A 258,853-nucleotide genomic window follows, 5' to 3' on the forward strand; every position below is an offset into this window, starting at 1 on the left:
GCCAAATGAAACTGTTGCAGATAGAACGGGATGCGAAGCTGCGTCAGGCACACTTGCATTGAGCCTCCTGGCACCTTCCGCTGGCTCACAATGACGCACCGTATCATCCTTTGCTCACAATGTGTTTGAGAGTGAATAAAGTGCATTTTCCAACAATGGTTGTGTGTGCCAAGCAATAAAGCACATCACACTAAATGTGTTCCATAAGTGCCAAAACTTTAACCCTAACCCCTAACCCTAACCCTAACCCTTAACCCTAACCTCTAACTCTAATCCTAACCCTAACCCTAACCCTAACCCTAACCCTTAACCCTAAACCTAACCCTAACCCTAACCCTAACCCTAACCCTAACCCTAACCCTAACCCTAACCCTAACCCTAACCCTAACCCTAACCCTTAACCCTAACCCTTAACCCTAACCCTAAGCCCTCTTCTCTGAGGGAGTGGAGTGCTTTTTTGGACGTGGCACACATGTGCCCTATATTGAGAAGATTTTTACCACAAAGCTTATAGGTTGCTTGAAATACATTATCACAGCGAGTGAAACACTTTTTCTCATTTTTGCTTTAACTCCACAGTAGTGCTTCTCAGCCACGTGAAACTATTGTAGACAGAACGGGATAAGAAGCTGCGTCAGGCACATTTGAAATGAGCCTCCCACCACCTTCCGCTGGCACACAATGACGCGCCATATCATCCTTTGCTCACAATGTGTTTGAGAGTGAATAAAGTGCATTTTTGAACATGGTTGTGTGTGCCAAGCAATAAAGCACATCACACTAAATGTGTTCCATAAGTGCCAAAACTCTAACCTTTAACCCCTAACCCTAACCCTTAACCCTTAACCTTAACCCTAAGCCCTCCTCTCTGAGCGAGTGGAGTGCTTTTTTGGACGTGGCACACATGTGCCATATATGGAGAAGATTTATACCACAAAGCCTATAGGTTGCTTGAAATACATTATCACAGCGAGTGAAACACTTTTTCTCATTTTCGCTTTAACTCCACAGTAGTGCTTCTCAGCCACGTGAAACTATTGTAGACAGAACGGGATAAGAAGCTGCGTCAGGCACACTTGGAATGAGCCTCCCACCACCTTCCGCTGGCACACAATTACGCGCCGTATCATCCTTTGCTCACAATGTGTTTGAGAGTGAATAAAGTGGATTTTTGAACAATGGTTGTGTGTGCCAAGCAATAAAGCACATCACACTAAATGTGTTCCATAAGTGCCAAAACGCTCTTCTCTGAGCGAGTGGAGTGCTTTTCTGGACGTGGCACACATGTGCCATATATGGAGAAGATTTTTACCACAAAGCCTATAGGTTGCTTGAAATACATTATCACAGCGAGTGAAACACTTTTTCTCATTTTCGCTTTAACTCCACAGTAGTGCTTCTCAGCCACGTGAAACTATTGTAGACAGAACGGGATAAGAAGCTGCGTCAGGCACACTTGGAATGAGCCTCCCACCACCTTCCGCTGGCACACAATGACGCGCCGTATCATCCTTTGCTCACAATGTGTTTGAGAGTGAATAAAGGGGATTTTTGAACAATGGTTGTGTGTGCCAAGCAATAAAGCACATCACACTAAAGGTGTTCCATAAGTTCCAAAACGGTCTTCTTTGAGTGAGTGGAGTGCTTTTTTGGACGTGGCGTCCATGTGCCATATATGGAGAAGATTTTTACCACAAAGCCTTATAGGTTGCTTGAAATACATTATCACAGCGAGTGAAACACTTTTTCTCATTTTCGCTCTAACTCTACAGCAGTGCTTCTCAGCCAAATGAAACTGTTGCAGATAGAACGGGATGCGAAGCTGTGTCAGGCACACTTGCATTGAGCCTCCTGGCACCTTTCGCTGGCTCACAATGACGCACCGTATCATCCTTTGCTCACAATGTGTTTGAGAGTGAATAAAGTGCATTTTCGAACAATGGTTATGTGTGCCAAGCAATAAAGCACATCACACTAAATGTGTTCCATAAGTGCGAAAAATCTAACCCTAACCCTTAACCCTAGCCCCTAACCCTAACCCTAACCCTAACCCTAACCCTTAACCCTTAACCTTAACCCTAAGCCCTCTTCTCTGAGCGAGTGGAGTTCTTTTTTGGACGTGGCACACATGTGCCATATATGGAGAAGATTTTTACCACAAAGCCTTATAGGTTAGTTGAAATACATTATCACAGCGAGTGAAACACTTTTGCTCATTTTCGCTCTAACTCCACAGCAGTGCTTCTCAGCCAAATGAAACTGTTGCAGATAGAACGGGATGCGAAGCTGCGTCAGGCACACTTGCATTGAGCCTCCTGGCACCTTCCGCTGGCTCACAATGACGCACCGTATCATCCTTTGCTCACAATGTGTTTGAGAGTGAATAAAGTGGATTTTTGAACAATGGTTGTGTGTGCCAAGCAATAAAGCACATCACACTAAAGGTGTTCCATAAGTTCCAAAACTGTCTTCTTTGAGCGAGTGGAGTGCTTTTTTGGACGTGGCGTCCATGTTCCATATATGGAGAAGATTTTTACCACAAAGCCTTATAGGTTGCATGAAATACATTATCACAGCGAGTGAAACACTTTTTATCATTTTCGCTCTAACTCCACAGCAGTGCTTCTCAGCCAAATGAAACTGTTGCAGATAGAACGGGATGCGAAGCTGCGTCAGGCACACTTGCATTGAGCCTCCTGGCACCTTCCGCTGGCTCACAATGACGCACCGTATCATCCTTTGCTCACAATGTGTTTGAGAGTGAATAAAGTGCATTTTTGAACAATGGTTGTGTGTGCCAAGCAATAAAGCACATCACACTAAATGTGTTCCATAAGTGCCAAAACTCAAACTCTAACCCTAACCCTTAACCCTAGCCCCTAACCCTAACCCTAACCCTAACCCTAACCCTAACCCTAACCCTAACCCTAACCCTAACCCTTAACCCTTAACCCTTAACCTTAACCCTAAGCCCTCTTCTCTGAGCGAGTGGAGTGCTTTTTTGGACGTGGCACACATGTGCCATATATGGAGAAGATTTTTACCACAAAGCCTTATAGGTTGCTTGAAATACATTATCACAGCGAGTGAAACACTTTTTCTCATTTTCGCTCTAACTCCACAGCAGTGCTTCTCAGCCAAATGAAACTGTTGCAGATAGAACGGGATGCGAAGCTGCGTCAGGCACACTTGCATTGAGCCTCCTGTCACCTTCCGCTGGCTCACAATGACGCACCGTATCATCCTTTGCTCACAATGTGTTTGAGAGTGAATAAAGTGCATTTTCGAACAATGGTTGTGTGTGCCAAGCAATAAAGCACATCACACTAAATGTGTTCCATAAGTGCCAAAACTTTAACCCTAACCCCTAACCCTAACCCTAACCCTTAACCCTAACCCCTAACTCTAACCCTAACCCTAACCCTTAACCCTAACCCTAACCCTAACCCTAACCCTAACCCTAACCCTTAACCCTAACCCTTAACCCTAACCCTAAGCCCTCTTCTCTGAGGGAGTGGAGTGCTTTTTTGGACGTGGCACACATGTGCTTTATATTGAGAAGATTTTTACCACGAAGCTTATAGGTTGCTTGAAATACATTATCACAGCGAGTGAAACACTTTTTCTCATTTTTGCTTTAACTCCACAGTAGTGCTTCTCAGCCAGTTGAAACTATTGTAGACAGAACGGGATAAGAAGCTGCGTCAGGCACATTTGAAATGAGCCTCCCACCACCTTCCGCTGGCACACAATGACGCGCCGTATCATCCTTTGCTCACAATGTGTTTGAGAGTGAATAAAGTGCATTTTTGAACATGGTTGTGTGTGCCAAGCAATAAAGCACATCACACTAAATGTGTTCCATAAGTGCCAAAACGCTAAACCCTAACCCTTAACCCCTAACCCTAACCCTAACCCTAACCCTTAACCCTTAACCCAAAGCCCTCCTCTCTGAGCGAGTGGAGTGCTTTTTTGGACGTGGCACACATGTGCCATATATGGAGAAGATTTTTACCACAAAGCCTATAAGTTGCTTGAAATACATTATCACAGCGAGTGAAACACTTTTTCTCATTTTCACTCTAACTGCACAGATGTGCGTCTCAGCCACGTCAAACTGTTAAAGATAGAACGGGATAAGAAGCTGCGTCAGGCACACTTGGAATGAGCCTCCCACCACCTTCCGCTGGCACACAATGACGCGCTGTATCATTCTATGCTCACAATGTGTTTGAGAGTGAATAAAGTGGATTTTTGAACAATGGTTGTGTGTGCCAAGCAATAAAGCCCATCACACTAAATGTGTTCCATAAGTGCCAAAACGCTCTTCTCTGAGCGAGTGGAGTGCTTTTCTGGACGTGGCACACATGTGCCATATATGGAGAAGATTTTTACCACAAAGCCTATAGGTTGCTTGAAATACATTATCACAGCGAGTGAAACACTTTTTCTCATTTTCGCTTTAACTCCACAGTAGTGCTTCTCAGCCACGTGAAACTATTGTAGACAGAACGGGATAAGAACCTGCGTCAGGCACACTTGGAATGAGCCTCCCACCACCTTCCGCTGGCACACAATGACGCGCCGTATCATCCTTTGCTCACAATGTGTTTGAGAGTGAATAAAGTGCATTTTCGAATAATGGTTGTGTGTGCCAAGCAATAAAGCACATCACACTAAATGTGTTCCATAAGTGCCAAAACTCTAACCCTAACCCTTAACCCTAGCCCCTAACCCTAACCCTTAACCCTTAACCCTTAACCTTAACCCTAAGCCCTCTTCTCTGAGCGAGTGGAGTGCTTTTTTGGACGTGGCACACATGTGCCATATATGGAGAAGATTTTTACCACAAAGCCTTATAGGTTGCTTGAAATACATTATCACAGCGAGTGAAACACTATTTCTCATTTTCGCTCTAACTCCACAGCAGTGCTTCTCAGCCAAATGAAACTGTTGCAGATAGAACGGGATGCGAAGCTGCGTCAGGCACACTTGCATTGAGCCTCCTGGCACCTTCCGCTGGCTCACAATGACGCACCGTATCATCCTTTGCTCACAATGTGTTTGAGAGTGAATAAAGTGCATTTTCGAACAATGGTTGTGTGTGCCAAGCAATAAAGCACATCACACTAAATGTGTTCCATAAGTGCCAAAACTCTAACCCTTAACCCCTAACCCTAACCCTTAACCCTTAACCTTAACCCTAAGCCCTCCTCTCTGAGCGAGTGGAGTGCTTTTTTGGACGTGGCACACATGTGCCATATATGGAGAAGATTTATACCACAAAGCCTATAGGTTCCATAAGTGCCAAAACTTTAACCCTAACCCCTAACCCTAACCCTAACCCTTAACCCTAACCCCTAACTCTAACCCTAACCCTAACCCTAACCCTAACCCTTAACCCTAACCCTAACCCTAACCCTAACCCTAAGCCCTCTTCTCTGAGGGAGTGGAGTGCTTTTTTGGACGTGGCACACATGTGCCCTATATTGAGAAGATTTTTACCACAAAGCTTATAGGTTGCTTGAAATACATTATCACAGCGAGTGAAACACTTTTTCTCATTTTTGCTTTAACTCCACAGTAGTGCTTCTCAGCCAGTTGAAACTATTGTTGACAGAACGGGGTAAGAAGCTGCGTCAGGCACATTTGAAATGAGCCTCCCACCACCTTCCGCTGGCACACAATGACGCGCCGTATCATCCTTTGCTCACAATGTGTTTGAGAGTGAATAAAGTGGATTTTTGAACAATGGTTGTGTGTGCCAAGCAATAAAGCACATCACACTAAATGTGTTCCATAAGTGCCAAAACGCTCTTCTCTGAGCGAGTGGAGTGCTTTTCTGGACGTGGCACACATGTGCCATATATGGAGAAGATTTTTACCACAAAGCCTATAGGTTGCTTGAAATACATTATCACAGCGAGTGAAACACTTTTTCTCATTTTCGCTTTAACTCCACAGCAGTGCTTCTCAGCCAAATGAAACTGTTGCAGATAGAACGGGATGCGAAGCTGCGTCAGGCACACTTGCATTGAGCCTCCTGGCACCTTCTGCTGGTTCACAATGACGCACCGTATCATCCTTTGCTCACAATGTGTTTGAGAGTGAATAAAGTGCATTTTCGAACAATGGTTGTGTGTGCCAAGCAATAAAGCACATCACAATAAATGTGCTCCATAACTGCCAAAACTCTAACCCTTAACCCCTAACCCTAACCCTAACCCTAACCCTAACCCTAACCCTAACCCTAACCCTTAACCCTTAACCTTAACCCTAAGCCCTCCTCTCTGAGCGAGTGGAGTGCTTTTTTGGACGTGGCACACATGTGCCATATATGGAGAAGATTTATACCACAAAGCCTATAGGTTGCTTGAAATACATTGTCACAGCGAGTGAAACACTTTTTTCTCATTTTCGCTTTAACTCCACAGTAGTGCTTCTCAGCCACGTGAAACTATTGTAGACAGAACGGGACAAGAAGCTGCGTCAGGCACACTTGGAATGAGCCTCCCACCACCTTCCGCTGGCACACAATGACGCGCCGTATCATCCTTTGCTCACAATGTGTTTGAGAGTGAATAAAGTGGATTTTTGAACAATGGTAGTGTGTGCCAAGCAATAAAGCACATCACACTAAATGTGTTCCATAAGTGCCAAAACGCTCTTCTCTGAGCGAGTGGAGTGCTTTTCTGGACGTGGCACACATGTGCCATATATGGAGAAGATTTTTACCACAAAGCCTATAGGTTGCTTGAAATACATTATCACAGCGAGTGAAACACTTTTTCTCATTTTCGCTTTAACTCCACAGCAGTGCTTCTCAGCCAAATGAAACTGTTGCAGATAGAACGGGATGCGAAGCTGCGTCAGGCACACTTGCATTGAGCCTCCTGGCACCTTCTGCTGGTTCACAATGACGCACCGTATCATCCTTTGCTCACAATGTGTTTGAGAGTGAATAAAGTGGATTTTTGAACAATGGTTGTGTGTGCCAAGCAATAAAGCACATCACACTAAAGGTGTTCCATAGGTTCCAAAACTGTCTTCTTTGAGCGAGTGGAGTGCTTTTTTGGACGTGGCGTCCATGTGCCATATATGGAGAAGATTTTTACCACAAAGCCTTATAGGTTGCTTGAAATACATTATCACAGCGAGTGAAACACTTTTTCTCATTTTCGCTCTAACTCCACAGCAGTGCTTCTCAGCCAAATGAAACTGTTGCAGATAGAACAGGATGCGAAGCTGCGCCAGGCACACTTGCATTGAGCCTCCTGGCACCTTCCGCTGGCTCACAATGACGCACCGTATCATCCTTTGCTCACAATGTGTTTGAGAGTGAATAAAGTGCATTTTCGAACAATGGTTGTGTGTGCCAAGCAATAAAGCACATCACACTAAATGTGTTCCATAAGTGCCAAAACTTTAACCCTAACCCCTAACCCTAACCCTAACCCTTAACCCTAACCCCTAACTCTAACCCTAACCCTAACCCTTAACCCTAACCCTAACCCTAACCCTAACCCTAACCCTAACCCTTAACCCTAACCCTTAACCCTAACCCTAAGCCCTCTTCTCTGAGGGAGTGGAGTGCTTTTTTGGACGTGGCACACATGTGCCCTATATTGAGAAGATTTTTACCACGAAGCTTATAGGTTGCTTGAAATACATTATCACAGCGAGTGAAACACTTTTTCTCATTTTTGCTTTAACTCCACAGTAGTGCTTCTCAGCCAGTTGAAACTATTGTAGACAGAACGGGATAAGAAGCTGCGTCAGGCACATTTGAAATGAGCCTCCCACCACCTTCCGCTGGCACACAATGACGCGCCGTATCATCCTTTGCTCACAATGTGTTTGAGAGTGAATAAAGTGCATTTTTGAACATGGTTGTGTGTGCCAAGCAATAAAGCACATCACACTAAATGTGTTCCATAAGTGCCAAAACGCTAAACCCTAACCCTTAACCCCTAACCCTAACCCTAACCCTAACCCTTAACCCTTAACCCAAAGCCCTCCTCTCTGAGCGAGTGGAGTGCTTTTTTGGACGTGGCACACATGTGCCATATATGGAGAAGATTTTTACCACAAAGCCTATAAGTTGCTTGAAATACATTATCACAGCGAGTGAAACACTTTTTCTCATTTTCACTCTAACTGCACAGATGTGCGTCTCAGCCACGTCAAACTGTTAAAGATAGAACGGGATAAGAAGCTGCGTCAGGCACACTTGGAATGAGCCTCCCACCACCTTCCGCTGGCACACAATGACGCGCTGTATCATTCTATGCTCACAATGTGTTTGAGAGTGAATAAAGTGGATTTTTGAACAATGGTTGTGTGTGCCAAGCAATAAAGCCCATCACACTAAATGTGTTCCATAAGTGCCAAAACGCTCTTCTCTGAGCGAGTGGAGTGCTTTTCTGGACGTGGCACACATGTGCCATATATGGAGAAGATTTTTACCACAAAGCCTATAGGTTGCTTGAAATACATTATCACAGCGAGTGAAACACTTTTTCTCATTTTCGCTTTAACTCCACAGTAGTGCTTCTCAGCCACGTGAAACTATTGTAGACAGAACGGGATAAGAACCTGCGTCAGGCACACTTGGAATGAGCCTCCCACCACCTTCCGCTGGCACACAATGACGCGCCGTATCATCCTTTGCTCACAATGTGTTTGAGAGTGAATAAAGTGCATTTTCGAATAATGGTTGTGTGTGCCAAGCAATAAAGCACATCACACTAAATGTGTTCCATAAGTGCCAAAACTCTAACCCTAACCCTTAACCCTAGCCCCTAACCCTAACCCTTAACCCTTAACCCTTAACCTTAACCCTAAGCCCTCTTCTCTGAGCGAGTGGAGTGCTTTTTTGGACGTGGCACACATGTGCCATATATGGAGAAGATTTTTACCACAAAGCCTTATAGGTTGCTTGAAATACATTATCACAGCGAGTGAAACACTATTTCTCATTTTCGCTCTAACTCCACAGCAGTGCTTCTCAGCCAAATGAAACTGTTGCAGATAGAACGGGATGCGAAGCTGCGTCAGGCACACTTGCATTGAGCCTCCTGGCACCTTCCGCTGGCTCACAATGACGCACCGTATCATCCTTTGCTCACAATGTGTTTGAGAGTGAATAAAGTGCATTTTCGAACAATGGTTGTGTGTGCCAAGCAATAAAGCACATCACACTAAATGTGTTCCATAAGTGCCAAAACTCTAACCCTTAACCCCTAACCCTAACCCTTAACCCTTAACCTTAACCCTAAGCCCTCCTCTCTGAGCGAGTGGAGTGCTTTTTTGGACGTGGCACACATGTGCCATATATGGAGAAGATTTATACCACAAAGCCTATAGGTTCCATAAGTGCCAAAACTTTAACCCTAACCCCTAACCCTAACCCTAACCCTTAACCCTAACCCCTAACTCTAACCCTAACCCTAACCCTAACCCTAACCCTTAACCCTAACCCTAACCCTAACCCTAACCCTAAGCCCTCTTCTCTGAGGGAGTGGAGTGCTTTTTTGGACGTGGCACACATGTGCCCTATATTGAGAAGATTTTTACCACAAAGCTTATAGGTTGCTTGAAATACATTATCACAGCGAGTGAAACACTTTTTCTCATTTTTGCTTTAACTCCACAGTAGTGCTTCTCAGCCAGTTGAAACTATTGTTGACAGAACGGGATAAGAAGCTGCGTCAGGCACATTTGAAATGAGCCTCCCACCACCTTCCGCTGGCACACAATGACGCGCCGTATCATCCTTTGCTCACAATGTGTTTGAGAGTGAATAAAGTGGATTTTTGAACAATGGTTGTGTGTGCCAAGCAATAAAGCACATCACACTAAATGTGTTCCATAAGTGCCAAAACGCTCTTCTCTGAGCGAGTGGAGTGCTTTTCTGGACGTGGCACACATGTGCCATATATGGAGAAGATTTTTACCACAAAGCCTATAGGTTGCTTGAAATACATTATCACAGCGAGTGAAACACTTTTTCTCATTTTCGCTTTAACTCCACAGCAGTGCTTCTCAGCCAAATGAAACTGTTGCAGATAGAACGGGATGCGAAGCTGCGTCAGGCACACTTGCATTGAGCCTCCTGGCACCTTCTGCTGGTTCACAATGACGCACCGTATCATCCTTTGCTCACAATGTGTTTGAGAGTGAATAAAGTGCATTTTCGAACAATGGTTGTGTGTGCCAAGCAATAAAGCACATCACAATAAATGTGTTCCATAACTGCCAAAACTCTAACCCTTAACCCCTAACCCTAACCCTAACCCTAACCCTAACCCTAACCCTAACCCTAACCCTTAACCCTTAACCTTAACCCTAAGCCCTCCTCTCTGAGCGAGTGGAGTGCTTTTTTGGACGTGGCACACATGTGCCATATATGGAGAAGATTTATACCACAAAGCCTATAGGTTGCTTGAAATACATTGTCACAGCGAGTGAAACACTTTTTCTCATTTTCGCTTTAACTCCACAGTAGTGCTTCTCAGCCACGTGAAACTATTGTAGACAGAACGGGACAAGAAGCTGCGTCAGGCACACTTGGAATGAGCCTCCCACCACCTTCCGCTGGCACACAATGACGCGCCGTATCATCCTTTGCTCACAATGTGTTTGAGAGTGAATAAAGTGGATTTTTGAACAATGGTAGTGTGTGCCAAGCAATAAAGCACATCACACTAAATGTGTTCCATAAGTGCCAAAACGCTCTTCTCTGAGCGAGTGGAGTGCTTTTCTGGACGTGGCACACATGTGCCATATATGGAGAAGATTTTTACCACAAAGCCTATAGGTTGCTTGAAATACATTATCACAGCGAGTGAAACACTTTTTCTCATTTTCGCTTTAACTCCACAGCAGTGCTTCTCAGCCAAATGAAACTGTTGCAGATAGAACGGGATGCGAAGCTGCGTCAGGCACACTTGCATTGAGCCTCCTGGCACCTTCTGCTGGTTCACAATGACGCACCGTATCATCCTTTGCTCACAATGTGTTTGAGAGTGAATAAAGTGGATTTTTGAACAATGGTTGTGTGTGCCAAGCAATAAAGCACATCACACTAAAGGTGTTCCATAGGTTCCAAAACTGTCTTCTTTGAGCGAGTGGAGTGCTTTTTTGGACGTGGCGTCCATGTGCCATATATGGAGAAGATTTTTACCACAAAGCCTTATAGGTTGCTTGAAATACATTATCACAGCGAGTGAAACACTTTTTCTCATTTTCGCTCTAACTCCACAGCAGTGCTTCTCAGCCAAATGAAACTGTTGCAGATAGAACAGGATGCGAAGCTGCGCCAGGCACACTTGCATTGAGCCTCCTGGCACCTTCCGCTGGCTCACAATGACGCACCGTATCATCCTTTGCTCACAATGTGTTTGAGAGTGAATAAAGTGCATTTTCGAACAATGGTTGTGTGTGCCAAGCAATAAAGCACATCACACTAATTGTGTTCCATAAGTGCCAAAACTCTTACCCTTAACCCCTAACCCTAAGCCTAACCCTTAACCCTTAACCCAAAGCCCTCCTCTCTGAGCGAGTGGAGTGCTTTTTTGGACGTGGCACACATGTGCCATATATGGAGAAGATTTATACCACAAAGCCTATAGGTTGCTTGAAAATACATTATCACAGCGAGTGAAACACTTTTTCTCATTTTCGCTTTAACTCCACAGTAGTGCTTCTCAGCCACGTGAAACTATTGTAGACAGAACGGGACAAGAAACTGCGTCAGGCACACTTGGAATGAGCCTCCCACCACCTTCCGCTGGCACACAATGACGCGCCGTATCATCCTTTGCTCACAATGTGTTTGAGAGTGAATAAAGTGGATTTTTGAACAATGGTTGTGTGTGCCAAGCAATAAAGCACATCACACTAAATGTGTTCCATAAGTGCCAAAACGCTCTTCTCTGAGCGAGTGGAGTGCTTTTCTGGACATGGCACACATGTGCCATATATGGAGAAGATTTTTACCACAAAGCCTATAGGTTGCTTGAAATACATTATCACAGCGAGTGAAACACTTTTTCTCATTTTCGCTCTAACTCCACAGCAGTGCTTCTCAGCCAAATGAAACTGTTGCAGATAGAACGGGATGCGAAGCTGCGTCAGGCACACTTGCATTGAGCCTCCTGGCACCTTCCGCTGGCTCACAATGACGCACCGTATCATCCTTTGCTCACAATGTGTTTGAGAGTGAATAAAGTGCATTTTCGAACAATGGTTGTGTGTGCCAACCAATAAAGAACATCACACTAAATGTGTTCCATAAGTGCCAAAACTTTAACCCTAACCCCTAACCCTAACCCTAACCCTAACCCTAACCCTAACCCTTAACCCTAACCCTTAACCCTAACCCTAACCCTAACCCTAAGCCCTCTTCTCTGAGGGAGTGGAGTGCTTTTTTGGACGTGGCACACATGTGCCCTATATTGAGAAGATTTTTACCACAAAGCTTATAGGTTGCTTGAAATACATTATCACAGCGAGTGAAACACTTTTTCTCATTTTTGCTTTAACTCCACAGTAGTGCTTCTCAGCCACGTGAAACTATTGTAGACAGAACGGGATAAGAAGCTGCATCAGGCACACTTGGATTGAGCCTCCTGGCACCTTCCGCTGGCTCACAATGACGCACCGTATCATCCTTTGCTCACAATGTGTTTGAGAGTGAATAAAGTTCATTTTCGAACAATGGTTGTGTGTGCCAAGCAATAAAGCACATCACACTAAATGTGTTCCATAAGTGCCAAAACTTTAACCCTAACCCTAACCCTAACCCTTAACCCTAACCCCTAACTCTAACCCTAACCCTAACCCTAACCCTAACCCTAACCCTAACCCTAACCCTAACCCTAACCCTATCCCTAACCTTAACCCTTAACCCTAACCCTTAACCCTAACCCTAAGCCCTCTTCTCTGAGGGAGTGGAGTGCTTTTTTGGACGTGGCACACATGTGCCCTATATTGAGAAGATTTTTACCACAAAGCCTATAGGTTGCTTGAAATACATTATCACAGCGAGTGAAACACTTTTTCTCATTTTTGCTTTAACTCCACAGTAGTGCTTCTCAGCCACGTGAAACTATTGTAGACAGAACGGGATAAGAAGCTGCGTCAGGCACATTTGAAATGAGCCTCCCACCACCTTCCGCTGGCACACAATGACGCGCCGTATCATCCTTTGCTCACAATGTGTTTGAGAGTGAATAAAGTGCATTTTCGAACAATGGTTATGTGTGCCAAGCAATAAAGCACATCACAATAAATGTGTTCCATAACTGCCAAAACTCTAACCCTTAACCCCTAACCCTAACCCTAACCCTAACCCTAACCCTTAACCCTTAACCTTAACCCTAAGCCCTCCTCTCTGAGCGAGTGGAGTGCTTTTTTGGACGTGGCACACATGTGCCATATATGGAGAAGATTTATACCACAAAGCCTATAGGTTGCTTGAAATACATTATCACAGCGAGTGAAACACTTTTTCTCATTTTCGCTTTAACTCCACAGTAGTGCTTCTCAGCCACGTGAAACTATTGTAGACAGAACGGGATAAGAAGCTGCGTCAGGCACACTTGGAATAAGCCTCCCACCACCTTCCGCTGGCACACAATGACGCGCCGTATCATCCTTTGCTCACAATGTGTTTGAGAGTAAATAAAGTGGATTTTTGAACAATGGTTGTGTGTGCCAAGCAATAAAGCACATCACACTAAATGTGTTGCATAAGTGCCAAAACGCTCTTCTCTGAGCGAGTGGAGTGCTTTTCTGGACGTGGCACACATGTGCCATATATGGAGAAGATTTTTACCACAAAGCCTATAGGTTGCTTGAAATACATTATCACAGCGAGTGAAACACTTTTTCTCATTTTCGCTCTAACTCCACAGCAGTGCTTCTCAGCCAAATGAAACTGTTGCAGATAGAACGGGATGCGAATCTGCGTCAGGCACACTTGCATTGAGCCTCCTGGCACCTTCCGCTGGCTCACAATGACGCACCGTATCATCCTTTGCTCACAATGTGTTTGAGAGTGAATAAAGTGCATTTTCGAACAATGGTTGTGTGTGCCAAGCAATAAGCACATCACACTAATTGTGTTCCATAAGTGCCAAAACTCTAACCCTTAACCCCTAACCCTAACCCTAACCCTTATCCCTTAACCTTAACCCTAAGCCCTCCTCTCTGAGCGAGTGGAGTGCTTTTTTGGACGTGGCACACATGTGCCATATATGGAGAAGATTTATACCACAAAGCCTATAGGTTGCTTGAAATACATTATCACAGCGAGTGAAACACTTTTTCTCATTTTCGCTTTAACTCCACAGTCGTGCTTCTCAGCCACGTGAAACTATTGTAGACAGAACGGGACAAGAAGCTGCGTCAGGCACACTTGGAATGAGCCTCCCACCACCTTCCGCTGGCACACAATGACGCGCCGTATCATCCTTTGCTCACAATGTGTTTGAGAGTAAATAAAGTGGATTTTTGAACAATGGTTGTGTGTGCCAAGCAATAAAGCACATCACACTAAATGTCTTGCATGAGTGCCAAAACGCTCTTCTCTGAGCGAGTGGAGTGCTTTTCTGGACGTGGCACACATGTGCCATATATGGAGAAGATTTTTACCACAAAGCCTATAGGTTGCTTGAAATACATTATCACAGCGAGTGAAACACTTTTTCTCATTTTCGCTCTAACTCCACAGCAGTGCTTCTCAGCCAAATGAAACTGTTGCAGATAGAACGGGATGCGAATCTGCGCCAGGCACACTTGCATTGAGCCTCCTGGCACCTTCCGCTGGCTCACAATGACGCACCGTATCATCCTTTGCTCACAATGTGTTTGAGAGTGAATAAAGTGCATTTTCGAACAATGGTTGTGTGTGCCAAGCAATAAGCACATCACACTAATTGTGTTCCATAAGTGCCAAAACTCTAACCCTTAACCCCTAACCCTAACCCTAACCCTTAACCCTTAACCTTAACCCTAAGCCCTCCTCTCTGAGCGAGTGGAGTGCTTTTTTGGACGTGGCACACATGTGCCATATATGGAGAAGATTTATACCACAAAGCCTATAGGTTGCTTGAAATACATTATCACAGCGAGTGAAACACTTTTTCTCATTTTCGCTTTAACTCCACAGTAGTGCTTCTCAGCCACGTGAAACTATTGTAGAAAGAACGGGACAAGAAGCTGCGTCAGGCACACTTGGAATGAGCCTCCCACCACCTTCCGCTGGCACACAATGACGCGCCGTATCATCCTTTGCTCACAATGTGTTTGAGAGTAAATAAAGTGGATTTTTGAACAATGGTTGTGTGTGCCAAGCAATAAAGCACATCACACTAAATGTCTTGCATAAGTGCCAAAACGCTCTTCTCTGAGCGAGTGGAGTGCTTTTCTGGACGTGGCACACATGTGCCATATATGGAGAAGATTTTTACCACAAAGCCTATAGGTTGCTTGAAATACATTATCACAGCGAGTGAAACACTTTTTCTCATTTTCGCTCTAACTCCACAGCAGTGCTTCTCAGCCAAATGAAACTGTTGCAGATAGAACAGGATGCGAAGCTGCGCCAGGCACACTTGCATTGAGCCTCCTGACACCTTCCGCTGGCTCACAATGACGCACCGTATCATCCTTTGCTCACAATGTGTTTGAGAGTGAATAAAGTGCATTTTCGAACAATGGTTGTGTGTGCCAAGCAATAAAGCACATCACACTAAATGTGTTCCATAAGTGCCAAAACTTTACCCTAACCCTAACCCTAACCCTAACCCTAACCCTAACCCTTAACCCTAACCCCTAACTCTAACCCTAACCCTAACCCTAACCCTAACCCTAACCCTAACCCTAACCCTTAACCCTAACCCAACCCTAACCCTTAACCCTAACCCTTAACCCTAACCGTAACCCTAAGCCCTCTTCTCTGAGGGAGTGGAGTGCTTTTTTGGACGTGGCACACATGTGCCATATATGGAGAAGATTTATACCACAAAGCCTATAGGTTGCTTGAAATACATTATCACAGCGAGTGAAACACTTTTTCTCATTTTCGCTTTAACTCCACAGTAGTGCTTCTCAGCCACGTGAAACTATTGTAGACAGAACGGGACAAGAAGCTGCGTCAGGCACACTTGGAATGAGCCTCCCACCACCTTCCGCTGGCACACAATGACGCGCCGTATCATCCTTTGCTCACAATGTGTTTGAGAGTAAATAGAGTGGATTTTTGAACAATGGTTGTGTGTGCCAAGCAATAAAGCACATCACACTAAATGTGTTGCATAAGTGCCAAAACGCTCTTCTCTGAGCGAGTGGAGTGCTTTTCTGGACGTGGCACACATGTGCCATATATGGAGAAGATTTTTACCACAAAGCCTATAGGTTGCTTGAAATACATTATCACAGCGAGTGAAACACTTTTTCTCATTTTCGCTCTAACTCCACAGCAGTGCTTCTCAGCCAAATGAAACTGTTGCAGATAGAACGGGATGCGAATCTGCGTCAGGCACACTTGCATTGAGCCTCCTGGCACCTTCCGCTGGCTCACAATGACGCACCGTATCATCCTTTGCTCACAATGTGTTTGAGAGTGAATAAAGTGCATTTTCGAACAATGGTTGTGTGTGCCAAGCAATAAGCACATCACACTAATTGTGTTCCATAAGTGCCAAAACTCTAACCCTTAACCCCTAACCCTAACCCTAACCCTTAACCCTTAACCTTAACCCTAAGCCCTCCTCTCTGAGCGAGTGGAGTGCTTTTTGGGACGTGGCACACATGTGCCATATATGGAGAAGATTTATACCACAAAGCCTATAGGTTGCTTGAAATACATTATCACAGCGAGTGAAACACTTTTTCTCATTTTCGCTTTAACTCCACAGTAGTGCTTCTCAGCCACGTGAAACTATTGTAGACAGAACGGGACAAGAAGCTGCGTCAGGCACACTTGGAATGAGCCTCCCACCACCTTCCGCTGGCACACAATGACGCGCCGTATCATCCTTTGCTCACAATGTGTTTGAGAGTAAATAAAGTGGATTTTTGAACAATGGTTGTGTGTGCCAAGCAATAAAGCACATCACACTAAATGTGTTCCATAAGTGCCAAAACGCTCTTCTCTGAGCGAGTGGAGTGCTTTTCTGGACGTGGCACACATGTGCCATATATGGAGAAGATTTTTACCACAAAGCCTATAGGTTGCTTGAAATACATTATCACAGCGAGTGAAACACTTTTTCTCATTTTCGCTCTAACTCCACAGCAGTGCTTCTCAGCCAAATGAAACTGTTGCAGATAGAACGGGATGCGAAGCTGCGTCAGGCACACTTGCATTGAGCCTCCCACCACCTTCCGCTGGCACACAATGACGCGCCGTATCATCCTTTGCTCACAATGTGTTTGAGAGTAAATAAAGTGGATTTTTGAACAATGGTTGTGTGTGCCAAGCAATAAAGCACATCACACTAAATGTGTTCCATAAGTGCCAAAACGCTCTTCTCTGAGCGAGTGGAGTGCTTTTCTGGACGTGGCACACATGTGCCATATATGGAGAAGATTTTTACCACAAAGCCTATACTAGGTTGCTTGAAATACATTATCACAGCGAGTGAAACACTTTTTCTCATTTTCGCTCTAACTCCACAGCAGTGCTTCTCAGCCAAATGAAACTGTTGCAGATAGAACAGGATGCGAAGCTGCGCCAGGCACACTTGCATTGAGCCTCCTGACACCTTCCGCTGGCTCACAATGACGCACCGTATCATCCTTTGCTCACAATGTGTTTGAGAGTGAATAAAGTGCATTTTCGAACAATGGTTGTGTGTGCCAAGCAATAAAGCACATCACACTAAATGTGTTCCATAAGTGCCAAAACTTTACCCTAACCCTAACCCTAACCCTTAACCCTAACCCCTAACTCTAACCCTAACCCTAACCCTAACCCTAACCCTAACCCTAACCCTAACCCTAACCCTAACCCTAACCCTAACCCTAACCCTTAACCCTAACCCAACCCTAACCCTTAACCCTAACCCTTAACCCTAACCGTAACCCTAAGCCCTCTTCTCTGAGGGAGTGGAGTGCTTTTTTGGACGTGGCACACATGTGCCATATATGGAGAAGATTTTTACCACAAAGCCTTATAGGTTGCTTGAAATACATTATCACAGCGAGTGAAACACTTTTTCTCATTTTCGCTCTAACTCCACAGTAGTGCTTCTCAGCCAACTGAAACTATTGTAGATAGAACGGGATAAGAAGCTGCGTCAGTCACACTTGGAATGAGCCTCCCACCACCTTCCGCTGGCACACAATGACGCACCGTATCATCCTTTGCTCACAATGTGTTTGAGAGTGAATAAAGTGCATTTTCGAACAATGGTTGTGTGTGCCAAGCAATAAAGAACGTCACACTAAATGTGTTCCATAAGTGCCAAAACTTTAACCCTAACCCTAACCCTAACCCTAACCCTAACCCTTAACCCTAACCCCTAACTCTAACCCTAACCCTAACCCTAACCATAACCCTAACCCTAACCCTAACCCTAACCCTAACCCTAACCCTAACCCTAACCCTTAACCCTAACCCTATCCCTATCCCTATCCCTAACCCTAACCCTAACCCTAACCCTAACCCTAACCCTAACCCTAACCCTAACCCTAACCCTAACCTTAACCCTTAACCCTAACCCTTAACCCTAACCCTAAGCCCTCTTCTCTGAGGGAGTGGAGTGCTTTTTTGGACGTGGCACACATGTGCCATATATGGAGAAGATTTTTACCACAAAGCCTATAGGTTGCTTGAAATACATTATCACAGCGAGTGAAACACTTTTTCTCATTTTCGCTCTAACTCCACAGCAGTGCTTCTCAGCCAACTGAAACTATTGTAGACAGAACGGGACAAGAAGCTGCGTCAGGCACACTTGGAATGAGCCTCCCACCACCTTCCGCTGGCACACAATGACGCGCCGTATCATCCTTTGCTCACAATGTGTTTGAGAGTAAATAAAGTGGATTTTTGAACAATGGTTGTGTGTGCCAAGCAATAAAGCACATCACACTAAATGTGTTCCATAAGTGCCAAAACGCTCTTCTCTGAGCGAGTGGAGTGCTTTTCTGGACGTGGCACACATGTGCCATATTGGAGAAGATTTTTACCACAAAGCCTATAGGTTGCTTGAAATACATTATCACAGCGAGTGAAACACTTTTTCTCATTTTCGCTCTAACTCCACAGCAGTGCTTCTCAGCCAAATGAAACTGTTGCAGATAGAACGGGATGCGAAGCCGCGTCAGGCACACTTGCATTGAGCCTCCTGGCACCTTCCGCTGGCTCACAATGACGCACCGTATCATCCTTTGCTCACAATGTGTTTGAGAGTGAATAAAGTGCATTTTCGAACAATGGTTGTGTGTGCCAAGCAATAAAGCACATCACACTAAATGTGTTCCATAAGTGCCAAAACTTTACCCTAACCCCTAACCCTAACCCTAACCCTTAACCCTAACCCCTAACTCTAACCCTAACCCTAACCCTAACCCTAACCCTAACCCTTAACCCTAACCCTAACCCTAACCCTAACCCTAACCCTAACCCTAACCCTAACCCTAACCCTTAACCCTAACCCAACCCTAACCCTTAACCCTAACCCTTAACCCTAACCGTAACCCTAATCCCTCTTCTCTGAGGGAGTGGAGTGCTTTTTTGGACGTGGCACACATGTGCCATATATGGAGAAGATTTTTACCACAAAGCCTTATAGGTTGCTTGAAATACATTATCACAGCGAGTGAAACACTTTTTCTCATTTTCGCTCTAACTCCACAGCAGTGCTTCTCAGCCAACTGAAACTATTGTAGATAGAACGGGATAAGAAGCTGCGTCAGGCACACTTGGAATGAGCCTCCCACCACCTTCCGCTGGCACACAATGACGCGCCGTATCATCCTTTGCTCACAATGTGTTTGAGAGTGAATAAAGTGCATTTTCGAACAATGGTTGTGTGTGCCAAGCAATTAAGCACATCAGACTAAATGTGTTCCATAAGTGCCAAAACTTTAACCCTAACCCTAACCCTAACCCTAACCCTTAACCCTAACCCCTAACTCTAACCCTAACCCTAACCCTAACCCTAACCCTAACCCTAACCCTAACCCTAACCCTAACCCTAACCCTAACCCTAAGCCCTCTTCTCTGAGGGAGTGGAGTGCTTTTTTGGACGTGGCACACATGTGCCCTATATTGAGAAGATTTTTACCACAAAGCCTATAGGTTGCTTGAAATACATTATCACAGCGAGTGAAACACTTTTTCTCATTTTTGCTTTAACTCCACAGTAGTGCTTCTCAGCCACGTGAAACTATTGTAGACAGAACGGGACAAGAAGCTGCGTCAGGCACACTTGGAATGAGCCTCCCACCACCTTCCGCTGGCACACAATGACGCGCCGTATCATCCTTTGCTCACAATGTGTTTGAGAGTGAATAAAGTGGATTTGTGAACAATGGTTGTGTGTGCCAAGCAATAAAGCACATCACACTAAATGTGTTGCATAAGTGCCAAAACGCTCTTCTCTGAGCGAGTGGAGTGCTTTTCTGGACGTGGCACACATGTGCCATATATGGAGAAGATTTTTACCACTAAGCCTATAGGTTGCTTGAAATACATTATCACAGCGAGTGAAACACTTTTTCTCATTTTCGCTCTAACTCCACAGCAGTGCTTCTCAGCCAACTGAAACTATTGTAGACAGAACGGGACAAGAAGCTGCGTCAGGCACACTTGGAATGAGCCTCCCACCACCTTCCGCTGGCACACAATGACGCGCCGTATCATCCTTTGCTCACAATGTGTTTGAGAGTAAATAAAGTGGATTTTTGAACAATGGTTGTGTGTGCCAAGCAATAAAGCACATCACACTAAATGTGTTCCATAAGTGCCAAAACGCTCTTCTCTGAGCGAGTGGAGTGCTTTTCTGGACGTGGCACACATGTGCCATATATGGAGAAGATTTTTACCACAAAGCCTATACTAGGTTGCTTGAAATACATTATCACAGCGAGTGAAACACTTTTTCTCATTTTCGCTCTAACTCCACAGCAGTGCTTCTCAGCCAAATGAAACTGTTGCAGATAGAACAGGATGCGAAGCTGCGCCAGGCACACTTGCATTGAGCCTCCTGACACCTTCCGCTGGCTCACAATGACGCACCGTATCATCCTTTGCTCACAATGTGTTTGAGAGTGAATAAAGTGCATTTTCGAACAATGGTTGTGTGTGCCAAGCAATAAAGCACATCACACTAAATGTGTTCCATAAGTGCCAAAACTTTACCCTAACCCTAACCCTAACCCTAACCCTAACCCTAACCCTTAACCCTAACCCCTAACTCTAACCCTAACCCTAACCCTAACCCTAACCCTAACCCTAACCCTTAACCCTAACCCAACCCTAACCCTTAACCCTAACCCTTAACCCTAACCGTAACCCTAAGCCCTCTTCTCTGAGGGAGTGGAGTGCTTTTTTGGACGTGGCACACATGTGCCATATATGGAGAAGATTTATACCACAAAGCCTATAGGTTGCTTGAAATACATTATCACAGCGAGTGAAACACTTTTTCTCATTTTCGCTTTAACTCCACAGTAGTGCTTCTCAGCCACGTGAAACTATTGTAGACAGAACGGGACAAGAAGCTGCGTCAGGCACACTTGGAATGAGCCTCCCACCACCTTCCGCTGGCACACAATGACGCGCCGTATCATCCTTTGCTCACAATGTGTTTGAGAGTAAATAGAGTGGATTTTTGAACAATGGTTGTGTGTGCCAAGCAATAAAGCACATCACACTAAATGTGTTGCATAAGTGCCAAAACGCTCTTCTCTGAGCGAGTGGAGTGCTTTTCTGGACGTGGCACACATGTGCCATATATGGAGAAGATTTTTACCACAAAGCCTATAGGTTGCTTGAAATACATTATCACAGCGAGTGAAACACTTTTTCTCATTTTCGCTCTAACTCCACAGCAGTGCTTCTCAGCCAAATGAAACTGTTGCAGATAGAACGGGATGCGAATCTGCGTCAGGCACACTTGCATTGAGCCTCCTGGCACCTTCCGCTGGCTCACAATGACGCACCGTATCATCCTTTGCTCACAATGTGTTTGAGAGTGAATAAAGTGCATTTTCGAACAATGGTTGTGTGTGCCAAGCAATAAGCACATCACACTAATTGTGTTCCATAAGTGCCAAAACTCTAACCCTTAACCCCTAACCCTAACCCTAACCCTTAACCCTTAACCTTAACCCTAAGCCCTCCTCTCTGAGCGAGTGGAGTGCTTTTTGGGACGTGGCACACATGTGCCATATATGGAGAAGATTTATACCACAAAGCCTATAGGTTGCTTGAAATACATTATCACAGCGAGTGAAACACTTTTTCTCATTTTCGCTTTAACTCCACAGTAGTGCTTCTCAGCCACGTGAAACTATTGTAGACAGAACGGGACAAGAAGCTGCGTCAGGCACACTTGGAATGAGCCTCCCACCACCTTCCGCTGGCACACAATGACGCGCCGTATCATCCTTTGCTCACAATGTGTTTGAGAGTAAATAAAGTGGATTTTTGAACAATGGTTGTGTGTGCCAAGCAATAAAGCACATCACACTAAATGTGTTCCATAAGTGCCAAAACGCTCTTCTCTGAGCGAGTGGAGTGCTTTTCTGGACGTGGCACACATGTGCCATATATGGAGAAGATTTTTACCACAAAGCCTATAGGTTGCTTGAAATACATTATCACAGCGAGTGAAACACTTTTTCTCATTTTCGCTCTAACTCCACAGCAGTGCTTCTCAGCCAAATGAAACTGTTGCAGATAGAACGGGATGCGAAGCTGCGTCAGGCACACTTGCATTGAGCCTCCCACCACCTTCCGCTGGCACACAATGACGCGCCGTATCATCCTTTGCTCACAATGTGTTTGAGAGTAAATAAAGTGGATTTTTGAACAATGGTTGTGTGTGCCAAGCAATAAAGCACATCACACTAAATGTGTTCCATAAGTGCCAAAACGCTCTTCTCTGAGCGAGTGGAGTGCTTTTCTGGACGTGGCACACATGTGCCATATATGGAGAAGATTTTTACCACAAAGCCTATACTAGGTTGCTTGAAATACATTATCACAGCGAGTGAAACACTTTTTCTCATTTTCGCTCTAACTCCACAGCAGTGCTTCTCAGCCAAATGAAACTGTTGCAGATAGAACAGGATGCGAAGCTGCGCCAGGCACACTTGCATTGAGCCTCCTGACACCTTCCGCTGGCTCACAATGACGCACCGTATCATCCTTTGCTCACAATGTGTTTGAGAGTGAATAAAGTGCATTTTCGAACAATGGTTGTGTGTGCCAAGCAATAAAGCACATCACACTAAATGTGTTCCATAAGTGCCAAAACTTTACCCTAACCCTAACCCTAACCCTTAACCCTAACCCCTAACTCTAACCCTAACCCTAACCCTAACCCTAACCCTAACCCTAACCCTAACCCTAACCCTTAACCCTAACCCAACCCTAACCCTTAACCCTAACCCTTAACCCTAACCGTAACCCTAAGCCCTCTTCTCTGAGGGAGTGGAGTGCTTTTTTGGACGTGGCACACATGTGCCATATATGGAGAAGATTTTTACCACAAAGCCTTATAGGTTGCTTGAAATACATTATCACAGCGAGTGAAACACTTTTTCTCATTTTCGCTCTAACTCCACAGTAGTGCTTCTCAGCCAACTGAAACTATTGTAGATAGAACGGGATAAGAAGCTGCGTCAGTCACACTTGGAATGAGCCTCCCACCACCTTCCGCTGGCACACAATGACGCACCGTATCATCCTTTGCTCACAATGTGTTTGAGAGTGAATAAAGTGCATTTTCGAACAATGGTTGTGTGTGCCAAGCAATAAAGAACGTCACACTAAATGTGTTCCATAAGTGCCAAAACTTTAACCCTAACCCTAACCCTAACCCTAACCCTAACCCTTAACCCTAACCCCTAACTCTAACCCTAACCCTAACCCTAACCATAACCCTAACCCTAACCCTAACCCTAACCCTAACCCTAACCCTTAACCCTAACCCTATCCCTATCCCTATCCCTAACCCTAACCCTAACCCTAACCCTAACCCTAACCCTAACCTTAACCCTTAACCCTAACCCTTAACCCTAACCCTAAGCCCTCTTCTCTGAGGGAGTGGAGTGCTTTTTTGGACGTGGCACACATGTGCCATATATGGAGAAGATTTTTACCACAAAGCCTATAGGTTGCTTGAAATACATTATCACAGCGAGTGAAACACTTTTTCTCATTTTCGCTCTAACTCCACAGCAGTGCTTCTCAGCCAACTGAAACTATTGTAGACAGAACGGGACAAGAAGCTGCGTCAGGCACACTTGGAATGAGCCTCCCACCACCTTCCGCTGGCACACAATGACGCGCCGTATCATCCTTTGCTCACAATGTGTTTGAGAGTAAATAAAGTGGATTTTTGAACAATGGTTGTGTGTGCCAAGCAATAAAGCACATCACACTAAATGTGTTCCATAAGTGCCAAAACGCTCTTCTCTGAGCGAGTGGAGTGCTTTTCTGGACGTGGCACACATGTGCCATATTGGAGAAGATTTTTACCACAAAGCCTATAGGTTGCTTGAAATACATTATCACAGCGAGTGAAACACTTTTTCTCATTTTCGCTCTAACTCCACAGCAGTGCTTCTCAGCCAAATGAAACTGTTGCAGATAGAACGGGATGCGAAGCCGCGTCAGGCACACTTGCATTGAGCCTCCTGGCACCTTCCGCTGGCTCACAATGACGCACCGTATCATCCTTTGCTCACAATGTGTTTGAGAGTGAATAAAGTGCATTTTCGAACAATGGTTGTGTGTGCCAAGCAATAAAGCACATCACACTAAATGTGTTCCATAAGTGCCAAAACTTTACCCTAACCCCTAACCCTAACCCTAACCCTTAACCCTAACCCCTAACTCTAACCCTAACCCTAACCCTAACCCTAACCCTAACCCTTAACCCTAACCCTAACCCTAACCCTAACCCTAACCCTAACCCTAACCCTAACCCTTAACCCTAACCCAACCCTAACCCTTAACCCTAACCCTTAACCCTAACCGTAACCCTAATCCCTCTTCTCTGAGGGAGTGGAGTGCTTTTTTGGACGTGGCACACATGTGCCATATATGGAGAAGATTTTTACCACAAAGCCTTATAGGTTGCTTGAAATACATTATCACAGCGAGTGAAACACTTTTTCTCATTTTCGCTCTAACTCCACAGCAGTGCTTCTCAGCCAACTGAAACTATTGTAGATAGAACGGGATAAGAAGCTGCGTCAGGCACACTTGGAATGAGCCTCCCACCACCTTCCGCTGGCACACAATGACGCGCCGTATCATCCTTTGCTCACAATGTGTTTGAGAGTGAATAAAGTGCATTTTCGAACAATGGTTGTGTGTGCCAAGCAATTAAGCACATCAGACTAAATGTGTTCCATAAGTGCCAAAACTTTAACCCTAACCCTAACCCTAACCCTAACCCTTAACCCTAACCCCTAACTCTAACCCTAACCCTAACCCTAACCCTAACCCTAACCCTAACCCTAACCCTAACCTTAACCCTAACCCTAACCCTATCCCTATCCCTAACCCTAACCCTAACCCTAACCCTAACCCTAACCCTAACCCTAACCTTAACCCTTAACCCTAACCCTTAACCCTAACCCTAAGCCCTCTTCTCTGAGGGAGTGGAGTGCTTTTTTGGACGTGGCACACACGTGCCCTATATTGAGAAGATTTTTACCACAAAGCTTATAGGTTGCTTGAAATACATTATCACAGCGAGTGAAACACTTTTTCTCATTTTTGCTTTAACTCCACAGTAGTGCTTCTCAGCCAGTTGAAACTATTGTAGACAGAACGGGGTAAGAAGCTGCGTCAGGCACATTTGAAATGAGCCTCCCACCACCTTCCGCTGGCACACAATGACGCGCCGTATCATCCTTTGCTCACAATGTGTTTGAGAGTGAATAAAGTGCATTTTTGAACATGGTTGCCAAGCAATAAAGCACATCAAACTAAATGTGTTCCATAAGTGCCAAAACACTAAACCCTAACCCTTAACCCCTAACCCTAACCCTTAACCCTTAACCCTAAGCCCTCCTCTCTGAGGGAGTGGAGTGCTTTTTTGGACGTGGCACACATGTGCCCTATATTGAGAAGATTTTTACCACAAAGCCTATAGGTTGCTTGAAATACATTATCACAGCGAGTGAAACACTTTTTCTCATTTTTGCTTTAACTCCACAGTAGTGCTTCTCAGCCACGTGAAACTATTGTAGACAGAACGGGACAAGAAGCTGCGTCAGGCACACTTGGAATGAGCCTCCCACCACCTTCCGCTGGCACACAATGACGCGCCGTATCATCCTTTGCTCACAATGTGTTTGAGAGTAAATAAAGTGGATTTTTGAACAATGGTTGTGTGTGCCAAGCAATAAAGCACATCACACTAAATGTGTTGCATAAGTGCCAAAACGCTCTTCTCTGAGCGAGTGGAGTGCTTTTCTGGACGTGGCACACATGTGCCATATATGGAGAAGATTTTTACCACTAAGCCTATAGGTTGCTTGAAATACATTATCACAGCGAGTGAAACACTTTTTCTCATTTTCGCTCTAACTCCACAGCAGTGCTTCTCAGCCAAATGAAACTGTTGCAGATAGAACGGGATGCGAAGCTACGTCAGGCACACTTGCATTGAGCCTCCTGGCACCTTCCGCTGGCTCACAATGACGCACCGTATCATCCTTTGCTCACAATGTGTTTGAGAGTGAATAGTGCATTTTCGAACAATGGTTGTGTGTGCCAAGCAATAAGCACATCACACTAATGGTGTTCCATAAGTGCCAAAACTCTAACCCTTAACCCCTAACCCTAACCCTAACCCTTAACCCTTAACCCTTAACCTTAACCCTAAGCCCTCCTCTCTGAGCGAGTGGAGTGCTTTTTTGGACGTGGCACACATGTGCCAAATATGGAGAAGATTTATACCACAAAGCCTATAGGTTGCTTGAAATACATTATCACAGCGAGTGAAACACTTTTTCTCATTTTCGCTTTAACTCCACAGTAGTGCTTCTCAGCCACGTGAAACTATTGTAGACAGAACGGGACAAGAAGCTGCGTCAGGCACACTTGGAATGAGCCTCCCACCACCTTCCGCTGGCACACAATGACGCGCCGTATCATCCTTTGCTCTCAATGTGTTTGAGAGTAAATAAAGTGGATTTTTGAAAAATGGTTGTGTGTGCCAAGCAATAAAGCACATCACACTAAATGTGTTCCATAAGTGCCAAAACGCTCTTCTCTGAGCGAGTGGAGTGCTTTTCTGGACGTGGCACACATGTGCCATATATGGAGAAGAATTTTACCACAAAGCCTATAGGTTGCTTGAAATACATTATCACAGCGAGTGAAACACTTTTTCTCATTTTCGCTCTAGCTCCACAGCAGTGCTTCTCAGCCAAATGAAACTGTTGCAGATAGAACGGGATGCGAAGCTGCGTCAGGCACACTTGCATTGAGCCTCCTGGCACCTTCCGCTGGCTCACAATGACGCACCGTATCATCCTTTGCTCACAATGTTTTTGAGAGTGAATAAAGTGCATTTTCGAACAATGGTTGTGTGTGCCAAGCAATAAAGCACATCACACTAAATGTGTTCCATAAGTGCCAAAACTTTACCCTAACCCCTAACCCTAACCCTAACCCTTAACCCTAACCCCTAACTCTAACCCTAACCCTAACCCTAACCCTAACCCTAACCCTAACCCTAACCCTAACCCTTAACCCTAACCCAACCCTAACCCAACCCTAACCCTTAACCCTAACCGTAACCCTAAGCCCTCTTCTCTGAGGGAGTGGAGTGCTTTTTTGGACGTGGCACACATGTGCCCTATATTGAGAAGATTTTTACCACAAAGCTTATAGGTTGCTTGAAATACATTATCACAGCGAGTGAAACACTTTTTCTCATTTTTGCTTTAACTCCACAGTAGTGCTTCTCAGCCAGTTGAAACTATTGTAGACAGAACGGGATAAGAAGCTGCGTCAGGGACATTTGAAATGAGCCTCCCACCATCTTCCGCTGGCACACAATGACGCGCCGTATCATCCTTTGCTCACAGTGTGTTTGAGAGTGAATAAAGTGGATTTTTGAACAATGGTTGTGTGTGCCAAGCAATAAAGCACATCACACTAAAGGTGTTCCATAAGTTCCAAAACTGTCTTCTTTGAGCGAGTGGAGTGCTTTTTTGGACGTGGAACACATGTGCCATATATGGAGAAGATTTTTACCACAAATCCTATAAGTTGCTTGAAATACATTATCACAGCGAGTGAAACACTTTTTCTCATTTTCACTCTAACTGCACAGATGTGCGTCTCAGCCACGAAAAATTGTTATAGATAGAACGGGATAAGAAGCTGCGTCAGGCACACTTGGAATGAGCCTCCCACCACCTTCCGCTGGCACACAATGACGCGCCGTATCATTCTATGCTCACAATGTGTTTGAGAGTGAATAAAGTGGATTTTTGAACAATGGTTGTGTGTGCCAAGCAATAAAGCACATCACACTAAAGGTGTTCCATAAGTTCCAAAACTGTCTTCTTTGAGCGAGTGGAGTGCTTTTTTGGACGTGGGTCCATGTGCCATATATGGAGAAGATTTTTACCACAAAGCCTTATAGGTTGCTTGAAATACATTATCACAGCGAGTGAAACACTTTTTCTCATTTTCGCTCTAACTCCACAGCAATGCTTTTCAGCCAAATGAAACTGTTGCAGATAGAACGGGATGCGAAGCTGCGTCAGGCACACTTGCATTGAGCCTCCTGGCACCTTCCGCTGGCTCACAATGACGCACCGTATCATCCTTTGCTCACAATGTGTTTGAGAGTGAATAAAGTGCATTTTCGAACAATGGTTGTGTGTGCCAAGCAATAAAGCACATCACACTAAATGTGTTCCATAAGTGCCAAAACTTTAACCCTAACCCTTAACCCTAACCCTTAACCCTAACCCCTAACTCCAACCCTAACCCTAACCCTAACCCTAACCCTTAACCTAACCCTAACCCTAACCCTAACCCTAACCCTAACCCTAACCCTAACCCTAACCCTTAACCCTAACCCTTAACCCTAACCCTAACCCTAAGCCCTCTTCTCTGAGGGAGTGGAGTGCTTTTTTGGACGTGGCACACATGTGCCCTATATTGAGAAGATTTTTACCACAAAGCCTATAGGTTGCTTGAAATACATTATCACAGCGAGTGAAACACTTTTTCTCATTTTTGCTTTAACTCCACAGTAGTGCTTCTCAGCCACGTGAAACTATTGTAGACAGAACGGGACAAGAAGCTGCGTCAGGCACACTTGGAATGAGCCTCCCACCACCTTCCGCTGGCACACAATGACGCGCCGTATCATCCTTTGCTCACAATGTGTTTGAGAGTAAATAAAGTGGATTTTTGAATAATGGTTGTGTGTGCCAAGCAATAAAGCACATCACACTAAATGTGTTGCATAAGTGCCAAAACGCTCTTCTCTGAGCGAGTGGAGTGCTTTTCTGGACGTGGCACACATGTGCCATATATGGAGAAGATTTTTACCACTAAGCCTATAGGTTGCTTGAAATACATTATCACAGCGAGTGAAACACTTTTTCTCATTTTCGCTCTAACTCCACAGCAGTGCTTCTCAGCCAAATGAAACTATTGCAGATAGAACGGGATGCGAAGCTACGTCAGGCACACTTGCATTGAGCCTCCTGGCACCTTCCGCTGGCTCACAATGACGCACCGTATCATCCTTTGCTCACAATGTGTTTGAGAGTGAATAAAGTGCATTTTCAAACAATGGTTGTGTGTGCCAAGCAATAAGCACATCACACTAATGGTGTTCCATAAGTGCCAAAACTCTAACCCTTAACCCCTAACCCTAACCCTAACCCTTAACCCTTAACCTTAACCCTAAGCCCTCCTCTCTGAGCGAGTGGAGTGCTTTTTTGGACGTGGCACACATGTGCCAAATATGGAGAAGATTTATACCACAAAGCCTATAGGTTGCTTGAAATACATTATCACAGCGAGTGAAACACTTTTTCTCATTTTCGCTTTAACTCCACAGTAGTGCTTCTCAGCCACGTGAAACTATTGTAGACAGAACGGGACAAGAAGCTGCGTCAGGCACACTTGGAATGAGCCTCCCACCACCTTCCGCTGGCACACAATGACGCGCCGTATCATCCTTTGCTCACAATGTGTTTGAGAGTAAATAAAGTGGATTTTTGAAAAATGGTTGTGTGTGCCAAGCAATAAAGCACATCACACTAAATGTGTTCCATAAGTGCCAAAACGCTCTTCTCTGAGCGAGTGGAGTGCTTTTCTGGACGTGGCACACATGTGCCATATATGGAGAAGAATTTTACCACAAAGCCTATAGGTTGCTTGAAATACATTATCACAGCGAGTGAAACACTTTTTCTCATTTTCGCTCTAGCTCCACAGCAGTGCTTCTCAGCCAAATGAAACTGTTGCAGATAGAACGGGATGCGAAGCTGCGTCAGGCACACTTGCATTGAGCCTCCTGGCACCTTCCGCTGGCTCACAATGACGCACCGTATCATCCTTTGCTCACAATGTGTTTGAGAGTGAATAAAGTGCATTTTCGAACAATGGTTGTGTGTGCCAAGCAATAAAGCACATCACACTAAATGTGTTCCATAAGTGCCAAAACTTTACCCTAACCCCTAACCCTAACCCTAACCCTTAACCCTAACCCCTAACTCTAACCCTAACCCTAACCCTAACCCTAACCCTAACCCTAACCCTAACCCTAACCCTAACCCTAACCCTAACCCTAACCCTAACCCTAACCCTAACCCTAACCCTTAACCCTAACCCAACCCTAACCCAACCCTAACCCTTAACCCTTAACCCTAACCGTAACCCTAAGCCCTCTTCTCTGAGGGAGTGGAGTGCTTTTTTGGACGTGGCACACATGTGCCCTATATTGAGAAGATTTTTACCACAAAGCTTATAGGTTGCTTGAAATACATTATCACAGCGAGTGAAACACTTTTTCTCATTTTCACTCTAACTGCACAGATGTGCGTCTCAGCCACGAAAAACTGTTATAGATAGAACGGGATAAGAAGCTGCGTCAGGCACACTTGGAATGAGCCTCCCACCACCTTCCGCTGGCACACAATGACGCGCCGTATCATTCTATGCTCACAATGTGTTTGAGAGTGAATAAAGTGGATTTTTGAACAATGGTTGTGTGTGCCAAGCAATAAAGCACATCACACTAAATGTGTTCCATAAGTGCCAAAACTTTAACCCTAACCCCTAACCCTAACCCTTAACCCTAACCCCTAACTCCAACCCAAACCCTAACCCTAACCCTAACCCTAACCCTTAACCTAACCCTAACCCTAACCCTAACCCTAACCCTAACCCTAACCCTTAACCCTAACCCTTAACCCTAACCCTAACCCTAAGCCCTCTTCTCTGAGGGAGTGGAGTGCTTTTTTGGACGTGGCAACCATGTGCCCTATATTGAGAAGATTTTTACCACAAAGCTTATAGGTTGCTTGAAATACATTATCACAGCGAGTGAAACACTTTTTCTCATTTTTGCTTTAACTCCACAGTAGTGCTTCTCAGCCACGTGAAACTATTGTAGACAGAACGGGACAAGAAGCTGCGTCAGGCACACTTGGAATGAGCCTCCCACCACCTTCCGCTGGCACACAATGACGCGCCGTATCATCCTTTGCTCACAATGTGTTTGAGAGTAAATAGAGTGGATTTTTGAACAATGGTTGTGTGTGCCAAGCAATAAAGCACATCACACTAAATGTGTTGCATAAGTGCCAAAACGCTCTTCTCTGAGCGAGTGGAGTGCTTTTCTGGACGTGGCACACATGTGCCATATATGGAGAAGATTTTTACCACTAAGCCTATAGGTTGCTTGAAATACATTATCACAGCGAGTGAAACACTTTTTCTCATTTTCGCTTTAACTCCACAGTAGTGCTTCTTCTTTTTTTTGAACATGGTTGTGTTTGCCAAGCAATAAAGCACATCACACTAAATGTGTTCCATAAGTGCCAAAACACTAAACCCTAACCCTTAACCCCTAACCCTAACCCTTAACCCTAAGCCCTCCTCTCTGAGCGAGTGGAGTGCTTTTTTGGACGTGGCACACATGTGCCATATATGGAGAAGATTTTTACCACAAAGCCTATAAGTTGCTTGAAATACATTATCACAGCGAGTGAAACACTTTTTCTCATTTTCGCTCTAACTCCACAGTAGTGCTTCTCAGCCACGTCAAACTGTTAAAGATAGAACGGGATAAGAAGCTGCGTCAGGCACACTTGGAATGAGCCTCCCACCAACAAGCAATAAAGCACATCACACTAAATGTGATCCATAAGTGCCAAAACGCTCTTCTCTGAGCGAGTGGAGTGCTATTCTGGACGTGGCACACATGTGCCATATATGGAGAAGATTTTTACCACAAAGCCTATAGGTTGCTTGAAATACATTATCACAGCGAGTGAAACACTTTTTCTCATTTTCGCTTTAACTCCACAGTAGTGCTTCTCAGCCACGTGAAACTATTGTAGATAGAACGGGATAAAAAGCTGCGTCAGGCACACTTGGAATGAGCCTCCCACCACCTTCCGCTGGCACACAATGACGCACCGTATCATCCTTTGCTCACAATGTGTTTGAGAGTGAATAAAGTGCATTTTCGAACAATGGTTGTGTGTGCCAAGCAATAAAGCACGTCACACTAAATGTGTTCCATAAGTGCCAAAACTTTAACCCTAACACTAACCCTAACCCTAACCCTTAACCCTAACCCCTAACTCTAACCCTAACCCTAACCCTAACCCTAACCCTAACCCTAACCCTAACCCTTAACCCTAACCCTATCCCTATCCCTATCCCTAACCCTAACCCTAACCCTAACCCTAACCCTAACCCTAACCCTAACCTTAACCCTTAACCCTAACCTTTAACCCTAACCCTAAGCCCTCTTCTCTGAGGGAGTGGAGTGCTTTTTTGGACGTGGCACACATGTGCCCTATATTGAGAAGATTTTTACCACAAAGCCTATAGGTTGCTTGAAATACATTATCACAGCGAGTGAAACACTTTTTCTCATTTTTGCTTTAACTCCACAGTAGTGCTTCTCAGCCACGTGAAACTATTGTAGACAGAACGGGACAAGAAGCTGCGTCAGGCACACTTGGAATGAGCCTCCCACCACCTTCCGCTGGCACACAATGACGCGCCGTATCATCCTTTGCTCACAATGTGTTTGAGAGTAAATAAAGTGGATTTTTGAACAATGGTTGTGTGTGCCAAGCAATAAAGCACATCACACTAAATGTGTTGCATAAGTGCCAAAACGCTCTTCTCTGAGCGAGTGGAGTGCTTTTCTGGACGTGGCACACATGTGCCATATATGGAGAAGATTTTTACCACTAAGCCTATAGGTTGCTTGAAATACATTATCACAGCGAGTGAAACACTTTTTCTCATTTTCGCTCTAACTCCACAGCAGTGCTTCTCAGCCAAATGAAACTGTTGCAGATAGAACGGGATGCGAAGCTACGTCAGGCACACTTGCATTGAGCCTCCTGGCACCTTCCGCTGGCTCACAATGACGCACCGTATCATCCTTTGCTCACAATGTGTTTGAGAGTGAATAAAGTGCATTTTCGAACAATGGTTGTGTGTGCCAAGCAATAAGCACATCACACTAATGGTGTTCCATAAGTGCCAAAACTCTAACCCTTAACCCCTAACCCTAACCCTAACCCTTAACCCTTAACCTTAACCCTAAGCCCTCCTCTCTGAGCGAGTGGAGTGCTTTTTTGGACGTGGCACACATGTGCCAAATATGGAGAAGATTTATACCACAAAGCCTATAGGTTGCTTGAAATACATTATCACAGCGAGTGAAACACTTTTTCTCATTTTCGCTTTAACTCCACAGTAGTGCTTCTCAGCCACGTGAAACTATTGTAGACAGAACGGGACAAGAAGCTGCGTCAGGCACACTTGGAATGAGCCTCCCACCACCTTCCGCTGGCACACAATGACGCGCCGTATCATCCTTTGCTCACAATGTGTTTGAGAGTAAATAAAGTGGATTTTTGAAAAATGGTTGTGTGTGCCAAGCAATAAAGCACATAACACTAAATGTGTTCCATAAGTGCCAAAACGCTCTTCTCTGAGCGAGTGGAGTGCTTTTCTGGACGTGGCACACATGTGCCATATATGGAGAAGAATTTTACCACAAAGCCTATAGGTTGCTTGAAATACATTATCACAGCGAGTGAAACACTTTTTCTCATTTTCGCTCTAGCTCCACAGCAGTGCTTCTCAGCCAAATGAAACTGTTGCAGATAGAACGGGATGCGAAGCTGCGTCAGGCACACTTGCATTGAGCCTCCTGGCACCTTCCGCTGGCTCACAATGACGCACCGTATCATCCTTTGCTCACAATGTGTTTGAGAGTGAATAAAGTGCATTTTCGAACAATGGTTGTGTGTGCCAAGCAATAAAGCACATCACACTAAATGTGTTCCATAAGTGCCAAAACTTTACCCTAACCCCTAACCCTAACCCTAACCCTTAACCCTAACCCCTAACTCTAACCCTAACCCTAACCCTAACCCTAACCCTAACCCTAACCCTAACCCTAACCCTAACCCTAACCCTAACCCTTAACCCTAACCCAACCCTAACCCAACCCTAACCCTTAACCCTTAACCCTAACCGTAACCCTAAGCCCTCTTCTCTGAGGGAGTGGAGTGCTTTTTTGGACGTGGCACACATGTGCCCTATATTGAGAAGATTTTTACCACAAAGCTTATAGGTTGCTTGAAATACATTATCACAGCGAGTGAAACACTTTTTCTCATTTTCACTCTAACTGCACAGATGTGCGTCTCAGCCACGAAAAACTGTTATAGATAGAACGGGATAAGAAGCTGCGTCAGGCACACTTGGAATGAGCCTCCCACCACCTTCCGCTGGCACACAATGACGCGCCGTATCATTCTATGCTCACAATGTGTTTGAGAGTGAATAAAGTGGATTTTTGAACAATGGTTGTGTGTGCCAAGCAATAAAGCACATCACACTAAATGTGTTCCATAAGTGCCAAAACTTTAACCCTAACCCTTAACCTAACCCTAACCCTAACCCTAACCCTAACCCTAACCCTAACCCTAACCCTAACCCTAACCCTAACCCTAACCCTTAACCCTAACCCTTAACCCTAACCCTAACCCTAAGCCCTCTTCTCTGAGGGAGTGGAGTGCTTTTTTGGACGTGGCAACCATGTGCCCTATATTGAGAAGATTTTTACCACAAAGCTTATAGGTTGCTTGAAATACATTATCACAGCGAGTGAAACACTTTTTCTCATTTTTGCTTTAACTCCACAGTAGTGCTTCTCAGCCACGTGAAACTATTGTAGACAGAACGGGACAAGAAGCTGCGTCAGGCACACTTGGAATGAGCCTCCCACCACCTTCCGCTGGCACACAATGACGCGCCGTATCATCCTTTGCTCACAATGTGTTTGAGAGTAAATAGAGTGGATTTTTGAACAATGGTTGTGTGTGCCAAGCAATAAAGCACATCACACTAAATGTGTTGCATAAGTGCCAAAACGCTCTTCTCTGAGCGAGTGGAGTGCTTTTCTGGACGTGGCACACATGTGCCATATATGGAGAAGATTTTTACCACTAAGCCTATAGGTTGCTTGAAATACATTATCACAGCGAGTGAAACACTTTTTCTCATTTTCGCTTTAACTCCACAGTAGTGCTTCTCAGCCACGTGAAACTATTGTAGATAGAACGGGATAAAAAGCTGCGTCAGGCACACTTGGAATGAGCCTCCCACCACCTTCCGCTGGCACACAATGACGCGCCGTATCATCCTTTGCTCACAATGTGTTTGAGAGTGAATAAAGTGGATTTTTGAACAATGGTTGTGTGTGCCAAGCAATAAAGCACATCACACTAAATGTGTTCCATAAGTGCCAAAACGCTCTTCTCTGAGCGAGTGGAGTGCTATTCTGGACGTGGCACACATGTGCCATATATGGAGAAGATTTTTACCACAAAGCCTATAGGTTGCTTGAAATACATTATCACAGCGAGTGAAACACTTTTTCTCATTTTCGCTTTAACTCCACAGTAGTGCTTCTCAGCCACGTGTAACTATTGCAGACAGAACGGGATAAGAAGCTGCGTCAGGCACACTTGGAATGAGCCTCCCACCACCTTCCCCTGGCACACAATGACGCGCCGTATCATCCTTTGCTCACAATGTGTTTGAGAGTGAATAAAGTGGATTTTTGAACAATGGTTGTGTGTGCCAAGCAATAAAGCACATCACACTAAAGGTGTTCCATAAGTTCCAAAACTGTCTTCTTTGAGCGAGTGGAGTGCTTTTTTGGACGTGGCGTCCATGTGCCATATATGGAGAAGATTTTTACCACAAAGCCTATAGGTTGCTTGAAATACATTATCACAGCGAGTGAAACACTTTTTCTCATTTTCGTTCTAACTCCACAGTAGTGCTTCTCAGCCACGTGAAACTGTTGTAGATAGAACGGGATAAGAAGCTGCGTCAGGCACACTTGGAATGAGCCTACCACCACCTTCCGCTGGCACACAATGACGCGCCGTATCATCCTTTGCTCACAATGTGTTTGAGAGTGAATAAAGTGGATTTTTGAACAATGGTTGTGTGTGCCAAGCAATAAAGCACATCACACTAAACGTGTTCCATAAGTTCCAAAACTGTCTTCTTTGAGCGAGTGGAGTGCCTTTTTGGACGTGGCGCCCATGTGCCATATATGGAGAAGATTTTTACCACAAAGCCTATAGGTTGCTTGAAATACATTATTACAGCAAGTGAAACACTTTTTCTCATTTTCGTTTTAACTCCAAAGTAGTTCTTTTCAGCCACGTGAAACTGTTGTAGACAGAACGAGATGCGAAGCTGCGTCAGGCACACTTGCATTGAGCCTCCTGGCACCTTCCGCTGGCTCACAATGACGCACCGTATCATCCTTTGCTCACAATGTGTTTGAGAGTGAATAAAGTGCATTTTCGAACAATGGTTGTGTGTGCCAAGCAATAAAGCACATCACACTAAATGTGTTCCATAAGTGCCAAAACTCTAACCCTAACCCTTAACCCTAGCCCCTAACCCTAACCCTTAACCCTTAACCTTAACCTTAACCCTAAGCCCTCTTCTCTGAGCGAGTGAAGTGCTTTTTTGGACGTGGCACTCATGTGCCATATATGGAGAAGATTTTTTACCACAAAGCCTATAGGTTGCTTGAAATACATTATCACAGCGAGTGAAACACTTTTTCTCATTTTTGCTTTAACTCCACAGTAGTGCTTCTCAGCCACGTCAAACTATTGTAGACAGAACGGGATAAAGCTGCGTCAGGCACATTTGAAATGAGCTTCCCACCACCTTCCGCTGGCATACAATGACGCGCCGTATCATCCTTTGTTCACAATGTGTTTGAGAGTGAATAAAGTGTATTTTTGAACAATGGTTGTGTGTGCCAAGCAATAAAGCACATCACACTAAATGTGTTCCATAAGTGCCAAAACTCTAACCCTAACCCTTAACCCTAACCCTTAACCCTAACCCCTAACCCTAACCCTAACCCTAACCCTAACCCTAACCCTAACCCTAACCCTAACCCTTAACCCTTAACCTTAACACTAAGCCCTCTTCTCTGAGCGAGTGGAGTGCTTGTTTTTGGACGTGGCACATATGTGCCATATATGGAGAAGATTTTTACCACAAAGCCGATAGGTTGCTTGAAATACATTATCACAGCGAGTGAAACACTTTTTCTCATTTTCGTTCTAACTCCACAGTAGTGCTTATCAGCCACGTGAAACTGTTGTAGACAGAACAGGATAAGAAGCTGCGTCAGGCACACTTGGAATGAGCCTACCACCACCTTCCGCTGGCACACAATGACGCGCCGTATCATCCTTTGCTCACAATGTGTTTGAGAGTGAATAAAGTGGATTTTTGAACAATGGTTGTGTGTGCCAAGCAATAAAGCACATCACACTAAATGTGTTCCATAAGTGCCAAAACTCTAACCCTAACCCTTAACCCTTAACCCTTAACCCCTAACCCTAACACTAACCCTAACCCTAACCCTAACCCTAACCCTAACCCTAACCCTAACCCTTAACCATAACCCTTAACCTTAACCCTAAAGCCCTCTTCTCTGAGCGAGTGGAGTGCTTTTTTGGACGTGGCACACATGTGCCATATATGGAGAAGATTTTTACCACAAAGCTTATAGGTTGCTTGAAATACATTATCACAGCGAGTGAAACACTTTTTCTCATTTTCGCTTTAACTCCACAGTAGTGCTTCTCAGCCACGTGAAACTATTGTAGATAGAACGGAATAAGAAGCTGCGTCAGGCACAATTGTAATGAGCCTTCCACCACCTTCCGCTGGCACACAATGACCCTTCCGTATCATCCTTTGCTCACAATGTGTTTGAGAGTGAATAAAGTGGATTTTTGAACAATGGTTGTGTGTGCCAAGCAATAAAGCACATCACACTAAATGTGTTCCATAAGTGCCAAAACTCTAACCCCTAACCCCTAACCCTAACCCTAACCCTTAACCCTTAACCTTAACCCTAAGCTTTCCTCTCTGAGCGAGTGGAGTGCTTTTTTGGACGTGGCACACATGTGCCATATATGGAGATTTTTACCACAAAGCCTATAGGTTGCTTGAAATACATTATCACAGCGAGTGAAACACTTTTTCTCATTTTCGCTTTAACTCCACAGTAGTGCTTCTCAGCCACGTGAAACTATTGTAGATAGAACGGGATAAGAAGCTGCGTCAGGCACAATTGTAATGAGCCTTCCACCACCTTCCGCTGGCACACAATGACCCTTCCGTATCATCCTTTGCTCACAATGTGTTTGAGAGTGAATAAAGTGGATTTTTGAACAATGGTTGTGTGTGCCAAGCAATAAAGCACATCACACTAAATGTGTTCCATAAGTGCCAAAACTCTAACCCTAACCATTAACCCTAACCCCTAACCCCCGACCCCTAAACCTAACCCTAACCCTAACCCTAACCCTAACCCTAACCCTAACCCTAACCCTAACCCTAACCCTTAACCCTAGCCCTAAGCCCTCTTCTCTGAGCGAGTGGAGTGCTTTTTTGGACGTGGCACACATGTGCCATATATGGGGAAGATTTTTACCACAAAGCTTATAGGTTGCTTGAAATACATTATCACAGCGAGTGAAACACTTTTTCTCATTTTCACTCTAACTCCACAGCAGTGCTTCTCAGCCACGTGAAACTGTTGTAGATAGAACGAGATTAGAAGCTGCGTCAGGCACACTTGGAATGAGCCTTCCACCACCTTCCGCTGGCACACAATGACCTGCCGTATCATCCTTTGCTCACAATGTGTTTGAGAGTGAATAAAGTGGATTTTTGAACAATGGTTGTGTGTGCCAAGCAATAAAGCACATCACACTAAATGTGTTCCATAAGTGCCAAAACTCTAACCCCTAACCCCTAACCCTAACCCTAACCCTAACCCTTAACCCTTAACCTTAACCCTAAGCTTTCCTCTCTGAGCGAGTGGAGTGCTTTTTTGGACGTGGCACACGTGCCATATATGGAGATTTTTACCACAAAGCCTATAGGTTGCTTGAAATACATTATCACAGCGAGTGAAACACTTTTTCTCATTTTCACTCTAACTGCACAGATGTGCTTCTCAGCCACGTCAAACTGTTGTAGATAGAACGGGATAAGAAGCTGCGTCAGGCACACTTGGAATGAGCCTCCCACCACCTTCCGCTGGCACACAATGACGCGCCGTATCATTCTTTGCTCACAATGTGTTTGAGAGTGAATAAAGTGGATTTTTGAACAATGGTTATGTGTGCCAAGCAATAAAGCACATCACACTAAATGTGTTCCATAAGTGCCAAAACTCTAACCCTAACCCTTAACCCTAACCCTTAACCCTAACCCCTAACCCTAACCCTAACCCTAACCCTAACCCTAACCCTAACTCTAACCCTTAACCCTTAACCTTAACCCTAAGCCCTCTTCTCTGAGCGAGTGGAGTGCTTGTTTTTGGACGTGGCACATATGTGCCATATATGGAGAAGATTTTTACCACAAAGCCTATAGGTTGCTTGAAATACATTATCACAGCGAGTGAAACACTTTTTCTCATTTTCGTTCTAACTCCACAGTAGTGCTTCTCAGCCACGTGAAACTGTTGTAGACAGAACAGGATAAGAAGCTGCGTCAGGCACACTTGGAATGAGCCTACCACCACCTTCCGCTGGCACACAATGACGCGCCGTATCATCCTTTGCTCACAATGCGTTTGAGAGTGAATAAAGTGGATTTTTGAACAATGGTTGTGTGTGCCAAGCAATAAAGCACATCACACTAAATGTGTTCCATAAGTGCCAAAACTCTAACCCTAACCCTTAACCCTTAACCCCTAACCCTAACCCTAACCCTAACCCTAACCCTAACCCTAACCCTAACCCTAACCCTAACCCTTAACCCTTAACCTTAACCCTAAGCTTTCCTCTCTGAGCGAGTGGAGTGCTTTTTTGGATGTGGCACACATGTGCCATATATGGAGAAGATTTTTACCACAAAGCCTATAGGTTGCTTGAAATACAGTATCACAGCGAGTGAAACACTTTTTCTCATTTTCGCTTTAACTCCACAGTAGTGCTTCTCAGCCACGTGAAACTATTATAGACAGAACGGGATGAGAAGCTGCGTCAGGCACACTTGGAATGAGCCTTCCACCACCTTCCGCTGGCACACAATGACCTGCCGTATCATCCTTTGCTCACAATGTGTTTGAGAGTGAATAAAGTGGATTTTTGAACAATGGTTGTGTGTGCCAAGCAATAAAGCACATCACACTAAATGTGTTCCATAAGTGCCAAAACTCTAACCCCTAACCCCTAACCCTAACCCTAACCCTTAACCCTTAACCCTAAGCTTTCCTCTCTGAGCGAGTAGAGTGCTTTTTTGGACGTGGCACACGTGCCATATATGGAGATTTTTACCACAAAGCCTATAGGTTGCTTGAAATACATTATCACAGCGAGTGAAACACTTTTTCTCATTTTCACTCTAACTGCACAGATGTGCTTCTCAGCCACGTCAAACTGTTGTAGATAGAACGGGATAAGAAGCTGCGTCAGGCACACTTGTAATGAGCCTTCCACCACCTTCCGCTGGCACACAATGACGCGCCGTATCATTCTTTGCTCACAATGTGTTTGAGAGTGAATAAAGTGGCATTTTGAACAATGGTTATGTGTGCCAAGCAATAAAGCACATCACACTAAATGTAATCCATAAGTGCCAAAGCGCTCTTCTCTGAGCGAGTGGAGTGCTTTTTTGGACGTGGCATATATGGAGAAGATTTTTACCACAAAGCCTATAGGTTGCTTGAAATACATTATCACAGCGAGTGAAATACTTTTTCTCATTTTCAAAGCACATCACACTGAATGTGTTCCATAAGTGCCCTAACCCTTAACCCTAACCCTAACCCCTAACTCTAACCCTAACCCTAACCCTAACCCTAACCCTAACCCTAACCCTTAACCCTAATCCTAACCTTAAGCCCTCTTCTCTGAGCGAGTGGAGCCTCCTGGCACCTTCCGCTGGCTCACAATGACGCGCCGTATCATCCTTTGCTCACAATGTGTTTGAGAGTGAATAAAGTGCATTTTCGAACAATGGTTGTGTGTACCAAGCAATAAAGCACATCACACTAAATGTGTTCCATAAGTGCCAAAACCCTAACCCTTAACCCTAACCCCTACCCCTACCCCTAACCCTAACCCTAACCCTAACCCTAACCCTAACCCCTAACCCTAACCCTAACCCTAAGCCCTCTTCTCTGAGCGAGTGGAGTGCTTTTTTGGACGTGGCACACATGTGCCATATATGGAGAAGATTTTTACCACAAAGCTTATAGGTTGCTTGAAATACATTATCACAGCGAGTGAAACACTTTTTCTCATTTTCACTCTAACTCCACAGCAGTGCTTCTCAGCCAAGTGAAACTGTTGTAGATAGAACGGGATAAGAAGCTGCGTCAGGCACACTTGGAATGAGCCTTCCACCACCTTCCGCTGGCACACAATGACCTGCCGTATCATCCTTTGCTCACAATGTGTTTGAGAGTGAATAAAGTGGATTTTTGAACAATGGTTGTGTGTGCCAAGCAATAAAGCACATCACACTAAATGTGTTCCATAAGTGCCAAAACTCTAACCCTAACCATTAACCCTAACCCCTAACCCCCGACCCCTAAACCTAACCCTAACCCTAACCCTAACCCTAACCCTAACCCTAACCCTAACCCTAACCCTTAACCCTAGCCCTAAGCCCTCTTCTCTGAGCGAGTGGAGTGCTTTTTTGGACGTGGCACACATGTGCCATATATGGGGAAGATTTTTACCACAAAGCTTATAGGTTGCTTGAAATACATTATCACAGCGAGTGAAACACTTTTTCTCATTTTCACTCTAACTCCACAGCAGTGCTTCTCAGCCACGTGAAACTGTTGTAGATAGAACGAGATTAGAAGCTGCGTCAGGCACACTTGGAATGAGCCTTCCACCACCTTCCGCTGGCACACAATGACCTGCCGTATCATCCTTTGCTCACAATGTGTTTGAGAGTGAATAAAGTGGATTTTTGAACAATGGTTGTGTGTGCCAAGCAATAAAGCACATCACACTAAATGTGTTCCATAAGTGCCAAAACTCTAACCCCTAACCCCTAACCCTAACCCTAACCCTAACCCTTAACCCTTAACCTTAACCCTAAGCTTTCCTCTCTGAGCGAGTGGAGTGCTTTTTTGGACGTGGCACACGTGCCATATATGGAGATTTTTACCACAAAGCCTATAGGTTGCTTGAAATACATTATCACAGCGAGTGAAACACTTTTTCTCATTTTCACTCTAACTGCACAGATGTGCTTCTCAGCCACGTCAAACTGTTGTAGATAGAACGGGATAAGAAGCTGCGTCAGGCACACTTGGAATGAGCCTCCCACCACCTTCCGCTGGCACACAATGACGCGCCGTATCATTCTTTGCTCACAATGTGTTTGAGAGTGAATAAAGTGGATTTTTGAACAATGGTTATGTGTGCCAAGCAATAAAGCACATCACACTAAATGTGTTCCATAAGTGCCAAAACTCTAACCCTAACCCTTAACCCTTAACCCTAACCCCTAACCCTAACCCTAACCCTAACCCTAACCCTAACCCTAACTCTAACCCTTAACCCTTAACCTTAACCCTAAGCCCTCTTCTCTGAGCGAGTGGAGTGCTTGTTTTTGGACGTGGCACATATGTGCCATATATGGAGAAGATTTTTACCACAAAGCCTATAGGTTGCTTGAAATACATTATCACAGCGAGTGAAACACTTTTTCTCATTTTCGTTCTAACTCCACAGTAGTGCTTCTCAGCCACGTGAAACTGTTGTAGACAGAACAGGATAAGAAGCTGCGTCAGGCACACTTGGAATGAGCCTACCACCACCTTCCGCTGGCACACAATGACGCGCCGTATCATCCTTTGCTCACAATGCGTTTGAGAGTGAATAAAGTGGATTTTTGAACAATGGTTGTGTGTGCCAAGCAATAAAGCACATCACACTAAATGTGTTCCATAAGTGCCAAAACTCTAACCCTAACCCTTAACCCTTAACCCCTAACCCTAACCCTAACCCTAACCCTAACCCTAACCCTAACCCTAACCCTAACCCTTAACCCTTAACCTTAACCCTAAGCTTTCCTCTCTGAGCGAGTGGAGTGCTTTTTTGGATGTGGCACACATGTGCCATATATGGAGAAGATTTTTACCACAAAGCCTATAGGTTGCTTGAAATACAGTATCACAGCGAGTGAAACACTTTTTCTCATTTTCGCTTTAACTCCACAGTAGTGCTTCTCAGCCACGTGAAACTATTATAGACAGAACGGGATGAGAAGCTGCGTCAGGCACACTTGGAATGAGCCTTCCACCACCTTCCGCTGGCACACAATGACCTGCCGTATCATCCTTTGCTCACAATGTGTTTGAGAGTGAATAAAGTGGATTTTTGAACAATGGTTGTGTGTGCCAAGCAATAAAGCACATCACACTAAATGTGTTCCATAAGTGCCAAAACTCTAACCCCTAACCCCTAACCCTAACCCTAACCCTTAACCCTTAACCCTAAGCTTTCCTCTCTGAGCGAGTAGAGTGCTTTTTTGGACGTGGCACACGTGCCATATATGGAGATTTTTACCACAAAGCCTATAGGTTGCTTGAAATACATTATCACAGCGAGTGAAACACTTTTTCTCATTTTCACTCTAACTGCACAGATGTGCTTCTCAGCCACGTCAAACTGTTGTAGATAGAACGGGATAAGAAGCTGCGTCAGGCACACTTGTAATGAGCCTTCCACCACCTTCCGCTGGCACACAATGACGCGCCGTATCATTCTTTGCTCACAATGTGTTTGAGAGTGAATAAAGTGGCATTTTGAACAATGGTTATGTGTGCCAAGCAATAAAGCACATCACACTAAATGTAATCCATAAGTGCCAAAGCGCTCTTCTCTGAGCGAGTGGAGTGCTTTTTTGGACGTGGCATATATGGAGAAGATTTTTACCACAAAGCCTATAGGTTGCTTGAAATACATTATCACAGCGAGTGAAATACTTTTTCTCATTTTCAAAGCACATCACACTGAATGTGTTCCATAAGTGCCCTAACCCTTAACCCTAACCCTAACCCCTAACTCTAACCCTAACCCTAACCCTAACCCTAACCCTAACCCTAACCCTAACCCTAACCCTAACCCTAACCCTTAACCCTAATCCTAACCTTAAGCCCTCTTCTCTGAGCGAGTGGAGCCTCCTGGCACCTTCCGCTGGCTCACAATGACGCGCCGTATCATCCTTTGCTCACAATGTGTTTGAGAGTGAATAAAGTGCATTTTCGAACAATGGTTGTGTGTACCAAGCAATAAAGCACATCACACTAAATGTGTTCCATAAGTGCCAAAACCCTAACCCTTAACCCTAACCCCTACCCCTACCCCTAACCCTAACCCTAACCCTAACCCTAACCCCTAACCCTAACCCTAACCCTAAGCCCTCTTCTCTGAGCGAGTGGAGTGCTTTTTTGGACGTGGCACACATGTGCCATATATGGAGAAGATTTTTACCACAAAGCTTATAGGTTGCTTGAAATACATTATCACAGCGAGTGAAACACTTTTTCTCATTTTCACTCTAACTCCACAGCAGTGCTTCTCAGCCACGTGAAACTGTTGTAGATAGAACGGGATAAGAAGCTGCGTCAGGCACACTTGGAATGAGCCTTCCACCACCTTCCGCTGGCACACAATGACCTGCCGTATCATCCTTTGCTCACAATGTGTTTGAGAGTGAATAAAGTGGATTTTTGAACAATGGTTGTGTGTGCCAAGCAATAAAGCACATCACACTAAATGTGTTCCATAAGTGCCAAAACTCTAACCCCTAACCCCTAACCCTAACCCTAACCCTTAACCCTTAACCTTAACCCTAAGCTCTCCTCTCTGAGCGAGTGGAGTGCTTTTTTGGACGTGGCACACATGTGCCATATATGGAGATTTTTACCACAAAGCCTAAAGGTTGCTTGAAATACATTATCACAGCGAGTGAAACACTTTTTCTCATTTTCGCTTTAACTCCACAGTAGTGCTTCTCAGCGACGTGAAACTATTGTAGATAGAACGGGATAAGAAGCTGCGTCAGGCACAATTGTAATGAGCCTTCCACCACCTTCCGCTGGCACACAATTACGCGCCGTATCATCCTTTGCTCACAATGTGTTTGAGAGTGAATAAAGTGGATTTTTGAACAATGGTTGTGTGTGCCAAGCAATAAAGCACATCACACTAAATGTGTTCCATAAGTGCCAAAACTCTAACCCTAACCATTAACCCTAACTCCTAACCCCTAACCCCTAACCCCTAACCCCTAACCCCCGACCCCTAAACCTAACCCTAACCCTAACCCTAACCCTAACCCTAACCCTAACCCTAACCCTAACCCTAACCCTAACCCTAACCCTAACCCTAACCCTAACCCTTAACCCTAACCCTTAACCCTAACCCTAAGCCCTCGTCTCTGAGCGAGTGGAGTGCTTTTTTGGACGTGGCACACATGTGCCATATATGGGGAAGATTTTTACCACAAAGCTTATAGGTTGCTTGAAATACATTATCACAGCGAGTGAAACACTTTTTCTCATTTTCACTCTAACTCCACAGCAGTGCTTCTCAGCCACGTAAAACTGTTGTAGATAGAACGGGATAAGAAGCTGCGTCAGGCACACTTGGAATGAGCCTTCCACCACCTTCCGCTGGCACACAATGACGCGCCGTATCATCCTTTGCTCACAATGTGTTTGAGAGTGAATAAAGTGGATTTTTGAACAAAGGTTGTGTGTGCCAAGCAATAAAGCACATCACACTAAATGTGTTCCATAAGTGTTCAAAACTCTAACCCCTAACCCCTAACCCTAACCCTAACCCTAACCCTAACCCTAACCCTAACCCTAACCCTTAACCTTAACCCTAAGCCCTCTCTCTGAGTGAGTGGAGTGCTTGTTTTTGCACGTGGTACACATGTGCCATATATGGAGAAGATTTTTACCACAAAGCCTATAGGTTGCTTGAAATACATTATCACAGCGAGTGAAACACTTTTTCTCATTTTCGCTCTAACTCCACAGTAGTGCTTCTCAGCCATGTGAAACTGTTGTAGACAGAAAAGGATAAGAAGCTGCGTCAGGCACACTTGGAATGAGCCTACCACCACCTTCCGCTGGCACACAATGACGCGCCGTATCATCCTTTGCTCACAATGTGTTTGAGAGTGAATAAAGTGCATTTTTGAACATGGTTGTGTGTGCCAAGCAATAAAGCACATCACACTAAATGTGTTCCATAAGTGCCAAAACTCTAACCCTAATCCTTAACCCGTAACCCCTAAACCTAACCCTAACCCTAACCCTAACCCTAACCCTAACCCTAACCCTAACCCTAACCCTAACCCTAGCCCTAGCCCTAACCCTAACCCTAACCCTAGCCCTAACCCTAACCCTAACCCTAACCCTAACCCTAACCCTAACCCTAACCCTAGCCCTAACCCTAACCCTAACCCTAACCCTAACCCTAGCCCTAACCCTAGCCCTAGCCCTAGCCCTAGCCCTAGCCCTAGCCCTAGCCCTAGCCCTAGCCCTAGCCCTAGCCCTAGCCCTAGCCCTAGCCCTAGCCCTAGCCCTAGCCCTAGCCCTAGCCCTAGCCCTAACCCTAGCCCTAACCCTAGTCCTAGCCCTAACCCTAGCCCTAGACCTATAGGTTGCTTGAAATACATTATCACAGCGAGTGAAACACTTTTTCTCATTTTCAAAGCACATCACACTAAATGCGTTCCATAAGTGCCAAAACCCTAACCCTAACCATTAACCCTAACCCTAACCCTAACCCTAACCCTAACCCTAACCCTAACCCTAACCCTAACCCTAACCCTAACCCTAACCCTAACCCTAACCCTAACCCTAGCCCTAACCCTAGCCCTAGCCCTATAGGTTGCTTGAAATACATTATCACAGCGAGTGAAACACTTTTTCTCATTTTCAAAGCACATCACACTAAATGTGTTCCATAAGTGCCAAAACCCTAACCCTAACCCTAACCCTAAACCTTAACCCTAACCCTAACCCTAACCCTAACCCTAACCCTAACCCTAACCCTAACCCTAATCCTAATCCTAATCCTAATCCTAACCCTTAACCCTAACGCTAAACCTTAACCCTAACCCTAAACCCTCTTCTCTGAGCGAGTGGAGCCCCTGGCACTTTCCGCTGGCTCACAATGACGCGCCGTATCATCCTTTGCTCACAATGTGTTTGAGAGTGAATAAAGTGCATTTTCGAACAATGGTTGTGTGTGCCAAGCAATGAAGCACATCACACTAAATGTGTTCCATAAGTGCCAAAACGCTCTTTTCTGAGTGAGCGTAGTGCTTTTTTGGACGTGGCACACATGTGCCATATATGGAGAAGATTTTTACCACAAAGCCTATAGGTTGCTTGAAATACATTATCACAGCGAGTGAAATACTTTTTCTCATTTTCAAAGCACATCACACTGAATGTGTTCCATAAGTGCCCTAACCCTTAACCCTAACCCTAACCCCTAACTCTAACCCTAACCCTAACCCTAACCCTAACCCTAACCCTAACCCTAACCCTAACCCTAACCCTAACCCTAACCCTAACCCTAACCCTAACCCTAACCCTAACCCTAACCCTAACCCTAACCCTAACCCTTAACCCTAATCCTAACCTTAAGCCCTCTTCTCTGAGCGAGTGTAGCCTCCTGGCACCTTCCGCTGGCTCACAATGACGCGCCGTATCATCCTTTGCTCACAATGTGTTTGAGAGTGAATAAAGTGCATTTTCGAACAATGGTTGTGTGTGCCAAGCAATAAGCACATCACACTAAATGTGTTCCATAAGTGCCAAAACGCTCTTTTCTGAGCGAGCGTGGTGCTTTTTTGGACGTGGCACACATGTGCCATATATGGAGAAGATTTTTACCACAAAGCCTATAGGTTGCTTGAAATACATTATCACAGCGAGTGAAACACTTTTTCTCATTTTCAAAGCACATCACACTAAATGTGTTCCATAAGTGCCCTAACCCTTAACCCTAACCCTAACCCCTAACACTAACCCTAACCCTTAACCCTAACCCTAACCCTAACCCTAACCCTAACCCTAACCCGAACCCTAACCCTAACCCTAACCCTAACCCTAACCCTAACCCTTAACCCTAATCCTAACCCTAAGCCCTCTTCTCTGAGCGAGTGGAGCCTCCTGGCACCTTCCGCTGGCTCACAATGACGCGCCGTATCATCCTTTGCTCACAATGTGTTTGAGAGTGAATAAAGTGCATTTTCGAACAATGGTTGTGTGTGCCAAGCAAGAAAGCACATCACACTAAATGTGTTCCATAAGTGCCAAAACCCTAACCCTAACCCCTAACCCTAACCCTAACCCTAAACCCTAACCCTAACCCTAACCCTTAACCCTAACCCCTCTTCTCTGAGCGAGTGGAGTGCTTTTTTGGACGTGGCACCCATGTGCCATATATGGAGAAGATTTTTTCCACAAAGCCTATAGGTTGCTTGAAATGCATTATCACAGCGAGTGAAACACTTTTTCTCATTTTCGCTTTAACTTCACAGCAGTGCTTCTCAGCCACATGAAACTGTTGCATACAAAGTGCATTTTCGAACAATGGTTGTGTGTTGTCAGCAATAAAGCACATCACACTAAATGTGTTCCATAAGTGCCAAAACGCTCTTCGGAGGCCTTCTCTGAGCGAGTGGAGTGCTTTTTTGGACGTGGCTCACATTTGCCATATATGAAGAAAATTTTTACCACAAAGCCTATAGCTTGCTTGAAATACATTATCACAGCGAGTGAAACACTTTGTATCATTTTCGCTCTAACTCCACAGCAGTGCTTCTCAGCCACATGAAACTGTTGCTTATAGGACTGTATGCAAAGCTGCGCCAGGCACACTTGGAATGAGCTTCCTGGCACCTTCCGCTGGCTCACAATGAGACGCCTGAACATCCTTTGCTCGCAATGTGTTTGAGAGTGAATAAAGTGCATTTGCGAACAATGGTTGTGTGTGCCAAGCAATAAAGCACATCACACTAAATGTGTTCCATAAGTGCCAAAACGCTCTTCTCTGAGCGAGTGGAGTGCTATTCTGGACGTGGCACACATGTGCCATATATGGAGAAGATTTTTACCACAAAGCCTATAGGTTGCTTGAAATACATTATCACAGCGAGTGAAACACTTTTTCTCATTTTCGCTTTAACTCCACAGTAGTGCTTCTCAGCCACGTGTAACTATTGTAGACAGAACGGGATAAGAAGCTGCGTCAGGCACACTTGGAATGAGCCTCCCACCACCTTCCCCTGGCACACAATGACGCGCCGTATCATCCTTTGCTCACAATGTGTTTGAGAGTGAATAAAGTGGATTTTTGAACAATGGTTGTGTGTTCCAGAACATTATGATTACGGGATTTAGTTTCAAAAACATACTATGCTTGTTCACAATGCGTAACGTAAGCTATTCCTGATGTACAGGTAAGGGCCAGAAAATTAGAATATTTTCATAAACTTTATTTCAGTCATTGTGTTCAAAAGGTATAACTTTTACATTATATTTAATCATTGCACACAGACTGATGCATTTCAAATGTTTATTTCTTTAATTTTGATGATTATAGGTGGCAACAAATGAAAATCCGAAATTCCGTGGGTCAGAAAATTAGAATATTGTGAAAGGGTTCAATTTTGAAGACACCTGGTGTCCTTCAAAGGGCTTTAAATGGTCTCTCAGTCCAGTTCTGAAGCTTACACAAACATGGGGAAGACTTCAGATTTGACAGCTGTCCAAAAGGCAACCATTGACACATTGCACAAGGAGGGCAAGACTCAAAAGGTTATTGCTGAAAAGGTTGGCTGTTCTCAAACCTCTGTGTCCAAACACATTAATGGAGAGGCAAAGGGAAGGAAAAACTGTGGTAGGAAAAAGTGTACAAGCGATAGGAATCACCGCGCCCTGGTGAAGATTGTGAAAAAAAACCCATTCAAAAATGTGGGGGAGATTCACAAGGACTGGACTGCTGCAGGAGTCAGTGCTTCAAGATCCACCACCAAGAGACGCATGAAAGACATGGGTTTGAACTGCCGCATACCTCGTGTCAAGCCTCTTTTGAACAAGAAACAGCGCGAAAAGCGTCTCACCTGGGCTAAGGAAAAAAAGAGCTGGACTGCTGCTGAGTGGTCCAAAGTTATGTTTTCTGATGAAAGCAAATTTTGCATTTCCTTTGGAAATCGAGGTCCCAGAGTCTGGAGGAAGAGAGGAGAGGCACAGGATCCACGTTGCTTGAAGTCTAGTGTGAAGTTTCCACCATCAGTGATGGTTTGGGGTGCCATGTCATCTGCTGGTGTCGGTCCACTCTGTTTCCTGAGATCCAAGGTCAACGCAGCCGTCTACCAGCAAGTTTTAGAGCACTTCATGCTTCCTGCTGCTGACCTGCTTTATGGAGATGGGGATTTTACGTTCCAACAGGACTTGGCGCCTGCACACAGCGCCAAATCTACCAGTGCCTGGTTTAAGGACCATGATATTTCTGTTCTCAATTGGCCAGCCAACTCGCCTGACCTTAGCCCCATCGAAAATCTGTGGGGTATTGTTAAGAGGAAGATGCAGAATGCCAGACCCAAAAATGCAGAAGAGCTGAAGGCCACTATCAAAGCAACCTGGGCTCTCATAACACCTGAGCAGTGCCAGAAACTGATCGACTCCATGCCACGCCGCATTAATGCAGTCATTGAGGCAAAAGGAGCTCCAACCAAGTATTGAGTACTGTACATTCTCATATTTTTCACGTTCATACTTTTCAGTTGGCCAACATTTCTAAAAATCCTTTTTTTGTATTGGCCTTAGGTAATATTCTAATTTTCTGACCCACGGAATTTCGGATTTTCATTTGTTGCCACCTATAATCATCAAAATTAAAGAAATAAACATTTGAAATGCATCAGCCTGTGTGCAATGATTAAATATAATGTAAAAGTTATACCTTATGAACACAATGACTGAAATAAATCAAGTTTATGAAAATATTCTAATTTTCTGGCCCTTACCTGTAATCCATTGGAAAATAAATGGTCTTTGGTGCAGTTCCAAGTGACAGCGCTAGGGGTCAGTGTGGTGTTTGTGAGGGGTTGTCGGGCGGTTAGATGAACGGGGAAGTGAGGGTTGGACGAGAGCCAAGTAGAAGCTCGGTGTGTGTGGGTGCATGAGTCAACTCTGAGGTAAATATTTTAAATATTATGCATTCTTCAACATAATAGTTTGTAGTGGAATAGTAATAGTCTGTCCTTACAGTGTGTGGGTCTTTTTATGTTTAGGTGATCTTTTGGGTGCTGATAGCAAAATAGCAAGGAGAGCTGTTCTTTGACAAGTTGGCAGTTTGCCACAGATTCTGCTGTCCAACGTTCATTTCATCAGTTAGTAAAAAGGTGTGTGCATGATTTTAACCATTCGTATTCGTAATCTTAAACATTTGTATGTCAATGAAATTGTTGTACACAAAATTCTGCTGTCATATACATGAATCTGAGAAATTGTGCGGGTTAGGATTTTTTTCATGTGAGTATGAATCTAAAAGCTGTGAGTGCAAAGTCTTGTGAATACAACTCTAATTTCTACGACTACGACGTCTCTTCTATGAGCACGAATTCAAGTTTGTGGGTACGAGTTGAAAAGCGTTAACATGACGTCACGTAGGTCACAGGCAGGTCACAGAGAAAATAATCGAACCTCGATTCCTCCAATCGCGCGTTCGCCAAAGGAAAAAATGGCTGACAGCAGTGGACCGAGTGGAGCTGCCCGCTCAGGAGAAACATCACAGGTAAAGTCAACAATGTGTTTATCCAATATTCATTTCATAAAATTGTACTTTATTAAACAATGTACAGTTCATGGACTTACAGACTTACTCCTTTAGCTCGCAAACTAACGACATGCCGGTGACGATAAGTTAGTGCTAGCATTACTAGCATCAGAAGTTGGCTTGTGCTAGTTATTTAGCATTGACCTGCAAAATATGAAATTATGTGAAATTAATTTGCAAAATGATGTTGATCAAAATACAAGGCTTAGGTATATATAAAAACGTATGATTTTTTTATTGTTATTTCAATGGTTTTCTGTTGTCACTGCACTATGCCTGTGTACTTCAGTGTGTGCTTTGGTATGTTTTTAAAATAATTCAAAATTATTAGACTTATAACCTAATCATATTTTAGCTAAATTTTGATTCTGCCTAGTTCCCCTAACACTGCTGATTCACAGTGCATTATTGTGTTAAAAACCTTAAAATATGACTCAGGCAGTTATTCTATGACGCTAACAAATGCTGTTTCATACAAAATATTAAAATGATTTCCCCCCCCCCTCCCCAGAACATGGAGCTATTTGGAACTGACTGGGAAATGTTTGATGCTGTGCACGAGGAACCATATGGAGTTCAAGTCCAGGAAATTGAGTGCCCTCTGACTCCGCATATTATGGAAACTGTACAGTCCATGATAAATCCCTTGGCCTCATCAGAGTCATTTGGCAGAGACATTTACATAACAATGGTTCAGTGTATTGAAAGTCTAATGGCAACACAAGAAATGCCTGAGATATAACATGATCTTGCAAAAGATTTTAATAGCATAAACTAAAGGTAAACATTTGCAGTCTACTTGTTAAAAAAGACTTGCTCTGACATCTGTTCAATTTAACATGAGATAGGAGTCCCAAACATTTTTACTGAGAACTTTCCGATGAAATTTCTATTCATCAGAATTAAATTGGACTTTTCTAAAACAAAATGACTGTGGGTATTCCAAAGAGCAACATGGCGATTACAGAAAAGGAAGGAAGCTGTCACAAAAATGACCAGAATAAAACATATGATCTGACATGTCGCAGTTACTTGTTTTCCTTTACACTGAGCGGTTACACCCGATCAAAAGTTTGCCCATGGCATATGGCTAGTGTCAAAATGTTTTTGAATTCAGTATATGTTTTCAGATGAGCTGAAGGGAATGTGACAGTACGACTGCAGGCGCTTACAGTTGGAAAACAAACAAAAAAGTGTGTTGCGTATCACAGTCATGGTTGAATTTCATATTTATGACAAAGTCCTTCTTTTCGCTTGGCAGAACAGGCTTATGTCGTTGTCCAGTCATCCACTGCATGATGCGTCCTACAGTCAAGCCTTCTGGAGTAACGTTGTTGTTGGGGCCCTCTTGTTCTTAATGAAGAGATTAACACAATGTTAGTCTGAATTGAAAACAATACATTTTAGTTTTGAAGTTGATAAAAATCCCTTACATATACACAAATCATACTGACCTTTTTGAGTATAAGAACATTTGATTAATCACAGTAGAAACCACAGAGATTTTAATAAAAGCAGCATTTGTTGTGACTGGATGACAGGCACTATGTTGTTATATTATTGTAGATATAACTGCAAGTCATCCATCTGTAAGCCCTTCATGTCTAGTTTAATCAAACTGTTCTTCTAGGTCACAATATTACATTTCATCATTTACATTCATTTTAAATAGTGACATCAAGTTTTCAAAAACGCTTAGATTGAATGGGTTGTTTATTTTGAATCAATTAACCATTTACACTGCACTAAATCAAATGTACTGCAGGATAGCAGAAAAAGTTAATGTCTTTATTACCCTATCTTGGCTAAAACATACCAGAATCCTCAATCTCCTGAAGGTAGTCCTGGAGAAAGTTAATGATTTTTACTTCTTTTTGGTGCTTGGCAGAACCAATCTCACTGAAGACAGGGCGGCACCTCTCTAGAAGGAAGCCTGCATCCGCCTTTAAGAAGAAGGAAGTGCATTTCAGTCTGCATAAACATTGTAATTCTCGCAAAAGACATTCATGCTCAATTAAAAGCAGTCTAAAATGTAAGAATAGACCTCATTATCTTCCCCTGGAACGAACAGTGGTAGGCAGAGGTCTTGATGAGTCTTCATGATTTTTGATAGATCATACAGCTGCAGGCCTTTTCTGAGCTGGTTGAGCATTGGGATGACTCTCATGGTGGAGTGAAGTATAACAGTTCTAATGGACAAAATGTTTCATCAGGAGAATATACTTAAGTGGTAAACCTGTTGGATGTAGAGGGAAAAACTGCCAAAACAACTTAAAAAAACTATATTATTATTATTAGGTGACACGTAAAGAAGTTAAACAACACAGCCTTGCATGAAACAATGCCATGTTACTTAATCCACGTAATCCGTGCTTTAGACATGACCAAACAAGTAGCCTAACTCAAGTCACAAATTCTTGTACAATACACCCTTACCTTAATGAAAATCAAAAATGTCACCAACGTACCTTATCATGCTGTCTTTGTTTTCCAGAGACACGATTCCAGTGTATCCGCAGGTCACAACATCGTCAACCAGGTCACTGATGTTGTCATTACTGGCGCTGTTTATCTGAAAACAGAGTGGGTGTCAAGTGAAATTAAGTTGCATTGTATCATTTTTCTCTAAAGGCTACAAACCTAAAAAGTAATTGTGCAAGCTATATCATACTGAGGTTAATGCAATTACTAACTTTAATAAAATTGTATTTACCCTCTCAATAAGCTGTGACAGTTCAAAATCTGTTACATCACTGGCAGACACTTGTATGCTGTCAGAGTCTCCGGAGCAGAGATATCTGACGCACCACTCGCGCATGAAGCTAGGACAAGGTCCGCCTTGTGCCAGGCTGGCTGCCATGATCTCTCCTGCACCCCTAACCAAAACAAAACAACACAGCATAAACTGCCTGAATATATTTACAATGATACAAAATAGGGTTAAGTATTAATATACTGAAAGAAAACAAGAGGAATTTCAATACACACCTAAAGTAATTAGAGTCCAAACTGTTCAGACAATAAACAGGATTCTTCCCTTTCTTATCTGACCCTTCAATGAAGAGTCTGTTTTCGATCTCTGCCAGCATTTCTGCAAAACAGCAAATACAGGACATTCAAAAGGTCTCTTCTGTCTCTCGTTTTTCCCCATTTAATTAGCATTTGAGCCCACTACAACACCAGAGGTGGTGATGTTCACAGTGTGTAAAGTGTGTCTGATTTGACAAATATGGACAAACAGGAAGAGGACGAAATCCACACATCAGTCCAATAAAAATTCTTGGAACTATATTCAGTGTGTAGATAATTCCTTTCCTTTTTGTTCTCGATTATCTTTTATCCTGCACGGGGCCTTGTAAAAATCTAATGTGCACAAATATTCTCTTATCGTGACATGATATATAGACAAACATTTGTACCTGTGAGGAATTCTCTGCTAAGGGCTCCAGTATCGATGCCTGCCTCACCAAAGAATGTGACCTTAAGTCTACATTTGGGCGACGTCTTCTTCTGCCGTTGCCACTGTTGCATGCCTCTGCTGAAGAGGTCAGTTCGCGACACACAGATGGAAAATGTGTTTGTTTCATCAACTTGACAAGCGATCCATTCCAAGATTTCCTCAGAACTGGAATTAAGAACAAAAGACAAAAAATGAACATTAAGATAGACACTTATACTTATTTGTTTCTTGTTCACCACTGGGCATTTGAATAAAAACCAAAATTAGACATGGTTATACTGTATGTATAATTTCATAGCTGTTTGCTACAATTATTCTGGGTGGTTGTACCTAACAACCACGACACCTCCTATTCTGGTGAAACTATGTGGTGAGAGCAGGCTTCATGTAAATCAAGATAAGAGCAAAATGTGTCATAAACATACAATGTTTTTTGATTACCACATTTCTCTGTGATCACACTGAACACATTACAAAGCTTTTCAACAGGAAAAAGATGATTGATACTGCAGTATCAATTTAAAGTGCATATTATCTAGATGACATAATTTGCCACCATAATTACCTAATGTACAATATTACCTTTGAAAGGTACTGATTTGACTGACTGGTACTGATCCACTTGACTCATGGCCGTCATTATCTGAAGGTCTGCACACATAGAGAATAACAACTTGTCCTAAATTATCTTGACATAAACACTTGCATACGTACAAAATGTTGCAAGGCAATCTCCTTATATGTAATTTGTCAAATGAATGTAGGTAAACATTTAAAAAAGTTGCACAAAATCATTAATATTACCGTAATCCGCATATGGCTGCATGGATCTCAATTATGTCAACTTGAAATGCATTGTTGCACACAGGACACTCTGCAGTCTTAAAATAGAATCCACAAGGCATGTAAATACAATTTTACATTATTCCAGAGATTAATATCTTAATTTACCAGGAAGGCACAAACAATTTCACCTTGTCTGTCTGGTTGCAAATGGAATCTGGGAATTCATCTTCATGTTCTTCGTTGCAGTTTTCCTGGGGGAGAAAAACAATAATAATATGTAAGTGTTTAGAGCATAATACAGGATAACATCTCATTTTTCAATACAAACAGCTGTGAGATAAAGCCTAAAAGACTAAAACTTTGACATACCTCTTCAGCAGAATAGGACAAATCTACAAGGTCTGTCTTGCATTCCTTGATGTGTACTGGAAGAATTTGAAGAGGAATCATTTTCTTGCAGGTTGTACACTGGGCTTTGGGCATGTTCTCAAACTCCTTTGCTTCAGGTGGTAATGGAATTGTATCAAGTTCTTCTTGTAAAGGAGAAATGTACAATGTGTATTTTCCATTCCCGCTCACTACTTTCAGCTGCTGGCCAGTGTATCCATGTAGATCTGGAGGAATAACAACCAAGCTCCGCCGTCCACCCCCACCTAAAATTAATGAATTATAGATACTAAACAAACCTGAAAATTCAATAACTACTCATATAGAGAGTATTTTGGAACAACGTTAATCCAGTGTGTCTGACTACATACCTGTGGACTTGTGCAGCATCCAGCCACCACAGATATTTGCCAATCTTGGATATGCACTGACAAGCAACTCTGAAAACTTAAGAGACAAAAGCATAGTTAGAGCTTTATTGCAATGACCTATATTTATGAACTACTGTGTATTTCATCATGCAAATATTAATAAAACCATGCATCAAGATGAATTCTAAGATGGGTGTTTTTCTCTTGACTTGACACAAGGCCGTTAATGAATGGTAGCATACCTCTGAATGTGTCATGTTTTCGGATATGGTTAGTGAACGCTTGCCAAGGCCAGCCAGCATGAGTGGCAGTTCCTCTTCTCCTTTTGGTGTTTTTTCATATTGTTTTTCAAGAAGAAAAAAGCTCACCAAAAAACTCTTCCCAGATTCTTTTGTCCTATATGGTGCAAAATGTCTTTTGCCTCTTGCCTCCTTTTGAAAAAATCCTGGAAAGGACCTAAAAAGAAGGCATACTATTATTCTCATCTTTTATATTCCATCAACAAAAAACAACCAAACTTAGAAGATGTCTACATTCTATGATTATGTTAGCTTATGTAAATTTGTTTAATTTGTTTTATGCAATAGTTCACATGGTGATGGTCTGAAGCCCAGAAAATATTCTAAGGTAAATAATAGAATTTAAAACATCTGCAGCCGTTTCCCTGCCTTCTACTTAAATCAGGGACCTAGTCTGTCCAAATGTGCCTGCACTGAGAGTGCAATACATGACCCATGTACCCTACCGCGCCATTTCTTGTTTCACTGACAGTCCAGGGCCATTGTTCTGAGATCTTATAAGTTGTTGCACTGCCTGCTGAGACCTCACTGCTGGAACTGACTGTGCTCCCTGTCCGACAGCAGCTTCTCCTGTACTTTCCTGTCTGACTGGCCTGGCCTGATTCTCCTGTACGCTGTTACTTAACATCAACACCAGATTTTGTGCTGTGATGATGATGTCTCTTAATTGGACCTGAGTGAGAGAAAAGACAAAATTGTGCGCGGGGACTGCTGGGCACTCGGTGGGTGCACTTAGGGGCTAGGGGGGTCGGGGCCAGGTGGGTTGACTGGCGGGGTTGGTGGTGTGCTTCAGCAATGTCCTGGGGTTTTGCTGGGGTGTCCGATGTTCCCACTCTTCTTTTGTTGTTTGTCTTATGTAAGATTCTGTGATTATATGTGTGAAAAAAAACAAACAAACAAAAAAAAAACTTATTGAATTGGTAACTGCTATGGCGTGGAGAAGGGGTAGGATTTAATAAGCTTTGCTTCTTCCTGCTCCTTTTCAGACATGTGTAGTAATGAGGTGTTGTGTATATGCATGTATGTGTATGTGTATATGTGTATATATATATATGTATGTAGATATGTGTGTATGTATATGTGTATGTATATACGTATATATATATATATATATAAATAGATATTGTAAGTGTATATGTGAGAAAGAATAATGTAACATAGTATGCATGTCTGAAATAAATTAAGAAAGAAGAAGAACAGCAAATGTTACAGACATGGGTATTTTGCACGATTGTACAGAGTGCCTGCAAAATAACTTCTCCTTAACTTAAAGTCTGAGTTTGGGTCAGCATCCACATCAAACAGCAAGCTAGTCTGGACCCATGCAACCCACACTTGTGCGCCTAATCTCTAGCAACTGACTGCAGGCAAATAATAATAATTATTATAGCCGGCTCTATTGAACCTTGCCAATCGCTGCGTTGCTAGCGACGCCGCTCTGATCAGAGGAGCATGGGATATTTTCCTTATGGTTCATTTTTACCTTAAGTACAACAGCTTCAGAGTAATAGTGCTGCTGGTTACCGCGACACAAACGCGCCCCTTAAACCGGAATCTCTTGTTGTTGACAGATAAGACTACACAAATACAGACGTCAAAATGTGTGTATGATAATTCCATCGTCCACTGATTGATTTCCTCTGTGGTAAACAAATGCACATGGCCTAGAGGAGAATTGGCAAAGAGGAAAAGAGACCGGACTTATACGATGGACAGATTTATACGCCAAATAACACCATTTACAAATCGACAAAAGTTGTATTTTGATCAACATCATTTTGCAAATTAATTTCACATAATTTCATATTTTGCAGGTCAATGCTAAATAACTAGCACAAGCCAACTTCTGATGCTAGTAATGCTAGCACTAACTTATCGTCACCGGCATGTCGTTAGTTTGCGAGCTAAAGGAGTAAGTCTGTAAGTCCATGAACTGTACATTGTTTAATAAAGTACAATTTTATGAAATGAATATTGGATAAACACGTTGTTGACTTTACCTGTGATGTTTCTCCTGAGCGGGCAGCTCCACTCGGTCCACTGCTGTCAGCCATTTTTTCCTTTGGCGAACGCGCGATTGGAGGAATCGAGGTTCGATTATTTTCTCTGTGACCTGCCTGTGACCTACGTGACGTCATGTTAACGCTTTTCAACTCGTACCCACAAACTTGAATTCGTGCTCATAGAAGAGACGTCGTAGTCGTAGAAATTAGAGTTGTATTCACAAGACTTTGCACTCACAGCTTTTAGATTCATACTCACATGAAAAAAATCCTAACCCGCACAATTTCTCAGATTCATGTATATGACAGCAGAATTTTGTGTACAACAATTTCATTGACATACAAATGTTTAAGATTACGAATACGAATGGTTAAAATCATGCACACACCTTTTTGACAGCTATCTTACTTCATATTATTAATGTATGTAGACTTGAATTCTCTTTCTAGAAATTGTACATTTTTATGATTTCTAACCATACACTTGTATATCGTGTTGAGTAGATATCTCAATGTGCCAACTCTTGTTACAGAAATGTGTGGACATTGTTGTTGAAATGTGTAACAAGGTATTAAGAGGATGCTCTTTATGTGACAGGGTATAGAACCACTGCAACTATTTTACAGAGATTTCTTTCTTGACTTTGATACCTTTTCTAAAAATAGTAGTCAACTACCAAATCCTAAATTCCCGAAAAAAGAACTCCATAATAATTTTGTGTCCTGTGCTTAATAAAGCTTTGCCAGGCAACACTATAATTCAAATGAAAAATAAAGAGTGGCGCTTCAGTGGTGCCAGTGGAACGGAAATGCGAGGCACCGGAAGGATTTAAGGGTTGCACATATCGGTGTTACATGACCTGCCTCCGGAGAGCAGAAGCAAGCCTTGTGTCATTGTCCTTTGTATACTAAAATGACAAAGAGTCAAACATGTATGTCACAACGGCGCAAATATTTACTGGTTTGACAAGTGCTGTTTTTCGTCATGGGACAACAAAGTTAATTCGTAGCACAACTGCCACCATGAGGTAAGAATTGTTGAGCTTCATCTTACACAACGGTACGATTGTTGGTTGATTGAACGGTTGAGATGAATACATTAGCTATACAGCAGTTGTTTTATCCGTTATTGTATTCACACATCAAATAAAACAATAGGTCACAGAATATAATGTCTTATTCATGTAGCAATTATGTAATTACATTACTCATTGCAAATGTATTTTATAATGACATAATTTACACTTTCTTTTAGCTTACAATTTGTGTATATCTATAAACTGGACAACGTGAAATAATTTAATTATTTAACAGAATTTATGACTGGTACTATACTGCAATTGCCACTACTGTCATGTATAATTCATACCGTGTTGCTGTTATTGGAACCAGAGTTTCCCATTACAGGTGCTCAATGGATCCATAAAGTCGAGTCTAATCGAGCCACATTTTTTTTGTTAACAGTCAGACAGGTGTGCGGTCCCTGTCTGTGAGCCATCATATGCTGGCCAGGGCTAATAAACACAAAGACCAGGAGGAGTTGAATGACGAGCCCATTAAGTTCTCCACCAGCAAAGCCAGTCACAGGACCTGGAATGTTGACCGCTCCATGGGGAGTCATTATGAACAACCCTGGTGGAAAGTCCTCCCCCTCAGTGTGGCGGTGGTGATCTTCCTGTTGTGGTGTGCCATGAGAGATGAATCAGACGTTGACAAACAATTGGAGAAGGATCTTTATCAGCATTTACCTGGATTGCTCTCAGATGAGAAAAAATAGGATGTATATCATTTTATATTAAAGGGGACCTATTATGCTTTTTCTACTTTTGACCTGTACAACCTTGTGTTAAATGTTTGGGATGCCTCAAAGTGCTCTCTGTTACAAAAGGTGATGTCAGAGGCAAACTTTCTTGAATTGGACAATATAGGAAGCACTTTGGGTATGTGACCAATCACAGCAGAGTGGGCATGCCCAGAGGTGGCCCACTAGCGAATAAATTAACAGTTTGAAATAGGTGTAGATACTGCAAAATTTAAGACCACAACCCAATACATAGGGTCGAAAAATTAGCACAATAGGTCCCTTTTGTGTCTCGAGTAAATGCAATATCCTTGACTGCTTAATCTGTGCTGCCACACAATCGCATAGCCGACCTCTTGATTTAAAAAAGGCTTTGACTGTTGTGGAGTTTGTACTGACTGCATTAAATGTCAGAAATCAGAATTTGAGGTAGTGGAAATTTTATTTACAAGAAAGAAATCCCATGGCATGCACACACAGGATAAGATGAGCTAACAGCCCTGAGAAAGGCAGAGAAAAGAGTTTTCAGATGAAGCACTACTATAGTGAATAGCATAGTTGAGTCAAATATATATATAAAAAAACAGACAAATGTGTCAAATTGGGAGCTACACATGCTGGTAATGGTTCACAATTTACAAAACAAGTCAATCCTAACCCAACCAACCCCCTACACAATTAAAAAATAAAAGCCAAATGCTTAAGCACGCTCTCCTCTGATTCGCCTGGCCAGTTGGATGTCCTTGGGCATGATGGTCACCCTCTTGGCATGGATGGCACACAGGTTTGTGTCCTCAAACAGACCCACCAAGTAAGCCTCACTGGCCTCCTGTTAACGAATACAGTTACACAACTGGAAGCAAAAAAATATTTAACTACAAACAATAAGGTGTTCTCAGACCTGCAGGGCGCCAATGGCTGCGCTCTGGAACCGCAAATCGGTCTTGAAATCCTGGGCGATTTCCCTGACAAGACGCTGGAAAGGAAGCTTCCTGATGAGCAGCTCAGTGGACTTCTGGTAGCGACGGATCTCACGCAAAGCAACAGTACCAGGCCTAAAAGAGAAATTACCTCATTTACCTCATTAAACGTAGCTGAAAAACTAACATTACACGTTTTCATATTTCGTTGAATGGCTGCTGTACCTGTATCTGTGGGGCTTCTTCACTCCACCCGTGGATGGCGCGCTTTTCCGGGCAGCCTTAGTTGCCAGCTGCTTCCTTGGCGCCTTTCCTCCGGTGGATTTACGAGCGGTCTGCTTGGTACGAGCCATTATTCACCTGTTCCTCAAATCGGACAGAAATTCAAAGCAGTTACGTTAGAAGAGTATGGTTATGGAGTCCGATTAATGTTGGCGCGGGCGCCATCGTTTTCACTTAATCAAAATCCCCGCCACAGCAATGATGAAATAAGCAGTGAAAACCAGTAATGGTTAACCGCAATACACGTGGATAAAACAATTAGGCGGCAAACTGGAAGGAATTAGGTGGATCCCCCGCTCTTAGGCCGGCTGCTTTATTCTTTGTGGTAGAGTACTTGAAAGCTGATAAATGCACCGCCACCATTAAGCAACAAGCGATACACACGTCGTTCCTTTAGCTTCTTGTTAGCTTCAGTGATTAAAGCTAGCTAGAGCCGTTGTAAAATGGCGCCATGTAGCTACAGCTGTAAATAACTAAAGCATTTATAAACCCAATTCTGCCTCAACAGTGGAGCCTTGGGCAATCAAATTAAGAATTATTGTTATAAAATGGTTGTTTGGTTGTAGAGACCGCGCCGTATTTAATGAATTTAGCTAACGTTAGCCTCTTTGCTATGGCGCGCATTGTTGACAATACACAACCACGACTCAGTTCAAAATCTAAACAGGCGATTGTAGAGCTGATAAACAAATATAGCCTACATTAAAATACTGTCAAAGGTAAATAGAACTGGTAGCGGTGGGCACTTGCCTGTATGTGACTGTCCGTACGTTTCCTGGGCGTATCTGTCTTTCCGTGCGACTATGGATCCCTGTGGGAAAAATGAACGCAAGCTAATGCATTTATAGCTCTAGAGCAAAGCGCATAGGCCCGCCTTTGAGCCTTTTAGATTGGCTCAGGCGTCATCCACGTCAAAATGTGATTGGAGGAGACAGATGACGACATTGGCGAGGTGTATTCTTATGCAGGCCGTAATTTATGCACATATTGTATGTGTTTAAGGACAGACCGTGCACCGAAATCTTGTTTCAGAATAAAACTGACTCTCAAAACAATGATAAAACATTTTATTTTGCACATTTTATTTTTATGCTCCGGGAGATGTTGCGGAGAAATAGTACTGATAAGCGATGAGAGGATTGCTCATGGTCGCCATTACGAGAAAACGAACTTTCGCGCTTTTGTAAAACTTCTCAGATTTGTTTTTTGTGTTTCTCCAGAAACTGCATAGGTTCGAAAACCAGTCGAGGGGTAAACTAATAATTAACGACTCGCTGACTTAGTTGTTTGGGCCACAATACGAGAGGATGGTCAAGTTTGAAAGTGGTCTGAAGCTTTATTTCATTGCAAATATATAATAAAGGATTTAAGATGTGTAATAAATTCCTATTTGTACAGTTAATAATAATTGCTTATCTATTTGGTCACACATTGTTTTAACTTGTTTCCCATTTCAAGTGATTGTAATTAGCCGAAATAATTACTGGAACTTTTGTAAAAAAAAATATATTATTTAAATACATTGTGAGATATATATATATATATATATATATTTTTTTTTTTCTTCATCAGTTGACATGAAAAATACCTTTAAAGACACGTAATTATGCCATCTTAAGGCGGAAAGTCTTGTCTTCCGGAAATGTTACCGTTACCACACGGACGTTTTATGCAGTTACACAAGGGGTAAGTTTGCCATCGACGCGAATCGGAAATGTTTATAAAATACGTTGTTTCGAAGAAAACTTGTCTTTAGAATACTTTATTTGTTTGTACGAGCCTTATTCTAGCTGGGATTGTAATTATTCATTATGAGCGAGTAAGGTCTGCTATTCTGAGGTAAACAAACGTACAGTATTACTCATTACATATTTATTTCTTGAAATATGTACACACAGTTGTGTCTTCATTGTGTCTTCATCACTGGAATCATAACGAATGCATATATTTGTGTTTTGAACAGATAGTTTTACCTAACCAAGAAGCTGCCAAGCCACCTCGGACTTACAGCAACGATAACTTCAGATTTTTTCCCTGAGGACTTGCAAACCCAACAAGAAGCATCATCAGTTTGTCCATTACCCAATACAGGACACAAGCTCACCCCCCCCGGATGCACCTATAGACATGGCAGCAGAGACTCCAGGCCCTCAAAATGAAAATTGTACCACAGAGGCCGGAGCTAGCTCATCCCTTGAGCAGCCTCCACAGTCAAAAGCAAAGAAATTTGGAAAGAAAAAGTCCACCACCGCCAGTTCAGAGACACCCAGACAAACAAGTGCAACTGCAGAGAGTCAAGCAGGCGAAAACACAGGGAGGGTCAGTGTTTGTTTCTGTCGCTTTTTATGTTGCCAATAATACAACTGTGTTGTCTTGATGTGTCTTTCAGAGTACTGAAGAAGAGTTTAAAAGACAGCTGGATTGGTGTATTGAGCAGCTGGAACTGGGAATGAAATCGCACAAAGCCACTCCAAGGCAGAGTTAGTACTGTTTCTGTAGTACATATAATCTGTGTTAAACCGTTATATGATATGTTTACACAGTCCAGTAGTTTATATGATTTTTTTTCCCCTACAGGGGAGGATGCATCTCATGGTCTTAAGACATTATGCAGCTCCAAAGCTCCTCTGGTCAAGAAGAGGCAAGTGATGAGAGCCATGACTGGAGATTACAGGAAAAAAATGGAAGAGGAAAAGCACAAGCAATTCAAACTAATCAAAAGCGGTGGGTAATTCTGGTGTTATCTTGTGAAAATTGCTTGACTTGATTATTTGTTTTATCTTCCCATCTATCAGAAGTTGCACTAGCTCAGGTCAAAGTAAAGTCAGGGTCACCCAGAAAATCGGTTTTCCATCGGAGAGCTGAAGGTAAACAGGAGGAAAACCGGCATCAAAGTGAAGCTCAAGAATCAAACCCAAAGGCTCCTCAAGAAGGCTTTGTGTTCACTGCATCAAAAGGGGAGTTTCGTTTCAATTTTCTGTGATTGCAAATTTCAGGAGAAACTTGGTTTCACGTTTGAAACAATTGGCTGTCTTTTAGCGAAATAAAAGTGAAAATATATAAGCAACTGTCTGATCACTGTGCAGAGGACAAGTTGTGCCAAAAGTACTGAGATATTGAACAGGTGGGCATTGAGATTGTAGAGGTCAAATTAGGTTTATCTGTAAAGGTTATTGTACATTGTGGGTTCATACTGAAATTTAATCGGACACTTTTTCGTATAAATAACCCCCGTACACCCGTACGCGTTGCAGTACCGAACTCGAACAAAAGTGGCGATAGTGTGCTTTGATGTTGTTTACCAAACGTTAAGGAAGAAGAAACCGGAAGAGGCGGGACGTTAACAGAATTTACCGTTGGTATACTCACAGTAAAGTTTTATTAGCTACAAACACAAACTAATAAATGTAGCCTTTGTCTCTATCGTCAACATTTTGGTAGTATATATATATATATATATATATATATAAAGTATATATTAGTGTAAAGCTGTACGACTTAAGGAGAGTTCCTACGTTCCTAGGTCGCTGACGGGAGGGTATTTTTTTAATACATGAAGTTAAAGCTAGCATAAATAGCTAACTCATATGAGGCGCTTATTCCGAGTATCATTGCTCAGCTAACTTTTGGACTCGGCGTCTAAAATTTTTTTTATTGACTTTTGGGGACTGTGTCAAGAGAAATGTCTGAGCTAAGCGATGAGGCTAGTGAGTCCGAGCAGTTGGGTGTCAGTCTCTCCCTGTGGCTGGGTGAGTCTCTGGTGAGAGCCGAGGAGCTGAATGTCCCTCTGGACCTGCACACCGCCTGCTCCATTGGCCAGTATGATGTGGTGACAGAGTGCATCAAAAGGTGGGTCCTTCATAGCGTCCAGTTAAAGTGCAAGTGTGCCTAATGTTTGTTTTTCTAGGCGTGAGGTGGACTTGGATGGGAGGAACGTTGGAGGATGGACGCCCTTAATGTATGCATCATACATAGGCCATGACAACATTGCAAATCTCCTGCTTGAGGTCGGTGTGAATGTCAACGCCACCACCGCTACAGGACAGACCCCCTTGATGCTGGCGGCAAGCTGTGGGAATGAAAGTATTGCTTACTTCCTACTTCAGGTACAAAACATTACGGTTCTATACAGGAATCCAAGCAGGACATGTGTTCATGTATTACCTTCGGTTCTTGAAGCAAGGTGCCGAGTTGGAGCTGAAGGACTGTCGTGGCTGGACGGCTCTGTTCCACTGTACGAGCACAGGTCACCAGCAGATGGTGAAGTTTCTGCTTGATAACAATGCCGATGCCAATGTGAGGTAGGGGTCTTGTCTTAGTGCAGTTATGCCACTCCACTCATTCATGCACACATTTGTGACCTATCGGCAGGGAGCCTGGGTCTGGATTCACTCCCCTGATGGAGGCTGCTGCTTCTGGGCATGAAATCATTGTTCAGTACCTGCTTGATCATGTGAGGAAACTACATTCGGAAGCATCATTATGCAAGACACCTGACTTAGCTTTGTGACACACTTACAGAAGGTTAAGTTCAATGAGCGCAACGCCAAAGGAGAGACGGCTCGAGCCCTCGCCATCATGTATGGCCACACCAAGATAGCAAGCCTCATCGACTCACATTCTCCAAGGAACAAAGCAGGTACTATCTAAGCTGTTTAACCCCCCATTGATGACGTCATCATTCTGATGTTTGTCTGCTGGACCTCCTCAGGACACTTTGAAGACCTCAGCTCCTCCGAAGACTCAGACAGTGCCCCGCCGAGGCCGAGACCCAGCCGCAGCCGTGCTAAAGGCATTAGCATCCATGACGGGCCACAGGCGATAGCTAAGTTTAGAGTCGGAGGTGTTGGTAGGACTCGAGGATCGTGTGGTAATTTTGCACACAAAATAATTCATATTCTGGTGAATGTGGCTCAAGAAAACTGTTTTTCAATATTAGAGCCTCGTGCAGCACAGGCTGGCTACACAGCATTCCGTGATATCGGCAATCAGAGCGACGGCATCTGCTATCGTGACGTAACCTCACCCATCAATGAGCTGGATGGCCAGAGCAACAGCAGTAGAGGTGAGAGGCACGTGTGTTATTACTGTGGAAAATATCATCTAATAGAAATACTGCTGTAGGGTCCACTTGTTTACATGATGAACACCATCAGCCTGAGGCTTTCATTTTTGGGGGGTGAAAAAAATATGATCCTCTATTCAGATCAGTACATTGTAACAATGTAACTCCCATTGCAGATGACAGCCCATTCTTCGACAACGACATGCCCACCATGAGAAGCAGCAGTAGCAGCAGTGAAGGTCTACCTCCTGTCAGCGGCTGGGAAGCCTCGGTGGAGAGTAACGAGGTGAACATACATAGCTAATCACCCAGTCTGAGAGGTTTCAGTATTTTCAGAGTCCTTTCCACCAGGACTATGACCAGTGCAAAAAGAGTAACTCACGGCGACTGAATAAGGCTCATCACTCCAAAGGCAAGAGTCGTGGCAACGATGCAGCTCACACTGGAGCTACAGGGGACTGTGGGATATGCTCGCATGTTCCATCATCCTACAGCGGTCCTAAGGTATGTGTGGAATGGTTTCAATTTCTCGAGAGCTACTGCAGTTATAATATTTGGTTTAAACACCTAGAACGTTTGTAAAACATATTGAGAACAAAGGAAGACGACAACAGCATATGCTGAGTACAATCTCCGCACCCACTCTTTTTATTGGAAAATGGGTGTATCCTGGTTACATGGATGTAGCAGCCCTTAAGGGGCCGGTAACTAACTAACGGCCACCACACGTTCTACTAAGATACTATTTGAACTTGTGACTGTGTGTGTGATTTAGTTCATGTGTGACAACTTCTAACAGGATGCCCTGTTGTTTTATCTACTAAGAAAAAGCACAAGGAAAAACAGCACAACATGATTACATGTATGTATGTTAATCTAACAAATACTATATAAAAACCTCTTAATTCCTGCAGGATCTGCCCGAGTTCTTGGAACAACTTGGCTTCTCAAAGTATCTCCCTTTACTCGAGGAGCAAGACATCGACCTACGCATTTTTCTCACCCTGACAGAGAATGACCTGAAAGAGATAGGGATCACGTAAGGATCTGCAGAGTATTGTTTTATTGCTGATGAGAAGCAACATTTATAATCACATGCAGAGATACATCAACCTCGTAATGTTGACTACTCAGAAATCAGATGGTTACTGCCATCTTGTGGAGTTAATAAAAACTACATTGGGAGGTTGCCTCAGCCCCAGCTGTTAAGCCAATGTTTTTTGACCTGACGGTAATCAGAGAGCCGGCAGTTATTTGCCTTTCACCACAAAACCGGAGACTATAGGCGAGTCAGAGGTTAATTGAGTAGAGGCGTTAATTGGAGAATCTTCAGTACATACAAACCAAAAAAGTTATAGATATTTAGAAACTGCTACAATGAAAAGTTGTGGTCTTTCCAGGTTGTTTGGACCAAAGCGGAAGATGACATCTGCCATTGCGAGGTGGCACAGCAGCGCTCGCCCTCCCAGTGACGCACTGGAGCAGGCTTACGCCGATCAGCTGGAGGCTGAGATGCAGGAGATGGCAATTCAGCTTCACAAAGTAACTAGCTTACTATAACAACAGTCATGCAGAATGATCTTCATTCAACTTGTCCTACTGTGTGTTAGCGCTACGAGGAGGTAGAGGGCCTGCAGAGCCAGGTGTCTCAGGAGAAGGAGTTACGTACCGTGATGGAGGGATGTCTGATGGAGGACAAGATGGCGTGGAAGAGGGTGCACACTGAGCTTGTGGAGAATCACCGGCTGGCCCAGGAAATGAACGCTACATTAGCAAAGGCAAGAGTGTGTCACTCTGAACTGGTCACTTCACTTGCTGCTGACAGCTTTTCGAACACTTTGGAAGTGAAAACTAAATGTGACACAGGTGAGCTACTTGCTAGATAAATAGGCTAAAAAAAATTAAACTTAAACTTGACTTTTGGCTTGCAGCTGGTGGGTGTCAGACACATTCCAGTGCAGTTGAGCTTTTGAAGAAACTGGATTCCTACCAGGAAGAACTTGGTAAGATATGTGTGGTTCTATGTATAATTCTTACATCGCTGGAGTCCTCTAATAATGTTTCATCAAAACAGTGGGAACTTTACAAACGGTGCTTCAGAGTCTGAGGCGACTGAGTGCCCCTGAAAAAGTTTCAGACAGTTGGGAAAGGCCTTAATCTTTGCAGGTGAGTCAAACAACAATTGGCAACAATTCCACCAACAGTAAAAGTCTTGTCTTACCTCAGTGGCTTCTACCAGTGATGACAGAGGGTGAAATGACCACCCTAAACAATGTCCAGTGCCAAAGACGAGGCCAGCCCTGCCAGTCCACCAAGTTGGCAAGTTTGCTGGACTGGCCCAGATCGGAGCTCTCCACATGTGGACGAGGCCAAACGACAAGCAGGCAAGAGGGACACATGACCCTCACACGCTTGCGCATGTGTGCTTGCATTGGTCGATGGAGGACAGAGATCAGCTGTACTGTGGAGCACATGCTGGAATGCTGTGACATACGCTCAAGAAAATGCAGTTTTGATGTTGAACCACCAAATAAAGGGGTTGGTTGTCCCAATGTATTTAATTAAAAAAATCTTAATAGCATCAGATTATCTCTGACATTGAGCAGTCTTTTTCAATTTATGTTATTGGTTAAATTTGGGTATGTTGTTTTTCCTTATATTTTAAGATAGAAAAAAATTATATCCTGTATATGTAGTAGCGTACACCATAAACAGCAAATTAAACTGTCTTTACACTCAGTGTCCAGCAGAGGGTGCTCCTTTGTCAGAATCAGAAAAGCTTTATTGCCATGTATGATCAAACACATATTAGGAATTTGTTTTGGTATAGTAGGTGCATACACATCTATTAAAAAAGAATGAAAAATACAAAATATGAAAATACAAAATATACAGAATAACAGTATAAATATATGTACACAGTCTGTTTTTGTTTGTTATTCCGGAAGTGCAGTCTGATTGTTTTTCCTAAGAGTCCAAACTGAGCGTTAATGTAACGCGTATAATGAAAGTGTCAAAGTGGCAGGATGAGGCAGAGGTAGAGGCAGAGGGGTGTGAAGAGTGTCAGGTGGGGTTCCAGGCCTTGTTGATGAGGCTGACAGCAGACGGGAAGAATCTGTTCTTGTGGCGTGAGGTTTTGGTCCTGATGGACCGCAGCCTCCTGCCAGAGGGGAGCGTCTCGAAGAGTCTAAGAGTCTTTCTGCACGCCTCAGGGTCCTGGAGGCGTACAGATCCTGGAGGGACGGGAGATTGCAGCCAATCACCTTCTCTGCAGACCGAATGACACGCTGCAGCCTGCCTTTGTCCTTAGCAGTGGCAGCAGCGTACCAGATGGTGATGGAGGAGGTGAGGATGGACTCAATGATGGAGGTGTAGAAGTGCCCCATCATTGTCTTTGGCAGGCTGAATTTCTTCAGCTGCCGTAGGAAGTACATCCTCTGCTGAGCCTTCTTGATGAGGGAGCTGATGTTCGGCTCCCACTTGAGGTCCTGGGAGATGATGGTACCCAGGAAGCGGGAGGACTCCACAATGTCAATTGTAGAGTCACAGAGGGTGATGGGGACAGGAGAGGCTGAGTTCTTCCTGTTGTCCACAACCATCTCCACTGTTTTTAGGGCATTGAGCTCCAGGTTGTTCAGGTTGCACCAAGTCGCCAGATTGGTCAACCTCCCACCTGTAGGCGGACTCGTCACTGTCAGAGATGAGTCCGATGAGGGTGGTGTCGTCCGCAAACTTCAGGAACTTGACAGACTGGTGACTGGAGGTACAACTGTTTGTGTACAGGGAGAAGAGCAGAGGAGAAAGAACGCAGCCCTGGGGGGATCCGGTGCTGATGGTTCTTGTGTCGGAGAAGTGTTTCCCCAGCTTCACGCACTGTTTCCTGTCAGACAGGAAGTCTGTAATCCACCTGCAGGTGGAGTCAGGCACGCTGAGCTGGAAGAGCTTCTCCTGGAGCAGAGTTGGGAGGATGGTGTTGAATGCAGAGCTGAAGTCCACGAACAGGATCCTAGCGTAGGTTCCTGCGGAGTCCAGGTGCTGGAGGATGTAGTGGAGGGCCAAATTGACTGCATCGTCTACAGACCTGTTGGCTCTGTAGGCAAACTGCAGGGGGTCTAGAGAGAGGGTCGGTAATGACTTTGAGGTGAGAGAGCACAAGGCGCTCAAAGGACTTCATGACCACGGAGGTCAGGGCGACGGGTCTGAAGTCATTAAGTCCTGTGGTCCTTGGCTTTTTGGGAACAGGGATGATGGTTGCGGTCTTGAAGCAGGCAGGCACGTGGCATGTCTCCAGTGAGGTGTTGAAAATCTCTATGAACACTGGAGACAGCTGATCAGCAGTGCTTCAAGGCGGACGGAGACACAGAGTCCGGTCCAGCTGCTCCAACAGACCGTTCTGTCTCCTGAAGAGTTTGTTTACGTCTCTTTCGTGGATGGAAAGAGTCGTCACTGAGGTGGGTGAGGAGGGGGAGGGGATGGCCATTAAGGTGGAGGTGGCTGGAGCTGGAGCTGTTGGAAGGTGTCAAGGGGGATGGTTGCTGGACTGTCCTTTTGTCTTTCAAAGCGGCAGTAGAACTCGTTCAGGTCGTTGGCGAGGCGTCGATCGTTGATGGAGTGGGGGGCTTTAGGCTTGTAGTTGGTGATCTGCCTGAGCCCTTTCCAGACAGACGCAGAGTCGTTAGCTGAGAATTGGTGTTGGAGCTTCTCAGAGTACAGTCGTTTAGCCTCTTTCACCGCCTTGCTAAACTTGTACTTCGACTCTTTATACTTGTTTTTGTCGCCACTCCTGAAGGCCTCCTCCTTCGCCAACCTTAAATGTCTGAGTTTGGCTGTGAACCAGGGTTTGTCGTTGTTGTAACTCACCCTGGTGCGTGATGGAACGCAGCAGTCCTCACAGAAGCTGATGTAGGACGTCACAGCCTCTGTGTACTCATCCAGACTGTTGGTAGCAGTCCTGAACACATCCCAGTCAGTGGAGTCCAAACACGCCTGGAGATCCTCCACAGCCTCACTGGTCCACTTCCTTGATGTCCTCACTACAGGTTTGCAGGGCTTTAGTTTCTGCCTGTACGCAGGAATCAGGTGGACCATGATGTGGTCAGAGAGTCCCAGAGCAGCACGAGGGACGGCGTGATAAGCATCCCTGACTGTAGTGTAACAGTGATCCAGAATATTCTCTTCTCTGGTCGGGCATTTGATAAAGTGTTTGTATTTAGGGAGTTCGTGGGTGAGGTTGCCTTTGTTAAAGTCACCAAGGACAATAATTAAGGAGTCCGGGTAGGTCCGCTCCACACACAGTATCTGGTCGGCGAGCATGCACTGTGCGTCCTGCACGTTGGCCTGCGGCGGGATGTAGACGCCAACCAGAATGAATGAAGCAAACTCATGGGGTGAATAAAAAGGCTTGCAGTTAATGGTGAAAGATTCCAGGTCAGGAGAACAGTGCTGCTGGATCACTGTCACATCGTTGCACCAACCACTGTTGATATAGAAACAGATTCCTCCACCTTTAGTTTTGCCGGAAAGTTCTGTGTCTCTGTCCGCGCGATGGAGTTGGAAGCCAGCCAGCTGCAGCGCAGAGTCCGGTATTAATCCACAGAGCCACGTCTCAATAAAGCACAAAACCGCAGATGAAGAGAAGTCCCTGTTTTTTCCCAACAGCAGTTGTAGTTCATCTAGTTTGTAAGCATCAAGTCTCTATGTAGCTCAGATAAATTATGTAAAATGCTCAAGGCATGTGAAAAAAATAATGTTTACGTATATATCCATAGATTCAAACACATGATTTCTTTTTCGGGTCTATGCCTGTGAACGTCCTCATTCACCCAGGTCAGAGAGCCATGAAAGCCACATATTAAAATGTGAGAGCCATATCGTATATTTTTTTCAACACAGAATACAACCAAACGGGTGTATTTTTAAGCAGTACCAACAATTTGAGATTCTAATAAATTTCTGAATGTATTCTTTTTACTCACATTGTTACAGTGAAGCTAACCAATCATAATTTACTTCTTCACATGAAACGACTTCTGCTGCTGTACGGTTTTGCGCCATACCCTGTATGATTCCTTCTTTTTTCGTCAGAACGGTTAGCTCTTCAGAATTAGATAGCTGACTATGTGATTAACGCAGGGAATATACCAGCCTGCTACTGCATTATCCAATAATAATCAAGCTTTGGTGTCTGACCCGGAAAATATGGGAAGGACAGCTAGCATTGTGGTAGAAAACAGGCAGATGGATTAAAATGCATTACAAAGTTTTATATTTTGAACACTTTGTTTTCTGTAATGTATTACTTCAAATGTCAGCAAAGAAATAAAATCAATACATTTCATGGTATTAAGAAATGAGCCACATCAGGCACCCGAGCCATAGGTACCCTACCCCATGATCTAGGTCATTAAAAAGGTTTGTGTGTGTGAGAGAGTGCGGTCAAAGCTGGTGAGTGAGTGGTAGCTGTCCATGGTGAGTTCAGGTGTACTCACACAGGTGTCCGCAGCCTGCGGGGCAGTGGGCACTGCTTTTGAGCCAGTTAATGATGTGTTCCAGGTGACCACCGTGGCTGCAGCCCTGACACCACACAAACAGTCCCTTCACCACATGATGGCACACTGCGCAGACACTGGCACACTGGTGACATCTAGCGGACACAGGCGGCACTGTTGTCACAACATGCAAACCAACATCATCATGGAGTTATTTAAAGGTCCACTATAAAGTGATCCCTCCAGGCATTAATGTTTTCTGACATTTCTCTCTTGTTTAAACAATCTCAAAGTTCAAATTTCGTTTGAATTGAATGATCAACCTATTAGGATGGATACAACAAATTATGAAGTGCACGTGTACTTTCCTGAATGGTTTAAAAATACTATAATATAGATATGATTATATTCATACCTGTCACAAATCCAGCCCCTGTTGTTCATCGGCCGTTTGCAGTTGCTGCAGTTGATGTGCAGTGTGGTCGACGTCTGATTCAGACAAGTGATGGCGCTGCACATACTCAACTTGATGACCTCATTGGACACGTTCCACAGCTCAAAACGCTGAAGCAGGTCGATGTATGACATGTACCAGTGCTCCTAAAAGGCAACGTGATTTGAAAATAATGACTATTCTGACACGCAACACAACGCAGTCCTTCTGTCAAGAGTGCCAGATACCTGGGTGAGGTCATCAATCTCTTTCCGTATCCGCTCTCCCAAGACGATGAGCACAGACACAGCCATTTGCACGTCACCTTGCTCGGCATAGTAGCTCAGCATCTGGCGCACGATAGGGCAAAAGAAGCTGGCGGGCAGATGGGGCGTGAACAGAGGCTGGGAGATGGAGATGAGGGAGAAGGACTCGATGGGCGTCAGACACGTGACCTCAGCCTCGTTGCCGCTGACGTGCGGGGAGTCGGCCTTGTCTTGCTGAAGGTGCTCGGGAGCAGACGGATTGTCCAGGATGTCGTGACGTAGCTGGAAAGCCTCCTGGGGGAGAGTGCACTCCTGTTCCTCTATAAAAGAGCAGTGTATACATCTATATGACCATATTCCACAGGGGTGGGGCTACAAGGTTGTATGCATGATGACAGATGAGACTGACCTGTCTGGTTGTCATGTTCCATTGAATAAAGGTCATCATCATCTAGCTCAGCATCTCCAAACATGTATTCAGCCTGGCCCTCACTGCCTTCAGTTTCCTCATTTTCTGAAGCCAAATGATTAAGGGTGTAAGAAAATATCGTTTCTGCGATATATCGCGATACTTCGTTCCAAGATACTGTATCGATGTTAAAAAGTATGATATGGATATTTTTAGGCATTTATCATAGACTGTATATGGTATTTATTCAAATGCAGACACAGCAAAGGTTAATTTCTGATTTCAATTTAAACCTCCGATCGTTAGGTGGCAGCACTTACAGTGGGGCAAAAAAGTATTTAGTCAGCCACCAATTGTGCAAGTTCTCCCACTTAAAAAGATGAGAGAGGCCTGTAATTTTCATCATAGGTATGCTTCAACTATGAGAGACAAAATGAGAAAAAAAAATCCAGATAATCATATTGTTTGATTTTTAAAGAATTTATTTGCAAATCATGGTGGAAAATAAGTATTTGGTCAAAAACAAAAGTTCATCTCAATACTTTGTGATATACCCTTTGTTGGCAATGACAGAGATCAAACGTTTTCTGTAACTCTTCACAAGATTTTCACACACTGTTGTAGGTATTTTGGCCCATTCCTCCATGCAGATCGCCTCTAGAGCAGTGATGTTTAGGGGCTGTCGCTGGGCAACACGGATTTTCAACTCCCTCCAAAGATTTTCTATGGGGTTGAGATCTGGAGACTGGCTAGGCCACTCCAGGACCTTGAAATGCTTCTTATGAAGCCACTCCTTCGTTGCCCGGGCGGTGTGTTTGGGATCGTTGTCATGCTGAAAGACCCAGCCACGTTTCATCTTCAGTGCCCTTGCTGATGGAAGAAGGTTTTCATTCAGAATCTCACGATACATGGCCCCATTCATTCTCCCATTTACACGGATCAGTTGTCCTGGTCCCTTTGCAGAAAAACAGCCCCAGAGCATGATGTTTCCACCCCCATGCTTCACAGTAGGTGTGGTGTTGTTTGGATGCAACTCAGCATTCTTTCTCCTCCAAACACGACGAGTTGAGTTGATACCAAAAAGTTCTATTTTGGTTTCATCTGACCATATTACATTCTCCCAATCCTCTTCTGGATCATCCAAATGCTCTCTAGCAAACTTCAGACGGGCTTGGACATGTACTGGCTTCAGCAGGGGGACACGTCTGGCACTGCAGGATTTGAGTCCCTGGCGGCGGAGTGTGTTACTTATGGTAGCCTTCGTTAATATGGTCCCAGCTCTCTGCAGGTCTTTCACTAGGTCCCCCCGTGTGGTTCTGGGATTTTTGCTCACCGTTCTTGTTATCATTTTGACCCCACGGGGTGAGATCTTGCGTGGAGCCCCAGATCGAGGGAGATTATCGGTGGTCTTGTAGGTCTTCCATTTTCTCACAATTGCTCCCACAGTTGATTTCTTCACACCAAGCTGCTTAACTATTGCAGATTCAGTCTTCCCAGCCTGGTGCAGGTCTACAATTTTGTTTCTGATGTCCTTTGACAGCTCTTTGGTCTTGGCCATAGTGGAGTTTGGAGTGTGACTGTCTGAGGTTGTGGACAGGTGTCTTTTATACTGATAACCAGTTCAAACAGGTGCCATCAATACAGGTAACGAGTGGAGGACAGAGGAGCTTCTTAAAGAAGAACTTACAGGTCTGTGAGAGCCACAAATCTTGCTTGTTTGTAGGTGACCAAATACTTATTTTCCACCATGATTTGCAAATAAATTCTTTAAAAATCAAACAATGTGATTATCTGGATTTTTTTTTCTCATTTTGTCTCTCATAGTTGAAGCGTACCTATGATGAAAATTACAGGCCTCTCTCATCTTTTTAAGTGGGAGAACTTGCACAATTGGTGGCTGACTAAATACTTTTTTGCCCCACTGTATGTAGTCAATTAGGCAAGGACGTTGAACGAGATTGACGAGTGAAACGTCCTCAGACATACGTAAACACAGTTCAACATGGCAAAATGCCAGCACATAACAGCGGCCCCTGCGGCGTACAAGGCTGAAGTGTGGACACATTTTGGATTTCTACACAAAGTAGGGTGTGCAGAAATTGACAAAACCCATGCTGTTTGTAAAATGTGTCGTGCCCGAATAAAGCATTCGGGAAACACAACAAATCTGTGAGTCCACTTAGCGAGACACCATGAGGACCTGCCGCTAGCAAGCAATGCGAAGGTCCTTTTGTATACTACAGAAGTAGTCCTGTGATATTGCTGGTATTTTGTTTTTCAAATTGATATTACTATTTTGTTAAATAATGGTTATGTCAAGCATCCTAAAAGGACTTTTTACTGATGTTAGTTACTTTGTTCCACAAAAATACTGTTCTGATGGTGGATAAGTCAGGGGCTGTATACTCTGCATTTTTCACAGCTAATAGAATGTGAACATTTGAGCAGGATCTTGAGACATAATTTAATTTATTTGTTTTTTATTTTTATTTTTTTTGTAAATTTAAAGATGGATGTTAAAGCTTTATTTATTCAAATGCTACACTTTAAGTTTTTACAGAGGAAAGTTATATAAAGCATAACATACTGTTCTAATCCAATAAAAATGTGTTTAGTTATTGCATATTGCTGGCGTAATTCAGTTTTTCCAGGAAATAATCTTTAACTACAAGAAAAACAAAAAAAATATTGCCTTGTTGACAGTATTGTGATATATCGTATTGTGAGCCTAGTATCGTGATACGTATCGTATCGGCAGATTCTTGCCAATACACACCCCTACAAATGATTGTACTCAGCCATCAACATAAACAAATGTGAGGTCCACGTCTAACCTTCATTGTTGTTGCTGATGTTTTCAGGCTCTAAGTGGACGTTGTCCTGTCTGCCATCTCCTTTGCTGCGTTCCAATCTGCTCTCATTGCCCAGCTCCTTCATGCTGAAACTGAAAACGACAGCCGCATGTGACCTTTTTACACTCTACCACTTGTCATTTTATCATGGAAACAAGTCGTTATGATAATATTAACTGTCAAACCTGCTCATTAGAGGTACGGTGCCCAGTTTACTCAGGTTGTGGTTCAGCCCAGGAGTAGTGATGTTCGCTGGGTCAGAGAACATTATTCTCAACATGGTCCATGTTGTGGAAACCTGTCAATTAAAGTGAGAGCAGCTGTGTAAAGCAGAGAAACAGTCACTGTTTGCGTCATTGTTGTCGTACCTGAGGTCTTTTGAGCTGGCGTGCCACCTTGGCATTGTGGTCGCACAGTTCGGCAAAGGGCTTTCCGCTTAGGAGGTAGAGTTGTGCCGTTTTCACAAACCAGTCCATGTGGTTACTGTCCAAGTCCGTCTCAAAGACAGCGAGGGCACTTGACACATGGGCAAACTGTTCTGTCGGGTCGGGTCTCTTGAAGAAAAAGATAGGGTAGCGACGGTCGCCTCCAGGGTAAGGCTTTCTGTTGGCATCACCGCTGATTAGACTCTCCTTCGCCGCAAAGGCCAAGTCGCCGAAAAGGCCAAAGCAGAGACCTTCAGGGTTGGCTTTATTCACAGGCCGCGTGGCGTCCTTGAACATGTGCTGGTACAGGGTGCTGTCCTTGGAGCCCGACAGCAGGAAATGAGGGTCGTGCTGGTGGCGCCACACAATACCAGTGGTCACGTCTTTGTGCTCCTCAAACGTGGCGAAGGGGATGAACGGTCTTCGCACGTCCCACACGTAGATGTTGTGATCCACCATCATGGAGCAGGTGGCCAAGTGGAACTTCCTCTCTGGACGCCACTTGACCCGTGCCACTGAGGCGATGGTTTGGACGCAGTAGACCTCTTTGGCACGGTTTGTGGTCATGTCCCACACCTTCACCATCTTATCTCTGCCTCCTGTGGCCAACCAGCCCCTGACATGGAAGATCAATGCCATTTCAAAATAATTACACCTCCATTAGAAGCGTTTTCATACGTTTCACTCAACCTTGGAACAGAGGTCGAAAGAGTTTATTGTTACCTGTCATCAGGGTGCCAGTCACAGCAGAATACTGGGCCTGTGTGGGCGGTGAACATTCGCTCATAGCGGTCGGGCCGTCTGATGTCCCACAGCTGGACGTTTCCATTCTCAAAAGAGGCAGCGAACGTGAAATAATCCTTCATGCTGAACTGAACGTCCCGCACACTTTCTGACTGACCTGGAGGAAAGACGTGACTTTTTTAAATAAAAAATGACATATTTAGTGGTGCTGGAAAAAAACATTTCTCTCCAGGGGTTATATTTATTACAATGAATGACATTAAATGTTGTTTCCATCCAATTGAATTAGTGGAAGAATCTCACATTGTATTCAAGAATAAAAAATAACACATTTTAACTTTATTATTATAAAAATTACAAGTTTTGCCATCATAGTACTAGGACTATTTTCTTGTATATTCATGAGTTACGAAAATTAGAAGAAATTAGTTTAAATACTAAGTGAATAAATTAAAATAATCCCTCGTTCGATGGGTTAATTGGTTCCAGACCCGACTATGATAAGTGAATTCATGCCAAGTAGGATTTCTTATTTAGAAATGGAATACTTTCGGAGCATACTTTTCACAACTTTCTAAACACGGTTTGTAAAATTATTTGAGCCCTCCAGACAAGAACAAGCACCCCTTCTGTCACCTTTACAGTCGTACAATAAAGTAGACAAAGTGTAAGACTTTACCCCAATTAAATGACATAAATGATAATGTTATTATTCATTAATTTTTTACCGCTTATCCTCACAAGGGTCGCGGGGGTGCTGGAGCCTGTCCCAGCTGTCTTCGAGCGAGAGGCGGGGTACACCCTGGACTGGTGGCCAGCCAATCACAGGGCACATATAGACAAACAACCATTCACACTCACATTCATACCTATGGACAATTTGGAGTCGCCAATTAACCTAGCATGTTTTTGGAATGTGGGAGGAAACCGGAGTCCCCGGAGAAAACCCACACATGCACGGGGAGAAAGCCCAGGGTGGAATTGAACTCGGGTCTTCTAAGCTGTGAGGCCTGCGCGCTAACCAATTGTCTACCATGCAGCTGTGTTATTATTAATACAGTCAATTTATGTGATGGTCCTAATACTTTGGTTTCATAAAAGGGGCAAAGCAATAAACCAGCAGCAGCAATGACTGAATTTTACAGCCCCACTGTTCCACTCTGACGCCATTCTGGTGGCACTTGGCCCCGATGCATGACAGTTATCATGCCAAAAAGTGAGAATAGAGCTTGTTTGTGCAGATCATCACGAGGTAGCAAGTGAGTGTACTTAAATTAACCAATCATAGGATAAGAGTGCTTTAAATGAAATAATACCTGAGAAAGTGCTGACAGACTCCTTTTTGCGCAGGTCAAAACACTTCATGAAGCCATCCTGTGAGCCGCTCAGGAGCATGTACACCTCTGTGGGGTGGAAGCACACCTTATTGACCGTACGCTTGTGCTCGGTGAAGAGCTGGTCCTGCTTGTTGCGAGACGGTTTCCCCAGGTTCCAAGTCACCACAGCGCCGTTCGTGGCAGCGGTGGCCAGCAGGTTCTCCTCCATTTGGTGCCACATGACATCAGCGCAGCTGAAGTTGAGAGAGGGCTTCCGGCCCACACGGAGATTCAGCTTCTCCACAAATTGCTCCTCCTCCAGGCCGTAGATCTTGAAGATGTTGCGGCCGGCCACCACCACCTGCGTTGCGTCCCGGCACACGCTGATGGCGTTAGCGGGGGCGTCCAAGTGGCAGAACATGGTTCGACCGCTGATGGCACTACTGCCAAGAGCTGTGGTGACCCGGGACATCTTCTCCATGTTCCTAAAGAAACCACATTAGTACAGTATTATCTGTAAATATATGTAAATTAAAAAAAAAAAGAGCAGTACTGACTTGGTGAACTCCTGGCCTTTTCAACTACTGCAGCAGTCAAGAATGCTCTTCATCTGTTGATAGTTGAAAAAATAATATTTAATCATGTAAACAATTCCATCAAAAGTATACCGCAGCATATCTTACAAATACAATTGTGGAGCAATGTAACCATTAGCAAACATTTCGTATTCTAGTCTAGTAAAAGCAAACTACACAAACAGCAAATATACGTAAGCACCACTGCATGTTTATTTATTGGAGTTTTGCTCGAATATTACTGTTTGCTGCATAATTTAGATACTGTCAGGTCTTCTCCTACCATCTTTAAATGGCTTTAAAGGGTTAAAGCCATTTAGTACAAAATTACAGTATGCATTCGTGTAAATATACATCAATTCTCCAAGTTCAACACACTTACCTTAATTTTGGAGTTGGCTAGAAATAGCACAACTCCGCACTGCCATAAAATTAGCTCGGGACTTCTATGCTAATGGACTAATTTATGATAACATTATGCGCTCGGCACTTGCTCGGTTTCACATGTGGGTCAAACACTAATATAACTGTGATACTTATTTCTCTTTAGTTTGACGTACAAGAGTTTAATAAAACGAAAGCCATGGGGAAGCTAACATTAGCTTGCACTCCCGGAAATGATAGTGAACTATAGTCTCGCGAGATTTCAGTTTGAGCCAATACGGAAACGCAACCACAACGAGGTTTGTACAGGATTAATATGCCTTAAACCTGCCCAAACAATTAATTAACACCACTAATTTCATAACGCTGTGTTAGTAAAGCTAACTTGTTTACAAGCTGCCATGAGGGGACTTTTTGAATGTGAGCATGACATATGGAGGACTGTTGATGGCAAATACTGGCATGTTGTGGAGGCCAAGGCTAATAAAAGCAAGACATCTGGGAAGCTTCTCGACCTTGACAAGTGGTAATAACCAAAATTACTTCAAATTTGACAATACACTAAGTCACTAAGAATGGAATGTTGCTGTGTGTGCACTCAGGTATCAAGAGGAGCTTCCGACTGTCATATCAAGTCGATGTGATAAACATGTCACTCTGTCAGAGATGGTCAAGCTCATGGAGTGGAAGCTGACTGTAAGCCTGCGGTTTATCAGACACTACCATGGCTTACACTGCATCAGCTGTCTTCTTATTTTGCAGAGGGGGAAGTTCCGGCCTCGCCTGCAGCAGCTGGTAGCTTCCAACAGCGAGGACACTGTGGAGAAATGTTCCTCAAAGGCCTTCGGGCTCCTGCCGGATGTGTCGGCGGCCATTGCGGAGCTCAGCACCCTGAAAGGAATCGGCCCAGCCACAGCGTCAGGTTATCACAGGTCAAGTGTTACAACGGCTGTCAGCAAATAGTGACATTGCGTTGATGTTGTTGCAGCACTGTTGGCTGCAGGAGCTCCAGAGCAGGCTGCCTTCATGTCTGATGAAGCCATGGAGAGCATACCTGGATTGGCACCCATACAATACACAGCCAAACATTACACTCGCTACCTGGACAAGATGCTGGAGAAGACCAAAAAGCTGAACAAAGGTAGAAACATTAAAATTAAATCTCCTCTTTGCACTAATGGTACAATACTTCTTCCTCAGTGGACCCTCAGCAGGACTGGACACCCCAAAGGCTGGAGCGCTGTTTGTGGGCACTGGCGGTCGCTAAGCAACAGCAGCTGCCGCTTCTTAAGGATGTGGATGTGGAGGGCGGTGCTGTGGTGGAAGACTGCACTGTTGCAGACGACAGACCAAGCAAGAAACTTAAAAAGAGATAAAATATGTTTTGCCTGAACCACAGAGTACAGTGCTTCACTGGAAGTCGTCCTCCTTTTTTTCACAATTTGTTATATTTTTTTAAACAAGCACATAGGTTTTTGTGGTATTAAGATGGCTGTCGTGAACTTGTGAGTTTATATTAAAAAATGACTGTTTTTTCTCAAAATATGAACTTTTTTTGTAAAATTTTGTTTTATATTATATAAAAAATATATTTTATATTATAAAAATATATTACAATATGACGATATTCTCTTAGAATTTAGCTGAGAAGGGTTTTTCTTATAAAATCACATGATTTTGTCTATTTTTTCCTACTGTTACTACTACTACTAATAATAATATTGAAATCTATTTTATGGAAAACAATGTTGTCAAGAGTGCATTCTCACCAAAATGTACCGGCACATCTTTGGAAGACAACCTGATAACTAGAAAACAATAATCATACAGCCTAAAGTTGCAGACAGGAAGTTGGAAACACATTCAACCTAATCATGACTCCCAAAAGAAGCTGTGGAATGTTGCCACAGTATTATTCTTTATTTAGATTGTTTCCAAATGAAAGCAAAGTACAATGACCAGTACAAAATAAAACAAAATATATTCATATATATACAATATAAAATGGTTCAGTTTTAGAACATTTAAAAAGTACATACAATAGATAATGAAATAATTCATGAGGACTTTGATACAAATTTTCCGCATGTAAATTGAGTTATCCTTCCATGTGAATCAGAGAGAAAAATACCTTCTTTTTTGTGTGTAAACGCTGAGTTGTTACGACCTGGCGTCTTCTGCTTGTTGGAGAGACTGAACGTTATTTGCTGTTAGCTTGGCACCATTGTATGGAGAAGACAGGAAGCAGCAGCACACATACTGGGGATTTACACCACAACCTGAGTTGCTTACACAGCTCACAGAATTGGTAAAAATGCAAATCAAAACACTTTTTTTGGCAAAACTGCCCCTTCACTCCATATCTAAAATAAGCTGTACTCTTCTGTTTGATAAGCCCATCTAGTTATTCTCATGCCTCCATTTAAAGTCTATAACTGCAGACTTCAGTCTCGATTGGTATTTGTTTGTCTATTTGTTTGGTTACGCAGTTTAATCCACAGTAAATCTTTGTGATGTCACAGAGGGGCGGACTTCCTTATATGGTTCATGGTGTTATTGTGAGTCGGGTCAAAAAAATGAGCATGATTTGTCCGTAGTGACATTTTCTTAATCCTAACAAACGAATGCAATCGTTTATGTTCATATTTCAATTTGGACTACTGGCTTCAGATTTTTTTATTTTTATATTTGTCCACCAGATGACGCCACTTTTTCCCATTCAAAGCATGCTGAAACAAAAAATATTAACATGGTGTGTCTCACTATGGATGTTGGATTATGGTCTATATTTGTTATGTTATGATTTCAGTTTTTATCAGGGGGTGTTAACCCCTCCAACAGCCAAACAAACACCCTTTGAAGGGTTAAAAGCCCCAAATATGATTAGTATTTGATATGCATATTTCAGTCTGTACAGTAGTTTGCAAAGATCAACTTTTTCAAAGTAGGGAAAAACTATTTTATTTTATGGTAAAAATAAACAGGAGTTATGGCAACAAAATGGCTTTAAAGGGTGAAAAAAATGCAAAAATAGAATTTATTTTAGGCAGAAGCAGGTTTAAAACACTGACTCATTTAAAGTGAAATATGCATATCTAACATGTTTACATGTATTTTCAGGAAGATGACTTTGTCAATAGATACAAATGGGTGAGGATATGTAACCATAATAGCTTATTGGACAGATAAAAAAAAGTAAACAATATAATTACTTGGATGAGTATATTTCCGGCTTTAGAATATTGACTCATTTAAAATGGGGAAAAAATAGGAATAAATACAAATATGTTGATGTAGGATGACATTTTTGTCATTAGGACAAATATAACAATACTTGGATTGGATTGTGCAGGGGTTCCCAATGATGTGTCCTCTAACGAGTATATTTCTTCTATCCAAGGAGCAAGTAAAGGCAACCCGGCTGCTGGTTGGCACACGGTAAGTGTTATGATGTTGCGGAAGCGAGCCAGTGTTTAGCAGAACAAGGCATTGATCTTAACAGCATGGTGGATTGGCACAGAAAGATTGGCAGTAAACAATATGGCACTCAACATTATCACAAAGGTCAGGTATGCTGCATGTTTTCCAGAATAAAGAATGAATAAATCAAGCAGGATTAAAGCATCAATCAGAAAAGTTCAGGATGGTCTTGTTGACCTTGACTTGCACAAACGTGAGTGAAGTGCCAAAACGGAGGGTGTGTATTATTCAACTCCTGACACCCCTCATCCTCCTCATTATTGTTATTGTAGTGTTCCAGAAAAAAATATGCCATTCAATTAAATGAACATCATGCAGCCTGTCGGGTCTACTTATTGATGGAGGATAGCGGCGTGTTTGCGGTCTCTCAGCGGCAGCCATGTATCATCCTGACAGCAGGGATGTTGTCATGTGACTGGGGCTGATAAATCATGCATCTCAGGGCAGGATGGAATTCAATCACAACTCGGGGCTCTGTTAACTTCCCGATACTTCAGAAACTAAATAACCATTCAAGCCAACCCAGCGTCCAATTAGGAAGCCATAATGACAAAGACAACATACGACCCGAATAAGGAATGGAGTATTTCCTGATCGTTGCCCTTTCTGGCTGATTTCATGGCTTCTTTTGCATTTTCAACAGCCAACAGAACCTCCATATGAAGGTTTACCGCCGTGTCAAGAGTGTGTAGGCGATATCAGAAGACAGGCCAGTACAAAAGAAGAGCTACAATTATGAAAGTATGTACCGTATTTTCCGGACTATAAGTCACACTTTTTTTTCATAGGTTGGCTGTTCCTGCGACTTACACTCCAGAGCGACTTATAAATGAAAAAACTGTAACATAAACACTGGACACCTTTTCGTGTAGTTGAATAACCATTGTGTTAGCATATCTTACATCTATTCAGGCTGTTCTCTATTCTTTTATTGTTAGAACTTGCCTTCCAAGAGGACGTAATGTCTGTTTTGGTCAAGTAGTTTATAAAATAAATTACCCGCAAAAAATGTGACTTATGTCTGCTTTTTTCTACCTGATTGTGCATTTTTGGCCTTGTGCAACTTAGCGACTTATAGTCCAGAAAATACGGTATTAGTCTGTGTAAGCTAAGATGTGCTAAAAATGTGTAAAAACAGGCACCCTTACTGTGTTGCCTGGGCTGTTATATTTTGAGAAACACCCCACACAGTGGCACTGTTATTAAATCCCAAAGTTTGACCCCCATAAATTGGATTAACTTGAAATCCCTCACATAGCTCTACAAAACACTAGGTATAATTTCAGAGTGCTTGGTCAAATCTGGTACACACCTTCATGCGACTGATAGCCACATGTGTGTGAATTTTGAGCAAGATTGGTTGAAAAACACAGGCTGCACGGTGGAGGAGTGTTTAGCATGCAGGCCTCACATCTAGGAGACCAGAGTTCAATTCCACCCTCCGTCAAAAACATTAATTCATTCATTAATTTTCTACCGCTTGTGTGTACAAAATGTACAAAATCCATCAATTTTCTATGCTGCATATCCTCACTAGCGTCACAGGTATGCTGGAGCCTATTCCAGTACCTGGAGAAAAGCCCACGCATGCACGGCGAGAACATGCAAACTCCACACAGAGATGGCCGAGGGTGGAATTGAACTCCGGTCTCCTAGCTGTGAGGTCTGCACGCTAGCCACTCGACCGCCATGCAGCCCATTCCAAAAACATGCTAGGTTAATTGGCGACTCCAAATTGTCCATAGGTATGAATGTGAGTGTGAATGGTTGTTTGTCTATACATATGTGCCCTGTGATTGACTGGCGACCAGTCCAGGGTGTACCCCGCCTCTTGCCCGAAGACAGCTGGGATAGGCTCCAGCACCCCCTGCAACCCGTGTGAAGATAAGTAGTAGAAAATGAATGAATGAATGGTTGAAAAACATGGCCACCATCAAGCAAAACACAGGACGAACTCATTACCCAGAGTATAGGAAGTGATAACATTTGGACCAATCAGCTTAGCGGAGACAAAAACGTAATTATCATGGAGTACTTAGAAAATAGTAGACGTCTATAGTTTAGGTTTAGCGGAACGCATGCTTCCCACAGATGTCGGCATGCAAGGCACAGATACAGGAAGCTACAGGGGTACATCAAATATTTTAATGAGGATATATAACGAGGGTACAATCCCATTCCGGAGGGTCTAATTGTAATTTGTTTTGCACTTTTCGGCTATAAAGACACACAAGGAAATAAATAACCAACCCTCCGGAGCTGATTGGTCCAAGCGTTATCACTTCCTATAACTCAAGGATTTTGGTATGTTTCCCTTCTGGGTGGTGTAATTGTAATTTTGCTTTTTGGTGTGCACTTTTTTTTTTTTTTGCACATTTGGTTTGTTATTTTGCACTTCTCGGACATGGTCTAATCAACCACGTAACAGTGATTATTAATGAATGAGTTATTATCTGAATTACATCTACATTGAGTACTTTACAGTATATTGTATTTCTATAGCATTGTCCCTTAAGAAGATATACAGTGAAAAATGTGAGGGGTTATTTTGACACTTGTACTGTACTTGTACTGTAAAGTTAGATAAGACCAAGCCAATTGTAGGGAGTGCATACAGCCACATTGTTTATTTTTTCCAGCTTTTTTGCCTTCCTACAGACTTATAAACATTTTGATATTAGTAGCGAATGTGTACAAAAACCCCTAACCACTTAACTAGCCCTTTTTACACATCCTTATGAATCTAAAGTTAAAGAGGCACATTAACCTCCGCTCAGGCATCCTCTTTGTCTTCATTACAGGCTACCAGGGTATGTATGCATTATTCAACACCCTACTGTATCCTGGCCAGCTCTGGCAATAACATTTCATAGCGTACACAAGGGGGTTCTATCCATTAATCCAGCATAATGCTGGATTTTTTGCCTCATTTTCTTAATTGTCTGCCCCTCACTTTTACCACGTAGATACGATGACATGCAGGAGTGACTGTAAACCAACGGAATTTATGATGACAATTGGAAAAAGCATAAAATGTTCAGCTTTTCAAATGAATTATCGATCCAAAGAGTGAAAATTGGAGCAAATGCAACCACCATCCTCACACAGAGAAGGCTGTGTCCATATCATTTGTTATACACACACACACACTACAGGAGAGGATATGTGTGTGTGTGTCTGCACAACAAATCCCACTTCATGAAGAAGCAATTTGTATGAAAATAATAATAAGTTTCACAGGCAGGTACTTGCTGCACAGTTTTTTTTACACAATGAAGACATGACGCTCACAATGCTACCCATCTCGGTTCTTTCTATGGCTTATTCTGTAAAGCACTAAAGTTGGATCAAGTCATTGGTGGCGAGGAACCTCATGAACCATTTAGGAACAACAATCATAGCGTACATTTTGCACCGTTTGAAATCCAGAAATAAATAGACTCTTGGTTATGAACATACATAATACACACATCCACTAGCAAATGAAAAACAGCAATTTACTTGTTTTTTTGTCTCTATACATTCCTTTACAAAAAGTATACAGTCTGTAAGAAGGAGAGGGTGAGGTATTGACTCAGAGAGCCTGATGGTGGCCCATGCCTGGTCATGTGACCTGCATCCCAGTTCAGTCTGTTGGCGCCAATTCAGACAAGTGTGTGTGTGTGTCTGCTCTCAAAATGATTCATTCCCTGGACACATTTTCAGGTAAAGTACCATGTTTTCATGTGGCAAAATACTGGAAGACCTGTTATGACACATATTATTATTTGTATTTTTATACAAAATAATTCATACTCCCTCAAGAAGTGAACCATTTTCCAAGATTAAAGCTGCAATGGTGGAAATTACCCTGTGATTGGCTGGCGACCAGTCCAGGGTGTACCCCGCCTCTCGCCCGAAGACAGCTTGGATAGGCTCCAGCACCCCCCGCTACCCTCGGGAGGAAAAAGTGGTAGAAAATGAATGAATGAATGAATTGTGGAAATTAGGCTTCAAATGTGTCATGGCACCAATATCAGCATGAAAATAAAATATTGGTTGATATCGGTATCACATTTTTTCAAAGCGATATACAAGAAATACTGTATTCAACACATATGTGTTCTTTCCACCACAGGAGGTATTGGCTGATATCGGTATCGGAAATTGAGAGTTGGATAAAATCGGCAAATTGGTTTTCGGCAAAAAAGATAATATTAGACATCCCTAATTATAATGCATAATAGCTGTTGCAAAGTCAGATATCATGAAGTTATTTAAATATACTAACAATCATTCATTCATTCATTTTCTACCGCTTATCCTCACGAGGGTCGCGGGGGTGCTGGAGCCTATCCCAGCTGTCTTGGGGCGAGAGGCGGGGTACACCCTGGGCTGGTGGCCAGCCAATCACAGGGCACATATAGACAAGACAAACAACCATTCACACTCACATTCATACCTATGGACAATTTAGAGTGGCCAATTAACCTAGCACGTTTTTGGAATGTGGGAGGAAACCGGAGTACCCGGCGAAAACCCATGCATGCACGGGGAGAACATGCAAACTCCACATAGAGATGGCCGAGGATGGAATTGAATCCTAGCTGTGAGGTCTGTGCGCTAACCACTCAACCACCGTGCAGCCCATTTCCAGCCAAAAGATGACCGTTCCATAAGCCAAAAGTGACTTTGACCAAAAAGAATCTATCCAGGGTATGAATCATTCTGGCGTTACTTTGTATTTATGTGGCATCATTTACACTGCAAAAAGTGGATTCCACTCAATGAAGATGACCTCACCAGTGCAGTCGGCCTTCTTATCCTTCCTTCCCTGTCGCCATGGTTACCTTAACAGCATATCTGAAATGTACATTTTGCCACAATGGTTTCTGCTCTGTTTTCTGTATGCACAGTGTTGGTTCAAAGCAGGAATTGTGATAAAAGACGATAGAAGGAAAACAAAGCTTACCAATTGTAAGGGAAATGAAATGTGCTTTTGTTTGTGGCTCATTTCTTTTCACCGGAGGCACATGTCATGAAATGAAAGCTTTTAAAGAAGCACAGCAGCTAAATATTGAGACGCTATCAGCACACTGTGTCCAAACAGATAAAGAAGCTTCTCAAATGCATCCGAGGAGCTTGCACTTGTTGCTACCCTCTTTAATAAAAGAGACATAACTTCCTTTTGCAAAGTATCTGTACAAAAACAACTGGGTTGTGAATGATTTCATCTCATTGGGGGTGGAACCAATGGGTAAAATGAAAGGCAGAACCTGCTCGAAGTCCGTCATCAGGGAGGAGGTGGGATCTGCACACCCAGCAGATCGTAGGCGAATATATTCCAAAAGATGGCAAAGAGGAGGAAAGTGATGAAGGAGAAGACGATGACCCACCAGGAGCACTGCTTCTGCAGGCTCTCCTCATAGCTCCGTAAGATGAGGAGCCCCATGCTGATGCCCACCACGGCGCCTGACAGGTGGGCCATGAAGCTGGGCTGTGGCCCGGAGGAGGGGAGAGGTGGGGAGAAGCGCAGCCACACTGCTCGGCCCACCTCTGAGCTCACTGTGAAGGAGAAGGGTCACTAATAGTTTGGCATTGGGGTGAGGCGGCAATTTGACGAATTCATTTTAATTGTCCAAATAATGTGGAAATCCAAACTTTTTCCAGTGAAAATTGAGAGGTGAAGATGCTAAACCAATCCAATAGTGGTCAATATCTGCTAAGCCAGTGGCTTTCAAGGGCACCCCCAGGGGGTCCCAACGTTATGACTATAAATGAGTTTTGGAACCACTGTGCTAAGCTACACTGTGCAAACAAAATTCCACATTTTAGCTTTGTATTATAGATGACAAAGCAAATTAGTGTAATATCTAATATAATATCGGTTTTTGTACATCCCATTTTGCGTGAACATTTTTAACAAAACTTTGCCTCGATTTTCATTTTCATGTTTTACCTGTATCGTTCGGGAAAACGAAAGGCCTAAACAGACAACGTGTTGCTGTCCGTATGATGGCTAAATAACCCGCAATGGAGCTAAAGAAAGTTGTCATAATTATTTTACATTGTTTTCTGAATATAAAACTATTATTATTCTGAATACAATTAATTTTTGGTACTATTTATGGATGTCAGGAAGGCATGAATTGGATTTACATTGTTTCTTATGGGGGGAAAATACATCCTGGTTTTGTCAAACAAACAAAAGGTACTACTGCATCTCTCATTCATTCATTCATTTTCTACCGCGGGGGTGCTGGAGCCTATCCCAGCTGTCTTCGGACGAGAGGCGGGGTACACCCTGGACTGGTCGCCAGCCAATCACAGGGCACATATAGACAAACAACCATTCACACTCACATTCATATCTATGAAAGGGAGAGAAAGGGAGAGAAATTTAGCCATATTCCTAACAGAAGAACTTACTGCAAACTAATGCCAGGATCATGCGGAGCAGCTTGTACGGACATCTCATCCCAGCCCAGTTCTGCAACACACAACAAGACTAGTCATTCAGGAGTTCACACTAAACATCCTTTATTCTATTTTTCACCATATCTATTTATTTATTTTTTGTCCCGTCCAGCCATTGTATTGTTGATCTAAATGCCCTTACATGCTAAACAGATTTGCTCTGTGTCAGGAAAGGTGTTGGCTACAACTTCCCTGTACCATGAAATTTTATTTGCCGTTATTTGATGTTTTTGTTATGCGCATTTGGAGCGACCGGACCGGAGCAAGAAGAAACACAGAAAAGAAGAAGAAGAAGAAGAAGAAGAGAAAGGTGGGGTGGGGGGGGGGGGGTATGGCAGTAGAGAGAGCGACAAAAACAGCAGCAACAAGAATTCCCATAACAACAGTGACAAACAGAACAGTTAAATGTCAATGATGGCTAAGGGTCACAATGGAAATGATATCACTGAAATGAAACAGTCCAACTTACCAGTAGCAATAGAAACAATGAAGACATGAACCGTGATAGTAAACACAATTACAGCCATACAGTTACAGTAATTAAAATCTCACTGCTTGACATCATTATTACTGTAATAATAGCATACCAAAAGCATATAGACATCAGAGATAAGACGGTAGATTGTGTAGAGAAGCACCCATGTGCTGTGAGTGTCCATATGGAGGTGTGTACTTCTGTGTATATATTCATATATGTGTGCGTAAGCGTGCTTGTGTATGTGAATGCGAGTGTGTGAATGTGTAATTGTCACTGAGAATGACAAAAGGAGAGAGACTGCCTTCTACCACCCAGCAAACCCCGCCCCGCGCAGCCAGGTCAAGCCCCACCGCCAGAGATCCTCCGGCCCCGTGGGTGTGGGCAAAGCCAGGGCCGACCAGCGGGAGACCATACCCCACTAGGGCAGACGGGCATCGAGGGCCACACACCTGTGGGCACAGGGGCGCCCCCGCCAACCGGAAGGGAGCCCGTCCACGACCCCCCCGCCCCCCACACACTCCCAGGAAGCGGAACCCGGCCCGCCCCAGGTAACCCCAGGCCTGACCACCGACATAGGACCACCCCGGCCAGGACAGAAGAGGCCCGGGCACACTGCCCCATGGAGGACCGAGCGGTAGAGATGGAACGCCCTGCGCCAGACCCCGGCAGAGCCCCCCCCCCATTATATCTATATAGCCATATTTTTCACCTTATTTAACCTGGAGAGAAAGACCATCCACTGTAATGGAAGGAGCCCTGATGGTGTGTTCACCTGGCTGCTGCACTGGGCCCAAGCCAGGGGCACTCTGTTAATTAGAGCTACACTAATTAAACAGATGAGGAGGGGACAATAAATCGCACTTATGATCCTCCTGGGAGGAGAGAACAATGGCATCCTGACTTAGAATATCACCTATACTCCTCGGGATGAATAATAGCACCAATCATATCACTCCTTAAGTGTCTGACGGTGAGGAATTGTGGGAAAAAGACCCAGGGCCACCTTTTTCCCGCCCTAGTCCCTGCTGTCTGAATGGAAGATTAAAAACACAGGATAAAAATAGCGATAAAGCCCTGTCGCAAGAAGAAGCCTTTAAAGTCACAATATTACAACAGATAAATGATTCATATCTTCAAGGAAAGAGTGTCTTGGTGTTTGGTAAAGGCCTTTTTATCAAACATGCTGACATGGAACTTTGTGTCAGGAAGACTCAAACTTTGTTGTGGAATTTGATTTTTTTTTTAACAGTTGAAGTACAAGTGCAATTCCCTCAGAAATTGAGAGATGCAATACTGACAATGCAAAAAACTGGATGCGGAGAAATTACTGTGCTCTTGCGACATGGCTGTAAAATGGGAAATTTGGGTATTCCCTTGGGTGTTCCCTTAACTCATATTTGGTACAAAATATATAATATTTCAGAACTGGTAAGGCGCAAACTGTGCCACATGCGCAGTTTGTATCTCACAATTTCCACTTTTTATCTCATAATTTCTACTTTCTCATGATTTATCTCATCATTATAACTTTTTATCTCATAATTGACTTTTTATCTCATCATTATGACTTTTTATCTCATAATTTGACTTTTTATCTCATAATCTTGACTCTCATAATTTCGACTTTTTATCTCATAATCTTGACTCTCATAATTTCGACTTTTTATCTCATAATCTTGACTATCTCATGATTATGATTTTTTTTATCTCAAAATTATGATTTTTTAATGTAATAATTTTGACCTTTTATCTCATAATTATGACTTACCATTGGGATAACTAACAGGCTACATTCAGTGCTATAAGTAAGGCGTGAGATAAAAAAATAACTTGTGTCCCTAACAAGCCCAATTCGTGTGTACTATTTACTCATATTAATAACATATTTTTAGAATAACAACTGAAGACCATGAAGTTGAAGAGGTCTTCTCAGATTAAATCAGGCCTTGAACAGAAAGCAGAGAAAAGCTGAGAGCAGACAGGCCTGTGATGATGACGACGCTAGTTGGCAGATGGTTGAAGATTCTTTTCAACAAAAGTCCACAGGAGGAAAGTCGTGTGAGCTAAAAGGAGACGTGGCTTAAAGGATTCCCTCTTACAACAAACAGACACCAAGTATAAGAGAGCAAACAACGTGTTGTCTGTTAGCTTGCACATCCTGTCTTTGCTGGCGGGGCCACTTTGAGACTCATCCCTGCTGGCATGTGGAGGAGGAAACAACAAGTTAGAGTGATTGGTTACATTTAACAGGGCCCTGAGAGTTTATAAACACACAAATAATACATACAGGGACAAATAAAACACACTATTGGAGGTTTTGGTTTGGACTGCTTACTTTTTCAATATAATTCTAGTGTGCAGGTGCACCTAATGAAGTGAAAGTGAAAGCTTAAAAAGCTTTCCTTTCATGTTCAAAGAAAACACACTGGAAGCATGGGACATTTCATCTCTGGAAAAATAGTGCAAAGCCATTTTTCTGGCAGTTACCATGACGACGTTGGCCAGATGCGCCGAGCAGAGAGCGTAGACTCCACCGGAGCCCCCCACCACCGGAGCACGCATGTCGGTGATGGACACTGTCAGTGAGCCTGCGGATAGAAGATGCACACAGATCCGAAAAATGAAGAAAAGCACCTTTAACAACACTGTTGACAAATCTGTTATTATATTTGTTATTATATAATTACTGCAATAGATGAGAAGTGGATGGCAGTATTCATCCAGCATCAGTACAAATCACCTTCCTCTATTTTTTCCCGAAATAGTACAAAAATCTATTCACATGCAAAGCACAGCTATGCTTTGCTATGCTATGCTACATGTGTGAGCTCTTACTTTGTTCATCAGCGGAGGCTAGGGTCTTAACAAGGGACTTCCTGTGTTTAACAGCGTCTTTTATGCACATTATAACAGCTCTATTCCAATACCTAGCGTTTTCTTGTTACATTAAGCCATTTTATTTATGTTTTTGCCCCCCCCCCCCGGGCCAATAAAAAACGAGGCTGGACTTTGATCAAGCTATTCTTTTTTTAAATATACCAATCTGACCTAAATTGGGGGCTGCACGGCGGACGAGTGGTTAGCGTGCAGACCTCACAGCTAGGAGACTCGAGTTCAATTCCACCCTCGGCCATCTTGTGTGGAGTTTGCATGTTCTCCCCGTGCATGCGCGGGTTTTCTCCGGGTACTCCGGTTTCCTCCCACATTCCAAAAACATGCTAGGTTAATTGGCGACTCCAAATTGTCCATAGGTATGAATGTGAGTGTGAATGGTTGTTTGTCTATATGTGCCCTGTGATTGGCTGGCCACCAGTCCAGGGTGTACCCCGCCTCTCGCCCGAAGACAGCTGGGATAGGCTCCAGCACTCCCGTGACCTTTGTGAGGATAAGTGGTAGAAAATGAATGAATGAATGACCTACATTGGATTGGTCTTTACTGTTTGTAAAAAACAAAAGAAAAAACATGATTTCCTCCTGATGACTTATTGTTGTATGAATGGCATCAGATGAATACACAGGTTCATTATGTATATTCTGCCATCTAGTGGAAGAGCATTTCATTGTCCTGCTTGTCTCAATACATCTCCGGTATGGATATATGAACAAAGATCCATCCATTTTCTATGCTGGAGCCTATCCCAGCTGTCTTCTGGCGAGAGGCGGGTTACACCCTGGACTGGTCGCCAGCCAATCACAGGGCAATGAAAAAAAGATGTTTGTGAAAAAATGGAGCATGTGTCAAGCTGGCATTGTTAATCATGCAAGGGAAATTTGAAGGGCCAATTAAAGCAAATAGTGTTTGATTGCAGTTGGAGCCATAATGTCTGTCTAAAAAGCACATCCTCACACAGCCAGCAAAAAGTGTAAACATTGTGCTAAAAAGAAAAAGATTCGACAGGCCCGAGGCGAGCGGGAATGATGCTGGAAAGACGGATAGTAATCAGAGCAGCGTTCCTGAGTCATTCATCAGAGCAGCGTTCCTGAGTCATTCATCTTGCCCTCGCTCCTTCCTGCACCTGTGGGGGTGCTGCTTTTGTCAGGATTTATGGGTGCAGATGAAGGCGGATGCCTGAGCTACAGATTGAAGGAGATCCACAGCGGCCCATTTTTTGACTGGTTCAACAAAATTACAATTTCACAGTGTAGAGCAGAGGTAGGGAACCTATGGCTCGGGAGCCAGGTAGGGCTCTTTTGATGACTGTATCTGGCTCTCAAGCATTTACCACAATAAAAATGCATGTTTGCTAACATTTTAAAGTAAACATCACAGAAATCACTGTTAAAAATATTAAAAATAAAAACTTTCTTATACATTTTAATTCGTCCAGCAATATGGCCGACCATATCCATCTTTCTTGATGATATTTTCCAGGTCAAACACCAAAACTTGATTATTACTGGGTAATGCGGTAGTCTACCTCGGTCATTGAGATGTCAAAAAAACATGTAAATGTAGACTTTCCTCCTTTAGTCAAATAGTCACCTAGCTAAAGCTAGTTCAAAACTATGCAGCAGCAGAAGTTGCATTAATGGCAGCAAGTATTTGATTTATTATTGGACACTGCGCTGCTCACGAAAGTGTGCTGGTCACACCCCATTGGCGTGGGGTAGTGTGCCTGGTCTACGTAATTAGAGCCCATTATATCTAAAACTGTTGGTCTTACATACAAATGCACACATTTTATTGCATTCAATGTTTAAAAAAATGTATATGGCTCTCACAGATACACATTTTAAAATATCTGGCCTTCATGGCTCTCTTAGCCAAAAAGGTTCCCGACCCCTGGTGTAGAGAGAGGATTGTGTGTGTGTGTCTGGTGAGGTGGCATTTCTTCAACGAAAAAGAAGAAATTGAATTAGGGCAAGTTTATCTGCATCATTTTGACTTTGTATTTTTGTTTCTACTTTGCATTTCTTTTGTAATGCTAATATAATATATAAATAAATACCATATTTTCTGGAATATACGCAAGTCGCGCTTTCTTTCATAGGTTGGCTGTTCCTGCGACTTATACATGAAAAAACTGTTTATGTTACATAAACACTGGACACCTTTTCTGTTCATGTTTATTTTTTGTGTAGCTGAATAATCATTGTGTTAGCATATCTTACACTTATTCAGCCTGTTCTTTATTCTTTTATTCATGTTAGAACTTGCCTTCCAAGAGGACGTAATGTTTGTTTTGGTCAAGTAGTTTGGAAAATTAATTACCCACAAAAAATGTGACTTATACAGTGCGACTTATGTATGTTTTTTTTCTACCTAATTATACATTTTTGACCTTGTGCGACTTATACTCCTGAGCGACTTATAGTCCAGAAAATACGGTATATAATTTCACAGACAGCCACAAGAGGGCACTCTAGACTTTCACACCGATATCTCCTACTCCTTACCAATTCAATATTTAAACAGTTGGCATTACAACAGAACACAAACGCCCCCCAAAAGAAAATCCTATTCTAGTTAAATTAACAGCTGAAAACAGTAATCAAGCAGCAGAGAGAAAGTTTGGAGTAAGTGAGAACCTTGTTAGGGACAGGTGTAAAGCAGAGGCTACTCTTACTGCTATGAAGAAAACAAAACAGTTAGTGGACTTAAAACTGTTTATTATGTTACATAAACACTGGAAACTTTTTCTGTTCATGTTTATTTTTTGTGTAGCTGAATAACCATTGTGTTAGCATATCTTACACCTATTCAGCCTGTTCTTTATTCTTTTATTAATGTTAGACCTCGCCTTCTAGTAGGATGTAATGTCTGTTTTGGTCAAGTAAAAAAATAAAAAATAAAAATAAATAATTCATTCATTCATTCATTCATTTTCTACCGCTTTTTCCTCACGAGGGTCGCGGGGGGTGCTGGAGCCTATCCCAGCTGTCTTTGGGCGAGAGGCGGGGTACACCCTGGACTGGTGGCCAGCCAATCACAGGGCACATATAGACAAACAACCATTCACACTCACATTCATACCTATGGACAATTTGGAGTCTCCAATTAACCTAGCATGTTTTTGGAATGTGGGAGGAAACCGGAGTACCCGGAGAAAACCCACGCATGCACGGGGAGAACATGCAAACTCCACACAGAGATGTAAAAATAAATAATAAAAAATAAAATTAAATAATATATGAAATTAAAAAAAATGCGACTTACGTATACATGTTCTTTTTCTACCCAATTATGCAGTTTTGGCCTTGTGCGACTTATAGTCCAGAAAACACGGTAATATCATCATTGCTGTTATGCAGAACAACCATCCATCTATGTTCTATGCTGCTTCTCCTCGAGAGGGTATGCTGGAGCCTATCCCAGCTGTCTTCTGGCGAGAGGCGGGTTACACCCTGGACTGGTCGCCAGCCAATCACAGGGCAATGAAAAAAAGATGTTTGTGAAAAAATGGAGCATGTGTCAAGTTGGCATTGTTAATCATGCAAGGGAAATTTGAAAGACTTTGGGAGAGAGGCGGGGTACACCCTGCACTGGTCGCCAGCCAATCACAGACACATATAGACACTCACATTCATACCTATGGACAGTTTGGAGTCATTAACATGCATGTTTTTGGGATGTGGGAGGAAACTGGAGAAAATTATTGTATTGTGTGAGGTTATTGAGTTTGAGTGACAACTCCGACTGTGTCTGAGCAGAAGAACAGAGGGTCGACAGGGGGTATCATCTCCCCTTTACTTCTCTGGTGAGCCGCCCCCCCCTCCCCCTCCTCAATACAGTATGAATATTAAACAGACCTGTCATGTGAGCTCTGCTGCTTAGTGAGGATTTAAGATTTAAGGCTCTCACACTCCTGCAGGAGCAGAGCTGGGAGGTGTACGATTAATTCCAGTGTAGAGCTGACATGCTGCACATCATGCACACATGATTTAGTGTTGCCATCATCTCCATCGACATCCACAAATCTTTTTGTGAGCCTGCAACATCCACCGCCGTGCTGGAGACAGTAAAACACGTCACTTTGCGGGGAGCAAAGGTCATCCACACAACTAAACTACCACAAGTCTAATCCTCAGTGCTGAGCTTTTCTGTCAAACTAAAAAACGTTTTACACTCGGCAGGCCCTCAGCTACGGGACAACTTTGTATGCTGCACTCCTTTCCGAGATAAAGCGCAGACGTGAGGCGCTAAGCTGATCTGAGGCCAGACTTTGACAGAGCCTGAGGCGTCGCCCCTCAGTCGCCGTCACACAACTGAGGCTGAAATGGAAGAAATGTCAAAACAATCGTTCTACAGTCCAAAAGTTTAAACATCGGTTGTGATACTAGTTGACGTTATTCTCATTGAAAATGATCTTCCAGCTAAAACTCAACTCTGAACCCTCAACATCATTCCCCGTCCACCCGGCCCGGGAAGACATCTATTGCAACACACATGAGCATGAATCTACTGTATTGGGAAACAGGAACGCAAAGGTGACTACAAGGGGATTACTTCATGTCTACACGGCTCTAATAATGTTAACAACCATATTTAAAAGGCTTTCTATGCTATAACTATAAAAATATTCAATTCATCCTACTTCACGAAATTGGTCTGGAACCAATTTAGCCCCATAAAGAAGGGACACTTTGTCGTCATTATTAGACCATTAACACCCTTCTTAAACTGTTAGCATGTTGTTATAGGTTGCATCCTTTGCAAAGAGATGCACATAAAGAAGCCACCCCCATTTGGATGGTGGACGTATAAAGATTAGTTGTCCACGCTGCTTTATTTGTGAGAGAGACATTTATTGTGTGTACATTCACTGGGCCACAAAGATGTGCTCCCGTCAGCACTCCTGCAGCCGAAAGGGATGCCTCTGATGGCTAATAAAACTGAGGGAATGCCTGATCAGATTTATTTACCCACCATAACCAATGAGGGGCGAGGGATCCTGATGGAGAACTGAGAGGTGGCATGTGTGGGTGGTGATGCAAGTACAGGGTCAGGCAAAATGATCTGACACATTTGTAGGTTAAATAAAAGGCAAACAAATCTATCTACCTACCTATCTATCTATCATGGAGCTTTCAATGTGGAATCGTTTATCAAAACAAACTAATCTGTAACTGCAACACAACGAGCGTTCCGTTTGCACTTCAATCTTGGTAGACATGACCCCATACCAGCTGGTAACACCATCTTCTTATGGGTTACCAACTTCACAGCGACATTAAAACGAAACTCAACCGGCCTACCATAATGACCAAAACATAATGAAACATAATGGCATTATATGTACGTTTATCGCAAATAAAAACACTTTTTTTCTTTACTTTATTTGCCTTTTATTTAATATAAAAAATGTGTCAGATCATTTAGCCTGACCCTGTATTTGTCCCCCCTAACCTGTGCACTTGTGTACAGTACATACACATGTGGGTATCATGTTACTAGTGATAGCGTTTTCATGACAAAGAAGCCAATTTAATACCTGTTGTTTAATCCTGCACCAGATGATTGATGCTGTTTGGGTACAGCACAAAAGTACGATGGCAGCACTGATGCCGCAAGCCTGCTTGTATTGTTGCTCCTAATACAGCCCTGATGTACTCTTTCCTGCTCGCAATGACTGCAAGTCACTCAAACACATCCACTATTCATGCAACTGATGGCTGTTCGCGAAGGGGTGCACACGGGGTAAATATGATAATATCTACTGGCAGGAAATAGAAAGGCTTGTTGCTCAGCAGACAGCGACTCTCATTTAGTCGTCACAAATGATGACAGGCAGGCGTTTACTGTCTGGAGATGTGGCACAGAATGTGACAGATTCCAAACAAAATGGCTACAGGCTTCAGGTCTTCAAGTGTTGGGATTGCAAGCTGTTACAACACATACAGTAAGCTTATTTTTTTTTTCATTTTGTTATTGGCCCTGCCGGCTGCTTGCTTGGTGTGTATTATTGATAAAGTGCAACACTATCAAAGTCAGGCTGCTGCTGGCATTGTTAGTGAAGCCCAGCCCACTCCAAAGCAGGCAGGATGACCTTGGCACTGTGCAGAGGCGGCCGCCGTAATTATGATAACCCCCCCCCCCCCCCCATTACACATTCACCCCTTCTCGGGTGACACCAGTCCATAAAAAGAATGATGAATATTTATACTTCAGCTATACTTCAACTAATAATCAATGAGTTGATTGTTGATTAATGGCGTTATGATAAGGTACACTGAAGTGCAGTACCTGGCAGCAACCAGCAGAGGTGCTATTGATTCATTTGCTCTCCAATGAATGGCACATCTCATTATTGTAAAAACCTAATTTATTGTAGTAATTGGTTCCAGATTCAACCGTCATAAGTGAATTTCCGCAAAGTAGGATTCCTTATTTATAAATCAAATATTTTTGTAGTTAGAGCATAGAAAACCGGTAAAAGTGTAACGTTAAATTCCACATTTTGGTTACTGCAATTCTACATCTTGTTACAGTATAGGTTATTGTTTTTGACTGCAATTCTACATTTTATTACTGTATAGGTTATTGTTTTTGACTGCAATTCTACATTTTATTACTGTATAGGTTATTGTTTTTTATGTACATATATTTACACTTATTTTGAACAGCACCTGCCAATTTTATATTTATATTCTTATTCCTTGTTTTTTTTATCCTTTTCCTTATTCTTATTTTTACTTTCTACAAAATGCACCATGGAGTTGCACTCAAATTTCGTTGTATGCAATAAAATGACAATAAAGGCAATTCTGATTCTGATTCTTATTAGGGCCCACCAGATATGAAATAACACCACTATATTCACCTTGATATTTGTATTACCCAATATAGTAAACAGTAGTAGAAAAAATACACAATTTCATGTGTTGCTATAAATGTTTTTTTCAGTGTTACATGAATTAAATCCGTAAAAGTAGCCTGTGTTATTATTAGGATTATTACTATGAATATTATGACATCATTCAAAGCTGTAATAAAAGGGCTATACTTCTTTTCTGCATATAACTGTTGTGTTGGCTTTCATTAGAGTATTTTAATTCTTATTTTGTATTGTTGTGCTCCTCTCAAAGACAAGAAGCATGGAAGACTTGATGGCCTATTTTGTGTGTTTGTGTGCGTGGGCAAGGCAGAGACATGGTGTGTTTACTGTAGCATGTAATGTTAGTAAAACAGGGGATTGTCTCCACTCCCCCAGGCCTCAAGCTTGGCTCTTTTTTTACTGAAGAAGGTTGTGATTCATGTTGGGTTCCTACTTTGGATCCCTCATCCCTTGTCCTCGAATGTTCTTTTTTTGGACCGTACTACTGTGGTTTTGTTTTTGAGGATGCTGAAAGCACCAAACGTTCTTCCTTAACAAAGATAATAATGGTTATTTTTCAGTGACACTGCCAGACATGTGTTCATGGAACCATTTCATATATTTGTTATTATGGTTGTACTTTCCATACATGATGTATATATGTGGAAAAAGTGCTAGTTGTCTATATTATCTATTCTGTATCATCTCATTCTTTATTTTCCAAACTGGCATTTATTTATAATCATGGTGATTTATACTGATGACAGTTTTACTCTTCACCTTCCAGACAAAAAAAATCTTTAATAGAGCTTCTCCGTGTCTGACAGCACCATTAGAGTCGGGATGAGGCCTCAAAAATGGATGCCACTACATTTAATGACATTTACAACGGCAGGCTTTTAAACTAAATGTAAAAGTAGACAAAAGATGATGTGACAGATGGCCAACCTCCTTGCCCTTTTAATGTCTTTCAAACTCAAAGAATGTCAGCTTAAATAAAATAGGAAATCTTTCATATATTTTTAAAGGGGACCTATTATGCTTTTTCTACTTTTCTGACCTATACATCTAGTTAAAATGTAGGATTCTCGTGTTAAATGACGCCAAAGTTTCAGATAATGAAAGAAGAAAGAAATTTGGGATTGTACAAAACGCTCAGTTTCAGAGGGCGTTGCTAAACTCTTCCTTTGTGATGTCACAGAGGAGCGGACTTCCTTATATGGGCATGGCTGTAGGCTACATACACTCTCTTCCCTCCCCTTGAAGCATAAATACCAAAGTGCACTAATTTAAACACAGCCTATGTACTATGATTATTGATGTAAATCATGTCAAATTAGCAGAAAGGTAATACATTCAATAAAATTATCTATTCAAATGAGATCCTTGCATTACAAGTCTATGTATTGGGATGATACTTCCCAACCTGTGCGTTGCTGTAGCTCTGTGATGACCTTCGAGCAGTATAAATCCTGCACTATGTACTTTGCAGCGTTTACAAATGGGTGAAGTGTATGAAAAGGGATAATGGGATGGATGGTGGATCTGCAGATGAATCAAGGAAGACAGGTTCTCAACGTGGAGCCGAGTTGCCGAACATGAGTGAAAAAATTATGACATTCTTCTCTCCATATTTCCAAGCATTAGCTGCAAGCCAAAGCCCTTCATCTGGCAGAGCCAAGGAGGATTATTGCGTGGATATAAGAATGATCAAGGGCAACAACTGCAGGTCTGTGCTGCTTGGTCTTTTAATAATTACAAGACTGTTCCTGTTTCCCGTGCACACACGCACGCACACACGCACTCACACACCGAAGAACAAAATGTACTTTATTTTTAGGAGGGTGTAATTTGGGGTTTTTCAAGAGAAGCACTTTGAAAAAGAAACTTGTGGTGCAGAGGATGTTCTTGCGGTGCAAATTTAGCTGTGCAAAACTTGCAGCTTTGTACAATCATGAGCTACAAATGAGCCTCCTTCTATGGGAAACATTTGTAAAATAACAATGAGAGTAATAATTTAGTAGGAAAAAAAAGGGGGAAGCTAAGCACTTTCAACACTTTCAATACAATACAGTATACATGATAGCATATGTGACGTGTGTTTAGTGTGACCAATCACAGCGGAGTGGGTATGCCTAGAGGAGGGTTGGGAGTGGAGTAAATTAAACCGAAAGTTTCATCTTGAAGCACTGCAGAAAAAGGTGCAGAATTTGGAAGATCAGAAGCTTTCTGTTGGGGTTATTGTGTGTAGCTGCTCTGTAGCAGTCCGCAAGTCAGTGAGCATAATAGGTTGCCTTCAAAGAAGTTGTAACTCCTAAAACTGCAGTTGCACAAATCTAGGTTGAAACCAATACAGTTTGACTTGAGGACCCGGTTGCTAGGAATGACACAGGTTCTTCTTACTTTTCTCCTCCATGTTCGCATTTGCTGAATAGCGTCTCAAAGTGCACTCAGGCCAATTCCCCAGAGAGGGACCCTGCATTAGCCTGCCACTGTCCCTCATCGGGGTCCCGCTCTCGCTCTGTCATCGCAGCTGAAAGAAATCCAAGCTACAATAATTCATGAGTCTTCAAAGCGGTGTGTTTGCATGCGTGTGATTTTCACAGCGCAGAAGAAGATTTGAGCGGCGCTAACTCAATTTTACAGAGCAGACAGACGATGGGAAGGGAGAAATAAATGATTTGGACTTTTCGTCACGTAGACAGTATCAGATTGCTGAAAATGTTGAACTCCACATGATTTAGGTTTCTGCTTTGCAACTGTAATCAAATGATGCTTAGCAGGATATTTGTAACAGGGACAATTTCAGTGTTGGATTTGTGAACACAGGCAGGCTTGATGACTTGTGCAAATGAGCATTAGGGGGAAAAAAATCAGCATTTACAAAAAGCTACCCGGTAAACAGCGTCAACAGGAAACACCGCAAATCTCCAAAGTGGCACGGCGGAGGATGAAAGTTAATGAGGTTCCTTCAGTACAACCTCTGTGCAAAAACACACCACTCATGGATGGATGTCAGCCGGGCAGCAACCTGAGGATTAATCCAATTCGCTGCCCGCTGGACCAGAAGTTGATGCAAAAATGAGAGGTTGGTTTTTACAGCAGTTGAATTGCTGAAATGCAATTCAAGACCTTTAACTTGATAAATGACGTGCAGCCGGGAAAAGTCAATTCTAAGCATTTCTTTGAGTAAAAACACTGCAAACAAAAGGACACAAAGCAAAGTAGGTCAACACAGATGTACTGCTGACTTGCAAAAAGCACCAAAAAGACACACTCATACACAAAACTGGACGGGACTTTTGTTTTACACAGCAGTAAGTGGCTTTTGCCAAAACAAGCTCACAAAAGCAAGGAATAAAAGAGTTGTCAGAGCACAATTAAAGCGAGACATAAAATGTGATTTTATATTAATTTTGACTTCATTATGTGCTTCTCAAGCGGCCACAAAGTGTATAAGAAGACAGGAATATACAGTCAGGTGTGGAAACTAATATACCCTAGTTTCCGGACCATAAGTCACACTTTTTTTCATAGGTTGGCTGTTCCTGTGACTTATACTCCAGAGCGACTCATAAATGAAAAAACTGTAATGTTATATAAACATTGGACGCCTTTTCTGTTCAGCTGAATAACCATTGTGTTAGCATATCTTACACCTGTTCAGCCTGTTCTCTTTTCTTTTATTGTTAGAACTTGCTTTCCAAAAGGACGTAATGTCTGTTTTGGTCAAGTAGTTTGTAAAATAAATTACCTGCAAAAAATGCGACTTATACTCCAGTGCGGCTTATGTATTTTTTTTTTCGACCTAATTATGCATTTTTGGCCTTGTGCGACTTATACTCCGGAGCGATTTATAGTCCAGAAAACACGGTAATCCAATCAGATTTATTAGGATTTGGATGAACTGGAAATAATCTGTCCAACTGTCACTATTATAAAACCTATTATAAAATCTTGAGTCCATTCAGTCATTCATTCATTTTCTACCGCTTATCCTCACGAGGGTTACGGGGGGTGGGGTGCTGGAGCCTATCCCAGCTGTCTTCGGGCGAGAGGCGAGGTACACCCTGGGCTGGTGGCCAGCCAATCACAGGGCACATATAGACAAACAACCATTCACACTCACATTCATACAAATGGACAATTTGGAGTCGCCAATTAACCTAGCATGTTTTTGGAATGTGGGAAGAAACCGGAGTATCTGGAGAAAACCCACGCATGCACGGGGAGAACATGCAAACTCCACACAGAGATGGCCGAGGGTGGAATTGAACGTGAGTCTCCTAGTTGTCAGGCCTTCGCGCTAACCACTTCCCAACTACAATACTGTTATTCTTTTAACCTCTAATAATAATACATTTTATTTGTATAGCGCTTTTCAGAGTACTCAAAGACACTTTACAGTAGAGAAAAATAAAAATAGAGTTGAGTAAAAACAGAGTAAACTATGCATTAAAATACAATATCCATACATTCATTCAGAGCTAAAACAAGGCTAAATGCGGGGCGGGGCGCAGCAGTCAGGTATAAAAAGTTAGACTTTAAAAACGGATTTAAACAGGTGGGTTTTGAGTTTTTTTTTGAAGGTGGGAAGGTCGGGGCAAGCACGGAGTAAAGGAAAAGGCTCCGTCTCCCCAGGTTTGGAGTAAACTCAAAAACTCTAAAAACTCTAGTAAACATATCTTTGAAAAAAAGCACACCTACCAGCCAGCACTCCTGCCATGTAAAGCAGACTTATTCGTAAGACGCCATGGACCATCTCCAAAGGAACGCCAATCATCAGCTGCAGTAAAGCATTGAAGCCCAACTGCTCCAACCTAAAAGGGAGACAACATGCAGGTCAGAGGGGACGAGCTAAACCAGAGGTCTGCAACCTGTGGCTCCTCTGCTTGAATATACTGTATACATTTCTGAATATTCACGGAGAGAATGTACCTTTTTGAAAAGGGGTCAAAATATCTGACTTTCTGGAAGACTGTCAATGCATCCTGGCTGGGTTCTGAGGGGGGGCCAAGGGGGTGGGGGTGTTTGCTTGATTCGTGACAGACATGTTGCAAATCCCTGTCCTGCCAAGCGTGTGTGTTAGGTACTTTTTGTGCTTGTGTGTGCCATCGCAACGGCATGGGAACATGTTGGCGCCAGAGTAAACTCATCAGGTAAGTTCATTTATCTTTGATACTAGCTAGGTCCCGGCACTATCACATGTACTCAAGTCAAGTCAAGTCAAGTCTATTTATATAGCCCTTAATCACAAAAGAGCCTCAAAGGGCTTAACAAGCAGGCAACAGTAGATGATAGACAATAGACGACAAACGACATCCCCTGATCTGAACCTACTCCATCAACACTGACTGCTGAACTACTTTGCTACCCCAAACTTCCCTGTACTTTTAAGCTGATATTCTGCGGCGAGGGACGATTTTTCTCTCGTGGGTGAGGGGCAAAATGGCTCTGAAGCTGAGAATACGTACCCGACGTGCATGAACATATAGCTGAAAAAGCGCCACACTTGAGCGCGATGGCCCGGGTGGTACACCAGGGGGCTCTTCATGAAGTCAGGCTGGTAGGTCTGCAGCACCCACTTGTTCAGCATGATGCCGTAGCACATGAACACGATAATCTGCAAAAAGTCATGCTGAACTGGTTTAAAACCAGTCTGGGGGGAGGAGAAAACTACATCAGAATAAGGCTACTGTTCCTCACCTGGACGATGGTGATGACGGCGATGAAGACGGGTGGGGGACACAGGCGGTTCTGGTGGAAGTACCAGCGCCGGTCCGTCTCGCAGGGCAGGATCTCGTAGGCGACGTAGCGGACAAAGCGTTTGTAGAGACCCAGGCCCGTCTCATCCAGCAGGATCTCCCTCTGCAGTGTACGACGGCCATTAGCAATGGCTCGGCGGAAGCTGCTGGAGCGCTTGCTGCTCATCTATGGTTTGAAAAATAAAAGGTTATAGTTAATTTATGCTGGGAAAATTAATATTGAGATATTTAATCTTCATATGTATATATATATTTTTGTCAATTAATCATGAATTTAGCAACTTTCCAGTTACATAAAATGACAAATTGCTATTGGAGAGCATGCAAAAAATCTAGAAGCCGCACAGTTGTTGTCTACAATCATGCATTTCCAGTTCTCCCAGGATCCATTACTAAAACGCCTCACTTTAATTACACTGTACTTCTTTAACAAACCAAAACATACACAAGCTTTTAGTGTATCTATCGTACCAACACTAAAGCAGAAAAGCTGCCGAGGGAAACCCACAAAGGTCAACGTTTATAGTTCTGCATTCATCACAAACTGCTTGTGTTTTCTCACGGTGCCATTAATCAAGCCAGCCGGCGGACACTGTTTAACACCCCGACGTTACCTTTATAGGGGAAAATATGCATACAGCAGAGGTACGATTCATTTGACAATCCCGATTGAGTGAAATCTCCATTGTAGCCAAAACAACAGCAGTTCCTTGGAGGGGAAAAAAATGCCTACGAAGCAATTATCCCTGCATCAGCTTTGTGCTGCGATACGATCTGACACAAAAGTGTGGAGGAACAAGAAAGCGGCTGCAGACATTCACAATGTGGCTTACCAAAAAAAAGAACTTGTAGCCACGGGCAGTAATTCAATGTCAGGTGTTGCATCATGCATGTCGGCACAAATTCCGTATTGATAGGGCCACACAAAAAAGCTAATGAGTAAAAACATACTCAGGGCAAAAGACTGTACAGGAAGGAGCAAATAATGAGTAATTAAACAGATTGTTGCAGTAAGAGAGGCAGACAACCCTCAGGAAAGAAGGGAAATGTGGAATTCATCTGTTTTGATATGGAGAGAGTACACAACATGGACAAAAGTATTCAAAGGAAAAACAGCTTCTAATAAACTGACCAAGCCATGATGGGGATGGAGTATGATGGGGTTCTTCCACAGCAAAGTCCAGCTGGAATTATCCACCAAGCTTCTCATTTCCAAATGTGACTTTCTTCTTCTTTCTCTTTGGGCTTTTCCCTTCAGGGGCCGCCACAGCAAATCAATCTCCTCCATCCAACCCTGTCTTCTACATCTGTCTCTCCCACACCAAATACCCTCATGTCCTCCTTCACTACATCCATAAACCCCCTCTTTGGTCTTCCTCTACGCCTCCTACCTGGCAGCATTGTTCTACCAATATATTCATCATCTCGCCTCTAGACATGTCCCAACCATCTCAGTCTGGCCTCTCTGACTTTATCTCCAAGGCCTCTACATGTAATGTGCGGTTCCTGATCCTATCCATCCTGGTCACTCCCAATGAGAACCTCAGCATCCTCATCATTGTGTTGTAGGCTCGTTTTCCCCCACAGGGAAGTGAATATCTCATTTGTGGGCTACATACTCACTTTTCCAAATATCAATCTGTGTCATCATACTGTACTCCAAATACCATGTGTGTGTTGTTGTTTAAGGAACATTACCTTGTTGACTTGTTGTCGTAAGTACTGTATATAAAGCCCAAACAAAACAACATCAAACTAAATATTAGAGACTTGCAAAACCTATGATAATAAATGACTGGGTGGGGTGGCCATCTTGAAAAATTAAATTTTGAGTGAACACACAGTCTTTACGTCAAATTTAATGCTTGTATCGCTAGGGAAGTATTTTAGTGAAAAAAATCAATTTATCTGCTGCTAAGCATTGTTGACTTAGCCATATTGTACTAAGCAGCCAGGACAAAGATGCCTAACCGTTTGATTCCATATATGATGTGTGTGTCCTACTACTTGTGTCCATACATATTAATGCTGAGAGGAGAGTTACAATAAGTGTGTTGCAGTTCTATTGCACTTCATAAAATGACAACAATGCATGATGCTTTGAAAGAGGGACGGCTGAATGGGCTAAATGGTGAGCATCAGATGTGCACGTGTCTGTGAGGGGCTGTTCTCTTCTCCTTGTTGTCTCTTGCACATGCTGCTCTCAGCGATAGTCGATTGTCCTTGATGGATTAATTAGCCACAACGCACGCTCCATACCTCCCAGCTCAATACTAATTAGTCATAACCATAACACACACACGTGCAAAAATCTGCTCTAAAAGGCCACAGTAGCCCCCGATTGCCCCGTATATGCAACATTTGGTCAGGTGATAGCAGCCCCCCCATACCAACACCCGGGTGGCAGCCCAGTGCTCACTGATTCCACCCTGACCCAGATACTCTTTCTTGCCCAAATCCTTTTAATACGAGACCTTTTTCCTAACTGGCCAAACCCTCCTTCATGGTTTAATCATTACAGTGCTCTAAAGATAGATAGATTGATACTTTATTCATCTCAGAGAGAAATTCAGAAAAGTGAATAAATAAAGTGCATTATTTTTAGCCGTCTGCTATAGAAAAAGCATAAAATGGAGTCATTCAGATCATTTTCTGACCATGGTGTGGGGTTGCATGAGTGCCGTTCTTTGAGTGGAATTCCATCATGTATTGTGAAGTAGAGATTGAGAAACTGGGCTCCATGACTCCGAGATGAAAGGAGGAAGGGGAAGGCGAGTCACCTCCAGACCTGAACCCAGTTGCAGACTGTTGTGGGGTCTGACACGAATATCATTGTTTTATCAAGTGACTCTGATATCAACTGTAATTGCATTCTATAAAATAATTTGGGAGTGTGACCAACCACAGCGGAGTGGGCGTGCCTGGAGGAGGGACGTAGGTGAAATACGTTAAAACAGAGCATGAAATCCAAATAAATACAGCTGAATAGGTACAAATTCTGGAAGAACTAGAAAGTTTTCTGTGCTGGTTATTGTGTGTAACTGCTCTATAGGAGTCCAAAAATGAGCATAATAGGTCCCCTTTAATATTGTACAGTTATCTTCTTACATGTTTTTTTTTCTTCTGATGAACACCGCAAAAAGTAAGCAAGTTTTGAGTGCAGCTCAGCTTAAAATTTTTACTCCCTTGTCAGGTTTTAGTCAGCATTTTCGGAGAACGTGTCATATATAATCTGTTTTACTGAGTAGACCGGTGCTTTTTTGAAGTGCTACCTTCCTTTCTGTGCCACTTAAAGACTCAATTGAAAGCATAACATGTAAATATTAATATTATCTTTTTGAGTGCAACAAAATGCTTTATTAAAAGAAGAATTGCACAACATTCAGCATCTGTTTTGGTGAAAAAAAGACCACCTGCACACTCTAATGAGATCCAATACATGAGCCATGTCAACAAGTCTGCCTTAAAAAAAGATCATAATGCTGAGTTTTGACTGACACTCTACAAGAGGTATTGATTTGACAATATGTTTATTGTGGTTGTGGACCTGCACCGCAACATCATCGCCTGTCTCATGTTTCACGCACATACACACACTTGACTTTAAACAGTGTGCAACGTCCGCTAAATGACATCAATAAAAGACACCGGCTCTAATAAAAGGCCCACATTTGTCACAAATTAGGGAGTGGTACTTATAAATGTGTCTGAACAGTGACTGATGGAGGCATAGGAGAAGAACGAGGGATGAATACAGGAAGACAAAGAGACAGAGAGAGAGAAGAGCACTGCTGCTTATTTGCTGATGACCTGCTTGAAAATGTCACACAGTATTGTAATAACCTCAAACACTGCCTGCAAAGTCACGGTATCATCACAGCAGCATTTCAATATGCCCTCAATTTGTTATCAAATATAAAGACACTATGTGAGAGAGTGGCCATATCACGGGGAACTGCATAAACTATCCAATTTATGGATATAGTTTAAATGCATCAGCCTTCATCAAAATAAATGCCACTTTGATACATTCATTTTCTACCGCTTATCCTCACGAGGGTTGCGGGGGTGCTAGAGCCTATCCCAGCTGTCTTCGGGCGAGAGGCGGGGTACACCCTGGACTGGTCAGCTAGCCAATCACATGGCACATATAGACAAACAACCATTCACACTCACATTCATACCTATGGACAATTTGGAGTCGCCAATTAACCTAGCATGTTTTTGGACTGTGGGAGGAAACCAGAGTACCCGGAGAAAACCCACACATGCACGGGGAGAACATGCAAACTCGACGGCAAGAGATGGCCGAGGGTGGAATTGAACTCGGGTCTCGTAGCTATGAGGCCTGCATGCTAACCACTCGGCCGCATGTGCAGCAATCAACATTTCAAGTCTAATGATATGCACTGCATGAGAAAGTGGAAAGGAAAACATACTGCAGCTCTCTTTGACCACAAGGGGCATTTCTTAACAAGTATATTACACAAAACACCACCAACAGAACCAATGTAACAGTGGTAAAAAGAACTTTTCAGCTAGCATTAATAGTGTCATAGTGTCTTTATATTTGATAACAAATTGAGGGCATAATGAAATGCTTCTGTGATGATACCGTGTGATAGGGCACATATATATACGTACACACACACACAACCATTGGCAGATCGACCACTCATGATAATTTAAATCCAACTACAGCCATTTTGTGCAAAAAAAATAAACACTATCCGGGGGTTGCCTACAGCCACAGCTGTTGATGTCAATGCTTTATGACCCAGTGCTAAGTACCGACCCCGGTTGTTTTTTGTTAACCTTGACCATGACCATGCATTAATTGAATAGAGGTGTTAATAAAGATATATATATATATATATAAAGATAATAAAGATAACATTCCATTCTTGTCACATGGTTGAGCTCATGATCCCTCCTTTTGCAGAAATATTCAATATTTTATGACTAATGTTATAAAAGGAAAACTGAATTCAATTCCACCCTCGGCCATCTCTGTGTGGAGTTTGCATGTTCTCCCCGTGCATTCGTGGGTTTTCTCCGGGTACTCCGGTTTCCTCCCACATTCCAAAAACATGCTAGGTTAATTGGCGACTCCAAATTGTCCATAGGTATGAATGTGAGTGTTAATGGTTGTTTGTCTATATGTGCCTGTGATTGGCTAGCTGACCAGTCCAGGGTGTACCCCGCCTCTCGCCCGAAGACAGCTGGGATAGGCTCCAGCACCCCCCGCGACCCTCGTGGGGATGATGAAAATGAATGAATGAATGCAGCACAGGCTATATTTATAGGTTATCACATGGTTTGTCTGGTATCAGGCCAGGTATCATGCCCCCGCGTGTCAGTATCAGCCCTCGACCTTCTGGGCCTGATACCAGACAAACCATGTGATGATCTTATTATCACATACTATTTAATCATGAGCTTATCACATACTATTTAATCAAAAGACCATTTTGTTTCCAGAAAATGTTCAGTTTATTACATGTATTATATCTAAACAGTGTAAACAAAACAATTGCAAAAATATTTCAACAATAATATTTTATCAACAGTCTTATCTTATCAATGTCTGACAATTAAAGTTCCATTAATCAAGTTTGGGTTTTTTGGTGACTGGAGAAGCACTAGGCACTAAGCACTCGTGTGCTGTTCTCTGATTGGTTGTTTCACGGGCACGATACCAGAGCAGCGTGCTCTGAGTGGACAGCTACGGGGGCTGATACTGGACATGGTTAAACTTTGACACAGTATCATTTCGGCCTTTTCCCGTATCATTCATGGGCGGCTTCTAGGGTACAGCGCCAATTAATACTGTAGTATGTGATAATTATAGGTTATCACATGGTTTGTCTCGGTCTCAGGCTGATACTAGCACGCGGGGGCATGATACTGGGCCTGATACCAGACAAACCATGTGATGATCTTATTATCACATACTATTTAATCATGAGCTTATTATCACGTACTTTCGTTTTTCCATCATGTAACGTGCCACAGAGTTGAATTTTGATTTGAGAGAATCAGGCTCGTATTCATCCCCATTTTCCTTTCTGATTGATAAAATAATGTAGCGACCCTGACGTGTTCATGTTGACATGTTGTGCTTTTGAGTGTCTGACTGTTCCGGGTGACTGTGAATGCACCAGGGGTGGGGGCGTGTCATGTTGAGGAAGCACTGTTGCGTTGCTGGTGGTGGTTGCAACGGCGTGGTTACGGCCGACAGTAGCCATTATTGTTGTATAATAAAAGCTTGTTAGCGATCACAGTCGTGTCCTTTCCATAGCGTCGGCAACAACGTTACAATAAACATAGACACGTATTTGTCTAACTCAGGCAGGGGAATACTTTCTACCAGTCTTCGTTCGTTCTTGCAGTTGCAGTCGCCCTTGGTTTTCCGACTTGTATTTGCATTTTTAGTTTTTTCTATCATTTCAAGAGTGTCCTCCTCATTAATGGTGATAAAACGTTCCATTTCTAATATTCTGTTTGCTATTTTCCCTATTTGTCTTTTGCCGGGAGTGTCAACCGCTGACATGTTGACAGAGCACAGACGGCAGCAAAACTAACGCTCTGTGTTCACGCTTGTGCGCTGTTCTCTGATTGGTTGTTTCACGGGAACGATACCAGAGCAGCACGCTCTCAGTGGACAGCTACGGGGGCTGATACTGGATATGGTTAAACTCTATATTTTATCAGTATCACTGCCCTGGGCTTTGACACAGTATCATTTCGGCCTTTTCCCGTATCATTCATGGGCGGTTTCTAGGGTACAGGGCCAATTAATACTGTAGTATGTGATAATTTTAAATATGATGTGTGCTGAAGCCACACCACTGCCAGCTCAGTGGGGGGTGCTCACTAAGACGTGTTGTGAGGTCAAGAGTCCACATTTACTGACACATTAAAGAAACATTGCCAAGATTGATCCTCCCTTTTGCAGGACAACGACCCCAACAGACGAGTCAATTTTCGCTACGGCGAATCAATTCCCTAACCTTTCTGAGATCCGACCAATGCAGGTGTGTGTGTGCACTTGTGTGTGTGTGTGTATGTATACACACTGCCATTGTTTTGTTACTTAAACTTGTAGTTGGCACTCACCAGCTCGATGAGCTCCTGGTAGCACACTTGGCCCTCTTCATTGCTCTGGACCAGCGCTAACAGCATGTCCAGTTTGGACGGATCCAGCTGCAGCTCATGGTGCTCCACCAAGCTGGTGAAGTTCTCCACTGCGATGAAACCGGTGTTATCTGGATCCAGCTGGGGAATGTAAAAAAAAACAAACAAAAACACACAGGTTTACCTAATCACCATAAAGTAAAAGTTCTGAGATTTTTATCATGACTTGCATGTGCATCATGTGGCCCATCTAGCTCTGCATGTGCTTTAAAATAAATGTTGCTTTTTCTGTGAAACTTTTGCATGTTAAATTTGAGTCTTTATTCTTACTGTTTGTTGGGGCTGCAGTTTGGACACCCCAGATGTAGTAATAAGCTCGGCTTCTTCCTCCTTTTGGGTCCTCATCTAAAAGTCAAGTCAAAACCTACCTTTTTGCTAAAAATATACTTTGAATTGACCCCTGATGGCTTGATCTACCATTTCTCCCTCTACTCTATTTTTATATCTGAACCCAACCGATCGAGACAGATGGCCGCCCCACAGAGCCTGGGTTCTGTTCAAGGGAGTTTTTCCTTGCCTCTGTCGCCAAGTGCTTGCTTCTGTGTCCTTCTTAATTGGATATAATATTTAGCAATTACTCCCCTAATCGTCAGTGCAAGTATGGCTGTATGGATTTTGAGCATTAATTTGCAATGTTTGCTATCCAAGTGTGTAAAAACCAGCCTGAGGACAAACCGGGGTGCTTCACGGGAAGCGTTTCATTTTACAATTTCCTGACGAAAAAGCAACTCATTACGGCTTTCAGATAGTAAACCTTCAGCCTCTTTGTTGCCCCAAGGAGCTTTCAGACGTTGCGTCAGTGTGAAGTCAGTGGAGGTGCACCAGTCCAGATTGTAACACAGTTTGACCAAAATCTTTCTGCGTGAGGATGACGATATCAAACTGTTGCATTGTCTTTCTTTTAAAACCGCAGAAAGCAACGGCGTGGTTATTTTTTTCCCCTGAAAGTGCGGTCAACGGGGGTGTTTTCCTGCAGCTAATTCCAGTAAAAAAATAATAATTGTTATAATTATAACATGACACACACAAGTACAGTAGATCAGCAGCAGCAGAGAATAAACAGATACAGGATACAATCCATGTCCGCTCCGGGGCATTGACTCATTTACTCCTGGTGTTATGTGAGCATCTATATGAGAAGATTGTCTGCACAGACAGGGAAACATCCATACCATACTATCTCCCTCTCAATACAGTGATTGGCTGTAATGGAAACACAGCCCAACTCACACAATGCAAAAAAAACAACAATAACAACCACCCGAGGAATGAAAAAAAGAGCCAAGAAGATAATCCCTTCAACTGTGGATTCTATGCATATTTGTTAGAACATGGTCCCCTCCGGGCAACTTAAGTCAGTCCTGGTGATGTTTCAGGCACCCACATGGCACAGGACAAGAATGGACGTGGAGGAGAAAACAACACCAGCAAGAGAAAACTCAAAAGACTCAAATAAACTCAAAATAAACACCAACTTCATAGATAAAACCAAATTTATGCTCTGTCAACATCTATGTTAGTGTGTTTAGGAAAAACACTACAAGCAAGCAATAAATAGTAATCCTGCAGCTGGCGAACACAGTTAAAGAGCCTGACTTTTCCCACAGGCGCTGATAAGAGAACAAAAACAATAAAAGAATACAACACACATTTATACTATTTTACTTTTGAATGCTTTCATCAACTTCATTATAGGGCGTGGTAACTGATTAGAAAGTAGGGTTCGGCAGTAGTCCGGAAGTGCTCTGGAGTGCCAATAACAGCAGAGTGGCTGCCCAGAGGCGGGCCGTGGATGGAATAAATTAAAACCGACCGTCTAAGGAAATACAGCCGGAATAGGTGCAGATTCTGGAACATCTGGAAAAGTTTTCTGTGCGGGTTATTGTGTGTAGCTGCTCTATAAGAGCCCTCAAGTCAATACAAAGGGTTGGAAAATTAGCATAATAGGTCCTCTTTAATGAAATAAATTTGTTACTGCTGTTAAGTAGTATTTTTTTAACAGCCTCAATTATTAGATATAGTAAATTGCTGTGTCATCTTTTACACACAGCTAAGATATTAGATATTTTTTTCAAATAGCTTAGCTTACTGTATATATTGGCTTACAGTGCACCTTTAATATACAAAATCCATCAATTTTCTATGCTGTTTATCCTCGCTAGCGTCACAGGTATGCTGGAGCCTATCCCAGCTGACTTCGGGCGAGAGGCGGGGTACACCCTGGACTGGTGGCCAGCCAATCACAGGGCACATATAGACAAACAACCATTCACACTCACATTCATACCTATGGACAATTTGGAGTCGCCAATTAACCTAGCATGTTTTTGGAATGTGGGAGGAAACCGGAGTGCCCGGAGAAAACCCACGCATGCACGGGGAGAACATGCAAATTCCACACAGAGATGGCCGAGGGTGGAATTGAACTTGGGTCTCACAGTCACAGTCTGTGTGGCGAACCACTCATCCACTGTGTGGCCCTGTCCAAAATGTAATTCAATGTAATGTACAAAATGGGGGCAGGGCGGGTGAGTGTTGCTTGCAGCAGGATGTGTCAACAAAAGGCTCTGTGTAGCAACCTAAAAGGTGAAAGAATGTCATCCTATTTCTCCCAATTGTCTAGAAATCTGTTAGAAACAGAGTGGGAGAGGAGGACGAGAGAAAGAGAGGAAGTGGACGGACAGCCAGGGAGTGTGAGAGGAGGCAGACATGAAAAGAGACACTGAAAACCCCAACGCCTCGCCGCTGTCTGTTGGCAGTCTGGCAGCGAGCCCTTCTTCTTCTCTGCTCTAACAGAGAGAGGACTGTGACACACTCCAGCGCTAGGCATCTACTTGCCACAGAGGGGAGATAGATCACAATGTAATGTGTTCCTGGCTCAACTCGAGCTGACGAAAAGTGAGAGGAGGGATGTCTGATGAATGTCAGCCTCCATATGTCGGCACATCACTACAGCGGTGGGAAAGACACAGAAGCACGCCACATACATCTGTGCGCATACGCCGAACCGGCATTGACCGCTCACGGTGGTGCTTGTGTGACCTTGCACGCACACACACACACACACGCACACAGGGGACTGCATGCCTGCTGAGGCGAGGAGGAGGGGGCGGAGGATTGGTCCTCACAGCCAATTAGGGCCATCAATTAGCAACATGAGCTACATGGAGACCAATTAGCGACAAGGCTTGGCAGGTGACGCGTGAGAGAAGGATGGAGGAGAAGACACAGGGAGGCGACACTTTGACAAGCTGCATAGGTTGCCATGGTTACCAGTTACCAGTGTGTCCTCCCTGAAATATTGGCATTTGTGAGGCAAATGAAAGACAGAAGACTCTATTCAACACATTAGCCATATACCTTAGTGTAATATTACAACATTTACGGCACCCCTTTTTATCTAAGGACAGGAGAATTCTGACTACAAGGTTGTGATTTTAACCTGACACCCCCTGAAACTTAACAGGTCACTTAAACCACCAAGCAGCCATGACAACAAAGACCAAAGTACTCGGAGAAAACCCACACACGCACGGGGAGAGGGAGAACATGCAAACTCCACACAGAGATTCCCAATGGGGGGAATCGAACCCAGTCTCCTAGCTGTGTCGCCTGCGCTCTAAGCCCTTTTTTTTCCCAACACAGAGCATATTTCCAGACAGATAGGAGCACATTTGAATGTTACCCCAGCAATAACTCATCCCCTCGCTCCACATGAACCACCACCATTTCTGCCACGCCGTCAATGCAAAGTGATGGCCGTGAGATCCCCGCCCCTCTTCTCTTAATACTGCAAGACAGACCCACGGAACTGTCTTTGATGCTAAACAATCCAACTCCATTTTCCTGGTGCTTAAACGCAGCGCAAACAGCCAGAGGCGGCGTTCAAATGCAGCTCAATGCAAATTAGCGTCTGAGAATGATGAAAGGGGACAGCGTGTAAGAGCTTCATTCTTTCTGCCTGACTTAAATGTGTCAAAATAGTATTCACAGTGCTTATACTATCTAGACATATAAATAACCTTAATAGAATACGTACATGACACAAGAGGTGATATCCGCCATGCACTTTAAGAACCTAGCTGGGTGCACCAAGGTGAGTTATCAGATGCACTGCAATAAAGAGGTGTGACTGTGTGTGTTTGTTGGGGGGGGGGCTCTGATCATATGCATTTGTCAGCCCAGGCCAGGAATAGCCTGAGCTCAGCATTGCATTGCAACCTCCTGCAGACAAAGACTAATAAAGTCACTCATGTTGCCACTGTTTGCGTCTCTCTCCCACTCTCTCTTTTCTCCCTGCAGCATTTTTCAGGGTTCAATGTGACAGGGCTGCACTATTCCTTGGACCTGCAGTCCCACCTCCTTTCGAGGAAAATGCCTCATGATTTAGAGAAAAACCTCCATTGTCGTCAAAGCAGCATTAAAACTCGAGTCTTCAATGTGAATCAGTGAACCTCACAGGTTGCCAGATCTGTTGTGTTTTCCACTGAGCTATGCAAACACAGTCAGTTATCTTTTTGAACTTAGCCTAAAATGAGCAGTTTGTAGACTATAAGTCGCACTTTTTTTCATAGGTTGGCTGTTCCTGCGACTTATACTCTAGAGTGACAGAGTGAAAAAAGTGTTTATGTTACATAAACACTGGACACCTTTTCTGTTCATGTTTATTTTTTGTGTAGCTAAATAACCATTGTGTTAGCATATCTTACACCTATTCGGCCTGTTCTCTATTATTTTATTGTTACAACTTGCCTTCTAAGAGGACGTAATGTCTGTTTTGGTCAAGTAGTTTGTCAAATAAATTACCAGCAAAAAATGCGACTTATACGCCAGTGCGACTTATGTATGTTTTTTTCTACCTAGTTATGCATTTTTGGCCTTGTGCGACTTATACTCGGAGCGACTTATAGTCCAGAAAATACGGTATACATCAGAACTGATTCAGTAAAAAACAAACATGTTTTGAACGACTCATTCATGACCGCCACATTTGTATGCTGCACACAAAACAGTAAAAAAAAAAAAGATCCAAACCACTACTGCACTGCCTGTGCTGTTATTTTGTATACCACATGGTGTCAAATTGACTTGAACATAATTAATTTGACAAAACACCCAATGTCAAAATAGGTGTCTCCCAATGACAGCATTGTAAGCTAGCTCATATTAACTTGTTTTCATGTTTCTATGTGTTCATGTTTCACATACTAAGGATTGTGAATGATGGACAAAATTCCCTGCCAAAAAGTGCAGCTCCCATTTAAGTGACAATTATACACTTTTTACTGGAGGTGTTGCCTATGATGATACCTCAGATTGACTGAGGTAAATGCACCTGACTCTCAATCACAGCATGTTATTTATTATACATATTTAAAGGGGCTGAAGAAGGCGGAATTCATGAATTAGAGATGTATGACACAAATTTCACTTGAGAATGTTGTCACTCGGGCTCCCAAAACCCCAAGAGTCCCCAAAGATGAAAGATGGAAAAAAAAACCCCCAACAACATAGGACTGGTCACCAGCCAATCACAGGTATTGGACCAGTACAGCTTTTTATCTGCACAAAAGGCCTATGTTTCTCAAATATTGTTGACAAATATGTTTAATTCTGTGTTAGTGAGCATTTCTAATTCATCCATCTCACGGGTGTCGATCAGACAGCGTGACTATAAGTGTGTTTGAAGTTGGCTACAATAAGTGGCCACTCGAAAAACGGTATTTGAGCCACTACTATTTGAGTAGTCACCCTCCCCACAATGCTATTAAAACACACATTTTGGAGTGACCTTTTATTGTGGCCAACTTAAGGCAATCCTGTGCAATAATAATGCTGTGAGGTGGATTTTACATCTTTGAGTTCAGCTCTTAAGAAATGAAAACCAAGTGTAGTATGAAGCTGCAGACTAATCCACAATACATTCCATGTGATTTAAATGAATCTTTAAAACGAACTCACATAAGGATGGTGGAAAAGTGCAGTTTTCCATCCTATGTCAACGTCTAATTGATGAAGCTGTGTTTCCATATACAGTTAAGCTATCCCAAGTCATGTGCCATCACTGAAGCGCTTACAATCAATGACTCACCATCGCTGACCACGAGCATCCTCTTACTCAGCACACATGGACTTCCTCTTTGTGATACAAACACACATTCATAAAAACATCCTGTTTTGCACAGTGTCTCACACACACACGGCCCCTGAAGTCATCGATGGTGTTGATAAGGGTGTTGGTGACAGGCCAATCAACTTTGACCCCACACTATCCCACTGCAGGAAATGGATTCCCCCATCTTCAGGAGAATGAGCGCTCAATCCATCTGTCAATCAAGCCTGATCATCCAATTTAACAATAGCAGTTAGATAAATACCAGTCTCAGACACAAGCCTTAGGACAGTACAAATAAAAAATGGTGGTTCTCCCACATAAGGTGAAGTCTCTTAACTGATTGCGACATCCATTTACACTGGTAGAACAAATTAGCATCATTCAAAACAATATACCCTTCCTCTGCCTCCATTTCTCTTGTAAATCATGATAGAGATCACCCCCCGCCCCCACCACAAAACTGCTCAGTGGCTCATGCTCTGACCTCGCAGCGTCGGGACCCACATGGCTCCATGATGCGTTGTGTTGTCTCATACAATCACCCCGTCAGCCCTCTCTGGGCCATCAATCTATTGTGATGTTGTGCACTGTGTGTGTGTGTGTGTGTGTGTATCTCTCTCCCTGGATAGGAAAGTGAGGTGGTCGTGGTAGCCCGTAACCATAGAAACCTCCACCGCTGCTGCTGCTGGCTTACCTGCTCTTGTATGAGCTGAAACAAGGAGCTTCTATCCATATACTGGCCAGGGTGGTGAGAGGAGCCGCCGAGGACAAGGGCATAAGGAGGAAGGAGCAAAAAGGAGAGGAGCAGCAGCAGCGGCCAGGGGACAGGAAAGGATGCAGGGCAGGTTTGGCTGGTCGAGGATGCAGCTGGTGCCTAAATTGTAGCTCCAGGTCTCTTTCCTGGTCCTTTGCTGGAGTTCAGAGAGCATGCAGACGTGGCTCAGTGTGGCGTGGAGCTAAAACAAGCTTCAGCAGGCACCCGTGCAGCTCTCATTCACTCTCCTCCGCCTCCTTGCTCGCCTCTATCCCATTGCACTGACTGCTGCTACCTCGCTCGTCCCTCTAAAAACACACACACACACACACACAGAGTGCATCATCACATGCATACCAATGAGCCAGGGGAGGGAAGTGGCCTTGCTCTTCCAATTGGAGAAGGGGAAGGAGTGGCTAGAAAGGCATCTCATGGAGGGAGAAGGGGATGGGCTCCACTGCGGCTTACTACTGACAGACAACAGACACACTCATGTGTGGTGTGCACACTAACGCGACACTTATGGAATTAAAGCATGCAAGGATGGTGTTCCTGCTTAGGCTTGTGCAAAACAAAGGAGACATACTGAGAACATCATGATCACACGCATGATCATCGGATGGCTCACTGACCATTAAGAGCACTCAACAATTTGTTTGGTGCAGAAGGAGAAGAGAAGACGAGGGCTTTCTGCCCGTGACAAGATGATTTCAAGGAAGGGAAGAGGTGGTGTGTACACGGGGACGTAAATCCCAAATCGTAAAACAAGAAGGGCCCTGAAGACACCGTCAGGGTTATCACATGATCATGACATCCACAGAGATTGCGGTTGAAATATGACTTGTCCTCTACACGCTTCCCTTGTTAGATTTACCACCGACTCCCACCTCCATCTCTTTTAAACGGGGACGAACCCTGCCTGTTTGAGCTCCAGATTCTTGGCCCTGTATCCTTCCTATTAATAGAAAAAGCGTTTGTTGGCGCTCTAAATGTGAGAAACATATGCGGATGTTGTAATTACAGCAGTGTGTCCCATGGTTGGGTTAAAGGGAGGCAGCTGGTAAGCTACTGGAATTTGAGCCACTGATAATGGTTCTACTTTGTTCTCATGCCCTGGGCCCGTGCCACTTTGACCATGGCGGGGCTCCCAGATTTCTAATCCATAATAACAAGAGTACCCCTCAATAGAGCACAGAGCTTCACCAGGGCCATACCATCTGACAAGTTTGACTACAATGGATAAAAACCAAAGGGTAACACTTGCATTTATCTAAACTTAACCCTAACCCAGGGGTGGGCAAACTTTTTGACTTGTGGGCCACGTTGACTTAACAAAATTGTCCGGGAGGGCCAGAACATATATTTAATACACACACATTATTTCACGCTTATATTTTGCCTTGATTATTTGTCTAATTCTATCTGTAAAAGTGTCATTCTCTCTGTATGTTCTCATGTCCCTTTTTTCAGGAGCAATTTAAAAATCAAACCACATCAAGCTACGAAATTTAATTTTACAGTTTTGTTGGCGTTTTTTTCTGAATAAGACACCCGGCTTGCAAGTCAGGTTGCCAGCTTGTATGTTAAAAGTTGAAATCCTTAAAAAGCAACTGGCGGGCTGGATTCAAACGCTTAGTGGGCTGCAAGTGGCCCCCGGGGCCGTAGTTTGCCCACCCCTGCCCTAACCCCTACTCTTCATTAGTTCCTCAGTAACTACTGTATTTGTGTGTACCTTATTGTAAAGTGAGACATATTGCAGTCATTAAATGTCTGCTGCAATCTTTGAGCAAAGCATATCTTTGCTGAAGTTAGCAAGGATGCTAACGATGACTGACCAAGCTGTGGTCATCTGATCAACAACAAAAATGATGCTTGTGATTAATCACAAAGTAGATGTGATTAACTTGATTTAAACAAATTAATCACAAAGACACTATGTGGAAGTAGGGGTGCAATGATTCATCCACTGCATCATCCATCCATCCATATGAAGCTTATCCTCACTAGCGTAGCGGGTATGCTGGAGCCTATCCCAGCGTCTTCAGGCGAGAGGCGGGGTACACCCTAGACTGGTGGCCAGCCAATCACAGGGCACATATAGACAAACAACCATTCACACTCACATTCATACCTATGGACAATTTGGAGTGGCCAATCGGAATGTGGGAGGAAACCGCACTAAAGCCCAGGAGCCAGTAATTCCAATGGCGGAAATCAAGTAAAATCAATATTTACCCTCTCTGACATTCCACTGTGACAGAAAATACCTATAGTGTGCGGTCTTGTCTTCATCCAAGCTAAATCCTCTGCAAAAAGGCAAGCTTCTCCTCTTTAACATGGCCTCAGATCATCAGACAAAACATGAGTTTAGCTTCTGTGTGGGAGACAGGAGAGACTAACGAGGCCTTACAGGGAGACAGAAAGGCAGAATACATTAATTAGGCTGCCGACTGACAGCCTTGATGTTATGTTCATGGGCCATAATAGTCAGTCACCTGCATCTACACATACATTTTTATAAATACAGACAAACAAAATCTTATAAAAGTCCTCCCCAAAAAGTACACACAACAGGATGAAAATGTGCAAAAATATGCACTCTTACGGTGTTGGCTGTGCTATTATTTTTCGGACAGTATGGTGGCGCCGTTATTAAACCCCAAAGTTCATCAGATTGACTTTGAGTTTCTCACACAGCCCAGCGTGCGCTACAAAAACACACACTAAAACTTTAGGGCATTTAGCAGAATCACCACAGAATTTGGTGCTCTGCTGTTTTTGTGCATTTGTGTTTGGAAACAATCTGGCCATCTATCAAGCTGACAGCTACTGAGAAGGTTTGCAGCATTAAAAATGTATTAAGATAGCTGCTGAGGGAAATGAGAGAGAGAATCTAGGTGAAACAAGAGGAAAGAAAACCGAAAGATCTGATGATGATCTGATGTCATTCGCCACCCCAAGCGGGCGGGGGCAACATAAATGCACATTTTGTGCATTAAAGATGAAAAACCAATCTCATGTAGGTCAATATGCTACCCCTATCCAAACAAAACACCCATGTCTTAGCTTTTCTTATCTTAGTATCTCTTACTCATAGGTATCAAGGCAGAGTCGTGTAATATCTAATATAAATTTTCAAAAAACAAGTTGCAGGACAAAAATGGCCGCCAAGCCGCTGACCTTTGAGGGCCACGTTCTGCTAACTTGTTCAGCCTTCACAGTAAACAAACATCACAGGCGTGTTGTGTGTGATTTAGGGAAACACCCACAATGGCAGATACATAAATCAGGTCACCGAATGACACAGTTTCAGTCCAAACTGCTCCACATAGAAGTCCTCTTGGGGATATAAAGTGGAAGAAGGCGGCGTCACAAGGAGGTGAAGAGGAACCAGAAGAGCCTGTTACCTCATCTGATAATCAATCATAATGACTATTAATTTGCCTCTTAAGAATGAGGTGCTTTGTGCAGTTTGTAAAATACACAGTAAGACTGAAGTGAAGAGCGACCCCTGCTGTTTGAGCAGGATGTTGCTCGTTATTGTCATCACCTTCTTCAAAAACAAAGTGTCAGTATGCCAGATCACCATTTTCTATGTCCTGTACTATAATTATTCTCATAACTCTCATAACTACTTTGTTCAGTATTCATAAAAATGATCAGTGAAAAGATAAAAGTAATAAAGGGGAGCAGTACCTTATGTTTATGTTGTTGCTGCCCTCTGTTGGTACCAGCAACCTCCACCAAGCCATAACCAGGAATTGTAGGGGAAACACTAGAGATTTCATCGTCTCTAAGTGAGGAAGTGTCCATCCATCCATCTGTTTTCTATGCCACTTATCCTCATGACGGTCGCGTGGGGGGTATGTTGGAGCCTATATGTAAGGAAGTGTCAAAAAATAAATACAGTGATACTATCACAAGGTTAGCTTTACACACATATACATATATTATATTATAATAATTATATATATTATATATATTCAAGAAACAATACAAGCAGTTGATGTTTGCTAAATACAAGGATGAAGAGTCTTGAACCAGTCATGATGTGCTATATATATATCACTATATTGACACTTACTATGGTACCCATTATGTCATTGGATGCTCATATCACCTCGTACTTTGGTACGTGACAAAAAATTTAAAAAATTATAATAAAAAAACTTAAACTATATTAGGAAAGCAGGAAGTGACCAAATGTAACAGTTACTGATTGTAAAAGTACCAGATGGAGGGGTAGGATTTAATAAGATTTGCTTCTTCCTACTCCTTTTGGACATTTGGAACTGTGAACTGATTATGTGATGCACTCAATTGTAATCTGATGCATGTTCAAATGAAATTAAACCATCACCATATACACACACACACAGAGATGCATGTTCATCACTTTGACTAGGCCACTCCAAAGTCCTCATTTTGTTTTTCTTCAGCCATTCAGAGGTGGACTTGCTTTAGTGTTTTGGGTCATTGTCCTGTTGCAGAACCCAAGTTTGTTTCGGCTGGAGGTCACCAACAAATGGCTGGACATTCTCCTTCAGGATTTTTTGGTAGACAGCAGAATTCATAGTTCAGGTCAGCCCCAGACCATCACACTACCACCACCATACTTTACTGTTGTTTTTCTGTAATGCGGCATTAGTTTTACACCAGATGTAATGGGACACACACCTTCCAAAAGGTCCAACTATTGTCTTGTTAGACCACAGAGTATTTCCCAAAAGTCTTGGGGATCATCATCTCTGCAAAAATTGATGTTCTTTTTGCTCAGCGGCCATTTTTGCCCAGTGTCTTTCTTATGGTGGAGTCATGGATGATGTTTGATGTTGTTGTGGGGTCTTTTGTGACTTCTTGGATGAGTTGTGGCTGTGCTGTTTGGGTTATTTTGGTTGGCCGGCCACTCCTGGGAAGGTTCACCACTGTTCCATTTTTTTGTTTTTGTTTTTTTCCATGACTGTGGTTTAATAATAAAAAGTTTCTAAAAGCAGTTTGTGTTGTCATTGAGTAATATTTAAAAATTTCTGATGATCTGAAACATGTGTGAGAAACATGCAAAAAAAAAAAAAAAAGAAATGAGGAAGGGGGCAAATACGTTTTCACACCATTGTAGCTCATCTATTCTATCTCATTAGATTGTGCTGGTGAACACAGTGCAGGGGTCATCGTGTATGTAGCTGCGTCCGCCACTCGGCTAACTAAATCCTCCAGTATTAAAGGGGCAAGGGTTAAAGTTGGGATTAGAGCTAAATGTAGCATTCTTCAAGAGCAATATGTGAACTGCATGGCTGTAAAGACTATTTCAACAATAGCTGCTGACTCAGGGAGCTCTTCAGAAATCACTGTTTAGGGGGGAAAACGCTGTGTCACAGCATCAGATAATGGCTTACAATAGCTTCTATAGAGCCCCTGTTACTTTGACTGAAAGCTCACATGTGCTCTGGAAGCGTGTGTGTGTAATGTGAAAGCGGACATGACAGCTGAAGTTGTGCCCGCTTTAACCCGCGCTTGCATATCACTGCGGTGTCAATGTATGGACCAAAGTGGCGGGCCTCTGCTGGCTGTGCAGCAATTGGCCCACTGCACCACACAACACAGATACACAGACACACACAGAAAGCAGTTGCTCTCACCATAAGCAGATGGCTGACAGACAAGCGGCGTAAAATGGTCTCTGTGTCGACACCTTGTTCTCACTTTTGCGTCGCTCCAAAGATGTAAGGTGCTATGTCAAACAGAAGGCAAGTGTTGAGATTAATTTAAGACAAAATAATTGTAAAAAAAAAAGATTAGATCTTGCAATGTAGAAAAAAACAAAAAGGTGATAAAAACAGACCTGAGCAATCAAAAATGACTGCTTTAATTTAAACTTATCTGAATTGTAGCCGTAATGACAAGCTTTTAACAAAGCAGGATGTGATCATGCACCCAATGCACACAATGGCCTTCAACGGTGCTGAAGTGGTTGGTGATGTTACCCAGAATGCTTTGGGCCAGCTGCAGGGCGAGGCTTCAAGCAGCTAAAATTACATCAAACTGGTATTGGGACACATTTAGAGGCCCAATAAACAACTATGAAATGTGCAGATGGCTTCTTCGAATACATGTGCAACATAAATAGAGGTTTGGTTATAAGCCACATACACACCTCACACTGTATAGTATATAGCTTTGCTTAATGTTATCTAAACCATAAACAAATAAGATCACTGGTATCATCAGTCAGGCGACAATATTCTTTCTTTCTGTGCAACACTTTGATTAGTTCCAATTTAATGCATTTACACAAACCACTTAGATTTAGTAGTAAATTAAGTTGAGTACAAATTGTACGAGCCAATGTGTAAACAGCTGATCTATAGAGGCGATGATTCAGATCACTTTGCAACAATTGGATTACTTTAGTGGTACATTTATATAATTAACCGCATCCTTCACACAAACTACTAGTAAATCCTGCAACAAGATCATTATTCATTACAGTATATCATTGTTTACATTAGATAACTGATCATTTACATTTTTCACCTGGTATACTGACAACTTTCACATGGATTACCAGACCTAATTTAACATTTTATTTGAAATATATTAATTGAAACCTTCAATAAATACCTATGGAATGTATGTGGAACTTATAAACTGAAAGTCCTTGTCATTCAATTGTCGATTGGTTGCTTTCTCCCGGGTGGGTAGTGGGACCAGCGTGGCCGGGGACAAGCGCCTCCTGTGCAGTCACTTGTTTGTGATTATAATAACCACAGAATGAGCCTGCATTGGGGACAAAATGTGAGGTGTTGTTTACAAACACTTCCTGCCAATCAGGGTTAAATCAATCATGTCAAGAAGCAATGATAAATTGTGTCAATGGGAAAAGCACCGTAAAGTGGCTGGGACTCAAAATGGCGTTGCAGACAGAGAGCGAGAGATGTTGTACTTAAAAAAAAACAATAAAAGCTGAGAAATTACTACATTTGTATATTTTAAATGTTGGTTTTGCTCTACAAATGACAGAGTGATTTCATAGAAAAGATGAAAGCGACATGTGCCAGAAGTGTTATTGACTGATGCGCCAGTTACTGAACAAAAGAAGCACTGCGCACTAGAGTGAAAGATTTAAGTTTAGGCTGCAGCCCCTCTCCGCAACTGGAAACACATCTGCACACACTCACACACTTCCACCCTCACTTCAAATAGAATTACTATTTCCAATCATACACACCAGGACCATGTCATGTTGGGATGTGTTGGCAACTTTCCTGACAATGGAGCCGGAGCGGCGGCCGCCATAGTGACAGATGTAAACGATTGGCCCCGAAAAAGAGGCAAATGGTCGCACATAACCACGGTGTTGTGACACATATGAAGCCATGTTGTCACCACAAGAGTCACCTGTGACTTGGACACGGTGACATTTTATTTATACGAGCTTTAACAGTAAATAATCTCCACCACGTCACTTGAAGTCAACGACCGGACTGTGTTAGTTGGGAAAATATATCCATGTATTAAAAACGAAAACGAAACCCGACACTGACCCAACGGCGTGCAATCGATAGAGCATAGATTCACTTTTGATATGCATGTCAGGATTTCCCCCAAGGTTTCGTCTGTTCGGGTCAATTTAACTCGAATTGTGCAAAATTGTTGACGGCGCGTATTACTTCGAGTCGGTTTTCCCGGAATAAAAGTTGTTATTCGGCGGCGACGAGACGCGGCAAAGATGTCCAGAGGAAGCCCAATGCCTCTGCTACGAGGCGGGCACGTCCCGTTGGTCGGTATGTGCCTGCACTTTTTATATTTGTGGGGAATTGCAAGATGAAGAAACACAAACGGGACAGCGCCAGTTCCATGGAGTCCGCTAGATCAGCTGCTGGCAGTTGGTGTTTTCAATCACGTCCGCAGAGAGGCTTCATAGGCGCCACTGGAGCGCTGGTGGAATTACTCAGAAGACATCCACTGTCCTGTTTCATCACACTGCGTGGACACGTCTGATATTCTATATTTTTTTTTTAAAGAAAAAGTGACGTATTTTCCCCTTTCTGTGTTTCGCTGCTTCTCTGTTTAACCAGCCGAGCCATCACCTTCTTAAGGAGTTTTTTTGTGTGTGTGTGTGTAAAACTAAAGACATGGCAGAGACATCGGCAGCTCCGGCCAAAGCCAAGAAAACCTCCAAGCCCAAGAAACCCGCCTCTCACCCAAAGTACTCGGACATGATTAAGGCGGCCATCGTCCACGACGCCAGCCGAAGCGGAGCGTCCCGTCAGTCCATCCAGAAGTTCATCAGGAAGAACTACAAGGTGGGCGACAACGCTGATGTTCAGATTAAAATGGCCCTCAAGCGGCTGGTGGAGTCCGGGATGCTGCGCCACACCAAAGGCATCGGCGCGTCTGGATCATTCAGGCTCACCAAACCGGAGGACTCCAAAAAGTCCCCCAGCAAAAAGCCGGTGGCCGCCAAGGCCAAGAAGGTGTCCAAGCCAGCCGCGAAGATGGCCAGGAAGGTGTCCAAGCCCAAGAAGGTGACCAAGACGCCAGAGAAACCTAAGAAAGCAGCCCCCAAGAAGAAGAAAGTGCCCAAGAAGACCACCCCGGCTAAAGCCAAGAAGGTGACCGTGAAGAAGCCAAAGGCGGCGAGGGCGACCAAGCCGAAAGCAAAGCCAGTCAAGAAGACGCCCAAGTCCAAGGCAAGGTCCCCCAAGAAGGCCGCCAAAGGAGGCAAAAAGAAGTAAAAGGGACATTATCAGAGACTGTGTAAATATTCCAGACATGTCTTCGTATATGTATTATTTTTGTAAAATTCCATACGAACTTCTGCTGTTTTACCAGTAGTCTATCTGCTGCACCATTAACATGTTGAAACGGTAACACAAGTGTACATGATCATGCAAATAATGTGTATACACACACATACATACGTTCAACTGTGTTGATCATTTAACTTTGTGATTATTATTGTACCAGATCCCTTAAATCCATCCTAATCGCTCAAACTCTTAAATTAACATCACGTTGGAACTCCCTCCAATAAAACACTAAAAGAAATGTTCTTGTTTTTTCGAGGGGGGATTATGACGAAATAGTTGAATGAGTCACAAAGGAGTATGTTGTATGAGGTCACAAATGACATGTTGATTCCCTTAAACGCCAACATGACATCATTATGTACACTTAGGTACACCTTTGAAATATTCCTGAATATATAGCTCACCTTGTAGTGATCCCTTACTACACTACTACACTGCATTTGAGCCTTCAGAGGAGGTCAGTGACATGAGAGTCTTCACAGGCACAACCACCAATGGGACGGCCCAGCATCCACAACAAAACCCTGCCCTCTTCTGGCGGTGCGGAGCAACAGCTGTGAGATGGAGAAAGCTTTGGATACATTTACATAAATTTTTGGTAAGTTAAAACAACACCGCAAGGTTAACACATACCTGCAAATGCAACGATGTAGCCCGATGTCAGCTTCTACAAAAGAACAAATACAACAGAAGGAATCCAAAAACACTGATGCAAACATCCAATTAAAGTCCTTACCTGGTGTGTTTATTGAGCATGTTAAAATCAGTTCTGTTTCATTATGAAAAAACTTCTGACATAAAACCAGCAGGTACCCAGCTCCTATTACATCAATGTGTATTCAGATGCAAGTGAATAATAAACACACATTTCCAAACAATTTCAGTCTCAATTAAAAAGGAATACAATTGCAAGGGCAAATAATTATAATGCAATATTTTAAAGGTTTGTCTGTAGATCAGCCAACGTATTCCATGAAAAGCAATTTTCCTCTCCAGCTGAGGAGCATTTCAACAAGACAAATCAAGCCAATCCCAACTATTCCCCCTTAGGGCAAAGTCCGCGTCCAAGATGCAAATAAAATGCAATCACACGTTGCTGCTCATTTGCTGCTTAATGATGAGCAAAGTTATACTAGGTGAGCGAAATGCCACCGTTTGTTTGCTTATGAAAAATTGAATGTATACAATATAAAAGCCTTCCAATCTCATGAACACTCAATTGATAAAATGCTCCATCCTTTCTGTCCATTATTGATAGCTTGAGCAACCATTGGGACATGAGCAGTAGTTTATGTATCGATGCATCAAGCAGACAGGCCAACATTAAGCTGGGCAAAGGCAAGGTAAGGCAGGGAAATGCTGCATATGGCAAAAAGAAATGCTTTTGAAATCAACTGACCGATGATGAGGACAGACTCTATTGGGAGTTGTAATGTGTGTGGCTGTAACGACAAACACATAAACAAACAAACAAACCACACTGCTGGCACTGGTCATTTCAGTCGTACAACCACTCTGTAAATGGCAAAGCCCAGAACTGCAACCACAGCGGAACCCAATGCCACTCTCAACCAGAAGGATGTGTTGCTCATGTCTGAACCATTCAGGTGTCTGGTCAGAGAAAAAAACAAACAAACCATAACAGAGAATATAGATCAGTTATATCGTTACAGGTCACCGAAAAGAGTGATTCTCATGTTAGAGCATTGAAAGACTGTAGTTTGTGGTCAGGTACAACGTACGGGTACACAGCAGCCCAAGCAAGTCTAGCGTAGATGTTCTTGATGTTGGAGTCCGGAAACATGTAGGAGAAAGGCAACGGTTGAGGCAGTCGGTGTTTATAACAGAACTCAGCTGGAGTCACCCCATGGAATTGCTTGACCTCAGGAAGGTCTTGCTTGGATGCCACCAACACACATGGAATGTTGCTGTCCATGTAGTGTTGCTGAACGCACAGAAAAAAAATCAACAAATCAGCAACTAAGTGATTGGGAACATTTGCATCACAAAAGAGAATATTATATCGTATAGTAGTACCTTGTATATACTAGCACAGTAATCAAAGGAATGTGGGTCACTGGTGTCATACATTAGGCATGCAACATCACAGTGGGCATCTGATGCCTTCAGGAAGTCCGCCTCTACATCCACCTCATTGAGCTGCATAGACAGAAGTAGTCATCAGGGTTAAAGGCTACAGATCATATTTAATGAGGATGGAGCTACTTACAATAAGGTATTTCTCTTGATTGCCAACTTGGACAGTGTTTATGGCGAAGGGGGAGAAGGCACTGCTGCTATTAGCGTCCTTGTTCTATTAAAGCACACAAATGCAGAAGTCGGCACGCTGTGCGGGCAATTGCATGTTTGTAATTCATTTTCCGGTTAACAGATGGCATCATACCACAGTGTTGTGGCCCACAAAGGCCTGGAGAAAGGCTGTTTTCCCCGTCTCCCGCTGGCCAATCACCTTGCACAAAAACACTGACCGCTGACTTTGGCGCTTCTCCAGGTCCACCCCCCTCTCTCTCGTCACTGCACATGTAAACAACAGCAAAGACAAAATGTAAACAAGATGCACAAATGTTTAAGAAAGGCTAAGACATTGTTGCCTCTGTTCCATGGGTCTAAAAGAATGATTGCGTGTCTTTGCTGTTCTAATCTTCCATACTGTGATACATGAAGGACAGACATGTCGGTTTATCTGTTGGCATGTCCTGAATGGGATAAACGCCATTAATCCTCCTAAATGGGATTGTTGTTTCACAGACCATGTTCCATGTTGCAAACTACTGATATTGGCTTCCTATCATATTAACACGTACCTGTGACTGCAGCGGTCTGCGACTCCTGCTCGGCAATGATAGGATAGCCCAGGTATCCGAGGTGCTCCAAGCAACGATGTATGTCGAGATAAGCAGAAAGCCTGAATGTGAATACAAATAAATTTCATCAATAAGTGCATCAAATAGGAGGGGGAAAAAAAGAAAACGTTGGAATCCTGAAGTCAACACATACTTCCACTGACAGTGGAAGCCATGATTAGAGACGTAACCCTCATCGGTTGTCGGGACTGTCATGTAGACCTCGGCCCCCCATGGCATGTAGGGACAAGCACAAAACAGATTTCTCAGCTCTGCCGCTGACAACGCAGAGTCTTTATCCTGAGAGCAAAAGCACAAGAGAAGTCAACAAAAACTCCTGGGGACATAACGATCACACTCTTTCTTCCCGTTTGTTTTTATTTAAGCAGCAAACTAGGGCTGCACGGTGGAGAGTGGTTAGCATCTTGGCCACACAGTCAGGAGACCCACATTCCAAAAACATGCATGTTCAGAGAATGGGCGACTCTAAATTGTCCACATTGTCCCAGCGTTTGGCTGGCGGCCATTCCAGGGTGTGCCATGTCTGTCGCCAAAAGTCAGCTGGGATAGGCTCCTGCATACCACCAATGACATTAAGTGACATATAAAACGGATGGATGCAGCAAACTATCTGGTTTAAAATTAATTGCGTCTCGCTGTTGCCAAGTTAAATCCATTATGCCCTTTATTGCTTCATGATGTAACAATGTTATTGAAACCAGATAACCAGCTACTCACTTCATCATACTTTTCAAAGAGCCGCTGGAGAAACTGGTGACCCAAATGATTGAGTTCAGTGGTACAGCCCGCAGGAACGTGTAGTCTGCCATGACAAAAACAATAATAAAAACGTGGGACTTGCGAGTACAAACATTAAGATGATGACTAAAGCAGAAATGTCAGCGGACATACGCGGGGTAAAGGTAATCATCAGTCAGTTCAAGGTTGTCATCGTAACCAAACTTCCTGAGGATTGTCCATGTGGTTTCATGTCTGCCCCTCTGGATAAATAATGTATTAAGGAACAAGAAACCTGGGAGAAACGACACAGCACTCTGCCATGAGTGGAGGGTTGCATTGTTTAAAACAAAAACAAAAAAAAACAGTGTTATGTTTCAAGCACTCATTGAGGACTATTTACCATTTAGGGTCAGGCCATTGTCCTGCACTCCATCACTGGTGTTTTTCCAAACCACTGTCTTTACATCTTCTAAGGCTTGTGGTGCCAAGGGATTCCCAAAGCAAGATTTCTATTTGGAAGTAAAGTAATGAAGTCAACTGTGTTTTGTTCAAACTGATGACAGTTTGTGACGAGTACCTGAAAATAGTTGAGCTCAGCGTCACTGAGGACGCGGTCGTTGTCCTGGTCGGAGATGTAAAAGATTCGACTGAGCGCTTGGACACACAAAGGTTTGAGCTGCAGACAGTACGGGAGGGGAGGAAATGACATCACTAAAAAGCACAAATAGGAACAGAGGAGACGGGGAATTTAAAAATAGCTGACCTGTTTGGCCTCGGGGTCATACAGGGGGGCAGTGGGATGGAGGACTGCCTTTTGTGCATAGTAGAACAACTCTGATATGTTTTTGAGGTTTTTAGCTGAACACTTGAAGGAAAAACAAAGCAGTAGAGTGAATAAATAGCTACATAACAAAAGGCAGACAAAGCTCACCTCTACACATGTCTCTATTTCAGAGAACTGGTTCATGATGGGGAGAATGGTTTCCATGGAGCTACCTGAGCGCAGATCCGACTTATTCCCCACAAGAATGATTGGTACTCTGATGTAATGAAAGTATTAATAGGTTAATTCAATATCATCATATTTACGGCAATAAAATCCACATGAAGATGCATACTGTGCATTGACATTTTGTGCCGTGCTCTTTTTTAAAATGTACTTTCAAGCCATTTTGGCTGTCTTTAATCAATGTAAGACTAATTTCCCAGAGGATGTTTACCGTATTTTCCGGACTATAAGTCGCACATTTTTCATAGGTTGGCTGTTCCTGCGACTTATACTCCAGAGCGACTTAGAAATGAAAAAACTGTTTGTTACATTAACACTGGACACCTTTTCTGTTCATGTTTATTTTTTGTGTAGCTGAATAACCATTGTGTTAGCATATCTTTCACCTATTCAGCCTGTTCTCTATTCTTTTATTGTTACAACTTGCCTTCCAAGAGGACGTAATGTCTGTTTTGGTCAAGTAGTTTGGAAAATTAATTACCCACAAAAAATGCGACTTAAACTCCAGTGCGACTTTATGTTTTTTTCTACCTAATTATGCATTTTTGGCCTTGTGCGACTTATACTCCGGAGCGACTTATAGTCCAGAAAATATGGTATTTCAATTGTCATCTGCGTTTGCCTAAAATGGCAAAGATAAACAAAAAATTAAACATTTGTCCCCGCAGACAGACAATTCCCCATTGAAAATATAATTTTTGTTCCTACATTTATCTAAACGTAAACTAATGCCATCTATTATTAAATATTGTACTATGGATGAGTGCCTTTCAATTTAAAAAATCTTGAATTGACACCTTTTAAAAGCAGATACATACTTGTTTCCTTTCTCTGCATCTCCATTTACTAAAGGTATCCATTTAGTCTTGATCTGAAAAACAAAAGTGAGTGTTTTATATTTCAAAGAGTTTAATGTGCTTGTGTATGTGCCAACTACCTTCTCTATCGAGTCCTCGTTGGTGACATCATAGACCACACACACCACATTGGCCTGTGTGGGTTGAAATGCAGCAGGTATTATTGTGTGGGTGCATTTCTGTTAATACAGTATGCATCTGCTGTAAATCCATTCGAGTTGCATGCGGCCCTCACCTTGAGAATCTCTTCTCTCAGGGTCTCATCACTCTGCTCTTTTTCTGTCAGGATAGTTAGACAATTAGAAGCAAGTCTCAAACAGCAACACACTAAACAGTTATTAAATAAAACAGCGGTTATGATACCTGAGTAGTCCACTATGTGTGTCGGCACCTTCTCTGGAGTGACATCAGCAGGGATGGTGATCTCTTCAGCTCGAGACGGAACCTGTGAGTCACCATGAATGACTTTCATGTACTATTTTTGACATTGTTTTTCCTCACTTAGTGGACTTTGTTCCAATTATCAAGATTAAAAGGGAAAGTGAATGTAATGATCTTCGCTTCCATCCATAAAGCTCAAGTTAACAAGCCATTAAGAGGGTTTTTTATATTATTACACATACAACACAATTATTTAGAAGTAGTAATAGTATACAAGTATTTTGTTCGAGGAAACATGATATCACAAATCATATCACAAATACACCTGTACTTTGACCAAAGATATTTAAAGCACCATTAAATGGTTTGCCTCCAGCATGTTTGTTGTTGCACTTTGCTAAAGAATTCTGCACAGTGAATGTGCTCACTTCATTTTGACAGTCCCAAATTGTATTACTTTTATTTATAAACTTACTACATTCTTATGGAGTAAAAATATTTACATATGTGTACATTAATATTACACACACAACAAATAACCTGTGAAAACACTTCAACATGTTTGATGATGATGATGATGTGATGTTAGATACACATACGCTGGCCTTAGTCTTGAAATGTGTCTTACTTTTATATTTATTTTTTACTTAATTTAAGCATTCTTACACCTGAAAATGCTTCATTTAGGCCAGAAACCTGTAAAATGTGCTTAAATAGACAGTATTTTCTAGACTATAAGTCGCACAAGGCCAAAAATGCATAATTAAGTAGAAAAAAACATACATAAGTTGCACTGGAGTATAAGTTGCATTTTTTGCAGGTAATTTTTTTTACAAACTACTTGACCAAAACAGATATTACGTCCTCTTGGATAGCAAGTTGTAACAATAAAAGAATAGAGAACAGGCTGAATAGGTGAAAGATATGCTAACACAATGGTTATTCAGCTACACAAAAAATAAACATGAACAGAAAAGGTGTCCAGTGTTTATGAAACATAAACATTTTTTTTCATTTCTAAATCGCTATGGAGTATAAGTCGCAGAAACAGCCAACCTATGGAAAAAAAGTGTGACTTATAGTCTGGGAAATACGGTAAACATTTTTTGTGTAAGAATAGTCTGCAGTCAACCACAAAACAGCAAGTGACAGACATCGGCTGCAAAAGCCAAGTCATCAGTTAACGGAAATTTGTGGTACATTGACTGGTTAAGTTAACGTGCCGACACACTGACCTCCTCTGGGAACTCCTCGCCAACCAATGACACGATGAGGGAAGTCTTCCCCACCTTGGCTGTTACAGAGTGACAGATAATAAGAAATCCTTAAAGAATGAGGATGTATAATACTATACGCCAATTCCAACCCATGAATGACATTTGACAAAACAACATGACAAACAACAATGTAACATGTTAAAATAATACTTCACACATATAATAGTTCGGGCTTCAGATTCTAAAATACATCAGAGAACTCATTTCATATAGACGATCTTAATGTAGTTGTGTTTCGTCCTTTAAAAAGCAAAGCAAAGCGCTCCTGTAATATAGAGGATCTTTGATCAGTGTGTTTGCAGTATGTTATTTCTATGTCCATAAAAACTACAGAGCTGTCTTGGATCTTTGACTAGTGTGGGGTATTTAACAGCAGAGCGTCATGTAGACGATATTTGACTAGTATTAACATATGGTTTGTTTTAACTTGTGAATGTATAATTGTCATGAAATAGAAACTAAAAATAACCATGACGGGAGAACATTGTGTGGGGTATGAGTCAACTTAAAACAAGCTGAACTACAAAACTAGCACAAGCAGAAAAGTTAGTGTGGTGCTTTTGAGAGAAAGATACCGTGTGGTTATGCCCGTCCACATAATCATATTTAATTCATTAGTGCCGTATGAGCTTGTGGACCAAAGTTTGTATATCAGTAAACATTAGGTGGGTTGTGGCTAATCTGCTAGCTTGTCGCCACAGCTGTCAAGATCGAGTTACTTACGTTCCCCCAACAAAAGTATCCTCACGTCTTGTTTCATATTTTCTTCCTGTTGAAGGAACAGGCAGACACGCTGCTGCTGTGCTAAGGTGACATTTATATTTCATTTGTATGTTAAAATCCTCGCCCAAGCTTTAAATGTTCGCCTCGTCTCTATGCTTCGAGTTTGGACACAAGGTGAACTCATTACATTTCCGGTTCAAAAGGAAGAGCGCGAAAAAAAACGCCCTCTGCGGGACAACCAGCACATTACAAATTTATGGGGCCCGTTTGAATTAGTATGATCGGGGCGCTGCACTGCCAGGAATCACTTAGGTAAATAAAAACCAGGGGATCGACCTATTTAGTTATTTTAGTTAAACGGTTACCTATTTTTCTGGGCTTTCTATCAGTGATGTGTCTGGTGACTTTGATGTATTTAAATGAAACAATTAGTTTAAATATTTCTAAACATATTAATTGTGGCTAACTGTACAGTATATGAACCAAGAAAGATAATAGATGTGAGGTAAATAGAATGATACAGTTGGGTATTTTGTAAAACCAGGTGTCTTTCTGACAATATTGGAATAAAAGCCCATATTCTGGAAAGGGTAAAAATGACACATGCAGCACTTGAGAAATAAGCTGACATTTCTGGGTGAACCTGCTCTTTTAAACTATGACCTTAGTGGTCTGCTTCTTACTAGATGTTATGGAGTAAAAAGGCATGCAGATGTAATCAATGTAGATAAAAGACTGTATACAAGTGTTTACATTCTCTTCCTGTTTTGAATATGAAACAACATATCTTCAATTCCCCCTCATGACTTTGTTTCCTAGGGAATTGGATTCATTTTGCAGAAGACTGCACTTTTAAAAAGGCAAGCCAACACAAATGTCACCACAAAGTCAGTTAAGGCCGTTTGCATCAAGTTAACACAACAGAAAAGGTAATTTACAGACACGTACAGCATTTAATCTAACTTGAAAAATATACAAAATAAATATTGTCAATGAAAACATCTATACAGTATTGTAAAGCTATACATAAGACAAAAGGTTCACTTCACTGACTTAAGCTTCAACTTTTGGCTCTGTTCCTCCAAAAAAACAAATGGAATATAAACCTACAAGGTTAAAAAAAGGTATCCTCAGAGGCCCTGCACTGCCCACAGCAGGATCTCATTGTGGGCCACAGAGAAGAGGAGAGTCCCTGAGGGGGAGAAGCGGCACGTCTGCAGAGAGTCGCTGTGCTGTACAAAGTCCTGGAACCTGCCACTGGTCCACTTGATCAGTTTCAACACTCGTTCTGAAAGTATATTGAGAGGTGAGGCACACACAGGGTGACACAGACGTTACATTGGTGCTTTGCCGGTTTCTTCTTTACCTTTTGAACCCAAAGCTATGAGTTGGCTCTTGGAGGAGAGGCTAAAGCAAGTGGCCCAGTGGGGGAGGGTGATCTTTTTGATGATCTGCAACCAAACACATTCAACAATTTATTGAATATTCACTCAGCACAGTGTGGTCTTAAATGCAAAGGGGTGAAGGGGGTACCGTTTTCATAGAGAGGCTGTAGAAGGAAAGCTCTTTCTCTACTCCATAAGTAGTGTAGATCACCAGGCTGGGGTCTGTTGGGCAGAAGGAAGCCAGGCTAGGGGGTGGACTGTCATCCTGCAACACAACATGTGGCATCAGTGAAATCATACCAACACCTGTAATGACTCAGGCATCGAGTCTCCAGTATCAATGGGAACCGGGACCAACATTCAGATTTTCCCGGAAATTTTGAAACCCACAAAAAGTTTGGCTTAATTTCAATATATTGAAGTATTTATCAGTGAAACATTTGCAACACAATGATTTTGTGATATTTAAAAAAAAATATTGACGTATGCCGGGGGGAAGTGGCCTAGTTGGTGGTACCTGGCAATATGGCGGAGCAGGAAGTGTGAGCCAGTCCAGCAAACTGCACCTGTACTTGAACCAATCAGCCGTCCAGACACTGACACGCCTGTCGACGCTGGTAGCCAACCACAGCTCGTTCCCCATTATGCCAAAGTCCTTACACTGAGAGAGGGTAAAAGACATTTGACATAAGTAGTGAAAAAAAAAATTGGGAAATTTCACAACAATTCCAGAGTTTAATAGCCTGGAATAAAATCTCCAACCTTGTGCAATTTAGCTGCTGAGAGCTGAGCAGAGGAAATGATTATGACACCCACACTAAGCACTTTTGCATTATAGAGGTATCACATACATGTGACAAACATATCAAGTGTGAATGAGGGGTGGATTTGTCTGTGCCAGAATGAAATGAAAATGAGAGCAATCTCCATGGAGATAAAGGTCTGTGAAAACGGACCTGTTCATTCACACACTGAATGGTGCTGATTGCTGCTCCTTTGTGGTCCATGAAGACACGGAGTGTTGTACCATCCCTGGCGCTACTTACAGCAATTACACCGTTCTTCCCACCAGAGATGATCACATCACCTGTTTGATTAGAACATAAATCATTATCAATCGTTTTAACTTACATGCTCAGAAACAACCCCCCCGCCCCCTCTCACCATTAGCAGAGTATTGGACTGCGGTGACAGCAACGTGGTGTGGCTGCAGCTTTCTCTCCATTTCGGCGGTGGAGAGCCGAAAGATGCGCAAAGTGCCATCGCCATATCCTGCGGCCACAGACATGCGCTGCTTGCTGGAAGACGAGCTCCAGCACACGCAGCTACAGGACTTAGAGGAGCAAACAAAGGCATTGACACAAACAACAACGCAGACACAATTATTGGGTGTAAAATGTAAATGCATTTTTAGATTCTATATTCATGGAATACATTTATTGAAAACTTGAAATTATACTAAAATGTCTTTTGTGATACTGCAGGTTAGGGCGTGTTGTAGTGTGACAGTGTGTGCACAGTGCTGCTTTTAATATTGTCTGTGGCAAGGTTGCAGGAGACAACCCAAATGACTCTGGAGGGGTCCTCTTGGGGAGTGATCTTTATGAGCACCATGCCGCCACCTTTTACTCATTTATATTTCCCTCAGCAGAGTTGAGCTCTCTCTCTCTTGCTAGCTCATTAAAAGAAAACCGCACTTAAAAAAAAAAAATGCCCATCCTCCACAATCCTTATGTGAATCATGAACACATTCATTTCCCTTTTTTATTCGTAATGGTAATGCTAATGGTTTAATTTCATTTGAACATGCATCAGATTACAATTGAGTGCATCACATAATCAGTTCACAGTTCCTCATGTCCAAAAGGAGTAGGAAGAAGCAAAGCTTATTAAATCCTACCCCTCCATCTGGTACTTTTACAATCAGTAACTGTTACATTTGTTCACTTCCTGCTTTCCTAATATAGTATACCCTTATGCGTTCATAAGTTTTTTTGTTATTTTTATCATTATTATTTTTTTTACTGAAGTACGAGGTGATATGACCTTCCAATGACATAATGGCTACCATAGTAACTGTCAATATAGTGATATATATATAGCACATCGTGACTGGTTCAAGACTCTTCATCCTTGTATTTAGCAAACATCAACTTGTATTGTTTCTTGAATTGGCTCATCATTGTGCATTGTTTGAGGTCTATTCTAAAAAGAAGAGTTAGCATGAGGGAGCTAACAAAGCACTTAACAGGACGCACCTATTTCAAATATAAAGCGTCCGAAACAGAGCATCCCTAATCATTAGATGTAAAATTAGATTTGAAAAGTGTTTAACAGTCCTTACCTGATTGAGCACCTGGAACTGCACGACAAGTTCATTACCAGGGAAAGACCACACTCTCAGACTGCCATCTTCACTACAGGTGGCAAAGTGGCTCTCATCAGGGTGAAAGGCCAAATCATTCACCTGGATGTTCATAAAAAACAAAAGCTTTATTTAACGTGATCTCCAAACCTTGTGTTTAAAAGCAAGGAGTTCATCACATTAAAGACCGCCTTGCTACTGTTACATTTGATTCCCAACATAACAAGATCCTTTGTCAAGTGCTGCATACTGTTTTCTAGACGTAGTAAACACTCAGTTCCCATCTTCCAAGCTGGAAGGCTGTTAATAATTTTTCATTATCCGCTCTGAATAAGGAAAGGCTAATGGAAATAAACACATTAAAAGGTGCATTATGTGTGCCTCTCAGTTGCATGCACCGTTATCAGCATTGTGTTGTGCGCAGTGCATGTCCACTCATGAAGTGGGGGTTCTGCAGCCTGGCGCTTCGGGCGAGAGGCAGGGTAAATACTGGACTGGCAGCCCGTCATTCATAGAGCACATATAGATAAACAACCACTTAGACTCATGTCCACACCTATGGATCATTCACAGTCTACAATGAACCTAACATACATGTTTTGGGGATGTGGGAGGAAGCCAGAGATCATGCAATCTTGTGCAAAAAGCAGTACATGTTGTATTGTTCAAACTATTGGTACCTTATTCTTGTGGCCGCTGACCAGACGGACACTGCTGCTGTTCAACCAGTCAATGTACCACAAAGTACCTGCGGTGGTGCCCACAATGCCCATGTCCATTGTGTTGTCAAAGGCAGCGCTGACCGTAGTCCCATCCAGCATTATCTCCTGCTTCAACACCACGGATTTCCCACTGCAAGGATGGTTGCAGAGAACAAAAGACAATCAGCAATGATGGCATTATTCAACATTTCAATACACAGTTTAAGATGTTAACTCATCAGTGGTTATAATGCTGGCTGAGCAGTTTGCTCCTTGCTGCAAATACAACACTGGTTCTGTTTCTGCTGTGTTGTGCACTATAGTTGTTAATAACTGCCAATGTGGTCAATCAGAGTTCTAAATTTTCTTTTTACCTTCTCATGCACTACAAATAATTTCAAAAACAGAAAAAAGAATCAAAAATATGGTTATTTTAAAAGGGGAGAGAAAAACTCCAAGAGAAGGTCCGCAGAAATACTGATTTTGTTCAGTTGATGAAGCCTCTGCTGCTACTTACCTGTCTTTAGTGCCGAGTGCCGTTGCCTGTGGTGTCATACCCTGCACTGCTTCTACCTCCCACAGTCGTAGCCAGTGGGTGTTGCTGCCTGTCAACAGGCTGTTCTCTCGACACAGCAGAATGCCTTCAACAACCAGATCAAATACCCTTCTAGAAACTTGGGACCAGTATACACGCAAATCATAATGGATTGTGTAATGGGAATGTTAATATGCTTTAAAATGCCATGCGGTCATCAAATTATACTTGTTCCAAAAGATTTACCAATCTCGCCCTCATCGGCCTCCCACGTCATGAAGCATCTCTGTGTCTTGATGTCCCAGACGCAAAGATGCCCTCGATTGGTGGCGGTGAAAAGTAAAGAGTCGCTATGGTAGCATAGAGCTGTCATCTCCACATTGCCAACCTCAGCCGGTGCTCTCGCTGTCGTAACCTGAAAGTTGGAAAGGTGTGATCAGTCTTTGTGTTTGAATGCCTGAGGCAGTACTGCAGTTGTTTACCTTGAGGTTTACATCCTGCCCGCTGTTGTGAATGAGGCCAAAGTATACACTTTGGCTGCCCACACAGGCAAGCTGGGCGGGTTCAGAGGGGCTGAAGGCTGCATCGTGAATCGGTGTTGAAACGGTCAGGCCAGTGAGCATCTGAAAGGTCTTGCTGCTCCACAGAGCCACAACTGGGTCAGAGAAGTCTCCTAGCGGGGTGTTGTTAAGAGTAGCTCATTTTAAGTCCAGAATGCCGAACAAATGTTTGTTTTGCACCCCTCCCCCACTCACCGACAGAGAGAATGAAGGCGTCATCTTTGGAGAAAGCGAGACTCTGCACTGCTGCTCTATGGTAGGAAATGGTATGCAAACAAGCTCCACTCTGGATGTCCCAAATGCAAATGATGCTCCTGCCATTACATTTGCTGGCTGCGGACGCCAGTAACTGGACAGAAAACCAGAAACAATGTGGGCTCTGAACTTTGCTTCATCATTATTGCTCTACCACATATTTTGTCAACCACATCTGATACAAACCTAGTGTTGAAGGTGCCCTTTTTTTTGCCAGAAAATAAAAAATAAATAAAATGGGCTGCACGGTGGTCGAGTGGTTAGCGCGCAGACCTCACAGACCTGGGTTCAATTCCACCCTCGGCCATCTATGTGTGGAGTTTGCATGTTCCACATTCCAAAAACATGCTAGGTTAATTGGCGACTCCAAATTGTCCATAGGTATGAATGTAAGTGTGAATGGTTGTCTATATGTGCCCTGTGATTGGCTGGCCACCAGTCCAGGGTGTACCCCGCCTCTCACCCGAAGACAGCTGGGATAGGCTCCAGCAGCCCCCGCGAACCTCGTGAGGATAAGCGGTAGAAAATGAATGAATGTTTTGTGTTCATTATTATTATTGTGTCCACTAACATACATATGCATTTCTGCTATGGTACACAATGTCACACAGACTTGCTATGATTACCAAGGCTAGAGGACTCTTGTCCTTCACATGCTCACAATCAACAGCCTTGGACGTCTGGCCATGTTAAGCTAGCTTCACCCTTGTATATGCACATATAACATTTTTGCCTGGAGGAGACATTTTGTCTAAAAGCCATCCGCTCAGGTTGGACTGATTTGTCTCCTTGCATGCAAGTTTTATTAAATTGTGTCATTATTGTCCAATAACTTGTCTATTGACTATTTCAAGGAAGCAGAAAATGTTCCTTTTCCAGTCAGTTTTCTCTCAATTGCTACTACTGTTGAATATGTGGCTACTTTATTAGAATGGTATGCCCTTAATGTTGACGTGACTTCAGACAGGGTTTATTTAATCTGCAAAAAGGCAGACATGTATGTGTCTCCTGGTGAAATTTGACATCAAAATAGATTGAAGATTCAAATAGAAGCCCTCGTATGCATTTTGTCCAAACAATTGGAGAGTGGGTAGAGAGTGCTTGCTTTCTTGCAGCACCACTCACTCATTAAGCTCTAAAGCTCAAAATTAGAAATTGCCTACAGAATGCAAGTCACTTCCCTGCAGAGCATTTTGGCAGATGCTTTTTCTGATGATCTGCGCTGTAAATGAGGATATACAGCAAATAAATGTAAATATTAGTCAGTGACAACACAACTGAACACAAAATGCAGTTTTTGAAATAAATTTAACTATTAAAATCCAAACATAAATGGCCATGTATGAAAAAGGGTTTGCCCCCTGGTAAAACATAACTTCATTTAGATCTATCAATCTGAAAAAAACATTTCTAAAGCTTTGGGACTCCAGCAAACCAGAGCCATTATCCACAAATGGTGAAAACATGGAAGAGTGGTGAACCTTCCCAGAAGTGGATTACCCCAAGATTACCCCAAGACCGCAGCCACAACTCATCCAAGAGGTCACAAAAGACCCAAAACAACATCCAAACTACTGCAGGCCTCACTTGCCTCAGTTAAGGTCAGTGTTCATGACTCCATCATAAACACGACACTGGACAAAAATGGCCTGCATGGCAGAGTTTCAAGACAAAATCCACTGATGAATAAAAGTGACCAAAAGGTTGTTGGTTGTTGTTTTTTTCATTGTCCAATGAAATGTACCTTAGCGTCATTTGAAACTGCAAGACAAGAGATCTCCTCAGTGTGGCCCTGTAAGTGTCTCTGATGTCCTGAGTTGAGGTACTCCACCACCACTACACTTCCGCAAGAGTACGCAAATAAACCTGTACCAGAAAAATAAAGTTTCAAGAAAGCGCAAAAAGGATTGGTTATTTCACCACTGTAACATTAGGGTTACCTTGACCAGGGCTCCACACCATGTTGCCCCGCCCATTGCCATTGTAACCAATCACAGCTTTCAGCTGCATGCCTGCCTCTGCTGGTTGAGGAGTCACAGCAGCCTAGATAAGAAAAATACTATCACTGAACAAAAAGACAGTAAAATAAGTAATACAATTAGGTATGTTTCCGTCAGTGTTTTTACCTTATCAAGAGTGGAATTGTTAAAACGTGGTATAAAGTGTCGATAACAGTCTGGGCGCACTAGCTTCTTTCCAGGGAAAGCTACAAAATGACAGATTATGGACAGGCATAACAAATATTACTGTATTAAATTATTTCTAATGCTTAACAGTGAAGTTGGGGACTTGCCCTGATGGCTGGAATTCAGGTTTGTGATATCGCTTAGTTCTGTGATCTTGAGGAAGGATGTGGCTGGCTTAGGATTACAGCTGGGATCTGAACCAATTGCTGTGACTGGAACGCGTAGGGTCACAAAAAGAGACAGCAAGAGAGAATGTGCCTGAGGATGGCATTTAACGCTATCGCTACACTTGAATCTCGTTGACATGTAACTTAACTCGTACGGATACTAACACTTCACTCACTTCACTCAGTTGTCAAGTAATTTAATTGTAATTTGACTGGACTCATACCACCTTTGGGTTAGGGAAAAAGTGAGTTATTACCTTCCTGCTCCATCTCTTGGGTGTCTGTGGCGCTAACATTCAGTGGCTGCGGAGGAGAGAAGGGAGTAGGTGCACCTTGTCGAGGCATCCCATTGCAGGCTTGGTCCTCACTTACAGCTTATCATTTAAAATGGTCAATCAGATCATGTGTGGAATAAATAGGAGTCACAATGGCAAGGTGACGAAGAACCTAACTGTACCTGAGGAGGCTGCAGGCTGCAGAGGCTGCAGCAAGTCAACAGGGTTTGCCAGAAAGTCCCACAGAAATATGGCGTCCCCTACAGAGACCACACCCAATTGGCCAGGGGTAAAGCTCACCTGGTTGATGGGCTGACTATGACCTATAAACATCTGGTGAACAAAATACATGCTTGAGTTTCTCCTAATACACAGTCTATAGATTATGTTCAAAAATCACACAAGTTAACACTAATACTAATAATAAGTTGAAAAAAGAAGTACTAGTACATAAACTACAATGAGCAGTCTAAACTACATAAATGAAGTACCTGTGAGTTCATATGAAGCCGCATGGTATAATCCCACACTTTGACAGCATTATGCCCTGCTGTTACCAAGAATCGTCTGTCTTCGCTCACAGCCAGAGAAGAACACCAGTGCTTATGCACTTTGGACACCTGTCAAGAAGAAAAGCAGCCATAAATCATTCAATTGTCAGAAAAGGCAGAAAAGCTACTTTGTGTGCCTGTTACCTGTCGGAGCAGACAGCCTGTCTTGGTGTTAACCCAAAGGATTTTGTTAGCAGATGTAGCTACCAACAAATGCTCAGGGGAGGCTGTGGAGAAGCAGACCTTCAACGCAGAATCCAGAAAGTTGCTCTCTGCATCCAAAATACTCACATCGACACGAAGACACTAGACAAGGAAGCAAACATATGAGGCAATGTGACCTTAAATTGTAGGCAAGAATGCCACATGAAGGGAGAGTAAATCCATCCATCTTCAATGCCGCTTATCATCACTAGAGTTGCGGGGGGCATGCTGGAGCCTATCACAGCTGACTTAGGGTGGGAGGCGGGGTACACCCTGGACTGGCTGCCAGTTCAATCAATCCAAAATCCAGGAATATTCAAACGCATACTTTATACTAGGGCTATCAAATGATTACAAATTTTAATGAGATTAATCCATATATATATATAAATGAATTAATTATGATTAATCACCATTAGCAACTATGTCTGAAATACGGACCTTTTTACTGTATTTAATTAATAGAAAGGTAAACACCTCTAAAAATCTATTTGTTTAACATTAGTCCCTTTAATAATAGCAGAACATTTGAATCACGCCGTGTTATTGTGAGTAATGAGGCATTGCATTCAAATACATCCTGTAAGTTTGACTTGTCTTCAGTGTTTTTTCCTGCATACTTAAATGTAGCTAATTATACATACATTAAGGGTTACAAAGTTGTTTTACAAGCGCAGAGTTTTAAAAAGTACATAAAGGGCATTAAAGTAGTACATTACATGGTAGTACATTAGTGGCAACAGTACTGAACGTTACCTCTTCTAGAGACAGTGCGTTAGCCAAGGTAATTGTGTACTCAGAGGGGCCAACGAATGCCAGACAGCGGCTGTCACTGCTCACTGTGAGGGCATCTGGAGCACGTCCAGTGCCTCTGGCCACCACACCACCTAGACCATCATGTTCAGAGGGAATCAGTCTATATCTGCACTGTTTGACCTTCACTGAAAAAATAACATGGATTAAAGGTTTCGTTTATAGCCAACATACACAGTATCCAATGTCAGGCTTCATTTATACCATCAATTGACCTAAGGTGTATTAGTACATTTGGCAGAGTGTATACGTACAAACAACTCTGATCATTTGGTTGTCCTTCCTTGAAGAGTTGTAGCGTGTGAGAGATCCATCAGAACCAGCACTGTACATGGACTTTCCATTTGGAGCAAAAGCAAGACCCACCACGTCACCTTGATGATGACTATTATAATGGGATGACGATACACACACAGAAAAAAAAATCACAGTCGTCACTGTCTGTTGATGTTTATGTTTTCAGTAAAAAATGCAATTGTCAGAGCTACGTAATGAGTCTGACTCAAAACATCTAAGCTGGCAATCAGATACAACATGCCTCATATTTAAAGGGGACCTATTATGCTAATTTTCGGCCCTTTGTATTGAGTTGTGGACTCCTACAGAGCACCCGCACAGAAAGTTTTCTAGATCTTCCAGAATCGACACCTGTTCCAGATGTACATTCTAACTACATAAAAAATTTAACTTATTGAATATCTGTTGATAATTAATAGCACAATTATCGACCGGCAAAATGTGTTATCGTGACAGGCCAAGACACACCCAAATATAACATCATGCTGAATTTATTTAAATGTGCTCATACATACTTGTGTTCAGCCATGAGCTTTCCACAGGAGATGTCAAAGACTTTGACAATACCAGAGCTGAAACCGCAAGAGAAGATCTGCTCGCTGGGATGAAAGGCAACTGAGCAGGGCCTATCCTCCGACACAAAGTCGTACAGCTGTGAATGTGAGACAACAGAAAAGTATTTTAGCAGTGGATGGTAACACTCATGGAAAATGGACAGGGTGGTTGTGTGATCAGTGTACAAATATTTAACTTTGACATAATATCTCCAGTTGCCTGTTGGATGAAATAATATCCTAGTGATTCCTGACCTGATGCAAGGAGTCCATGGACCAAATGCGTACTGTGCCATCTGAAGAAGCGGTTGTGAGATGTCGGCGAATCCCATCAACGCTGAAGCCAAGCACGGTCTCCGTGTGCGACCTCATCAGCGTGCTATAACCCCGACTGGTCACATCGAGGAATCCCAGGTTACCGGTAGAGGTGGCAGCCAGCACCCGCATGCTGTCTGACGATATGGACGCCACACTTACAGGACCCTCGTGTTCTAGAAAATAATTAGATACTTGAGTTATATTCATACAGGAGTATGATGCTAGTTCAATACCTAGAACATTTACTTATGTTTACTTGTGTATGAAAAGCAAAAGATTTCAAAACTCACCAATCACCTTACACTTAAATACACACTCTATCGAATATAACACGGAGGGTTCCTTGATAAACAAAACAAATCACATCTTAGCTCCTAATTGATTTGTTGTCAAGATGTGCAAGCTAACCCCGATCTACCAAGGACTCATGCATTAAAGATTAGATGATGACCTGAAGAGTAGGAATATTCATCATGTTCCGATTAAGTGTTATGCTACCCGCCTACCAGCTTCTAGGAAGACACTGGAAAAATCCAGAGGCCAGAGCCGCAGGTAGCCATCTTCCGAGCCCGTGGCACAGAAGGATGATGACACGCTGATGCTGTTGATGGCAATACCTTGACCTGTTTGGAAACAAACAGCTACCTTTTCAGTTTATGAATAACAAACACGTCTTCCCATGCAATTTATTTCATACCGAATTTGCTAAAAGCCAGTTTCTCCTGCTGCTGCGCTGGAAACAACCACCTGACACGTCTAATGACAACTCTGGTGAAGTCAATTTCAAAGATGTGGCCGCTCTGGCTGCTGGCAAATCTAAAGTGAGAGAGACAAAGAGGGATATGGTTCTTAAATTTGATCCTTAAAAGTTCAGAGTTGAAGACTGATTTGTTTCCTGACAGAGTTCTATCTGCAAGATGCTGATCAGGGGAGTCTCCTTCCCCAAACACCACATCAGTAAACTCCATTGATTTGTAATCACTAAGATTGATTGGACAGGAACGCAGTATGCCGTTTCGCACCCTCCACAGACGAATGTTGTCACGACCACATGACACCAGCCTGAAACCACAACCCAGCACACAAACACAGAAGCGTGTCATTGAATAGTTATAATGCTCCTAACATTATTTGATGAGATTTCAAAAATTTCAAGGAAGTGTACCGTGAATCATCAAACTTTGCAATTTTCATGGTTTTAATGTCCAGATCTGTTTTTGTTTTGGCTGAGATGCTCACTGTACCACCTTTGTCAACATTGGCTGTCTTCCATACCACAACCAACTGAAATAAAAGAAAAAAAAAAATACATTCCAGGCAAATATAGGTTTTCATTTGGAATTTCAGCAACCCGTCTAATGCGAGTATTGCTCAGCATCTTTTGCTTATTTCAAAAAGAAAGTGTGTAATTGGGCCCTTGAAGCTTTTGGTGGGCAAATTTCCATCTGAGGCACTTGCCGTCTTATTGTGGCTGTCTTTGCCCACTCCACAGAGGAAGCCACCACTGTATGAGAAGCTTTGGGAGAAAAAAAGTACTTAGTGGGGAAAAAAGCAGTGCCTACTACAGTACATATAAGATAACAACTGGTTACCTGAGAGAGATTACAGATTGGGTGTGCATCCTGAACATGGCCAGACAGTTTCCTTTCAGGTAGTTCCATACTCGAACTACACAGTAATTACCCGTTTGTGCAGAGGCCAGCGTTGTAGAATTGCCATTGAAGGCGAGTGCAGACACCTGCAGAGGCACACCTTTTAATATGTTTAATGCAGTCATCACATGCAGCAACATACACTCCAGTGTGCCCTGTTATCATAGAGTTGCTACTGAAAGGCGGCCACGTTGTCCCCATTTAGAACAAACACAACCTCAGCCTGAGAAAAGCAGATTACAACAGACTCATGGTTAACACAATAGATGATAGCGCTTGTATTCATTGTAGAACGGGGGGGAGGGTGGAGCACTTTTCAGCCCTCAGCTGAATTTTGATTGGCCCTGCTGTGTGGTCAAAATTAAATTAATTCATTATTATTTATTACTGAACATTATTATTACACTATACCCCCATTATTATTATTATTCATTAAATGAATGAATGTTCTTTACAGCAGCATGGTTCACGGTATGCAAATTCAGTATGGCACACATTCAAAGAGGAAGTCATTTACCTTATCTGTGTGGCCGATGAAGAATCTCTGCTCATTAGAGTCTATCTTCATGGAAACAACAATAGCGTGACATGGATACACCACAGCGTCACCTGACCTGGTCCATAAGGCCTAAGACGTAAAGAACATTGGACTTGCATGAATGTGTGACTGATGGAATATACAGCCTAAGTAAATACAGTACACCCACTCTCCACTATACAGTAGCGCTCCACAGGGCCATCACTTTCTCACAGAACATTCTCACGGAACAATACTACACTACATGGAACTTGGATCCACTTCACAGGAAGTGGTGTGTGGTCAAGGAAGGCAGGTGAGGTGAAAAACAGACCCCAAAAATGATAACATGAAATAAATATTTGCCAAGTTTCTCTCCTCAGCTTCTTGAGCCCTGCCTTCTGTGTACTGTGTTGGATCACAGCACCTGCCAATTTCTGTTATTGACATTTATTTTTGATTGATTAAATATGAGAGCCATTTAATATACCTGTATAATGTCTTTAATATACGTATGGCATGATTCTTCTTGCTAATCTGACAATAAATGACACCGAAATGTCAAATGGGCGGCACTGCAGCACTCTCCTCACCCTAGAGACGGCAGGGTCACCTTGTCACTTCTGTCCTTCGATACAGAAGAAAAGCATTTTGACAGCATAGACACCAGCTATAGAGCACCAAGTCAAATTCAATAAAAGATGCATGTTTGCGGTGTTGAGTCAGTGGATGAATTTAAATGCAAAAAGAATAGATTATATATCCAAACCATACAGAAGGTCCTAGAGAATAAGGTGCATGCTCTTAATACGCAAATATAAAAAGGTAAGATCGCACTAAATGGGTCTAAGTAGTATTTGAAAACAATTTTTTATAATAATATATTTTTTTTAAACAAAAGTGAATTATATACGTGCCTCACTAGACATGAACCTCACCATTCGTCACTGTAGTCATAGCAGAGTAGATTTACTATCAAAACGTACCTCAATGAACATTACAATAACATTACTGACACCATCGAGTGGCCTGTGTAGAATACCATATAGCATCATGTTTTTGAATGCATCTCCTGAATGCTTCACAATGTGTCTCATTTAGAAATTTTTATGCTTGAAAATGCTTAAATAAGAATGTTTTAAACTAACAATACGTCATTTTCAACCATGAAACAACATGATTTATTAATATATTTTGAAGGAAAAAAAAAATCAAAAAGTCAAATTCAAACCACGGCTGCAAGGTGACCGAGTGGTTAGCGCACAGACCCCACAGCTAGGAGACCCGAGTTCAATTCCACCCTCGGCCATCTCTGTGTGGAGTTGGGTGGGTTTTCTCCGGGGACTCTGGTTTCCTCCCACATTCCAAAAACATGCTAGATTAATTGGCGACTCCAAATTGTCCATAGGTATGAATGTGAGTGTGAATGGTTGTTTGTCTATATGTGCCCTGTGATTGGCTGGCCACCAGTCCTCTCACCCGAAGACAGCTGGGATAGGCTCCAGCACCCCGCGACCCTCGTGAGGATAAGCGGTAGAAAATGAATGAATTAATGAAATTCAAACCACGATGTGGCAAGGGATGACTGCTAAAGGTATTGTCCCTTGAGAAGATATGAACTGACGGCAGCAGGCTGCTACAGATAACCTTTAAAAAAAAAGTGTGTTGAAATGGACTAAACAAGCATACACATTTGGTGGTGGCTCCTCCAAAACCGATGATTCTCCTGAGCCTGAGAATTGGGTCCGGCAACAGCTTCTAATAAGGAGAGAAAGACAAAATTTAAACACTATAATGAGTGCTGCAAAATATCTTGGTAGTATTTTTATGTGACCTGCTCTTTGGTGTCTTCAGAAAAGGACACGCAGACAGGATGTTGAAAAGGGCTTTCAACACACTAGGAAGAAAAGAATCTGAGTAGGGGCTATTATGTGATTACATTTACTGATTGGCCTTTTAGGATGATTCACCTCCTCTTCAGTGTCCCCTTTGCAGAGGTCATCCTCCTGGTGCACACCGGCCTCACTGGTATCGCAGGGGGGAGGAGATGGGAGTTGGTTGGGACTGGACTCCTGCTGTGTGAGGACTTCCGCCAGCTCCGGTATGCTGCTCACAGCAGAGGAGCCTTCATTTTCAGTAGGGCTGGTACTTCCTGATATGGGGACAAATATCAGACTTGGGCTGCACAAAAAAAATCTCTCTAAATGACAACAATTAAATCTTCGGCTACCACAGACATACTTATAATTTTTTTTTTCCAACACGAATGCCTGACCTGAAAGATGGATTAATACATATTTCAAGTTTTTTTTGCGCAAGAGGCATAGAGGCCAGAGGTGATGCCACAACTGCACAATAGAAGAGATCATATTTGGTGCAGTAAAAATTGCTGTAAAGACAGCCACAAGGTGGCGGAATTGCATTTTATAAAAGCATCTTTCTCATCTCATAGTGTCCAAGGTTACGCGTTGATGAGAAATTTTTAACATGCACAAACACGTGCACTCAGTTCCGTTTTGTAAATAGTTAATGGTCAATAAATACAAATTATTATGTTATTTTCAGGTAAAACATTTTTTTTGTGTTTATGTTGTGCCGTAAGGTTTTTTTTTTTTTTTTGATATTTTGATTAAATATATATGGCTACAATTGTGTCAAAGGGATGTATCTGAGGGGGTGTTAAACTCGTACTTGTCTTGTATATTTCCAAGCTAAGTGTGTTGTAATGATTTTAGCATTCTTTGCAGGATGACACAGTGATTGAGACTGTTGTATTGAGTAATGACCTAGTGTGATTTCCAATGGGTTGACAAGATCATTGTGAATTTTCTCACAGCTCATGTTTGGCTCCGTTCAAAATGCTGCCCGGTCCAATATGGCAGTTTATGATATGTGGTTTATAGTCCAAGAGGCTTATATATTTACTTTTTGTATATGGTCCTGCTAGTTTTACTCACCAGCTTCATTGTTGTCGTTGTCTATAACGTTAAAATGTTGTCCTTCCGCTGGAAACCTAGTAGATAAAGACAAGTTCAGAGTTTCCATAGAAACACGACATACACTGACTGGCCATAACCATAGGGCACCCAGCAAATCTAACCTTTATACAGTAAACCTTGGATATATCGGATTCAATTGTTCCCACTGGTTTTGTCCGATATAAGCGAAATCCGTTATATGCGTATATCGGATTTATATCCGGTATATGCGTAAATCGGATTTTATCCGTTATAAAAAGGCACTTCCTTGACTATGTTTCCAATGTACCTGGACTGGGCAATGAAAAGAGACGTAAGGTAATGAGAATTTAACTTTATTGGACTCTGAGCATAACAAATTGTTAATTAAGCTAGGCCCTGTTACGCCCGTCAGGCCTACGTTATTTCCAATAGTGAGGTTAAGATCTCATTCAATAAATCCCAGGGTGTTTTCTGGCAGCATTTGCCAGAATAACCCAGTTTCGTCGGCATTAAATCCTCTGCTTTAAAACGTCTCAGAATGACAGCTAGCTTCGGAGCGCCACGATGCGGCCATCCGATATATGCGAGGGAAATTTAATGGAAATGCATTGGAACGGGACTGGAGATTTTGTCCGAAATAGGCGAAATCCGTTATAAGAAATCCGATATATGCAATGATTTTTTATTGGAAATGCATTACAGAAAAATCGGTTCTTTTTTATCTGTCCGTTGTGAGCAAATTTCCGATATATCCGAGGTTTACTGTATATTCTTTTCCCTTATTATGCAAAATTGACACACGCCTTCAGATATACTATTGTGGGATCTCTGAGATGCATTCAAATTGGTGGGAAAAAATATAAACGCAGGACTTTTTTTAATATATTCACAGGCAGCGGCATCGGCCAAATCTCTATTAAAAGCTTTTAATAGAGATTTGATAAAAAAGAACCGATTTGATAAACAAAAGCATCATTTAAGGTCACCTGACATAATCATAGAAGTCATGCCAGGAGCGTCCTTTGGGCACTGGAAACACCATGTCCCTGGGCATTGGTCCCGTGGTGGCTGAAGAGGCCAGACCTGTTGGCTTCAAATCGTGGTGGGAACCCTCTGTAGAAAGAGCGGATTATATAAGGAGTTAGAAAGATGAAGGATCCTCCATCTTGAGATGTACTGAGGATGGCTTCTGCAACAATGATGGATATGTGAAGGACTGAAGGATCAGTGATTCTTACAACTACTATGTACATAAAATAGACAACATTGATGGTTATACTGTCATTCTAACATTAATCTATGGAGCCTCACCTGGACTAAGCTGCAGGTCGCTGGTAAAAATGTTTTTCACACACATGTAGGAGCAAAGCTTGATGTTCTTCAGATGACTGTAGTAAAGATGGTTGAGGTAGGTTGAGAGAATGCCCTGCAGATCAATCATCAGACAGGTCCAACGGACTTGGAGGCAGACTGGAGCTATGGAAACGGGACCAAAAACTCTGATATCTTTTCAAAAATACGCATTTTCCCTACTAGGTGTTTAAAAGTGTATTGGAGGGAGCCACAAGGAGAAGGCTGAAGCACTGCATGCAGCTCCAGAGCCACAGGTTGCTAACCCCTGGTATATACCATAAAAGCATGGTGTATTAATTGCTCCAAATTGTACTTTTTGGTTGTTCTACTTCGGTGGTTCTACTGTAAATGTATTTTACCTTGTAGTTTTGATGTGGCTTTCGTTTTAACAACTGAATCTTGGTCCGATTCGCTTAGGATGGGGAAGTAAAGCGATGTAGGAGTAGATTTAAACTCTTTGAATGTGTTGGAGAGGGAGATTCGGACCACCCGGCCATCCTATGCATCACAAACAAGAAAGCATAACAAAATATTTCATCAATTATTTAGAAATACCTCACATCCCACAACATTGGTAATGTTACCTCTGCTAAGACTTCCAGGAGGATCATAAAAGATTTTCCTGGGAAGGGCTTGAAGAGGAGGTAGATATAGCGTCCTGTCAGTCCTAGAGACTGAGAGTTGCTGTTAGGGATTCGCATGTAGCTCTCTTTAGGTCCAGAACCTTTGATCCGAAACACGGAACAGTTGATGGTCTTGTCCTAAAGTGGATTATGGAGAATGGACACAAAATTATTGCACTATATTAGCAATGGTGACCTTTTTGAGGGGGATTGACTGTCCTAATTGCACTTCGCAATATGTATGAATATGACATTACTACCATGTATGTGGAAACATCTCCTTCTTTTGATGACTTCTTCCACTCTCCAACTTTGAAGAGTTTGAAAACGTTGACGTAAGGATCCTGCCATTCCGCTATAAATGTAAACAGGTCACATTGAGGATACATTTCAAGGCTAACTGAATCAAAGTTGTTCCATTACATTTAAGTCGGCGTGCTCACTGTGCTTAAATTCTTACCTTTCGAGGCCATAGACAGTGAACAATTCTAACCCACTGGTTGATCTGATGCAGAGATTTATCTGTAGTCACAACCTTCCTTCAACTACATTAAACACATTAGCTTAAAAACTCGCCGCTAAATAACAAACTAAGGACTCTCTCCGTTGACCGGTTGTTTTAACTAAATAAACTTCAAAGTGCCGAACAAGGAAACGTCGAGTAATTTGTATTATTAAGAAAGAATAACGTAGAAAACTTTAATTGACAACTGTGAAAGCATATATATCCTTCCCGCTTCAGTATCCGCCGTTACCAACAACAGCGTGATACGAATGACGTCACCACGTTCCGAACCTCATGATGGAGCTTATGGGTAATGTAGTTCTACAAGTAATTTATCGAACAGGAAGATTTATGACCTACAATAAATTTTTATCCGTGCGCCAAATGACAACATACATTTAACTTTTACTTTTGTGATTGTTTTTTTATAAAAAATCTTTGATCTTGAGATCAAAGACAGCAGTGCAGAATTAAGATGCACTCGAAATAAACCCTCATCCGCCACCATTATAAATTATATTTATTTTCGAAATGTGCACATGGACATGGACAATTAAAACAACTGTGTGGTCGGGTACCAGGCTTGACTTGAAATGAAGGGGTAGGCGGAGCTACAACACCCATTGCCAAGCCCTGTTGCCAAGTCCTCAGTATGAAAAGTAGCTATTTACTATAATTTGAATATTATCTGCATACGATGTTGTAACAGCGACTGCCGGACAACAGCAGAACCACGTAGGAGAGACTAACAAGTGAGGGAGAAAAAAATGCACCTTATTACATTTAGAACTACAAATAAACTTGATTCTTAGATGGTTCCTTGGGATACACGTACCCCACTTTTGGGAACCTATTGGGAACTATTTTGGGGGTGAGCCCCAAAATGTAATCACTTCTTCAATATCCCATTTCCGTCAATTCCTGTTATTTTGAATACAAACAAACAGATAAATGCCAGTGAAAACACAACCTCTGCACTGCTCATGTGCTTGTCGGAGGTAATTAACTAGTTTACACAACAACCATAAGAGCTCAGTTCATGAATTATAGCGCTTGTGTATTCACAGAGACGACACAATGCCACAATTGTACAAAAATCCCACATTGGTTTTGACTTGAACAATAAATCCACCCATCAGTCTGACTCTTGATCTGCAACATGTGGAAGTAACTCCACAGGCTCTTGAAGATGAATAATGAAGGACACCTGCATGGGTACAGATGACGCCAGTACAGCCTCATCTTCGTCTGGATGCTGCAGGATGCTGTCACCATTTAGCACAGCGGGACAATGCAGCAGTGGGGATTCTGGTTGCTGGTTGGTTGGTTTAATCTGATGCCTTAAAATGAAAGGGCTGTTCAGAGTGGGCGAGGCATTGGCCATCACTCTCATTGTACTGACAGACGATCTGTTGCAGTCTGGCACCGTGGCAGTAGAAAAAGTGTCTATGCGGGTGTCAAGCCCGGCTAGTCACTGTCCACAGCAAACAATCTCAGCTTCTAACCTCCAGGTACGCAGTTTCCTTTTCAGCTCTGTCCTCACCTGGAGGAGACAACAGAAATAATTGCAATTAGAAATATATTTCATAAATAAAAATAATAAATATAATTCTGTCCTCATTAATAAACAAGGCCTCAAATGAGACTTTTTTACCAGTCTATTGGTGTCATTATACTACAATGTGTGTGTGTTGTTGTTAAGGAACATTACCATTAACATTAAGGAACAATAATTACATTATTGGCCAGTCGCCCCTGGAATTCTGTAATGGCAGCCGATCAGTATCAGCTGATCAATATCTCATTTACAGAAGATTGGTATCGGAATCATAAAACCCCAATCATATATAGAAATATAATTGTGCTGCACGGTGATCGTGTGGTTAGTGCGCAGACCTCACAGCTAGGAGACCCGAGTTCAATCCCACCCTCGACCATCTCTGTGTGGAGTTTGCATGTTCTCCCCATGCATGCGTGGGTTTTCTCCGGGTACTCCGGTTTCCTCCCACATTCCAAAAACATGCTAGGTTAATTGGCGACTCCAAATTGTCCATAGGTATAAATGTGAGTGTGAATGGTTGTTTGTCTATGTGTGCCCTGTGATTGGTTGGCCACCAGTCCAGGGTGTACCCCGCCTCTTGCCTGAAGACAGCTGGGATAGGCTTCAGCACCCCCGCAAACCTGGTGAGGATAAGCGATAGAAAATGAATGACTGAATGAATGAAATATAATTCCAAGAACCACCATCCATCCATTTTCTATGCTTATCCTGCCTGGGGTCGCGCGTATGCTGGAGCCTATTCCAGCTGACTTTGGGCGAGAGGCGGGGTACACCCTGGACTGGTTGCCAGCCAATCGCAGGGCACATATAGACAAACAATACACACACCATATGTACTACATATAAAATGTATAAAACAACCTACCTCTTTATTTGAATAACAGTAGAGAACAGCCACCAGAAAACCCTGTAAAGATGACTTCAGCTGAATAAAAATATTACATTCGATGACAACACGAAACCTAAGAGCCTAGTGATACAACTCCACCTACCTGGAATGAATTGAGAGAAAGTGTGAAGAAGATTTTAAAATAGCGCAGAAAGCCAGATGTTTGCTCATCTGTTGCAAAGATGAAAATGATCTCATGGATCCCAAACAGAGGAATGAGGGTCAGGGTTGCTTTGGCGAGCCTAGAAGGACACATTCACCAACAGCGAGGTTAATTACACAAACATTTTGTTTCTTTAATGTTTATTGGAATGGTAATGAATGGTAATGAGGGCTGCACGGTGGCAAGTGGTTAGTGCACAGACCTCACAGCTAGGAGAACCTCGGCCATCTCTGTGTGGAGTTTGCCTTTTTCTCCCCGTGCATGCATGGGTTTTCTCCGGGTACTCCGACTTCCTCCCACATTCCAAAAACATGCTAGGTTAATTGGCGACTCCAAATTGTCCATAGCTATGAATGTGAGTGTGAATGGTTGTTTGTCTATATGTGCCCTGTGATTGGCTGGCCACCAGTCCAGGGTGTACCCCGACAGCTGGGATAGGCTCCAGCACCCCCACGACCCTTGTGAGGATAAGCGGCAGAAAATGAATGAATGAATGAATGATTTTAGCGCATTTACCACCCCAGCAGGGGTCCAAAAAGTCACTTCTACTGGTGTTGGGCAGAAGTGTCTGGTCTCTCAGCAGCATCAGCAGGGTGCTACATTCAATTCAGTGATTGCCGGTGTTGATGTTGGGAGTTGCTTGTAGAAGGTTGTGAGTGTGAATGGTTGTTTGTCTATATGTGCCCTGTGATTGGCTGGCGACCAGTCCAGGGTGTACCCCGCCTCTCGCCCGAAGACAGCTGGGATGGGCTCCCGCGACCCTCGTGAGGATAAGCGGTAGAAAATGAATGAATGAATGGTAATGATTTAGTTGACTAGTTGTAAATGACTAGTGTATATGAATAAATGTATATGTACTTGTGTACAGAATTCCATAATGGGAAACCTGCAGCATATAGGCCATATACGACCTGTAGAGGATTTGATACAGCCATGCATATTTCAAAACAAGGAACAGAGAAAAAAACTAGGCCACAAATGCTCAAAATATATAATAACATTCGTCGCATGACATTTTTTCCATACATTTTATGTGACTAAAATCTGAAAAACACTTCCCAACGTTGTTTTGGAAGTTAAACAAAAGTAACTTGCCGCACTTTGTAACCAGGGTATTCACTCTGGTTGTTGGCTCGCAGTTTGGACAAAATAACCTTGAGAATTTTCAGGAAAATCAGAAAGTTGATCTGTTGAACAGATGGTGCGGAAAGACATTAATTAGGCTTCGGCTTACACAAATGCCAAATAATGACATCCAACGAAACAAACACTATTTGCATACTTACAAGGGAAGCAAAAAGAATGGGCGAACGAATGATCCACCAGTAGTTCATGTTCTCATTGACAGCCCAACACCTGTGAAGAGAAGACAACTCATTCCTTCCCAGTCCCAAAAAGTCATCAAACCATTTCATTATAAAGCATAATGGGCACACTTACTCTTTGTTTTCTTTCAGTAGCTTCATCACCATCCAAGGAATCACAAAGAGAAGTGGGGTTCCTACGACAAAAACAATGAATTTTGCACCGCATATTCATCAAAAGTGGATTGACTGGAGTAACAAATGGATATGATTGATTTGTTTCCATGGTATCCTTTTTGCAAAAATCTCAATCATTGTTGTACATAGTATGACTCAGGAGATAATTTTTGACCTGTCTGGATCACAATGGAGTTTAATTTTAAAGGAAAAGCAGGCAGGATTGGCCCACGGTTCAAAGAAATCACTCTGGGTAAAACTCATTGCTTACCCCAGCCAAGGCAGATGTACGGCAGGTATTTATTGCTGTCGATGAGCACCGAGGCAATAAGAACAGAGTACAAGTAAATGGCCTCTCCAAAGAACCAGTAGTGGTTGGCGAGCACACAGTACTGCATCAACACCTGCGCAAGCCTGCAGCCGATAGCAGCCTGTGGACATACAACACCACTTATTACAGAACATGTACTCTAAACCGTACTTAGAATTCATCAACAGAAGCACCTGATGGCTGAGCATCTCGCTCACGTCCGTGGGTTTCATAATGTCTCGTCCCCAATGGCGTTCCAGCATGGTGTCTTTGATAATGACAGACACGGCTCGCAGGATGAAAGACAGGAAGAGGTTTGCATGGATGTAGTTCCGTGTGCAATGCAGTTTCCTTGAGGAAAACATAACAATGTAAATGAGCTCCATTTTGCCACTTGGTCATTTCATTCATTCATTCATTCATTCATTTTCTACCGCGAATCCTCACGGGGGGGGGGGGGCTATCCCAGCTGTCTTCGGGCAAGAGGTGGGGTACATCCTGGACTGGTGGCCAGCCAGTCACAGGGCTCATATAGACAAACAACCATTCACACTCACATTCATACCTATGGACAATTTGGAGTCGCCAATTAACCTAGCATGTTTTTGGAATGTGGGAGGAAACTGGAGTACCTGGAGAAAACCCATGCATGCACGGGGAGAACATGCAAACTCCACACAGAGATGGCCGAGGGTGGAATTGAACCTGCTGTGAGGTCTGCGGGCTAACCACACGACCGCCGTGCAGCCCCACTTGGTTATTTATCATTTCCAATTTCTTTATCCAGGTCTTATTCAACACACAAAACAGAATGATTTATTAATTAACATATTTTTGAAATATGGCAGGGGATGATTATACAGAGTTCCTTCATGACATTGCAGTTCACCTTTTGAAGATTTGCTACTTTGCAGGTGCATTACATGAACGTGCATTGTGTGCTTCCTTGTGGTGTATTAGAGCCATTTGTCTGTATTTACTACTGCTACCAGTAGAGGGTGTTGTACACTCATGTGAGAGTTGAAGACATGTCCAGTCATGTCCAGTTCATCTCGATGTGTAGCTAGCCACAACAGTACTGATTGGCGATTGTGTTTTGCGTTCTGATTGGCTGTAGACCATTGTCACTCAATCTCCCTCCACGGATGCGGTGTTTTCTCTTTGTGATCATTGTTTTTTTCTTATTCTTCTTTGTGGCCAAAATTCAAACGAAATGTGAACTGACAGTTAAACAAGAGAGAAATGTGAGAGAAATCTACAAAGTGTACAGTGAGTGTTTTACTGCCTTTAAACATACTGTAGTGCTAGGTTGTGGGTACATAATTCACCCCGGAACCATTGATGGGGGAGTACTTGCCATCTGGAGAGGTGAGGGTGACCGGGGGGTTCTGTTGTTATTATTCAGAGTGCTGTTGTGTCTCACGGAGTGAGGAGTGTGAGTTCATGTTCTACAAAAGAATAAAGTTTGCTCCAGAGTTCCAACACCCCGCCTCAGACTCCAGTTCTTCAGCGCCTCAATACACTATATAATAATTGTAAACATATAAGGTTAGCTACTTATTGCGGGCTATTTTAGGAACCTAATTTTTTAATTCAGCTTCAGCAAATCTGCTGTTGCCGTTTCAGACTTATCCATTTAAAAGGGACCCTACTGGAGATATTGTATCAATATGACAACAAAAATCAGATTTACCGAATGCTCAGCAGAATGATGAGAGCGGTGACGAGGGTGAAGAGAGAAAGGGAATAGCCAACGGTGTATAACGTCCTGAAGCTCACCATCATTTTTTTGAACCACATCTGAAAGACATACAGACAAATCATGTGATGAAGAGGTCTCAGAGTTAAAAATGACAGCTAGGGTGATGATAATAAATGGTCCGTATTAATCTATGTGTTGACCAGCCCCCCAAAAAGTACAGTATTTGCCAAGTTTTTATTAATTTGCTTTGTGTCACTTCAGTTTCTGGGTCATGTGATTGTTGTTAGCAACTGTTACTAAGTGATTATTGCTTGCTGTTCAGTGGAGAGTAAACAGTTTATATCACTTATCCCCCGCTCCTGTCTCATTCTGAATCACAGCTGCACATTTGGTGATCCTCGATGTGAGTAATACATATGTCGACTGACGACAACACCGAAGCAGAATCGTTGTGCCACCTAGCACGACTGAGGCATGGGGAGCGTGTTACAGGAATCTGGAGCCTCAATCTGGGAGCAGACTAGATGCAGACTAGGAGTGGGTGCATTGATGCATTTGACATACCTCTTGATGGTATTTTGTGTGGCTACATGCACTGTAACAACCAAAAACACAATAATGATTTATTTATGATGCACGCTCTCTAAATAAGGGCAGTAAAAGTAAAATAATTTCAGGCCAAATACAGGCCAAAGTAGCTTTAAAAAACTGAGTTCTCTTCGGAAAAGCTAGGCATGGTCCAGAGTGAGAACAGAAAAAACATGTAAATTCTATTATGGGATTATGGGTGCTGATGTTTACTGAAATAATGGTGGTGTTATTAGACCTAATGAAGTGTATCAAGCCATTGAGCAATTGGCAGTAAACACAGTGGCCTTGACCAAATAACAGCAGAACATCTGCAATATGCACATAGTACTCACTTTCTTTCAAGTTCCACATCACTCGTCTGCAGGCCAAAGTTAAGGCCAGGTTGGGGTTCCTTTATCGTAATAAGGCCTCTTTCACTCGCTCTTCCAAACATACCCTGGTGAAGATGACCATAGCTTCTATTATGTTTGATTATGGAGATGTCATCTATGAAATGCCCCCCCAAGTGTGCCCTTAAAGGACTGGATGTTCTCTATCATTCAACCATCCATTTTTCAACCACTGTGACCTTTACAAATTGATAGGTTGGTCCTCCCTCCATACTTGGCGACTTTATCATTGGCTTATATTCTTACAAGTTTCCCACAACAACTAAAAGTACAACAAAAGTATGCTGTCTTATCACCTCAGGAATCAAAACAAGTCGGTAAAATTGACAGCTTCACAACATCTTACCGTATAGGCCAGGGGTCGGCAACCCGCGGCTCTGAGTTCTGAAGGCAGTGTTTTGAAGCCAGTGTTTACCTGCCTGTGTTCATTTAGATGTGACAGAGATGTCTTTTCACCCAGCGGTGAGCCAACCATTAATATATTCCCCACATCTCAGAAGAAAATAGAGTTTTTAATTCCTACTCCGGCATTGAACTCCGGCATCCTTATTTCATCCCTTTACCTCGCCTGTCACTCTGCTGGTCTTCGGACTCGAAGAATGTTTAATGCTTTGCGAGTGAGACGATCTGATAGTGATTACCATAAAGCTGGACACTGAATTTTTTGCCCTGGGAAAATTTGCTAATGAACAACATTTCCCAAATATGCTATTAATGAAATTCAGAATGGAGTCAAATACTGTAGTACATAAAACAATTGGTTCGATTGGCTTTGCCAACAAGGTATCCCTTATTTATTAAATTGACCCGCGCCCCTATGTTAGACACTTGGACACACTGTTGTGTGACATTGCACATGATGATGGTTTCCACACCAAAGTTTGTTTTAATGCATTTCTTGTCTACCCCACAGTTTTTTTCAAGTTCTAGATTTTTTTCCCACCATTCTGAGATGCTGAACCACCAAACTGTAGAAAACATATAATGTACAAGTTCAGAGGGGCTCTCTGCGTATTTCACGCTGGGTGATATTTTGACAGCCCAAGAGATAATGCAAAATAATGATAGCATACAGAGAGCAGCAGGATGGTGCAGGTGGTTTGAATGGTTGCCTCGCAGCCAGGTGGTTATGAGTTTGAATCTCAGTTCAGACTTCTCTGCGTGGAGTTTGCATAATCTCTGGTACTCTATTATCTATCTATTATCACTACATCCATAAACATCCTCTTTGGTCTCATACCTGGCAGCTCTAAAGGCAGCATCCTTCTACCAATATATTCATGATCTCTCCTCTAGACATGTCCCAACCATCTCAGTCTGGCTTCTCTGACTTTTTCTCCAAGGCCTCTAAACATGTAATGTTCCCTCTGATGTACTTGTTCCTGATCCCATCCATCCTGGTCACTCCCAATGTGAACCACATCATCCTAATTTCTGCTACCTCCACTTCTGCTTCCTGTCTTTTCCTCAGTGGCCCCGTCTCTAGACCAAACAACATCGCTGGTCTCACCACAGTTTTGTATACCTTTCCTTTCATTTTAGCTGAAAGATGCAACAAATCCACACAATGGGACAAAATACCCCCCCTGGATCCCAGGATGCAGACACGAGGACAGTTTGAACAGTTTTAATCGCGACAATGCAGAAACAGGACATAAATAGAGGATACTACCAATGAGCTTGACAGGCTTCCGGGGTGCAGGACGGCAGACAAAGACCACTAAACAGAGGTGAGTCAAACAGCAGCAAACTAACATGCGGTTAGCAGGGGCAGTGAAAGGGAACAATCCAGCAAAGGCTACCTTAAGCTGAGGGGATAAGAAAAGGCGCTAATGAGAAACAGCTCTGGTGTCTGCAGCCGAAAGATCAACATAAGAGGCAAACACAACACCATGGAATAATGAATACAAACCAATATGTGTCACGTTGGAGCGTGACATATAGACCGCCAATACTGAATACTGAATTTAGGTGAGTCGGCCACAAACACTGCAATGGTATTGCTTGTATTGTGATTTACTGGGAAAATGACAGTAATTTTGCCACCAGCAGCTTTTTACTGCAGTGCACAGTACACTTTCATAGAGAGTAACACAAAAGACACATTTTACCGAGAAAATGTGACAGGTTTCTCCTGTGCTAAGTGTCTTTACAGCACACATGTACTTGCTTGATAATGTGTGTGTATATATTTTATATATATACATATATAAATACATATATATATTTATACACACACACACACACATATATACAGTGAAGAAAATAAGTATTTGAACACCCTGCTATTTTGCTATTTCTCCCACTTAGAAATCATGGAGGGGTCTGAAATTTTCATCGTAGGTGCATGTCCACTGTGAGAGAGATAAACTAAAAAGAAAAATCCAGAAATCACAATGCATGATTTTTTAACAATTTATTTGTGTGATACAGCTGCAAATAAGTATTTGAACACCTGAGAAAATGAATGTTAATATTTGGTACAGTAGCCTTTGTTTGCTATTACAGAGGTCAAACGTTTCCTGTAGTTTTTCACCAGGTTTGCACACACTGCAGGAGGGATCTTGGCCCACTCCTCCACACAGATCTTCTCTAGATCAGTCAGGTTTCTGGGCTGTCGCTGAGAAACACGGAGTTTGAGCTCCCTCCAAAGATTTTCGATTGGGTTCAGGTCTGGAGACTGGCTGGGCCATGCTAGAACCTTGATATGCTTCTTACGGAGCCACTCCTTGGTTTTCCTGGCTGTGTGCTTCGGGTCGTTGTCGTGTTGGAAGACCCAGCCACGACCCATCTTCAATGCTCTGACAGAGGGAAGGAGGTTGTTCCCCAAAATCTCACAATACACGGCCCCAGTCATCCTCTCTTTAATGCAGTGCACTCGTCCTGTCCCATGTGCAGAAAAACACCCCCAAAGCATGATGCTACCACCCCCATGCTTCACAGTAGGGATGGTGTTCTTCGGATTGTACTCTTCATTCTTCTTCCTCCAAACACGCTTATTGGAATTATGACCAAAAAGTTCTATTTTGGTCTCATCTGACCATAAAACTTTCTCCCATGACTCCTCTGTATCATCCAAATGGTCATATGCAAACTTAAGACGGGCCTTGACATGTGCTGGTTTAAGCAGGGGAACCTTTCGTGCCATGCATGATTTCACATCATGACGTCTTAGTGTATTACCTACAGTAACCTTGGAAACGGTGGTCCCAGCTCTTTTCAGGTCATTGACCAAGTCCTGTCGTGTAGTTCTGGGCTGATTCCTCACCTTTCTTAGAATCATTGAGACCCCACGAGGTGATATCTTGCATGGGGCTCCACTCCGATTGAGATTGACCGTCATGTTTAGCTTCTTCCATTTTCTAATGATAGCTCCAACAGTGGACCTTTTTTCACCAAGCTGCTTGGTAATTGCTCCGTAGCCCTTTCCAGCCTTGTGGAGGTGTACAATTTTGTCTCTGGTGTCTTTGGACAGCTCTTTGGTCTTCGCCATGTTACAAGTTAAAGTCTTACTGATTGTATGGGGTGGACAGGTGTCTTTATGCAGCTAACGACCTCAAACAGGTGCATCTGATTCAGGATGATACATGGAGTGCAGGTGGACTTCTAATGGGCAGACTAACAGGTCTTTCAGGGTCAGAATTCTAGATGATACACAGGTGTTCAAATACTTATTTGCAGCTGTATCACACAAATAAATTGTTAAAAAATCATGCATTGTGATTTCTGGATTTTTCTTTTTAGTTTATCTCTCTCACAGTGGACATGCACCTACGATGAAAATTTCAGACCCCTCCATGATTTCTAAGTGGGAGAAATAGCAAAATAGCAGGGTGTTCAAATACTTATTTTCTTCACTGTAGACACAGATATATGCGTATATATGAAGAGCTTGCAACCAAAAGGCGCTAAATCCATTTTGACTGATTTCAAGAAAATCAATGATTTTTAATTACGCACATATCAATCGATTTGGTCATCAGGTCTATATTGCAAATGAAAGAGCTATCAATATAGGTCATAAAATGCATGCTATAAAAATCCTGCACACACCATGTATTTTATATATTTTTTTAATTATTATGTTTTTTTCGGATTTAGCGCCTTTTGGCTGAAATGATGGATTTAGCGCCTTTTGGCTGAAATAAATCTGAAGTCACCTTTAACTTCTTCAATGGCATTGTTGTAAAAGAATGTAAGGTGCTTTAATGTGCTATGCTAATAAAATAATTACAACACAGAAGCCATTCTCAACATACTATACACCCCCCCATCCCCCCCCACACACACACATCCACTCGTTCACCTTCACACATTACAGAAACAAAATGTTATAACCTACCACTAGTAAAAATTTTTTTAATAAAAGCAGTGCTCATATTTGACTGCACCATGAAGGTGACAGTGACAAAAATCATCTCATTACAAACTCTTTACATTGTATGTTTAGTACAAGTAATGTTTCTCATGAAAGTTGGAGCTGTCAAGGTAGAGACATGCCTTTTATGGCGTAAAAAAACTTCCATGTTACAGAATACTGTAAAAACACAATTTGTGTTCTCCTGAATTGCATAACATACTGTAACTATCATACGTGTACTTAATGTACACAAACAAAACAGGATGCCCACTGATACTGGCTTTCTGTATGTGCAGTGCCAATTGTATTCTTCTCTCTGATTGGTCAGATTATCAATAGATGGGAAACTTGGGCCAATCAGAATAAAGAATAAAGAAAGGGATTTAGCTCCTTTTGGTTGAAATCTGAAATGGAAATAGCGCCTTTTGATTGAAAGCATAAATTTCATATCACTTTTTTTCACATTTTTAAAATTATTTCAAGACCAAAATATGTGATTTGGATACACATGACAGAGGTCTATTAAACTCATGAAAAACATGCAACTTAGTGAAAATTGGATTTAGCGCCTTTTGGTTGCAAGCTCTTCATATATTGTGTATTGCGTATATATATACACACATATACATATATACATACATATGTATATACATGTGTTATACATACGTACATACATATATACATATGTATATATATATGTGTGTGTGTATATATATATATATATATATATACACACACACACATATATATATACACACATATACACATATATATATATATATATATACACACACACATATATACACATACATATATATATATATATATATATATATATATATATATATATATATATATACACATACATATATATATATATATATATATATATATATATATATATATATATATATATATATATATATATATATATATATATATATATATATATATATATATATATATATATATATATACACATCCAACTCCATATTTGAATGCTGCATGTTACCTTAATATGGACCACAACCATAACAACACATATAATCTTCACACACCAAGTTGAGCCATTGCTCCGTAGAAAATGTAATATTGGAGCAGCAGCATCTGGTGGACTACTGACCCTTCTACCTCTAATTGTGAGTTGTCTCTGTTCATTGTAGCATGTAGCAAGTCAAGTCCGAGCTGTGGATCATTTGGGTGACGGTCACATACCTCCTGAGATGTCACCTCTTTTTCCTCTTCGCACTCACTCTTGTCCCGCCACACGTGCCCGTTATCCTCTAGCTCCCAAAGGCCATCTGAGCCGCAGCGTTGACGCACAACACCATGAGACACTGGGCCAAAAATTAAAGATTATTATTGTTATTAGCATTTTGGTGAGGGGCAATTATTGATTCTTCTGTCATGTTTTGTCAGGGAAGCCTGCCATTGCTTTACTGTATCAGGTAGGATGTCTGATAATGCAAATACAAGTATTTTGTGCAACTACATCTTACTATGTAGTATTGATACACCATCTGCAAGCACCATTTAATGAATGCCTGGCAGATGTAATCTGGTCTGAGAGCTGCTATATTTAGGGACCAGCTCTGACTGCATAATCACACCATTGAGAAGGACCATAAGTGTGTTCTTCTATTTATATTGCTTTTTTTGACTGACGAGTTACCTGGCAGGGCTGAAAAAAACCCAATGTTTGTTCAGTGAGACCCACAAGGATCAGACCTGATCACCTGAAGAACAGGATTTTATTGCAGGTTTAAATGATCTCACAACAGGCACCATAATCCCGAATAAAAAAAACAAAAACATTTTGCAATCGTTTTCAAATCTCAACTCTGAACCCCAGACGTCACTTCCTGTCTGCACCTCTTTTAGGTCCCGTACGGAACAAATTTACTGCAAGATGCACAAGTCTTATTTATGTCTTAAATGGCTTATTTTGTCAACTATATTGGGTAATACCATTGTCGATGTCACTACACGGGTGTTATCTCAGGTCTAGAAGGCCCTAATTATGTTCAAAAACATATTTAGAAGGATGTAAACTGGTTTTATATTCCATTTATGAATAAGGAATCCTACTAATTAACCGTGATAAATGAGGGATTACTGTCCTTATGACAACTTGTTGACAATATCACTCTTCAAACACCTTCATCTTCCCTCTCCATTACGTAGCTTCAACATTTTTATTATTATTTTTAGTTTTATTAGTTTTATTTAATAATTAACTTGATATTATATGTTATTGTCTCATTAGAATGATTATTATGATTATGATTATTTGTCATCGAGCCAACAACCAGGGCTGTAGCACACTTCCACACATATTTTACACGTCTGTACCTTTATCATACCAGGGCAGGTAGAAAGGACAGGAGATGTTGATTAGGGACCCAGCAGGAGCATCTGGCCAGCAGGCGTATCTGTCAAATGTCCTGTTGCAGAACAAACCATCTGGAAAGGAAAACAAAGAAAAGCATACATAAATAGTATCTTTGGATGGTAAAATGTGTCATGACATTTTGTCTTCGTACCTTGAGGGACTGGTTCATTGTCAATCATCCTGATACAGTCATCTCTATACTGGATCCACTTGTGATAAGTCTCCTCTAACACTTTCCCACTGGCTGTCTCCATCTGTTTTGAAAAGACACTGCATGTTCATTCCGGCATTTTACTATTTTGTATTTAGGAAGCTATTAGATATACCAAATGCACAACTAACCGCTGGCAGCTTGAGGAGCAGCAGAAACATAATGGCCATTTTGTCTCGTGTTCTATCCATCCTGTTCTTCCTAACTGGACACAGAAAGAGAAAGTACCATTTTATGTTAAACCATTTACAAATGGGATATTCAGTTAGCAACAATGAATGCTAATCTCCATAAATAAAGAGATATATTGTCAAGGAGCAGACGCCATGACTATGTCAGCATTGAAACAAATCATCATGTTGAAAGCCCTTCCTTAATAACTCAGTGGTGCATTTCATCCAGATTAGGTATGGATATTAGGTAGATAATGAAGTAAAAATGTTTTTTTTTTCATTGGCTTATTAATTCCGACATGACCTCCTGTCTGCTCATGCTTGAATGGTTTTCAACCTGGGCAAAATTACTTTTCTGTTTCAAGGTTCCTGTCTGTGACCAAAAGCCTACCTTCCCTCCCTCGCTGTTCCTGTAACCCAGATCCTCAGAAAACCTGGCTCAGGCCCCATAGTTCCAGACCAGGGCCAGTTCTAAAATGTGCACAACAATTTTGAAAAGACTTTTCTTGGTTCTTCTGACCCTTGACCTTCTACAAGCACCTCCCAACATCGTCACCGGCAATCACTGAATTGAATGTAGCACCCTGCTGATGCTGCTGAGAGACCAGACACTTCTGCCCAACACCAGTAGAAGTGACTTTATGGACCCTGCTGGGGTGGTAAATGCGCTAAAATCATTAATTCATTAATTCATTCATTTTCTACCGCTTATCCTCACGAGGGTCGCGGGGGTGCTGGAGCCTATCCCAGCTGTCTTCGGGCGAGAGGCGGGGTACACCCTGGACTGGTCACCAGCCAATCACAGGGCACATATAGACAAACAACCATTCACACTCACATTCATACCTATGGACAATTTGGAGTCGCCAATTAACCGAGCATGTTTTTGGAATGTGGGAGGAAACCGGAGTACCCGGAGAAAATCCACTCATGCACGGGGAGAACATGCAAACTCCACACAGAGATGGCCGAGGGTGGAATTGAACTCGGGTCTCCTAGCTGTGAGGTCTGCGTGCTGACCACTCGTCCGCCGTGCAGCCCCGCGCTAAAATCAGTGGTACATAATTTATACGCTTCACGTGAAATATGTACCCTTGTAAAATACGAACAGTATAGAGCCACAATAGCAACAATCTGCTCACCTCCAGAGAAGGAAGCACCTCAATGAATCCTCAATGGATCCCTTTGGCAGAGGATTTTGGACTGGAAAATATCACAATAGCACAATGACCACTTCACTTCTATAGTATCTTTCTCCCAGCCACTTCCAATTCCACTTAATTTGTTGCACAGACGAAATCCAAACTTTGTACCTACCATTGTGACTTTCCCCCTACCTTCTCTCCAAGCTCCTGTGGTTACCACATGCTTAAAACAAGCGTCTATAACCTCCACCCTCAAGAAGTCTGGTTCAGACGCACCTTCAACCTATTTTGGAAAAGTATTTTGGAAATACCTTTTCCAAAATTCTAGAAAAATTGCTGCATCTCAGCTCTAGACGTATCCTCCCCCACATTAACCTTTAGCAGCAGTCAGCTTACCTGCAGAGCATGAAAGCAGCCTCCATCAAAATCCTAAATGAGCTCCCTTTGGCAGCAGATTTCTTTCAATTCTCCGCGCTGCATTTAACACCACAGTATCCTCGTTGACAGGTGGAACAAATCGATGGGAAACACAAACACACTCCTTTAGTGGTTGCACTTGGTCCATTATAAGTCACTGCTTCAAATGCCACCCTTGACCAGTCATATCCTGAGTTCCCCAGGTGTCTGTCTTGGTGCCCACTTCTTTCTATTATCCACTGGGTCTCCCTGCCATAACTGTCAATGAAACATTCATTTTCACGATGATGAAACATCTTTTTGTGGTCGTCTATGCAACACTATCATATAAACTAAGCCCATCTCCCACTTCAACCACAATCTTTGGATGAATGATGGAATCCCTAGTTTAACATTGTCACATTCCCCGATTCATGCTTCAGTACTTTGATTCATCCCCTGGGTAGAAGTCTTTTACTTTTAAAGTGTCAAGAATAATAAGGCAGCTTTGGAACAGTCTGAGTCACATATTGTATACGAGGAAATCATTGTCATATTCTTCAGAAATGGTTAATCAGTAAATGTCAACGACAGAGAACATAAGATTGAAGGTGGTGTTATTTGTATAAAAATTGAGCTGCTGTGCAAGCTGTAGTCAAGAACATGGCGTAATTTCTTTCAGAATGTGAAAGTACTCACAATTATTTCATGGTAAAATTAAGCCGTTCCCCATGCTCAACACTTACTTCTCCATCGTTCAATGGGAAGAAATCTAGATGGGAATGCAAAAGTTGTATCTAACGCAAAAAACTACTACTATGATTACTTTTGCTCCAGATGTATTTTCCTTGTAGACTAGTGTTATCTGACTGGAATCTTTCCATGGTGTCCCAACTCTAAAAGAACCACCACTGAAGGTATTTGCTAAATTTTGCTAGCTAAAGATAAAAGCAAACACATCACAGTCTCACGAATACAGACAAAATATACTTATACACGCACCCACACAAAAAAAGGACCAATGTGACAATTAAGGTGAAAACATCGAGTACGCATACGACAGCTTGCTTGGCAAGAAAGGAAAAGCAGAATGTTCCAGACGCCTTGACGACCCTGCAAACAAATGAAAAGATGCCTTGATGCCCCTGCAAACAAAGGAAAATGATGCCTTGATGCCCCTGCGAACAAACAAAAGCAAAAACACCATGAAAGCGGTTCAAGCAAGGGCAGTGGCGAAAGCTGATTGGCCCAGGACTCCAGTCTCTTCCACAATCTTGAGTGTATAAAAGGCTGGGTAGGTAAAGGAGGGGTGCTTTTTGCAGGTGCACTGTAATAAGACACGCTTACTTGTAGGCATACAGGGACTGCAGATAAGCCCGGACGTCTGTATTAGGAGGTATTGTTGTCAGGAATGAACAATCTGGTTCTCATTCCATGATTTGGTTCTTTAAGATTCCCTTATCCTCTATTTGAAACCCACTTAGAGTCCTCAGGGGGAGGATTTCTACACTACCCAAATCCTAATAGTATCTGAAATACAAAAAAATGCAGACAACCAATAATAAAGCCTCATTTCGGGTGATTCAGGCTTTCACTGCTGTGCAGTACGGAGATTAATAGGAACAGAAATATAAATGAAATCTTCACACAGAGGATGCCGTCATATCTCGACCATCTCCAGGGCTGCCACCTTATGCTGCAGTGCAGTGTGTCCCGGTGTACTAGCAGTCTGCCTCAAAACTGAATATTTGTATTTGACAAGCACGCCTGCTTGACAGTCCGACAGAAACATAATACATAAAACATAAAAGTTGACAACCATTCGCAAAGCATGAACTCATTTTGGTGGTTGCTTCTTCTGGGAGCATTCCGCGTGGAGCCTCGCAAAAATGAGGTACAGTGATGGCTGGACATCGGGTGTCATGTCGGTGGCACGATGAAGAGGTCTGTTGAATGACAGAACAAAGAATCCATCCAAATGTAGGCACGCCAAGGGATCACACATACTTGTGCGTCCAGCCAAAATGGCTTCATATTGGAGGGCGGCGGAGTGTGCGGGGACTGCTGGGGTGCTGGGCACTAGGTGGGTGCACTCGGGGGCTAGGGGGGTCGGGCCAGGTGGGTTGGCTGGCGGGGTTGGTGGTGTGCTATGGCAATGTCCTGGGGTTTTGCTGGTGTGTCCGATGTTCCCACTCTTCTTTTGTTGTTTTGTCTTATGTAAGAATCTGTGATTATGTGTGTGGAAAATATCACTTATTGAATTGGTAACTGCTCTGGCGTTCAAAAGGGGTAGGATTTAATAAGCGTTGCTTCTTCCTGCTCCTTTTCAGACATGTGTAGCAATGAGGTGTTGTGTATGTATGTATATATGTATATGTATATATGTATATGTATATATGTATATGTATATGTATATGTATATGTATATATATATATATATATATATATATATATACACATATATGTGTGTGTGTATATATGTGTATGTATGTATATGTATATATGTGTGTATGTATGCTGTATATATATGTGTGTGTGTAATTGTGTATATAAACAAGTATATGTAAAGATATTGTATATATGTATATATATATACATATATGTGTGTATGTATGTGTATGTATATGTGTATGTATGTTGTTTAAATATATATATTTGTGTAATTGTCCATAATCACCATATCCAAACTGTTAAAATATACTGTAGTTCCCTACTTTTTTGCAGGGCTTACGTTTTGCAAAAAAAAATCCACCAGTAACTCATACGCCCGTGAAAATCTGTATTTTTGATACACTGCCCCTCCAAACCCTCTTGCTAGCTTGACAGTGACATTCTCCTCCAATTTTGGAATAACATTTTCAGTGACAGTGATTATATTGGATTAGATTCAACTCCAGACCCCTCCCCTTCTTTCTTCAAAATGTCTCACACTTTAATCACATTTTAAATTAAGAAATGTATAGCTACTCACCACTAATGAATAATGTAAGATGATCCGAGAACAGATAACTGATAGACTCAAAGTCACATCACAGTGTGTTCCACAGCAACTATGGCGCAATTATGGACTGCAGATCTCAATGCTTGGACTTTTGTGGATTTTTTTAAAAACACTAGTACATGTACATGTCGTCAGACTTGCAGCCATATATTTGGACACTCAAGAGAGGGACTGAGTTGTTAACCGTTGGCTCCAATGGTGGTGGCCGGTCAGATCTGGCAAACCCAAACATATTGTGAGGGTCTGCTGAGAACATCTGGCAGAGTCTCTCATCTGAAGGAGTTTCAAATCCCACCTCTCGGAAAGCTTCAACCATGTTTGGAAGGAGACAGCGGATATTCAGAGTGGGCCATGCGCCATGCCTCCATTTTCAAAGCAGCTGATCAGAGCTGTGGTCCTAAGATGGTCTATAGCAGGGGTGCTCATTAAGTCGATCGCCATCTACCGGTTGATCGTGGAGGTGGTACTGGTCGATCGCTGGTCGATCGCGGCGTGACATTAAAAAATATCATCCTAGCATCAATGCCGTCACTTGATTGATATACAGGGCAGCCATTCAGATGACAACTGAATGTTGCCCTTCGGGTGACCAATCAAATCAAACAACGTCTCTAAGTGCAGCAGAACTTACGATGTCAGCCTATCATCCATCCCCGTTACTTGATTGACATACAGGACAACCAGTCAGATGACAACTGAATTTTGACCTTTAGGTCACCGCTCATGCGTAAACAACGATGCAAAGTGCTAAGCTAGTCGGCGAATTGCGAGATTTTAAGCCCTCGCTAAAGTTTATGGTCACTAAAATGAGTGAAGGAGCTGAACCAAGTAAAAAGGCAAAAACATATCACTTCCATACGGAATGGGAGGTGGACTTTTTTTCACAATGTACATGAACATTTGGAAGTGTGCTTGAGACTGGCTATCAGCAGCTACTGTCCGGACTATGCATCCCTGGCTGATTCAATTCAGTGCAAGTCATCAAAGTAAACTCGGGTAATTACAAAAAATTTTAATAGTTAATTATGTGTGTTTTGCAATATTGGCTCATTTGGTTATGTAAGGTACATCAACATACATTGTACGTACAAATAATCCTCAATACATTTGAAAATAAATAGATGTTTTGCATTTTTGTAGTGGGTAGATCATTTTGACTCTGTCATTTTAAAAGTAGCTCGCATGCTGAAAAAGTGTGAGCACCCCTGGTCTATAACCTCAGAACATGTTGGTGGACATCAGCAGTCCTATCTGGCCTTTTTGGCCCCTGGGACTCCGGAGGCAGCTGCCAGGTACCGGTAGGCCAAGTCATTTGAAAACCTGGCTCAGGCCCCGTAGTTCCAGACCAGGGCCGGTTCTAAAATGTGCACAACAATTTTGAAAATACTTTTCTTGGTTCTTCTGACCCTTGACCTTCTATAAGCAACTCCCAACATCGACACCGGCAATCACTGAATTGAATGTAGCACCCTGCTGATGGTGCTGAGGGTGCTGGAGCCTAGGCCAGCTGTCTTTGGGGGAGAGGCGGGGTACACCCTGGACTGGTGGCCAGCCAATCACAGGGCACATATAGACAAACAACCATTCACACTCACATTCATAGCTATGGACTATTTGGAGTCGCCAATTAACCTAGCATGTTTTTGGAATGTGGGAGGAAACCGGAGTACCCGGAGAAAACCCACGCATGCACAGGGAGAACATGCAAACTCCAGACAGAGATGGCTGAGGGTGGGATTGAACTCGGGTCTCCTAGCTATGAGGCCTGCGTGAAAACCACTCGTCCGCCGTGCAGCCCTGCGCTAAAATCAGTGGTACATAATTTATAGACTTCACGTGAAATATGTACCCTCGTGCCTCCCTTTGGCAGTGGATTTTGGACTGGAAAATATCACAATAGTGCTCCTTCAGACAGGTGCCGGTAGGCCAAGTAATTTGCACATCTGGTTGTTGCCGAAACAAAAACTCAGGTGTGAGAAGAATTTGGGGAAGCCACGGAGAACGACTTTGACAGCTTCAAAGAGATCCTCAACCATCATCCACAATCACAGGAGGGGGAAGAAGTACACTGTCAATATCGTGTATGATGGGGATGATGTGCTGCTCGATCCCACCGACACATCTTCCAACAAGAAAGCAGTGCCTGGGGACACTATGGAGGGGAGTACTCCAGGAGTATGGGGTACTGTGTATTGGGGTACTTTATTGCCAGCAATAAGACTCTTTTCAGTGAGGGTTGGAACTCCACTAGGGTTGCCCTTTGAAGCCAGGGAGTTGTAGGGATCTGGTTTGATGGCCACTGGATTGGGTCTCAACTTTTTTTTTTTTTTTTTTAGACGATGTCGTCCGGCTGGCTTCATCGGGCCATGATCTTCAACTCACTGGATTGGTTTGCAGCCAAGTATGAAGGGATGAGAATTGGCACCTCCATGTCCGAGTCTATTGTTCTCACTCAGAAAAGGCTGGAGTGTCATTTCCGGGTCGGGGATGATATCCTACCTCAAGTAGAGAAGTTCAAGTACCTCGAGAGCTTGTTCACGAGTGAGGGAAGCCCCCACTTATGGTCTTGAGCCTTGGTTAGTGACAGAACAAGAATCTGGGTGCCAGCGACCATAATGACTTTTCTCCATAGGGTAGCTGGGCTTAGAGACTAGGTGAGAAGTGCAATCATCCGGCAGAAACCTGGATTAGAAGCGCTGCTCCTCCACATTGAGAGAAGCCACATGATGTGGCTCAGGTATCTGGATAAGATACCTCCAGGACACCTACCTGGGGAGGTGTTCAGGTCATGTCCGACTAGTAGGAGGTCTCAAGGAAGACCCAGGACACATGTCTTTCAACTGAATAAGAAAAACCTCAGGATCCTTTGGGAGTAGCTGGATGAAGTAGCCAGGGAGAGGGAGGTCAGATCTTCTCTGCTAAGGCTGCTGTCCCCGCAACACGATCTCGGATCAGCGGAAGAGGATAGATGGATGGATGGATAAATCACGTATTCATAAATGACTACCAACTGAGGTGTGTTTTCAGTGATAAACTGCAGATTTTCTGGGAGAGAAAAAATTTATCAATAAATTGAAAATTTATTGTAGAAAAACAGCTGTGGATGCTGAATCGCATCTGTGCAATTATATGTCAGTGTGCTCAAGGGGTTGTGAAAAGGTGGAGGGAAATGTCGACAAGCAAAAAAACAAAAAACAAAACAAGAAGCCAGATATGATCAAGAGGTGCTCTTATGGCGATGATTCATGCATGATGTTGTGCATTCATCTTTTTCCACTGCAGCATTCAAGCTATACAGTACACTACAGCAGCGGTTTCAAACCTTTTTTCTTTTTTTGCTAACATTTATTTTCACAACTTATTTTAACCCAAACACATTGAATAAGATTGTTTGGCCTGAGTATGAAGACATCTGACATTATTTATGACAAGAACATCTGCATCAAGTATTTCAGTCTGCATTTCTTTGTCAAGCAGGTGTCCAATATTTTGTCATTAAAGGGAGGCATAATGTCCAATTTGAACAGTTATAAATACAGCGTTGAAGCAAGTATTGTTTGACCCTTTGATGAGCTACTCAACAGTCACCCTGCTCTTATGCAGCACATAGCAACAGGTGAAATACATCAACAAATTGAAAAAACTTATAAAAAATATTGTTTTCTAGATGTATAATAAACAAATGCATGGAATGGATGAGCATTATTTTGAAATGTATGATGTACAGTGATGCAAAAAACATGAAAAAGTGTTGCCATCTTCAAAAAATAATAATACAAAATTGTACTTACAGTTCAAGGCGGCCGGAGGGATCAATTCGTCGTGGAAAGCGTGAAATGATGACTGCCATGGACAGTGAGGCTTTCTGCGTTGAAGTCTCCTGTCCTTGCAGCTTTACATGCCTTTCCAGCGTGGCTGCATTTATTCAGCATGCAGAGGCTCCTCCTTGTGTCGTCCCCGGTGTTCTGCTTCACTTCGACAGACTAAGCTGTGGGTGATGATGTCACAATCTTATAGGTTCCCTCTCTGAACTCAATCATTTTTAAATGATCTTGCACAGCCAGTGCAAGAGAGGGGTTCATATATGTGGGAGAAATGTGTGTGTTTTTATCCATTCAAAAATATATATATATATATTTGCAAAGAAAAAGCAAATTAGTAGGCAAAAAAAGTTGCAAACTAAAATAATGGATTTGCAAGCAAAAAACAAGATTTGAAAGCAATAAAAACAATTTGCAAGAAACAAACAAATATAATGTATTATTGTATATTGTATATTGTAAACAAATATAATGAATTTGCAATACAAATTTCCCTTTCATTGAACACTGAGTTAAAAAAAAAGTGGAAAAAGTTTTGGGTTTTTTTTAACACAGAGTTAAAAAAAATCAATTTTTTTGCAATTCTGATTGCAAATCTCTTCTCTTCTTTGGATGCAGCACTCACTTTTTGGATGAGAATCACATGCTACGTTTACATGCAGTCAAGTAACCCTATCATAACCAGAATATTAGCAATAACCCGATTACGTAAAGCCATGTAAACACCAATAAACCTTTTGAAAAACCTGAATATGCTCACATAAAAAAAAAAAAACAACCCAAATATCACCTCTGGGTTACTACATTTCTAACCTGAATATTGGCACTAAGTTAATTAATCTTTCAATTAACATGTACATTTTCACAGATGTTAGGAAGATTGCTAAAGTCATCCTAGCATTCAAGTCGGGAAACATAAGTGACTCAAATAATCACAGGCCAATTAGTATTCTGGGCGTCTTTTCAAGATGCTTGAAAAATGGGTTGCTAAGCAGTTGATCCAACGTCTTGACTCAGGACAAATGGTTTTCCAGCAAATCATTCAACCGAGTCTGCCATAACTATGTTTGTTGTTGAAAAAGTAAAAGGACATATTGATTAAAAAAAAACAACAAAAAACAGTGTTGGTGCTGTATTTTTGTATGTGCGAAAAGCTTTCGACTGTGAATCTCAAGGTTCTTCTATCCATGCGAACACATTTCAATTTTTCAAGTGAAGCTGTGAAGTGGTTTGAATCATAATACTTGACTAATAGAAAACAAAGTGCTTCGCTTAATGGGGTGCGATCATCCCTGATGAATAGTAATGTAGGGGTGCCTCAAGGATCCATCCCGGGGCCGATATTGTTTGGCTTGCATGTTTTCTTTCAATTATACGGTGATGATGCAGCGATCATGAGGAAGCTGCCATTGTACTCTCCTCAGCTCTTGAACATATAACCAACTGACTTTCAAAATCCTGCCGGGTACTACAGTAAGTATGCAAAAAAACTGTTTGTATGTTCTTTTCAAAAAAGGCAAATAATATGTCATGCTAAAATATATTTTTTAAAGGTGAAGAACTCCAGGTAGTTAAGAAGGATAAATACTTAGGTGTAATATTGGATCCAACACTACTTTAAAGGTCACATTAAAATGGTGTCTAAGGCTGTTAAATATAATCGAGACAATTTTACGCAGACAAGAAGATCCTTGACTGATGAAGCTGCTATGTTTCTTCATAGTATTATTTTTTTTTCTTATTATGAAAAAAAGGTCCTTGGCTGGTGTTACAACACAGAGAGATACATCAAAAATAAATAAATATTGGGACATCCCAGTCGAAAGGAATGTTAAAGTGTATGCGCATGTTCTATTGCTGTGTTTTGCTTCAGTTATTTGTATTTCTTCACATTATCGCCTTCCTTTCATGAAGAACATGAGACATAATAGTGTCAAGTACTCATGGTGCATCAGTACCAGCACCAAAGCACAACAACAGCAACAAAGTCAACTATCCCCGGTCCCGGGTTGTTCATTATCAGCCATACTGGTGGTGTTGTTGTTTTTGGATACAGGAAGAAGACGCGGAAGTGACACACATTGCATCATGACGTTCTCAGTGTGTCATGCTGTGGCCGGCCAATGTACTTTCACACCTGTCAAACACGTACTCTTCCCCTGCCTTACCTGTGTACACAAAACAGTATTTGTATATTTTTTTTAATTAATTAATAAAATAAATTACATTCATTATTATTTTGGGCTGCACTGTGATCAAGTGGTTAGCGTGCAGACCTCACAGCTAGGACACCAGGGATCAATCCCACCCTTGGCCATTTCTGTGTGGAGTTTGCAAGTTCTCCCCGTGCATGCGTGGGTTTTCTCCGGGTACTCCGGTTGCCTCCCACATTCAAAAGACATGCGAGGCTAATTGGCGACTCCAAATTATCCATAGGTATGAATGTGAGTGTGAATGGTTGTTTGTCTATATGTGCCCTGTGATTGGCTGGCCACCAGTCCAGGGTGTACCCCGCCTCTCGCCGAAGACAGCTGGGATAGGCTCCAGCCCCCCCGCGACCCTCGTGAGGATAAGCGGTAGAAAATGAATGAATAATTATTATTTTCTCAACTTCTAAGAATGCACCACATGGCTCTCAAAATACATTCATATTTTTACATGGTATTTGTGTATTGTGTATTGAAAACATATCGAACAGCAACACAAACCTAGCAACCAACCTAGCACCGTGGATTTTGTGTATTGTATGGAATTAATGCCTTATTTTAGCTCAGGTTTTGCCGACCACATCAACACAAAGCATCAGTCCACAATACTCATTAGCAACTACTATTACATTATGTCGGTGTACCTAATGTTTTCGCCATGTGCAACAAGTAATGCATGAGTGATTCAATTCTGGGCTGCATTTGTCTGAATACAAGAGGCCATGCACCTGGTAGATAATTCATCGTCACCTAAACCCCATTAGCAATAGCCCTAAAGTGAGTGCCTATTCAATGTGGCTATTTATGATGATGATGACAAAATAGCAAGCCTTTGGTCACGTGGATTATGAAGCCATTCAAGTTGTCACTTTCAGTTATTTTGAAGGGTCTGAGGTACACTTTGATATTTTCACTTTATTCATTAAACATGCGAGAATCCATCCAATGTTGTCACGCTCTGCTGTGACACTGGGTTGGTTGTTATGTTACTTTTGTTTTTTTCGTTCTCCTTGTTCCTTCTTTTTTGGACATTGTGGGTGTTTTGTAGATTCTAGCAAATCCCCCATGGGGTGGAGCTATGAGACATGCCACAGCTGCTCCTCATCGGAATCATCATCTTAACATTTTGAGTATGATGTGATGTCCTTTAGCCTTATTACCACCCCTGCCATCTTCCAGTGCTTCATTAGCGACATCCTCCATGACATGATTGGCTGTGGCTGCGTTCTTTTATTTGGACAATATCCAAATGTTTTCTTCTTCCAATGTTTTCACCATCAGCATGTCTGTCTGGTTCTCCAAAGACTATTTGTTAAGGTCCAGAAATACACAATGCCCTCAGAGTCAGGGGCCAACTTTGACCTGACCCTGCCATGATGAAGGTAGTGGCTGATTGGCCCACTCCCACATTAAGGAAGCTGTTGCAGAGGTTCCTGGGGTTTGACAATGTGACAGTTCAGGATCCTGGGGATCCACCAAGGATTCAAACCCTTCTGTTGGCTTTCCTCCTGACTGTCTTGTTTGTCCCGGTGGAGCTTCGTTTGGATGTTCCGGTGTGGGCTCACTCCTCAAAGATCGCCTATTCCCCCGCGGACAAGATGGACTGCCTTCCTTCTTTCCCAACGTTTCTAGTGGCCCACCCTACATGTGGACACTAAGTGCTTTGTTGCGTCCTGTTCCGTCTACGCCAGGAGTAAGCTCCCACACCAGGATCCAGCTGGCTTCCTTTAGCCCTTTCTGAAGAATCAAGAAGTGACCTTCCATATTAAAAAAAGTTCTTGTGGCCTGCAAGACAACAGAGGCACAGTTGTTTGCCTGCACATCACAAATGTTGACACCAATGTATCGTATGCTAATTGACTCTGTATCACAGCTGCCAAAATACCTTTTGTTGTTTTGTTGCTTCGCTCCTTCAACGGCGGCCAATGTAAAGGAAGCAGTGGCAATCCAATCTGTTGATATTTTTATCACATCCAAAGCAGGTGGGTGAACAAAATAGTCCATCACAGCCTTTTTTTTTTTTTTTTTGCTGCGGTGAATAAATTTCGAAGCATAAAACCCTTTTGTGTAGGGGAGATTCATACTGAAGCATGAAGCAATCCTGTAGGAGAACTTTGCAGTTGTAATGATGTCACGAGATTCATTCTCTTGCTCTGTTTACCCTAAAAGTAAATGCCCTTAAATGTTATATTCATTCATTTTCTACCGCTTATCCTCATGAGGGTCGCGGGGGATGCTGGAGCCTATCCCAGATGTCTGGACTGGTGGCCAGCCAATCACAGGGCACATATAGACAAACAACCATTCACACTCACATTCATACCTATGGACAATTTGGAGTCGCCAATTAACCTAGCATGTTTTTGGAATGTGGGTGGAAACCGGAGTACCCGGAGAAAACCCACGCAATGCACGGGGAGAACATGCAAACTCCACACAGAGATGGTCGAGGGTGGGATTGAACTCAGGTCTCCTAGCTGTGAGATCTGCGCACTAACCACTCGACCGCCGTGCATCCCGGTATGGAAGCAAATAACAGGAATTTTACAATTCCAAACATCACAGCCTGCGCCAAAGTATGGTGTGGCATCACACAGGCGACATGTGTTTACATATGAAACAACATGGATTCCCTCACAACTGCTTGTAGCTATTGTTCAAGCGCTTTTTGCTTGCTTGTTTTCGCAGCCCCAAATAGTTTGGGCTGAATTTTGGGTCAGACCAGGAGAGTATGGCACACTCTACAAAATAAGCAAAACTTAGCTGACAAAATACTAAATTTGTAGTCCAAATTTGAAAAATTCTACCATATTCTTGTTAGCATTAGTGCAGGGTAGAAAAACCAAACTACTGTATTTTGCCCTTCTAAATAAGTCACCCGTTTTAGAACTTTCCTGTATTTTAGTGACGTGGAAGAAATTATCTTCTCCAGTTCTGCTGTAGCAGCACAGCTTTCAGTCTGCTTGGCGAAATAACTGTTGCCCTTACAACGTGTGCAGATACACACAACATCATTATATGATGCATTCCACATAATTACACATAATGATGTTTGATGGGCCCCTCTATTAGTGAAAAACATTTAATAAACACATTTATTACTTCCAGCCAGGTAGCACGGGTTACTTTGCAATGACGCATCCATAGCACAGGGTGAGACTACAATCCACATCACGATGGGAACTTCCTTTAAGAGTTGGCTAATAGAAGCTGCTCAAATATCCACCACACATGCTGGAGCGTCGGCTCTGATGGCATCAGCTATCACTTTAGCACCTGATTCACCAAGGCCGTTTCCCTGCAAACTAAACAACAATACAGATGAACGTCTTTCCAGAAGGAATGGATTCATTTGGATGTGCAAGTTAAAAAAAAGAAATTAAAAATTAATACTTGATGTATGTGACTTGGTGGTTTCCTTTCAAGGCCGTTGCAATGAAAATGGCTCCATCCATTCCCAGAAGATTTTCCTGCAGACTGAAACACACCAACAACCAGCTTAGTCGTGCTAGGTTAATTGGTGACTCCAAATTGTCCATAGGTATGAATGTGAGTGTGAATGGTTGTTTGTCTATATGTGCCCTGTGATTGGCTGGCCACCAGTCCAGGGTGTACCCCGCATCTCACCTGAATACAGCTGGGATAGGCTCCAGCACGCCCCGCCATCCTCGTGAGGATAAGTGGTAGAAAATGAATGAATGAATCTTGTTAGTACTGAACAAGTAGTACTGAATAATTCTAGATATCGTTCCATAATCATGCTCATGTTAAATATACCTTCCCTTGTCCCTTTTTCCAGTCATGAATCCAATTTGTGTGTCTGATATTTCTTCCTCTATGGTTGGTTTAATTCTGTTTTATTTATCACATGGAAAAATAATTTCAATATGTTACTCATCAAACTCAGTGTTCAATGTTCGGTGCATTTAGTGGTCTTTGTTTTTTTTGTTTTTGGTTATCTTACAAAGATGGATTCATTCATGCTTTCAGGCATATGGCTTTTTTCATATATCAAGTTCATTAGATTTAAGATTGGTTCCGTTCCAGGAATGCTTAGCGCTTTTAGCATCTGTGTTGCAGTCATATTTGTTCCATTCGCCTTCCTGTTTTTCATTCTCTTGACTGAAAATTTGAAAAGTGAAAAGTATACACACGCACATGCACACACACACACACACACACACACACACACACACACACACACACACACACACACACACACACACAGTACTATAGTAATTGTAGTCACACTTTGCTATTGATGTTCTGGTTTGTTCCCCATGTGTTCTTTAGTATTTTGGTTTTCACCTGTGTCTGACCCCTCATGTCTCTCCTTTTTCTCCTGTCTCGTCCAGCTATGTCGTCTTGTCAAATTAGGAGCCAGATGGACAATTTTTATCCAAAGGGGAGGTAGGAACTCACACTGTTTTCACTACTGTTCTGTAAATTGTTTGTATTGATCCCCAACAGATAGCTCATGATGTCCCACCTGATTTTGAGGAGCTCAACAAAATGTCAGAGAATAGTTGCTTCAGCTCTTAGTATCTTTATAACTGTTCAATTCAGACCTGATGTCCCCCATTGTATAAATTAGCACAAAATAGCATAAAGACAATGACAACACTGCTTTGTAAATAAATTGCAATGTCGCCAGTTCTATGAATAAAACACAAACAGATCACCTTTTTTTCCCCTTTTGCCAAAGTACCTCTAATAGTGATGAATGTTGGTTTGGAGACTGAAATTACGTTTGTTTTAGCTTGAGGACAGGAATAGGTGAACAGCAGAATTGATGGCTCCATTTATCACAGCAAGTCTTCCAGTCTGAAGCAGCAAAACAGCGCCAGACCATCACACTACCACCGCCATATTTTACTGCTGGTATGACATTCTTTTCAGGAAGGATAATTCATAATGCCGCCTACAGAGAACATAATAACTCCTTATTTCTAAAATCACAAATACTTAAACTTGCTGATATAGTTAATCTTCAAACAGCTAAAATAATGCATAAGGCTAAAAATAACCAATTACCTAAAAATGTCATCCAATACTTCTCTACAAGAGACGAGAAATATGATCTCATGGAAGAACTACATTTGAAACACTTATATGCTAGGACTACGTTAAAAAGCCATAGCATTTCAGTATGTGGAATCAAACTATGGAATGGATTGAGTAAGACCCTCAAACAATGAGCCAATTCAAGAAACAATACAAGCAGTTGATGTTTGCTAAACACAAGGATGAAGAGTCTTGAACCAGTCATGATGTGCTATATATATATCACTATATTGACAGTTACTATGGAACCCATTATGTCATTGTATGGTCATATCACCTCGTACTTCGGTACATGACAAAAAAAAACAAAACTTAAACTACATTAGGAAAGCAAGAAGTGAACAAATGTAACAGTTACTGATTGTAAAAGTACCAGATGGAGGGGTAGGATTTAATAAGCTTTGCTTCTTCCTACTCCTTTTGGACATGTGGAACTGTGAACTGATTATGGGGTGCACTCAATTGTAATCTGATGCATGTTCAAATGAAATAAAACCATTACCATTTTCTTTTTTAAATGCAGCGATACTTTTATGCCATATGTAATGGGAAACACACCTTCCAAAAAGTTCTACTTTTGTCTTGTCAGACTACAGAGTATTTTCCCAAAAGGTCATAGAGATCATCAACATGTTTTCTGGCAAAACTGAGACAAGACTTCATGTTCTATTTTGTTCATCAGTGGTTTTCATCATGGAACTCTGCCATGCAGGCCGTTTTTGCCCAGTGTCTTTCTTATGGTGGAGTAATGAACACTGATGTAACTGAGGCAAGTGAGGCTTGCAGTTCTCTGGATGTTGTTGTGGGGTCTTTTTTGACCTCATGGTCGTCGATGCGCTCTTAGGGCAATTTTGGTTAGCCAGCCACTTCTAGGAAGATTTATCACTGTTACATGCTTTCAGCATTTGTGGATAATGGCTCTCACTGTAGTTTGCCGGAGTCCCAAAGCTTTAGAAATGGCTTCATCACCTTTTCTAGACTGCTATATCTCAATTACAGAGCGGGCAATCACTTTTTCCACACAGTGCCATGTAGGTTTAAATATCTATTCCTTTTGTCTACCCTCACTGCCGATATAAATGCTTTGAAGGATAAATTTGAAGACACATTGGCAATCAGAGACCCTGATTCTTCATCACCATATCCCCAACATAGTAATGTACACACACCCAAGCAAAACTCCACTCCTGAACCAGCCAAACCGACTATTGTTGATGTTTTGGAAACTACATGACGACTCATGACTACAGTCCCTTGCTGCTATTTGCTTACTTTAACGACTTGAGGCTTCTGTTGCTTTTTAAGGTGTTGGCCAGGGCCTTTGCTCCCTTCATCCCCACGCTGTTTCCACAGAGACTAAAAAACAAACAACACAATTTGTATGTAAAGGAATGAAATCAAAAGTGATACAATGTTTTCATTGATGTAGAAACGGGAGTCATCCATCTTTACAACAGTTGACACTTACTCTAATGATTGCAGACTTTGATTGGTCATCAGGGCCTCTGCCATCGCAATTGCACCACTGGAGCCCACTGAGACACTCTGAAGACTAGAAAAAATACCTACAGTACAGTATTTTGCATTTCAGAGCATTCATATACTGTGCAAGAGCTTTATCAAAAATTCTGCCTTTACCTAGATAATACGGGATAATACTATAAATATATTTAGATATTATGTTGGCTGGGCTGCATGGCGGTCGTGAGGTTAGCGCGCAGACACAGCTAGGAGACCTGGGTTCAATTCCACCCTCGGCCATCTTCTTTGTGTGGAGTTTGCACGTTCTCCCCGTACATGCGTGGGTTTTCTCCGGGTACTCCGATTTCCTCCCCAAAACATGCTAGGTTAATTGGCGACTCCAAATTGTCCATAGGTATGAATGTGAGTGTGAATGGTTGTTTGTCTATATGTGCCCTGTGATTGGCTGGCGACCAGTCCAGGGTGTACCCCGCCTCTTGCCCTTGTGAGGATAAGCGGTAGAAAATGAATTAATGAATTATGTTGGCTTTTTGGCAGCAGTACACAACCGCTCACTTCTGATCACATCACTGCGATGGGGCGGTGACATCATTCTGGACTGGTTGCCAGCCAATCACAGGGCACATATAGACAAACAACCATTCACACTCACATTCATACCTATGGACATTCATAATTAGAGTCACCAATTAGCCTAACATTTTTCAGTTAGACAGACAAATTGCACGACGTGCAGTTCTTCTAAACTGTAATATTATCTGATCATGCAACAGATTTCTGTTATCAAAAATAAATTGCAAGTCATCCATCATTTTGTCTTGAACAAACCACTTTATCTTGATCAAATGTCGCATTTACCATAATGTGCGCAGTGACGTGTTGGTTTTCAGCGCTTCAGCCAGACAAATGACACCTTCATTGCCAATAGCATTTTCTTGCAGGCTGCAGCAGAAGACATATAGCGTTATGTCCAATCAATAACTTGGAAGAAAAGAGGGAAGGTGACAATTCAACACAACTATGACTTACTCCAAGAGTTGTAGGGTTGTATTGTTGAGGAGTGCATGACCCAGGGCTTTCGAGGCAGAGCACTTGATGAAATTCCACTGCAAACTACAAACAAAAAAAGGGAGGAGCGTCTATTATTATTAAAATATACAGTCATCAAATTTCACCTTTTTTGACATGTATATGACATATTTGACATATTAATAAATCACTGTTGTTTCATGGTTGAATATGTGCAATTATTGGGCTAAAATATACATAGTTAAGCACTGTTACATATTCATTATCTAAATTAAGCAGTTCCAAGCATAAAAATAGTTACATTAACTGAAATTAAATGAAATGTAGGACTCTACATAGGTCACTGGGTGTCAGGAATCTTAAATTTCAGAAATTCACTTATCACAGTCGGGTATGGAGCCAATTAACTGTGATACATGAGGGATTACTGTAATATGGGAGAAGATCACTAACCATACCATACCATGCACTGCACTCACTACAAATATTATATTGCAATCATGTAGCATTTCCTCCACTGATTTATTGTAAGGTGTGGAATGCACTTGAATGGGCAAACCACTTACGTATACCCATGCCAGTGGTACTTACTGCAAAGAAGCGAGGCCTTGATTTACTTTGACTGCACTCGCAATTGCTCGAACCCCTTCGTCATGCAACAGGTTGGCTGTGAGGCTGCACAAGGAAACCAAAGTGTAATAGCACAAGAGAATCCATAGAAATAAAAATAGACCCGCTGTGCTATAGAACAAAGCGTAAAGTGAGGGTGTGAAGCAGCATTATTTTTACTACTTTTTTCCATGCTGCTGTGGGGTCTTTCCACTGTGGACCAATGCCTATAAGGCGACTTACTCGAGGTCCTGCAAGGTGTTATTCTCGTGAAGAGCACGGGCCATGTTCTTTGCTCCCTCTATGCCAATTGAGTTCTCTCTTAAGCTGAGTACAGAGAGAATTGGGATAAAAATAGATGAAATCAATGTATTACAATGCTGTTTCTATGTACTCTATAGCTAGCATTCAAAAGGTACAAGCCTGAAGGAGAACAACTCCTAACACAAAGGTAAACAAACTGGCAGCAGCTCACCTTCCTGGCAAAACATGCTTGTGTGTACAAAGTGTGGCTCAGGGGCCATCTGTGGACCATGGCTCAGTGCAAACAAAAATAAACAGTAAGCATCCAGCAAAAATAGAAAAATAGAGCACAAAGGCACAATGGAACTACAAAAAGCTATACTAACTAATAAAAACACAAAGATTTGTCTTTAACTGTATGTTTTATTATTATATAGCCATCCATCTTCTATGCCGCTTATTCTCACTAGGGTCGCGGGGGTATGCTGGAGCCTATCCCAGCTGTTTTCGTGTGAGAGGCGGGGTGCACCCTAAACTGGTCGGCAACCAATCGCAGGGCACATACAGACAAACAAGAATTCACACTCACGTTGGGATTAGTAATGGTTTATATAATACACTCTAATCTAACAGTACATTGTGCAAAATCCTACTCCAACAAGTGGGAAAGCGGACTCACTTCAATGAGATGAGACCTCGGTTGAGCCTGAGTGCTTTTGTCAAGGCTGTCATCCCTTTGTTGCTGATAGAGTTACTCTGCAGTCTGACGAAAAAAAACAGCCAAGAAATATCAGCGCATTGATGAACCTAAGGCGTACCACAAGCTGAGGCCAGTGTACTTTAGCATGCCTCGCCGCAGGCTCTTGAATACTCACTGAAGTGACAGAAGCGTGTGGTTGACTGTTAACGCTTCAGCCATTGATATTGTGCCTGTGTCACCAAGCTGGTTACTGCAAAGGCTGGGGATAGAAAACATCAGCAATACAATAAGGATAATCTTACTTGAATGTGTGAAACATTTGTAGGAGCACTGCACAACATATCCATAGACCTATTGATAATTTGAGGTTGCCATAGCAACAGCAAAGCCTGTATCCGTTTCTAATTACAATTCAGTGTACCACCCAAAATATTTTGATTTATTTTAAGCTTAAATTACTGCATTGTAAAAAATAAACAAAGACAAGGTGGGACACACACCAGTTAGACTGGATATGACAGCTCTAGTCTGACAGATCCAATCTATGTATGAGACAAGTCTAGACATGAATCGTTGGCCCTTGAGTGGTTATGTTAGGTTAGTGGTTAGGATTCACAGTGGTATCAGAAATCATTAACCATGCACTTTACCAATTATACCCAAAAGAGGCCAAGCCTATTTTTATTATGGTCATCCAAAAATTATACAAAGAAGGGGCTCCCCTCAGACCCACAGTCAGCAGCATTAACGTATGATATTGTATGTGTATATATATATATATATATATATATATATATATATATATATATATATATATATATATATACACACACATGTACGAATATAGAATGTAGCCATCATCTTACCACCCCTGGTGGGAAAACACAACATCACGTCCAAAACTCAATGGACTTTGTCAAGAAATTCAGACACTTAAAACGGAACAAAAACAAAACTATGCTTTCATTCAATGTCACCTCCCTGTTCACCAGTATTGCAACCTTTTACAGATAAAAGCATGGACGACATGGAAAGGAGGGCTCTGAACCCCTTTCAGGGAACAGCACCAAGTCACTGGTATAGATATGTGGATGACACATAATGACTGCCTTTTAAAGATATTGGACAGTAGTTATTCCAACAGTGGTTATTCTAATGAAGACTCATATATGCTTATAACTCTGAACGTGACTTTATATGAAAATATAGTGAATGATTACATGAATTTGGTGAGAGTCCGGTTTGCCTTCAGTGCATCTGCGATTCTCTTGGCTCCATTGGCCCCAATGCCATTCTTCCTTATGCTGAAGCAAAGTGCATGTAATGAAAAGAACAGCCACTGATTACAGCTTTCTTTAAGTATACACACAAACCATCTCCACCATTCACAGATCAGTTGCACTGTGCACTCACTTCAAGGATGCTAATTTGCAGTTGCACTCCAGCACTTCAGCTAGGGCCCATGCACCTTCCTCCTCAATGGCGTTGTTCTGCAAGCTAATGAGTGGTTGTATCAATTCAACATTTTCCATCAAGTGGTACCATCGTGTTTCGTGGGAGCAGGAATCTACAGTAGTTATACTCACTTGACTGATAACAGCACTTGATTCATTTTGAGGGCTTCTGCCAGTATTTTAGTGCCTTTAGCGCCTATCTTGTTGTTCCGCAGACTTAATTTCATTAAATCCAATTGAAACATGCACACGGGAAAGACAAGAACAAAACATTTTTGTCATTTTAGGATTTATCTGAGATGGGACAACTGCTGCAAATCTATGAAATATATTCACATATATATGTACATATTCATAGAGTTATAAGTTTTTGCCCCCTTACTGATTTCAATTTTTTGCAAACCTCCATGGCCCTTTGTGAAAAAGTGATTGCTGCTTCAGGACCTGGAAGGTGTGTGTCCCATTACATCTGGTGTAAAAGTACCGTACCGACAGTAAAATATGGTGGTGGTAGTGTGATGGTCTGGGGCTGTTTTGCTGCTTCAGGGCCTGGAAGGTGTGTGTCCCATTACATCTGGTATAAAAGTACCGTACCAACAGTAAAATATGGTGGTGGTAGTTGGATGGTCTGGGGCTGCTTTGCTGCTTCAGGACCTGGAAGGTGTGTGTCCCGTTACATCTGGTGTAAAAGTACACCACCAACAGTAAAATATGGTGGGGGTAGTGTGATGGTCTGGGGCTGTTTTGCTGCGTCAGAAGAAGACTTGCTGTGATAAATGGAATCATGAATTCTGCTGTCTACAAAAAATCCTGAAGGAGAATGTCCGGCCATCTGTTTGTGACCTCAATTTGGGTTCTGCAGCAGGACGATGATCCAAAATACACCAGCTAGTCCACCTCTGAATGGCTGAAGAAAAACAAAATGAAGACTTTGGAATGGCTTTGGTGGTCAAGCCAGTTATTAGGGGGCTTTTTTAGGGGGCAATCACTTTTTCCCACACAGGGCCATGTAGGTTTGGATGTTTTTTCCTTTTCTCACCCTTAATAATAAAGGTTACATTTAAAAACTACATGTGTGCTAATATTTACATCATAAAGGATTGCACTTGTTTATGTTAAGATAAAAAGTGGTTTTATGAATGCTTTTCAATGGGACATTTTTTTTGTGTAAGGCAAATTTAAGGAACATTTTGACATTTAAAGGCCTAATGTCCTATGGTAAATATCACCTATATTTAGTCAACACAACCAAAATGGCTCGAAGATTAAAAAAGAAAAAAAAAAAACAAAAGACACAAAATAGGATCTCTTAATTGTTGGCTGTCCAGAAACCTGTTTAATAACAACAAGGAAGCTCACTTGAGAGATGTTAGGGTCCGATTCACCATCAGGGCTCGACTCAGGGCTCGGACGCCTTTACTGCTGACATCATTGTCTGCTAAACTGATACAGAGAAGAGAAGAAACGCATTCTATAAATACAATATTCATCAACGTCGGCTGCACTTTCACCCTGATAATATTCAAATCAGGCTCACCACAATTGCTAATTATGAAGTGTTTCACCAGCCATCTTTTAAATGACTTACCTTATTTTCTGAATATGGCAGTCTTTGGCACTCAAGAGGCTTCCCAGTAATTCCATGACATCATCTTTGAAGTGATTACTCTCTAACCTATCGTGTCAAAAGACAAATTACTATTTTTGTTATTACATTCCATTTTCTTTCTTTGTACTACAGAGTATGTGACATACTCTGCCTGGCAACAAGCGCCTGCACAAATGTACAATATGATGAGAGTCCAGCATGGGGGCTATTTTTGTTTTAAATCAACCCTGGTGTTGTATATTATAAAAAACACAAATAAACGTTACAGAAGACAAAAAAAGAGAAAGGTGAGGAAAAGGCATTCTTCCGCTAACCTGAGCCAGTCGCCATCTCACACGCCAAACCACTCTTCTTAATACACTACATATGCACAGACATAAAAAAGGGATGGGAAAACAATACAAAGAAGAAAGAAGTATAGAGGGAGGCTGCCAGGCCCTGCTTCTTATGGTGGGTTGGATGAATAATAAACAATCCCTGCCTCTCAGTCAGTAAACATGACAACACAACTGAACACAAAATACAGTTTTTGAATGAAACAAAAATGAAAAAAAAAATCTAATCCCGCATGTCCCTGTGTGAAAAAGGTGAGTGCCTCCCCCTGTAGCCCGCCTCCTACAAGGAAAGTATTTATCAGTGTGGAAAAGGTTATAAAACCATTTCTAAAGATTTGGGACTCCAGCAAACTAAAGTGAGAGCCACAAATAGCAAAAACATGGAACAGTGGTGAACCTTCCCAGGAGAAGGGCCAGCCAAGTAAAATGACCCCAAGAGCGCAGCGACGACTCATCGAAGAGGTCACAAAAGACCCCACAACTTTATTCTAATAAAGACTCATATATGCTTATCATAACTTTGAATGTGACTTTATATAAAAATATAGTGAATGAAAACACAACTTTAAGCAACTGTGCAAAGATGCATTAAAAAAATGTCAATACGACAGAGGAATTCTATTGTTGGTCCAGACTGTGTGTGGTGGAGCTAACCTGAGATGGTTGCAGTACAGAAGCTGTGGAAGCAAGCATTTCACAGTAGCGTAGTTCAGGGATGCTTTGAGGTTTGTTTGTTCACTGCACTCAGGAGAAACTTGCAGCAGGTATCCCAGCACCACACAATGAGCCTGGGTCAGTTTCCCCGTCAGGCTTCCGAGCCGCAAGTCATCCTCCACTGTTCGCAGTAAATCTGTGTGTTGCATCTCTTGCAAACAATAAACCAAGTTGACCGCACGATGGGACACAACAACATGACTGCCATCCAAGAGGCTGTGTATAAAACTTGCCGCCCATGCCCTCTGGCTGCCATCAACTTTACCTAAAAGCCCAGCGAGAGGCTTCACCGTCAGTGGACACAGGAGGCCTGAGAGGAAGCGTGCAAACACATCCAGGTGTCCATCTGCAGCTTGTTGGGAGCGCTGAATGGCACTTTTGAAGTGATTCAGAAAACCAATTTTGGGCCAGGACATGGTGCTTTCTGAGAACAAGTCAAAAATGGCTCGCTTGGAAGACATGCAGTAAAACATCGCTGCAAGAAATTCCTGCAGGGTTAAATGAGTGAAGTGGTATGTTGTGCATAAAAAGGTCTCGTCTCGGATAAGAAGTCCAGCGGCAAGGCTATTTGGAGGCAAGACCAGGTCTATCCCGCAGGCTCTGAGGTCCTGCTCGCTGAAAGTGTAATTATATTTAAGGACCCCATTAAAGGCTAGACGTCCAAGATTCCCCAGTAGTTTACGATTGCTCCCATAGAGCGTCTCTTTGACAGGTTCCCTTCCTCGTGGCTCGCCTGATTCTGCCCTCATGCCACAAAAGTGAGCATAGAGCTCAGTACAAGTTTTTGGGAGTTGTTCCTCCTCACCACTTTGGAGGAGATACTTCATAGTATCAGCCACTATACAGCAGAAAGATGGTGTATAGCAAAACACCATCAAGTTTTTATGGCTGTGCAAGTGGGCCCAGATTTTATGGGCAAAATCCATCTCAGGGATGTGATGGTTTAAGAAAACATGGACGTCCTTGGGGCTAAACCCTGGTACCTCTGTCACTCTGTCCACTAATCCTCCAGGAATTAGTGAAGCCACTCTTGGTCTGGAGGTCACCCATAAAGCCACACCTGGAAGAAGATTTCCTCGAATGATGTTTGTCACCAAGTCCTCAATGGGCACCTCTTTCTTTATGTCATCACAGGGGGCTGCATGGGAAAAATTCAAAGTGCAGCGGAAATCATCCAAGCCATCAAATATAAGCAAAGTCCGACAGGAGCTGCTCAGGATCAGACTGGGGTCGCTTAAATGAGGGAAGACCATCTTAACCAACCTTTCCACTGAGAGTTTCTCCAAGACGTTCAGTTGAGAAAAAGTAAAAGGTAAGACAAAGCTCACATCAGGACAGACGGTGCCTTGGATCCACTGTCGGATGAAGCACTGGACCCTAGTGGTCTTGCCGATTCCACCTACCCCGATTGTGAGGGAGACCCGCGGAGGTAAACTACCCCTCGTGAGGGTTTCCATGAGACGGTTGAGGCCTAACTCTCTGACATGATCCCTCCTCCTACCGCGAGTGGCTCCCACCTGGGTTAGGTCGTGCTCTCTCTGCTGCAGGTCAGAAAGTCCATCCACCAGAAGTAAGTTAGTGGAGATGATCGGTTTGTGGCTGCTGTCTCTAGGATGCTCACAGCGTTGCAGGAGTTCCTCTTTGTGGTCCTTCACCATGGAATCTACAGAGGAAGAACACCTTGACTCAGCCATGTCATGGTAAGACAAGTAGTATCACAGGGAAATGGACTTGTTCTTGTTGAAGAAATAATGTCAATTAGTCTGTTACAGAAAGCCAGAAATGTTAATATAAAACACATTTTTATACTTGTACATGTAGTAATATTGAACATACTGCAAACATCACGTGATTTGGGCTCGTGCACATGAATGCAGCGGCAGCTAGTGCCAAAGGAGTTATGTGATGTTATTGAGAAAAAACAAGCACTGATAGCAGTTTGTTGGTTTTTATCTTTCCTGTTGAGTATAAAGTGTCCATTTTGTGACTAGAATATTTCCATGGCGTCCCAATTCTAAAAGAACCACTACCCCTTTCTTAATACAGTAAACCTCGATATATCGGATTCAATTGTTCCCACTGGTTTTGTCAGATATAAGCGAAATCCGTTATATGCGTATACCGGAAAATGTCCGTTTTACGCATATATCGGATTTATATCCGGTATATGCGTAAATCGGATTTTATCCGTTATAAAAAGGCACTTCCTTGACTATTTTTCCAATGTACCTGGACGCGCAGGCAACGCTGCAAATGACGTCGTATAGCGGCCTGTCACGATTCGGCGAATCGGAGCGCCACGATGCGGCCATCCGATATATGCGAGGGAAATTTAATGGAAATGCATTGGAACGGGACTGGAGATTTTGTCCGAAATAGGCGAAATCCGTTATAAAAAATCCGATATATGCAATGAATTTTTATTGGAAATGCATTACAGAAAAATTGGTTCTTTTTTATCTGTCCGTTGTGAGCGAATTTCCGATATAACCCAGTCCGATATATCCGAGGTTGTAGTATCCAAAATACAAAAATACAAACAACCAAGAACAGAGGCTAATTTGCATGTGATTTTCCACTCACAGCGACAGGTCTTCACCGCTGCGCCTTGTGGGGATTAGTTAGAGCACCAATATAAACGTAATCTTCAAGATGTAACACGAAATAAACATTCAAACTTACTTATTTGCTGATATGATGCACATAGAACAATGAACAACTTGAAGCGTTGTCTTCTTCCTGCTCCGGTCTCCTCGCGCCGTGAGGCGTTCAGGTACACTCGTATTTGTCAGAGTTAGGCGCTAATTGTTTTTATTTTTTTCTTGACGTATGTACTTTTGGAACCTAGGTAGGAAACTGTTTCAAATGCATAATGAATGTTTCAAATGATGAATGAAAGAGACGAATTAATATTTAAGGTTACTTTTACATTAATTGAAGACTCTTTGTGAGGCTGTTCTCAAAGACACCACCGGCCGCGAGACACCACATGAACATCACCTCAGTAACCCAAAATGGCTGCCAGCATTTTTATAAAAAAGGTGAAAACACTATTGAACGAAAAAAAAACCAGGAAGATGGTGTCAGTGTGGTGTCTTACTACCACATCATGCCTGTGGGAACAGTCACATCTTCACAGTCGGGAAAAGTAACCTTAAATGTTGATTTATGCCTTTCATTCTTCATTTACATGCAAGTAGAACTATAACTGCAATTCTCAGTGTCAATTACTGACACTGACTTGAGTTTCCTGTTACCAATTTGGTTAGTAAGCTAAATATGGTAACAGGGATTTGTGATAAAAATACATTAAGAACACAGTTATTAAGAAAGCTGTGTATTGATAACACGACAAGATACACACCCTATTGTATGCTTACTGGAAAATGTAAGAAAATTGAGGTGCACATTTTTTTACATTAACAGAAAAACATGCTAACCACTGCGCATGCTATCCAAGTGGATAGCTTGTAGACAAGCATAGACAAACTCAGCTTATTATTAATGTACTTAGACATACTGTATATAGTACATAATACTACAAGACTAACTACTTTAGTTACCATAGTTCTTGATGAGCTGGGCCACTGGACAATCTGAGCCCTCTATGAAGTCCCTGATGGCTTTAGAACCGTGTGGGTCTTTCTTTCTAGAGACTGTGGTAATGAGCATGTTGACCTGCTCCTCCAACCGTCCTGCTTCTTGGATCCGGGTCTCTTCGGTGGAACTCAGCAGGTGCGTCTTTCTCAAGTGTAGCAACAAGCCCTCCAGAAAGGAGGTACTAGTGAAGCGTCGCAAATGGTCTTGGTGAGTTTGGACCCACTGGAGAGCTAATTTAGGTAGAATATCATTATCATGATTTTGGAAGTTATTATTGATTTATTATGATCTTGAATTGTAAGGCCTCTCACCTGGTGGTTGTGTCATGGAGGATGGGAAGCAGGAAGTGGACTGAAGATCCACATAGCAATCACCCTGCCAAGTTATGGCTTTGCTTCTGTCCAGGATGGAATCATAATGAGCGTTCCTCTCCATGATAAGCGTTTCTGCAAGAGGTCACAAAGAAGTGCTCAAACACCTGAGCATCACGTATCCATGCTTTACATGACGTATGCACTACCAATTTTTATTTACCAATTTTTTGTTTTATTATGCTATTTAGTTCATATTTTTTAAATTATTTTCTTAAAATTATTTTATCATCAGTATTGTTACAATTTTCGATACATTTTTAAATATAGTCTCTTTCCAGAGTGTAAAAACCAAGTTAAACACTGTTAAATAAAACTAAAATAAAGTAAAACTACAACTAACTCAGCTGACAGACATGTGATGTGTATTGCCACTTATAAAATAAGTTTTTGTTCTGATTTATTAGTTAAATGTACTTGTGTAATTATTAGTTCATGTTTTGCTTATATTGTACTATGTCGCAGCAGTTTCAATTTCTGGTTCTATAGTTATTGTTGCATTTTTCAATCAAATAAAATTCAAAAATACCTGTGGAGTTGTACTTTTCCAAAAATTTTTGGTTGAATTTAAATTTTAAAACTCATTTTTTTGCTCCCTTATTGGGCGACACAAGGTGCAAATACACCAGCTCAAACTACAACACAATAATAAACATATTGCTGAAGTAATACCTTTAGCAATCTCTCAATCAAAATGATTTGTGATATTATATTTGCTTATATAAGCCAGACAGTTTCCTGTGTGGTTCTCTTGCGAATGGCAACGTGACCTCAAACAAAGGAAGTTGATTAAAATGCATTTGAAAGTGCTTTTTCCACTGTTGACTTTAAAGCATCCTAACCAGAAAAAAAAGCATCTGTAAAAGTGACGCTATATTAAAACATGTAGGTGCAAGCATGCAAAAACACTTTATTGTGTGTTCTAATAGTAGCATGATGCTTAACAAGAGTGGCATCATTGCACTCTAATAAGGCAATACAATTAATAAAATAAAATGTGTGCATATACATGTTCGGGTGATGTGCCATGTGCAGTTAAGTAACACTCACCACTGGTTTTGTCCTCAATGGATGGAAGATGATGTTACCTTGGGTGCATCTGCGCGTAAAGCCATAATGTTCTCCAAAGTAGATGTGCTGTATGGTGCTTTCAGATGCAATTTATTTGTTATCCACTTGAGCAATGGAAACGATCACACGGCCTGTGGAGCCTGAAGTAATCACTTGAGATCATGTATCTTGTGCCGCATCACCTCTCGCACTAATCTTGTCTTCCTGTGTTGTGGTCTCCCTGCAAAAATGTTCTATGTGCCGAGTGTCACGTCGTTCAAGGCGTCAGCGCTCAGACACCATATTGTTAGTATCATTATCATTATCCTTCAGTACACTGTTTCAGGTACAGATTATATGTTAAATTTGACAAAAATCTAATATAAAATGTACAGTTTGAGACTGGGAACAATACAATCAATGACATGTGACCTGAATAAAATGAAAATCATTACTTAATAGTATAAATAATACATAAAAAAATCTCTACTCATAATAAATAATCTCATTAAAAACTTGGCCATCTCTGTGTGGAGTTTGCATGTTCTCCCCGTGCATGCGTGGGTTTTCTCCCGGTACTCCGGTTTCCTCCCACATTCCAAAAACATGCTAGGTTAATTGGCGACTCCAAATTGTCCATAGGTATGAATGTGAGTGTGAATGGTTGTTTGTCTATATGTGCCCTGTGATTGGCTGGCCACCAGTCCAGGGTGTACCCAGCCTCTCGCCCGAAGTCAGCTGGGATAGGCTCCAGCATACCCCCGTGACCCATACTTAAATGTACCACAATCTACAGGAGATAATAAGTAGTCAATTTACAAACAGGGTTGTGCACTTATTTGACCACAGGTTCGAAAATGTCACCACTATGATGAGTACACCACTGTTGGATGTCGCCATGGTGACCTCCACCCCCCCACCGGACTGTTGTGTTTTTGCAGCACAGATTGAATCTGTATTCAGCCTTTCTCAAAGGAAGTACACAGGGTGCATGGGAGCGCAAAAGCACTCCTCATGATGAGGAACATGAGGGAGGGTCAAGCCTATTAGTGTCTCCTGTGAGGTAAGATGAGATCCTCTCAGCGGGACATTGCAGGGAATGCAACAGCTGTAAATACACAGCCGAGTATGACAAACTGGCATATAAATATGGATATGAAGCAAAAATAAGGAAAAATAAATTGGAGGGGGATTTTTTAAAATTTTTTTATTTCAAACCCGACTGGACTGTAAGGAATATAAAAGCAATTACTCATTTTTTCCAGTGTTGCAGGTAAGTGCAGGGATAGTTTGTACAGAAAATCATCTTTTAATACTGCTGTTTTCTATGTGGAAAAAGTTGTACTAAATCAAGTTGTATTCCAAATGGCATTATTCAGGGTGCAATATCCTAATTTCACATAAGTACTATAAAAAGTACTATGTCTGCGGTGGCGACTCCGTAATCAGGAAAAAGCCAAAAGAAACAAACAAATAATAAAAAAAACATCAAAGATAAAGTATAATTAAAAAGCAAAACTGTCATTACACATCAAGCAATGCTGGATGGAATGTCAATAGAATTGATCAATATGAACAACACTGAAAAATGAGGACGAAAATATAGCCAACAGGACAAAGAGCCAAAAAATATAGACCTAGTCAAAAGTTTAATTCAAGAGAAAAAATCCATATTAAGGGTGCTCTGATCGGTATCAGCCGATATCAGCAAAAAAAACAACACGGTATCGATATTGGCTGATACTTGCGCCGATCAGCTTCGCCCCCGTTTTGAAAGGTGCAAAACGTGCCTCAAAATTTAGTGATGAGTACCGCCTCAGTACGGATTTGGGAGCATGCAGACACTATGTAGCACTTCGGTATTGGTATTGGTGTCGGTAGCGGACGATTTCACTCATGGATTATCGGGATTGGTATCAACAGCATAAAACCCCGATCGGAACATCCCTAATCTGTATATACTATTATATGATGACTTTTACTCTCACACTATTAGGAATGCATAACTTCACATAACTTTATTTTTTTTCTTGTCAGTGTGGCCCTCATACTCCTCTGCATATAATTGGATGGCATGTGCAGAATGTAGAAAACCACATCAGAAGTCTTGCAGCTGGTCCCTTAGTAAATGAGGGCTTAGCAAAAAAAAAAAAAAAGAAAAAAGAAAAAGGCACTGTGGCCATTTCTGAGGCACTATCAACATAAACAGACCCCCAAATATCCCAGACACTAAGTTAACTTCATTAGAAGAAAAAATGAAAAAAACACATCCCTTTTCGATTTCAAGAACATGTAAACAGGTTGCTTCACGTCGTCATGTAAAAGTGGTTACATCATCTTAAAACAGTCACATTCTACATCTATTGGATGCAACACCGGGTAAGAACGCAAGGAAGATAAGAGCATTAAATGCAAATTCCTGCTCATTTTCTCCCACATGAAGAAAAATGAGCATTACTCTGAAGTATTAAAATTCACCCGCCTCCCTCCCGGTAGAGTCCACTTCATAGTCGTAACCAGCAATGTTCACGCAACAATACCTTTACAAAAATATGTTCTAATGTCATCGTTTTCATCATCACACATAAACACACATACACGCACACGCATACACCCCTTCTGATAACACACTCATCACCTCCAGGATGTTTTCTTCTTCCTGGATTATAGCTCTGATAGTCCCTCAGCATGCTCGCTCAGCTCCATCGTGTAATAGTCCAAAGGACGCCTACCAACACAAAAAGCCTTTTACATTTGTTCTCCATTGTTTACACACATTTTCTGAATGCATGCCTCATAACTTTCAGAAATCTACACACACAAAAAAACACACACACACAATGGGAAAAACCACTCAATTCACCTGTAAAACAGCGTATAAATGCACATTGTGTTCTGTGTACTTGTGGTGTATTACAGTGATCTATACATGCTCTGTTGTATGTGTATATCACCAACCCACAGTGGCGCGACAACAGCAAGCTAAATATAGACCTACAACAGCCCTGATTGGCTAAGGAAGAGCCCGCCCATTTGTGTTCTACGTTCGGTAGACCACTGTCAATCAATCTCTTTCATGTAGCACTGCTTTTTACTGTTGTATGTTCGCTACCAATCATTCAACACTAGTGCGACTATGAACTCCGTATTTGTGCATGTTTTTTTTTATTTTCCACCCAAAATGTAAAGGAATCCAGCCATCACATAAAAAAGCTGGGCTTCTAGACATGCTAAAGGAAGGCGCATGAAGGAGTAAAATACTACGACTAAGAGCCATATGTTTAACAAGGATACAAAAATGCTACACCCAAACGGCACCAGGACAAGGCACGGTCAAAGGAGTGAAATACATGCCGTCTGCGTGCCACCAGCTGTATTTGGGCCACAGTTTGAGGATCAATCCATTACATTCAACAAGTGTAGAGTTAGTATATACAAAGAAATGGACAATAATGCTTCTTGTAAAATGTGTCAAATGATTACAAAAAATATACGCCCTTCAAGTCTACCAGAATCTATGCAAATAAAGCACACACACACAAACACAAAATGCAGCGTGTCAGATAGATTAGAAAGGAGGGCACTTATAACTACAATGAAACATACTCACCTTCTTTTGTAGAAATATGTGAATATAGCAGCTCCAAGCGCGAGCAGCAGGAGTACAGCAACAATAAGACCAATCTGTAAACCCAGGGCCGAACCTATACAGCATATGGAAACTCAGTTATGTGCAGTAAATATTCATCATATTTTTTGTCTCATTTTATTATGAAAAGAGAGTGAAAAAAGCTCTCCTCCCATTCTGTGCGGAAGTGGTCATTTTTTGGCTTCTTACTTTGACCTTCTTTCCCACTGTTTGAAACCCTTTCTTGAGTTTAGAATAAATACATTGAAGTCTAACTAGTTAGCTCGGTAGCATGCTAAGCTTAAGGTAGCGGCCGTGTAAACAAAGAATAGTAGGAGTGTAAAAGTGACTGTAGGGGTGTTATGTCAATGGCTCTAATGTTAAAAACTGTATTTAGAAGAAGTCCTAACAGGTTTTCTGCTCCAACTACGAAAATATTCCATTGAGTAACATTGAATCCTACTTGGTGGAGATTCACTTATCACGGTTGGGTCATGCTCCTTAAGCCATGACGGATATTGTTGCTTCGCTACCGCCCATCTATCGTGTATTGTAGTACACGCTGTCCTGCTGAGATGGAGTTGCCAATACACGCCTACAGCTAATTATCACTCGGCCTTCTAAAATTGCTTAGTGCCAGATTGTTCCTCGTACTTCACCTTTCGCCTGTGCTGACATGCCTTGTCATGTTCCATGTTCCATGTCATGTTTATTGCACTCTGGTCTTGTGACCTAGCATTGTGAGTCTTGTTTCCTGCTTGGCGTCATCCAGTCAACATTATTTACCTGCTTAGTTCTCAGCATTGATTATATTTGTTCACCCACTGTGTGTGTATTTTTCCCTGCAGTATTTTTGCCATCAGCGTTTTTTGTTATGAGTTTTTTCCAGTGGCTTTGCCCTTTGTTTTTGTTATCACACTTTTGTATTTTTGTTTTGTTATCAAACCTTTCGTAATAAGTTTTTTTTTTTTGCTTCTATGTGTGTGCTTCTCTGCACCTTACGGTCCAAACACCAAACAAGCCAATTCCTGACACAATTAACCGTGATAAACAAGGGACCACTGTATGTATATATTGTTACATAATATTGCTATATTGTTACGTATTTGACATATTTAACAAACTATAAATACAATTTAGTAGAAATGTACAAAATATTGTGAAAATGGAATGTTTAAAAAAAATTTGCCTCGTCTTTTGCCTGAAGACAGCTGGGATAGGCTCCAGCACCCCCGCGACCCTCGTGAGGATAAGCGTTAGCAAATGAATGACATTTTTTTTTGGTTAATATTGCATTTTTTAAAAACTAAATATTGTTTATTGACATTATGGAAATACTGCCCATATTGAAAGTGGCCATTATTATCTTTATTTGCACGTCTTGTCGTGGGATCAAGATCCTGCAGATTTAAAGTGGATTAGCTAACCTGCGCTCGTGCGGCGGCCTGTGGTGGGGGCAGAGCAAACATCCGTCTGGGGGTGTGAGAGGTTCATGGGCGCTGTTTGGATGATGAGGGCCCTCTGATGGTCTGACAAGGCCCGGATGTTCCCCCACACTCGCAACCAGCCAGACACGCATGAGAAATTGGCCCCTTGAACCAATCCAGACAGTAGAGATGCGTACGTTGATGCAGCGGTACTTTGTTATATAACACTACTCAGGCAGTAGTGTGTGATAGGGCTGTTTTGTTATGTGCTATGTATGTTGATTGTAAATTCACCTTGAAGAGATAAAGCAGTAATTCCACAGAGACACTTCTGCTCCAAATAGTCAGCCACCTGTGCCACCCTCGTTCCGTGAATGAGCCCACTGCAGTCTGCGAAAATACACCACTATGTTAGCTTTAGTGATGACTTCATTCAATACCATTCATTATATGGGAACGGCATTTGGTGATTTTCTGATAGTAATATGTGTCCTTAGAGGCTACGGATGAGCAGTAAATGAGAAACCAAGCTATTATCTCCCTCACTTTTTTGTTCAACTTTTTCAGAGAAGAGACGCTCAAACAATTCAGAAGCCATAAAGGAAAAACAACCTTCTTTATGGACATGATATTCCTGCTAGATTTGGGACAACACACTTCCAATACACTATTGTGAGACCTATGAGTCTTATTTCTAAAATCACAAATACTTCAACTTGCTGATATAGTTAATCTTCAAACAGCTAAAATAATGCATAAGGCTAAAAATAACCAATTACCTAAAAATGTTATCCAATACTTCTCTACAAGAGAGGAGAAATATGATCTCAGGGAAGAAGTACATTTGAAACACTTATATGCTAGGACTACGTTAAAAAGCCATAGCATTTCAGTATGTGGAATCAAACTATGGAATGGATTGAGTAAGACCCTCAAGCAATGCACAACGATGAGCCAATTCAAGAAACAATACAAGCAGTTGATGTTTGCTAAATACAATAAGGATGAAGAGTCTTGAACCAGTCATGATGTGCTATATATATATCACTATATTGACACTTACTATGGTACCCATTATGTCATTATGGTCATATCACCTCGTACTTTGGTACGTGACAAAAAATAAAATAAAACAAACAAACAAAAAAAACAATTATATTAGGAAAGCTTACTGTTACTGATTGTAAAAGTACCAGATGGAGGGGTAGGATTTAATAAGCTTTGCTTCTTCCTACTCCTTTTGGATATGTGGAACTGTGAACTGATTATGTGATTTTGCAATCTGATGCATGTTCAAATGAAATAAAATCATTACCATTACTTAAAACTGTTGAAAATAGCACAACATGGCACTAGGTTAACATGTGAACCTAGCCTAATAGGTGCCATTAAAATTTCTCATAGAGCCTTTCAGTAGTTGTATTTTGTTTACCTCTCAACTCCACCCTTGGCCAGTCCCTGGACAGCGGTCCAAGACAAACATCGATCTGACTGGAGAAGGCGGAGCTTGGGCAGATGTTGCCGCGGTGAGGAGTCGGAGAAGACGTCGTCCACGAAGAGGAGCTCCTTGCCTCACAGCACGCACACCGACTGAGGGAGACCAGACCATCTTGGACTGACCTGCATATGTACATACGTAACAATATAATAATAATAGAAAACAACTGCCAACAAGTTTTTCTCAAAATATATGCCTTAAAGGATAACTACTTTTGCCTATCATCCACAATCCTTATGCGAACGTAATGTAAGAGCTAATGTAATGGATGCCAGCCATGTAGCTTAGCAATCGGTAAACCTCACTCCTTCAGACTTAAGTGCCGTGCTGAATGCTAAATTGACTGCCCGGCCTTTTAGCTCGGTAGTTCGGACTCTTGACTCTCACTCCAATGGCAATGCGTTCGAGCCCAGCACGGGAATGGCTGAAACAGGCGGCTTACACTATCAGCGAAGAACTAATTTTGTGACATAGTGACACAGCGCCAAGCTAAAGAGCGCCAAGTCCAAGTTGCCGCTGCACAGACAGGTCATGTGATACACACAAAAACAACCACTTGCTGCTCATAACTGTAAGACAATATTACAAAATGTTCTACTCATAACATGCATCAACCTCAAACAGTGTCTGAAGAGGTACGCCACTGACCTGAACATTACCGACAAGTATGGGATTCAAACCCAGACATGTGAGCACAATGGCTTAGCAGGTCATTGCCTTAACCTCTCTGCCACCTCGTCAACATACTGCGTACACTATTTTTAACAGGAACATAGCATACAGCCGCCGGCAGGATTATATGTCTGAAGTAAGACAAGTATGGAGCTCTTGATGAAAATGAGTGCTCCTCAAGTTAGATGGGAACTCAAGTTGGCATGTACCTTACAGGTTGTAATTATTCTCTGCATGTGGGTTAATTGCTCTGATTTTTGCCATCTTCCATGCAGAAAAAAGAACAATCACAAAAGGCTTATTTCAGCCTAAGCTGCTGGGAGGAACAGGAGTCCCACTGTAAATGATTGGAGCCACTCATAACTGCAAATAATATGATGCTTTTGACTTCGACTGATTATTTAGGGAAGGCCTATTCAGCTAAATTGTTCTGGAGGCAACATTTTCAGAAATCTAAGGACCATGGGCCTGATTTCTCCCTTCACTGTTCTTATTTTATACATAAAGTCAATACAAGGCTTTGCCGTGCCTTATAAATACTTAATTTTCTATGCCGCTCATCCTTATTAGGGTATGCTGGAGCCTATCCCAGCTGTCTTTGGGCGAGAGGCGGGGTACACCCTGGACTGGTCGCCAGCCAATCACAGGGCACATAAAGACAAACCATTCACACTTACATTGACACCTGCTGTATGGACGATATAGAGTCGCCAATTAACCTAACATGCATGCTTTTGGAATGTGGGAGGAAACCGGAATACCTGGAGAACATGCAAACTCCACACAAGATGCCAAAGCGGAGAATCGAACCCATGTTTTCCCGATTCCCTGACTGTGTAGCCTACACTCATGCACTGTGCGGCCCCATAAATATTAATATTCAAATATTCAATAGTATATATTAATGCTCAAAGATCCTCTACTATATCAGTGGTTCCCAAACTATTACAGTAACTACCCCTTCAGATATGTGACCTGAAGCCATGAATCCACTACATCTGCACACTTAAAAAACAAACATTTTCTCTTAATTTGAAATATTGAACATAATAAATTGGTTACTTAATTAATTTTACAGTACTTCCAAGTCAAAAATTTGTTTTTTCACTGTCAAATTTTAATTAAGTGAGTATAGCTTAATTAGTCATGCTAATTGAAATCAAAATACACAGCAGGATGTGAGCTCCCATGACTGTGTGATGGTTTTTATCTTGTCGCCCCTTGCCTAGCATTAACTAGACCAGAGGTAGGGAACCTATGGCTCGGGAGCCAGGTAGGGCTCTTTTGATGACTGTATCTGGCTCTCAAGCATTTCTTACCACGATAAAAATGTATTTTTGCTAACATTTTAAAGTAAACCATCACCGAAATGACTGTTGAAAATAATATTCAAAATCAACAACTTTCTTATGCATTTTAATTCGTCCATCTATATTCTGCTGCAATACGGCCGACCATATCCATCTTTCCTGATGATATTTTCCAGGTCAAACACCAAAACTTGATTATTACTGGGTAATGCTGTAGTCTACCTCGGTCATTGAGATGTCAAAAAAACATGTAAATGTAAACTTTCCTCCTTTAGTCAAATAGCTAAAGCTGCAGAACCAAGCCTTCTGGTGACGATGGCCAAAAGAATGAAATACGTGTACTGAATACGGTTCAAAACTATGCAGCAGCAGAAGTTGCATTAATGGCAGCAAGTATTTGATTTATTATTGGACACTGCGCTGCTCACGAAAGTATGCTGGCCACACCCCATTGGCGTGGGGTAGTGTGCCTGGTCTACATAATTAGAGCCCATTATATCTAAAACTGTTGGTCTTACATAAAAATGCACACATTTTATTGTATTCAAAATGTATATGGCTCTCACTGATACACATTTTTAAATATCTGGCCTTCATGGCTCTCTTAGCCAAAAAGGTTCCCGACCCCTGAACTAGACAAATCCATCCTGATGTGCTTACCTCAGTGCTGGTAAAACCTGGCTCCCTCTATTGGTGGAGAGGGAGGAGAGCAGGACCTGGTTCTCACTGAACACCAGCTGGTCTCGCAGGCTGGAGTTGGTCAAAGCAGTGCCAGCTCTGCACACGCTGAAGAGGTCGTAGCACAGAACCACCGCCCCTCTTGCCGGCACTGCACTGCCTTCTGGGAAAGTCTGATCTATGCAAACAGGTGAGTAGGTCCAGTTGAAGTGGACACTACACAACTACTACACAGTGTTCTCCGTCTTCTCACCTGCTCCTGTGATGTTCCCCACCATGTAAAATCCATCCTGGTCGACAGATCCGGTCAGAGGAAGAGCCGTGATGGCACGCTCCTGGTCAAACACAACCAGCACCAGGCCACGCAGCTCCGTCATTGGGGGACCGTGCAGCTCCACAAAGGCCCTCTGCTGGCTGTGATTGGTCCAGAGGCCACTGGCCACCTCACTGATGACCACACCCTCTGGAGGTGGAGGAGGGCGGGGACAGCTGTTCTCCCTCAGCGGAGTTGGTGGAGCTACCTGTTGCAGGTGATACATATACTGTATATTTACCAAATTGAAGTGCTATATGCTCAACAAAAATATAATTTTTCACTCCCATCTTTCATGAGCTGAACTGGAAGCAGTAAAACTTTTACTAAGTGCACTATAGTCCTAGCTCTCTGGTGTTAGTAAGCACTTGTAATTCATAATTCATTCATTCATTCATTTTCTACCGCTTTTTCCTCACGAGGGTCGCGGTAATTCATAATTCATCTACTTTATTATTTGAGGCAAATGGTGGTCACAGCAAATACTGACCGTTCTTTTCAGTCATTTATTATTGTTGTGTTTTCATTTATTCATGTCTACTTTCTCTGTACTTACTAAAGCGCTGCACGTGGTTGAAAGCACAAGTGTAGTGTATACTATGGAATATGTGTAACTACTCCATCTGTGAGGCTAGTAAATTACAATTTCATCATCCCTCCAGTATAACAAAGTGGCTGACTTAATACTCACAGAAAAGGCAGACAGGTCATAGGGGTAAAGACCCCTGCAGCGGCTGAGCGCCTCATCATCAGGTAGAACCTCCGGATCCTCCAGCAGGGGGAGCTGTCCCGGTGTCAGCGCTTTACTCAACTCTTGTGCCTCCATATCGGATCCCCTCTGTCGGTAAACAACAGCATCCAGGAGCCCTTTGGTGGGGATCCCCCGTTGTTGTGCTGACGGCGGACCAAAGCGGCTGCGATAGAGCGCCACCGCATCTGGCCCGTTCTGGATGGTATTGGGAGGAAGGCGGAGAGAGGGTGCCGGCACCAATCTGTCACTGCCCAACAGGAAGTAGCCCTTAGCGGTGGTGAAGTGTCCACTGAGGCTGATCTCCCTGTAGGGTTTGTTGTTGTGGGCGCTGAAAAGGAGTATCCAGATGCCCTGCAGGGAGACGCGGCGTCCTGAGGGGTGCCATAGCTCGATATACTCGCCATCCTCAGCAGCGCCGGGTGTATCCGTATTAAGCTCATTGATGAGGAAGTTGCTATTTCCCCAAGGTGGGAGGTGTGGGGATGCATCTACAGCTCCTCCTGGAAGTACAAACAGCAGTGTGGCTTTATTGACAATTGTATTTTGATACTTTCATTTTCTTAAGCAGCAATTAAATTTGGAGGTGTGCTTTGGGTCATTGTCCTGTTGTAGGATGAAATTGGCTCCAATCAAGCGCTGTCCACAGGGTATGGCATGGCGTTGCAAAATGGAGTGATAGCCTTCCTTATTCAAAATCCCTTTTACCTTGAACAAATCTCCCACCTTACCAGCACCAAAGCAACCCCAGACCATCACGTTACCCCCACCTTGCTTGACAGATGGTGTCAGGCACTCTTCCAGCATCTTTTCAGTTGTTCTGCGTCTCACAAATGTTCTTCTGTGTGATCCAAACACCTCAAACTTTGATTCGTCCGTCCATAACACTTTTTTCCAATCTTCCTCTGTCCAATGTCTGTGTTCTTTTGCCCATATTAATCTTTTTCTTTTATTGGCCAGTTTCAGATATGGTTTTTTCTTTGCCACTCTGCCCTGAAGGCCAGCATCCCGGAGTCGCCTCTTCACTGTAGATGTTGACACTGGCGTTTTGCGGGTACTATTTAATGAAGCTGCCAGTTGAGGACCTGTGAGGCGTCTATTTCTCAAACTAGAGACTCTAATGACTTATCTTCTTGCTTAGATGTGCAGCGGGGCCTCCCACTTCTCTTTCTACTCTGGTTAGAGCCTGTTTGTGCTGTTCTCTGAAGGGAGTAGTACACACCGTTGTAGGAAATCTTCAGTTTCTTGGCAATTTCTTGCATGGAATAGCCTTCATTTCTAAGAACAAGAATAGACTGTCGAGTTTCACATGAAAGTTCTCTTTTTCTGGTCATTTTGAGCGTTTAATCGACCCCACAAACGTGATGCTCCAGATACTCAACCTGCTCAAAGGAAGGTCAGTTTCATAGAGTCTCTAACCAGCTAAACTGTTTTCAGCTGTGCCAACATGATTGCACAAGGGTTTTCTAATCATCCATTAGCCTTTTGACGCAATGAGCAAACACATTGTACCATTAGAACACTGGAGTGATAGTTGCTGGAAATAGGCCTCTATACACCTATGTAGATATTACACTAAAAACCAGACATTTGCAGCTAGAATAGTCATTTACCACATTAACAATGTATAGAGTGTATTTCTGATTAGTTTAAAGTTATCTTCGTTGAAAAAAACAGTGCTTTTCTTAAAAAAATAAGGAAATTTCTAAGTGACCCCAAACTTTTGAACGGTAGTGTATATATATATATATATATAATCTTTACATGCACGTCTTGCCGTGGGATCAAGAGATATATATATATATATATATACGTACATATATATACACACATATATATATACATACATATATATATACATATATATGCATATATACATATACACATATACATATATACATATACATATATACATATACATATATATACGTATATACACACATATACAGGGTGACCCCAAAAAAACATGCCCGTGTACACTTTATGTGATATCTCCATTATTTATTCACTGATTGCCCTTATTTTACAGGACATGGCAGAATCAACGACCGTGAGTACACCAAGACCCCAGTGGGAGCTGGGACAAAGAATACACTGTGTTAAATTTTATTACAAGACAGGCTTGTTTAAGAAAACCCAGGACAGTTTCATGCGTCAGTTCGAATGTGAAAAGGCTCCATCCAAAAGCAGAATTCAGAACTGGGTGGACCACTTCGAGAAGTATGGGACCGTGGAGAACCTCAACGCTGCCAGTGAGAACCGTCCAAGCCACTCGGGACGTCCCAAGAAGCGAACAGCCGAGTTGGTTGAAAGAGTGAGAGAGTCTCTCCAGCCCGAAACGCTCTGTGCGTAAGCGAAGTCAGTTCCTCGGTATGTCCGTGAGACTTGCAGGAGAGTGCTGGTGAACGATATCAGGGCTTACCCATACAGAATACAGACGCTGCAGACCCTTACAGCCTCAGACAAGAAGCAGAGGAGGGCTATGGCAGTCAAGATGCTTGAGAAGATCGAGGAGACACCAAGTTTCCTTAACCTCCTTTGGACCTCAGATGAAGCCCACTTCCATCTTGATGAAAAGGCGAACTCCAAGACAAATGTCTTCTGGGGGTCCTCCAGACCCAATGAAGTAGCCACCAAGCACCTGCACTCTCCTAAGTGCACGGTGTGGGCTGCAATCTCGGCCAGAGGCATTATTGGACCAATCTTCATCGAAGAATCTGGCGCAGCAGTGACAGTCACCAAGGAGCGGTATGTGGAGGTCCTCAAAACCTTCAAGAATGAACTCCGGACCATCTACCCGTCGCTCATGAGCAAGTTCTGGTTCCAGCAAGACGGAGCAAGTTCTCACACCTCAAACCTGTCCCGCGATTGGCTGAAAGAGAACTTCAGAGGCCGAGTGATCAGTCTCAAGACTGATTTTGAGTGGGCACCCCATAGCCCGGACCTAAGCCCCCCTGATTTTTTTCTTTGGGGCTATCTTAAGGACAGAGTCTATGCAGGGAAACCCAGAACCTTTACGGAACTCAAGAAAGCCATCAGGGAGGAGATGAGCGCCATTACCAATTCAGTCTGTAAGAACGTCATGGACAACTTCGTGCTGCGCCTCAAGAAATGCACGGAGCTAAATAGAGGCCATCTAGAACATATGCTGTAGAACGGAGAAAAAAAGGCCAAAGACCCTAGTGTTTTGATGTCATGTTTTGAATATAATAAACTAGTTATGACCAGTTTCATTTCATCAGACAAAACACTAAGAACACAGCTAGGAGACCCAAGTTCAATTCCACCCTTGGCCATCTCTGTGTGGAGTTTGCATGTTCTCCTCCCACATTCCAAAAACACGCTAGGTTAATTGGCGACTCCAAATTGTCCATAGGTATGAATGTGAGAGTGAATGGTTGTTTGTCTATATGTGCCCTGTGATTGGCTGGCCATCAGTCCAGGGTGTACCCCGCCTCTCGCCCGAAGACAGCTGGGATCCAGCACCCCCGCGACCCTCGTGAGGATAAGCGCTAGAAAATGAATGAATGAATACTGGACAGTGTTTCATATATGGCTATATGGTGAGGGATGCTTGTACTATAGTTCATTTGAACACTCACCCGTGCTGTGAGGGCATATTTTTGGCCAGGGGCACTGGTTGGGCTGCCCCGGGGTTTGCGGGGCCTCCCAAAATACACCAGGATCTCTGGTCCATGTGGCCACACCACAACGACTGAGGTAGAATCCTCCCTCTTTCAAACTAAAATAAAGGAAAATCAATCAATCCAATTTCAATATATCAGAATTACATGATTGTATTATCTGATAGAGTCATGTAGCATTTACATAGAAATGACTTGACTAAACGGTCCACATGAATATATCTCTGTATGTCACAGTGACACAAAATGCATCAAAGTGAGAGTCATGGTGAATAAATAAGTGCAGCACATTTGAGGAAGAGTGGAGAGTGCAAAGAGGAACGGCGGTCACAAGTTGACCAAGAAGTCAAATATGTCGCAACATTGAAAACTACAGCTTGGAAAATGACGATTCATTGTTGGGTTGTAATAATGACATGAAACCTAAATACACTTCTCAAAAACACCACAGTGGTTTTTCATTTGGGTACAACTCTGAGTTGACGCAACCGTTGACATTTCCAAACAAAGACTGGGCTGCCTCCAGTATTTTTAGTAAAACAGTAAATTAGCAATGACATTAATGAGGATTCAGTTGTAGTTGTTTTTTTCCTTAAATGCATAGGAGGACTCTGTGGTCAGAAAATTGTGATGTGGATCATTTATTCATCAAATTTGTGCTCTACAAAAACACCCGCTGTAACTTTTGGGAGTTTTACCGAATCACCATGGAATTTAGTACACACCTTTAGGACACTGACTAGCATATGCATGTAAAATTCTAGCAAATGGTTGAAAAAATGGCCAGAAGTCATTGACAAGTCATGTCCTTGCCTGGTGCTGAGCTGATAAGGCTGCCTGCCAGGGATGAGGGTCTCTGTGAGGTTGGCACTCGGTTTATTTCCAGGACCAGCAAACACAAACGAGTCCAGAGGCTGGATCTGACTTAAAGGGCTTCCCACGGGGAACTCCGTCGTCCTGCCACTGTATATAGCCACTGCCCCAGACTCATCACCTGAAATAAAGAATCATCATCACCTATGACCTTTTAGGTTATAGTGCCGTGTAGGGGTGTAAGAATATATCGTTTCGGCGATATATCGCGATACTTTGTTCCACAATACTGTATCGATATTAAAAAGTATGATATGGATATTTTTAGGCATTTATCATAGACTGTATATGGTATTATTCAAGTATTCAAGTGCAGACTCAATTAGGCAAGGACGTTGAACGAGATTGACGAGTGAAACGTCCTCACACATAAACACAGTTCAACATGGCAAAATGCCAGCACATAACAGCGGCCCCTGTGGCGTACAAGGCAAGTGTGGACACATTTTGGATTTCTACACAAAGTAGGGTGTGCAGAAATTGACAAAACCCATGCTGTTTGTAAAATGTGTCGTGCCCGAATAAAGTATTCGGGAAACACGACAAATCTGCGAGTCCACTTAGCGAGACACCATGAGGACCTGACGCTAGCAAGCAATGCCTTTTGCTTGCCAAATGTCCTTTTGTAAACTACAAAAGTAGTACTGTGATATTGCAGGTATTTTGTTTTTCAAATTGATATCACCATTTTGTTAAATAATGGTTATGTCAAGCATCCTAAAAGGACTTTTTACTGATGTTAGTTACTTTGTTCCACAAAAATTCTGTTCTGATGGTGGATAGGTTAGGGCAGGGGTGCTCACACTTTTTCAGCATGCGAGCTACTTTTAAAATGACCGAGTCAAAATGATCTACCCACTACAAAAATGCAAAACATCTATTTATTTTCAAATGTATTGATGATTATTTGTACGTACAATGTATGTTGATGTACCTTACATAACCAAATGAGCCAATATTGCAAAACACACATAATTAACTATTAACATTTTTTGTAATTACCTGAGTTTACTTTGATGACTTGCACTGAATTGAACCAGCCAGGGATGCATAGCTGCTGATAGCCAGCCTCAAGCACACTTCCAAATGTTTATCAGTCATGGATAATATCCGTATCATAATATCCGTATAATATTCCATATCCGTATGGAAGTGATATGTTTTTTGCATTTTACTTGGTCCAGCTCCTTCACTCATTTTAGTGACCATAAACTTTAGCGAGGGCTTAAAATCTCGCAATTCGCCGACTAGCTTAGCACTTTGCATCGTTGTTTACGCATGAGCGGTGACCTAAAGGTCAAAATTCAGTTGTCATCTGACTGGTTGTCCTGTATGTCAATCAAGCAACGGGGATGGATGATAGGCTGACATTGTAAGTTCTGCTGCACTTAGGACGTTGTTTGATTTGATTGGTCGCAGGGCAACATTCAGTTGTCATCTGAATGGCTGCCCTGTATATCAATCAAGTGACGGCATTGATGCTGGGATAATATTTTTTTAATGTCACGCCGCGATCGACCAGCGATCGACCAGCGATCGACCAGTACCACCTCCGCGATCGACCGGTAGATCGCGATCGACTTAATGAGCACCCCTGGGTTAGGGACTGTATACTCTGCATTTTTTCCACAGCTAATAGAATGTGAACATTTGAGCAGGATCTTGAGACATAATTAAATTTATTTGTTTTTCATGGGGTTTTTTGTAAATTTAAAGCTGGATGTTAAAGCTTTATTTATCCAAATGATACACTTTACGTTTTTACAGAGGAAAGTTTGTGATACAGCATTACATACTGTTCTAATCGAATAAAAATGTGTTTAGTAAGTGCATATTGTTGGTGTAATTCAGTTTTTCCAGGAAATAATATTTAACTACAAGAAAAACAAAAAAAATATCGCTTTGTTAACAGTATCGTGATATATCGTATCGTAAGCCTAGTATCGTGATATGTATCGTATCACCAGATTCTTGCCAATACACACCCCTAGTGCCGTGCCATTCCATGCTGTGTCTCAAATACGTTTGTCAATGTCATAGCACTGATATTTCTAGCACACTCACCTTTCATATACTTCTTTTCCACAGTCATAGAGATGAGTCCATTCCTTGCGGGGTCCACATTTAAACTGACACTCACTTTGTCTGTTCGACCATCCAACACCACCAGAACGAGAGGACCTGCCTCTGGGGCTTCTGTGAGCTCCACAAAACCGTCCACCTGACCTCCACCAAGCTTCAGCTCAGTGATGACGGGCATAGTCGCCGAGGCAACAGTGGGGGTACAGTTATTCCTCTGTCCGGGGGAGGGAGAGGACACCCGGAAGCCCCAACGATCCTCAGACAACAGGCACCTCTCAATGGATTCATCCCCTTCCAAGGTGGTTTCATCCTCCACAAAGGCCGGCTCTCCTGGCGTCAGGGTCTCTGCAAGGACCTCTGCACCGCCGGTTTTGCGTGTCATATAAACAACAGCGTCCACCAAACCGATTGATGTGACGTCCATCTTCTCGCTGTATCGTGCTGCAGACGTGTGGTAGAGCACAATTGCATCCGGACCATTCTGGACTGTGTTTGGAGGCAGGAGGATGGCAGGTTTGGGTAGCATGTCCACAGAGCCAACGAGAAAGAACCCTCTATCATCTGTACTCTGGCCTTTGAGGTCCAACACTTTATAGGCAACATTCCCATTCCCGTTATAGAAGACCAGGGTGTAGCCATCCAAAGAGGACCGCTGTCCGCTCGTGTGATAGAGCTCCACAAACTCAGTGGTGTCCAGTCTTGGGTTGTCTGCATTGATCTCACTGATGATGAGGCAGGGCTCCCCTTGGACGACCACCACCAGGAGGAGACACAGGAGGCACATCATCATTGGACCACAGCAGCTTCTGCAAAGACAGAGAGCGAATAAAATCCTCCTACTTCTGCACCCGCTTTTATTACAGTGTATCTCCTCCTCTATTCCTCCATAATGACATCACTGGTGGAGCTAGTGAATGTTGACAAACTGTGCTCCTCTAACTTCTGCTTGAGTGGTTTTATTTTTTTTTATACTTTTATTGCTTTGCTTCTTGTTTTTAATATTTTAATATCTATTTTACTATTTTATTTCTTATTTGATCTTCTCAATTTGTACCTTTATTTATTTCATTTTATTTTTACTTTTTATTTGACTAGTCTGTGCAGCACTTTGGAACCGCAACTCATCTGTATTTACAGCATTCATGCATTCATCACAATTATCTTGGTACTCACTGGGGTTGCCAACTATTAAGTCAACGATGACTGTCAGTGGATAGTAAATCTCGACTGTAATACAGGCTGTACGCTGACTTCTCTAAAGTAGACCAGTTTAATTTCAGTAGCATTATGCCTCTATGTGTGTACTCAGCTTTGTTAGATACTATGCTCATGTAAATGTAAACAAATGATAGATGCAAAGAATAAAAAAATAAATGAAAGAGAAAGAAAGGCTGATAAATCTCCCATGGGAGACTCACACTCATAACACCATGAATGAATTCTCTGTATATCCGTGTGTGTGTGTGTGTGTGAAATGGTGACATCGGGCGAATTGCATGCGTCATGTCATGTTGCGAAACAAGCATATACAGATGGAAAGATCGTTAATGCAAAACAACGGCATCAACATCAATAAGATTATTGAAATAATGTAAAAAAATGAAACTAAAAAAATTTAAAAGCACGTTCAAAGCCAAATGGAGTGGAAAATTTGCGCTGCAAGTTACAATGCTGTTGCGAAAACGCCGCCTTTAGATGCTCCATTCTGAATAGGAATGACCTCGACACTTATTCCGGTCACGGTTAGGCTGCCATGCATGCATCTTTGTATCGAATCACACACTCTCCTAAGTTCGTACCGTGGGTTCATGCGTCGTTCACTGCACCGTGGTATCTTCTCTCCGCTTGCCCTCTCCACGCCAGACGTGGGAAAATGAGGTCGTTTTTAAAGTTTGCTTTCTGCCCCCCTTTCCGCCTCTCCCTTCATTCACAAAGCAGCACTTTCTACCCCCAGAGTGGGCGGTCAGAGACACGGAGAAGGGGGTGGGGGCTCGAGGGTGATGATGCCGTTACCCCCCCCACCCCACCCCATACACGGTTCATTCATCCACAAAGTCAGAGAAATGCTAAGAAGAAGCCATTTTTATTTTTTTTAAATTAAATGTAGGCATATTCTATCCTGGGGTATGTTTAGTGTCAGCAACAAAACCATTAGAGAGAACTTAAGGGGCCCCCTGACCCCACTTTGTCATTGGTGACGTTTCGCTAACAGGAAGCCCCGCCCCAATCAAGTTTGACGACGTGCTCCACGCGCCAACAAAGTTGCTAGCTCAGAATGCACATGGTGTGGACTTTTCTCATACTTTGCACCTTACTTTGTGAATGGATGTTTTTACAGATAAGCAAGGTGCTGCTTTCCAAATGGCATGTTGCCATTATTATTTAATTGGATTCATAATTGTGAATTGGTTATTGTTGTGAAGTGGACTTTCCTTCAATCAAACTTTATTTGTAGAGCACTTTTCATACATAGAATGTAGCACAAAGTGCTTTACATCAGGGGTCCCCAAACTACGGCCCGCGGGCCGGATCCTCCACCTTTGGTCCGGCCCCCTGAGCAACACCAGATAAATACCCCTCCCCCTTCCCAGAAAAAAAATCCTTGACTCACCCCGTCAAATAGAGCGGAACAATGGCGAAAAGATTAGGTAAGAGAAAAATTCAGAATTAAGATTCAGAATGCAGGGTATTTAACCTGCAGTGGACAAACAATTATTTTTTTGTTCAATGCAAAGAAAAAGCGGTTTGTCTCATCTGTCAAGAGACGGTGGCCGTATTTAAAGAATACAATCTGCGCCGACACTATGAATCCCGTCACAAAGACAGGTATGATAGCTTGCAAAGCCAAATGAGAGCAGACAAACTCTCAAAGCTAAAAAGTGGACTCTTTGCTCAGCAGAATATATTTCTACGCCAAACATAGCTGAATCAGTCATCCGTTCGAGCCAGCTTTCGGGTTGCTCAATTGATAGCGAGCAGCGGTAAACCTTTCACTGATGGAGAGTTTGTAAAGAAATGTTTGAATGCTGTCGCGGAGGAGGTGTGTCCAGAGAGGAAAGATGTTTTTAATGCCGTGAGTCTGTCGGCGAGTACAATCACCAGACGCATTGAAGAACTTGGGGGTAATGTGTATGCCCAGCTGCAGCAAAAGACAAAAGAGTTTGACTTTTTTTCATTAGCACTGGATGAGAGCATGGACGTGCAGGACACGGCGCAGCTGCTCATTTTTATTCGTGGAGTTAGCGCAAACTTTGAGATGTGCGAGGAGTTGGCAGCCCTCCAAAGTCTCAAAGGGACTACAACGGGGGAGGATATTTCCGGTAAAGTATGCCAAACCATGGAAGAGTTGGACTTGGACTGGTCAAAGCTTGTCAGCATCACAACTGACGGGGCTCCTAGTATGGTGGGCGCGTCTCGGGGTCTAATAGGATGCATGAACCGGGAGATGGAAGAACGGGGTCTCACTGCCCCGCTACAAGTCCACTGCCTAATTCACCAGCAAGCGCTGTGCTGAAAAGTGTTGAAGTGGGATTCTGTCATGAAGGTTGTGGTGTCATGCATTAACTTCATCTGAGCAACGGGACTTAAACACAGGCAGTTGCAACAATTCCTGTCTGAACTGGAATCTGTGCACAGTGATGTGCTGTACTACACAGAGGTCCGATGGTTGAGCCGGGGCAGAGTTCTGAGGCGTTTTTATGAGCTGCTACCCGAAATTAACACATTTCTTCATTCTAAGGACAAAACGGTCCCAGAGCTGATCGACCCAGAATGGAAATGGCACCTCGCATTTTTAACGGACGTGACTGAAATTCTGAACAGCCTCAACCTGCAGCTACAAGGTCAGAGGAAACTCATCTGCGACATGTATTCGCACATAAAAGCATTTGAGGTGAAACTGGCGCTGCTTTTGGATCAAGTGAAGAAGCACAACTTCATCCATCTCCCTGCAACCCAAAACCTCCAAGTGCGTGGAAGCGGTAGAAATGCTGAAGGCGGAGTTCGATGTGCGATTCTGTGAACTTCACGTTAATGCAAAGGAAATCCGTCTTTTCCAGAACCCTTTTGTTGCCGACATCCATGAAGACCAGCCTTCTTATCAGTTTGAGTTGGCCGAGTTACAGAACTGTGATGTTCTGAAAGACGCATTCAAGCCCGACAGTCTCATTCACTTCTATGCCGCCCTCCCAAACGACACGTACCCTAACATAAAAAAACATGCAATGAATTTATTTCACAAATAGCATTATTTATTTTATTAATAGTGTTATTATTTATTTCCGACTTATTTTTTCCGTGAAGATCCCGGAAAGGGTTATTAATATTTGGTTTTGTGTGGCTTTCTGGAAAACAATAAATGTTTATGTTTAGACACCCATGCAATCGTTACATTTTCTGCTACAAACTGACCCCGGCCCCCCATCAGAGCAGGGAAAAGATATGTGGCCCTCACAGGAAAAAGTTTGGGGACCCCTGGCTTTACATGTTAAAAAAGAAAGACATATAAAACAAACAAACAACAAGACACATATACACACACTTGCACATACACAGACACATACACAGAAGAAGTTTGTTTGCCTGAGTACAGAGGAACCAGTTCGGGAAGCGCTGCGCAATATATCTATATATAAGATATATAAGAACATTAATAAAAACTAAAATAAGCATGTGTAAAAATATAAAGACATTTGGTTAAGATCCAAAACAAAAGGTATAGGGTATAAAATTTTCTTACCTATAAATGTTGTTAAAATGTTGTCTTTTGTGTTAAACGATGCCAAAGTTTCAGATAATGAGGTTTGCACATTTGGAAGTGAACCCTGAGAGAAGTTTAGCATGGCTCTGAATGCTCGGTTTGAGAGGTTTTTTTAAATGCTGGCTCCTTGTGACATCACAGTGATCCTCCCTATATGGGCGTTCCCAGGTACAAGCTGTAGGCCTCCCCCTGCTCTGCTCTTTATATATCAATGTTTCAAAAATATCTATATTTATTTTAAGCAGGATATAAAAAAACAAGCATATCCTTCGTATCGATACAGACCAGATTTGATGCGGAAGTCTCATGTTTCAAGATGGCGGCGTCTGAGTACAAGCTAGTTATGGCGGCTCCTGCTGCGTTTTTAGAGGTATTTAATAGTGCTATTGTTTTTAGTGCCATATCGACCCCTCAAGCAAGTGTTCAGCTATGGATGTTTATTTTATTACGTTTGTAGCTTGCTGCTTGCTCCATGTTTACACTTGCAGCTGTTAGCTCTGAGTACCCCTTTGCTACGACGAGCGATCGGATATCCCGCAGAGATATGAAGGAGGAGAGGCTGCATAGCAGGAGTGAACAACGAAAACAACAGTAAAAAGGTTGCTGGATAAAGACGGCGTCAACCATGCCATCGTCTGTCGCCACGAGGAACGTTAGATGGAAGTGCTAACACTGCTACCCCGGCTGCATAGACGACCATGACTGATGATTGCACATTATATTTAACTTTAGCTATTTTTCTACAACGCATGTATTTGGCTTTGAGTTTTGTCTAAATTCAGTTTATGGAAAAAATATCGGGATATATATCGTATATCGGCATTCTCCCTAAATATATTGGGATATCGGAAACAGACAGTGGTAACATTAACCCATTGACTGGCCACCATTAGGTACACCTGCTCAGTAGTTACATCGCTGACTGTATGGCTATGGTCAAATATTACACCCCTCTCAAAATGTCGCAATACGTTGTAATCTTAAATTTTCGTACTTGAACTTTTCCTTTCGTACGCGGTTGTGACGCAGTGGCAACGTCATCAACGGCGCGACACACGCGCACACCTCGACGCCGGTTTATATACATACATACAATCTATCGACACACATTCGGTGTTCCAGCCCGTCTAACATTACTGAACTTACATGAACTGACATGTTCGCGGTACTCGAATCAAACATGGCAGACGTCAGCAGACCGCTAATCAAAAGATCCTTCGCGGCGGCAATACCGTGACGTCACTTCCGGAAGCAGTCGGATTTAGGGGCAAAATTCAGGTGGGTTGGTTTTGTAATGGTAACATTTGCTTGGATATATTTTCTTTACATTTTTGCAAATTGTTGCTGCAAACTTTTTTTGTTAATTGATTGTGGGGAATATATAAGGAGGATTTTGCCTACTGATGACGCCTTGCCTGTGTGTTTGGTGTTGTTGAAAGGCCAAATTTAAACCTGCATGGAGAATAAAAGGAATGTGTGACAAATATTGGCATTAGATTATGTATTTATTGTCAATAAAAACACAATTGTTATATATTTTTGGAAATACACTTTATGAACTGAAAGGAAGTACAAACTAAAATATGGAAAAATGGAAGTGAAGCTGCGCTATTTCAAGGCCGCTTATCGAACAAAAGTCACTGTCTAACAGTAGTACCTCTGACTGACACGTGATGTCGCTGTCGCCACGGAAACGCCTCAAAGTGACATTTACTCTAACAGGAGGAGGAAACAAATACAAATAATAAAGAAATAAGAATACCGTCTCTGCATACTGGGTGTCAAGCATTCGACAGCACCACCACAAAATGTTACACCCTCCCCTGCAGGGGAAATCCTATAACACAGGCCTCAACTTAATGAATGGGATGTTTAAATATAGGCTTGTCTTTCCACCTCAATCATTAGTAAGTGAATTAATGTTTCATTAGATACTTGGAGGATGCATGAGATACTTAAAGGTGTTGACCCGCTGTTGGCAGACTATTAATCAACTCAGATGTAACTGGATTATGCTAGTGTAATTCATCAAATGACGTTTGTCTGCTTCGATGGCACTCTTAGTATATCAGAATAAAACGTCAGCATATGAATGAAAACAGTCAACGTTGGCAGTCCAAGCACTTCATAGATGGTGCTTGCCTGTGGAGTGAGAAGCCACAGCTCAGCAAAATGTGTCATCTTTGAATGTGTCATCGTGTTCGTTGTGTGGTGATGGTGAACGATTTGACAGCTTGTTGGATGGGAGGACCACCTGTATCATCTATGACTGACTTGTTTGGATTATTTTCCTCATCTCTTGGTTTGAAACGTTTTAAGATCACATTATTCATTCATTCATTTTCTACCGCTTATCCTCACGAGGGTCGCGAGCCTATCCCAGCTGTCTTCTGGCAAAAGGCGGGGTATACACTGGACTGGTTGCCACATATAGACAAACAACCATTCACACTCACATTCATACTTATGGACAATTTGGATTCGCCAATTAACTTTGCATGTTTTTTGAATGTGGGAGGAGAACATGCAAACTCCACACAGATGGCTGAGGGTGGAATTGAACTTGGGTCTCCTAGCTGTGAGGCCTGCACACTAACCACTCTCCACCGTGCAGGCACATTCTGGTCATACTAATGACTTTTCTCATTTACAGTATGCCTTTATCTAACGTATTAGCATTTTCAAGCTACAACAGTAACCGGGCTCCCCTGTCATAATGCCGGTCCCCCGAGGGGGCACGACCCCCAGTTTAAACACCACTGTTGTATGCCATCACAGTCTTAATTTTTGTTATTCAGGTATATTGTTCATAAGTAATATTGTAGTATTACTGTGTTTTCACTTATTCATTGTTGTTATTTGGCCTTTTCCATTCTTTGGTCTACTGCAGTTTTTGGAATGTGGGAGGAAACCGGAGTACCCGGAGAAAACCCACGCATGCACGGGAAGAACATGCAAACTCCACACAGAGATCAGGTCTCCTCGCTGTGAGGCCTGCGTGCTAACCACTGTGCAGCCACGAGCACAATATGTTATTTTGTTTTAGATCATTATTGTAATTGTGCACCATTTTTCATGTATCAATTCCTTCTCTTCTTCTTCCTATTTAAATGTAGTTAGAATGTTGTATTCTCATGTTAAACGATGCCAAAGTTTCAGACAATGAGGTTTATTTGGAAGTGAGCCCTGAAAGAAGTTTGGATCACAGAGAGCCGGGACTTCCTTATATGGTTTGCACTTTGGGCGTGTGACCAATCACAGCAAAGTGGGCATGCCCAGAGGCGGGCCATGGGTGGAATAAATTAAAACAGATCAAAAAGGAAATATAGGTGCAGATTCTGGAAAATCTAAAGTTTTCTATATGTGGGTTATTGTGTGTAGCTGCTCTATAAGAGACCCCAACTCAATACAAAGGTATGAGCCGGAAAATGAGCATAATAGGTCCCCATTAATATTTCCACACAAGGGCTGTGTATATTTCCCTCTGTGACCTTGCATTACTCCTCACGAGACATATTTGCTGCACTCTGTGTGTGTGTATGCTAGAGACCGTATGACTGACTGAGGTCTCACTCCATAAAAGCAACTAGGCGCTGATCCAATGCACAGAGTGAACTCCTGCCTGTTTGGACTTTACGGTGCACACTTAGTACCGTGATGACATTTGCATGTTTGTTTTGCATCAGATGCCTTTTAAATGAAATCTGTGTCTACAATAAAGTCCCTTTGGCCTGCACTCAACCCGCCTTTGCTTGATTAGAACCTGGAGAAAACATCAAGCGTCTCTCACCTTCAAAACAACCCATCATCACTGATAACCTTTTGAATAATGGCTTTTATGTGGAGTATAAATACACAATGCCTAATCTCCTTCCAAAACAATAAATAAATAAATAAAGCTCTGCGTGTTGTTTCCTGTAAAAGCTTCCCTGGTGTGCCTCTAGCTAATTTTTCACCTCATTAGCCTGGACAGACATTAAAAGTGGGACACTGCGATGACAAAGGCCGTTTGTATTCGCCATCTATGCGGGAAGCTAAATGTAGGAAGAAGTGTTTGTGTACATGGCAAGCCTCTGAGGATGCAGAATTATGTGATAAGAAAGGACAAGAATGAATGAGTGAGAGTCACGTACACATGCAGAGGTAATTTGGCCTACATGTGTAACAACGGTCGCCCGCACGTGCTTGGTGGCGTTTTGACATTGATGAACAACGTGGGGAGATCTGTTTTCTCTCTCACTCCCTTCCGTGTAGCTCTATCTTGCAGGCAAAGAGGTTTCCAGTTTTTTTTTCTCTTAGCAGCCCAAGAAGCTCATCAGCATTCTGCATGCACCATCAACTCACTGCAACCACTCACGTGCGCTCGCCATTGTGATGAAGGAAGACAGGCAGGGAGAACCCCGTTCTGATGCAGTGAAGCCCCAAGGTCGTGCACGTACAGTATATACATCTAAAGGCTGGTGTACCCTTGCAGATGGGGCCGGAACGTGTACAGGATTACACTCTTTTTAGGTTAATGGCTTTAATTGCAAATGCATCACTGATGATGCCAGATGTGTGCTGGATTATTGATCTCCGCAGTCCACAGTGCATCGTCTGAACTCATTTCCACACTCTTAATGTGATGCGGTGGACATAATCTGAAGGATAACCAGCAATCGAGGGAACGAGATGGTCTGCGAGTCTCTCTTGTTTGGTTCCCAGTTGCCAGGGCGACCAGCCACCGTGGCACACCTGACCTACATATGGGGCTGTATGTACACAAACCAACCATCTGTTAGCATGCTTTTTTTGTACAACAGCTCTGAGGGAATGTGAGCGGATGCTAAATGGCTCTTGTAGCCGCAAGAGTAAACAAGATGAGACGGGAGATTATTACAATGACTTGTGTCAACTATCAGTAAACGATGATTTTCTGTTGTTCTATATATAGCTGGATATGTGTCAGCTCTATAACACTGAGCATCTAACCACATATATGCTACATGTCACACTATATGTAATGGTATTATATTCAACCTTCATGTCGGCCATAAATGTAATACCTACACCGTCATTCATCACTCATTGATTATCCATCAACAGATTTAATTTAAATGAAGTGGACTCGCCATGACTGATGGTTGGTGTCACGTAAACAAACATAAAATACATTCATCATGCTAACTGTCACAAGAAAGGCAATGTCTGACATGTTTCCATATGTATAGCCTATAGACCCGCCTAGGTGCAATCCAATCCAAAATATCGGTGACTTTCCCCTCCTGTCCTCGTACTATTATGCTCCGTATTGACTGCGCCTATACAGGTCGGTGTTGGCAATTCCCCATGGGGCATTCTGGGTAATAAATCTCATTCCTGTAGACGTGCAGAGGCTCAGGGGAAGGTTCTGGCCCAATTTTCACCCAGACAAATATATCTTAAAATGGATGAAAGTGGGCCAAAAAGTAGCATCCAAATAAAGTGTTCAATAGATGATGATTTTTAACGTAAAGTGGAGCAGTGACATCATTACAATATGAACAATATACAATATATTGTATATGAACAATATACCTGAATAACAGAAATTAAGACTGTGATGGCATACAACAGTGGTGTTCAAACTGGGGGTCATGCCCCCACAGGGTGCCGGCGTTATGACAGGGAAGGCCAGTTACTGTTGTAGCTTGAAATGCTAATACGTTAGATAAAGGCATACTGCCTCACAACTAGGAGACCCAGTTCAATTCCATCCTCGGCAATGTATGTGTGGAGTTTGCATGTTCTCCTCCCACATTCCAAAAACATGCTAGGTTAATTGGCCACTCCAAATTGTCCATAGGTATGAATGTGAGTGTGCATGGTTGTTTGTCTATATGTGCCCTGTGATTGGCTGGCGACCAGTCCAGGGTGTACCCCGCCTCTCGCCCGAAGACAGCTCGGATAGGCTCCAGCACCCCCGCGACCCTCGTGAGGATAAGCAGTAGAAAATGAATGAATGAATGAATGACCAGAGAATGCTCACGGATCAACAAAACAAAAACACAACACATTCACGGCAAGTTAACGCATCACAAAAATCAACAGCTAAGCGCTAACCATAACACTTAACTTAAAAATGTTACTTCCAAATGCCCTCAAGGCATGCTGGGTAGTTCAGCTGCAACAAAGAGCTACCCAGCATGCCTTGCGGTGGGAATATATGGGTGTTTAGAAATGCCCGGTGGGCCGAATTAAGACACATGGCAGGCCTGATGTGGCCCGTGGGCCGCAGTTTGCCCATCCCTGTTTTAGGCTGTTGTGTCATACAATGTAGATTTGAATCTCGGTTAGAACCTCCTGTTGTGTTCCCTCAATTGTGTCAAAACATATACTGTGTATTTAAGTGTATTTAGGCCACTGGTTCAATTCTGTGTCAATGTTACTTGATGGGTGGACCATTTATAGGAGTGTTAGACTATCCAAGAACCGCAAACCTTTCCTCAGAATTGAATAAATGTACATGAAGATGATACAAATCTGGATGATCTGGTGTGTTTTATTTATTAGAAAGAATAACCAGATGCGTAGTAAACAGGTGATACAGTATTGGACGTTTTGTAGGGTATGCTACAATATTAATCAAGGAGTTCTGAGGGTAGACAAAAGCGCATTCCAGCCAAATGGTCTTGTCACTTGCACTTATGTAAACATGAAAGACGCTGCACAGCACCAGCAGCCAAACATGCCTTTTTATTCCAAAGCAACTTGCTCACAATTATCTCTGCTCGGGGGCCAGCATGCAAGCCGAAAAGACAAGCGTGATTATCATGCATGTTTTTTTTTTTGTATCGCTGACATTAAAAATGCAGCGGTCACATTGCCATAAGTGTTCATGTTCACCTACATATGTACATATGCAAGAAGCTTTCTGCATGGATGATGAAACATGAAATGATTACACTTTGCCAACCTTTACTGAGGGTCCAATAATGTCTAATGTAAACATAAAACATTAATGTAATACATCACACTTTAGACGTCATACATACAGTGCAAAGAAATCCAATCCAAAGAAGACAATGTTATGTGAGGTTATTGTTTCACCACAGCGCTATCTGATGGATTTGTTGGGTAACTTATTCAAAAAGATTGTGAAGTTGGGGTATTTAATTTTATTATTAAGTAATCATTTCTAAAGCTAAAATATCACTTATTATTCATTCTGCCCTTCAGTTTGTTATTACAGTTTGTGCTGTCCTCACAACATGTGTCTGTATGCCGCTAGACAGCTAGACAACCAAACGGAAAATTCCAAACACAAGGCTTCCTTTTCTTGCTTTATGAAGCTTTGATGTTTTCTCATAAATGGTAACTGAAACATACAGAAAAAATAAAATAAATTCCAATACTGCTCATGTTGCAGGCTAAACACGCATCAGCTAACAGTTAGCTAACACACTGCAAATGCTAACTAGCAGTAGCATGAAGTTAGCGAACTTGACAAAACAAGTACAACTTTTGAAATAGAAAATGCATCTATGTAAGTGCTTTATACACCAATATACTTACAAAGACGATAATTTCCCAAGAAACAAGCGTTTAGAGCAGGGGTCTCAAACTCAATTTACCTGGGGGCCACCGGAGCTATGTTCTGGGTGAAGCCGGGCCACATCAGGTTTTCAAAAAAAATCCCAAAACGCATTTATTAAAAACTGGAAAAAAAATCAATGAAAAAACTATCTTCAATGCTTTTGCTTCTGCTATACCCTACACTTTTTCAGTACTTTGGTTCGGGTTTTCCCCACCAAAATATCTGATAAAACATTCCACTGTTCTCAAATATCTTAATTTTTATTTTTCTATACACAAAATAAGATAAAATAAAACAAATTAAGAATAAAGACAATAAATCAGTCAATCAGTAATAAATAAGTAAAATAATAATAAAGCAGGAAACGTAAGAAACCACATACAGTTGGTAGAGAAATTATTTTTTTCAGATTCAAATGTACAGTATAAACAGTTATTTAACCTTTAACATGAACATTAATGAAACTTAATAATTTTACCCAATTAGCAAGTTAGCATAGTACTCAGTTCCATCTGGGAGCAGCATCGTAACTTTAACAACATGTTTGATGAGATGCTTTCTTGATGTGTATTTTCTGTTTTATTCCAAATCATTTCCTGCATTTATTTGTACCCAGCGTCATAAGCCTTTAGCTTCATTGCTAATCCAAAGCAAAACAGGGCGGGGTAACAGGGTAGGGTAACAGTATGGGCGGGGCAAAATCATGTTAATTGTGTCCGGTGTGCACACAGCTTTAAGCTGTCATTTCAACATTAAACTTTGGTATCAAGGTGGGGGCCTCAAACTAGCGTCTCGCGGGCCACATTTGGCCCACGGGCCGCAAGTTTGAGACCCCTGGTTTAGAGCAACTTTCAGCGTGTTTATGAGGTTTTCCCGTTTTGTTTCTGCCTTGAGGCTTGCCTGCTTTTCACCGAGAGAAAAACGACGAAGCTTGTCTAAATGCGAGAGCACTCACTCTCTAGTGGCCCAAAACGATACTTTTTAGTGAAGATGTCTCACTCTGTAAACTTTTTAACCTTAGCATTTTTAACAATATTTATTCGAACTTTTAGCTATTTATTACTTTCATTTTAACTAACTTATGAAACATATGAATTATTAATGTCTTCCACCTAAAGACATGACACAGTTATTCATTTAGCATCTCCTCCATAGCGCCGCTATGAAACCATTTTCCATCGATTAACTGTCCAATGCTGTCTTCAGGACAATGTTCCATGTAAACACTGGCAAATTGGCTCCTCCTCAAGCAGGAATGACAAAGGGGTCAGTGTTAAATGATCAGCCTCATTCACCCATGGCCATCTAAGTGTCATTTCTACATGAGAACCTCAAGGTCACACCACTCATGTGGCAATAAAGCTCTTGCCTGTGGCTACAGACTGTCAGCACAAATACATTTCTAGCATGGGAATACTTCAAGGAGTTTCCATATAGACCAGGTGTCTGTTTGTTTTAATTGCCTGCACATGCAATTACCACTGCCTAATGAGTCAGTCATGTAGAACCAGTATAGTCAACAGGCGGCCCATCGATGACATCACAAACCTTCAGAGCTCTCCTCTCAACATTTTATGCAATAGATACATTAAAACAGCAGAGCACTCCTCTCATATAGATGATCTTCACTTTTACTCCAACTGCAGAATAAACACAGCACAGTGATTACAGCTGCCATGCTGTGTATAAATCATTGTTTGCCAATGAAGTTTATCTATTGAAATGTCTGGATTCCCTTTCTACAAGGAACTGCATTCTTCTGTTTTACTTGTGGACTGCACAGTGGACGAGTGGTTAGCACGCAGGCCTCACAGCTAGGAGACCCGAGTTCAATTCCACCCTCGGCAGTGTGGAGTTTGCATGTTCTCCCCGTGCATGCGTGGATTTTCTCCGGGTACTCCGGTTTCCTCCCACATTCCAAAAACATGCTAGGTTTATTGGCGACTCCAAATTTTCCATAGGTATGAATGTGAGTGTGAATGGTTGTTTGTCTATATGTGCCCTGTGATTGGCTGGCCACCAGTCCAGGGTGTTCCCTGCCTCTCGCCCGAAGACAGCTGGGATAGGCTCCAGCATTGGCTGGCGACCAGTCCAGGGTGTAGCCCGCCTCTCCCCGAAGACAGCTGGGATAGGCTCCAGCATTGGCTGGCGACCAGTCCAGGGTGTACCCCTCCTCTCACCTGAAGACAGCTGGGATAGGCTCCAGCATTGGCTGGCGACCAGTCCAGGGTGTACCCCACCTCTTGCCCGAAGACAGCTGGGATAGGCTCCAGCACCCCTGCGTCCCTCGTGAGGATAAGCTGTATAAAATGAATGAATGTCTTACTTGTCACCACGGAGAGATCTTGGACACGCTCCGCCGATATAATCCACCAGCTAGGCATGGATCCCCCGGTTGCCGTGGCAGCCGGTGATCAGATGGCCTTCTCCTCAAAGCATGGTCCAGCTTTTATTGCTGATGTCGAAAGCTGCTCTGACAATCATTGAAAATGTCTGAAAAGAGGAATTACATTTATTGCTATATTTTCTGACAGTGTCAATCCATCCTTTGTGAAGACAGAATTTGCGATGAGCTCATGAGCCTGGGCAGGTGTACCTCATACTGTTTATGACAACATTAAGGGATGTCACACGGCCTAATCGCTACAGATGTATGTGTTTCCATCACATACTGAAAGGCCCTGTGATATTTATAGTAACTTGTTAGAACGGGTTCCAGGCTGGAATATGCAGCCAACGACAGATGGCTTCACTTCCTGTTGTAAGTCACAGCTTTTTAGTAAAAGATGTGACATGAAACGTAAAAATGTACAGAGGCATGTCTATACAGAGAATTTACTAAATGTAGGCAATGTAGTCTCATGGTGAAAAGCGGAGGTGAAGAATGGGTTTGAGTCAAAAATGAATCATATTTACTGACAAATTCAGAGATTCTTTTTATAAGCGCTGTTATGTTTTACCAATTCCCTGTGTGCTGCTTTTCCTGGCAAGATACATAGACGTTTCTTGGAATAAGTGACATGTTAAATGCCTGAGCCATCTTTCCATCTTTCCTGGTGGAGCCCCTCTGATGCTGATGGTGATGATGTAAGAGCATCATCAGGTTATTAACCTCATGACTGACTGATATCAGGAAATGTATCCATTCAAAGCGGGGGTATGCTGGAGCCTTCGGGTGACATACAATCATTCACATTCAGTCGCCAATGAACCTAATGGTTTCAAGGATTTCATCTCGATACCTTATGGCAGTCAGAGCACCATTTCCTAGGCAGTAGAGTCTGTGCGTCCCTCCATGGATGCCATGCCTCCCCAGACCATCACTGACCCACCACCAAACCTGTCATGTTGAACGACGTTGCAGGCAGCATAACGTTCTCCTTGTCTTCTCCAGACTCTTTCACGTCTATCACAGGTGCTCAGTACAGGGCGCCAGTGGCGGACTTGCCAATTCTGGTGTTCTTGAGCAAATGCCAGTCGAGCTCCACGGTGCTGGGCAGTGAGCACAGGGCCCACTACAGGACGTCGGGCCCTCAGGCCACCTTCATGAAGTCTGTTCCTGATTGTTTGGGTAGACACATTCACACCAGTGCTCCTCTGGAGGTCATTCTGTAGGGCACGAGCAGTGCTCAGCCTGTTCCGCCTTGCACAAAGGAGCAGGTATCGGTCCTGCTGTGGGGTTGAGGACCTTCTACGGCCCTGTCCAGCTCTCCGAGAATAACCACCAGTCTCCTGAAATCTCCTCCATGTTCTGGAGATTGTGCTGGGAGACACATTAAACCTTCTTGCTGCAGCACGTGTGGATGTGCCATCCTGGAGAAGTTGGACAACCTGTGCAACTTCTGTAGGGTTAAGGAATCGCCTCATACTGCCAGTAGAGATGATTATGCAAGCCAAAATCAGCACGAGTGGAAAACCAGCCAAAAAAGATCAAGAGGGAGAAACTTGAAATGACCTCCACATGTAAAACCAGTCCTGTTTTGAGGGTTTTCTAATTGTTGCCATTGAAGTGCACCTGTTGTTAATTCCATGAACACCAATACAGCTGAAATTGATTAATGAGGCCCTCAGCTGCTTAACCAACCAGAAAATTATCAGACAGGTTTAATTCAATTCATGCCAGGGCCAATAAAAAAAGTGTTCCTTTAATTTTTGTGAGCAGTGTATATATAATAAATATATAATATTTATTTATATATATTATACATATATTTAATATATAATGAAATAAATAATATATGTATATAATGTACATATAATATATATAACACATATAATATATATATATATATAAAACAGTATATATAATAATATATATATATATACTGTTTTATATATATATATATTATATATTACATACATTATATACATATATTATTTATATATATTTATATAATAATATATGTATATATGTATATAATGTATATATATAATATATATATATACATATATATGTGTGTGTGTGTGTGTGTGTGTGTGTATATATGTATAAGTTTGTCACCCCTGGTTTAGGGGGTAAAAACAGAAATACAAATATTCAGTGATCCTTCATCTTGGTGCTCCCGCCCCCTGCCTGATTCTGCACAGGTGTTCCTCATCACCTCTGATTACCTACTTGCTTCCTATTTATACCATCTGGTTCCTCCTCTCAGGTGCAGGTTCTATGTACTCCTATGTCACATCCTAGCATTCCCAGTTTTGGGCCTGGTTTTTAGACTCACCGTTTTTGGATGCCTTTGCCTTTCTGGACTGACTTCTTGTGTACTGACCCCTGCTCAGGTATCTTACCTTACTGCATTTACGTGGGCCTCCTCAAGTTGAGCCTCAGTGAAATAAATTGTAAGTTTATTTCTTAAATGAAACATGTTATTATGTATAATTCTGGGGCTCCAAATGAAATCACCAGGAAGCTACTGGGTACCTGTGGGAGTTTTAATATCATGGTAAAAACAAACCATCACAGACTGTCTCTATCCCAGTCCTGTGTGCACAAATCAAACATGAAAAGGTCATATATTCATCATGAATGCATGCAGATTGTCTTGCATATCGGCAGTGAGGATCTAATTGGGTGTCATTGAGAGAAGCTTGTTATGGTGCAATCGGAGAAATGAGTCACACAGATAATTCTATGGATCATTCCATATCTTAAGCAGCAGCACCAACCTCCATATTTCTTCCATTTACCCGGTGTCCCCATTTCTTCCCCCCTATACTCACACACTTGTCTCTTTTAGCCCCCCCCCCTCCCCAGGATGCTTATTAAATAGGTCTGACGTATTTCCATGCCAAGAATGACGCAGATGTGTTTGTGAGAGAGGGAGGGGTTGTCGACCTCGGGAGAGAGAGAGTGGGGGGGCGGGGGGGTACAGAGCAAGCAGGAAGAGGAGCGAGAAATGAAAGGAGACAAAATGGGAAATGTGTGCGTAATGTGTGGAGTGGAGGTGACGGAGTGAGACAGATGAAGAGGGGGAGTGAGAGCGTGAGGGTGGGGGGGCTGATGAATGAATGTTTGTGCAAAGGCAAATGTCAATTTACTACACCAAGTGAGTGTTTCAAATTGAAGTTCAAGACTCGATGCAAAGCCATCAAACAATTTCCATTTTTTCCCCTACATAACTAGCTGATACATGTGGACGGGTTACTTTTATTATCAGTAACATCTGTTCACCACTTAATCAGGAGGGGATAATGTTACCTGACTGATGTCATATGACATCGACCAAGTCAGGTTTCTGTGATCAACCCTAACTATCTTCATGATCGACTAGTAGCTTATGATCAGCGTAATGGTTACCCCTGATTTAGAGTCTCTGATGAACTTGGCTTATTCCAAAAGTTTAGGACAATACAAACTTTCAAGTGAGGGCTTGAACCTATTTTGTTTTGTGTTTTATTTGGGCCGACTTCTTCACGGCTCAGCGAGGTCACTCTGACAAGCCAAAGCACTTAAAAAACAATTAAAATTTAAACTCCCCAAATTGAAATGGCGTAAGTAAGCAACTCAGGTTGTTTGAAACGCTTATATAACGTGATAACATTGACTCAAGCTCAAGTGCATTGCATAACAAGCGCATACACACTCCCACATAACCGAGGAACATATTGTGACGATAGCTATAGAGACCATCACAAGTCATATGATAGCTATTATGCTCACTTTTCGGGTGGGAAATGGCTATTAGCAACCCCTCTCTTTGTATGCACACTCTATATTGCTACACAGACTAGCACTTTTGCTCCGTGACTTGCACAAAATAAACACAGCTAGCAGTACACTGATCAATTGTTACTTCCTGCTTGCTGTTCTGACCAAGTAATGCTGGAAAGGTGTAGGGCCTCAGGAGCAGTTTGTCCTGGGATTATTTGTCAATTTGGCTTTACGGTTCGACCCCAGGATGCGGAGAACAGGACCACAGGAAGTCAAATACAAAACAAGAGCATCCAAAACTGAAACTATAGCCCAGAGAGGGAACATAGACAAACTGTCACGTGGGAACCTACACAGGGTGTGACAGTATTATTATTATTATACGTACATGCCACCTTGGATATTTTTGGTTTTAATTCAGCATTTCTTTCCCTAAGAGGACTGACTTTTTTTTTTCTCCACCATCTTTTACGGGCGTGGCTTGCTCTCTCACTAGGATTCCCGTTTGCTTCATTAAACATGCATGGAGTCGCCGCTCGATTGTGAGGATGAAACACCAGCGATAAGCGCTAACATGTTTTAATTAACGACTCTCTATGAAAAGTCTAAAGTGTGTGCGTTTGTTGTCCTCCCCTCCGGTCGATCGTAGTCTGAAGCAGAGACAGCAGTCCAGCATGAAGCTCCACAGTGTTCTAGTCATTCAATGACTCACTCTGGTCTCCACCTGCAGCACAGGGACTATTTACATTTTATACCTTTTTATATCTCTTCCTAGCTAAATAAACATCTGAGCCCACCTGTGACCTATCTGCAGCAGGTCTGCGGTGGTGTGCTATGTGCCCATCTTATCCTATCTTATTTCACAATGGAGGTTGCTTGTTTGTTTGTTTTTTTTTGCATATACAGTATGCTACACACCTTTCAATAAGTTACCTTAAGCCACCTCCACACAGAGATCCCACAAGCACTTATTGTGAGGTGTACTACTTATATTGCCAGTTTTGCAATAATGGCTGTGTGTTGAGGTAGTTCCTGAGAACAGTAAATCCACTGTAAAGTATATCCAAGTTTCATTTGCCTCTTCTCTCCTTATATGAACCAAAAAAAAAATACATTTCCAGCCCAGACAAACAGGAAATGACCGCTTTGTGTTCACCCTCTTGTTACCCAAACTCATTAGCACATAATTGAAAGTAACCACACTGATGATGAGAGGCACATGAGAAGCGGCATCCCGGGGGTCTTTGCAATTTACAAGCTAGTAATGACACGAATACAAAGCTATTGTTTACCACAACTCAGTGGAGACTGGATTGGGGCTGCATGTGTACAAGCGAGAAGGAATTGACTTTGTGTTTTGACATGCCTGCCCTCCAAGATGAGGCAGGTTTGCCTTTTCCCCAAAGGAGATAAATCTAATCAAAGATGATGCCACCAGTGTGTGAGTGTTGATAAAAATGAAACCATACATGCTCACAATATTAGGTACACTTGCACAATCCAATACAGGAGCTCCTTTTATTCATAAAATTTCTAGCGCTTATCCTTACGAGGGTCGCGGGAGTGCTGGAGCCTATCCGAGCTGTCTTCGGGTGAGAGGCGGGGTACACCCTGGACTGGTCGCCAGCCAATCACAGGGCACATATAGACAAACAACCATTCACACTCACATTCATACCTATGGACAATTTGGAGTCGCCAATTAACCTAGCATGTTTTTGGAATGTGGGAGGAAACCGGAGTACCCGGAGAAAACCCACGCATGCACGGGGAGAACATGCAAACTCCACAAAGAGACGGCCGAGCGTGGAATTGAACTCGGGTGTCCTAGCTGTGAGGCCTGCGTGCTAACCACTCGGCGCTGTGCAGCCCACGTTTTGTATTTCATAAATTCGTCTTCTCACACTAATAACTGAAAACCTGAATGAAAAACAGGTTTGCCCACCTCTGCCGGGCCCCTCCAGCCGCATCAACTGCCTTCTAAAATGGCGGCACTTGTCTGTCAGTTTGGCACCATTGCCAAAATCAGTGTACACAACGCGCGTCTCAAACGCTCACTTGTCACAGTGAGACCTGCACACAATGAAAGTGCTCCTGCGCTAAAAGTGCTACATCACGTCTGCATGCTCTCAAATCCGTACTGAGGAGGTACTCATCCCACCTTCTGCCAACACTTGCATGTACAGCGGGTTGGGACCGGGGCTTTATAGCTAGGACAGGAAGTCCCACACAGGGCAGACATGCTTGTTCTGAATGATGCAGCGGGGCTTAACGGCATGTATTAGCTGATATTGATACTGTGTTTTTTCACTGATATCGGCCAATACCGATTGGTGGAGGCTGATCGATCGGAAATAGGAGCTCACGATGCATGTTCTAAAACAATATCAGTGTCCTCTTCTGAACTACGATTATTTCTGTTACTATGTCAATGGTCTCAAACGAGCGCATGTTGTTTGAGAGTTTATACGTCTCACTAGTACAGAGTACAAACTGTTAATTTATTTTTTACTATGTAGCTCTAACATTGCAATGACCTAAAAAGTATTATTTTCTGCACCCCCTAATGTCTTTTAATGTGCGACTCTCTCACACAAACACATTTGTCCCACTTTGTGCACCCCTACTCCTCACTTTCCTCCCTGACATTCCTCTCGGTTCCCTGATGAGCACTTTTCTCCAGCTGTGATCCGACACGGATTCTCAGGATGGCTTTGTGTGTGGATGTGACAGAGGAAGAGAGAGAGAGAGAGAAACGTCCCATGTGACACCGAGCCCCTTGCTGAGGTGACGATCTGTATTTCGGCAGCATTCTCGGCGCCATGCCTGCAGATGTTTCGCACAAATACATTAGGCACAAAAGAATAGTTGACAGTGCGTGCAGTAGCTTTTGAAGCGCCAAGCTGAGGTGACACAGGAGCTGCTTTGTTAGATAGTCTTCCCTCCGGAGAGACTATCGGAAGAAATAAACGTACTTCTCATAGCTTCCTAGGCATTGAACCATGCTTTGACATTGCTTCAGAGGTTAAAAGGTGAAAGTCAAACTACTGGGAGAAAAAGTACACACTAGTCATAATAGTCTGTATTTGTGCAATGAAGTAACCCTCACATTTACGGTTGAATAATAACAGGTAAAACAAAACACAAATCTACAATAAACAAAAAAGCAGGGAATCAAATAGGTGAGGCTAGGGGGCAGCAGGAAACAGGGAGCAATCTGGCAACAGATTGGCAGCAATCTGGGGAAACAGAGCCTTCTCCATCGCTGCCCCCACCCTCTGGAACTCTTTGCCCCCTTCACTCCGTTCTTGCCCCGACATTCCCACCTTCAAAAAATAACTAAAAACCCACCTGTTTAAATCCGTTTTTAATGTCTAACTTTTTATACCTGACTGCTGTGCCCCGCCCTGCTTTTAGCCTTGTTTTAGCTTTGGATATTGTATTTTTATGCATCGTTTACTCGTTCTTACTCAACTCTATTTTTATTTCTTTTGTCTCTACTGTAAAGCATCTTTGAGTACTCTGAAAAGCGTTATACAAATAAAATGTATTATTATTATAATTATTATTACTATTATTCACGGGCTGCACGGCGGTCAAGTGGTTAGCGCGCAGACCTCACAGCTAGGAGACCCGGGTTCAATTCCATCCTCGGCCATCTCTGTGTGGAGTTTGTATGTTCTCCCGTGCATGCATGGGTTTTCTCTGGGTACTCCGGTTTCCCCCCACATTCCAAAAACATGCTAGGTTAATTGGCGACTCCAAATTGTTCATAGGTATGAATGTGAGTGTGAATGGTTGTTTGTCTATAGGTGCCCTGTGATTGGCTGGCCAACAGTCCAGGGCCATCAGCCCGGCGTGTCATGGCTGACCTTTTCTTTCTCTTGCTGTCTGAAGTGATTAGCTGTCATCAAATGGCGGATACGCCACATCTTTGCAGAACTCCTAAACAACTTAAGCCAAGGTCTTCTGTGTGTCACAACAAGATGGGAGCATTTTCTCATTTTCTTTATTCTAAAGCACCCCTTGAACTCTTTTTGTGCTGGAGTGGAGGAGATAACCTCCTATCTAAAAGCGAGTTAATTAGAAGTGAGCGCATGAAAGAAGTTGAGACACTGGCTGGTGTACCACGCTAAAGCCTCAGGAAATCATGAGATCCGAGATGACCTTCACTGAAGAGCTGATGCAATGAACAAACACCCCAGAAGCCATTGGATGTGGTGCATCATTATATTTTATTTCAACATATATTAACATCTTTTTTTATTATTATTAAAGACAGATTATTAAAGACAGATTATTTACAAGGTTCTACAACAACTCTTGCTGGCTAAATCCTTGTCTTCATGTCAACAGTCCATGGTTCCAACGCTGTGAATCATATGTAATTATGTTGCATCATGTCAAGTCAAGATGCCGCTATACAGGATTAGCTTTTCTTATATAATGTAGTGTTGACACTGACTTCAGATCGTCTAATCCTGACCTTTTCTCCTATGCAGATTAGCACACATAACCACATGGACATACAGGCTAATGACTTGCCCATCATCCTGGGGAAGCATCGGAATTGGAAAATAAAGGTGTAAAGGATGCTGTAACAATAGCGTAGCAAGTACTTGTGGGTGATGAGCATATGTAAGTCAACAATTCAAGTCCCGATTGAAGGAGGCGTCTATTTGAGAGGAAGCAGTAGATCACTTGTCGGTAGGGCACACTAGGAATTTATTGGAAAGAGGCATTTACTTGCTAATTTCTACAAATACAGTGGTATACTCCAAGGTTACTTTTGTAGATTCATTCTTATCTAAGCTTTTGTGGTTGTATTGCGTCGTGGAATAATGTGTGTTGCTACTCAACAGCAGAGAGTACCAGCATTTTATGTGAAGTAGGCATTTATCTGAGAGGAGGCCATTATTTATTCAAATAGTACAATGCTTTTGGGGTGGTACTTTTTAGAAATAACTGTAGTGGGTTCATTATTATAAGTAAAAAAACAACAAGCTTCAGAGTCCAATCATCAGCCCTCCATTTGTGTGTATTCTACTACTAAATACTACTACCTTCATTTCCAACCATCTTGTCCACTGAAATAAGTTGAGCAATTGTGATAAAAGGCGTAGCGTGACAGTGAAAGGGAGCCTATTGTGGCAAGTTCTTTAATTTGGGCGCAATTAGACTTGAAGAGGACAGAAGCCCGACCAGGGAAGGAGTGTGGCACTGTCGCTATGGCAACAGAGCTGATGGGCTGTCGGGGCAAGAACGAAGAGAGGGGGAATGAGGATGGCGAAAACAGCCTCCTGTTCTCACACATACACACACGCATACACACACACACACACACACACACACACACGTGATTTTTTGTTTTTAACATGAATAATGACGGTAACAAGCTCTCACTGTAGCATTGACGCAGTGCTTCTTGTAATTAGGCGTGACTGTTTCAAGGCTGAAGCTCCAATCCAGTGAGGTTAGACTCGATCAGACAACAATAGTTGACACAGAGGTAAAAAAAACACCCGGGATCTACTAAGGTCATATTTTGCTATTTCTTGAATAATATTGTTTCTTACCTGAAGCCTCTGTTTTTCTTTTGATCACGACTGCAAAATTACCCAAAACGGAGCCAAAGAAACTTGCAGTATTTGACAAGATGAGAAACACTTGTGAATTCAAGAAATAACTTCAGCGACAATCATGTCAACTGCTGACGCCATCATAGACGGGGGCCATGGGGGCCATTGGGGCCACGGGGGCCACAGAGGCCACGGGGGCCACAGTTCCTATTTCCATGTAGTAGCAAGCTGCTAACCAAGACTTTAAGAACACACTTTCAATGCAGTGTATTAACAACATGACAAGACGCGTGCCATATTGTACGCTAATCAAGAAATGTACACAAACCAAGGCCAAATTTTAACCAAAAAAGACCTTAACCGAGGTTCCACTGTATTTTCTTTGTCCATCTTTGTTCTTTGTGTTTTCTAAATGTTGCATTTGCATTTCTCTTTGTTTGAGAAAAGGCATATTGTGTTCATTCTGTACCCAGTCTTGCCCCTGTGTTTTAGTGTTCTTCCATTCCATTCTGTTTGTTGTAGAAAAATGGCAGTTCTGTCGACCAATCACCGATCCCGGACAGTGCTTCTCAAATAGTGGGCGGGACTTTCAATAGTAGTGGAGACTTGTGAATATAGTACTTGTGTCTGCTCTCCATTTTGTTTGCTGGTTTCAGTTTTGAGTTCAGTCTGTACAGTACAGATAAATAAAGAGATATGATCAATTTCTCCATAGTAGCACAAAATCATTTCTGCATTTTTTTCTGCAACCCTACAAAAGGGTTCCACAAATTAGAACATTATTAATCACCCCATTTCATACACGAAAGAAAACACATATTGTGTTTTCTTCCTGTTCCATTTTCGATGTTGCACAAAAGTGACAATTCGGTGTTGATCCATCAGCAGGTTGCAGTGAGTCTCTCTCCACCTTTTAGCTACTCAAATTAGCTACAGTACAGATCAAGTATTTTGGTGTGCTTTGGCATGTTTTTGTGTTATTTTCATTCCAGACTTCATGTTGTACAAAAATGGCAATTCTGCCCACCAGTCAACGTGCAGACCTAAATTGGCAAATTACATATCAGGTAATTTGGTACATTGTTTTCTTTTCTTTTCCATTTTGGATGTCCCATCAAGGTGATAGTTGGTAATTAATTAAAATTAAAGACTTAAATTAGAATTAAAGGTCATGACTTTGACCTTCAGGTACCGTAACCAAAAACTGGTACACTTTAAAATGATTCTTCGTTTGAAAACAGACATCTTTTGAGCTTTTCCTATTCCAGATGTTGCACAAAAGTGGCACCACTCGCTTGGTACCCAACCCCTAACAGAAGTGGGTCAAAATGTGGTACGGTAATGATCAATAGGCCCAGAAATTGCAGTCATTATGATATAAACGCCGACATTTCCGTACTATGTCAAAGTGTTCTGCAAAGCAATGATTAATTCCAGCACAGCCAATCGTGTCACACCAAGACCAATAATTTCATTTAAACCGAGCAAAGTTGAAGAAAAGTAGCAGCTATAGTGTTTAAACATCATCATAGTCTGTAATTATCTCTACACTGTACATTCTGCCATATCAAGTTTAGTTGCTACATACAATGCATTGACCTGACAAGTGACCTAAACCCCTGATTTTAGAAAAAAAACGTACAGCTACATCGTTGAACTACCTGATAGTACAGAGCACTTTTTAAATACCAAATGTATCTACAATATGGAGTACGCTTCGTCCTCCTTTTTAGAAACGGCTTGTGCTTTTTAGTGTTGGAAACTCACACACTCACGAGTAGAAAAGGGGAAAAATATGAAGATATTCCATCTCCTTTTGTATTGTTCACCACTTCTGCACTGATACAAAGAACAGTCCCTGTTAATGGATCCCTGCAGTCCAACAGACCATAGATTTACCAGAATGGATTAGTAATAAAACAGAAGTGATCCACTGAAGGGTCCTGAGGTGAGTATCTTAGTCTGCTACATGGCGGTCTTTTCGATGGTAATGCACTGGATGTTGGAGTCACATGTTTGCTCTCAGATCACTGGCCTCCTTATGAACTGAAGCCTCCTCTGAGATTATCTGAGACTCCAAAATGCTATAAAGTGGCAAGTGAGGAGATGTCATTATCGTGTGGTATCTTACTATGTGATCTTAGCACCACAATGTTATGTCGACTGATTGAAGACTTGTTAGGAAGGTGCTGCCAAGGAGAAACAAACCAAAGATCTCTCTCATCCTTCTTTGGCCATGACCTAAGATGCTTTTTTCATTGTCCATCCTGCTGATGGATGGCTGATCCTGAGCTTCCTGTTTCTCTTTATTAAGAGAAGTCCCTTCACGCATTGCTATGACTGTGAAAAGCCGTTTAGTGTGGTCACACGCAGATCTCAATGGCGGTCGCCATGACCATCTGGCTTTTGTTTTTGTCTCGGCCTGGAGACTGGTGCTGTCCAGACTCCTCTCTGGGTGACAACGGGTCGGAGAGAACACTCCGTTTGAGAGGTGCTGGGCGAAGGCAGGAGGTTCCAGGCGGTGTGGAAGGCTCCGGTTGTCTGTGGGTGGTGCGTGAGGAGGAAGATGATGAAGATGATGAATTACAGTTGCCAGTGCACACCCCGGAGCTTGACCTTTCCCCTCTCTTGGCACGGTAGGACGCTCTGCGCCTGAGCTCGCTCACAAGCTCGTATTTGACAAAGCAGAAGACATCTTTGACCCCGCAACGTTTTTCAGGCTCAGCAGCGAGGAGCCTCTGGAACATGCGTAGGGCGTCATCAGTGAAGCGGCGCCACTGTGACGGATACGTTCCCACGGGGCATCCTGCTTTCTGCCAGCGTCGGAACTCCTCATAGAACGCATCAGCCGGGAGCGCCGCCTCCCAGGGGAAATTACCTGTGAGCATGCAGAAGACCAGCACGCCAAACGCCCACACATCCAGGCTGGTGGTCACTAGGAAGCCCTCCGTGCGACTGGCGCGACACACCTCGGGGGCTGTGTAGGGGATGGTGCCGCTCACCCTTTTTACGCGGGAGCCCACTCGGCGGGTCATACCGAAGTCGGCCAGCTTAATGCGGCGACACTCGCGGTCGAACAGCAGCACGTTTTCTGGTTTGACGTCACGGTGCACCAAGTTTTTACTGTGCATGAAATCCAGAGCCAAGCCAAGTTGTTGCATGCAGCGTTTCACCATTTCCTCTGGAAGGCCCACCTGCCAGAACCAACACAAATGTATCAGTGGAAATGAGTACCGGGATGCATCTATTACACATTGTGCTGGCCCTTTAAGAGGCAAAAGAGTGAGGTAGCAGTAAAGGATACATTGTGAGCACCGGAGCATGCGTTGAAATCCAGGCTTCAGCTGGAAAACTACAGCCCAAGCCGTATTTCTACATCCAAGTGAAAAAAAGAGGTCCTTCCAACGAAGGTCAACAAGAATGGTCAACACTCTCAGTGAGCGGGAGGTGATATAATTCATTCATTCATTTTCTACCGCTTACGAGGGTCTCGGGGTGCTGGAGCCTATCCCAGCTGTCTTCGGGCGAGAGGCGGGGTACACCCTGGACTGGTGGCCAGCCAATCACAGGGCACATATAGACAAACAACCATTCACACTCACATTCATACCTATGGACAATTTGGAGTCGCCAATTAACCTACCTTTCTTTCCTTTTTTCTTTCCTTTTTGGAATGTGGGAGGAAACCGGAGTACACAGAGAAAACCCACGCATGCACGGGGAGAACATGCAAACTCCACACAGACATGGCCGAGGGTGGGAGTGAACTCAGGTCTCCTAGCTGTGAGGTCTACGGGCTAACCACTCGTCCGCCGTGCAGCCCAGGTGATATACATGCTAGGTTAATTGGCGACTCCAAATTGTCCATAGGTATGAATGTGAGTGTGAATGGTTGTTTGTCTATATGTGCCCTGTGATTGGCAGGCGACCAGTCCAGGGTGTACCCCGCCTCAGCTGGGATAGGCTCCAGTACCCCCGCGACCCTCCTGAGCATAAGCGGTAGAAAATGAATGACTTGTCTTGTCAAAAAAATTATAAGAGTGTAAAGGTGACAATAGGGGTGTTATTTCATGTCTGCAGAGCTCTAATTATGGTACAAATTGTATTTAGAAAGTCTTCTATGCTGAAGCTACAAAAATTATTTTCATTTATTAAATCTATTTATTTAAATCTTCTTCGCAATTGGGTCCAGAACCAATTAACTGTGATAAACAACGGGCAACTGTATTGTTACGTCACTACGTCGTTACGTAGACCTCTAAAATGAAAATAACGTTGTTGTTTAATTTACCACTTGACGGCAGGCACGCAAATATGACCCAAATATGAGCATATTAGCAATGAAAAAGTCGATTTTTAATGACCAAGTCTCTCAATACTTAATGACTGGTTTGCTGTATTGCTAAAAACAATACATGAACAAAAGTTCACTGGGAGAAGTGATTTTCTCCAATAAGTGAAATAATCGTCTGTGGTCCGTGTTCCACTGCAACCATTTTAATGAGACAACCTTGAAGTTTTCTTCCAGCACATCAAGTGAAAGAGTTCTAAAGCAAAGTGAGAACCGCTCTCGCAGCAAGAGAGCCAAGAAAAAGGCTGCAGCCCCGGGAGAGCTTGTTAAAAGTGCACTGCCTGAACCTGATTGGAGCGTCTCTGTTGGAGGGAAGACGATGATTGGTGGAGACAAGAATGATGACATTACCTGTGGGGGAATGATGTCGAAAAGGTCCCCAGCGGGGGCATACTCTTGTCCAAATACATAGCTGTCCTCCGTCTCGAAAAGCACGTCCAGGACTTTGATGATGAACGGGCTGGAGCTAAGCGAACCTGTTAGACTGAATTCCCGCAGGAAACTCTTCAGCTTTGTCTTGTTTTTGGTAACAAATTTCAACGCCATCTTGGTACCTGGGACATAAACATGAAGAAACGTTGATATTATGACTTTAGACCATTGCGAATTACAATTGTATGAGAAATTGTGGCTTCATGCTCTCACCCTGGGTTCTATGAGATACCAGGTCCACCTTGCCATAGGTGCCCTTTCCCAGCTCCCGGATGTGCTCGAACTGTTTGGCTACATCTGCTGCAGAAAGTGAGGTGATGGCCAGGGCTTGCATGTCCTCCACAGGCACGCCTCCAGTGCAGGGGGCCATTTTGGATGTGGGGGAGCTCCCGCCACTGCCTACCCGTCCCGGCCCGGTTGGGGAAAGGGACAGGCTCGCCTTGACACCGTGTGGCAGACTGTCAGGGAAGGAAAACATAGTCTTCTTAATATATAGCTGTATAATATGGCCTCTTTGAAAAGCTTGGGGGCTGCACGGCGGCGAGTGGTTAGCGCGCAGACCTCACAGCTAAAAGACCCAAGTTTAGTCCCACCCTTGGCCATCTCTGTGTGGAATTTGCATGTTCTCCCCGTGCATGCGAGGGTTTTCTCCGGGTACTCCGGTTTCCTCCCACATTCCAAAAACATGCTAGGTTAATTGGCGACTCCAAATTGTCCATAGGTATGAATGTGAGTGTGAATGGTTGTTTGTCTATATGTGCCCTGTGATTGGCTGGCCACCAGTCCAGGGTGTACCCCGCCTCTCACCCGAAGACAGCTGGGATAGGCTCCAGCACCCCCGCGACCCTCGTGAGGATAAGCGGTCAAAAATGAATGAATGAAAAGCTTGGGATTGGGGGTCTTTTTTTCACTTTTTGGGTTTTATATCGAATACAGAGTCCAGAATCCAAAAATGTCTTCACTAGACAATATTGGTGGTTTTATTTACCTTCCTGTTTTTATTGGCCCTGTTTTTATTTTATTGGCTGTTTTATTGAGAGTATAGATCATGAGTTGAGTTTCATTCATTCATTTTCTACCGCTTATCCTCACAAGGGTGGCGGGGGCGCTGGAGCCTATCCCAGCTGTCTTCGGGTGAGAGGTGGGGTATACCCTGGACTGGTGGCCAACCAATCACAGGGCACATATAGACAAACAACCATTCACACTCACATTCATACCTATGGACAATTTGGAGTTGCCAATTAACCTAGCATGTTTTTGGAATGTGGGAGGAAACCGGAGTACCCGGGAAAAACCCACAAATGCACGGGGAGAACATGCAAACTCCACACAGAGATGGCCGAGAGTGGAATCGAACTAGGGTCCCCTAGCTGTGAGGTCTGTGTGCTAACCACTCATTGGCCATGCAGCCCGATTAAATATTTCATTTTTTTCCTTTAAAGTTATACCAAAGTAAATTATCATTATTCTTGATGATAATATGTGTATATAACCTTCATATTAGTAGTAGTAGTAGTAATTTTTATTTGATTGAGTTTTAATCGCATTTTTAAGCACCACACTCATTCTCATTACTTCATTATCATGAGCCAGTGTCCATGTTACCCAATAATGATCCTCGCTGGATAAAAGCCTCCAAATGCTCTCAAGTGTTTGTTGGCACATGTCCACATAATCTTGTTTTCATAGCATATCCCAAAGGTACACTAAATCACGGCATTTTAACACACACTCATTAGCATAAAATCAATTTCGACGGAGAGTATCTGCGAAGAGAAAGGCTTCTGAGTACATGTGCTGGACTTCCTGTCGTCCCTCTAGATCACTTTGGCCAGCTTTCACGTGCAGCCGCAAGAATGACTGGCCTCTCAGCACTTACTGGCACACGGCGATGGGAAAATCAATAGGAGCAGGTAGAAGAGCCAACAAATGGAAACAAATGGCTGACATTTTCAAGGTGTGTATATGCCGGTAAAGCATGCCGTATGCTTTCTGGGAAGCAAACAACATGACCTGTTGCTCTCCATAGCACATTACAAACTAAGACTGCACTGGCCATAAAAGGAAATCACAGATTTGGTTGTAGGCATGAAAATAATCAAGCGCCGATAATCATGCACAGCACAAATGCTCAATGATAGATACTCAGTAAGAACATCCAGTGGTTAAGCTTGTTGTTCTTCTATCCTTTAACCCACTGTCTCATCAGGAACACAAGAACTGTTCACTTAGTGCATTGGTTTCAGCATTTGTTCCATAGAACAACAGCATGAACGGTGTGAGCTCTTTTGTAGTCTCTTTATCTTGGTGGGTGGAGGCGGGGCCGGTAGCATACACACAAAGTGTAACACAGTAGAAATCGTATTAGAAGATAGTAATGTACATACATGTCATACGTTTTTTTTCATGACTTTTCTTAAAAGTAATGTTAAAATTAAATTCAATATTGTGTATTGCCTTGTTTCGTGAACTTGTGATGTCCGATATTGTTCAACGCTCAACTCTCAACCGATACCGATATGCGTAACATCACAAATATTTTTCTTGAGTAAAATTGTTGTGAAGCAGAGTTTCTCAATTATTTTCTGGGACAGAAAACATTTTTGTGCTACGTGCTATATATCGGTTCTCATAACAGGGAAGATACCGATACCACCCGATATCAGATTTTCAGGCTGATATCGGGCCCATAATTATCAGTGTCACTATCGAACATCACTGTCCATCATCAATGATCCCCATTGTAACACATAAAATGTCATTGCTAGAGATTTTATTTCTACTCTAAATGTGTATAAAAATAATAATACTAATCATAATCATATCTCTGTATGGAGTTTGCATGTTCTCCCCGTGCATGTGTGGGTTTTCTCCGGGTACTCCGGTTTCCTCTCACATTTCAAAAACATGCTAGGTTAATTGGCCACTCCAAATTGTCCATAGGTATGAATGTGAGTGTGAATGGTTGTTTGTCTATATGTGCCCTGTGATTGGCTGGCCACCAGTCCAGGGTGTACCCCGCCTCTCACCCAAAGACAGCTGGGATAGACTCCAGCACCCCTGTGGCCCTTGTGAGGAAAAAGCGGTAGAAAATGAATGAATGAATGAATAATTGATTAAATTTATCATACACTTTCCATTCTTCAGAAGCACAAAGTGCTACGCAGGAAAAACAAATAAAAAAGAAAACTAAAAAAAAAACTTTAAAATTATATAAGCAAAAAAGGAAAATGTAATGTTTTGTTAGTCAGTTATATAGACTACACAAAAACTACAAAAGCAATTTCCTTGAAACGTTATGGAGGGCCGGCTGGGGTATTGAGCAAGTTCAAATGTAATTTTGGAGCAGATCCGGATAAAAATGTGGACAAAATTTAGTTTATGAATAAAAACTAAACTCTTTTCCGCCTGACTCAAGAGTGCTGCCATTAAGCATGAAAGCATAAAACATAAAAAATATAAAATAAGAGAAGTTGGACAACAAAGCTAATGCTTTGTTCCTGATTGACAATGTCTTCGTGCTCTTCTACTAATCTTTGAAAAGGCAGAAATATTTCTTGATTTGAATTAAATTGACTTCCCTAATAATGAGCATCTTCCTGCACTGTGTGTTATATATATGTATGTATATATATATATATATATATAGCCCTGAAAAATACAAGAAGTTTTCTACTTGATATTGTGTAGGCAGAGCAAGGCAAATATAGCTACTGGGCAAATGAAGTGGGATGGGACAATTTGCAAAGCTTGTTCTTGGTCCAGGAGGAAAATAAACACTGTTGCAGAAAATAGAAAGAGCGTGCCCGATGTTGCATACCATATGTGCCGTATCTATCATTAGATCACACGTTTTCATTTGAGCCCGGAGATGCTTATGTAAGAATCCTGTTGCCTACTCATGCTTTGCATGCCCACTGCCTTTAGGGTGTCAACAAAAAAAAAACGGTCCCTTTCCAGACCAGTTTCGGTCCCAGGTTTTGTGGTTAAACATTTAAACAGGACAGACTTGGAGACACAGCTTGTAGCCGAACATTTGTTTACTCGTTCCAGCATGGATTCTAATCACATTACTCACTACCCACAAAGATTTGCACTACCCATCAACCCATTTCCTCTTTAAAACTGGGTTAATAAGAGTGTTGCAATGTGACGGCTACAGCTGTAGGTGTGATCCACAAACCGCCTCCAAGATACATGATTATTTGGGGGACGTCTCAAAGGGTTCATAAAAGGCCCCCCTTTGTGTTCCACAGGTCCGTGAAGAAGCAGCTGTGATCCGGCGTTCAAGCTTGACCATCGCAAACACGGCTCACTGATCTTTGGGCCTCACTTCCTGTACTCTCTGGTGGCTAAAGACAAGGCCAGCGCTGCACATACAGATGAGCGTCAGGCACACGCCAACATCAGTGGCTTATTAAATCCAGTCCCACTCATTGCTAAATAATCTCGAAGCAATTTAAAGCAGCTCACGCACTTGTTTTTATCCTCTATCGCTGTAAGCACATCAAACAAATATGTAGTCTGGAATCTTCATTCCCGAAAAGTGCACCTTGGAAAATAATCACATCATTGCATGTGTGGCCACATCTCCTGGTGGAATGAACACATACATATACGCCCACCACAGGCTTCACTACACATCTTAAATTAAAGACTATTCGCCAGTCAGCTACAGACGTGAGAGCTCTAATTTTGATCATTTTATTCTTCTTAATCAAAAAACGTGAGCAACGTAGCTCACGTCGTTATGCTAGTACTGGTAAAGTTTGTGTCTTCACGTCTGATTCCTTCATTGTTAAGGCATCTATTACAGCGGACAAGTACAGAGTTACAATGTGTTTATACTAGAGATGTTCGATATTGGCTTTTTTTTCAACTCTCAATTTCCTATATCAATATCAGACGACATGGATACCGATATGTGTAACATGACATTCTCCTGTGGTGGAATGAACACATACTATGTGTTCATTCATTCATTCATTTGTGGGGGTGCTGGAGCCTATCCCAGCTGTCATCAGGCGAGAGGCGGGGTACACCCATAGAAAACCTACGCATGCACGGGGAGAACATGCAAACTCCACACAGAGATGGCCGAGGGTGGAACTGAATTCAGGTCTCCTAGCTGTGAGGTCTGCACGCTAACCACTCGACCGCCGTGCAGCCCGACCATACAATTATTCATTCATTTTCTACCGCTTATCCTCAAGAGGGTCGCGGGGGTGCTGGAACCTATCCCAGCTGAGAGGCGGGGTACACCCTGGACTGGTGGCCAGCCAATCACAGGGCACATATAGACAAACAACCATTCACACTCACATACCTATGGACAATTTGGAGTCGCCAATTAACCTAGCATGTTATTTTGGAATGTGGGAGGAAACCGGAGTACCTGGAGAAAACCCACACATGCACGCGGAGAACATGCAAACTCCACACAGGGTCTCCTTGCTGTGAGGTCTGCGCGCTAACCGCTAGACCGCCATGCAGCCTCCATATGTGTTGTATACAGCATTTTTTATATATCAGTTTTCGTGACTGGCTGGTGACCAGTCCTGGGTGTACCCCGTCTCTTGCCCGAAGATAGCTGGGATAGACTCCAGCACCTCCTGAGCGTCCAACCCTCGTGAAGGTAGCGGTAGAAAATGAACGAATGATGGGGAAAAAATCTGATACCTATATCAATCGCTATTGCATTTTCCTGCTGATATTGGGCTGCTAATTGTCAGTATTGATAATTATCAAACCTCCCTACAGTACATACAGTAGAAAGCAGATAAAAAGTGTACAACAGACCTAGGCCCAAGGCGAGATTTTCAACACGCTTCCAATACACTATTGTGGGACCTGTAAGACTGTCTTTTTATTATATGTTTGAAAAAAATACCTTAAAAATACACCTTAAGATGACTTTTGGAAGTTAACCTGAAAATGAAGGTATTAGTGATGACAGTGCACACTCTCAAGTGCAACAAATGTGTTTTAATATTCAGCAAGAACATCAGTGTATCTAAAGTGGGTCAGGGGATCAGAGTCAGCAGCTTTGTACTGTTTACCCTTTTTAGAGTGCAGCCTTTTCTCTCTCTTCTCTGTTCCTGAAAATAAAAAAGGGAATAAGGAAAGCCAGAGAAAAGAGATAAACAGATTTCCCAGCTTGCCTCTTTTACTAATGGACAACTTGCTTTACTCTCCGGGGAAAGAAAAATGATCCGTTTTCTCCCATTTGAATGACAAAATATTATGAAAGACCAACAAATTACAGTCATTGAAGTAAATCACCATCTTTTAGACGGCGGAGTTAAACATGAGTGTTGTACTCTGTCCGTCTATTCTGATTATGGACAGACTTTGGTGAATACATATGTGAATAAGATAAAAAAAACACATATCACCTTCCTAAGAAACCCTGCGGAGTATCCTGTTCTTGACTCGCCTCACTTCTGCGCTCCCTATCATCCCTTTCTCTCTGTACCTCTCAAAACCCCCAAGAGGTGGGAAAACCAAGCTTAGTGAGTCGAGGTGACCACAAATGAGGCCAAAACACAGAACACATTAAAGAGAAAAACACTGACTGAGTTCATCAAGATTTAATTAGTGGGTGCAATTAGACTGTCGTGCATCTGACAACTATAAACACCAATCATAATCATCAGTGTAATTAGGACATCCTCACGCGGTGACATCTTACAGCAGGAAGATGGATCAGGGTGCACATTGTACCTCCACCATTATTATCCAGGAGCTTCAAGTTCCAACAGGGTGGTTTGATGTGACAGAGCGTGAGTGTGATTTGTTGGGGAATCCAATCAGAGCGAACGAAGCATCCCCTCCCTTTTTGTGCCGCATGCTTTGATGTCAATGGTAGGGGAATGGGGGGTTCATATAATAAGAGCTGGGGAAATTGGGTCTGAAGGGGGTGAGGTGGTGGGGGCTTGGCTAATGAAGCAACTGCCAGGAGCGACTTTTCAACCTCCACATCAAGGCAAAGCAACGATGTGATCACATGGAAGACATATAAACAAGCATCAAGGATTAAACGGCACAAAAAATGGCAGCTTCCCAAAAACTGCTGCAAAGATATTATATATAAAAAAATAATGAAATGGGCTGCACGGCTGCAAGGAGTGGTTAGCGCTCAGGCCTCACAGCTAGGAGACCCTAGTTCGATTCCACCTTCGGCCATCTCTGTGTGGATGAGTACCTCCTCAGTACAGATTTGGGAGCATGCAGATGTGATGTGTGCTACATCACGTCTGCAGGAGGCACTTTCGTTGTGTTCGTTGTCTCACCGTGACAAGTGAGCGTTTGAGACACGCATTGTGCACACTGATTTTGGCAATGGTGCCAAGCTGACGGACGAGTGCCGCCATTTTAGAAGGCAGGGGATGCGGCTGGAGGGGCCCAGCAGAGGTGGGCAAACCTGCTTTTCATTCAGGTTTTCAGTTAATGTGAGAAGACGAATTTGTGAAATACAAAACGTGGGCTGCACGGCGCTGAGTGGTTAGCACGCAGGCCTCACAGCTAGGAGACCCGAGTTCATTTCCACCCTCGACCATCTCTGTGTGGAGTTTGCATGTTCTCCCCATGCATGCGTGGGTTTCTCCGGGTACTCCGGTTTCCTCCCACATTCCAAAAACATGCTAGGTTAATTGGTGACTCCAAATTGTCCATAGGTATGAATGTGAGTGTGAATGGTGGTTTGTCTATATGTGCCCTGTGATTGGCTGGCCACCAGTCCAGGGTGTACCCCCACCTCTTTCCCGAAGACAGCTGGGATAGGCTCCAGCACCCCTGCGACCCTCATGAGGATAAGTGGTAGAAAATGAATGAATTAAAATCATGAAATCACATCCATGAAATTCATTTTAAGGAGTATTTGCATATTTAGGTATTTTTTATTTTAAAGGGCACCTATACGCGTTTCTTTGAAGCAAAGCTTGGCAGTTAGTTAATAGTTAAATGTGCTCTAATAAACAAACAAGGTTTGTCTTTTCTTGTCTTTTACTGGAGTAATTTGTATTTCTTCTTCTTCTGTAAAACTGTATGGCAACATAAACACACCATCATATACATTATATACAGCCATATATATATAAATATATAACAAAAGTAAACATTAATATGAGTACAGCTAGCATAAAGTAAACATCAATATGAGTACAGCTAGCATAGTAGCTACAATTAGCCACAAGTTAGCCACAACTAGCATCGGCAAACCTATCCAAACAATACAACGGTTCCAACATGACATTTCTCATACCTTACAAACTATTTAAATAAAGTTAAATGTTACTTCCAGACATATAGTCTACGAGGCAGAAGTGTAATAGAAAATATTCCGCTATTACGAGTTAGAATGCGTTTTATTGATAGTTGAATTATTGCGCCCACCAGGTGTTGCTAAATCAACAGCCAACAATACAACATGGCAGCACTGGACCTATTATGGTTTTTCCACATTTCTGACCTTGTGTTAAACGATGCCATAGTTTCAGATAATGAGGTTTGCACATTTGGAAGCGAGCCCTGAAAGAAGTTTGGGTTGTCTCCAAACGCTTGGTTGCACGGCGTGATAAAACTGCCGCTTTGTGATGTCACAGAGGGGTGTACTTCCTTATATGGGCGTGACTGGAAGCCAGTGAAGCTCTCTGCTTACTTATTAGCAATGGCTAATGAGTTCCTGAGTCAAGCTAAATAAATGCATTTTAATCTGTGGGTGGAATAAATGAAAACAGACCTTTTTTGCGGAAAATCCAAAGAAATACAGGTGAATAGGTGCAGTTTCTGTTACATTTGTTCACTTCCTGCTTTCCTAATATAGTTTAAGTTTTGTTTTTTTAATTTTATTTAATTTTATTTTACTTTTGTCAGGTACCCAAGTACGAGGTGATGTGACCATACAATGACATAATGAGTACCATAATAACTGTCAATATAGTGATATGTACGTATAGCACATCATGACTGGTTCAAGATTAATGTAGCCATAGTGTTGTTGTTTATATGCTTTGGTTAAAACCTGTTCATGAACATTCATATGATTTCCTCAAAAGTAATGTTTAAGACTACATATGTGTAAAAACAAAAAAAAAAACATATTTAAACTAAATAATAGGCAACAACACCTCAGACAAGTTAAATGTGAATATATTACCCGCTATGTATTTGTGTGGTATACTGTATTTTGCAGTTTATTTAACTATGCAACACTTGTAGTGCTCAAATATAAGTGCATGGATTGAGCGATAATCACAAACAAATGGGCCAAAAACAATCTCTTGGTGAGTACTGTACATGCAATGGCTCTTTTCACTGCCTGTGAGGATACACAATAATTCCAGCCTTTATGCCCCGTGACCTCCACCGATTACATTAACGTCACCAATAATTGTCTTTTCTGAGCTTGCTCTCACCTGCTGGCGACCTGTCTCTCTCCTCCATGGTCCTGCATTCTCCACACACGCCTGGTCCTCTGGAGTCTGCAAGAACCTGAAGCACACAGGTATCGACGGAACGGCCGGGGAAAAAAAATCTACGAATCCTTTGCAGGTCCTTGAAAAAGCTGAAAGCCTTGCATGACAGCCGATGAAATTACCGATGGTATGCTGAAGCTGCCTCAATTGCCTCCCATCCTTTTGTTCCTTGAGATGCTTTGTACTTGAACTGGAGGCGGCTGCAGCGCAGGCATCACGCTGGGTGCTGAGGTGTGCATGAAGCTTGGATCATCTCTCCTCTGGTAGGTTTATCTTTGGCTCCTCCAGTGGTTCTGTATGACCCACTTCAATGCCCCCGTCACACACACACACACAGTCCAAGCCAGTCATTCACAAACAGAAGTCTGCACAATCTGTACAAGACGGTTAAATTCCACTCCCACTCAGCTGTGAGTCTGTGTGTGTATGTCCAGGGGATGAGAGGAGGGTGTGAGCTTCAAATGTGTCTGAGAAAGTGGGGGTGGTGGTTTTGGGCTCAGATGTTGCTCCTGTGCTGGTCCCACCACTACTCAGCCTCTTCATTGTTCAATGTCTGCACCACTCACATGCCCAGGGTCCTAGTGCCCATCCGCTCTATTCCATTCCACCCACAATACTCTACTCCTACAATCCTACATGCCTACATGTAGGGATGGGTGATACTGCCAATACCAGTGCTGATACCAACACTTTATCCAACACTTTACTTCATTCATTCATTCATTCATTTTCTACCGTTTATCCTCACGAGGGCCGCGGGGGTGCTGGAGCCTATCCCAGCTGTCTTCGGGCGAGAGGCGGGGTACACCCTGGATTGGTTGCCAGCCAATCACAGGGCACATATAGACAAACAACCATTCACACTCACATTCATACTTATGGACAATTTGTCGCCAATTAACCTAGCATGTTTTTGGAATGTCGGAGGAAACCGGAGTACCCGGAATCGAACTCGGGTCTCCCAGCTGTGTGGCCTGCACGCTAACCACTCATCCGCTAACCACTCATCCGCCAAAACCCAAAAAGTGAAAAAAAGACCCCCAACCCCAAGCTTTTCATTCATTCATTCTCTATGTGGGAGGAAACCGGAGTACCCGGAGAAAACCCACGCATGCACGGTGAGAACATGCAAACTCCACACAGAGATGGCCGAGGGTGGAATTGAACCCCGGTCTCCTAGCTGTGAGGTCTGCGCGGTAACCACACGTCCACCGTGCAGCCCCATATTTTACTTCAATTATCTTTTTTTTTTATCATATACTCGTATATTTAACATGGCATTGTTTAAGTCCACTGTGTCCAATGACTTATTCTTCAACTTTATCACAATATATGCATATGACAACATCAGCAATGTAAAAATTAGAACAAAACATAATGGTCCTACCCTTGGTATCGAAACTACAGATATTTGGGTCGATCCTAGTTTACTTTGGATTTGAGCTTGAAAGGAACAAGATGCTACACTCTTACATAATTCAACAGCTTGAGCACTTCACACAGTGACTTTGCCAACTGTCCTTATTAGGTAATTAATTCACAACGCTGGTATCTTCCTTTTAATTGTACATGATGAACAACAGCGCTCCTGCCAGCAGTGTTTGCTATGATGAAGTGATGAGACAGCTGTCAGCTGACATGACAGGAATGGCCTGAGGGGACCAGCAGCATCCTAACTATCACCATTATCATCATTTTCACTATAGAGACATCATCTGCTGGTGTACACACTCTAAACAATATTTACTAGGGATGTCCGATATTGCGTATATTGCCAAAAAACGATATGCCGCTATTGTCCAACTCTCCAATATCCAATAACCAATATCAGCCGATATCGACATGTGTAACATGACATATCTCCTTTGGTGGAATGAACACAAATGTGTTTGTGTAGAGCATTTATTAATTTATCGATTTTCCGATACCAACAATATTGCATTTTTATGCTGGTATCAGGCCGATATCGGACACCCCTAATATTTACACACATGTAAAAAAAAATAAAATCCATTTCCCAAACTGCCCCTTATTTTTAAAACTACACTCTGTACTTCAGTTTGCTTATATATATATTCTTACATGTTTTTTATGTATAATTATTCACTTTTACGTGTAACTGTGTGTGCAGACATGAGGAAAAGAACAGACGCATGTGCCTCATATTGAAGATAGGCCAATGCTTTTTTAATAGGGCTACAGTGCTAAACAGTGCTGTTATTAATCATAATGAAGGTCAAGCACAGCTGAGAGCACCAAGGGTTGAGCACCCCGGGGGGGGGGGACCTTTTAGCAATTAACAGAAGGCCATTTCTGCTCCGTCCACTCTTTCATCTCCTCTTTCCCTTACACCAGACTCATGGCCTAATTTTTGACTTTCTATGTGTCACCTCAAGTTTCCACCTCGGGTTGCAAGGGGGTGGACTTGTTTCTTTCTTGTTCACATATTTTCTCCTGAAATTACTTCTTGTGTTCTTGCTGCCCTTTAAACAGCAATATATAGTATTGGTTCAAAAAGGGCTTTTAAGGACTTTGTATTCCATTATTGTAATTTTATAACATCTATCACACAGAAAAAAACATGAAACTATATTACCACCGAAACTTTGTTTGCAATCAAGACAACAGCTGCAGATTTAAACAGATATTGCTTCTAAATGTGGCTGCATGGCGGATGAGTGGTTAGCGTGCAGGTCACACAGCTAGGAGACCCGAGTTTGATTCCAGGTACTCTGGTTGCCTCCCACATTCTTAAAAACATGCTAGGTTAATTGGTGACTCCAAATTGTCCAAAGGTATGAATGTGAGTGTGAATGGTTGTTTGTCTATATGTGCCCAGTGATTGGCTGGCCACCAGTCCACCTCTCGCCCAAAAACAGCTGGGATAAGCTCCAGCACTCCTGTGACCCTCGTGAGGATAATCGGCAGAAAAATACTGGAACAACAACATTTTAAATGCCAGTGCTGAGCAACAATTCTATTCAGGCTGGATCATTTAACTTGA

The 258,853-nt window shown here is 42.5% G+C and overlaps 15 protein-coding genes and 1 long non-coding RNA gene across 48 annotated transcripts; 6 read left to right on the forward strand and 10 right to left on the reverse strand.

The window, feature by feature from the left end:
- The first annotated feature begins 52,224 nt into the window (after positions 1–52,224).
- Positions 52,225–66,286, forward strand: c22h8orf33 (chromosome 22 C8orf33 homolog). Of its 3 annotated transcripts, none has more exons than XM_058061204.1 (5): positions 52,225–52,273; positions 65,187–65,542; positions 65,613–65,703; positions 65,801–65,947; positions 66,019–66,286. In XM_058061204.1, the coding sequence occupies exons 2-5, from the start codon at positions 65,351–65,353 to the stop codon at positions 66,204–66,206; spliced, it is 618 nt and encodes a 205-aa protein (XP_057917187.1). In that variant the 5' UTR covers positions 52,225–52,273; positions 65,187–65,350; the 3' UTR covers positions 66,207–66,286. The 3 variants fall into 3 exon arrangements, with proteins under 3 accessions (XP_057917187.1, XP_057917184.1, XP_057917186.1); XM_058061201.1 differs by lacking the exon at positions 52,225–52,273 and adding an exon at positions 64,830–64,909; XM_058061203.1 differs by lacking the exon at positions 52,225–52,273 and adding an exon at positions 64,916–65,062.
- LOC131109313 (uncharacterized) lies at positions 53,648–60,287 on the reverse strand. Its single transcript, XM_058061198.1, has 14 exons — positions 60,218–60,287; positions 58,287–58,374; positions 57,919–57,994; positions 57,530–57,813; positions 57,349–57,411; positions 57,179–57,255; positions 56,957–57,025; positions 56,334–56,539; positions 55,903–56,005; positions 55,628–55,790; positions 55,383–55,486; positions 54,959–55,103; positions 54,731–54,857; positions 53,648–54,267 (listed from the first exon to the last, which is right to left on the reverse strand). The coding sequence occupies exons 3-14, from the start codon at positions 57,935–57,937 to the stop codon at positions 54,083–54,085; spliced, it is 1,545 nt and encodes a 514-aa protein (XP_057917181.1). The 5' UTR covers positions 57,938–57,994; positions 58,287–58,374; positions 60,218–60,287; the 3' UTR covers positions 53,648–54,082.
- On the forward strand, positions 61,046–62,975 carry LOC131109318 (ubiquinol-cytochrome-c reductase complex assembly factor 4). The gene is made up of 2 exons (XM_058061206.1): positions 61,046–61,248; positions 61,685–62,975. Exons 1-2 carry the CDS (start codon positions 61,151–61,153, stop codon positions 61,995–61,997), a joined length of 411 nt encoding a protein of 136 aa, XP_057917189.1. The 5' UTR covers positions 61,046–61,150; the 3' UTR covers positions 61,998–62,975.
- h3f3d (H3 histone, family 3D) lies at positions 62,445–64,110 on the reverse strand. Its single transcript, XM_058061205.1, has 4 exons — positions 63,974–64,110; positions 63,167–63,301; positions 62,923–63,076; positions 62,445–62,850 (listed from the first exon to the last, which is right to left on the reverse strand). Exons 2-4 carry the CDS (start codon positions 63,292–63,294, stop codon positions 62,722–62,724), a joined length of 411 nt encoding a protein of 136 aa, XP_057917188.1. The 5' UTR covers positions 63,295–63,301; positions 63,974–64,110; the 3' UTR covers positions 62,445–62,721.
- Positions 66,287–66,426: 140 nt separating the features above from the next.
- On the forward strand, positions 66,427–71,034 carry anks3 (ankyrin repeat and sterile alpha motif domain containing 3). Of its 2 annotated transcripts, none has more exons than XM_058061197.1 (15): positions 66,427–67,072; positions 67,131–67,329; positions 67,403–67,524; positions 67,595–67,676; positions 67,745–67,862; positions 67,935–68,072; positions 68,163–68,288; positions 68,465–68,574; positions 68,640–68,792; positions 69,203–69,327; positions 69,689–69,830; positions 69,899–70,154; positions 70,220–70,291; positions 70,363–70,454; positions 70,515–71,034. In XM_058061197.1, exons 1-14 carry the CDS (start codon positions 66,906–66,908, stop codon positions 70,443–70,445), a joined length of 1,893 nt encoding a protein of 630 aa, XP_057917180.1. In that variant the 5' UTR covers positions 66,427–66,905; the 3' UTR covers positions 70,446–70,454; positions 70,515–71,034. The 2 variants fall into 2 exon arrangements, with proteins under 2 accessions (XP_057917180.1, XP_057917179.1); XM_058061196.1 differs by having other exon boundaries at positions 67,935–68,093; positions 70,515–71,033.
- Positions 71,035–74,125: 3,091 nt separating this feature from the next.
- On the reverse strand, positions 74,126–82,477 carry wdr24 (WD repeat domain 24). Of its 2 annotated transcripts, none has more exons than XM_058061194.1 (11): positions 82,179–82,476; positions 81,779–81,831; positions 81,222–81,706; positions 79,885–80,062; positions 79,105–79,777; positions 78,922–79,034; positions 78,719–78,828; positions 75,885–75,989; positions 75,458–75,795; positions 75,192–75,376; positions 74,126–74,931 (listed from the first exon to the last, which is right to left on the reverse strand). In XM_058061194.1, exons 3-11 carry the CDS (start codon positions 81,700–81,702, stop codon positions 74,763–74,765), a joined length of 2,352 nt encoding a protein of 783 aa, XP_057917177.1. In that variant the 5' UTR covers positions 81,703–81,706; positions 81,779–81,831; positions 82,179–82,476; the 3' UTR covers positions 74,126–74,762. The 2 variants fall into 2 exon arrangements, with proteins under 2 accessions (XP_057917177.1, XP_057917178.1); XM_058061195.1 differs by having other exon boundaries at positions 74,807–74,950; positions 82,179–82,477.
- On the forward strand, positions 82,348–83,717 carry zgc:112496 (uncharacterized protein LOC541336 homolog). Of its 2 annotated transcripts, XM_058061200.1 has the most exons (6): positions 82,348–82,479; positions 82,556–82,706; positions 82,783–82,876; positions 82,943–83,102; positions 83,169–83,321; positions 83,381–83,717. In XM_058061200.1, exons 2-6 carry the CDS (start codon positions 82,582–82,584, stop codon positions 83,554–83,556), a joined length of 708 nt encoding a protein of 235 aa, XP_057917183.1. In that variant the 5' UTR covers positions 82,348–82,479; positions 82,556–82,581; the 3' UTR covers positions 83,557–83,717. The 2 variants fall into 2 exon arrangements, with proteins under 2 accessions (XP_057917183.1, XP_057917182.1); XM_058061199.1 differs by having other exon boundaries at positions 82,421–82,706.
- Positions 83,718–89,442: 5,725 nt separating this feature from the next.
- On the reverse strand, positions 89,443–131,508 carry rhbdl1 (rhomboid, veinlet-like 1 (Drosophila)). 5 transcript variants are annotated; one of them, XM_058061505.1, is made up of 11 exons: positions 131,395–131,508; positions 128,799–128,954; positions 127,817–127,908; positions 125,877–126,055; positions 115,234–115,392; positions 108,056–108,280; positions 107,824–107,972; positions 107,057–107,169; positions 95,082–95,182; positions 92,069–92,129; positions 89,443–91,204 (listed from the first exon to the last, which is right to left on the reverse strand). In XM_058061505.1, exons 4-11 carry the CDS (start codon positions 125,991–125,993, stop codon positions 90,933–90,935), a joined length of 1,197 nt encoding a protein of 398 aa, XP_057917488.1. In that variant the 5' UTR covers positions 125,994–126,055; positions 127,817–127,908; positions 128,799–128,954; positions 131,395–131,508; the 3' UTR covers positions 89,443–90,932. The 5 variants fall into 5 exon arrangements, with proteins under 5 accessions (XP_057917488.1, XP_057917490.1, XP_057917489.1 ...); XM_058061507.1 differs by lacking the exon at positions 131,395–131,508 and adding an exon at positions 129,406–129,571; XM_058061506.1 differs by lacking the exon at positions 131,395–131,508 and adding an exon at positions 129,064–129,166.
- On the forward strand, positions 130,112–131,300 carry LOC131109467 (histone H1.0-B). Its single transcript, XM_058061510.1, has one exon. It carries the CDS (start codon positions 130,313–130,315, stop codon positions 130,913–130,915), a length of 603 nt encoding a protein of 200 aa, XP_057917493.1. The 5' UTR covers positions 130,112–130,312; the 3' UTR covers positions 130,916–131,300.
- A 214-nt stretch (positions 131,509–131,722) lies between the features above and the next one.
- Positions 131,723–139,048, reverse strand: rhot2 (ras homolog family member T2). Its single transcript, XM_058061504.1, has 19 exons — positions 138,843–139,048; positions 138,078–138,136; positions 136,825–136,906; positions 136,697–136,740; positions 136,542–136,595; positions 136,423–136,475; positions 135,527–135,635; positions 135,359–135,460; positions 135,173–135,271; positions 134,996–135,104; positions 134,767–134,887; positions 134,593–134,677; positions 134,009–134,154; positions 133,816–133,916; positions 133,395–133,525; positions 133,221–133,304; positions 133,028–133,150; positions 132,733–132,935; positions 131,723–132,601 (listed from the first exon to the last, which is right to left on the reverse strand). The coding sequence occupies exons 1-19, from the start codon at positions 138,877–138,879 to the stop codon at positions 132,484–132,486; spliced, it is 1,860 nt and encodes a 619-aa protein (XP_057917487.1). The 5' UTR covers positions 138,880–139,048; the 3' UTR covers positions 131,723–132,483.
- A 724-nt stretch (positions 139,049–139,772) lies between these two features.
- On the reverse strand, positions 139,773–157,884 carry wdr90 (WD repeat domain 90). 7 transcript variants are annotated; one of them, XM_058061705.1, is made up of 41 exons: positions 157,574–157,884; positions 157,374–157,468; positions 157,075–157,251; positions 156,850–156,988; positions 156,449–156,613; positions 156,124–156,250; positions 155,135–155,190; positions 154,148–154,329; positions 154,012–154,074; positions 153,867–153,935; positions 152,178–152,288; positions 151,601–151,746; positions 151,467–151,524; positions 151,174–151,292; positions 150,909–151,070; positions 150,706–150,824; positions 150,515–150,631; positions 149,946–150,181; positions 149,652–149,788; positions 149,094–149,224; positions 148,783–148,913; positions 147,967–148,128; positions 147,763–147,891; positions 147,454–147,604; positions 147,254–147,370; positions 146,937–147,041; positions 146,770–146,849; positions 146,584–146,686; positions 146,388–146,509; positions 144,584–144,737; positions 144,311–144,501; positions 144,075–144,243; positions 143,811–143,934; positions 143,273–143,444; positions 142,572–142,694; positions 141,392–141,560; positions 141,184–141,314; positions 140,745–140,888; positions 140,376–140,492; positions 140,209–140,293; positions 139,773–140,130 (listed from the first exon to the last, which is right to left on the reverse strand). In XM_058061705.1, exons 1-41 carry the CDS (start codon positions 157,584–157,586, stop codon positions 139,973–139,975), a joined length of 5,259 nt encoding a protein of 1,752 aa, XP_057917688.1. In that variant the 5' UTR covers positions 157,587–157,884; the 3' UTR covers positions 139,773–139,972. The 7 variants fall into 7 exon arrangements, with proteins under 7 accessions (XP_057917688.1, XP_057917685.1, XP_057917683.1 ...); XM_058061702.1 differs by having other exon boundaries at positions 148,783–148,967; XM_058061700.1 differs by having other exon boundaries at positions 147,967–148,065; positions 148,114–148,128; positions 148,783–148,967; positions 150,706–151,070.
- Positions 157,885–158,143: 259 nt separating this feature from the next.
- On the reverse strand, positions 158,144–174,074 carry LOC131109558 (glucagon receptor-like). Of its 4 annotated transcripts, none has more exons than XM_058061708.1 (15): positions 173,382–174,074; positions 172,983–173,268; positions 171,799–171,872; positions 171,608–171,710; positions 171,417–171,527; positions 170,280–170,401; positions 163,716–163,822; positions 162,217–162,373; positions 161,984–162,143; positions 161,672–161,732; positions 161,518–161,587; positions 161,327–161,418; positions 160,172–160,310; positions 160,045–160,086; positions 158,144–159,161 (listed from the first exon to the last, which is right to left on the reverse strand). In XM_058061708.1, the coding sequence occupies exons 3-15, from the start codon at positions 171,856–171,858 to the stop codon at positions 159,090–159,092; spliced, it is 1,296 nt and encodes a 431-aa protein (XP_057917691.1). In that variant the 5' UTR covers positions 171,859–171,872; positions 172,983–173,268; positions 173,382–174,074; the 3' UTR covers positions 158,144–159,089. The 4 variants fall into 4 exon arrangements, 2 of the variants coding, with proteins under 2 accessions (XP_057917691.1, XP_057917690.1); XR_009120753.1 differs by lacking the exon at positions 158,144–159,161 and adding an exon at positions 160,434–160,524 and having other exon boundaries at positions 160,079–160,098; positions 161,332–161,418; XM_058061707.1 differs by lacking the exon at positions 158,144–159,161 and adding an exon at positions 160,434–160,524 and having other exon boundaries at positions 160,073–160,310; positions 161,332–161,418.
- Positions 174,075–182,865: 8,791 nt separating this feature from the next.
- nlrc3 (NLR family, CARD domain containing 3) lies at positions 182,866–201,077 on the reverse strand. Of its 10 annotated transcripts, XM_058061772.1 has the most exons (21): positions 200,671–201,072; positions 199,561–199,695; positions 199,213–199,479; positions 195,915–197,312; positions 195,590–195,800; positions 194,580–194,666; positions 194,351–194,434; positions 193,124–193,207; positions 192,951–193,034; positions 192,758–192,841; positions 191,713–191,796; positions 191,517–191,600; positions 190,838–190,921; positions 190,577–190,660; positions 189,986–190,069; positions 189,815–189,898; positions 188,943–189,026; positions 188,747–188,830; positions 185,804–185,887; positions 184,296–185,715; positions 182,866–184,195 (listed from the first exon to the last, which is right to left on the reverse strand). In XM_058061772.1, exons 2-20 carry the CDS (start codon positions 199,682–199,684, stop codon positions 185,625–185,627), a joined length of 3,270 nt encoding a protein of 1,089 aa, XP_057917755.1. In that variant the 5' UTR covers positions 199,685–199,695; positions 200,671–201,072; the 3' UTR covers positions 182,866–184,195; positions 184,296–185,624. The 10 variants fall into 10 exon arrangements, with proteins under 10 accessions (XP_057917755.1, XP_057917754.1, XP_057917760.1 ...); XM_058061771.1 differs by having other exon boundaries at positions 182,867–184,195; positions 195,590–197,312; positions 200,671–201,071; XM_058061777.1 differs by lacking the exons at positions 199,561–199,695; positions 200,671–201,072 and having other exon boundaries at positions 182,868–184,195; positions 195,590–197,190; positions 197,271–197,312; positions 199,213–199,297.
- On the forward strand, positions 197,170–200,094 carry LOC131109605 (uncharacterized). Of its 3 annotated transcripts, none has more exons than XR_009120762.1 (3): positions 197,170–197,349; positions 199,303–199,456; positions 199,552–200,094. It is a non-coding gene; the product is annotated as an uncharacterized LOC131109605 (long non-coding RNA). The 3 variants fall into 3 exon arrangements; XR_009120761.1 differs by lacking the exon at positions 197,170–197,349 and adding an exon at positions 197,862–198,797; XR_009120763.1 differs by lacking the exon at positions 197,170–197,349 and adding an exon at positions 197,862–198,422.
- Positions 201,078–201,739: 662 nt separating the features above from the next.
- On the reverse strand, positions 201,740–223,528 carry si:ch211-183d21.1 (uncharacterized). Of its 4 annotated transcripts, none has more exons than XM_058061783.1 (12): positions 223,449–223,528; positions 217,526–218,349; positions 215,402–215,582; positions 214,547–214,686; positions 210,888–211,447; positions 210,137–210,404; positions 209,866–210,061; positions 207,158–207,345; positions 206,020–206,115; positions 205,726–205,890; positions 204,281–204,374; positions 201,740–203,398 (listed from the first exon to the last, which is right to left on the reverse strand). In XM_058061783.1, exons 2-12 carry the CDS (start codon positions 218,331–218,333, stop codon positions 203,335–203,337), a joined length of 2,760 nt encoding a protein of 919 aa, XP_057917766.1. In that variant the 5' UTR covers positions 218,334–218,349; positions 223,449–223,528; the 3' UTR covers positions 201,740–203,334. The 4 variants fall into 4 exon arrangements, with proteins under 4 accessions (XP_057917766.1, XP_057917767.1, XP_057917765.1 ...); XM_058061784.1 differs by lacking the exon at positions 223,449–223,528 and adding an exon at positions 222,282–223,410; XM_058061782.1 differs by lacking the exon at positions 223,449–223,528 and adding an exon at positions 219,343–219,666 and having other exon boundaries at positions 201,741–203,398.
- Positions 223,529–240,232: 16,704 nt separating this feature from the next.
- sbk1 (SH3 domain binding kinase 1) lies at positions 240,233–256,346 on the reverse strand. Its single transcript, XM_058061979.1, has 5 exons — positions 255,972–256,346; positions 255,790–255,865; positions 246,584–246,828; positions 246,290–246,492; positions 240,233–244,781 (listed from the first exon to the last, which is right to left on the reverse strand). The coding sequence occupies exons 2-5, from the start codon at positions 255,825–255,827 to the stop codon at positions 243,951–243,953; spliced, it is 1,317 nt and encodes a 438-aa protein (XP_057917962.1). The 5' UTR covers positions 255,828–255,865; positions 255,972–256,346; the 3' UTR covers positions 240,233–243,950.
- Positions 256,347–258,853: the final 2,507 nt, after the last annotated feature.

This window comes from Doryrhamphus excisus, chromosome 22 (genome assembly GCF_030265055.1).
Source record: "Doryrhamphus excisus isolate RoL2022-K1 chromosome 22, RoL_Dexc_1.0, whole genome shotgun sequence".
NCBI lineage: Eukaryota > Metazoa > Chordata > Actinopteri > Syngnathiformes > Syngnathidae > Doryrhamphus > Doryrhamphus excisus.

Bases quoted from the DNA above. Each gene is read 5' to 3' on its own strand.
- LOC131109313 (XM_058061198.1), bottom strand. The intron at 57,256-57,348 runs GTGAAATTGTTT...TTCTATTTTAAG, and splicing joins TTTGCAACCAGACAGACAAG to ACTGCAGAGTGTCCTGTGTG. The intron at 57,026-57,178 runs GTAATATTAATG...CTATGTGTGCAG, and splicing joins GCAGCCATATGCGGATTACG to ACCTTCAGATAATGACGGCC.
- LOC131109318 (XM_058061206.1), top strand. From the start codon at position 61,151: ATGTATGTCACAACGGCGCAAATATTTACTGGTTTGACAAGTGCTGTT. The intron at 61,249-61,684 runs GTAAGAATTGTT...TTTTGTTAACAG, and splicing joins AGCACAACTGCCACCATGAG to TCAGACAGGTGTGCGGTCCC.
- h3f3d (XM_058061205.1), bottom strand. From the start codon at position 63,294: ATGGCTCGTACCAAGCAGACCGCTCGTAAATCCACCGGAGGAAAGGCG. The intron at 63,077-63,166 runs GTACAGCAGCCA...TTTCTCTTTTAG, and splicing joins AAGAAGCCCCACAGATACAG to GCCTGGTACTGTTGCTTTGC. The intron at 62,851-62,922 runs GTCTGAGAACAC...ATTCGTTAACAG, and splicing joins CAGCCATTGGCGCCCTGCAG to GAGGCCAGTGAGGCTTACTT.
- c22h8orf33 (XM_058061204.1), top strand. From the start codon at position 65,351: ATGGCAGCAGAGACTCCAGGCCCTCAAAATGAAAATTGTACCACAGAG. The intron at 65,543-65,612 runs GTCAGTGTTTGT...TGTGTCTTTCAG, and splicing joins CAGGCGAAAACACAGGGAGG to AGTACTGAAGAAGAGTTTAA. The intron at 65,948-66,018 runs GTGGGTAATTCT...CCCATCTATCAG, and splicing joins ATTCAAACTAATCAAAAGCG to AAGTTGCACTAGCTCAGGTC.
- anks3 (XM_058061196.1), top strand. From the start codon at position 66,906: ATGTCTGAGCTAAGCGATGAGGCTAGTGAGTCCGAGCAGTTGGGTGTC. The intron at 68,094-68,162 runs GTAATTTTGCAC...TTTCAATATTAG, and splicing joins TAGGACTCGAGGATCGTGTG to AGCCTCGTGCAGCACAGGCT. The intron at 68,575-68,639 runs GTGAACATACAT...CCTTTCCACCAG, and splicing joins CCTCGGTGGAGAGTAACGAG to GACTATGACCAGTGCAAAAA.
- wdr24 (XM_058061194.1), bottom strand. From the start codon at position 81,702: ATGGAGAAGATGTCCCGGGTCACCACAGCTCTTGGCAGTAGTGCCATC. The intron at 79,778-79,884 runs GTAACAATAAAC...CTTCCATGTCAG, and splicing joins GACTGGCACCCTGATGACAG to GGGCTGGTTGGCCACAGGAG. The intron at 78,829-78,921 runs GTTTGACAGTTA...TGTCGTTTTCAG, and splicing joins ACCGTACCTCTAATGAGCAG to TTTCAGCATGAAGGAGCTGG.
- zgc:112496 (XM_058061200.1), top strand. From the start codon at position 82,582: ATGAGGGGACTTTTTGAATGTGAGCATGACATATGGAGGACTGTTGAT. The intron at 82,877-82,942 runs GTAAGCCTGCGG...CTTATTTTGCAG, and splicing joins TCATGGAGTGGAAGCTGACT to AGGGGGAAGTTCCGGCCTCG. The intron at 83,103-83,168 runs GTTATCACAGGT...ATGTTGTTGCAG, and splicing joins CGGCCCAGCCACAGCGTCAG to CACTGTTGGCTGCAGGAGCT.
- rhbdl1 (XM_058061505.1), bottom strand. From the start codon at position 125,993: ATGGACACTTCCTCACTTAGAGACGATGAAATCTCTAGTGTTTCCCCT. The intron at 115,393-125,876 runs GTACTGCTCCCC...TACATTCCCCAG, and splicing joins AGCAACAACATAAACATAAG to CTGGATCCAGATAACACCGG. The intron at 95,183-107,056 runs GTAGGTGTGCTT...TTCTATCCGCAG, and splicing joins CATGGCAGGAGTGCTGGCTG to GCTCACTGACAGTGTCCATC.
- LOC131109467 (XM_058061510.1), top strand. From the start codon at position 130,313: ATGGCAGAGACATCGGCAGCTCCGGCCAAAGCCAAGAAAACCTCCAAG.
- rhot2 (XM_058061504.1), bottom strand. From the start codon at position 138,879: ATGAAACAAGACGTGAGGATACTTTTGTTGGGGGAAC. The intron at 138,137-138,842 runs GTAAGTAACTCG...ACTCTGTAACAG, and splicing joins GATACTTTTGTTGGGGGAAC to CCAAGGTGGGGAAGACTTCC. The intron at 135,636-136,422 runs GTATGTATCTGC...TCATTACATCAG, and splicing joins GATGCAGAGAAAGGAAACAA to AGTACCAATCATTCTTGTGG.
- wdr90 (XM_058061699.1), bottom strand. The intron at 153,936-154,011 runs GTCACATAAAAA...TCTCCTTATTAG, and splicing joins CTGAAGACACCAAAGAGCAG to AAGCTGTTGCCGGACCCAAT. The intron at 148,968-149,093 runs GTACGTATACAC...TTATTTTTTCAG, and splicing joins CCAAATGATCAGAGTTGTTT to TGAAGGTCAAACAGTGCAGA.
- LOC131109558 (XM_058061708.1), bottom strand. From the start codon at position 171,858: ATGGATAGAACACGAGACAAAATGGCCATTATGTTTCTGCTGCTCCTC. The intron at 161,588-161,671 runs GTAAGTGTGCCC...TTCTCTTCACAG, and splicing joins CTACTGAAAGAAAACAAAGA to GTGTTGGGCTGTCAATGAGA. The intron at 159,162-160,044 runs GTAGGTTGTTTT...TGTCTCCTCCAG, and splicing joins ACTGTTATTCAAATAAAGAG to GTGAGGACAGAGCTGAAAAG.
- nlrc3 (XM_058061771.1), bottom strand. From the start codon at position 199,684: ATGGAGAGGAACGCTCATTATGATTCCATCCTGGACAGAAGCAAAGCC. The intron at 191,601-191,712 runs GTGAGTATTCAA...TTTTTTCGTCAG, and splicing joins CACACGCTTCTGTCACTTCA to ACTGCAGAGTAACTCTATCA. The intron at 190,922-191,516 runs GTGAGTCCGCTT...CTCTGTACTCAG, and splicing joins CGAGGTCTCATCTCATTGAA to CTTAAGAGAGAACTCAATTG.
- si:ch211-183d21.1 (XM_058061782.1), bottom strand. The intron at 207,346-209,865 runs GTAAGCACATCA...GTACATATGCAG, and splicing joins CAGGTTTTACCAGCACTGAG to GTCAGTCCAAGATGGTCTGG. The intron at 205,891-206,019 runs GTGAATTTACAA...GATTGGTTCAAG, and splicing joins TACTGCTTTATCTCTTCAAG to GGGCCAATTTCTCATGCGTG.
- sbk1 (XM_058061979.1), bottom strand. From the start codon at position 255,827: ATGCAGGACCATGGAGGAGAGAGACAGGTCGCCAGCAG. The intron at 246,829-255,789 runs GTGAGAGCAAGC...CTTCCCTGACAG, and splicing joins GAGAGACAGGTCGCCAGCAG to TCTGCCACACGGTGTCAAGG. The intron at 246,493-246,583 runs GTGAGAGCATGA...TTTATGTCCCAG, and splicing joins GGTATCTCATAGAACCCAGG to GTACCAAGATGGCGTTGAAA.